The sequence below is a fragment of the Fringilla coelebs genome (genome assembly GCF_963513975.1).
Source record: "Fringilla coelebs genome assembly, chromosome: 21".
Lineage (NCBI taxonomy): Eukaryota > Metazoa > Chordata > Aves > Passeriformes > Fringillidae > Fringilla > Fringilla coelebs.
This window is the reverse complement of record NC_140047.1, coordinates 1,929,010-2,210,377: the sequence shown is the minus strand read 5'-3', so window position 1 is coordinate 2,210,377 and position 281,368 is coordinate 1,929,010. Positions and strand designations below refer to the sequence as shown.

Below are 281,368 nucleotides of genomic sequence, written 5' to 3'. Positions count from 1 at the left end.
GGCCAACTTCTCTAAAGGGTGGTTCAGTGAAGGATGGATTTGCTGAGTGACTTGGGGAATTCTCTGGAGCATTTGGAAGTCCCATGGCTGAGTAACAGAGCAAGCAGCCAGTGCTACCCTCAATGGCAGTGCCCTGGGGCACACACCCCTCTCTGATACTGGAGTCACTGTCCCCAGGCAGGTTCAGAGACATCAAAGCTGCAGTTCAGGAGCACTGGGTACATTTGGGAATGGAAATTCAAGGTATCACACCCTGGAATGGGAGCAGTGGCCAAGGTATAAACCTGAGAATGCTAAGTGCAGGCTTGTCTCACCAAAATGTGCCCCAGACCTTGCTGGAAGCTTGAATGAAGGTCCAAAATCCAGCCTGGTTTCATCTGCCCTGGTGAGGGAATGGACTTGCAGGTGGTGGTGGATTCTTATTTAGAATATCTGGAGATGGTTTTACACTCACTGCAGTCACCTGCTCCTGGGGAACTGGGTCTCTTTGTGGCTTAGTGCAGAACACAACATCCAAGGGTGGAATTGTCCTCACCTTGAACCAGCTGGGCCATCTCACTCAAAGCAACCTGACACAAATTATCCCAAGGTGCCACACAAACATGATGGTGAGGCTGAACAGGTCACACACAAGTCCAAGAGGCCCCAGAAGGAGTTGCTGAGGCTTGCTGGGCTCCTCATCATCCTTTAGGCAGTGTTTGTGTGGCTGCTGGAGGACCCAAGAGCACGTGCAGCGTCACAGCTTCCCCTCCCTGACACAAACAGGATGGTTTTGGTGTATTTTCATCACATCCCTTGAGTTCCTCTACATTGCAGCACTCGTGTTTGAAGGAAACCCTGGTCTGGGAAAAGCAGACTCCTTCAGGAGCCAGCTCAGCCTCCCCAGGTGTTTCATTGAGGTTTAAAGTGAGGAAGGCAAAATCCAAAGGTGTTTCAGTGCTGAGGGGGGAGCATCCTGTGGAGGTTTCACTGCACCATGGCACCCAGCTCTGTGAGCAGAGGAGCAGCAGGGATGTCAACCCCTGGGCACCAAGGAACAGCTCTGCTCACCTGTGACACCACTAAAGTGCCACTGCCCTGTGCAAGGTGGTGACAGCCCCTGGTGCCCACGTGCCTGACCCTGAACTGGATTGTCCCCAGTGAAACCCCATCCTTCAGCCTGGCTTATCCCCCTGTGCTGCCCCACAACACCTGCTCTGATGGATCCCAGCCCCCCCAGTGCTCCTGGACTCCCCTGCTCCCATCTCCAGTGCAGCCCCTGTCACTGCCATATTTTCTGAAAAATCCCTTCACCAGGATTTCTTCTCCTGGGAGGCTGAGAAGCCTCAGAGAAAAACGAAAACAATAATGATCTGATTGCTTCTCCTGTGTTTTGCTGCTTTGGAATGTGGTTGGGGATTGTTTCTCCAACATGTGAATTGTTTTTACTTAATGACCAGTCCCAGCCAGCCGTGTTGGGACTCTAGAGAATCACGGGTTTTTCATTAGCATCTTGTTAAGCCTTCTGTAAGCATCCTCTCTCTATTCTTTAGTATAATATAATATAATATAATATAATATAATATAATATAATATAATATAATATAATATAATATAATATAATATAATATAATATAATATAATATAATATAATATAATATAATATAATATAATATAATATAATATAATATAATATAATGAATAGAATATCATAAAATTAGCCTTCTAAGAACATGGAGTCAGATTCATCATTTCCTTCCTTTGTCCCCAAAAATACCACAGAGCCCCCTTGCCCCAGGCTCCAGGAGATGTCCCCTGCCTGTCCTCACCCCCAGAGCACTGGGACCAGGATCATCCTCACCACATCCCATCCCAGCTCTGGCCCCTGCTCTCTGGAGAGAGCTGGGCTGCACTGCAGGCACTGGGGACACGAGGTGGGGCTGGGGGCAGTGATGCTCCATCTGCAATGGGCAGGCTCTGGCATGCTCTCCATGGGAAGGATTCTGGAAAGGAACCAAGGGCAAATCCTGGGGTGTGTGCTGCCCTCAGCTGCAGCGGGGGTGTGTCTGCCACATGAAGGGGGAAGCACTTAAGATAAAGAAGCAAATGCACCATTATTAAACATTCCCTTCCCACCCTTTACCAAATCACATCATACTGATACTCCCCTGTTTGGCCTCGGGAAAGGCACGGTGGGTTAAAATTAACAGCAATTCTATATTCATTGCAAGCTCCTAATTAACCAGGCTGGGCCGTGCTGCTCCAGCCAGATAATTCCCCAATATTTAGCCATTAGTCCTCTCCAATTTGGCCTGCTGCTGCTGGCAAGTTGTGTCTCATAAACAATTATGCTGAGTGCCAGCTGTCCCCACAGAGCACAGCCTCGTCAGGCCACTCTGCCCGAGCTGGGGAGACAGTTTGACATTTGACATCCCGGTGTGGATGAAGGGCAGGGTCAGCCACGATCCCACGGAGGAGTTTTAATTGCAGCAGCCTGGTGGGCTCAGCCCCAGCGCAGCTTTTCCCTGACAAGCGGCTGTTTGCTGCTCCAAGGGACCCGTCCAGACCCTGCCAGCCTCTGCTGCCACTGGATTTGCACAAGAGGAGCCTTTGGGGGCTGTGGCCTGGACAGGGGACAGGGCAGAGGATCAGCATGAAGTTGATATTTTACTCTGTAGGTAAAAGAAGAAAATGCTGAAAGCAGGGCCTGGGCAGCCTTTCCAGCCATCCTGTGTGCCAGGGCACTGCAGGAGCCGCCGGGGTTTGTCCTGCAGACCCCAGCAGGGCCATCAGAGGGGCACTCCTGGGCAGGATTTGCACCCCAGGCTGGGATGTCCCCAGCCAGCCCCACGGGCACTGGGGCTGGAAGCAGAGTCTGGAGCCCCCTGTGTGGGGCTGCCCAGCGAGGCCAGGCAGGGATGGATGATCCATGGATGTCCCATTCCATGGCAGCACCAGACAGGTGCATTGTGCTGGGAGCCTGGGACGTGTCCCACGGCCAGCTCAGCCCAGGGGGGCACACAAAGGGCTGGGCTGGGTGGGATCCTCCCCTGTGCCCTCCCTCCTCTGGGCCTGGGGATCTCCATCAGCTCAGGATGCTGTGCTCAGGCACATTTCCCTGGCCCTGCCTGAGTGTGCAGCTGCAGCTTGTGGGTGAGGCGGGCCAAGGAACTGCTGTACTGTTTATTTTAAGGCAAACTTCACTCTAGGGTTGTGTATTACCAGAAGAAACTTTTATAGTTGAAAAGGTTTGATTCACATTAATGCAGAAGAAAGCAGTTGCCAGCTGAAATTCCCTGGAAGAGAGTCTCATGGGATTCAGAAAAGAAGCAAAGAAATGTGCATGTTAATATAATATTCTTTCAGATTCCCACATAAAGCCTTGCATGTTTTTATGCTCGGTGTGGCAGCTTACTTTTATTTTAAAATAAACAAGTGCAGGTTTAATGGAAGAGCACTTGTTGACAGACACATTAATTTCTCATCGGAGAAACAGAGGAAAAGCACAGGTAAATTCCTGAGACAGGTGGGTTTCCAGATAAAAAGCTAATGATGCTCTGTGCTCCTCAGCTGCTGCTGTAAGGAGCTGAGAGGCAGCAGTTGAGGGGGTTCAAGCTGGCTCTAGGGCAAGCAATGAGGTGGCACCAATGGGTTCCAGCTGTGGGCACACAGGAAAAACCAGCTCTGCCAGGTGGGGTTTGGCTGGGGCACTTTGAAGGAATTTTTAAGCAACTTGAGAAGCAGAAGAACTTTTCTGCTCTGTTGGCACTGCTGAAATACTCCCCCAGTGTCCACCCCTGTCCCAGCTCATCCTCCCAGCAAACACAAGTCAGGAACACTTGCCCCTAATCATCTCACAATTGTAGTCACTGTCACCAGGAAAAGTTGATCAAATTATTTATTGTGCCATCTCCATGTGAAAAATCCCATTGCTGCAGAAATTGGAGCTGAGGAGTCACCTGGGATGGAAAACAGAACCCCCCAAAAATTCTATTTCCAAATCTGTCAGGTTCAGCCTCAGGGTATCAGTGTTGCAAATATTTTAACATCTAAATATCTCTTTGGATAGCTGGGCTGGCTGCAGGGCAGCTCCACAACCTCGTCCCTTGATGAAATCTGGGGGTTTGGGGTTTCAAGCTGGGCAGAATCTCCCAAGAGTTCACTGACCATTGCTTGGTGCCATGGCCCTGACGTCCTTCTGGTGGAATTCCTGGGGAGCATCTCACCCAAAATGCTGCTCTGGACACTGAGCTGCAAAGGGTTCAGCTGATAGAACCCCTAGACAACCTCATGCCCAATACTTCAACATTTTCCCCAGCACCCCTGAGTGCTTACAAGATTTTGAAAAACAGTCAGAAAACAGCCCCCAAAATGTTATATTTTTTACCCTGGGATTGTTTTCTCCCAAGCTTTCTGTCAGTGCTGACCCTCTGACACCCCTTACCCAATTCAGGAGCCCTCTCAGCTCAGAAGCAGTTCCTTCAGGCAGCAGGAGGATCAAGGAGAAGGAACCTGGAGAAAAGCCTGATTCTGAGGGCTCAGGAGCCCAGGACAGCTCCTGGCAAAGAGGAGCAGCACTGGAGTGAACCAGCCACAGAATCTATCTGTGCCCCTGTTTGTCTCTATGAATATTATCTCCTTATTAAAAGACAGGAAAATAATTAATTAACCAATTAATTAAACTTTCCTTGCTTTTTATTCCAGTCCAGCTTGCAATTTAAAACGGGCCTAGCAGTTAAGATAACAGTAATTAGGAAGGCAGCCAGGTGTACACTGGGATTTCCAGATGAACTTGGTGACTTGGAGAGGGAAAACATTAAACCAGAGACCCTGGGCTGCTTTATCTAGGCCATTCCATTCTCCTCAGGGCTCAGGCAGCTTTAAAGGACCTGGGTCACTGCAGGAAAGGAATAGAGAGGGGCCCACATCTGCTGCCTGCAGGGACTCAGCAGAGCAGGAAACTCAGCAGGACAATGCCCAGGTTCCAGGTGTGTCCCTCATCCAGGTGAGGGAATCCCCAGATTTGTGCATCACCTGCACCCTCTTGGCCATGACTGAGGTTCCCCCTCCTCTCAGCTGCACAAGGGTGAATTTGACCCAGAAAACTTTTCTTCTACACCTTGACCTTGATCTGTAGCTGGAAAAGTGAAGGATCCCTCTCTCCTCTCCCTCCCTGCCCGACAGTTCCACAGTAGGTGAGAGCTCCAGCCGTGTCTGGTGATAATGATCCTGTGTCTGTCACAGCTCTGCTGTGCTCAGAGCCTCCTCACTGATTAATGTCAAAATAACAATTTCTGGGCTTTTTGCATGCTTGGGAACTTTTCAGTATCATGCTACCATCAGAAGTTATTTTTTTACCCTTATATTTATGCACCATATTACAGTGACTTTAAAAATTAAATGAAGATGGAGTTTAGGACATTGGACATTGCATGATATATTCACTCATCTGCATATTAGAGTTCAAAAAGCAACAAATGGTCATTTATTTTTATTACAGGAAGAGTTGACAGAACTGCTTTACGCTTCATGTTCCTGACAGCTCCGTTTTAAAACATTGCTCTGAATCACTTAAAACCTTGCCAAGCCTTGAGCATTTTGTCAGAAACTTTCTGAGCTGAGTTGCTGCTTCAGATGGATGCTTTTATATCCACTTTTTGGGAAAGCCACTCTCAAATAGGCCTATCATTCCTTTGGATGCAGTTAAGGGAGATATATTGCTAAGCTAATGTTGAAAAGCTCCTAAAGTTGTTTTTGTTGAGTTGCTCTGATCCCTTCTCAGCTGGGAGCAGCACTGGAAGGTTGGGAGGGCTGGCAGTGTGTGCTGGATATTGTTGCTGTGGACAACAGCAGGGTTCAAATGTCCTAAGGACCACAGGAAAGACCAATTCTGATTTATTTTGGAAGTTCATGAAGATGCAGCTGAAATGTTTGAAAGGCCAGCTGTGCTGCTGGTGCTGTCACAGGCCTGGGGTGGGGTCTTGTCCCTGTCCCCTAGGGCAGGGAATGGTGTGGGGCTGAGGATGGGCATCATTTCCCCACAGCCCATCAGAGGTGGGAGCAGCAGGGACACAGCTGGGCTGGGATTTTTCAGGGAGGATCATTGTGGGGCTCTGCCGTGCAGGCTCAGCGCTCCCAGCACACCCAGGGCAGGAAAGCCAGAAGTTTCCACTTGTTTGGCTTCCAAACACCCTTAACCAAGGATGTTGGAATAGGAACACGAATCTCCAGTATCAGAAATAGAGGCTGAAGGTGTCTCTGCTCACTGCAGGGGGGTAGGACCAGATGCCCCTTAAAGGTCCCTTCCAACCCAAACTCTCCCCTGATTCTGTGATTTCTGCCAGGACCTGCTGGTTCTGCTGCTGAAGCTCCATCCCATTCTTTTCCAGCTCTCATCAGGCAGCACCTGAGTCTTCCCTAGTGGGTTGGAGTTGGGCTGGGCCATCCACTGCTCTTCCTCCAGCTTTGGGAATGAAGAAGGAGAAGCAAACCCAAGCCAGAGGGTTCAGCTGGTGGCTTGTCACCCATTGTTGTCCTGCTGTCACCTTCCAAGAGGGGCTGGATGCCCCCAGACCCCTGGGCTCAGAAAGAAAACGTTCCCATGCAATGCCAAAGGGATGGAAGCAGCAAAGGGCTCCCTCAGAGCGAGGAGGCTCCAGAGGGGACAGCCTGGCTGGCTCATGGGGAGTGTGGGGATCCCTGCTACAAGGGGATTTCCTCCTGCCAGGATCTCAGGGAATCAGGGAGCTGCTGGCAGGGCAGGGATGGAGACAGTGCTGGGGTGGTGGCTGGACAGCCAGACTGTGGGGACAGCGATGGGGACAGTGCTGGGGTGGTGGCTGGACACCCAGACTGTGTCTGCACGGCCCTGCTGGGGATGCTCTGCCCGTGTTTCCTGCAGCCATGCACCTTTTTATTTAAAAATGACAAAACCATTAATTAGAATTTTCTCTCTGAATTTGGCTCTGGAAAAAAAAATTAAAAATGTATAAGGCCCTGTGTAGTGCGTATGTATATTTTATTGCTGCATAATTGGGATCTTCATTAGTTCCCTGGGTGGTGGAGTGACAGGCTTTTCATGTGCTGCAGACACTAATGCAGGGTGATACGGCTCTCTTTCCCTTTTTTTCCGAGATGCTCCTTCCCAAGCCCACTCCAGGCTGCCTCAGAAGGACTCGGGTACCTTTTTGGGGAGCACTCTGGGCTGCAGCGTCACCGAAAGCCGAGGCTCTGATTGCAGCAGCAGCGAGGGCGGGGGGCCGTTTGGAGATGGAGAAAGTATTAATTATGTTAATCCCAAACCCCAGGGTGTAATTGCTGCTGCTCTCAAACAAAATGTTACTTTTATCTAGATGACTAAAGTGGGAAAAGCACAATCCGGTTTGATTTAGCGCTGGAGCAGCCGAGCAGGGCCGGGCGGGGCACGGGCGCTTCTCCCTGGCCCCGGGACCGGGGATTTTCCCCTTCCCGGGGCGGCTGACCCAGCTCGGGCAGAGGCAGAGAGGAGGATGGAGGAACACCGACAACCCCACCCAGGCAGTCCCTGCCTTTTTCCCCCTTTTCTGCCGGAGCTCAAGACCCCCTTTCCCCGAGGAACCTGCAGCAGGGTTTGCCTGCACGCTGCTGGGAGCTCTCAGCCGGTTTCACATTGCTCCTGGCCCCTCTTGTCTTTCAGAGATTGGCCACTGATGATTTCCCTGTTCCTAGGCAAAGAAAAATTCTGTCTTTGTGGCCCAGAAGTGCAGAGGGTGGTGAAAAATTCACATCAGCCCCGCAGGGATGTTGAATCATAGACTCACAGGAGGGTTTGGGCGGGAAGGGACATTAAAGCTCATTTTATCCCAGGCCCTGCCGTGGGCAGGGACACCTTCCACTTATCCCAGGTGGCTCCAAGCCCTGTCCAGCCTGGCCCTGACAAAGACAACTTCCTAAGGCTGTCCAGCCTGGACACTGAGCATCAAATCCTTGCATACAGCAGCATCTCCCTGCTATCTAAGCGTTTCCAGCTCTTCCTTCTCCCTTCTCACCAGTCTGTCTTGCCTCTGGCCCAGGCTCTGATCAGCTCAAATCTCCACAGAGCTCAGTTCTCACCTCCAAGCAGAAAAATCATGATGGGTTTTGCAGCTGGGAAGGCCCAGGTGGGACATTCAGTGGGGCCAGGGGATTGTGAGAGGGTGCAGGCAGAGCCAGGGCAGGTGCAGGGCACAGCTCTGCTCATGTGCCACTGGGTCACCCCTACAGCTGAGCAGCTTCACCCAGCCCAGGCCAACAGGCAGCTGAGAACCTCACAGACAGTTCTCTGGGGCAGTTCAGCTGCCTCCAAGAGCCACACATCACTGAATTGCCACGCAAGAGACTGACCCTTTATTATTATTTCAAGCGGGTTCGGTGGGTTCCTAACAAATCCCATTTTTTTCAATTCTTTTTGACAAACTCTTAAAATTAAAGCTGCAATGGGCTTATGCAAGACAAAGTGTTCTCCTGAGCAGCCCTGACTGCTCTGGGGTCAAACAGCCTGGGAGGAGGAACTTCTGATGCAACAGAGAGGGAGGAATGAGGGGCAAAGCCAAGGGACTGCAGAGCTGTCAAGGGCTGCTCCTGCCCTCAGAGCATGTGGCAGTGGTGCTTGGTCAGTGACTCCTGATCAGCTCATCAGAACATGGAGTTACTGGGAAAAACCCCCTCCACTCCATGGAATACATTCCTGTCACTGCTGAATCAGAGGTGGCACCAGCATGCATTTTAAAAAGTGCATTTTTTAATGCTAAAAAATTGTTGACAAATACGTGTCCCAGTTTTTTTAAAAGGCTGATCATATTTTTAGTTCTTTGAACAGAGTAAAGATGAGCTTTTCCCTTTGCTGTCAGAAGTCCTAATCCACCACTGTCCACTGCTGCAAATGGTGCTTCTGTGAGACATCCAGCTGAGAATCCCTGCACTGGAGCAGTCACCAAAGTCTCCTCAGGATGTGATAAGAATGGCAGAAGGGATCTCCTGAGCCAGATCCCTCCTCCTCATCCCCTGTTCCTGCCAATGCTTACCGTGGGATGCCCGGAAGAAGCAGGATGACCCTGGAGTGACTTTTCCCTGAGGAGTCTCCCAGCTTCCAACAGGGTCTGGTTTCAGGATTTTTGCTGAACACTCCTCTGCATCACTGTGTTTCACACAAAATCGTTCTCTTTCATAAACTGCTTTCCCTGCTTTTGGAACCTGTTTGTCCCTTTGGGCTCCATGACCTGCTCAGCCCCTGTGTTATGAAGGGTAATGATGCAATCTCAGGGATCTTCCCTTTGCTGGCTTTAAACTTCTTGGCTTTTGATATGAGATGTTCATTGCAGTGGTTTGTGTTTGGGAAAATAGGGAATAACTGCTCTCAACTCACTCCTCCTCTGTCACTCGTGATTTTGTAGCTCTCTGTCCACCACAATCTTTCTGTTCCCTATGCAACCATCCAAGCTAAGGTTTGGATTTTTTTTTTTTTTGGTGGCAGTTTCAATAGAAAATATGTCAAGAATGTGCATAATACCCAAAATATGGTCATTCCATGAGTTATAGATGCAGAAAGTTGTCTCCTGTTTGCTCCTGTTGTTTCCTGTTTTTCCTACCCATCCTTTTGTGAGCACTTCCAGGAGCTGCACTGGTGTTCCCAAGAACTCTCCAGAAGGAGGAAATCATTCTAAATCTCCGTTTCATTGCTTTGTGCATCTTGAGCTCATACTTGGCATGGCAGGGCACAATTCCATGTATCATATGGACTCTTCCCAACCCTCCAGAAAGGGCTGGACCCACCCACAGTGACCAGCAGGAATCTCCCAGGGCTGCCCTGGGCGCTGGGGAATCCATCACTGTGATGGGACCTGGCTGGGAAAAGCCAAAGCAGATAAAGAGCAAGCCAGGATAATGTTGGAATGAGTGAATTCCTGAATTCCACCATCCAGAGAGGTTCCCTGGCACTGGTCAAACTTCCCTGGCTCCAGCATTACTCTCCTGAAACACGGAGGTTTTACTCCTGGAAGTGCCCATGCCATGGAAGTGACCATTACACCATACAAGGGCCTTTCTTGTTGTCTCATGACTGGGAAAACTTTATTTGAAAGCTGTTTTGGAAATCTAAATACTCAAGGCTACATCTGTTCTTTCCTCCAGGATGTAGAATTGCTCTGTTTGTCAATTTTTGATGAGATAACACCTTGTTCTGCTTAGCCCTGATGATTTTGTTCTTTATTATGGTGTCCCCCAGCTTTCCTTCTAAAAACCCAGGGTTCCCATTTCACAGCTTTCTGTGTTTCTCCTTCAAGTCCTTTTAATAAATTGGCAAGGAATTCTCAGCCTTCTAATTTCTCATGCATAGGTGAAGTGACAGATTTCCCAGTACAGTTAATAGACTGGAATTTCATTTTTTCATTCCTTTGCTGCTCTTTGGAAAATACCATCTGGTCTTGATGAATTTTTATTATTCAATTTTTAATTTCAAGCCTAAAATATAAAACAGTTCCTCATACTTATCCCTGGTAATGAAAATTCCCCATGTGGGAACATGACTAAATTCCTGTGTTTATTTAAATTTCCTGCTGTGCCCTTTCACAGTTCTCCCACTGAATCCTGATATTCCATGAGCTGTACCATGGCACAGAGTTACCTTCTAGTGCTTGAAAAAAAAAGGTTATCATTATTTTTAATGTCTTGAGCAAGTTCTTTCTCAAGCACAATTTTGGCCCTTGTTAATGTGGGGTTACATTAACTTGCCAGAGTTATCCTTTGAGTTCGAGTTGCTTTTATGCTACTTTATAGCCATGGCCAGAATGACTTTTGCCCATTTAAAGTTTTCTAATAATGTTCCAGAGCTTCTAATACAGTTTATTTCAAAAGTATCCCAACCACTTTCAATCATTTTACCCTTCTAGCCATTCCCTTTCAATTCCCTTTTAACTAGTCTTTTTTTTTTTTTTTTTTTCCCTTTAAACTTTTCTGCCTTTTTCCCCCCCTCTCCTGTCAAGAACTTCAGTCTATTACGGTCACTCTTCTGTGAGGATGGGTTTTGATGGCTCCCCTTGAACCAGGATTCCTGGACTGCTGCACACTAAATCAAAAGTCTCTTCTCCTCCTCCCTGCACTGGGAGCAGCAGCACTTTTTGTCTGAAAATGGAGTCTCAGCAATGTAGCAGTCGCCAATCACCACGGGGGGAATCAGAATCTGTTTTTATTTTTGTGTTGTCAGCCCAGGGACCGGCCAACCCTGCTGAGTCTTTGCTGGCCCTGTCCTGTGGCGGGGCTGTCCCTGCCCTGGGCACACAGGGCCCCCAGGCCTTTCCTTCCCCCCAGGAGATTGCCATGCACAGGAACTGATCTCACTGGCACTCTGAACTTCACCTCGCTGACCTTTAGGGTGTCCACAGTGCTCACCTCAGCTGCTGGCAGCTACTCTGCTCTTACTACTGAATTCCACCCTGGTGTAGGTGAGGGAGCCTGGAGAGCAGCTCCAGCTGAGAGGGGCCCTCTGCCCTCTGTGTCCCTGGCTGTCCCTGCATGTCCCTGAGTGTCTCTGTCTGTCCCAGTCTGTACCTGAGTGTCTGTGGGTGTCTGTGGGAGTCCCTGCCTGTCCCTGGCTGTCCCTGAATGTCCATGTGTGTCTGTGGATGTTCCTGTCTGTCCCTGAGTGTCTCTGTCTGTTCCAGTCTGTCCCTGAGTGTCTGTGGGTGTCCTTGTCTGTCCCTGGGTGTCCTGGGTGTCCCTGCCTATCCCTGGCTGTCCCTGGATGTCCGTGGGTGTCCCTGAGTGTCCCTGGCTGTCCCTGAATGTCTATGGGTGTCCTGGATGTCCCTCGGTGTCCCTGGGTGTCCCTGAATGTCCATGGGTGTCCCTGGCTGCCCCTGAATGTCCATGGGTGTCTGTGGATGTTCCTGTCTGTCCCTGGGTGTCCCTGCCTGTCCCTGAGTGTCTCTGTCTGTCCCAGTCTGTCCCTGAGTGTCTGTGGGTGTCCTTGTCTGTCCCTGGGTGTCCTAGGTGTCCCCGCCTATCCCTGGCTGTCCCTGAATGTCCCTGGGTGTCCCTGAATGTCCCTGGGTGTCCCTGAATGTCCATGGGTGTCCCTGGGTGTTCCTGTCTGTCCCTGGATGTCCCTGCCTGTCCGTGAGCATCCCTGTCTGTCCCAGTCTGTCCCTGGATGTCCGTGGGTGTCCCTGAGTGTCCCTGGCAGTCCCTTGTCTGTCCCTGGCAGTCCCTGGCTGTCCCTGGCTGTCTGTCTGTCCTTGTGTGTCCCTGTCTGTCCCAGTCTGTCCCTGGATGTCCGTGGGTGTCCCTGAGTGTCCCTGGCAGTCCCTTGTCTATCCCTGGCAGTCCCTGGCTGTCCCTGGCTGTCTGTCCCTGTGTGTCCCTGTCTGTCCCTGTGTCCCCCAGTCTGTCCCTGTGTGCAGAGCTCAGAGCAGCCCAGGCCCAGCTCCAGGTCCAGCCATGGCCCCAGAGCTCCAGGCAGGGCCTGAGCCCAGCAATTCCCTGCCCTGGAGGCAGAGCTGCTGCCCTGGGCAGAGCCAGCCCTGAGCAGAGCCCAGGCAGGCTCTGGGGTCTCCTCCCTGGGGATATTCCAGGGCTGGGAGCACACAATCCTGGGCCTGAGCTCTGGCATGGCCCTGCTGGAGCAGGGAGGTGACACCAGTGACCACTGTGGGCCCTTCCAACACAAAGCTCCTGTGGCTCTGTGATTCTGTGACTGATTCTGTGATTCTGTGACTGATTCTGTGATTGATTCTGTGACTGATTCTGTGATTGATTCTGTGACTGATTCTGTGATTGATTCTGTGACTGATTCTGTGATTGATTCTGTGATTCTGTGACTGATTCTGTGATTCTGTGACTGATTCTGTGTTTCTGTGACTGATTCTGTGATTGATTCTGTGACTGATTCTGTGATTGATTCTGTGATTCTGTGACTGATTCTGTGATTCTGTGACTGATTCTGTGATTCTGTGACTGATTCTGTGACTGATTCTGTGATTCTGTGACTGATTCTGTGTTTCTGTGACTGATTCTGTGATTGATTCTGTGACTGATTCTGTGATTGATTCTGTGATTCTGTGACTGATTCTGTGATTCTGTGACTGATTCTGTGATTCTGTGACTGAGTCTGCAACTCTGCAACTCTGTGGCTGTGATTTTCTGATTCTATAACTGCAAATCTGTGACTCTGCAGCTCTGTGATTCTGGGTCTGTGATTCTGTGACTGATTCTGTGATTCTGCAACTCTGTGATTCCGTGTCTGACCGCAATTCTCTGCTTCTGTGACTGTGATTCTGTAACACTGATTCTGTGACCCTGATTCTGCAGCTCTGCTAGTCTGTGACTGTGATTTTCTGATTCTGTGACTGTGATTTTCTGATTTTGTGACTGTGATTTTCTGATTTTGTGACTCTGCAACTCTGTGATTCTGGGTCTGTGATTCTCTGATTCTCTGACTGATTCTGTGTCTGTGATTTGTGACTCTGACTCTGTAATTCTCTGATTCTGTGACTGTGATTCTATGACTGATTCTGTGACTGATTCTGCAGCTCTGCTGGTCTGTGACTCTGTGATTGTGATTCCATGATTCTGTGACTGTGATTCTCTCTGCATGTCCCACTGATTCCTGTCTCACTGCCAGGTACCAACAAGACCTGTTCAGTCAATACTTTTTGTTACAGTTGAGTCTACAGTTCAACTCTCTTAATTTTAAAAATTACATTTTCCAACAGCTACATGACGTATTTGGTGTTGGTTCAGCTGTTTGGGTTTTTTAAGATATTCTTGAGCACCAGAGGTCTGTTTTGGCCCTGTGAGAACCTCTCATGGGCATGTTCCACCAATTCCAAACATTTACTCCATTCAGGTCTACATCCTTATCCCACACACAGTTTTCTCATATATGTGCCTGGAGACTTCTACTTCACCTGCACCACTTTGGAAGTTGTACTGTTGAGATCTTACTACATCCCACCCTCATTAGCAAATTAAGCTGTGTGTAAAACTCCTCTCGGTCCTCCTTGGTCCTTGGTGGTCACTCAGACCATCCCCACTGACTTCACTCAGCACCAGGAGCCACCTTCTGAGTGTGAGAACAGAGCAGAAATCCAAATCTTGCTGGAAAACAAAAAATTTTTCTGCTTGGGTTGGAGTTGTTAAAGACTCTTAGGGAAGAATGTGACAAATCAGAAATAATCCCCCCAAGTAAATGGTGCAGCTTTCTCAAAAGATTGCTTGAGAATTTGGGTGGCTTGCCAAAATTTTTTTCCCAGCAAAAGAAAATTTAAAAATTGAGCCAAACCACTGTAAAAAGTTCTGCAGTGAACTGTTTCTAACAGTTTTGTGAGGATCAGAACCGTAACCAGCTTCACCAGGGAGAACACTATTCTAGCACTTCTACTTTTATATTTGTTACATTCGGAAATGAAATTTTAGCTTACCTGTATCAAATTCCCAAGGAGTAGAAGGATTAACCCTGGAGACCAAGTACCAGGCATGAGTCTGTTCACAGGTGATCTACTCCTGATGCTGGAACCACAGGAGAATCAGATGCAGTGGAGAGGATGGAGGAACAGTATTCCCAGGGAAGTGGAGAATCAGGAAACGATGCTCTTGAAGGGATAAAGCAACAAGATTGTCCCAGATTGCAAGGCAAGATGTATTCTATTTGCCATCTGTGTGGCAGTTGTCTTCTGCTAAGTGGGCAGTTTTCCTTATCTCTTCAACAACCAATCCTCTCTCAGGGGAGACATCTGCTGATAAGAGGCCATTGAATGTCCCTGCATGGCTGATAAGAACTACAGCATCCCCCTGGGAGGTGTGAGCCCAGGGGGAGGAGCCAAGCATTCCTACCCAGATATAATCTGGAGATTCTGGAACACCAGCACAGCTTCTCCACTGCATTCCCAGAGGAGCAGCAGCTGCCTCTTCCCCTGGGTCTCCAGAGGCAGACTGCACCTTTCTCCAGGATCCCTGCTCCAGCAGAACCACCCCTGGCACTGCAGGAGGGCTGAGCCACAATTCCAATGGCCCTGCTGCAGCACCCTGACCCACAGGGTGCCAGGTTGTATTTTGACTCCGTCAGTGTTGGTTTGGTTTACTGCATTGTTTATTTTATCCTTTTATTTTCTTCCCTAATAAAGAACTGTTATTCCTGCTCCCATATCTTTGTCTGAGAGACCCTTAATTTAAAATTTAAACCAATTCAGAGGGAGGGGGTTTACATTTTACATTTACATTTTCCATTTCAGGGGAGGCTCCTGCCTTCCTTAGTAGACACCTGTCTTTCCAAACCAAGACAAAGATGTAAATGGAATATTTTTATCAGTGAAGATATGTAGAAAAAAATTGGTTTTAACCTTCTGAAGGACAGGGTTAGATGGGATATTGGGGAGAAATTCTTCCCTATGAGAGGGTGGGGGGGCCCAGAGAAGCTGTGGGAGGGGACGCATTTGTTCATCTTGTGGAGTTCAGATTGCAGGTGAGAGGATCACCAAACATTGCTGGGTGGGAGAGCAGGAACCTCCCTGTGAGCCCTGACAGAAATATCTGCCAATGCAGGGGGAAGGTCTGAGCTGGAGAAGGGATGGAAAATGTGGCAGAGCCCTTGTGCTCAGTGAGGGTGAACTGCATCACTCCAACTGAGGCCCTGGGCTGGCAGCTCCTTAGCTTCTCCAGAAGCCCAAATGTGGTAATAAAATATCTTTCATTGGAAGAGGTTCCTTGACCCTTGGAACACTCAGGTGGGAAGGCAATTCTCCAGGGCAGTTTTCATCCAGGAGGAGCCATCAGCTTGTTGAGACCTGTTCCTCACTCTGAGAAAGGGCTTTACCCCTGCAAAAAGGCAAATCCTGGATGTTTGGTGTCCTCCAAAAGAGAAGCCTGGCCTGAACAGATGCTCAGAAGCTCTCAGGAGACAGGGGACACTCAATTCCCTCAGGACTTGGTGCCAGGGTTTCATCACCTCCATTGTTAAAATCCTGGGGGTCATTTAGTCTGAATTTCTCCAGCTTCAGCTCCCAGCCATTAATTCTTTTTATGTCTTTCTCCATTACATCAAAGAGCCCTTTAGCACCTGGTATTTTCTCCCTGTGCAGGTACTTAGAGCCTACTCAAGCCACCTCTCACTCTTCCTTTCCACAATCTAAACAGATTGTGCTTTTCAAAATCATTCACTTTAGGGCAATTTCTCCTGACCTCAAATTATTTTTGTGGCTCTTTTCTGAACCTTCTCCTATTCCTGTTCCCTTTTACAAGCACAAGCATCAGGCTGGCATCTCCTAATCCAGGCTTGATGGGAGCATTTCCATGTGGAGGGAAGAAATCTTCCCCTGCGTGTCCCTGTGTTAACAGAGCATTAACTCTTGGTGCACTGGCATCTCTCATTTGTTCACTTGCCCACAGTGGGCTGTAATCCATTTTAGCCCACTCTTTTCCAGGAGGTCCTTTTTGCCTTTGGATGGATAAGCTTCACTTGGCTTCACATCCATACCTGTGATCCCAGGCACTCATTTTGCTGCCTGGTCAGGGGCATTGCAAACATCTGCTGCTTCCCAAAGCCACTGCCAGCTCCAGCACAAAGGGAAATCAGAATTGTTGGACAGCATCTAAGCGCTGTGAAACCACATGGATCAACATTTGCTGATTTTCTAGGTGCTCAGTCTGTGGTGGAACCATTACTTTGCACAGGACCATGCCAGGCTCAGTCAGAAATAACTGATGTTAGCCCAGTACCCCGGCTTGGACATCAGCAAGGATTTAAAGTTCACATCAGAGTAGAAGAAATCAGCCTTGTTTTAGGATGATGTTAAAATGTTTGGATCTCGTAGATGTTGCTTAATATTGTCCTGCCATAACAAAGGACAGGAAAAAATATATCAGCATGCCTTGAGAAGCATTGGCACAGGGGGGCTCCATGCCCTCTCGTGCTCTCCTGGTGCCATTTTGCCATTTGAATGCACATTTGGTTTGGGTGTCAGCAAAGGAGAGCAGCCTACTGGAGACTTTCTGTGTGTATTTTATTAATTCCTTATTTGTAAACCATGGCTGACACAGCTGAGTGTGTGACAGAGTAAGGTCAGACAGGCAGGTGGTGGGGCTGAAACTATGAAATGTTTTGCTGGTTTTATTCAATATTACAACAAACAGACCAGATGGATGGGGCTTGGAGCAGCCTGGGACAGTGGAAGGTGTCCCTGCCCATGGCAGGAGTGGGACAGGATGGATTTTAAGGTCCCTTCCCACCCAAACCAGTCTGGGATTCCTGATTCTCAGGCCCTGGAACAGAAGGTTTTCGTGCAGTGCTTCCAGCTCAGAGTCTGTTCAGGATTCTCTCTCTCTCTCTCTCTCTCTTAAAAAAAGAAGTGTCTGTATGAAAAGCATTTGTAATTATCATAGAGTGCAGAGCATTAGCACAGCTACAGCTACAGCTGTGTCACTTTGTAGTGCTAATGGTGCACGGCTGGGGTTGGGTTTGCCTACAGTGACAGCACTAAGGAGCTCTGATACCTGGCAGCCCAGGTGCCAAGATCCAGCAGTATTTTACCACAAATATGGGGAAAATGTAGCAGATTTATGGGATGTAAATGTACACTGGTAGACTGGAGCACAACACAGTCCTTCCTCCTCATGCCAGGAGTTTGGCTGTGGGAGGAAATGGTCATTCCACACAGAACAGATCCAAATCACTGCAGAATAACCCAGCAGAGGGAGGGGTGTATTGACCATGATTACAAAATAAGTGTGAGTTATGCAGCAACACTGACATGAAACACCTATGGAAGTGGCTGAAGAAGAGGAGAAGTATTGTCAGGAGGAGTTGGGTTGGAGGAGGAAAATAAACCCAGACTGACAAAATCTCAGCCCCAGGTGCCAAGGAATCCCAACAGCTCTGCACTTCCCCTTGGGTCAGGAGGGTGTGGGGACGCCCCAGTTCCCTTTTCCTTTTCCTCTGCCTTCCCTCCACCACTTCTCCCTCTTTGTCCTCCCACAGTGCTGTGTTGTGTCATCAGTCAGACCATGGAGGGCAGCCCACTGCTCACCTGGACACTTCCCTGAGCTGCACCCTGAAAGGCTCCTCAGGGATCTTCCATGGCAGCCTTGGGATGCTGAGCTCCCATCCCAGGGCTGGAAAGCTCTTAAACAGAGTGGGATCTGCACAGGACAGTGACAGCACCCTCTGCCTCACTCCTGCTCTCCTGACACAGCTCTGGGGAAGGAGCAGAGGCTCCAAGGAGCTCTGTGGAAGCTGCAGTAACTCAGCCTTTCCTGGTGACCTGCTGTGCCCAGGGATTTATCCAGCAGCCAGTGCTGGGATTCCTCTTTCCATGTGCACCAGGCACCCTCAGGACTGACAGTTATGGTCTGAAGTAGAAAATACAAACATTGCCCCAGGTGGGAGAGGGGCCACCAGCAAACAGGAGCTGCTGGACAGAGCTGGGGTGAACGAGCAGCTCCAGCTTGTCCCAGTCCCAGGCTGGGCAAACTCCCCCTGGAGCAGCTCAGGAGGCAGAAACCCCTCGAGAACAGCCTGCAAGGGAACCTTGCTTGCATTTTCTGAGAGTTCCTTTGCTTCTTTTAGCAACAAGGTAAAATCCTGGCAGTCCTGAGGGAGCTCCTCACACCCACCCCCATCCAGGCTGTGGCTGCTCTACCCCATCCACCCACTCTGCCAATAGCTGAGAAACATCAGCCATGTGTTTTACAACAGATTGGAGAGACTTACTGGGACTTCAGCTGGATCTGACACAAATTTTCCACAACTTGCAGACCTTCAGCCCAGCATTCAACTTTTGCCCATTTCTCCCCTCCCCAGCTGTGGGATGGGCAGGGAGTCACTATTTCCTCCTGACATCTGATGCCACCTGCCCTGTTTTTGTGATACTCTCTGAAAAAACCACCTGAAAGCAGAGACAGAGCCCAGGAAATATCAATCCTAAAGACCTCCAGCTATGTACAAGGCTTGGAAACAGGTGTTGGAAAGGTCAGGGAGTGGGAGCCTGATTGCACTCATGGGTGGTCCTGTTCTTTATGGACTCCAATATCAATGTTTTGCTGATTTAGGGCGATAAAAAGCCACAATGTGTCTAAAAACAACAGAGAAAGGTGAAGAAAGCACCTGCTCTGGGCTGCTTTGTACTCAGTCTTTGGTGTCTCTGAGAAAACTCTCCCAAAAGCACCACTGGACCTTCCCTCTGCACATTTCCCTCCATCTCCCTGACAATTCCCTGGGCCATTGGCTGTGGCAAAGGAAGGGAGCACGGGACATTTGCCAATTCTTTGGCTCTTTGATGAGGTGGTTCTGCCCTCTCATGCCCTCTGAGCCAGGGCCATCTCCCTGCACCTCAGCTGCAAGGGCACCCTGAGCTCCTCTGCATTCCTGCTTCCCCTGAGTTTTCCCTCCTCGAGCACAGGAAGGTGCTGATTGAAGATCCAGGTGAAAAGAGGTGCCCTGGCACCCTCTCCATCCAGCTGGAAAGGTTGCATTTCCAGTAGCAAATTAAGGAGACTGATTGATCTAATTCTTGTGGCATTTTCCAGCTGCTTTGTCACACAAGGTCACTTCTTTGGCACCCTCATGCTAGGCTTTTCTGAGACACTGCTGCCAGGAAATTCATTATTTAACGAGGGAGTTTCAAAGCAAGGGCCAGGGTTCTCTGTGCCACGGCCTCTGGAGGGTTTTCCAGCCAGCTGGTGACATTTTCCTCCTGCAGCTCCTGGGAAGAGCTGGAAAGGGAAGAACACCAGGCAGCTCTGCTGGGGTGGGCTGCCTGAACTGCCACAGCCTGCTCTGGCTTCCCAGATCTGGGGAGGACTGAAGGACTGGAGGTGCCCCATGGCAGCCTGGCAGACACCCATCCTCATGCTGGCACGGACCAGCAGCTCCTTGGAGCTCTCAGCTGCAGCCTGGTGGCCTCTGAAGGTGTTAAAGACAAACATCAAGCACAGAAGGCTCAAATGTATTTTCTGAGGGGTCTGGAGAGGCTTGACCCTGCTCCAAGTACCAGGGCAGGAGGAGGGGATGTGACACCACCACACAATTTCCATTGGGATGGGCACCTTGTCACGTCTGAGGAGTGTCCCAGGTCCCCCAGTGTCCCCCCTTGCTGATGGATTGTTTCAGGGGGCCCCCACTGACTCCTTTTTCCTGTCTGTGGTCACACAAGTGACACCAGCACATCCTGGGGGAGCTCCAAAGGTGGCCAAGCTGTCCTGGGACCCCCTGACCCACAGCCTGGTGGCGTCCCTGCGGGTTTTCCAAGCTTGCTGACCCCCATGTTCCATGACTGCCACATCTTTTCCAGGGCACAGTGCAGCTGGGGCCAGCACCCCCCTCTCCTTTCTCCCTGAGCAGCCACAGCAGCACAGCTCTGAGGGCCTTGTCCCCACTGAACATCTGGATCCCAACAGCAGCTGTTCAGTGCTGCCCTCCAGGTCTCCTTCTCCTTCTCCTGCAGAGAGGAGGCTCTTGGAGCTGAGCTGTTCCAGGCAGCTCTCCTTGGCCCTGCACTCTGTCTGGGGGTCCCTGGACCCACACAATGTCTGAGTGTTGTGCCACTGAGGGGGTGGTCAGGGGGGAACAGCCACCCGAGGTCAGGCCCTCACCCCCACGTCCTGAGTGGAATTTGGGGAGACAAAACACTGAAATCTGTGGAATGCATCTCCTCCCACCACAGACCTGGGCTGCAGCAGGAAGGAGCTGAAGCCCATTTGAAACAGGTGACTGTGAGCACACTAAAAATGCCTTTGCCTTGGCCCAATGGATTCAACTGCACCAGCTCAGCTCCCTGTGCTGGCACCCACCTGGATCCTCCAAAGTGGGAATTTCTGTTCCTACAAAGCCCAAAATCCCAGACTGGCTTGTGTTGGAAGAAACCTTACAGCCCATCCAGTGCCACCCCTGCCATGGCAGGGACACCTCCCACTGTCCCAGGCTGCTCCCAGCCCTGTCCAGCCTGGCCTTGGGCACTGCCAGGGGTGCCCAGTGCTCCAGAGCAGAGGGAAATAAGGAAGGGCACACCCTCAGCGACCTTGAGGCAGCTGAGCATCCTGTGAGTGCTCTGCAATCGAAGACACTTCACCCTGAGCTGCAGAGTGCTGGTGTCACACGTTGTGCTCTATAATTACAGTGTTTCCATTGCAGACTCAATTTTTAGGGGTTTATAACTTTTCTTATGGCAGTGAGCAGCAATGACCTGTTTCTGCATTCAAAGCAGGTTTTAAGGTCATTATGTGAGTGTTAACTTTCTGCTACATTGTGTTGTAATGGAATGAGCCTTTCAGAGGAAAAGCATTCCACAGGATTGGCAAAAATGAGCATATTCATCTTAATTTTTGCATCTACTTAATTTCAGGAACTTTTATAATTAAATGTTTGGTTGCACTGGCAAATACAAGAAGCAAATCCTTGCCATCATGCAAACAATTCCATTCCATCTGTGTGCTGTGCTGTGGAGGAATCAAAATAGCTTTACATGGAACTTGTCCTTAAAAAGCCAATTTTTCCATGCTGGAAGAGCAGATGGGTGTTATTTTCCCCACGTTCTTTCTCACAGGCATTGGATCCTGCTCTCCAGCTGGTATCCAGGGATCACCTGCTTGGGAACGTGCCCTTCCCCAGGGAATTGCACATTTTCCTGCACTGCTGGATGGAGCTCTGCTGCAGCATCAGGAGTGGGATCTGCCCCCCTGGGGCTCCAGCAGAGCTGTGGGAGGGGTGGCTGTGGGCAGTGGTGGCCACGGGGGCAAAGCAATGCCCTGCTCTGCACAGGGACACCAGGACACACGAAATCTTCTGCTTCCCACAGCTGAAGGACATGAGCCACCAAATGCATGACCCTTCCCTAGGCAACAAAACTGCCCAGGAAACCACAAACTGCACTGAGAAGAGTCTGGGGTTTGCCTTTTTCCTAGAAGGGACCATCACATTTTGTAGGATTCCCACTGGGATCATTGCTCAGGGGCTCGGCTGCACAGTAAATCAGGGCAGTTGACCTGAACTTGAGTTTCTCTCAGATGTGTGATTCCACCTTGACTCACAGCCAGAATTCCTGATTTTCCTTTAGGGAACCACCACTCTGGAGTGGGAAAAGTGGATTGTCCCCAGAGCTCTGGATCTTGCAACCTGCCAGCAAGTGGTGACCCCACAACTGGAAATCATTTCCTATTGGGAACATTTCCTATTCCTCTAGCAAGAATTTGCTAGCATGTTGGACAAGTGGGAGAGAATCATTCAAAGGCTGGGAAACAGCATTATAATCCAAAACAGGCACTCAGTCTTTTTTATCAGTCCAAAAGATGGAACTCAGGGGGACTGGAATGGCAGGTGAGTCTTGGGCAGGTGTTTGTGTGCACTGAGGTCACAGTGAGGATTTGTAGGATGAGGGTTAGAGAGTGGCTGGTGACAATTGACAATTAGGATTTTTTCCATGGCAAGTTACAGCAAAGCTGTTTCTGAGCCCTTCAACCCACTGCCTCCCAAGCTTCACCTCCTGAGCACCTCTGCTTGTAGCAGTGGGACCTTGGGGTGTTATTGAACCAGGTGAGAAGGGATCTCCCCCCTGGAGAAGAGATCTGGCTCCTTGGGTGAACAGGAAAGGAGCAAAGAACTGACTTCAGGGGACAGGGGCTGTCTCAGGCTGTCCTTTTGCAGAAGCTCCCTGGGAGCAGGGCAGAGCACAGCCCCTCTTCAGACCTTTATCAGAGTTCACAGAGTTAACTGAAATATTCCTGCTCCTATAGCTTTAATTCATTCAGAGTTGCTCACAAGCTTCTGATAATAAGACCTAATTTATAATTAGGCTTTATCAGTAATCAGTTAATTTATAGAACCCTAATTCTCATGAAGGTATTTCAGAGGCTTTGCTTATTACAATGTGGAGTTAATGCCCATACACAACCAAATCACAGTGATAGGAGGGAAACAAATTCCAAGGTAATCCTACTCTGTAACTGCTTGAGTTATTTACTTGGGATTTCATGCAGTGGGTGGAACAGGCAGTAACATTTCAGCCAGTGGCCAGGGACAAGGGCACTTGCATCCCTCAGAGGTGTCAGGGCTGGGGTATCAGTTACAGGTGACCTCCCCTGGGCACTGAGCCAGCTGTAATCTGCCAGGGATTCCCAGAGCTGGAGATGTGCTGGGAAATGAGTCCCACACGGGGGAAGGGGAATGCTGATGGGGAGGGAGCCAGGGCTGAATGGTGAGACTTCACCTCCAAGGCTGAATCAACAGCCACAGAAAACCCCAGAACACTCATCAGCCTCAGGTCTGATGGTTCCAACACTGCCGGTAAAACTCGCAGACAGTGGGATGTTTCTAGTGGAACTGGGTCCCTAAATGGATGGTCACTGTGCTCTTGTGCCTCTTTGGGATGCAAGCCCAAATTTTTCCTCCTTTCCTGCAACCATGTCACCCTGCAAACCCATCTCCACCTTCCCACTGCCTCTCTCCCTGCTTTCAGACCCTTCCACAGCTCTGGCTCCTGGTTTCTCACCCAGCAGAACTCTGCTCTCCCATCATTCCCTCCAAAGCACAGAGGGAAAATCCAGCCAACTCCTTTCTCTCTCCTTGTTTTCAAATCCTGTTACTGATAAGAAAGGCTTACTTATAAGGGAGGGCCTTGTAACAGAGCTCTGTTACTTAGGCTAAGGAGAAGGGAACTGTGGGAGAGTGACTGAGCTGGAACAGGGGTACAGAGACATGAGAGATGTGAGACACCTGAGACACCTGAGACACCTGAGACACCTGAGACACCTGAGACACGTGCTGTGGCTGCTGCATGGGCACATCCTGGTGTATGGCACTTGCTTGACTTGGGCTTGTTGTGCCTTTGAACCATGTGAACAGATAAGCAGCTAACTGCTGAAAAAAGCCAGGTTTTTGGCAATGAAGACCCCTCCTCTGCACTGCCTGGGGTCCCTGCATTGCTCATTATTGCACCAAAATCCCATCACTGTCCATTGCTTGTGCTCTTCCCAAAGAAGCACAATCCACAGACACCCTTGCCATGCCTGCTTTCAGACAATTGGGAACTATTTTAAGCCTGAGCCCAGGCCCTGGTGAGCCAGGGTTGCTGCCTTGCAGTGGAGAGCTCTCCTCAGTGGACTGTCATTCCTCCAGTCCTTAAGCCCTCTGAGAACTCCCAGTCAACCAGTTTCAATTAAATTTCAATTAACAGATCTGAGCAAAGTGTTCTCTGCCACAGCATCACCAGGAGGGCTGGATTAAAGCATGGAGACGAGCAGCTCACCCCGAGCTCCTCCACTTTGGGACTGTAAGGCCATGTGCAAGCCTCCAAAAAGGAGCTGTTCTGCTGTGGTGGTGGCTGGGTCTGTGTGTGGCTCAGGGCAGGGCTGTGGGAACAGGGAGGAGTCCCCAGAACTCCTGGCCTGCAGGAGCCCTGGGCCAGCAGCTGGGTGATGCTGCCATAGGGCACAGCTGCCCCAGCCTGGGGCATGCAGAGCCATGGCCACAGTTCCACTCCATCCCTTCAGCTCCTGACTTCCCTTTGCTGTTGGATTGGGAGTGTCTCACCCACCATTTGTATTTGTTTTACCAAAACCTTGTGAAGAGAGCTTTGTTAAGTCCTTCCAGGCCCCAGCTGCAGCAGCTCTGAGTCACCCCCCATTTCACCTCCCTTCCAAAGGCACCCCTTTCCCCAGTGTTCTCCCACCTCATCATCCCAAGGGATGTTTCTGTTCTCTACACGTGCAGCAGCAGCTCAGCTCTGTTCTCCAGCCCCTGCCTTTCCCCTGGAATTCCACCACTCCTCACTCAGATCCCTCCCACTCCCCAGTCCACTCCTAGGACAGGTTTTCTTTGATCCTCAAACGTCTGAGCCGCCTTCTCCTGATGCCACATCAGCCAATTCTCCTTGCCTGTGATTGCAGAGGAGCTGCAGCCTGTTGTGCTTTAATTAAGGTGTATTAGCAGTGGTGTGTTATTGATTTACTGTACATTTGCATTAGCTGAGCACTTCATGCTCTTATCTGATGGGCAGAGCAGGGATACAGGGCACGGGGCCTCCCTGGTGAAACTCGAGCAGGAGAAGGAGCAGGCCCACCTGGGTGGATCTGCAGAGCTCTGGCTGCTTGGCAGGGCCTCCTGGAATTGCCAGATGCAAATCCAGATGATAAAGCATGAAACCTGAAAAGCAGTTTTATTCAGACTGGCAGAAATTCCCAATCCAAGTCTTTCACATTTCGTGTTTCTGTCTGTATTTCCTGGCTCACACCACAGAAAGTGCTGTGGCCTGTGCCCCTTCTTGCAGAGCTGGGTTCCCACCCAGCTCAGTAAAACACCCAGAAAATTGTGAGTCCATCCTGTCAGAGCAGGCTCGTGGTGTGGGAGGTCAGACCTGGTGCTTCTGTGACCAGGGGAACACCCTCGAGGTGTGCAGGGAAACCTGGGGTTGTTCCCACCAAGCCAAAAAGGCAATTCCTGTGCTCCAGTGGGTCCCTGCAGCAGCTCAGTGAGGCCAATCTTGGTACCACGCCATGAAACAGAGCTCAGCACTCCCTCCTGCCACCCCACAGGCTTTGCAGCAGTGAAACCCTCAGGCAGTGTCTCCTCTTGACTGGTAAAGGTCTCCTTCTTCTCCATGGTGTGCTGCACTCAGCAGGCTGTGGTTATGGGGCAAGGAGAGGATGGAGACAGGCCAGGGAGAGGAGGGGGACAGGGCACATCTCAGAGAGCTCAGTGAAACACCCAGCAGAGCTGAGACAGGCTGGGCAAGAGAAAGGGGGGAAATGGCTCAGTCTGCTGCAGCTGCAGGTCACAGGCAGGCAAGGGTGTAGAATCACAGAATCAGAATCATGGAATCATAGGATGATGGAATTACAGAATCACAGCCATGGAATTATAGAATCACAGAGTCATAGAACCATATAATCATAGAGACATAGAATCACAGAATCACAGAATCACAGAATCATGGAATCACAGAGTCACAGAGTCACTGAGTTATGGAGTTATAGAATCATAGAATCATGGAATCACAGAATCATAGAGACATAGAATCACAGAATCACAAAATCATGGAACCACAGAACCATAGAGGCATAGAGTCATAGAATCACAGAATCATGGAATCACAGAGTCACAGAGTCACAGAGTTATGAAGTTACAGAATCACAGAATCATGGAATCACAGAATCATAGAATCATAGAATCACAGAATCACAGAACCATGGAATCACAGAGTCACAGAGTTATGGAGTTATAGAATCACAGAATCATGGAATCACAGAATCATAGAGACATAGAGTCATAGAATCACAGAATCCCAGTTAACATTAAGGTTGTAAAAGATCTCCCAGATCATTAAGTCTGAGCAAACACCCCACAAACCATGCCCACAAAGCCAATCAGGGCACCAGGATCCTGTGAAGGATCCCAGCTGACCAGATCCCAGGACCTGCACCAAGCTGCACTTCACAGCTTTTGCTTGCTGCTGTGACATCTGTCACACGAAGCCAGGCACAAAGCCCTGACCCACCCAGGATGTGTCTGCAGTGGCTGCACAGCTGTGGGGGTGTGTGGTGGGAGTGTGGCTGATTGCCCAGCCCTGGGTGTTCGCAGTTTTAACAGCTCCTGAGGCTCTCCTGGAAGAGGAGCCAAACTCAGCCCATGTGTGCAGAGCTGCATGGCCCAGTGGCAGGGCTGTACCCCATGGCAGCTGAATGATGTCCTGTGCTCTGGTCCCAGCTGACTTTGAAAGTGAGGACAGCCACCCTCCATTAGGCTCCTTACCCATGGCCGTGACCCACGTGTGCCTCAGCGCAGGGAGCTGCAGCTCAGCCTCAAAGAGAGCTCCCAAAACCAGCCTGAGAACAGCCTCAGCTTGTCCATATTGAAGACATGGAGGATTTATGGCAGACAGAGCCCAGGCAGATCCCTCAGTGCACAGGTAGAGACCAAAATTTGCGCCAGCTTGGGCTGAGCACATCATCCCCCCGTGGGAGAGCTTGAGCGTCTGACAGCCTGAAATCTCCAGGGTTTCACGCGCACCCTCTGCCTTGGGGGAACAATTTAGCAGCAGGAGCGAACCCCACCCTGCTGGAAAACCCCAGCACACATTGGGAAGTCCCATACACCGGGTTACCTGCAGCAAACCTGGGGGATCTGCCCCTGCAGTGGCGCCGTGGAGAGTCTGCCCTGCTCCCTCAGCCCCTGCCCGCACAGCCAGGGGCACGCAGGGCAGCACCCTGAGCTGCTGAGCGCTCCTGGAGACATGGCCGAGGTCCTGGCCAGCCCTGTGCTCCCAGCAGGAAGGAGATGGGATGTGGTGTTCAGCAAATCCCACTCCTCAGGCTGCCCAGAGCAGCTGTGGCTGCCCCTGGATCCCTGGCAGTGTCCCAGGCCAGGCTGGATGGGGCTGGGAGCACCTGGGATGGTGGAAGGTGTCCCTGCTGTGGCTGGGTGAGATTGAAGGTCCTGTAAGGTCCCTTCCAGCCTCCCACACAAACTCTGGGGCTAAACAAGCAGCAATCATCACCTTCCTGCCTCCTCCAAAGACACTCTGGTGCCCGTAGGCAGAACTTTGGAAACTGTTCTATTTCCTGTGCTCCCAGCCAGGGCTTCCTCACAGCTTGGGCATCCCATGCCTGTGGTCCCCTGATTGGTTTCTCCTCGAGCCAGGTCTTATGAGCTCTCAGAGAACTTATCACACTTGAGATACCCTGAATGGCATAAAATTATCAGGATGGCTTCTGAGGCAGTTGGAAACAGAAAAAGGTTTAATAAAAGACAAAAATAACAAAGCTCTTACAGAAAAAAAAAAAAAAGAGCCAGAGGCAAGAGGTTCCTGCTCCTGCTAAAGCACTCCACCAAAGCAATTATTTCCTTTGTTCTCTTCCCTTTCTAGTGAATCACCTAGGCTGGACCTCTTGGCCTCTGTCCAGTGGACAGCCCCAGGTTTGAGGTGAAGTCCCAAAGGTCTTGTGAGGTGTCTTTATACCAAATTGGGAGAGAAACTTCTGGGCTTTTTGCCTTTTTAAACAAAGAATAATTTAGTCACTCCATCAACAGGGGGCACATTCCTACAGCCCCCTCTCAGTTTTCCTGCTCTCAGTTTTTGGCCTGTCAATGCAGTGTCCAATCCTGAGGTGTTTGCAGAGACACCAAGGGACTGCATTCAAATACTCAGACAGCTGTAAACAAACAGATCTTCAGGATAATTCAAAAGAAAACTGAAACAAGACAGAGCTGGCCTATATTAATCTCAACGAGTTCTCAGCAAAACCGAATGTGAAGAGCACATTTCCATATGGGGGCAGTTTCATCAGCTGACAGAGATGAGCTGAGTAACTCAGTCTGTTCTTCACTATGGATGTGGCAGCTATTTTAAATATTTGGGACTTCAGAGTTATCTGCTCCTGAACCATTGTTTAAATGGATTTGCAATGGTTCTTCATTGGTCTTGCTGCAGAAAACTCAAAGCAAATAAAAATGTCAGACCCTCATTAGAAGATCTGGAACAACACCAGCCAACCGTGAGCATCATCCACCCCAGCACCTGGAGCAAAGCTGGGTCTGCATCTACCTGAGATTGTCACTTCTGTGTTCATTACTGGGGGTGTGGGGACATCCCCACTCCCACACTGGAGTGTGACTGCACCTCTTGGGCTTGCAGTGGACACAAAGCCAGGACAAACAGCCAACGTGGAGCCCTGCTGGGGCCCTGGCTCTTCCCCTTCAGCCCCACTCACGGTTCTGTGTGTCACTGGCTGTGAGAGCTCCACCCTGGCTGCTTCATCCAGGGCTGGTCTGCCCATGAATCCCTGCCTCAACTGCCACCCTCCTGCCTCTGGGATTCCATCCAGAGATATTCCCTACTCCAGTTTTAAACCCTGCCTTTGTGGCCATGTGACACAAATGTTCCAGCTGAAGTGACTATTTCAGCCTCCACGAGAACACTCTGTCTTCACAAACTTGTACCTTTTCCCAAAATTCTCCTCTTGGAATGAATCTGCTCTATGGAAAGTTGGAGGGAAATCAATCTGGCCACATTTGCATTAGGAGAGAAGAGGAAAATCGTACTATTTTCCTACCTTGGAAAAGCCCCCAAACCCCTACATTAGAGATCCTTTCCAACCTCAGTGCCTCTAGTTCTGTGACTCTTCATCCAATGCAAGGAGTTCCTCAGTCCTGACACTGCATCCCACCCAACCCACTGCAGAGGAGCAGCAAAGGGGCAGGGATGGAGAGGAGGCAGAGCAGACCTGGGCTGAGCCTTGTGACAGTGTTTGGTGGCCACCGAGCTGATCCATCACGAGAAGAAAAGAAACTGTTGAGCAGACAAACAAACCTTCATGGGCCCAGGTGGAGCAGGCTCCTTCCAGTTGCATATTCCCACAGCTGTGCCATCAGTGAGATCACCTGCTGATCCTGGGATTGTCCAGAGGGTTTACAGGACTGGAGGCTGTGCCTGGATGCACACTAAGCATTCTCCCAGCAAACCAGATACAAACACAGCAACCCCAAAGGGCAGAGGGGAGAAGCAGGGAGGGATTCAGAGCAGCTTGCAGTGATGGGCTGTGGTGTGTGGAGGTGGAGAGGGATTCAGAGGAACCCCCAAGGGAGCAAAGCTCCAGCTGTCCCCCTCACGGATGACTCGGGATATAAACTATCACTGGTGTGCCCACACAGCAGAGCTCATCTCTGAGCCTGTCACAACAAAGTGCAACTTTGCCTCAGCCATAACCATTTCTAGTTGGCTAAAACCAAAGGAAACTTGGTCCCCTGTTTAATGAAAGGATCTGTTCAGAGGCTTTCATCACTCACAGGGTTTTTGAGCCACGCAATGGTTTACGTGGCTGGGTTTCATCAGCTCAACACAGTTCAAAACCTTCTGGGTTGGAAAAAAATGGTTCACAAAATGTGATGCTCCAGCAGAAGTAAACACAGACCTGCCAAATTACTGCAGCTTAATGAGTTCCCTCTCGTCAGCTGAGCTGGTCTTGTGTATGCCCTCTTTGAAGTCAAATGCACTCATGTAAGCACCCTAAGAGGCTTTAGGAAGGGATTCCTCTTTGGGCAAAGGTTCACAATGGCTGGTGCTGCCATTGTCAAGAATTAGGTGGTTGCTTTGCTAATATTTTCCTCCTGTCCTTGCCTCCAGTTGAGTCTGCTTCACAGCCTGGCTCCAAACAACATCCCTGAGCTTTTATCTGCAGGTGACAAACAGAGGCATACAAACTGGATTGGCAGGAACACAAAGAAAGCTTTCATCTCATCACTGCACGAGGCACTTACAGGAACTTCTCAAGGAAAAAAGAGATTATGCATCAACATTGTGAGCATAAAGACAATTTAAAAGGGATGTTAAGAAACTTCATGTCAGGAAAATATAGAACATCTGCAAACAGATGAGTATTCAGTAATAAGCTACGTCAATGATCTGGGAGGAAAGAGGCTGTTTTCTTGCAGTGACAAGCCCAGAGAACATCCCAAAGGGGATTTGAACAAGCTAAAGTGCTCCTTGTGGTCAGAAAGCTCAGCTGGCTCTGTGCTGCACTCGGGGTTGTTGGGCTGGGCCTGTTTCACCTGCTCCAAGCTCTTTGCTCCCGTCTCTGCCACATCTCACACCTGAGGCCGGTGTGCAGGTCTGACCCAAGGCTGGGACAGGGCACTGTCCTGGAAGATTTCTGGACTTCCCACACATACCCCCTCCCCCAACATTCAGTTTCGTGGCAGTTTATGGTATTTTACCTCCAGCTTTGGCAGGGGGTGACAGCAGCAGCTGGACAGTTGCAGGCTGTCCTATGGTCCCTTCTGGGTGAGTGACTCTGCAGGAACACACAGAGTCACTGTGATTATTACAATAATCCAGAAGGACAGGAAAGACTCACCTACTAAAGAACAAGCTGGTTTAGCTGGCTATTAGTCCACTAATTAGTGGCTAACTAATGGTGATGCATGTTTGCTCCCAGCTGTCAGCAAACACAGCCTGCACTTGGGCACTGAAGCCTCGGAGGTGCTGCAGCCACCCGGGAAGCACCGAGCTGGATCCGTGTGCCAGCACAAACAGTGCCAGCACTGCCAGGGTGACAGGGGGTTTGGGTTTCCCTGGCTGGCATCACCTTTGCAGGGCTCTGTGCTCTTGCCTCTGCCAGCTGGATGCAGCCTGGGAGCCAGCTGGATGCAGCACGGTGCCAGCTGGTGGGGCTGCCGCCTTCTCTGGGATGTGGCTCCGACTGAGTTTGCTGCTTTTGGCACGAGCAGCTGGCAAAGGGCTGGCTCAGAGGGTCACTGTGGTCCAGGGTGTCATCCCCTGGGACATCCTGACGTGAGCCATCCCCAGTGCCTGAGGCATTTTGCTGATATCTTCACCGAGCAAGTCTAAAAAGGCCTCCCTGGGGGATTCAGCCAGCTGGCTGCTGCTCCTGCCATATAATTTGTGATACACTTGTTCAAACACCTCCCTGCTCCTGCCCTGTGCCTGGATGCCAGCCTGGACAGGCTGTCCTGACCTTCTCCAGCTGCTGTCTCAACTCAGGGCAGCATCAGTGTCCTGAGAAATGAGGGCCTGGTCAGGCTGGTGGGTCTGGACCTGTGCTGTGTGCAGTGTTCCACCTCTCGAGCTCAGTGCCAGAGGTTGGCACTGGCCCTGCTCCTCTGGGTTTAAGATGAAATCACTGAGGCCTCAGCACAGTCTGGAGCCTGTCCCACCAAATGTCCCTCTGCACTCCCAAGGAAGGCTCTGAAGTCCACAGAATGTACTGCTCTCTGAGAGTCCTGTTGGAAGTGGCAACCCAGGGCTCAGTCAGGCGCTCCTGCCAGGCACAGCCCCAGAGCTCTGCAGGGTGGGCATCCACCACAGCACCCCAAAATCCACTCTGAAATCCAGGTGCTGCATTTCAAGCACTGGTTGTCATCACGAGAGCTCTTGAGCAGTGCCTGCCCTGTTTCTGCAGTGACCCTGAGAAGGCCCTGTGCCACCTCCAGCCCTGTTTGTCCCTTCCACTGTGGCACAGAGGGAAGTGTGTGACCTGGCTTTCCCTGCAGTGCATTTGGGGCCATCCCAGTGTCCCTGCATCCAGCAGGCCTGGCTGATAAGCAGGAACAAATAGCTGGGGAAGTGGCCACATTTTTTGCCTCTTTGACCATTTGAAAGTGGGCTCCCACTGTGCCAGGAGGACGGGAAGAGCAGCAGGAGCAGCAGGAGGGGGCCCCACAAACCCCCTGAGCACAGGCTGCTGCCTGCACTCAGCTCAGCACAGTGCACTATTTCCACTGAAATGATTTAAACTTCAGTGGGCACGAGGGGTGTGAATTGGCTGACTTGCAGCAGATGCCTGGTGCTGTTTTGAGCACCTGGATGTTTGGCAGGGGTTCCCCCCAGCACCCCAGCAGCAGCAAGGCTCCTGTGGGCAGCTGCAGTGGGCACAGCCCATGCAGGGACACGGGCACAGCGTCTGCCATGGGCTCAGAGTCCCCTCCTCAGGCTGTCCCCAGGCCCTGCTGGTGCTCCCCCTGCCCACCACTGCTGAGTTTTATCTCAAGGGATGCCTTCCAACGAGCTCAGGTTGCACAAAGCCAATCTGCTCTGGGGCCAGGGTGCTTTGTGCCTTCCCAAGGCTCCCCAGGAAGGCAGGAGCTGTCCGTGTGTCCTGCCAGGGTGTGGGAGCAGACACCTGTCCCCATCCAGCTGAGAAGGAGCTGGGCTGCAGGGAGGGAGGGAAGGGTGGTCAGCACACAGTGAGGGCAAAGCTGCACCTCTCCCCTCCCATGGCACCTGTGCTGCTGGCCTGGGGCTGAGCCCTGGGACACATCAAGGCTCCTCTGGGGACCTAGGGCAGGTAAAGGAGGAGGAGGAGGATGATATACAGAGCAGCACCCAGGAACACATGTGTGCTGGGTCTGTGAAGGGCTTTACTGAATCCTGCTCGCCTGGGGAGCACCTTCTACCTGCAAATATCCTCCTGAAGCAAACAATTTGTCTGTGTGGGAACCCAGGCAGCTGGAAAGCCTTTTATGGACCTGCTGGTCACTACCTCTGGACCACAGGCATCTCTCTGCTTGGAGAAATTCCCCCCAAGATGGTCACACACACGTAGCCCTGAATGCACACAGCTCTTTCTCTGTGTTTATTCTTTGGGGCTCTTCCTGTCTAGCCTGAATAAGACAGGTAAATCACAGAATCATTTAGGTGGGAAGGAAGCTTTAAGGTCATTGAAACCAGCTGTCAACCCAGCACTGCCACAGTCACCCCTAACCCATGTCCCCAGGTGTCACATCCACCCATTTTCCAAACACATCCAGGGATGCTGACTCCAGCACTGCCCTGAGCAGCCTGTGCCAATACCTGAGCACCATTAATGAAGAAATTGTCCCTGATTTCCAACCTAAGCCTCCCCTGGTGCAACCTGAGGCTGTTTCCCCCTGTCCTGTCACTGGTTACTTGGGAGAAGAGCCTGACTTCCCCTGGCTGTCCCCTCCTGTCAGAGAGTTGTGGGAAGTGAGAAAGTTCCCCTTTTCTCCAGGCTGAGCCCCCAGCTCCCTCAGCTGTTCCTCATCAGTCTTAAGTACACGGTCCTTCCTGCCATCAACTGCCTTTGCCAAGTTTTGACTGAATTTCTCCTTAATGACTCCAGCTTTGTCATTTCGGGGATGTTCCGGCAATAAGATATGACAAGGTGTGAATTATAGGACAATAATTCATGCCTGGAGCAGTGTCGGGCACAAGGCTGGGAGCTGAGGGCTGTCCATGCAGTTCAGTGTGAATTATTGCACCATAATTCATGCCGTGAGGACACGCTAAGGGACTAACCAGAGAGTATCTACACAAAAAAATGGCTTAAAACTCTTCATTTGATTCAGCTTGCTGGATTAGAGGGGACATTATACTCTGTGCAACAGTCCTCTCGGTCCATCCCCGTGTTTTCTCTGCTGGAGTCAAATGAAAAAAAAAAGGCCCAGCTGGATGTGAAAGGGTGAGGAGCAGGGGGCTCCTTGCACTGGGAGCCACCAGCTGCAGGCAGAGCAGCTGGCACCAACCTGCTCCTCCTCCCCCTTCCCTGCTTTAAATACCCCACACCTGATCCTAAAGCATCCAGGAGCTCGGGACAAAGCAGGAATCCCTTCCCTGGAGGGTGTCACACAAGGTGGCACCTGAAGCTGTCCCATGGAGCTTTGTCTGCAGCTGCACCTGAGCACAACCTCCCCCTCCCAGGGCAGGAGCAGCCAAGGGACTGAGCAAAGGGGAAAAGGAGTTTCAGCAGCACAAGGGACAGCCCAAAACTGCCCCTGCCTGAGGTTGCTGGGCTGCTTGTGCCTCTTCACTGCCTTTGATGGCCAGTCAGGTCCGGGGGAGAGCTCTGGAAAAGGCTTTGCTGAGCATCTTAAAGGCTGGGGTTGCAGTTTTCATGCAGGCAGTCCACAGAAAGTCACACTTGTGAAATCTTTAATTTTTTTTTTTTAATCTGAGAAAACAGCCCCCAGTGATAGTCATCCCTTCCTAGAAAGCTGCTACAGTTCAAAAATAAACCAGATGACTCTCCAGGGCTCTGTGGGAAGTGATCTGCCTCCAGGAGCCCCCCAAACAACTCTGTTTTGCAGTAAACATGATCCTGTTTTGGGGCTTCAAAGACAGATGCCCTAAAATCTCTTTCCAGGGTTTTTTCCTGTTGAACAAGGAGGAAAATCCTCACCCTGCATAAAGTACTTCTCTCCATGCAGGGCTGTCTCCTATGCCTTCTGTGCAGTGACAGAACTGGGAGAGCCCCGAGGAAGAGGAAGCTCCCTCCATCCCAGAGCTGGCCACCTCAGGGACCAGGGCTGTGGGTGATTCTGGGCTGGCTGCTGACTGCAGTGGACCCAATTTAAGGTTATGCAGAGCAAATTCCAAGTCATTATTCGGGCTTCAGTTGCCCAGTCAGTATAGATCTCATTGTGAAATGTCTTCAGGTTAATTGATTGCTGTTTCAGACAGCTATTGATTTTCAAATAATTATTCTAATTATTTGCCATCCAGCTAGCTTTCTCTCACTCTCCTCAGGCAGTCTGAAAACATTTCCTTGCAGAGCCCCACACAAGAGGCTGATTTTTAGTGTTTCCATTGGAAGATGGGGAACTGAGGCAGCACAAGGCTGGAGGAGACCCTGCCTCATGCTCTGCCCCTGGGAGGGACAGGGAACCCTCCAAGATATCCAGCCCCTGCTGAGTTCAGGGCTGCCAGGGCACTCTGTGCCAAGTGACAGCCAAGGGTGACAGCTCATGGCAGCTCTGCAGGTTGGTCTCCACCAGCCTTGGGAGGAACCTTCTGGAATCTGGAGAGCCCAAAAGAGCTCAGCTGCTCCTCAGGGTTCCTGTGTCCTTGTGCACACTGGCCAGAGAGCTCTGGATGAATCCCAGCCCTCAGGACTGCAGGAGGCACCAGCTCTGCTCCAGCCCTGCTGCTGACACTGAAGGGCTCCCTGTGGAACTGGGTGTTACAGATTTATTCACCATTTCCCTTGCAATGCCATTTAAATGCGCCAAACAGGACCAGGAGCTCTTTCCCAGGATCTGCAGAGATAGAAGATGCCATCTGAAAAGACTGAATTCAGTCTATTTTCAGCCTAAAACCAACCAAGAGGAAATAAAATAGGACAGAAATATAATGACAATGTTGATTTAAGAGTCAGTCGTATTCAATAAACTTGACTTTTTAAATCACCAGCTTCCATTACACTCCTCAAAATTCTGAATTGCTCTAATTGACCAAAAATATTTCAAATATCTTTATAACTTTAAAAAATTGCACATGGTCTTGATGGGATTCCCTACATTATTCCAGTGGGGACGCAGTATCTGCAGGGGGCTGGATAAGCTGGACAGCCTCAGGAGGGGCTGGAGAATCTTTGGAAAAACAAATTCAGGAGCTCATGAGTGTGTGAAGCAAGACAGGGAGGGACATGAAGAGAAGGAATAGCTGGGATATCTCCTCTGGCCATAAAGGACAGGACAGACACTGAGATGGAGGGCAGCCTGAGCAGGCTGGCAGGTGACACCAAGCTGAGGGTGCAGGGACACTCCTGAAGGACGGGACATCACACAGAGGGACCTGGACAAGCTCAAGAGGTTGCCCATGGGAAAATCATGAAGTCTGATAAGAGCAAGGGCAGGTGCTGCGCCTGGGTCAGGGCAACCCCAGACATGAGCACAGCCAGAACTCCCTGGGAGCAGCTCTGGGAGCAGGACCTGGGGGCTCCTGGGGGGGAAAGCTGGCCCTGACCTGGCTGTGTGTGCTGGCACCCAGAAGGCCAAATGTGCTGAGCTGATCCCCCAGATTCTGCCCCTGTGCCCCTGTGCTCAGGTGAGATCCCACCTGCAGAGCTGAGTCCCAGCGCAGGAAGGACCTGGAGCTGCCTGAGAGATCCAGAGGAGGCACCAGAGATGCTCCAGGGCTGGAGCCCCTCTGCTCTGGAGCCAGGCTGGGAGAGCTGGGGGTGCTCACCTGGAGAGGAGAAGCTCCAGGCAGAGCTCAGAGCCCCTGCCAGGGCCTGAAGGGGCTCCAGGAGAGCTGGAGAGGGACTGGGGACAAGGCATGGAGGGACAGGACACAGGGAATGGCTCCACTGCCAGAGGGCAGGGATGGATGGGATATTGGGAATTGGGAATTGTTCCCTGGGAGGGTGGGCAGGCCCTGGCACAGGGTGCCCAGAGCAGCTGGGGCTGCCCCTGGATCCCTGGCAGTGCCCAAGGCCAGGCTGGACAGGGCTGGGAGCAGCCTGGGACAGTGGGAGGTGTCCCTGCCCATGGGGTGAGGGGAAGGGAAGGGAAGGGAAGGGAAGGGAAGGGAAGGGAAGGGAAGGGAAGGGAAGGGAAGGGAAGGGAAGGGAAGGGAAGGGAAGGGAAGGGAAGGGAAGGGAAGGGAAGGGAAGGGAAGGGAAGGGAAGGGAAGGGAAGGGAAGGGAAGGGAAGGGAAGGGAAGGGAAGGGAAGGGAAGGGAAGGGAAGGGAAGGGAAGGGAAGGGAAGGGAAGGGAAGGGAAGGGAGCTTTCAGGTCCCTTCCATCCCATGAACAGAGAAGAAGTTGCAATTCTCTCTATTTCCTGCATTTGTGCCACCCCACCCCGAGCTGGGGGCACTGCCCATGGGGTGCCCAAAGAATCTCCTTTTCTGCAGGACGTGCTGTGGGAGGTGAATGCTGGAGACCTCCTGCAGGCAGTAATAAAACATCAGTGGCATCTCTAAAAATTATCTATGATAATTTTCTAACACAAAAGAGATGGCACCTAACGTGAGGTAATTCTATTTTAGATCTTATTATGATGGATAAAGATGAATTGATCACTGAACTAGAAATCGGTGGTTGCCTGGAGACCGGTGATCATGACCTGATTGCATTAATTATGGGATAATAAAAGACAGTCCCAACCAGTAACATATACCTGGTGCTTCTCCCTGGATCTGTGAGGCTGGATAAAGAGGTGAGGGAAACTCACTGGGAAGAAAAATAAACATGTACGTAAATGAGTGAAAAAATAAAAGTTCCCCCTAAGAGTTCCCAACCTGGCTAAAAAGTTCTATTTGTGCCATAATTTTGGAAGAATGGTGTTTGATTTTGAGATCTCTCTAGGTGAAAATGAAAGCAGCAATTAGAAAAAGAAGCAGTGCATAAAGAATAGGTGGGGGGGGGGGAAGAGAAAAACTAGTAATCAGGATAATTTAACATTTCTGAGTGGTGGGAAATTGATAAGGGAAGCCAGATGCATTAAAGAAAAATCTGGCTGATGAGTTATAGGTACTAAGAGCTGTTATTATCAACAAGAAAAAGAACCCTAATTGTGGTCCCTGCTTCTACATGAAAAAGGCGATAAAAATGATAAAATTAGATGGTAAAATTAATAACAGTGTCACTGAGAGGATCCAAAAATGTCAGAGTGTCATTATCTTGGTCAAGCAGCTCATAAACTCCTCGGGGCATTGGAGGAAGCTTAAATTTAGAGAATCTACAAGAGACTTTTTCCTCTGAGGGCTCTGGGGCACTGCAGCAAATGCCCATTGCATCCTGCAAAGGCCTGCTGAAACCCAGCATGTCCCCCCTTGGGGCACGGGGCTGACCCAGGCCACACACTGCCCTTGTTCTGAGCCTCTCCTCTGCCACTGCACTGGCAGTGTTTAAAAATAATGTCTTTAAAAATGATGGCCAATTGCCCTCCCTTACTCTGTAGATCTTGTCTGGGGACAGCTGCTGGCTCACGGCCTGCTGCTGCAAACACTGGGGGAAAGCCATCAAAACCATGATTATTTTCAATGGAAACCTGAGATTATTTGTATAAGCACCATTATGAGAAGAGCTGGACCCCTGGCAGCCTCTGACACGTTCATCCTCGCAGGCAGGGATGAAGGAGAGAAGGGGATCAGCTCACGGGGGTGGAATGCAGGGTTTGTCTCCAAGCAGGATGCTCCTGCTCCCAGTGATGCCACAGCTGTGTCACCAGCACCTTTGTGGCCATGTCCAAGTGTCACCTGAACTTGGGAGGAGGTTTTCCACCCTGTGTTCTCCCCCAGGATGCTGCAGCCGTGGGCAGTGGCCTCGTCCCTGAGCTCCAAGCCCCAGGAGAGGACAGGTCAGCACCCAGGTGGGACAGGGACAGGGCTCAGAGCCTCTCCAGGTGATGGAATGCTGTTCCTACACAGACCTGGCACAAGAGCCCCTGGAACTTGCAAAGGCTTGGAATTGTAGAGTAAGCCCACAACTGTGTCACTGTCCCACCATGGTGCTGAAAAATGGGTGAAGGTGGATCCTGCACCCACAGCCAGCCACAAAATCCCCTTTGAGTCAAAACTTACTTGTCTTACTTATTCATTTGCATTTCCACAGTATGAGGAGGTCCCCTTGGGGACCTGGCCAGCCTTGGCACAAATTAGATGCTTTGGGTCTCAAAGAGCTTCTGGTGTCTCCAGCAAGTGGAAAAGGAGGAAAGGCCCCTCTGCCCCAGCCTGGAGCCCTGCCCGGGGTTGTTGTGATCCAGGTGCAGAACCCGGCACTTTGTCTTGTTGAACCTCCTTGTTCTCATCCCATCCATCCAGCCTGGCCCCATCCCTCCCAGCGCTGCAGGGGTGGGAAAGGCCCCATCCCTCAGGTGCCCCGGCCCAGAGCCAAGGGCTGCCAAACTCAGCATCCACAGGGTGACTGAAGGACAGAATCAGGGAATGGTTTGGGTGACAAGGGACCTGAAAGGCATCTTGTTCCACCCTCCTTCCAACACGCACAGAGAGTGGGAAGATGCCATGAAATGAAATCAGGGGGTGCTGGAGTAATGGAGGATCTGAGCAGGGCCAGGGTGTTCAGAGAATCCCAGACTGGTTTGGTTTGGGAGGGACCTTCAAGCCCATCCAGTGCCACCCCTGCCATGGCAGGGACACCTCCCACTGTCCCAGGCTGCTCCCAGCCCTGTCCAGCCTGGCCTTGGGCACTGCCAGGGATCCAGGGGCAGCCCCAGCTGCTCTGGGCACCCTGTGCCAGGGCCTGCCCACCCTGCCAGGGACAATTCCCAATTCCCAATATCCCATCCATCCCTGCCCTCTGGCAGTGGGAGCCATTCCCTGTGTCCTGTCCCTCCATCCCTTGTCCCCAGTCCCTCTCCATCTCTCCCGGAGCCCCGTCAGGCCCTGGCAGGGCTCTGAGCTCTGCCGGAGCCGTCTGGTCCCGGGATCAGCCGGGCAGGGTGCGCGGCGCAGCGCTCGCAGCCGCGCTCGCTTCGGGCTGCAGCCCCTAGAGGGGGCCGGAGCCGCTCCGCGCTCGGGGGCAGCGGGGCCGGGGCTCCGCCGGGGAGGACTCGCCTTGCTCTGGAATGCAAAATGCAGCTTTCCAGAATGCCAGAAAGGTAATTTAAATGTTAAAACATTTGTGATTGCATAAATTGCACGTATTATTCCAATTGAATTGTAGTGGGATTAATCTGACCTTAATAGAATACTACTAATAATTTATATTATTATCTTTAATAATATTAATTCTACTTAATTTTTTTTCCATTTACTTTGTTCATTTAAGGGCAGCTCCACTGAGCTCTGGAGCATTTAGCTCGTGGTGTGCAGCAGTCACTTATCATTTGCACAAGTGGGGATTCCACCAGGCAATTTCCAGAGAAATAAAGATCATCTTTCAGTGAAAAGAACTTAAAAAAAATTACAGTATTAAATGAGTAGATATTAATGTGTCATATTTAGAATATAAAACAACCCATAATCTGTTCTGAAGTCTCTTCCACCTAAACATATACTTTTTTTTTTTTTTTCCTTCTAGAGGGATCTTTTATTCTGCTGTTTAACTTATTAGGCACTACCATTCCAACTGTTAAAATAAAATTGTTAAGATCATAATGTCAAGGAAATAAAAACCTTGGCAGTATGATAGTGCCTTGTGAGCAGAGCATCACAGTTTGTTGGGGATGAATTGGAATTGCGCATTTCATTAGAATTTATATCACAAGCCAAGGGATGAAGCATTATTTCATTAACTATCTTGAAATTTCACCAACCTAATGAAGCTGTCAAAATTCTATTAATAAAGCACTGGAAATATTTATTTGTTTGTTTGTAAGGATGCATTTGCTATTATTTAATGTTGTATTTGCAATTTGTTAATTTACGAGCGGAGGCTCAGCGGCGCAGCGGGAGGAGAGCGCCGGGGGCTGCGAGAGGGGCTGGCAGCCAGGGGCTCCCGGGTGGCCAAGGGGCTGCTCTGTCCTGGGGCCACCAGATCTGCTCGTGGGGAGGGAACGGGGCATTCTTTACTGGAGCTCAGCACAGCTACATGCTGCCACCTCCGTTTTAAAGCGCGTTTTGGAATGTGCCCTTTCCCGCTTACTCAATTTTACCTCGTTTTAATTCTCAGTTCATGAGGGGGTGCAAAGCTCAGTGAGAGCTGTGCTCTGCTGATGTTGAGTGAGAGCTGTGTTAGGCACTGTTTGGAATTAGCACTGCCAGAGAAATCCCCAGTTTCAGTTTCACCGAGTGCCCTTCCGTGAGCATCCACGGTTTCCTGCCAGTTGCACAACTGGACTGGGCACAGCTCGGACTAACCCGAGGTGGGTCAGCAGCTGTGGCAGGATTACAAATGACAGCACGTTACATTTTGGCCAGGCTCTTTGTCCTGCCTGAGCCCAGGGAAGTTTGTGGGGTGGTTTTGGGGTGATGCTGCCTGCGGTGGGGCGGCTCAAAGGGCTCTCCTGGCGTGTGTCTGGCAGGGACACATTACTCACACGCAGGGAAGCTGGGAGTGCATGGTTTGTGAGTGCAAATAAAATTAATCACACCACTCAGTCATCTATTATTTAGGATATTCTGTTTGTGATGCTGACAAACAGCCAGGAAATCTTTCTCTTCTTCAACCTCCTGCCCCATGGCCCACATGGGATGAACTAAAGGGGTTATAATGAATTTAAAAGACAAATTTATGCTTGTTAGTCAACCCATGGCTTGTGGGCCATCTCTTACATGTGTGTGGCTGCTTCCAGTTGCTCCAGAGCAGCTACAACCCTCCCAAGCTCCCTGCTCCATGAGGCTTCACCCCAGCAGGGCAGTGTGAGAGCTCCAGAGACATGGGCCCACGAGGGCTGGAAGGGAGGCAAATCCTTATGGGAAACTGAAGGAAAACCCTGCAATGAGCCTTGCTTAATAAACTTCCAGTTATGAAGTGTAATCTTGTAAGAGACCATTGTCAAATAAATTCTGCCAGCGAAATTTATACGTAAGATTTCCGTGAGTATTAATTACACAGGAAGGTTGCAGGGTCTGCATTACACTGCTAATAGGATCTTCAGGAAAAAAAAAGACAGGTCTGCCACAATGTATTAGATTTGTTAAAGAACCAATTTTTAATTAGTTTGAACTGATAAGTTAATTAATGAATTTGCAAATACATACCCAGGACATGTGTTCCACACTCCACACTGGATGCTGGGATTTTGCAGGGAGTACTCTTTAACTAGTGGATTGTGTGCCTGCCTGAAGTGCAGAATTCAGCATGGATCCCTAAATAGTGATTTCCATAATTACACAATTAAAGCAGAAAGACTCAATTTAAGGCATGCAAATATTCTTAATTCTGCTCTGCCATGCCACTGTAAAGAAGAGACAGATGAATCTGATTATGGGTCCAGAAAGCTACAATTCCTCTCTAATACTGAGCTGACAGTTGCCTGTTAAGGCAGAGCCAAGTCAGGATTTCAACTCAGCAAACTGCCTGCACTTCTCCTAAGTACAACTTTAACTTCCCATTTCTTCCCTTTATACTGCTTAGCATGGGGATAACTGCAAATCACTTTAATCTAATTTACCCCAAAATAGTGATGATACATCTCTCAGTATAAACTACTTCTTAACATAACATCTCTCTAGGAGTATCAAAACCACATATGATTTTTCAATTAAAGCAGAAACTCAAACTTTTCTGTCTGAGGAATGCTTTGTTATCTTTTTCTAAGCTTACAGCACCTGATGTGTGGATAAAAAATCCGTCTTCTGGGGATTTTCAGCTAAATCTATTATTTAAATCCCATTTATTAAGGTTCTTTGCTTCCGTGTCGGAATTTTCTTGGACACCTTTTTCCTGGCAAACACAGTTGTGGGCATGATGCACAGCCTGAGCTGTACCCAAGCACACAGCCCTGACTCATGGGCCAGCCTGGAACATGCCTGAGGCTGGGAGAGCACTCAGGGAATTCTTCCTCCTCCCAAGGTTCTCTCCCTCTCCAGCGTGTATTTCTCAGACACATGAAAGCAGAGCTGTACAAGCTCTGCTAGCAGCTCCAGCATCCCAATATCACCTCCAGTGTGGCCCCTGGGAGGGCAGGGGAGCTCTGAGCATGCTCCTGCCATAAAGGCAGGTGGCCAAACAATTGCAGCTGCAACCCCCCCAGTGACCCCACAAGTGGGGACCTGCTGCCTTGCACTTCCAGGTAGAATCCCAGAATGGTTTGGGCTGGAAGAGACCTTCAAGCCCATCCAGTGCCACCCCTGCCATGGCAGGGACACCTCCCACTGTCCCAGGCTGCTCCCAGCCCTGTCCAGCCTGGCCTGGGGCACTGCCAGGGATCCAGGGGCAGCCCCAGCTGCTCTGGGCACCCTGTGCCAGGGCCTGCCCACCCTGCCAGGGAACAATTCCCAATTCCCAATATCCCATCCATCCCTGCCCTCTGGCAGTGGGAGCCATTCCCTGTGTCCTGTCCCTCCATGCCTTGTCCCCAGTCCCTCTCCAGCTCTCCTACAGTCCCTTTGGGCACTGGAAGATGCTCTAAGGTAAAGGCAGGATAGATTCCAACACTGAGAGGTAGCCATTTAATTATTTGTTGGAGGTAGAAGGAAGCTCTTTTTTGTAGCAATAAACCTCTCCCTGTCAGCAGAAATGTGTTGTGTGGTCATTAAAGAGTGGGGAACAGGTGTCCCACGGTTTGGGATTTTATTGCGTTGTTGTTTGCTCTGGAGAGTGTCATGTTTATACAACCCTAATGCTTTAAAACCAAAGGTTTATTGTTTTATATAGGTAAAATCCACGCTCACATGCTTGTAAATGCTCCCACACCCTGGCATTTGCTCCTGAAATTCAGCTGCATCCTGAGCCCTGCACAGCTCCAGCCTCTTCACCAAGCACCCGGAGCAGGACGAGCAAAGCCCCAGCTGCATCCCAACTCACACCATCAGCTCCACAGTCAGAGGCATGGGCTCTCCCTGGAATGTCCCCAGGACATGGCTTCATTGGCACCACCCAAACAGAGCCATCCCAACGACTCAGCCGCTGCGATTTCTGACAAGGCTTTGATGCAACTGAAGGGCTCGTTAATCGTTGTGCAGGGAAAAGCTTTGTACCTGAATCTGAATGTTTTTGGAGCTCCTGTTGTCCACAGTTGGTTTTCAGTGCATTCAGCCCATTGCAGAGATCCCCAGTCTGTGCTGCAGCTCACACTGGTGCAGATTCCTTTGAGTGGTCAGGGTGCACACGGTCCTGGCAAAGGAGGGGGCAAAAGTGACCACAGCTGGAAAAGGAAGGAGCAGCTCAGTGCTGACAAGAACAAATACAATCCAACATTTCCTTTCTGTATAACCATTGGCAAACACTTCTGATGAGCTTTAATGCCTCAGAGTGAAGCAAACAGACGGCGACGGGGTCAGGAAGAGTGAAGTGGGGATTTATTTTTTTCTGCCAGTCTCACAAATATCTTTGCAGATAGCAGTGATTATAAATAGTCCTCTGGCCATTTCCTGACCGTGGTTTGCTGACTCTTCCTTATTTATACAGTGATGAGGAGTGTTCAGCGTTTTGCCCCAGCACGGGGTTCAACCTCAATGTTTTGGGCACAGATTCCAAACTTCAGCGTGGGCACTGGATCAGAGGGAACCCCACATCCCTCAGGAATAACCTTTGGCCCAGATGACAATGCTGTGATGGATGAAGGGGATTGTGACCTCTAGATTTACTTAGGAAGACTGCTACCAATAATTTCCTCCTCCAGACTACTGAGCACATATCCCACAGAGAGGCTCCTCGCTGGAATCAGCACGAGCGCCTTATGCAGAATCTCATCACCTCGCTGGGCTTTGCCTCCGCTGTGTTGCATCTTTGTCCTCAGGTGAGCTTTCATAGAATCACAGAATCTCCTGAGCTGGAAGGGATCAAGGATCATCAGTTCAACCTCTGTCCCTGCCCAGACCCCCAGCAGCCCCACCCTGGGCATCCCTGGCAGCGCTGTCCAAAGGCTCCTGGAGCTCTGGCAGCCTCGGGGCCGTGCCCATTCCCTGGGCAGCCGGGGAAGTGCCAGCACCCTCTGGGGAAAGAACCTTTTCCTAGTATTCTACCTAAACCTCCCAACTTTTCCAAAATGGAGTTAGCTGTGGACTGTAATGCCCTTCCAGGGACTAAGTGACATCTCCCCCTGACTCATTTGCCCAACAGCCTGTCCCTGCTACCACCATCCCTGACCCCACAGCTCGAGCAGAAGTCCAGGCTGCAGCAAGCAAGCTCCAGGACACCCCATCACCTCGGGATGGATGCTGTGCAGGCTTTGACACTCACACAGAGGAGCAACTGTTAGTGCTGCCTGCCTTACAAACAACCTGTGGGGAATACAGGAGAATTCAGTACAGAAAAAGATTCTCAAGCCTGCAGAACCAGCCCTTGCATGCACGTGCATTGTCATGATCTTTAATCATATTATCACTTAGGATTACTGCAGCCAGGACACCCTTAACCAGCTCATGGGAGGTGGGTGTCCTACCAGGATGGCATTCCCAGTCTGAGATGACTACAGAGCTTCCCTGGGAAGGTGAAAGCATTGCTGCCGCTTCATCTTAAGGGTAGGAAAGGAGGGAGAAGTTACTGAGTTACCTCTGGCAAGCCCAGTGCCACACAGATGCTGATGTCCCAGGAGGAATTCAACCTTTTCAGGCTGGGAATCCCACAGAGGTGTGAGAACCAGTGTCCTCTCTGCCTGCAGACACCAGAAACTGGAGTAAGAAAAGTGACTGGCCTTTCTTGGAAAGTGTGTTCTGAAATGTGTCTGGAGAGCTCCTGGCTGCAATGGGCCTGTCAGCAGCTGTTACCCAGGGAAGGTCTGAGGGCGCTTCAAAATAAGGATGTGGGTTTTCAGGCTTTGGTCACTGATCATGAGGAAGTTTTGAGAGACAAAGCCAAAATTTGGTACCAGTCAGGACAGAAGAGCCCATTGGATGCTATCGGAGTGGCAAGACTAAAACATCTGTCCCAAACAGGTCACCTCATCAGAAGGGACTTCAGCCTGAGTGATCTCACTCTGCCAGGAATAAAACATGCTTGGAATTTCCCAGACCTAATCCATAGAAATTTCCTAATCAAGGATTTCTTGACTTGCAGGATTTCTCCACTGGACCTCACCCCGTCGGAGGAGAAGGGGCTGTCCCTCAGGCAGGAGGGGTCACAGTGATGGTGTCTGTTGTGTCTAAACAGCACGAGATTGGCAGCAGGCGGATTCTAAGGGCTGGTTTCACATAGCCAGGACCAACCTCCGGAGGTTGGCTTTGAACTCTGAGATCTGACCCAGAAGTGGGAACTCTCCCCCGGGGACCCCCAACCCCTCCACCCAGAGCGATGTCTGTGTCTGCTGAGCAGGCACAGCAGACTGCAAAGCCATTGCAGAAACACGCAGGGCAGAGATCTGGTTGGGCTCTCTCTGAGTTTCACAGTTGGCACTTCTTTTCTGCATCTATTCTGTCTCCATGACCAGAAGAAAAGGGAGGTTTGGGATGAGGAAGCTTGGACAGCTCAAACATTGTCCTTCCAGAAGGAAGAGGGTCCCCAAAAGAAGGTGAAGGTATGATTTATCCACATGGTTTGTGGACATGAAAGTCAGGAGGCTTTTCCATGTTACAAATGGATCAAATGGAAGCAAAACAGGGTCAGGCTCAAAGTGAGGAGGTGACGAACGGTTGGCCAAGTCACCATGAGCTGTGATGGATTCTCCAGTGCTGAAGACACTTCAAACCACTCAGGGATGGCTTGAAATGTGCCCTCAGCCACCAGGGACACAGCAGGGCAGGCATCTTTTACCTCCAGGCTTTGGCTTTTGGAGGTCAGTGAGAGGGTTTCCAAAGACAAAGGGATGTTGAGGGTATCTCCAAGCTTCTCCCCATCCTGCAGACTCTGTGTCAAAATGGCATTTTCCCCCAAACCCCCCTCAAACATTTGTTAAACACCAAATTTTGCTTTAGTCTGCTCCACGGGGGATTCCTTCTGGCTGCGATTCATGCCAGCGCTGGGGCTGAAACCTCGTGAGTGGTTTCTGCTTCTTGACTTCCCACATCCCTTCTAAGCTCATTCGGAAAACATCTTCCCTTGCCCAATGTCTCCACCAATTCCCCTGCCCCTTTGTTTTTATTTAGCTCTGTAATTACATTATCTGACCGTACAGCGATTTGAAATGAAATCTGCATAAAAGATATTAAGAAAAATAAATCTGTGTTTTGCAATATCTTTGAAGTTATCTTTAGGCTGGGCAACAAGAGCAAAATCAGCATTTGGCTTTCGACAAATCCTTGGTTTTGTGGAACTCTGGGGAAAGACAGTTTCATGGGCTGGGGCAGGAAAATTCACAAGTTCAGATTATTTTATTAATACTATTAATAACTATTTTTGGCACTGCTTCACAAGGAAGAAAACACCAGGTATGTATGAGATGTAATTATGTTTATAGTTAATGCTGTGTGCTTTCCAGGGCAAGAAAAGCACTACCTTTTTTCCTTTTCTTTTTGGAGGAAATTAACAAAGTTTGCTGACAAAATTAACAAAGTTTGCTGAGCGGCAATGAGGGTTGTGAGCACGTGGTGAGGAACAGCTCTTTGTGGAGGGACAGGGTGTCGGGATGAGTTTTGTGTGAGAGTAGAGAAAGGCTTTCCCCTGTTTTGTGTTGTGGCAAAACAACTCTCAAACATGGAGGGACCAAGAGATGGGAGCTTCAAGGCTAAAAGGGCAAGGCGTGCTTTCAGCCCGGGGTGTGTGTGGGGGGAAGAGTGTTGGGGGAGAGGAGGCAGGGGTGATGCTGCCCAAGCCATTTGGACAATCATGGAATCACAGACTTCCATCAGATGGAAGAAACCAACAAGGATCATCCAGCCCAGCCCCTGTCCCTGCCAAAACACCCCAGCAGCCCCACCCTGGGCATCCCTGGCAGCGCTGTCCAAAGGCTCCTGGAGCTCTGGCAGCCTCGGGGCCGTGCCCATTCCCTGGGCAGCCTGGGCAGTGCCAGCACCCTCTGGGGGAAGAACCTTTCCCTGAGCTCCAGCTTGACCCTCCCTGACACAGCTCCAGCGGTTCCCTCGTGTCCCTTCTGGCGGGCCGTCTGTCCCCTCTCACCCCGCGTCCCCACGGATGCCGCTTGGTCCCTGGACCCTTCCCCACGTGCTCAGTGAGGTGTATGAGGGGTACGAGGCCTGGGGAAGCCGTACGGGACCCCGGCTCTCCCCGCAGCTCCCACCCGCCGGGCTCTCGCCCCTGCCCGGCCCGGGGGCCACCGCGCCGCCCGGGGACTCTCCCCGCGAGGGGCCGGGGTCCGCAGCCCGCAGCCCGGCGCACACACACCCACCGCGGGACACCTCCCGGGGGGCGCCGCGGCGCGGAGCGGCCCCACGGCGCCGAGCGGCCCCGCGCCCGCCGGGCGGCGGCCGGGCCGGGCCGGGCCGGGCTGCGCGGTGCCCGGCGCGGGGGCGGAGGGCAGCGCGGGGCCGGCCGGGCGGGCGGCGGGGCTCCCGCGCCGGGCCAGACTCAGCCCCTTTCTCCCGGCGCCGCCGGCTGCGAGCGCGCTGCGGCTGGAGCTGCCCCCAGAGCGGCTCGTGATGGCGGCGGCGCGGGCTCGGCAGCGGGAGGCGCCCGCCCAGCCCTGCGCGCCGCGCCGCTAGCGGCAGCGCCCGTGCCCGCGGCGGCCGCCCCGGCCCATGCCCCGGGGGGAAGGGGGGCTGCAGCAGCCCGGCGAGCCGCCCACCCGCGCAGCGGGGGCATCGCCCCCACTCGCCGCTCCTGGGAGGGCGGAAAGCAGGCAGCGGCGGCGGCGGCGGCGGCTTTGTGCGCGGCGGGCGGATCGCAGGCCGCGGCGGCGCGGGGCTCGCCTGCTCCCGCCCCAGCCCCATGAACCAGCCGGACGGCTCCGCTCCGGCGGCGGCGGCAGCGCAGGTACGCGGCGGCCGGGCGGCGTGTCCCCGGGGGGAGGCGGAGGGAGCGGGGAGGAAGGGAACGGAAGGGAAGGGAAGGAGGGAGGGAGGCAGCCGCAGCCGCCCCGTCGCGGAGCCCCGGCGGCGCTTTGGCGCAGTGCGCGGGGGCAGCGCCGGCAGCGGCCCCTCGGACCCCGCGGTGCCGGAGCCCGCGGCCGCTCGGACCGGGCAGAAAACAAAGCGGAGCTCAGCAGCCATGTCGGGGACGAGCCGCCCCTCGGCCCGGCCCGGCCCCGCACCCCGGCCCGGCCCGGCCCGGCCCGGCCCCGCCGCGCCCCGCGCCCCTTCCCGGCCCTTTTTCTTTTTCTTTTCTTTCTTTCTTTCTTTTTTTTTTTAATTTTTTTTTTTCCTCCTTCTCTTAATTTTTCCTCCGGAACGTTTTGGTTTTTTTTTTTCCCCCCCATTTTTTTTTCCATTAAAACGACGCCACCTAGAGGAGACTATTTCGTAAATAATAAAAAAAAAAAAATTAAAATTGAAAAAAAAAAAAAAAAGGAAATATTCTGCTATTTCTAATTTTTTTCCCAGAAAGTTGGGGCCGGATCCCCCATGTTGGGGTTCCTCCGGCAGCTTCCGCAGCGCCCTGCAAATTTCGTGTGTGTCCCTTTGGAGCCAAAGCCCAGCTCATGGAAATGAAAATTAAACAGGAATTTGAATGAATTCAGGTTTTTCTCCCTCCACCCCCATTTTCTGGAGAAAAACGGAGCCTGGGAGCAGCAGAGTGCTGGGAAAGGAAAGTGAGTCAAGTTTTTGGTGGGCCCCCCCGGGTGAGCTGCAGGGAGGGATTAGTTTGGGAAAGTGGGAGAATTGCTGTTCCGGAGCAATTAGGAATTGGGCTTCATTGTAATTTTGAACTTGTGCAGCAAGCTCTGCCAAAACTCAGGGTTCATTTTTTTTTTTCCTTTTTGCTGCAGTGCTTAAAGTTATTTTGTTTGAAATGAGGAGTTTTGCAGGAAAATGAAGAACCCAGAAAATTTGCTGTGGACACACCCAAATTTTTTTTTTTTTTTTTTTTTTTGTGATTTTGGATTTCATGCAAAACTGCTGTTAAACAATGAGGTTCTAAACACAGTCCAAGAAAACACGAGGACAAGCAAAATTAAGAGTCGAATGTCAGTTTTATTTTAGAATTTCTTGGATTTTTGGATGGTTTCTCCTAGCATAATTAAAACAATTTCCAGCATTTAATTTCCTATTTCTTTTGTAGAGAAGAAAATTTCCATACTATGGTTTTTAGTTTTTTTTTCTCCTTCTTTTTTTAAACACACTGTAATAACTCCATGTCCTATGGCTCACATAAATCTAATATTTACACAGGTTTATTATAAGGTCCGCCATGATATTATGAATATGCATAATTAACAATATTGAAAAAAAATAATTGCAGATTTTGTGATTTTCATTTTTTTTCAAACTGAAGTGCCTTTAAAGGGCTCAGCCATGATATTTTTCACAATTTCAAAATCCTTTTTCTCCTTGACTGTTAAAGCCTTGCTGGAGTTTGAATTGAAATTTTTTTTTTCATTTTTATTTTTGGTGGGGTTTTTCTTAATTGTTTTGTTTGTTTGTTTGTTTTTAATGCTGTCCTATCCCTATTATTTTGCTGTTACAGAGTGCCTGTGAGTTCTGGACTGTGCACACACTGGTTTATTATTGTAGGGTTGCCCTTGAATACTGGGGTCTTGGTATTGATCTTTTTAAAAATAAATAACAAAAGAGCACTGAAACATGCATTGTTTCAAGAAAAAAGCAATCTAGGAGAGCTACATGGCCTTTCCACCCAAAAGTGGGGGAGGGAGAGGAAGGGAAAGATTAGGTCAACATTGAGTTTTACCAACCTTGACACAGTATCCTCTCTAAAATGGGGACAAAATAGCAAGATGGCTGGCTCCACAGCTGCAGCAGTTTGGATTTTTTTTTTTTTCTTTTTGAAAAAAAGCATTTTTAAATTTTAAACTCCAAAGTGAGTTTCTGGAGCTGCCGGGCACCCACCAGCAAAGGCTGAAATTTGGGTGCTGCACAAAATAAAATTAAATTTCGAACCAGAATGAATTTTTAATTTTGAATCTCAAAACCCTGAAAAGTTTTTTTTTTTTTAAATTTTTTTTTTTTTTTGGTTTTGATTTTCTGTTCCCTGTAGTTTGATATTTGATGGAAATCAGAAAGGAGTGGCTGGTGAATTCAGGGTTCGGGGGCTGTTTTCACTTTTCTCCCCTTTATTTGTTTCATGTTTTGAGTTTTTCAAAGGGGGGGGGGGGGGGAAATGGAAAAAATTTGCAAAGCAGGATAACTCTTGGGTGGAGGAAGAAATACTCCGAAATGTCAACTCCATATTTTTATTTTTGCATTTATTTGCCCCCAGCCCCCCCGAAGGAGACCCACCCTCTTCCTGAATCCCTTTTTTAGCAAATAATGGAGCGGGAGGCCGGTGCCAGCCCGGCAGTGGTGCACTCGGAGCCGGGTGGCACATCTGGGTAAAAATTACACACAATGCTCCAAATTGGATTTAACAATCCTGGAGAATATTTTATTCATGGTTTCGTCCAGGAAGCTGTAGCCTGGTGGCTTTTCCATATTCTTATCCTCCAAGAATTCCCTTCCTTGAGCTGCCCCCCAGAAGTTTTACTACAATATCATTGTACCCCAAGAAACTGTTTAGCTGTAATTTATTTTTTTTAAGGTTTCATACATTTTTTCTCGTGTGAATCAGACCTTTTGATGCTGCTTTTCCTTTGCTCTGCCACACTCCCAGAGATGTGGGGAGCATCCCCGTGGATTTGGGATTTGGGATCTGGGGGGGGAACGCACTGATGGGTGCTGCATTTTAATTAGAATTAATGACCAAGCCTCAGTTCTGGGGTCACAGTGCCAACTGTGCCAGTGATGCCTTTTGAGTTTCTCCTGAAGCAGAGGGGTTGAAGCTGGGGAGGCCTGGGCTGGAGGTGTTCTCAGCCGTGCTGGGGGTGCTGTGTGTGCTGTGCAGCGCTGGGGGCGAGGCTGTGTCCTCCTGCACGGGGATGCTGTGGGAGCTGCAACCCTTCCCATCTTTAACTCCCTGGGGAGCTGCAGCTTTCCAGCACCAGCTCCTGCTGCTGGCGTTGTAATGGGTCTGAATCTCACCTTTCTGCCTGTCCTTCCAGCACAAACCTGCTCCTGCCTGGAAAAGATTTCATAATTTTTCATTGCAGTCTGCCTTCAGGGGGATTTTTTTCCCCCCTTTTTTTTTTTTCTTCTGGAAAGTTGATCAATATTTTATCCTTTTCAAAATTGCTGTTGGCAGCCTGGAAGGGGAAGGGGAGGGAGGGAGCTCAGCTGAGTGATACCAACAGATTTCTTGTGACATAACTGAAATGTATTTTTTAAAAAAGAAAAATTTCCAGGACCTCATTTTCAGTGACATATTTTCATCCCAGAATGAAAACAGACATAATATTATTAAAGTAGTAGATAATATTTATACAAATGCCATATAAAACCTTGGGAGGTTATTGCATGACTCCAGGATAATTTAAATATATATCACTGCCATAATGCAACGCTGGGAATAGTTCAGTTCACGGGTGCAGTCACGTGGCCCCGGTGATGCACAGTCAAGTTTGCAATTATGCAAGTGCAGGAGTGAAATTAGAGTGGAATTAGTGTTCTAAAAATTAGATTAATTTAATTTTAATTTTATTTTGCAGGGGAGAGGGTTGAAACCTGCTCTAAGAGTCATGCTGATACAGAGTCAGGATTTGTGCCCGCTGTGGGGGGCAGCTCAGGCTGAGCTCAGGGAAAGGTTCTTCCCCCAGAGGGTGCTGGCACTGCCCAGGCTGCCCAGGGAATGGGCACGGCCCCGAGGCTGCCAGAGCTCCAGGAGCCTTTGGACAGCGCTGCCAGGGATGCCCAGGGTGGGGTTGCTGGGGGTCTGGGCAGGGACAGGAGCTGGGTTGGGTGATCCTTGTGGGTCCCTTCCAGCTCAGGACATTCTGTGGGTCAGTAATTCTTTGGATGCTGTGCCTGTTCAAGGATTTTGACCTTCCCACCATGGCATGGCTGGACTCGGTACGAGGTCCTGGATGTGGTGCCCGTGGCACAGCCCCCCTGGCACAGCCCCCCTGGCACAGCTCCCATGGACAGGTCCTGCAGGGCCACGCTGCCTCTGGGTCCGTGGCAGTGTTGGGTCCCTGGCACTGCCCACGGAGCCCCTGGTGGCCTCTACTTGAGCAAGCTTGAGCATGGCTCAGATTTCGGGAGTGGCACAGGGGAGTGTGCCAGCCAGCCCAGGGTGGGATCAGGGTGTGCAGAAGTGTGGCACTTCCCGAGGGTTTGTTGCATCTCCCGTTCCCTGTGGGTGCTACCCTGGGCTCTGTGCTTGCTCCAGTCCATGCTTGGATCCCTGCAGGTGGTTATCTGTGTGCTGGGAGCTGTAAAACAGACAAGAGTGGTCCTGCAGATGTGGGGAGCCACCCCAAAATCTGAGTTTTGTCAGAGGTTTGCCCGATCAGGCACTATTTGTACATTATGTACCAAGTGGGGTGAGGGGAAGAGGTGCCTGGGCAGGGGCTGCCAGTGCTGCTGGAGGCTGTGCATGTTCTTGGTAAGGGATGTGGGGAAATGGCCCCAGGAGAGATTTATTTCTTGCAATTTCCACATTTCTGTGCATCTAGCATTGTGCATATTTGGAATTTCACATTTACGGATTCCATTTGGCCATACTGTGTTTTCTGGGGAAGAAGTTTCTAATTTTTAAAGGTCTTTTATGGATTAATTGCTAGTCATCTGCCTCCTTTTTGCTTTTGTTTGGTTCCTTGAATGTCTCTTGATTATTTTGTACTATGTGATGCCAATTTAGTGGTTAACTAGTATGCAAACTACATCTGGACGTGTTGACTTTGCATTAACAATCATTGATTTGTCTGGAGCAAGGGAATAGAAATGAATGCTGCTGTTTACCATGGATAGTATATGAAAAATAACCATTTGCAATGTGCCTTTCATCAGGGCACAGGGCTCTGGTGCAGCTTGTCACAGTGGCTCTGCCTCATCACGTGAGAGCTGAATTTGGAAACCATGGCACCAGGAAAAGGGCCTGGGGAAGGCAGGGGCTCCTGCTGTGTGGGGAAGGTGCCCTGTGTAGGAGCAGCTCCTGGTGACTTTGGTTAGCTCTGGTGACAGTGGGAGTGGGGTAAAGTAGTAACAGAGAGGGAGTGGAAAAACATGAGTCTATGTAATACACAATATGTAACATTTAATGTACACCACATGTATAGAGCTTTTAGCATGGGAACATAACCAAGAGGATGCAGAATTTAATAATCAAAAATAATAAGCAGAAGGTTGGGTTGATGGTGGCTTTAGTAACAGCTGTTTCTCCCCAAAACCCGTGGCTGCAGATGTGTGGAGGGCTCTGGGTGGAGCAGGGTTTGGTGCTTGCTGGCCAAGGGGAAGCTGGGATGTGGCTGTGGCTGTTCAGGTGACCCTGGGGTGTGGGAGGCATTGCTGCACACTTGTGTCTCCTCTGGAGGAGGGGAAAGGCTGAGCAGATGCTCTCTCTGCAGAGGAGGTCTCTTCCCAGGATGTGCTGAAGACATCAAAGCTGCCTTGTGCTCACTCTTTGGTGTTCCAAGGTACAGTGGTCCCTTGGTTGAGCTGGGATGTTCAGACCTTGAGTCCATTGGATCCACTCATCCCTGGACCTTTTCTGCTGTCTGCTGCTGAGGGCTCTCACTGCTGCTGCTGGAGCAGGATGCTCAGTGTCAGTGTTGGTCATCTTTTGGGCTGGGCTCAGCAGTGAGTTTCTTTCCACACTGAAATTGCTTTGCGCGTGCTGGAATGGGTGTCAGAGCCCACATGATGGACACAGGTCATCTCCTGAAATGTGGGGTTTGTACTCCAGCACTACTGAGAGTGTAAATGCACAGGGAGGTGCTGGGCAAGCTGCATGGTGGCTGAGCTACTTGGGTTTCACTTGTTGGATTCTCTCAAAGCGAGCAGTGGCAGAAAAAAGATATTAAATCTAGAAAATTCTCCTGTGTGCTCATTGAAAGTGCAGAGAAGCTTTGTATTTTGAGTGGTGCATTTGGGCAAGGAGGCAGCACGGAGGGCACGAGCAGCGTGGCAGTGACAGGTAGATTAGAATCCATCCCCTCCATTAAACCCCCTCTGTACCCCTGGAGAAGAGTTCTTGTGCTGCGTGTTTCCCAGATTTTTGGCAGTTGAATGGCAGTTAGCTCTGGTTCACTGACCGGGCTGCCAGGGCTTGTGCCAGCACGCTGGGAGCTCTTGCTCCAGCTGGGACGCTGCCTGGGGCAGCCTGGGGAGCAGGGGCAGGGTGGGGGCACGGGGCATGTTCTGCCTGCCCTTGATGGGGTCACACCAGCTGCACCCCCTGCCTGTGCCTCCCTGGGTGTGGCCTTGGCTGAGACCAGGGCAAAGTCCCACACTGCCACTTGGGGCTGATGGAACTGTGCTGCCTCTGGAGAAGCTGGAGGCCATGTGGCCCTTCTGGGGCGAAACTGCAGAGCCCTGGGTCAGCCTGGCATGGGGCTGTCCCCATAGGAAGGGCCAAGGGTGGCCAAGCCTTGTGCTTTTTGGTGGTGGCACCGGTGTCACCACACCAATTCCTCTGCTAGAGCAGCTTTCCTTGGGAATCCCTCCCTTTATTTCCCTCACCTGTATTTCCAAGGCACTCCAGTGTGTGCTTAGAAAGGTTTCTCTGCTGTACTGTACCTGCAAAGATTTAATTATATAGGCAAGGCTTTCCTTGCTTGTGATTCCCAACACTCCTGCTTGTTTCATGTCTATATTTGGCTGGTGTAATGTGGAAAATAAGGCTGGAAGTGGAGAAGTAGAGACTGGAGAATTTGCCTGCACTGATAAGGGGCTGACAAAGGGAAACATGAATGTCAGAGCGTGGAGCAGAGAGGAGTTGCTGGAGCCTGGAGGAGCTGCCATAGGTATTTGAGGGATCAATAGCTGTGCTGTGTTTGTGCATGTGGATGTGCCTGGGACACTCCTGGATGCAGTGAGGTTCTTGGGTGGGTCTGGGATGATGTGAGGGATGTTGGGACCATACTCTGCCTGGGCCAGGAACACAGGAGCTCTGTGGTGCTTTGTGCCATGGTTTAGAAATCAGGGATGTTATCACACAAGGTTTGATATCTCAGCAACTGACAGGAGTGAGAGCAGCCAGGTATGTGAGACCTTCCCACTGACAGTGAGCTGAGCCAGGCTGGATGGGCCAAATGTGCTCACACGCCAGTGCTGGTGTCCCGATGGCACCACCGTGTCTCCAGGCTCTTCAGGATTTAATATTTGTTGTGATTTCATTTTACTAGATACACACAGGCAGCAGTAATCTTATGGAAGTTAATTTTTTGCTCTGCGTGGGTGTAGGTATCCTTTCCTGCCTGAAAATAGCAGCAGAAGTCAGTTTTCAGGAGTTGGGCGTGCTTGCGTTGAAGGGCCGTCATTTACTGCTTCCAGTATGTTGAGAACAATTTTAGTGCAAGTATTTAATTGCTTTAGACCTATTTTTAGAAATATTAAACCTCAGTTTTCAGAACTGCAACCAAAGCCAGCAGCTCTGCTGGTGTGGGAGAGCCAGGAGGGGAACCTGGAGGAAAACCTGGAGCGACGTGGGCTGAGGGCAGGGCAGGGTGTGGGTGCTGCAGAGCCTTTGGGGTGCACCCTTGAAATCGAGTTGTCTGTATTTTGGTGAGATTTTTTTTTTTACTACTATTCTATTTACTTGGTTACACTAGGAGAGAGGGAATGAATGAAACCTGTTTCCAGCAGATTTGTACAATTTCTTGAGTTAAGTCTGCAGGCTGGTGGATATAGCTTGGAGGCTGAGCTGGGAGCATCCAGAGAACAGCGTGCAGGCAGCACCAGTAGGGCTCTGGCTCAAAACCCAAGAATAGCTCCTGCTTTTCTGGGTGTAAATCTGTCACTTGAGGTCTGATGTGCCTTACTCTGTGGGCTGCAAATCCTGCGCTTTCACTGGCATTTGTGAGATATTTGTGATTTTGAGGGTGGGAAGAGAGTTGTAAGAAGGCAGGATAATTACTGGCTGGGAATAAAACACCTTTTTGAATTTGTGCATGCATTTTGGAAACCTCTGTAGGGAGGGATGGCTGGATTTGGATCAGGCTGGTGGCAGGGGGATCTGAAAATCCCCTTGGGAAGCACTGGGATTTCTCTTTGCAGTCAGGGTATGCTGTTGAAGATGCTGAGGGGCAATGGCAGTGGCAGTGACACCAGGGGACAGGCTGGGACCTGGCCTTTGGTGGCCCTGGGGTTGGACTGGCAGGGCTGGAGTTGGACTTCAGGAGGGAAGGAATTAATGGAAGACCACCAGGAAGGTTGCCCTGGGGTGTGTTTTGACTTGGCTTCAGGGCATCTCTCTGTTTATGGTTGGTGCTGCTGGGGTTACTGCTCATTAACTCCAAGGGAGGCATACTTTTACTGTCTTACGTGCCTTTATTTTAGAGGCCTTTAAATTTGGCTGGTTGGTGATAACAGCAGTTAGAATTGGCATTTCTGCTCCATGGGGTTTGTTAGGATGTGCCAGAGACACAGCCTGGCAGGGGACCCGCTGTGCCTGGAGCTGGGGAGGGCACTGGGTGAGAAATAAAAAATCTAAATGCACCCAGAGAGCCACTCTGCATCCCGAGGGGCCTGGGAGCCCTGCTGCTGTGCTGCTCCTGGGGCTGCTGGCAGATGCCAGGGGATGTGGGAGAATCCCCTGGAACATTTATTGGGGAACAGCACCCAGAGGGTGCTGGCACTGCCCAGGCTGCCCAGGGAATGGGCACGGCCCCGAGGCTGCCAGAGCTCCAGGAGCCTTTGGACAGCGCTGCCAGGGATGCCCAGGGTGGGGTTGGGGGGGGTCTGGGCAGGGACAGGGGCTGGGCTGGGGGATCCTGGTGGATTTCTTCCAGCTGTGGATATTCTCTGTGATCCACATGGAGGGAATAGCAGTGCCCTTCATAAGTGAGAAAAAAACCTCAAAATCTCAAAATCGAGGTCCCTTTTCCTGAAATCTTGGTGGGGTTTTTTTCTTTTCTTTTTTTCTTTTTTTGTTTTGTTTGTTTGTTTGTTGTTATTGTTGGGGGTTTATTTTCTTTTTTTTTTTTCTCCTATGTAATCTGATTTGGTTTAGTTGCCAGAAAGTAGATTTGCTGAGAGTGCTGCGTTTGCTTTTGGTTCCTGATAAGGTGGAGGAGATAAGTCCCACGTTGTGGCTGTTTGTTTGTGTGAGTGGGAAATGTTTGTGCTTCCCTCCTTTGACAGGGAGCTCCTGGCCGTCCTCCTGCAGCATAAACACTGCTTGTGATTGGAGTTCATTATGTGAGATTTGAAATGTATAAAATGAAATGTTCCTGTCTGCTTCAAGCAGACATATGTCTACAGTTTGCAAATTAACCTAATTAAATATATATGTAGAAATTTATGATATTCAGCTCCTAGCACAAGGTATGCAATTAGCATCCTTGCCAGCAAGGAATTTTCCATTTCTGTCTTGACTTTTCCTCATAGGAGATGTGGTTTGGGGTTTTTTAATTTTTTTTTTTATTTTTAATCTTCAATCTCTAATTTTTGTTCTGCTTTGGAATTCACTTAGGGACAAGTCCTGTGGGGATTTAGGCTTGTGGTTAAATTTCCCTACAAGCAGATTTGACTGAAGTCAGTGAAACATTCCCTAATTCTTGGGCTCCAGCCTGTCCCTTTGCCTCTGCAGGACAGGAGGAGTTTGTTTTGTTAGGAGAATATCATGAGCAAAATAGCATTCTGGAGGAAAAAATTGCATTTGAATATTTACATATTTCAAGGCTCTTCCTTCCTCCCACCCAAAAATAGAAAAAAAAAAAAAAAAGAAATTATCTGTCTCCTCTTGATTTATGGAATTTTCAAGTGTTTGGCCAATGTTGTTTCCAAAACACCCCATCCCTCTACCTGAGCTGTCTCTATTGCAGGAGACTTCTTCACATAAGAAGTACAAATCCATTATTACAACCTCTCACTAAGCAATATTCTGGCACCAGGAATACTACTTTTAGTTCCTTTTCTGCCAGAGTGTTGGGTTGGGGTTTTTTTTAATATTTAAAGTTTGATCACATTAGAATAATTTCCTATATAAATAATAATTTGGTCTATTTTGCATATCAATAGTTGACTCCATTTTCTTCACAAAAAGCCTTTTTTCCCCCATAAACATCCCCACTGTTCCAGCCCAGAAGGTACTCTTTATTAGCCAAACCAACCAAGTCATGACGTTCCCAGCTCAGCTATTTTAATGATCCCACAAACCCAAAAAAGCAGTAGGAAATTTTTCAGAAGCAAACTGCAGAAACTTTTTTTTTTTTTCTTTTTGGGACATCATAAGTTTTCAACTTTCTGTCCAATTATTTTTGTTACATTTTTCCAAGCTTCAGGCTGTAAACTCAAAGAATTTGGAACTGTTCTTTCTTCCTGGAGATTTAGGGGTGTCAAAGGTGGCCCAGTGCTGGATGGAAGAGCTGAGAGCTCAGCAAACATGCTGCCTTCATTCCTAATTTCTGTGCAAGACCTGTTGATAATTCTCTGCAGGATCTATTGATAATTCTGCACGGGCAAGGTGACATGCTGGATAATAATCATTTTCCCCCCTTGGACACCTTCACAAGCCTCTCCTCCTGTATTTTCCTTTGACTTTGCTGCACTGCTGTGTTTCCCATCTCTCTGTTTCAAGGCAGAGGGAATTTTGCTCTCAGCTCTGTCCCTTTGCAGGAGCTCTCTGCTCTCCCAGGTTGAGCTCCTTGGTGTCTCCTGCCCTCCCTGGGTGTTTCTGTGCCCTCTCCATTACAGGGATGCCTTTTCAAAGGCCATCAGCAGCTCTGATTCCCAGTTCTCCATCACCAGCTGTTGTGGGGTGACCAACTCCCTAAGTTAGAAGAAGAAAAGGCTGATGCAGGCTGGTTTTGGGGTTTCCTTGTGAGCCTGCAGCTATCCCATACTCAGATCCTTTGTAGCTCCAGCTGTGGGACACATGATTTACTGTCAGAGCTGTATTTTCCACTGCTTCAGGTGTTTCTTGCTCACCTCAGTGCTGTGCCCCACTTTGGAGGCTCCTCGGATCTTGTCCCAGGATGTGTTGCAGCCCCTTGGGATGTGGATTTTCCATAGCCTGGCATTACCCACCACCAAGGCAATCATTTGGATAATTGCAGCATCTGCAATTTATTTAGGCAAATAGGGGACTGAAAAATATTTGCTTTCGCTTGCTTGTGGGATTTATTTTTAGGGTTTAGCTTTGTGCTTTGGGAAGCAAAGCTGAGCCATCCTGGTGTCCCTTTTCCCCGAGGTGCTCTTTGGGGCTGTTCTGGCCACCCTGTCCATGGCACAGGAGTTTGCCTGGCTGCATCACCCTTCTTGCCCTTGTCTGCTCCCTGGTTTTGCTCAGCAGTCTCTGTGCAGGTGGCTCACCAGGGGCTCCAGGTGAAGTTTTATGCCCGGGCACATTTCTGTCCCCGCTCCCATAATGAGTCGCTGGTTCCATCAGAGGCCCTCAGCTGCTGCAGAGGTGCCCCTGAGCCTCCTGCCTCGCCTCGGTGAGTGCTGCTGCCTCATTTGGGCACCTGGGTGTGGTGCTGGGGCCGCTTTCCCTGCGCCGTTCCCTCCCCAGCCCCGCCTGGGCTCGGAGCAGATGGCTGCGGGACCCCACTGTGATAATGAACTGTTCCTGCCCTTTATTTTCCCTCTCTTAATCAGTGGTTAATCAATGAGGTGACTTCTTACTTCATCCTGTGCATGTGAAAGTGCTGTGAGTGCACTTGCCACAAGAGCCTTCCCAGAGCAAACTCTTTTGGAAGCCTTTGGAAGTCTGGGTGCTGCACACCCTGTTCAGCAGGGCTCAGAACCCAGTGACTTGTGGCTGCAGGAACCTGAATGACTCCTGGTGTTTCTCTCTAACTCATGGGAACACTTTTAATTATTCTGTTTTGCTTCAGGTTTTAAAGTTACTGTTTATAGTAATTTTTCTGCCATGAAAATGAAGTTCTGCAGTTCCTTGGAGCCGTTTGAAACAGTGGGGTCACAGTCAGTGCTAGCTGGGTTGTAGGTGGACAGCAGTGATTTTGGGGGTGCTGAGTGATTTTAACAGCTTAATGCCTTTCAGACTTTTGGCTAGATGCTCTTGGGCCCTGGAGATTTTTAGTTTTTTGCTGTTAATTTTGCTAGGCGGGTCTGCAGCTTTCCCTGGTGACCCCACAGTTTGAGGCAGATGCTCCCCTCATTCCTCACGAAAGAAGAGTCGAGGAAGGGAACTGCTGAGCCCTGGCACAAATGAGCACTGGTGCAAAGAAGTTGAATTTTTATCCTGTTGTTTTATCTTTCTTCATTACTTTATTTATCCCAGAATCTGGCAGATTTCTGGTGCTTGTGTGTTTGATTATTACTTTTTTTTTCCTTGACCTGTTTCTCAAAATCTTTTTCTGGATTGACTTTTTTATGGTTTTAAGTGTAGCTTCCTTGAGTTTATATTCTCCTAATTTGGATTTCTTTCTGAGGATGTCTTTTTATTTCTAATGGCCTTTTCCACTCTGCTGTTAAACTATGATTTTTGTTTAACAAACCCCCTTTGGTAGGTGATAATCATCTCCAAGTTTTCCACCTCACCTGCAAGGCCTTTTAGCTGCTCCATTAACACTCTTAACAAATTTTCTTGTTTATAGAATCAGAGAATGGTTCCTCTTGTGAGGAAAAGCTGAGAGAATTGGGATTGTTCAGCCTGGAAAAGAGAAGGCTTTGGGGTGACCTCACTGTGGCCTTCCAGGGAGCCTGCAAGAAACATGGAGAGATTCTTTACAAGGGATGGAAGGACAGGACACAGGGAATGGCTCCCACTGCCAGAGGGCAGGGATGGATGGGATATTGGGAATCGGGAATTGTTCCCTGGCAGGGTGGGCAGGCCCTGGCACAGGGTGCCCAGAGCAGCTGGGGCTGCCCCTGGATCCCTGGCAGTGCCCAAGGCCAGGCTGGACAGGGCTGGGAGCAGCCTGGGACAGTGGGAGGTGTCCCTGCCAGGGCAGGGGTGGCACTGGATGGGCTTGAAGGTCCCTCCCAACCCAATCCAGCCTGGGATTCCCTGATGTGCCATGTCTGGGGACACAGTGTGGGGACAGAAAGTGCTGTGTGTGGGACCTTGAGCACCATTCCTGCATCAAACTGCCTTTCACATTTGCAAGTCTCTGTGGGATTGTCTGAATTCTCCTCTGACTGAAATTGTGTTTCCTGCCTTGGCAGAGAGTTGCAGCCTCTCTGATGTTCCTTGGCATTTTGAGCATCCCTCTGTGCTCTGCTTTTCTGGGATGGGCTCCCAGTCCATCAGGGTTCTCTGCTACCTTCTGTCATAATAATCTTGTTTCATTTATTGGGCTGCACTTTGCTTCTCTGTCAACACAGCTCCATCGTTCCCATGTAATTTGGATATGGATTGCAATGCCTTGAGTCTTTTTCTCCTACCTGAAATTTTATGAAGCTCTTCGGGGATACAGTACATTTATGACCTCATCAATAGAAAATGCTTCACTTACACTGGTTGTTCCTGTAACTTTGATTTTCTCAGGCTTTAGTTTAAATAGGTTTTATATGCTGGCATCTGTTTTCACTTTGATTTTGATGGTGTCTGGCTTACTCAGAGGGGCTCCCTTTGGCTCAGGCCCTCCTCAGCTCCCACCCTGCAGCCTGGTTACAGGTGGGATTTCACAAAAAGGTCCTGAGTTTCACTTTTGGAGGCTCTGCTGTCCTCTGTGCCATTTGCAGGCGTTTCTAGCAAAGTGTGCCATGAAGTGAGAGCCATAGTCCGGGCTTAAAATTGGTCTCCATGTAGGGTGCAGCTGGTGTGGGGCAGGACCCTGAGTCCCCCTCTCCTGCCTCCCCTGCCTCCCTTGCAGCCTGAGCTCCTGTGAGCAGGGCAGCACCTTGCTGGTGAGAATTAAAACAGACTAAAAGGGAAAGAAAGGAATATTAAAAGGAAGAGATGACAGTTATCTTTGAGTTAGAAGTTATCAAGTGCAGAAAATGGATTAAGGAAGTTAAAAACACAAGGGGAAAAAAAATCTGTGACTGTCAGTGCAAGGAACAGTAAGAAAGTATTTGTATTAGGAACAAAAGAAATTCTAATAATGGTTTGTGTAGACTTATCACGGCTGAGGAGAGGTAAAATGCATAATAAAGCAGAAAAACTAGACATGTTTAATAAATATTGCTGTTCCATATTTGTAAGGAGGAGGAATGATCCACTCTCAGTCCGTGTGCACAGGGGCTGAGCAGGGCAGGGGTTTCCAGCTGCTCCTTGGGGTGATGTTCCCTGGGCACTCCTGCTGGGTCTGCCCTTGGGCTCCTGCAGGGTTTGGATACCGTGAGAATACTGCAGAGGATTTGGTGGTGCTGCTGTTGTGCTGCCTTGGCCTGGCCAGGGTGGGGAGGGAGCACAGGGGAGGAGTTGGTGGCAATGTCAGATGGAGAGAGTGTGTCCTGAGCTGGCCAAATGGCTGATTTTGTGTCATTCCCCAAAAAGCTGGTATGAAGCAGGCTGCAGACAGGGTCTGGCACGGCCACAGGCATTGACAGTGGTGGTGGTGGTGAGGAAGGAGGGACTGCAGCTGCCCACAGGGAGTTGGGTCATGGAGTCATCTCCATCGAGTGAATTTTGAGTTGGATCTTGGGATTGGGCACCTGGAGGGATGGGGCTGCATCTGCTTTTGGTGTGGGGAGACCAGAGAGGAGCAGAAGTGCCAAACCAGGCTTTGGGGTGGGAAAGGGGCAATTGCTGCAGGGTGAGCAGTGGCACTGAGTCTGGGAGTGGGGGGATGCCAACCACGGTTGTGCAGAGCGAGGGAGCCGTGTGTGAACAGCTCTTCTCTTGCCTGGGCTTTAATACATCATCCCCATTTTCAGTTCCCTCATTTCCTTCAGAGTTGTTGAAAAGTTGGAGAAGACACAGAACATGTGAGTGGAGTGAAGCAGTTTGAGGAGTCAAAGAAAATACTCATTAGTGTTTGTTGTTAAACATTTGGGGACATGCACTGTATTTTGGGAAACTCTCTGCCAAAAAAAAAACTCACTCGTTGATTTTTATCTTCATGGAGCCAGTTCTCCATGGCTTTAAAAAGCAGAAAATTAAAAAAGCAGGTAGCAGAGCCTTTGGTTTTAGCAAAGTACATAGCAAGAAACAATACCTGGAAGCAGGATCCAAACACTGAGATGACAAAATGAAGACGCAAAAAACATTTCTAAAAGTAGGAGGTGGAAATTTTGAGCAGCAGGGTAGATTGGCTGTCAGAACAAACTGCCATGGGGAGCTGTGGGTGCAGCATGCTGGGTGCTTGTTCTCTGTCTGTGGAATAAGTGCTTCAGGGTTCAAGCAGTGAGCCAGGGCAGAGCTGTGCTGTGGTGTAAAGAATGGCCATTCTGTGGCTTCACAAAAGATCCTACTTTCTGCCTCTGTTTTGGTGTCCTCTTTCCCAGTGTCTGATAGCAGATGGCTGGGGAAGGATTGTAAGGAACAGAGGAAATATTGAGTCAGCTTTCCTTTAATTTACTCTCTAGGTTCCACCAAATGGACCCTAAATTATTCTCACTTCCAAACCCTACAGGATGTTCCGAACCCTCCAGACCATCACCCACACCCTGGTGCAAGCCCTTGCATGAAGTCAAAGTATTTCCAGGTGGCTTTGTCCCCCTTAGAAGAGATATAACTGAAGAAATTCATATGTAATCTCCTGTAACATTGAGCACAAAAGGATATTTGTTTACTTTTTGAGGCAGGAAATGATAATGAATAAGGTAGTTAGGGAACACATGGGGCTCAGTCATTAAACAATCTGCTTTATATTCCTAATGCAAAAGCAATGGGCTGAGCAGTAGAGAGAAGAGTGCTTAGACCAATATAGAAGAATATGGATTTTTATGGAAGCACTTGTGGTCTAAAGGAGACTCCATTCCCTCTCCCAAGAGGAAACCTGTTGTTGAAAAGGGAACCTATTGTAGAAAACCTCTTGTAGACAAAATGGGAGATATTTACAAAGTGCTGCAGAGATCAGAGAGGAAATTTCCCCTGGTTGACTCTGAAATCAGGCAAAAAAAGCAGCAACTGAGCTGAGGTGGCTGAGTGAAGATGTAAACAGTATTAGGAGCAGTAAGCAGTAGGCTTTTAAAAAGTATAAACAGTCTGGTAAGGAGGAGGATAGGAAGATCTATTAAAATAAGCAGAAGGCAGTTAAAAGGATAATTAGGAAGGCAAAAAGAAGTAGAGAAGATCTAATTGCTAAGAATATTCTGACTTCAAAGAGTTCTTTAGATATATTCAGAGCAGACAGAAGCTAGCAGAGGAAACTTGTCCACTGAAGAAATGCCAGGGATTGGAGCAGGAGATCTGGGAAGAGCGTGTTTGTGAATGAGCTGTCGGGTGCCTCTGGCTGGGGCTGTGCCCACAGGGGGTGCCTGGCACACCCGTGTCCAGGACCCAGCTTGTGTGCTGTGCTGGGAGCCCTGATCCATCAGCACAGGGAGCTGCAGAGCCCTTGGGCACCTTCACATTGTGGGGATGCTGTTTTTAAACAAAGCTTCAGGTTTGTGCAGCTCTCCAGGAGCCTTCGGTTGCAGGGCAGAAAAGCCCTGTGCTGCCCTCACCTGTGAATGTGGGGGTGACCCTGCCACAGCCAGGCCTGAAGATTTTTCTGAGGACCTTTATGCCTGTCAGGTTGGAGAATACTTCTTAGATGAAGATACCTTTTCCAGAAGGAGACCTTTGAACAGTCACCACTTTTTCAACCAGAGCAGAGCACTGAGTGCCGTGTCCAGTTATTTCTTGAGCACCTCCAGATATGGGGACTCTACCACTTGCCTGGGCTGCCCATTCCTATTCTTGACCACCCTTTCCCTGAGGACATTCATCCTGATGTCCATCCTGAGCCTCCCCTGGCCCAGCCTGAGTCATTCCTTCTCCTCCTGTCCCTGTTCCCTGGGAGCAGAGTCCAACACCCCCGGCTGTCCCCTCCTGGCAGGAGCTGTGCAGAGCCACAAGGGCCCCCCTGAGCCTCCTTTGCTCCAGGCTGAGCCCTTTCCCAGCTCCCTCAGCCTCTCCTGGGGCTCCAGCTCATTCCCCAACTCACTTCCCTTCCCTGGACATACTCCAGCCCCTCAATATCCTTCTTGATGTGAGGAACCCAGAACTGGACATGGGACTCGTGGTGTGGCCTCATGCGGGCAGAACACAGAGGGACAAATCTCTCTCTATGTTCAGCAGGCGCTAAATCAGAAGGAAAGATAATGCCACAACTAAAACACATTCTGGCTGGAAGTTCATGAGTCTTGTGCATAAAAACCTGGGGACAATTTATGCAGTTTCTCGCTAAGCTCACCCGATTTAGATTTTCCTGCTTTGATCAGAGTTGCTTTTCTCAGCAAGCTGCCCTTGTGGAGAGCTGGAGTGTTAGGGACTCCTTTGTATATGTAATTAAAAGCAGTCTTGTATCTTGATATCCCACTGTGGTTAATGTTTCCTTTAGAAAAATGGGTTGACTTTAACAGGCTGGGAAAACTGGGAATTCTTCTGGTGGCTGACGCAGGGGCAGATGGGCTCCTCTCCACCTGCTTACCCTGCTTTAGAGAGGAGGATCAGCAATGCCAGGAGATCTTGTTTGGTTCCAGTTTTTGTGTTTGTTAGGTCAGATTCTGTGTGTTCCCACACTAGATCAGTTGTCACAGCCTGGAGCAGGGACGTTTTCCAGCAGTGGACACTTCCTCTTGGTTTCCACCAACGTGCCTCATCGCTGTCTGCTCTCAGACATTTCTGGAGCTTGAATCCCTCCCTACTCTTCACCCAGCTGCCACCGCAGTGTGGATTTCAACAAGTTTGGGAGGAAATGAGCAGTGACCCAGCAGCTGCAGCGTGTGGCTGTGCAGGGCTGCTCCTGGGAGCTGTGGTTGCACGGGCAGTGCCTCGCCAAGGGCCGGGTTCCGTGTCAGCGAGCGCCGCGTGCCTGGTGTCACATCCTCACTGGAGGCTGGAATTCGCCTGCCCGGGAATGCGACCAGAGCCATTGTTCCTGGATTAGGACTTGTCCCTTGAAGCATCACACCAGTTGCACAGAGCGTTTCAGACCCACAGCCCCGACTGTGTGCTCAGCTGGGGGCTGCCAACTCCATCGGCTTGAATGAGGTGTCCAGCTGTGCCCAGCATTGGTGCCACTCTCTGCACAGCCCCACAGTCCGTGTCTTTAGCTCAGAGAGGGCCTCCTGCTTGTTCTTGCACAGCCCTTCCTTTCTTTGAAGGCAGTGAGGTAGCAAGACCCTTCCTTGGCATAAACGAGATCGTAGGGTGGGAGAGCGGCAGCCCCCCTGGATTCACAGCTTGGGGCTCAGGTGGAACCAGCAGACCTGGCTAGCCAGTTCCATGATGGCAGCAGGATGGTCTTTCTGCTGTTACGTTTCTGATGGAGTGGAGAAATGTCTTAATTCTTGAATACTTAAGTTTTCTCTTTTTCAAAAGGGATTTGAGAGGTTTCATACTAAATGTTATTAGCCCAGATAAGGAGTTACAGTCGTAGGAGTGAAAAAGCTCCTTGTATAGAGAAAGAGCTTGGGAGTGATATTGGGCAAGTTCCAACAGGTCCAGGTGGATGTTTTCTATGTGCCCATGCTGTTTTAATATTAAACCTCTTTATTTTCACCTGCATTAAGTGCTAATGAGAGCAGGGTGTCTGTGGGGCTGAATGGGAAATAAAGCAAGACAAGCACACCCCGTCTGTTGTTGCGCTCTGCTTTCCTCTTCCCTCAAATCTGATATCCTCCAACTTTATATCTCATCCAACCAAATTATGATCAGAGGAAAATGGTAATTTAATTCAAGGGGAAAAAAGTTTAATTAAAGTCCAAAACCAATGTGTGGGAGATATTTGTGCAAAAGTTACGTAGATCTTGAGGAGAAGCTTTTGTCCATCAGCAGATTTAATTGGAAGCAAAAGAAGTTTCGTCTTGTACTGGAAAAGAAAAAGAGGTTTATGGAGTCCTGGAGCCACCAGCCCAGAGAAAGAGGAGATAAAAGCAGGAAGTCCTGGTGGAGGGAAGGGTTTGCTGGTGAGATATTACTGCACTGAGCTGTGCTGGTCCTGGAGCTGCTCTCAAATCCCAGCTTCTCTGTCCCCCCATGCTGTGGTTGGGTGGCATCAGCTCAAATGTAAGTGAAGGGGGAAGGAAAGGGGCGGCTGAATGGCATCTCTTAATGAGCCTTTGGGGCCAAGGCAGGTGGGAATGGGATGCAGGACACTGTTGGGACTCATTGCACTCAGGAGCCCTTGCTCTGGGACAGCATGTCCCTGGAGCTCAGGTCCTGGCAGAGAGGTAGTTGTGTAGACCTGCTGCCTGTAGAAGCAGTGGTGGATGAGACCAAGATGTTCCCTGAGGTGCCCTGCATGAATTGTTCTGTCACTCCTCTGTTTTGTTGGAGAGACATTTTCTAACAGTCCTGTCCTTCAGATTTAGTTTGTGGTGTTGCTGGTTTTGATTTGTCTCAGTTGCAGGATTTGTAGTGAAATGTTATTTCAAAAACTAAATTCTGTCCTTTGAACTTTGAGAAATTAATCCTTTTTCTTCACTTTTTTCTTCACTTCCTTGAAAGGATAATTTGGAGTCTTTAAAGGCCGAGTAATGCAATTTTCAGTAAAATTCTCACTCCGGTGAGCCTTCGCTGGTTGCGTCAGCTCTGACCAAAGCAAGCGCAAGAGCCACACCTGCCCTCAGGTGCGCTGCCGGACACGGTGTGCGCGGGGTGTAGCCTGGCAGGGAGTGCTGACCGCCGCCAGCAGCTGCTGCATCCCCCGAGATCCTCCTGCCATGCTCCTGGCCCGCTCTTGTGTCTCTTGGCAGCCGCGGGCAGCACCGTGGCTTTGGCCGGCGCTGCAGCCTCGTTCCCTGCTTGGCCGCGGCCGCCGGAGCGCTGCAGATGTGGTGTCAGACTACCAGACCCAGCCCAGAGACTCCTTGGCTTGGCGTACCTCTGTGGCTGCTGCTGCCTGCACGTTCAGAGGCATCCAGGATTTCCTTTAAAAATAGCTCTGTGCTTTTTATGAGGAGGATTTTCCGAGCGCAGTCTGGAGGCAGAGCAGCACGTTACAGTCTCGGGTTTGCCGGCAGCGTTACTGAATAACTGGAGGTGTGAACTCCCTCAGCCCTCGTTTGTTGGATGTTAACGACACTGCGAGTCATCCTGGGGAAGGGAGGAGTGGGTGGCAAGCAGAGCCTGAAAGATGGGAAAGGGAGCCTGGCCAAGAACACGCTGTTGCCAAAAGACCAAAGTGCTGGTCCTCTGCCTTCTGTCTGTGGTCATCTGCTGCCGATCTCACGGGCTGCTGTTTGCTGGGGCCTTCTAGGCATTGATTTATGTCCCTAACCTTGGAAAAGCACATTAAAAAAATACAAAAACTCAGAGCTTTGTGCCAGGTTGGTGAGTAACTTGGCTTGTGGAGGGGAGCAGTGAGTGGGGAGCAGGAAGCAGAAAGAGGAGCTGCCTGGATATGAGGAAGAAGGCAGCACATGGTACCATCAGACCAGACCACTGCAGCCACTCAGGGGCTCACCTCTCTTGTGGTTTAAGGGGATGGGGACTGTGGCATTACAACCAGAGCACTGGAGTTCAGCAATGGGGTGGATGCGAAGGGAGAAGTTTCCTTCAGCAGCTCTCCCTGCAGTGTGGTCCGCAGCTTGCGTGGATGTGGTTGAACTGCCCTGGGGTTGCTGTGACCTGGGTGGGGATGTTGCTGCAGCATCAGCTGCATTCAGGGCTCGGCTTTGTTCCCCTCATGCTTTAAGGCACGGTGTGTTTCAAGCTCAGCACCAAATCTGGAGCTGTCATCCCTCTGTGCCCACACTGGGGTCTGACCGGGCTTTCTCACACAACTTGATAGCAGTGGCTCTTTGGCTTGTGTGGCATCAGCTCTTCAGCACTGCTGGCTGAGGTCAGCTCTGATGGAGCTGGGCACTGTGAGTCACAGTGGCTAGCCTGGTTACAAGTAGTTGAAGAATAAACCATTCCCAGGGTTGCCAGAGCCGCAGACAGGAGCAGGAGCTGGGTTTTGAGCCCTGGAGCAGAGCCACGTCCCCCCTGCCGTGCCCTACCTCCACTGGGCTGGACCAGACCCCACACCAGCTCCCATCATGGCTCTGAGCCCTGGAACAAGAACACCCCCGAGCAGTGCACTCACCCTTCCAGCTGCTGCCAGGCCTCCCCTGAATTTTTATCTCAATCACTGTATTTAATGCCTGAAGACTTGGGGAGCTCCTGCCTTGCAGCTGGAGCCATGCAGCGGCCATTGGAGCTCTGCTTTCCAAGAAGCAGGTGGACCTTCCTCTTTGGATAAGCCAAATGAAGAATTCTGTTTTAGGATGTGCTATATAAAAATATTTGTGTCCCATCTTAGTGCTTCCCCTGCAGTGTGTGCAGGGCTCTTGTGCCAGGTCTGAGCTCCAGGGCAGTCCTAGAAGGCTCCTGTGAAGACACATGGAAGCCCTCAGGCTCTCTCCCTTAGCCCTTTCCAGCCTTCCGCCCTCTCCAGGAGCCTTGCAGCCCTGCTGCACCCTTTGGATGTTGGCTTTGAGTGATTGTTGGCTCACAGGTGTGGTTCTTGAGCAGCTCTCTCAGTCCCATCCAGTCTGGCTCACACAGAGCTGTGGGATCCAGCAGGGGCTCGTGTTGGGCAGCCTGACCCCACGGGCAGGAGGATCCCAGCACCCCGTCCTGGAGTGCCAGCAGTAACCAGAGCTGTGGCATGAGGGGGCACTGATGTCCTGAGGTCTGACCTGACCTGTCCCAAGGGGCTGGAACAAGGGATGTGCTGGCCAGCTCCCCCTCCTATGCTCCATTTCTTCCAAAATTTGCAGAGGTTTCCCAAGGTGCAGCTCACCAGGGGGTACAAAGTGTTGGTGACAGGAAATGGGGTTAAAGCAGCTCTCTGTTCCCAGTGGGGCAGGAAGGTGCCTTTGGTCAGCACACCGCCTCAGGAAAAAGGGTGAAATCCCAGAATTAGGCAAATGTGCAGCTTCCCTGTGATGCTGTTGTTCTTTATGCAAAACTTCTTGATCAGCAGAGTGACAATGGAGAGCAGCACCTAATTTCACCAGGGACCACAGTCATTTCTGAGCAAACTCTGCTCTGTTTGCTGTGGTACCGTGGGGATGGCTGTGAATGAACCAGCTGGGTTTTCTGTTACAGTGAGAATTTATGACAGTGTGTTCTTAGCCTGGCAGAGTCTGGTCTGCCTTTCCTTCTCCCTGGTCCATGGGAGAGGGACTGCTGGCCCTGAGCACTGGACATGGAGGTAAAGCACCTTTTGCCTCCTTGAATTCTGAAATAAAGTACACTTGACTTTGATATCTTAGGGTTTTTTCCTAATAAAATATTGTTGCCCAGAGCTACATGTGGCTGTTCCATTGCTATTGTGTCTGATGGATTATCGAGACAATTTGGGCCTTTTAAATTTACATGAGGAGTTTACCCTGTTACTGGAATTCTTTGGAGCTCAACTGAAAAATAAGTAAGTTGATATTAGTGACTTAACTTGCTACTATGTAAAAAATTGCCTTTTTGAAAGTTAAATAATTTTTTAAAAAGTTAAATAATAAAAAAGTTAAATAAACAATATGAATACTTAGGAAAACACATTTGGTACCTCTCTACCCCATTTCCCAAGTTACTTTAAGCTTCTGCCTGAAATGCCAGTGCCATGTGCTTCCCTGCCTCTGCCCCAGTGCTGGATCTTGGCACCATGTCTGGTGGTGCTGGAATGAAAGAGTAGTGAATTGAAAGTTGGTGGATTTCCATTCCTCCCTCACTGCTCCCAGAGTAGTTTTGGGACAGGATGGCCAAGCCTGCCGGCTTTGGTAGGGATGGGTTCATGGCACAATTGTGGTTTCGGTTTATTTTGCCTTTTTAAACAATTCCTTCCCTTCCCTTTCTTCTCCTGCTGGTAACTTGCACTGAGCTGATGTTTTCCCTGCATGTAAAGGGCAGCTGAGATCAGGTTCGACCCCTTCCTAACACAGAGCATGGATCTATTGGATCTTTTTTATAATTCTTGATTTTAGGGGTTTCTGCCCCTTCTCCCCCTCGCTGCTGCACATCTCCCCCTGCAGAGCTGTGAGAAGCTCCTTGGGAGGGGTTGCACCCCCAGCCCCTCCTCAGAGCGTGGGCAGCACAGGGGATCCTCACCCATTTCAGCTTTGCTTTCTCTGGGAGGTTTTGTTCAGTCCCAGCTGCTCTTGGCAGTTTTTTACTGCTCAGTTTATCCAAGTCCCTCTGAAACTCGGCTGTGTTGCAAAGATCTGTGATGATATTTTCATGGCTGATGTGTGTGGGTGTGAGGGGGCAGAGGAGGGACCAGCCAGGGGAGCACGAGCCCCAAAGAGCCCCAGACCATCACTTCCCAGGGAGGTTTGGAGCCTGCTTTAGTTCTGCCAAGGAGAGGTTTGGCTCCCAGCCCCTGAAGATGGCCAAGTGTGTGTGGGAAGGAAGCGTTTCACACCTTTCAATGCAGTAATTAACATGCCTTTGGGGGGCTGAGGTCTCCATCCTCAGTGTCAGGGCACGGAGCAGCTCGGTACCCACTGGGTGCCCCATGTCGCTGCCAGCTGGGAGAGCACCAGCTCTGTGCATGCCCAGGGTGGTGCTGGAGGTCCTGCTGCTCCTGCAGCCGTGTCTGGGCTCAGGGAAGGTCGGCTGAGGAGCTGGAGCCTGTCCCATCGCTGCGCTCTTGGTGCTTCTGGGCCGGCCATGGCCAGGCCAGGCAGCAGTGTGGCTGCATGCACATGCTGGCAGGTACTTCAGCAGCTGAATCGTTTTTAGGGGGACATTACAGGTCCTGCTGCAGTGACAGGAGTCTGAGAAACCCCCTGCCTGTGTTTGCTCCTGCTCAACCCTGCATACACAGCAAGCTCCAGCTGGCTTTCACAGCTGGCCACTGTGCTTTAGGATGAGGCTCCTGTATGATCACACCAGACCTGGGGGACCTGATGAGATTTCCTCTGGACAAAAGGACCGTCAGCTTGTTGAACATGGTGTGGGGCCTGGAGTTCTTGTTTGGATTTTTTAACAAGTGTTTCTCTCTGGGCAAGCAGAAAGTGGTGTTGGTGTCCTGAGCACCCTTCCATGGGCTGTTCCCTGCTTGGCTGTTTCCATCTTTGGCACCACTTGAGGGATTTGGGGGCCGTGTCTCCCATAGGGTGGGGATTGCAAGCTGCCTTTGGCTGCTGCTGGAGCCATGCAGAGTGTGCATGGACGTGTCTTTGGAAGCAGCACTGCTGGTGGAGGAACTTCCTTCATTTCATTTGTGCCAGGTCCCCCAGGTCAGTGTTGGATTGCTCTGTCAGCAGTTGCACTTGGTTTCCCTGGAGCAGTGTGTGTGCTGCTGTGCTCAGGGCGGTGTGACAGCCCCCCTGTGCTGGGTGTGCCTTGGGGACCTTTGGAAGGCCCTCCTGGAGGGGGACACTGTCTGTGTGTCCTGTAGGGGGGAGCAGGAGCTGCTGGAGTCCCTGTGTGAAAGGGGAGGGAGTATCCAGAGAGAGAGCTCCCCCAGGCCCTCAAAGTGCTTCCCCAGAAACCCGTGGGCCTCGTCCCTGCTGGGGGAGGCAGCTGCAGTGCATCCCTGTGGTGCACCAGGACGGACCCAGGGCAGCCAGGGCTGCTGGCAGCCTCCAGCCCCGCTGGCCCAGGCTGCCTGTGACCCTGCCTGCCCATTAAGCATTAACAGCCTTGCCCCCAGCTGCGTGGGAGATGGGTGAGGCTGTTCCCGGGATCCTGGAGGAGCCTGTGCCTGCTCCTGCACTGCTGTGCTCCTGCTGCTGCTTGTGGGCTCCTCTTTGCCAGGGCTGGGGCTCAGCTCGTGCCTTTTGTAGCTAATCCACCTCTGGTTGTGCTCTTCTGCTCTCCCACAGGGGAGAAAGGGGCTCTGCTGATCTCAGACAGCCCCAGCAAAGGGAATGATGCTCTCCTGTAGGCCAGCACTGGAGAGCATCATTGCTCCATCCAGGAGCACAGCTCGCTGTGTGGGCCCCACAGAACCCTCATTTGAGACCCTGGAGTCTCAGCTCTGGGCCTCCAGAGGCTGTGGGGATGGTGGTGGCACTTTCCTGGTGGGAGCCAGGCTCTCATCCTCACTTAGTGCATGCACTTTGTGTGCATCCTTTAGCCATGAACACGCAGAGGCATTTTCCCCATCTCCTCCTTGTGCTCAGGGCTGATGAGGAAGAAACTGGAAAAAGAAGTTGGTTTGGTTGATGAGGTGGGCATCAGTCAAAGGTTGGACTTGACCTTAGAGATCTTTTCCAGCCTAAACAATTCTGTGATCCTGTGCAGGGTGCAGGTGCAGGGTGTGGTGGCTGTCCATGGGAACTGGCCTGGACAGCAGCTGAACAGTGCCCAGTGGGGCAGGGGATGCAGGCAGGGGATGCAGGCAGGGGATGCAGGCAGGACAGGAGGCATCCAGCTCCAAGCAGCTGCTGTTTATTTGAGAAAGGAAATCCTCCAGCCCGGGTCGTGCTCTGTAGGAGTGTGTCCTGTATGGCTGGAGCAAACTGATGGAGAGGTTGGGCTTTTGTGGACTGTGCCGTGAGTGGTTTGAAGCTGCACTTGAAGTTTTATTTGACTGGAAAGCATTTAGGAAGTGATTTTGAATCCATTTGGTTGATTCACTGCTATTCCTGCAGTAGGATGCAGAGCAGTGATTCTGTAATTAATTTAATTACATGCTTATTTAATCTTTCCTAAACTAGTAAAATTTCAGAATGCTTTTGAATTCAATGAAATGTGATTTTTCAGGGCCAGGAGGAAGGGAAGGCGGGGAAATTTCAAGTTCTATTTTCTCCCTTGGTTGGTGTTCCAGCACTCTCTCCCCACCACTGTAGTGTTGGCGTTGAGCACCCCCAGCCTTATTTTGGTTATTTACCAAATTCCTGCCTCTGCTTGGTGCTTCCCTGCTGAAATGGAACCTTTGAAAGAAGCTTCAGGAATAAAATCATAAAAAGCCTTTTCTTGTTCTTTCCCCCACCTCCTCCATCTTTGCTGGTACCTAATGTTCATTTCTCTCTGCTTTTATTGCCTTTGAATTTGGCCAAAACAATCTATTATGTAATTGGGCTAATGAGTTCCAACCCACTCTCCATCTTTCCCTCACAGCACAGTGAGCAGCTAATCTCTTCCCAGTTTACCTTTCTCCCCTTTTCAGTTGTTAATTTAAAAGTGTCATTTCCAAATATGCCACTCCTCCTTGCTAAGGCTCATTTTTATTTATTTTTAAACTCTGTAGAAGGCTTTGAATGAGTAACCGAATATCTCCTGGGCTCTGGAATTTAACAGTCTTTGCCCTTTGTTCAGCTGGGTCAATGCATGAATTCACAAGTTACTAAATTAAAAAGGAGAAAAAAAAGGAAAATGTCTGATTGTGGATTGGATTTAGATTTTTTTTCCCTTGAAGAAATGAAATACAAAGAGGAACTAGTGTTTGCAAATAGTTTAGAAAGTAGCGATTTATTTTAAAATCTTGTACCAAGGCCAATTTTTAAAACAGAACCAAGCATGGAACTGTTGTTTTTTTTTTTTTTTCCAAAGGGAAAGTGGTCAGATCCAACTTTCTGTGTTTAAGAAGCTCGAAAAGGTAAATCTCCTTACAGCATAAACACGGATAGAGTGAACATAGGCTTGATGGGCAGAGCACAAAATCACCACAATGTCAAGATGGTTTCCTTAATTTTTCGTGTCTAAAGAAGAAGATCCTGTCAGGCTGCTGCATAAGCAGTCCGTGTGAAGTGGCAGAGCCTGAGTGCACACGGGTCCTGTTCCTGACAGCAGGAGCACCCTCCTGCCCCAACAGACCTCCTTGCAATTTTTTATCAGTGTGTCTTTATAAAAAATGGTTTAAAAGAGTGAAATTTCCATTAAAAAAAAAAAAAAAAGGAGGGCAGCAGTGCTGGCTGATAGGGATGGGGCTGGTTTAGAGCAGCTGAGGGTTCAGCCCTGCCTTGGGAGCCATTCCCTGGTGGTGAGGGAAGGGGCTGGGCTGGTGGTCAGGGCAGGAAAGCAGGCATTGGGATTGCTCTGTCTCCTTGCTGCTCCTCACAAATCCTGGAATGCTTTTCCATGCCCTGGGATGCAGAGGTGCTGAGCAGAACTTCCTTGGGAGGCAGGGAAGGAGCTTGAGCCCTGCCATCGCACAGGGTGGGCTCTGCAGGACTGGGGATGTCCCCAGTGGTTTATTTCCCGATAACAGCACTCCTGAAGCTCAGCAAGGGGCTCACAGCATTTGGGATTTTGAGCAGGGGTCCCTTGACTGTGGCTTTCCTCTGTTCTGCCGTGGCAGAGCTTTGTGCAGGGGCTGTCCTGAGGGCTGGGGAGCCCCAGCGGGGCCTTCCCGGGCTGGGCCCTGCTCTGCAGCTTGGCAATATTTTCCAGATTCGTGGGAGACCCCTCCCACCCTCCTCCCCATGACCTTTGAGTCATTTCTGAAGCACTCATACCTTCCTCTGCTCCGGCCACTCCAGGAGATGACTTCCATGCTGCTGCCTCCTCCTCCTCTTCCTCCTCCTCCTCCTCCTCTTCCTCCTCCTCCTCCTCCTGTTCTCAAGCTCTGAGAGGAGGATTTCCAGGATGCGAGCAGGCTGCTGGTGGCAAGAGAACCTGCTGGCCTCAGTGCCTGGTGATGGTGTGAGCCCAGATGAGTCCAGTGGGGCTTGAGGACAGATGGATTTGCAGTGAGAGATGGTTCCACCCCAAATTTTAGCTTCTTTCTGTCTTGTGAAGCAATGAGAGTTGGTGTCTGGCAGTATGTGGCAAGAAGAGTTTTAAAATCTAGGTTCTTTTTAATTCTTCTTTGAAATGCATTTTAGTGTTTTAAAATTAGCAGCTGTTCCAAATTTGGGTGACTTTGGCCATTGTCTCCCTCAGCTTTGCCTTTCATAACTTTTTTGCATTCTAAATGATAAATGCAACTGGAGACCTTAAATGACCTTAATTTCCCCAAATTGGATGCTTCGTGCCCAGTGTGACAGACTCAGAGTTAAAATTAATATAAATTTTGTAAATCAGTAGACTGACCTTTTGGTGAACTGGAAAGAAATGTCAAATTTCTGTTTCCTTCCCCCCCTCCTGTAATCAGCAGTCTGTAATGAATGAATTATTCCTAATTTCAAGATTGTAGCTCAAAAGGGCACTCAAATGGCTGAAATCCCATAAGAAAGACTGACCTTTTGGTTGTCTCTGATGAAAATTCAAGATTTTTCCTGAATTTAGCAGTCTGTAATGGACTGCATGAGATGTTACTGCAGCTCACAGGAGCAGCTCCTCATTTATTTTCTTAATATATTTATATTAACACTGCATGATCCCCTAGAGCACCTTCAGTGCCTCGTAGGAGCATTGAAGGTGTAGTTAAGATGCTGTGCCAAGACTTCTCTACAGGTACAAAGCAGTTGTGAAATAAATGATTCCCCTCCTGCTCCAGGGGGAATTGATTATTTGTCATCCCCTGCATTTCCTCCGCTGCTCCGAGGCCCTGCTGCAGTTTTGGTGATGTTGGGACGTGCAGGAAGGTCCACAGGATTTGGAGGTGTACAAGGAGCAATAAATCTGTGTTCCCCCCAAGATACTGCCAATGACTGTGGATCTGATTTTGCTCACGGGCTGCTGGACAGGGGTCTGGGATTGGAAAAGGTGTGTATGTGATATGGATTAGCACAGGGCCAGCACATGAGGGTTTAAATGCTTCTTGTTATGGGATATTTTCATAGAATCACAGAATGATTCTGTCCCCAGCTCTGGGGTGCTCAGCACAAGATCTGTTGCTTTTGGAGAGAGTCCAGAGGAGGCCCTGGAGATGCTCCAAGGACTGGAGCCCTCTGCTCTGGAGCCAGGCTGGGAGAGCTGGGGGTGCTCACCTGGAGAGGAGAAGCTCCAGGGAGAGCTCAGAGCCCCTGCCAGGGCCTGAGCTTTTCATATGGGTAGACAGTGACAGAACACAGGGGAATATTTTCAAGCTGTCAGCAGGGCTGGATGGGATATTGGGAATTGGGAATTGTTCCCTGGCAGGGTGGGCAGGCCCTGGCACAGGGTGCCCAGAGCAGCTGGGGCTGCCCCTGGATCCCTGGCAGTGCCCAAGGCCAGGCTGGACAGGGCTGGGAGCAGCCTGGGACAGTGGGAGGTGTCCCTGCCATGGCAGGGGTGGCACTGGGTGGGTTTGAAGGTCCCTTCCAACCCAACCCAGTCTGGGATTCTCTGAACACCCTGGCCCTGCTCAGATCCTCCATTACCCCAGCACCCCCTGATTTCATTTCATGGCATCTTCCCACTCTCTGTGCATGTTGTGCGTTGATTTCTCTTTGTGGGGGTTTCCATCATTCAGGTGATCTGTCACCTTGCCCTGTCCTCACCAGGGGCATCCAAACCCACCCTCCCCTGTGTGAGCCAGATCCTCCCTTTCTGTCCCTGAGCAAACAGCCCCAGGGGCCTGGGCAGCTCCTGGCAGCAGTTGGACAGGGTGGGAGCAGCCTGGGACAGTGGGAGGTGTCCCTGCCCATGGCAGGGGTGGCACTGGATGGGTTTGAGGTCCCTCCCAGCCCAGTCCAGTCTGGGGTTCCATGGTGAACAGACAAGGAATCACACATGCTTGGCCTCCATGGCTTGTTCCTCTGTCTGTGCCCCTAAAGGGGCTTCCCTTTAGATACAGGAACATATTTTGTAATAGATAATGAGTGGACAAATTCTGGAGAGAAGTTTCATGAAAGTCCCTGCTGTTGTGAAAGGCTCGGCCCCGCTGGCTCTGGGCCCTGCATTTCAGCACTGGTGGCCACTGAACCCCACAGGGCTGGGCTGGGCCGGGCAGCACCGGGGTCTGGACCTTTCCTGGGCACCCCGAGCCCTTCCCAGGCACCCCGAGCCTTTCCTGGGCACCCTGAGCCCTTCCCGGGCACCCCGAGCCTTTCCCGGGCACCCCGAGCCCTTCCCTGGCACCCCGAGCCCTTCCTGGGCACCCCGAGCCCTTCCCAGGCACCCCGAGCCTTTCCTGGGCACCACGAGCCCTCCCAGCTCCGTGGGGAGCAGCTGGAATGTGGGGCAGGGACAGTTGTGGTTGGCCATCACCGACCCTTTTAGAGATGCAGATTATATTTGGGGAAAAGCCAGCTCTCAAGTGCTCTGGGCTCCTTCCTTACCTTGTTGGCAGAGACAGAGGTTCCTAAAACCAAATGAGACAACACATCCGTCCTATAAACGTCTCACTTGTGGCTCTTTCACAAATGAAACCAGGGTGAGATCACTTCTCCTTTTCATTGTCTGGTTCTCCTCCACACTGCAGCAGAGTAAAATTTTGGAGGCTGCAATGTGAAAGCAATACTTAAACTTATACCCAGTTTTCCTTTTAATTTTATTAAATCATGAAAATATTTCTAGGAGAAATAGATTTTGAAATAGATTTTGCAAATTGCGCTGCCAGCTACTTTAAAATAAAGTGTCCCGTGTTAAATTATTTGGCACTGTTCTGAAGTGCCCAAATGCTGGATAGTGGATTAAATCCTGCTCTCCTGTTGGTCTGTTCAGCTCTTCTCTCAGGCAATCAGGCCATGAGATGTTCAGCAAACGTTTTGCTCAGTGCAATGCTATCACACTTAAAATATAATAGTAAATAAAAAATAATAGTAAATAAATTAAGGGCAGAAAGTTTCATGTCATTAAGTTTGTATTGTTCATTTAAAACTCAAAAAAAAATTAAAATTCCTAATTTTTGGCTTTTGGAGCCTACTATAAGTTGTGGTACTTAACAGCACACTCCAGGGCTGAGGCTGCTTCACTCCTTGGCTTGTGCTGGTGGCTCCCATCCAGCTGGGAATGGTCTCTGGAAGCTGAAACTCTGGTTTAGAAACATTGCTCAGCGCACTGCCCACACATCCCCAGGATCTAGGAACAGTCAAGGGTGCCACAAAATTTTGGGTTTGTTTTTCAAAATCCGCGCTACTCTCACAGTGGGGCTCACTGAGGAAACCCCCAGCTGTACGGGGAGGTGGCAGAGCTGTGTGGCTTGGGAGCAGTGCAGGAGGCAGGGGGAAGATGTTCCTTCAGCCTGGTTCTGGGCTGGGGGTGACTTTAGCAGGCAGGGAGGGGCTGCACATCATCCCTGCAGCAGCACTGCCCAGCGGCTGCTCACCCACAGCCACTCAAGGGGCCTCCTCATCGAGCTGCTGCTGGAGAATCAGTTCATGCTCCTGATGATGCCCCCAGCCAGAGGCCTGGGGGTTTGGTGGGGCTGGATTTATCATTTATGTGCTCAGAAATGTGTTATGCTGGCTCTCCTCTGAGATCCACTTTGTGGTAGGGTTTAGTGGGAATGGTGGTGTGTCTTGGTTTGCAAAGCCAGGTGACTGCTGAGGAAGGCAGGAGCCTCCCCTGAAATGGAAAATGCAAACCCCCTCCCTCTGAATTATTATAATTTTGAAATTAAGGGGCTCTCAGGCAAAGATATGGGAGTAGGAATAACAGTTCTTTACTGTCACTCTTGTGCTGAGGTTGGGGCAGGAACAGGCGAGAGGCAGGATCACAGAAAAGGCAAAGAAGGCTTTATTCAAAAGAACCACGCGGTTTTTATGGAGTGGTACGAGAGATTCTGTTCTATTCTACTGGCTAACTATCAGAAACATCTTTCTCACACACTGTCCTTAAGAGGAACAAAAAAAGAAAGTAGAAGAACACCACCTGCAAATTGTTTACAGTCAACAAGTTAGCATCTTTCCAGCTCCCTAAAACTTCTCACAAGCCACTGTGAGAAACGTTTGCCATTTCTCTCTCTCTGTCCCATGGCATCCACACTTTACTTGGGAAATTAAAAATACAAATGCAATAGTACAAAAAAAACCCACTACCAGAGTCAGAATAGGAGCTCACCCCCCGTGTGTCAGGGTGGGGGCACAGCCCCATCCCAGGGGGGCTCAGCCCTCCTGCAGTGCCAGCTGTGGTTCTGCTGCAGCAGGATCCTGCACAAGGGGGGAGTTTTCCTCTGCAGCTCCAGGGCTGCTGGAGATGGGCCTGCTCTCCCTCTGGGAATGCAGGGCAGGAGAAAGCTGCTCCTCTGGGAATGCAGGGGGCAAAGGCTGCTGTGCTGTTCCAGGGCAGATTGTATCCAGGTAGGAATGCTTGGCTCCTGCCCTGGGCACAGCATCTCCCCATGGGATGATGGAATTTGATCAGCCCTGCAGGGACACTCAGTGGCCATGGACAGCAGAGATCTGCTGGAGGGAGGATTGGCTGTGGGGGAGATAAAGAAAACTGCCCAGTGAACAGCAGAGAACTGCCCCAGCTCTGACAGAGGGTGACAGAACACACACCCAGCTGCACCTTGTAACCTGAGACATGGTGTTTGGTTGAAGGTTGGACTTGATGATCTTGGAGGTCTTTTCCAACCTTAATGATTCTGTGACTATGAATCCTGTTCTGGGCTCTCTCCAAGTTGCCTTCCAGTAGCTGCTCTGTTTGTTTTGTGTGTGATATGAGACACCAGCTTTGGCCTGGGTTTGATAGAAAGGCTTGGAGTGTCTTCCATCCTGGCTGGTGTGAGAGCCTGGTCTTATCTTTTATGTTTATAGAATAGTAAAAAAGCAGCAATTGGATAAATTAATGAAAGAAATTTCTGCCAACAGCAACCAAGTACAAAGACAACCCCTCTGTCCTGTGAAGCCCCTCGGTGGCTCAGTGAAGGATGGGAGATGATTCTGGAGGTGTTGCACTTAGGATGATGATGTTGCACTTTGACTTTTCCTGCTTTTATACACTTTTTGAACCCTTCTATGGACCCATGATCTGAGCCTGCTCAGCTTTCCTCATGTAGGCACTCTCAGACAGGAGTGGACCAGCTGCTTTCCATTTTTGCAGGGCCTTGATCCTGCGTGAAGCTGAGTGATAAACACAGGATGCAGGAGCCAGCGCGTTTCACACTCAGCGGGTGAGGACTGATGGGTCTGGAGCCAGGCCAGGACGGCTGCCAGACGGCCTGAACCAGGCTTCTACCTGTGCCATGGAACAGTGATGGTTCTCCCTGTTCTGAGAAGGGCTCTTTTCTTCCAAGAACTGCTGGAACAGCCAGGGAAGTGGTTTCCATTCCACTGTGCCGGGCTGTGCAGCTCCTCATGCCTTCCCTTGCTCTGCTCACAGTCCCTGGAGAGCATTGCTGGGGTCAGGTGAAGAGCCCAAGCCTCCCTCTGTGTCCAGGAGGAGTAACAGGGGCTGATGTTGTGTTCACAGCTGGACCCAGCAGCTTTCATTCTGCACAGGATGTCTCCAGTCACCTCAGTCAGGAGAGAAAGGTTGATTATGGATTCAGTCATAGAATCCTAGATGGGTTTGGGTTGGAAGAGACCTTAAAGCCCATCTCATTCCATTCCTCTGTCATGGCCAGGGACACCTTTCATTATCCCAGGTGATCTTATAGGTCTAACCTTGTTGATTGTATTCTCTGTTCTAATTTAAATACACAAAAATGCAGCATGGAGTAAGTGCTTGACTCTGAAAATCACCTTGTGGGTAAGATGTTGAAGAGTGAAGGTCTTAGGACATTTTTAGTTGCCCTTCAAATAAGTTTATTCTGTTTGGTGTTTTCTAGACTTCATTAAAAACGATGTTAATGCTTAACAAGTGACTCCCAGAGTTTTAGTCCCTTAAAATTGTATTTAGCCATAGAGAATGGGAACTGTTAGAGCCTTCAGCAGTGTCCATTTAGCTCAAAGCTGTGGAAGGTGGTTGGAGGAAAGTAAATCTTGTATCCATCCAGCACAGGGGGGCTGAGACTTCAGCTGAGCCCAGGTTTTATGGTTCCCCCACACTGCTGGAGGAGGGCAGTAGTTGTACTGGCATTGCAAGGACATAGATTAGAGCCTTCAGAGCAGAAGATCTGGCAGTTCAGAGGCCAGACTGTGTGTGGTGGCCAGCACTGGTGCCTGGCATGCGCTGGGCTACCCAGCCACCTCTGCAGGTGCCACTGCCTGCTGGTGCTGCCAGGGGACTGGCACTGCTGCCACAAGGGCTGGGAGCTGCTGTGTGTGGCTGGGCTGGAGCTGGGGAATCCCTCACTCACAGTGAGTGCCTGCCCAGCAAACCCCCCTGACTGACTGCTGGAGTGGGGTGGGAAGTGTCCCTGCTGTGCCAGGGCTGGCAGTGACCTGGAGCCTGTTCTGGGGCTGTTTGCAGACCAGACCTCGGTGGGGAGCACAGTGGTGGGCTGGGGGACAGAGTCAGCTCTGGGCCCTGCATCCTTGGCAGAGAGAGGCCACAAGATGCTGCTGGCTCTTGGGCGTTGGTGGATTCTCACCAAATCCCCTTTGGCAGGAGCAGGCAGCTGTGGCAGCTTTCTGATGGAGGGTTTGTTGTTGAATTTGTGTTTCTGCTCACAGCAGATCTGTGTCCCAGCGTGTCCCCTGCCCATGGGAACTGCAGCATTTTCTGGGACAACACTGAACAGACCCCAGAGAGCAGTCCCTGGTTATTTGTTGCAGTCCCTGGTTATTTGTGTGTCAGTCTGTATAAACACTCCCTGGATAGTGGGAGCTCACTGCCTGCATCCCTCCATCCTGGAATAACCTTCTCAGCGTTGAAAAGCAATCAAATGACCCTGCTTTCCTTTAATCCTAAGTGCACTAGCAATAAGTGGTTTGAAGAGCCCTTAACATTGTTCCTTTCACTGGCCAGGTTGTCTCTATCTGCTTTTTGATGTTTTGACTATCCAGAAGAGTCTGGGGATGACCCTTGGGCACTTGGATATCTTCTCCAAAACAAAGGAATGATTTTGTGTATAAAAAGCAAGACTGAAATTCAAGACATAAGTGCCTGGTTCTCACAAAATCTTCTGCTGTGGCTCTGGACAGGTTATATGATCTGTCTTAGATTTTCCAGCTCAAAAAATGAAGAGAAATTACTTATCAGCTCACATGAAAATTGTCAATACTAACTGGTGTTTGGGAGACAGCATGATGTCTTGGACATTTTGGTTGGTGTTTCTCATAGCTTTGAGTGCTTACAGGGGCTGAGGGAGGTTTACTTGAGCCTCTGGAGCCATCTTGCCATAGAAGCTCTCATCCTTTGCCTTGTCCTTCTCCTCTTTAGAGACAGAAATACATCACCGTGTCAGCTTCAGGATGGCTTTGTTCTGGTGGACCTGAGTGGGGTTGTGTGTGCTGGAGATAAGCAGTGGAGCATCAGGCAGTGCCCTTAGCAGAGTGCCAGGGGTTTTGGTGTGCCTGGAGATCAATTGCTGTGTCATTATAAAGGTGCCTATTTCCAGGTCAGAGCTCAGGTTCCCTACAATAAACTCTCAACACCTTGAGTATTTTATCCTCAGTCTGTGGGTGAACTCCTGTAGCGCTGCCAGGCTGCCATCTTTCACAGATGGTGAATTCTCTTCCAAACTAGCAATAAATAATACTAACAGTAATAATAAAAAGTTGCTTCTATTTTCTGTTTTGAGCACTGACAATAGCCTTTGGAAAAGTCCGGTGTTCCTTGCCGAGGGGGTCGCCATGGCTACTGTCCATGCTGGGTTTAACAGCCCTGCTGGCTAATGCAGCACAAACAGATTTGGCTTTTCCTTCTGCCTGTAATGAATAGCAAACTGCTGTGTATTCATTAAGGGAAGCAACTTGCAGAGGTTAAGTGTTTGATTTCTGGAGCTGCCGTCGAGGGCAGTCATCAAAAATAAATTGGGCAGCCAAGGAGAAAAGGGGGTTTATAAGACGTAAAGTGGGAAGAAAATAATTGCTGCTTCATTCCTTGTTTCTTTCTTTGGGTTTTGCAGCTGTAAGTCAGGATCTCTGAGTCCAAGCTATGCAGATTTTTGTTAGATGGGATCAGATTTGCTGGAGACTGAGCTTTGTTTTTGACAGGAACTCATCTGACTAATTCAGCAAAAATAAACAGAGGCTCTTGGTGCAGTCACCCAGGCCAGGCAGGGAGGAAATCAGGGCTGACTTCAGAGTCTGAGCAGCACCAGGGAGTCCTGACCATGCTCTGTCCACCTGTCCAGCCTGGAAGGGCTCCTCACCACCCAGGCCTGTGAAGAGGGATGGGCACATCTCACATTCCTGCTGTAGGATGTGGGGAGCCTCTTCCTTTGGCATCCTGGGTGCATTTGTTGCACATAAAATGGAAACAGCACAAAATAAAGATGTCACTGGTGGTGTCAGCACACTGAGCAGCCTCCTCTTCCTCAGGGAACACCCCTGGCCTCCTCTGTGGCCCCTCAGGGGCAGCAGGAGTGCCCCTTCTAAGTGGCATAAGTGTCTTCCAGCCCTTTTTCCAGGAAAATGTCCTTCTGCTGCTTGTTAGTTTGGGGCTTGGTTATTTCCTACTTGCACAGTTTGGCTGCTTAAAAATGCATCTTGTTTAAATGAATGCAGCACACCCATCGATCCAGATGGCATTGTATTAGTGACCTGTCCTCTTTAATTATGTGCAACTAATTTTTAATTTTATGTTCTCTACAAACATGACTGTGAATGATTTTCTGGCTGCTTGTAAATCAGTGATAGATATTGAATCCTTTCAGGGACTGCTTTCTCTGGGAAGAAATGAGGATTCTCTCATTACAGCTGGTTTTCAAAATTTATCAGATAGCTGTTTTTTAATCCACTTAGTATGTGTTTACATTGATTTTTTTTAGGGCTGTTTTTTTTTTTTAATTTATTTTTTTGACTCAACATCTTGTGCAATAGTAAGCCATACAAAAATCTTAAGTCTCTTATGCTAAAGCAGTTATCTTTCTCAACCAAACCCATAAATCTTATCAGGAAGTAACTCAAAGTCTGTTTGACAAGGCTGGTTTTCTTGCTTCTTTCCCATATAAAGACATCCAGACTGAATTTCTTGCCACACCATTTTCATCCAGGTTTGCTTAGGTGTTCACACCTGCAGAAAAATTCATTTGAAACCTCTCCCCGTGTTTGTCTGTGTGAGGTGGGTGGCTGTGTCTGCCATGAGCATGGGAGTTTCTCTCCTTTGTCGGGCAGTGTCACACAGTCAGTGCCATTTCCTCCCAGCTGTGTTTTGTGTTAGGGAGGCAATGTCCCGTGGTGCTGGCAGAGAGAGGCTGAGCTGGGAGCTGTGGGAAGCTCTGTTAAAATCCATCCTGCTGTTCCCTTGTGGCCTGACCTGCTGACACCTGGTGGGGCAGGACACGGCAGGGACGTTTGTCCAAAGGCCAGTCCTTGTCTGGGAGTGTCACAGGGACCTGGGGACAGGGACCTGGAGCTGGGAAAGTTCAGGGGCACGGGAGGGATGGGGCCCCCAGGTGCTCCGGGCTGTGCCACAGAGGGATCAGCCCCTGCTCCGTGCCCATGGAACGGGCTGGTCTGATGGTGTCACCGTGGTGTCACTGCAGGGTCACTGAGGTGTCACCGTGGTGTCACTGCAGTGGCACCGTGATGTCACTGTGGTGTCACTGTGATGTCACTGTTGTGTCACTGTGGTGTCACTGCGATGTCACTGCGATGTCACTGCGATGTCACTGTGGTGTCACTGTGGTATCACTGTGGTATCACTGTGGTGTCACTGTAGTGTCACTGTAGTGTCACTGTGATGTCACTGCGATGTCACTGTGGTGTCACTGTAGTGTCACTGCCATGTCACTGTGATGTCACTGAGATGTCACTGCGATGTCACTGCGATGTCACTGTGGTGTCACCGTGATGTCACTCTGGTGTCACTGCCATGTCGCTGTGATGTCGGTGTGATGTCACTGTGATGACACTGTGATGTCTCTGTGATGTCACTGTGATGTCACTGCGATGTCACTGTGATGTCACTGCAGTGTCACTGCGATGTCACTGTGGTGTCACTGTGATGTCACTGTGATGTCACTGCGATGTCACTGTGAGTCACTCTGGTGTCACTGCGATGTCACTCTGGTGTCACCGTGATGTCACTCTGGTGTCACTGCCATGTCGCTGTGATGTCACTGTGATGACACTGTGATGTCTCTGTGATGTCACTGTGATGTCACTGAGGTGTCACTGTGATGTCACTGCCATGTCACTGTGATGTCACTGAGATGTCACTGAGGTGTCACTGTGGTGTCACTGCCATGTCACTGTGATGTCACTGAGATGTCACTGCGATGTCACTGTGGTGTCACTGCAATGTCATGGCAATGTCACTGCGATGTCACTGCGGTGTCACTACGATGTCACTGCTATGTCACTGTGATGTCACTGTGATGTCACTGCGATGTCACTGTGATGTCACTGTGAGTCACTGAGATGTCACTGTGGTGTCACTGCGACATCACTGTGGTGTCACCGTGATGTCACTGTGGTGCCACTGCCATGTCACTGTGATGTCACTGCGATGTCACTGAGATGTCACTGAGGTGTCACTGTGGTGTCACTGCGATGTCACTGCAATGTCACTGTGGTGTCACCAAGGTGTCGCTGCGATGTCACTGTGATGTCACCTTGGTATCACTGTGTGTCACTACGGTGTCACCATGGTATCATTGTGATGTCACCATGGTATCATTGTGATGTCACTGTGGTGTCACTGGTGTCTCAGGGTGGGGTTTGGGTGTCCAGGAACGGCAGCACCCGTCAGTGGGATGCCTGGCAGTCGTGGATCGTCCCTCCATGATGGGTTTCCCCTCTGGCTCTGGCATTCAGCAGTCAGTTGTCTCTCTTGCAGCCCTTGTAGTGCTTTCCTGGGGAGAAGGACGTGTCAGAGCTGCTGGGGGATGTCTGACCCGGGCAGGGACAGTCCCACATCCCCTGGGTGTCGCTGGTCCCAGGGCATGCTGTGGCCACACCAGCAGATGCTACAAAAGGCTGTGTTAGCCCAGAGCTGCCTCTGCCTTGGAGCATCCTTAAGGGGCTCAGGAGCCTTTTCCAAAGACCACTGAAGTCAAATGGAAAACGTGATAAGCTGAAAAGCCTCAAGATGAGATTTGGAGGGAAATAGGAGACTCTGAGTGTGTCTGAATGGGTTTGGGGGTCAGGGAGTGCTGGAGGCAGAGACACCTGTGTGTGCCCTGAGCTCTGGGGCAGGAGGAGGAGAGGGTGGGCAGGCGAGACCCCACGGTTGAGGTTGGGAGGAAGATGAGAAGCTGGAGAGTGGAGGGGCCATATCTCATCAGGTTTCTCATTTAGCCTGTTTGGTGTTGCCCTGAGGGTTTTGGGGTGCGTCCTGTCCGTACTGAGCTGTGGAGGGCCAGAGGGCTGAGTCTGCCGGGGGCTGCAGAGTGAGATGTGGCAGTGCCCGTGCTGGGTCCAGGTCCTGCAGGGGGGTGTGTGTGTCCTTGTAGGTCCATAGTGGGCAGCTGCCCCTAAGCCAGGCTGTAAATATGCCAGGAGTAGGTCAGGGCCTGATTCTAGATTTAAGTTAGACCCGAAGGCACTAAAGAGCTTGGCAGTGGGGGGCCAGGCTGAAGCCACACAAGCCACTGTGTATGAGGGTCTGTGAATAAGCATTTGTTTTCCGTGCATTGGGCTGGAATCTTTTGTTGCCTTTATGGGTGAGATGAAACTTGGTGAATCAGCCCCTTTAAAATCACTACAGTGCTGTAGATCTGGAGCCTGCTGCTAGAGATCAGTGATGGTAAGAGCATCAGAAATTTAAAACATCTTTATTTGGATGCTGAAAGCCTCTGTGGTTAATAGAGGCCGGGTAGAAGGTTTTTGTTAGAGAGAAACCCCTGTAGTTTAGGGGAAAAGCCAGGCCCCAGCTGATCAAATTAAGCAGAAGCATCCTCACGCACGGGAGGGGCTGTAATCACTCACTTCAGAATTTCTCTGCCTCTCTCTGCCTTTCAGCTGAGGACAGCACTGCCACAGTCAGGGCGTCATCTTTGCTGTTGCCAGGTGTCCCCACTGTCCCTCTGTGCCCAAAGTGTCACGAGTGGATTCTGGTGATGCTCTAAAGGAGAAGATGGTTGGCTTGTGGGCAGGAGAGACAGAGCCAAAGGGGGACATTTGGGGCTGCAGAGGAGCAGCAGTGCTTGGTTTGAGAAGAGGCACTTCAGGCACCCAGAGTGAGCAAACAAAATCCTCCCTGGGCAGAACTTGGGTGTGGCTCTCCAGGAGCAGCAGGTCAGAGCTCAGATCCGTGTCCAGCAGCGCAGTCTATGTGGGAGTTACTGTCAGGCTCCTTGGGACATTGCCAGGAAGATGGGATAGGTGATGAGGAGCTTGGAGAAGGCTTTAATACCAGGCATTGAGCATTTTTTGGATGAATCAGAGGGAGAAATGCAGAAGAATTCAGGAAAAGGAGAGTTGCGACATCGGTGTGGTGTGGTGTGACGCAGGAGAGCGGCGGGGGCCTCTCGTGGGAGCTGCTCAGGAAGGTGCTGGTGCTCTGGGATTCCCAGGCTCTGGAAGGAGCTCAACACCAACGATGGAGGAACCCAGGAGGGATCTGAGCTGGCCCATCCCCTCCAGTGCTAAAGGAGATCAGCACAGATGCTGGGACTGGTGCTCTTACCTGAGTCATGAACAATACTTTGCCCTATTCAATTTTTACTTTACTAAAATGAATATCATGGACTTCTTAATAGTCATAGGAGCATAAAAATCTCAGTGTATCACAATTCATCATCCTTTAAAAATTGAATTTCTGTTGAATTATGCCTTGCTGCTGTAGTGCTGGGGAAAAGCTCTTATTATTCATAACTATAAATACAGCGATGTCGAGATTTAACTGGTGCCTGAAGGCTTTATGCTGCACTTTCATACTGACAAAGCAAACACTCTTATGGATGGCTTTGAGTTTATGGGGGCAGCTGAGCCCTTCCCCACTGCTGGGAGCAGAATCCAGCCATGCCCCTCTCCAGTCCCCATCTCTCAGTAGGCAGGAAGACCTGGGGTCCCTTTTGCTCTTTGGGATGGAGATAAAAGACCACCAAAAAAAGGAAATTAAAGAAAGACATGAGTACCCAGTTGGGTGGGTGAGGAAAACCCCCCTGGTTTGGTCAGGGTGCTGAAGGACGTGTTTCAAAAGCAGCACCAGTTTGGAGGGAGTGCTTGGGTTTGGAGAGCAGCTTCCATGGAGTGAAGAACAAGGCACGAGAGGTGGGGAATGAGATGAATCCTCCAGAAAGTGCCTGAATGGTCTGGGCCTGCAATTGGAACTAAATTAAAGAGACTATTTGCTTTTTGGAGTAAGGTTCTCACATCCTCCTCTTTGTGAGCATCAATGAACACTTGAATGTTCCTCCTTGTCCCAGCTGAACATTTAAATAGACTTTGGCTCCATCGTGTAATGGCTGATGGGGACAGCCCTGGCTGGGTAAGAGTTTGCTCAAGTTTATGCTTTGCTTTCTGAGCCTCTGAAAAATGGAAAAGTCCCATAATTTGGTGCTCAGCTGAGGCTGAACTTGAGGCCTTCATACAGATTTAACACAAAAGAGAAAGGAGTTAATCTTTTACAGGAAATAATTAACATATGGAAACAATTCTTAAAAACTGGATTGGGTAAATCTGGTCTCTAGGGACAAGGTGGGAAAGATTCTGACTGGATTTGGAAGGAATTTTTTTGTGTGTGGTTATAATTAGAAATTTACACATAGCAAAAGAAGTCTTGCTGTTGGATGTTGGTTATCATGGCCCGTAGGTTGTTTGGAGTTTTATTTGGTTTATAAACTCTTTTCTTTAAATAGCACTTGAGCCTTGCAGCAGTTTGGCAGTGGCATGTTTAACTTTTGACTTAGTTTGGATGTTCAATATTTTCATTACAAAATAACTCTGATACATTTATATTTTTAATAACAAAAATTAATAATCTCTTGGGAACTGAAATTCTGTATTTGAGAAATTGCAAAGCCTCCATTTTGGGCTTTGTTCCACTGAAAACAGGACAACAAAATTGGTGATTTCATGGTAGTTGTATTTTCCACTGCATTTCAAAACTGCTTTCTGTGCAGGCATGCAGAGCGATGATGAAAAGTTCTAAAAATGAGATACCTGAGTGCAGGGCTGGAGCCAGGCTGGGAGAGCTGGGGGTGTGCACCCAGAGGAAAGAAGGCTCCAGGGAGAAACCAGAGCCCTTTGCAGGGCCTGAAGGGGCTCCAGGAGAGCTGGAGAGGGACTGGGGACAAGGATGGAGGGACAGGACACAGGGAATGGCTCCCACTGCCAGAGGGCAGGGATGGATGGGATCTTGGGAATTGGGAATTGTTCCCTGGCAGGGTGGGCAGGCCCTGGCACAGGGTGCCCAGAGCAGCTGGGGCTGCCCCTGGATCCCTGGCAGTGCACAAGGCCAGGCTGGACAGGGCTGGGAGCAGCCTGGGATGGTGGGAGGTGTCCCTGCCATGGCAGGGGTGGCACTGGATGATGTTTAATGCCCCTTCCAAGCCAAAACAATGTGTCATTCCATGGGTTTTTATTTAGTAGAAGTCAAGGGGTTTCTGACCTTCCAGTCTTGGAGGACTCTGGAGCCGTGGGGTGCAAATACCAGTGCAGAGAAACGATGGGTTGATGAAAGGGGGGGTGCCCAGGAACCCATGGCTGGGGAATGCTCTGCTCCCTGTGGGTGAGCCACAGCACAGGGACAGTCACCCGGGCAGGGTGGCACAGGGACAGTCACCAGGGCAGCAGTCCTGGCTGTGGCAGCTCTCACCTCTTGCCTGCAGCACATCTTTGAGATTCAGGCACAAGCAATGTTTGTGCTCGGGTTTTTCCATGGGAATGGGCCCTTTATCAGTAAATCAGAGCCTCTCTGGGCTGGTGAGCGGTGCAGGTTCCTCAAGGGTGTTCTTTCACCTGATTTTGGCAAGGCAGGTGGGTGCTGGTTAATGATTGCCTGGGACTGCTCCTGACTGGGCTCAGTGAATGCCTGAGTGAGCACAGAGCTGAAGCTGGGCAAGGGACCCTGTCCTGGAGCTCATCCCACATCCCAGCAGAGGGAGCAGCCCTTGGGGCTGACACACCTTGCTCCCCAAACCAGCAGGGTGGGCCCTGCTCCTCTGTGCAGATTCACAGAGTCTGACTGGGACAGGAATTGGAGGAACTGGGGAGCTGATCCCAGGTGGTGGCACAGCAGCAGGTGGATGGAGGGCAAGGCCTGGATGCCTTCACTTGTAGGATTTCATTTCAAGCCAGGCTTTGCTCCTTTGTGAAGCATGTCTGCTTTTCACAAGGGAGAGAAACCCCAGCTCAGAGGCCCAGGCCTCCAAGCAGATATTTTCCATTTATTAAATCAATTGCTCGTTGCTAAAAGATGCTTGTAATTATTTATTTCTTATATATCTACCTCCTCTTGATGCTCTTGGAGGGTGCAGGAACCTGAGGTGGGGACCCAGGGCGGCTCAGCCACCTTCTCACGCAGGACCCAACCCCTGGGGCACCCACCCAGCAGCACCTCCAGCTGACACCCCAAAGGCCCTTTTATTTTTATGGATTTGCCAACAAGGCAGTTATTCCAGCAATGCCTGGCTGCTGCTGCCGGCCCTTCCTGCTGCCCAGCCGGCTCTGTGTCGTGGTTTAATGATTGCAGACTTTAGTGCTGGTTAAATAGTGCTCAACAAGGAAACGGGGAAAAACCACACTGGGATAATCTAAGAAAAACAAGGATTATAAAAATGGCTCGGAGGTGCTGGCTGCTGGAAGCAAAACCTATTTTGTGGGTTTGTTGCTGCACCTTTGCTTGGAAAAAAAAAAATTGGAGCAGTTGTTGCACTCGTTTTCTCAGCAGATGGGCTGCTCCATCGGCGGCAGTTCACCCGTCTGGAAAGCAATTATGTTGCTTGGCCCAGTCTTGATTTGCACTTCTATTAGCACGGGCTTAACTATTGCTGCCTTGGGAGGGAGGCTCCATGGATTAGTTCCTCTTGAAAACAAAAAAAACCAAACCAAAATCAAGCCCATGATGCACCACGAAAATGTTTTGTGGAAAAAAAAAAAAAAAAAAAGGAAAACAATTTTGATGCCATTTCAATTCAAAAACTGCTGGAAGGTCACCTTAATATTCAGGTTATTGGTGGCAATGCAAGAGGAAATTTAAAATAATATCATGATGAGTGATGCTGGCTCCACAGCCTTTTTAGCAGCATTGTCTGCCATGGGGAGTTCTCCTTGCCTAGGTCAAGAAATTCACTGTTAAATTTTTATGTTTAATTCTTTCATTACAAGGAAGGACATGATTCATGACATTGGCATTCCTGTGGTGCTGGCAAGAGTTGCTGGAAAATGATCCACTCTTGGCATGCTCAGGGGTCCCCAAAGCTGGCCTGGACCAGGATGGGGACACGCAGGGCCCTGGCAGGGACAGGCCCTCTTCTCTCCCTTCAGGCAGAGCAGGAGGTCTCCCTCGAGTAGCCCTGCACTTGTGCTCAGGTGTCAGTCAGGGAATGCACATGTGGCTGGATCCATACATGGATATTCCACAGAGCTGGAGCTCCCAGTCACTTCTTTTAGTGTATTTGCTAAAACATTAAGAGGAGCTACCCTAAAAAGCCCTAAAAGAGCTCCTGAGTGTTTTCTTTGACCTTTTTTTAGTGAAAATCTTTATGAGCATGAGGTATTGAAGGCTTTCCCAAAATTCAGATGTGCTGGCCTTGGGATGGGATTTGGGCAGCACCTGCATGGTGGCAGCCTGGGAGTGGAGCTTGCTGGGATATGGATTTGACTGGGGCTGGTTGTTAAAATTTTTCCCAACTTCCTCATTGTCACAAAGCCTTTGCTTTCTGTCCTGCTGACAGCAGTGTTGAGGAGGACATGCCTTAGTGCTGCTTTATATTTATTTCCTAGTTCTGTCTGAAAAGAAATGAGTGGGAGTTGCTGTGACTCCACCAGGCCAGCAGGCACATGATACAGGCAGGATTCATTGATGTTATTTCTCCTTCATTTCATCAAAAAAGGATGAAACTTTCTATGAACAGCAGAATAAAGGCACCTTTGGAGTTGGTTTGTGCCATGCTCAGCTGGGATTAACCCCTCACCTGTGCAGCCCTGGGCTGGCAGGGGCAGGAGATGGGGGCAGGGTCTGGCCCAGTGCTGGGGGGTGCTGCACTGCTGGGTGCCCCCTCTGTGCTGGCTTCCTGCTCCAGGGCTCAGGGATGTGCCAGCCCTGGGTGCCCTCTGCAGCCCTAGGTTCCTGTGCCAGCCCTGGGTGCCCTCTCCAGCCCTGGGTTCCTGTGCCAGCCCTGGGTGCCCTCTCCAGCCCTGGGTGCCCTCTGCAGCCCTGGGTGCCCTCTCCCACTCTCGGTGCCCTCTCCCACTCTGGGTGCCCTCTCCAGCCCTGGGTGCCCTCTCCCACTCTGGGTGCCCTCTCCAGCCCTGGGTACCCTCTGCAGCCCCTGGGATCCTGCTCAGTGAGGCTGCAGAGAGCCCTGGGCTGGCTGTGGTAGGAGGCCCTGCTCTATTTTTGTGGATAATAAAGCTCCTAGTGTGTTCCCACCCCAAGCAGGAGCTGACTGCCATTTTGCTTGTCATTAATAGCACAACTTAATCTCCCAACAAGACTTTTCCTGTGATACTGCTGTAAAACAAAGCAAAACAAAACAACCTTTCTTCCTTCAGTATCTCCATTGCACCACCCCCTCCCAAACAAACACAAAAAATCCCAATTCCTCCTCTCCTCTGACGAACAATGACTCATTCAGATGGGGTTTTTTCCTATTTTTTTTACTGTTTTTAAAATTTATTTTCATTTTGGCCTGTGCCTCAGTGGGGTGGTGCTGACAGCAGCACCACTGGTGAGGATTGCCCAGCTCCAACCAGCCCCTGCCTCTGACTCTTTCTAACTCTGCCAAAACTTTTTAAAGTGTTTGGACTGAAATTTTCCAAGCCAGGTGTCTGCCTAGGGAAGAAATTTATTTGGAGAAGCTGCAGCAAAATCTCTCACTGACCTGGCTGCTGGATGGGCTCAGAGGAAGGAGGGTTTGCCCAGGATGAGCCCAAAAATTGATGGGGATGGGGAGGAACCCAGATTTTCTGAGCCCTTAGAGGGGATTTCCTGCATTTTCCTGATCTTTAGGAATTGATGTGGGTTTGAGTCCTTCCCTCCTAAATGTGGTTAAATGTCCAAGGGATTTGGGGCTGGCACCATCACCGAGCTCTTTGCTTTAGGGAAGGAGGAGAACCATGGTTGGTGTCAAGTGGGAAACTGGGAGAACTTTTTCTATTTTATGTGGCACTGAGGAGAAACACCCTGATCCAGCTGAGTTACTCACCTGGGGAAGTACCTGAGGTGTGAATGCTCAGCTGAGCCTCAGGAGGTGCTGGCTGGGGTGTTGAGCAGAACATCCCTGCCCAAACCCAGGGACCAAGGAAAGTACAAATATGGAGGGGAAAAAAAGCCCAGTCAGAAAAAAAGGAGAAAATAATAATAAATTCTAGAAAATATTCTAAAAATTCTAACTCTAAGGAAAAAAAATTGGGGTCTTGACAGAGCCCAGCCAAATCAGTCTGCCTCTAGAAATTTTATTTTTTTCCCCCTTATTTTAATTTTTATCTAAATCAGATGGAATGCTGGACACATTGAGGGTCCCATGGAAGGAGTGATGTGTGTTCCCCACCTCAGGGTCAGAGCACGGGGCAGGCTGGTGGCACCTCAGGGCTGGTGGCACCTCAGGGCTGGTGGCATGGCACACAGGGTACATTCCAAATTTTTTGGCAGTTTCTGACTTTTTGGGCAGTTTCTGACTTTCTGATTTTGCAACAGTGTTATTTTTTCAGTGTTGGTTTTAATGTAAACTCTGCATAAGGTTCTGTTTCCAGGATGGGCTTGTAATGCTGGAATCACCTGATGGTGCTGACTGTCAGACTCCCTGGGATTTATGATGCCTTCCCTTGTTTACTTTTTCTCACTTTATCTGCTAATTTCCAGATTCTTTCACGTTTTTCCTTTCAACCTAATGCCTTAATTCTGGTGCTTTATTAATCTATCTAATTATGTTGAGTTCAAGTTGTTTGAAATCCACTTATGTTGGTATAGGAAGTACTTACTGTATTAATCAAACGATCCAAGGTGGCTTCTCCTCTGAAGTCCTTAATTTGTGCTATACATATTCCTGCTAATAACATCCAACTTTGGAACAATGCACGTTTCCTCTAGGTTTCCAAGGAGACCCTGAAATACATTAATTCTCTGATTTTTTTTCAAGTACACCAATAATTTATCTGGGATTGTGAGATGTTCCCTTGTGTGGACACATCAAACACCAGCAGCCTCCGAAATCCCAGCAATGCTCTTTGTGCAGGGCTGGCAAAAGGGCTGGAGGCAAACAGCTGCTTGTCACAGGAGCTAGTTCTCTTAAAGATTTCAAGTACATATATTTAATAGAAATGTTTTTATTATATGGGTTATATATTAGATAATACAATATATAATATTGTTGAAATAGCACACAGGATATTTAATATTTGGATAATATAATAAATGTAGAAAAAAATTCTTAGAAATTTAAAATTTTATTTAAATCGGGTTTTAGGAGGCAGGTAAGGGAGAGGACCCTGGGAGGGTTCTTGTTTTGGGTGGGAGGAATCTCTTTTGTGATCAGCATTTTGTTTCACCTCCTGGAGAAACGAGACCTTGGTGGTGCTGGGTTTTGCTGCATGGGTATATTGGAGAAAACGCTGTGGATGAAGCTTTGCTCCATCTCTGCAGGAGCAGAACGGTGTTTCCCACCTGTATTTATTGGATTTTTGTGGCTGTTTTCCCTTGCTGGGTCATGCAGGCAGTGAAACCTTGGAAAGGGCTGATAGTGGGGGTTTCCCCCCAATTTGTGTCCCCTGTACACCTCAGCTCTGTGGTGAACACTAGACAGGGAGAATGTCATCAAAAACCTGCAGCAAGCAAGTTTGTGAGTCACACTGGAGGTTCCAGGTGTGGGATGTAGCCCTGGTTGGATCTGTGCACGATTCAGAGCAGCAGAACCAGGGACAGGAAGTTGGCACTGAGTTAATTCACTCTGACAAGCCCTGTTGCTGCTGAGATCAAATCTCTGGGGTTTGGTTAGAGGAGACCAAAGGTGCTCAAGGAGCAACATCTCTGTTGCTGGGACATCAGAGACAGCACCAGCCACAATGACTCTGTGGGAATACAGGAGAAGCTGTGGAAATTGGAGGCATTTAGGGCACCAAACAGACTCTGGCTGATGCCTCCAGTCTCTCCACATCCAGAGCCGTGCAGTGCCATTGGGAACAGCAGGGAAGTTGTGTCACCACTGACAAGAGGGGTCTGGTGCTCTAGCCTCTGAGAGTGCCCTGCTCTGCCCTGCTCTGCTCTGCAGGCTTTGCCCTGTGCTTGTTTCTGGCATAAAAGCTGTGGTTTCTGCACAGATCCAAAAGCAGGGCTGTGCAGGAGCTGTGCACGGGGTTGGCTCATGGGGACAGTGAGCATCCCTATGGACACCCATGGCTTTTCCAGACAGCAGTTACCTCAGTAAGGCTTGGGCATTAATTGTTTCCTCCCATCTGTGCTCCTCTGCCTCTGGAAGTGGTTGTTTGTCTGCTGGGTGATTTGGGAACAGCAGTTCTCCCAGCTGGACTGGTCCTTCAGTGTCGGGCACATTCCAGATGCCAACCTCTGTCCCAGCCTTAAGTGTGCCACTCCAAGAATAGCATTAAGGTTTCAAACTGAAGGAGGGATACTTTTTTTGTATGTGGTGGTTAATGATTAATTAGGTCAAATTCTCCAAAATTAGACTGCTGGAGAAGGAATAGGCCAACGCTTTGCATTTTGACAAAACCTTATGGCAGAAACTGATGGGGCCTGATTCCACCTCCTCCCTCCTCACTCTCTGTCCCATGCCCCAAACTCACTTTTCCCCAGAAGAGGTTCCTTTCAAAAATTTATCCATTAATATCCCAATTTCCACCCCCCTCCCCCTTTTCAAATCTTGCATTAAACCCCTGTAGATTCTGCTTTAAGTAGGCAATTAAGCTAACAACATAATTATATCCCTTAATGCTCATTTTAACCAGTTTAGAGAAGAAACAAAAGGGGAAAGCAGCTTCAAATATAGGGAAATAAAAGCTCTGTTGTAAAGATATTTTTGATACTCGTGATAATTTGTGCAGAGTGCAGAGTTGGCCCATTAGAGGCTGTGGGGAAGCCTGGAGGTCGCATTTAAGAGCTTCACGGGCACTGTGGGCTTTTACCTTCTGAATGTCCTTTTTCTGAACCCTACAAATTTTGGGGCATCCCAGGAGATTCTAGAGTGTGTCCACTTCATATTTGGCTGCGGAGCTGTGGCCTGATAGGGTTTTCTCTTTTTTGTTACCTCTGCAATTACTCCCCAGAGGCCGAGCGTGAGGCTGTGCGGCGCCGCTCACCGCGAGCCAGTGGGAAGGGGCACTGATGGAATTACTGCAGTGGGGCTGGGCCAAGGCTGCCAGGCTCCTCCAGGAGGCTGTGCCCTTGTGGCAGCAAGCAGGAGAACTGCTGTGGGGCTGGATAACTGCTGTGGTTTTGTGCAGAGCACACAACATCCACAAAAATCTGTCAGCAAGGCACAAAGTTTGTGAAGCCCCTTGGAGCGTGGAGCCAAGGAGCTGCTTTGGCATCTTGCTGGGGCAGCTGCTGGAGCCTGACCTGAGGTGAGCTGGTGAAAGGCTGAGGATGCAGCACAGGCCCTAAGAGCTGTGGACTCTGCTGTCCTTTGTGGAATGGAATGGAATGGAATGGAATGGAATGGAATGGAATGGAATGGAATGGAATGGAATAGAATAGAATAGAATAGAATAGAATAGAATAGAATAGAATAGAATAGAATAGAATAGAATAGAATAGAATAGAATAGAATAGAATAGAATAGAATAGTTTGGGAAGGGGCCTTTAAAGCCCATCTCATTCCAACACCCCTGAGCAGGGACACCTTCCACTGCCCCAGGCTGCTCCCAGCCCTGTCCAGCCTGGCTTTGGACACTTCCAGGGATCCAGAGGCTGCCACAGCCTCTCCGGGCAGTGTCTGCCAGTGTTTTACCACACACATTGTAGAAAACATCTCCCTTATATCTAATCTAAATCTCCACTTTTTTAGTTTAAAACCATCTCATCCTATCACTACTCCTCTGCTAAACACTCTGTCCCCATTTTTCCTTATAAACCCACATTAAGTACTGAAAAGCCACAATAAGATCTCCCCAGAACCTCCTTCTCTCCAGGTGAGCACCCCCAGCTCCCCCAGTGTGGCTCCAGAGCAGAGGGGCTCCAGCTCTTCGAGCAGGTCCTCTGGATCTCTGCAGCAGCTCCAGCTCCTCCCTGTGCTAGGTCAGGGCTGGGGCAGCTCTGCAGGTGGGCTCTCACCTGGGCACAGGGCACAGGGGCATAATCCCCCCTCCCTGCTGCCCACAGTGCTGGGGGATCAGTCCAGGATGTGTTTGGCTTCTGGGCCGTGTGTTCACCTTCCCTGTCCTTCGTTCCCTCGCAGTGCAGGAGCCTCCAAGCAGCCTGGCCGGTGTCTGGGGCTCCTGGGGCAGGGGGCTCAGGGCTGGGGCTTCCTGTCTCCTGTGACAGAGCTCATCTGGCTCTGGTGAGGAGCACCAGCTTGATCATGGTCCCTCCCAGAAATGGGCTTGGAGGCTGCAGTTGGCAGAAGGATCCTCTGTGATTCATTGGCTACTGGCCTTTATCTGTAGAATAACTGCTAGATAAGGAAGTGAAGGAATTGGATGGATGGATGGATGGATGATGGATAGATGGATGGATGGATGGATGGATGGATGGATGGATGGATGGATGGATGGATGGTGGATGGATGGATGGATGGATGGATGGATGGATGGATGGATGGATGGATGGATGGAAGGATATTGCTCTTGTTTGAGCAGCACCTATTGCATGTCTGCTAATCACCACAGAATCATGGAATCATTTTGGATGGAAAAGCCCCCTAAGATCTTCACATCCAACTATGGAGCCAGCACTGCCCAGGCAACCCTGCCCCACAGTGGGAGAGCAGGGACTGTTTCCAGTGTCACACCCTGAATTATCCCTAGTCCCAGCTCAGTCACGGTCCTGGCAGGTGTTCAGTCCTGGCAGGGTAAAGCTTGTCCCTGGGACACTGCTGTGCTCTTGAGCCTGTGCCCAAACAGGCTGGAGCAATTTGACCTGGCAACCCTCTGAGCCTGCTTGTGGGTTTCCTGCTTCTTCCCTGTCCACCAAAGCCCCGTACTGTGGTGCTTTGCCAGGACCTCAGAGCAGCTCTAAATGCTGTCCTGGCTCCAGCCTGGCTCCAGCTCACCCCACAGAGATGTGGCACAGTGGCTGAGGTGATGTATGGCATTTGTGAGGAGCTGGAGATGCCCCAATTCAGTTTTCATTTCAACACAAGCAGATGCTTTGGAGGGTTTGCAATGGTGCAGCTCTCCCAGGCTCCCCATCCTCCCTGGGCCTGGGGCTTTGCTCCAGGCTCCCTCCAGAGCCTTTCCCCTAAACTCAAGAACATCCTGTGCCCTCCTTTGTGTTTAGGAGCATGTGGAGGCAAAGTGCATCAAAGCAGAGGTCCCTTACCCAGGATGGAATTTGGGGATTGGAGAACAGTCCCCAGTATTCCCCTGCTTTATACAGATGTTTGAACCGTCACAGCTTCCTATACAGTGAATCCACACTTGGAGTGTCATGTGCAGAAAACAATTCTTAGGTGAATTGCTCAGATGTTCGAGTAATTCAGTGAAGATGCTCTCAGCCAGTCCCAAAACAGTGACACAGCATGGTCCTTGGGTACAAACATGCATCTAGAAAATATCCATGGCTGCTGAGGTTATCCATGAGCTGGGTAGCAGATAAAGCACCAAGGTGTCTGTAATTAAGTGTAGGTGAGCATCAGTTTTTCTTCTCTGAGAAGAGCCTGTGGAATGTGGCACACATTTATCTTTTGCCAGCCCAGCATCTGCTGCAGTTGGTGCTCCCAGGGCACTGGAGCAGACTGGTGTCCAGAGGCTCTCTGGGGGCATCTGGAGGAGGAAACAGCCCTTGGCCTGATATTAGTTCATCCAAAGGGTCACAGATCCATGGGTTCATTGCTCCTTTCTCAGCTTAGAAACCCAACCAGCCCTGTCCAGCTCTGGCAGCACCAGCCTGTGCTACCTAACCCCAGATTCCATTTGAGAATTGGGCATTAATGATGGGCATTAATGACCTGACCCTGGGCTGCACCAGAATTCTGGGGAGCCAATTGCATTTTCTGCCTTTTCTTCCTCAGGGTTTGCAGCAGCTGCTGGCCCACAGATGGGCAGAGGGCTCACAGTGCTGCCTGCAAAATTCAACCCCAAAAGGGATCCTGTAGGAACATTTGTACCTTTTTTTGCATCTCATTGGAGGTTTTCCAAGACAAATCTGTCCACTCTGCAGGGCTGTGCAAATAATTGATATTCTTGGTTTTCCTGAAGCTCTGAAAAATTGAAAAATTCTTTTTCAGACTGAACCAGAAGAAAAATAGATTGATTTGAATTTTTTTTATTGCTCAAGAAATAAGGAATATCTATTTGGGTTTCATAGGCTCGAGTCAAACAGAATCTGGGGCTCGTAAGTGCTTCATTTAGACTTTGAGCACATCTTACAGTTCTTGCTTTAAAAATACATATAGGATGTATTTTGCCTGTATGAATCAGAAAATTTTAAATGTCAGGGACTGTGTCACTTCCAGTTTTTGAAAATCAGTGTCTTACTCTGCTGTGTGAATGGTGCAGCAGAAATTATACCAACCATGCCATGATCTCACTGCAGCTCCACTTTGGGCTGGAAATAATTTCCCAGCAGCTCTGTGCCCTCATTTTCAGCTCCAGGAACCTTGGAGATTGGAATGTCACCCTGGTTGGTCCCATTGATGTTTGTCCCCCACAAACTGCTTGAAAATCCCTTTCCTTAGCCCAAACAATTGCTCAGAGGTGGAGCTTTGGGAGTGAGAAAGTGCAGGTGGATGGTCCCTGGTGACCTCCTGCCCTTCCCAGGGCCATTCCTGGGTGGAGGTTCTGGGGGAGGGCTGAGGGTCCCACCCCTGTGCCCTGGGGCAGTGCTTGGGGTGTCTGGGCAGGAGGAGATGATGCTGCAGCTTTCACAGCTCAAATGGACCAGGAAACGTTGCTTTCCCTCTTTACTTTGCAAACCACCATCGTTCTTGGGAAGCCAGCAAAGCCACCCTCCCTTGGGCACACCAGCTTGGCCTTACTGGGGTTTTTGGTAGTTTTTATTTAGATTTTGTGGGTTTTTTTCAAAACTTTTTTTAAATCTTGGAGGTTTGTTTGTTTATTTGTTGATTTAGATCTGCTCAGGAAGTCAATCTGGTGATATTTATAGGATTTGTGGTTGGCTGATGGGAGTTATTTTGCAAGCAGAATTTCTAAGAATTCTACTTTCAGCCTGCTTTTTCTCCAACTTCATTTCCTCCCCTTCTTTCTCTTTTTTTCTCTTTTTACTATTTTTTACTTGTATTTTCTTATTTTTTTGGTTTTTGAGGGAGCCAGACAGACTAAACTCTTTCTGAATTTCCCCCCTATAATTACTGCTCTTTTTAAAGTTTGAAGAAATTACCCAGCTTTGTGTGCCTTCCCCCTTTCTTACTTTATGCCAATGTGGTTTGACTTTTTTTTTCTCTTTCCAAAGTAAAATTACCACCATTTCATGCTATTTAAACAAACCAATCACACAAAATTGGGAGAGAAGGTGAAGTCCCACAGTTACCCATCCCATGGAGAATGTTTTAGTTTCAACCTCACAGCCTGTCTATAAATGTTACATGGTATTTTTTTTAAATTATGATAAAATTTATATTTTACAAAGATAAAATTTATGTTTTGCAAATGAAAAGCTTTTCCCACAAGCATTGGAAGGAGGTCTTGTGTGCCAGCCTTGGAGGGGATCCTTGGCTGAGGCTGGACCTCCTCATGGTGCTGTTCCTGACACCTTCTCACTGCAATATTTATCAAATTATGCGTTTCTTTTTCTATTCTAGATCAAATTTTCTGCCTTGAATTGTAATTTTCAAGTGTTTACATTTTCATTGTTTATCTCAGATTGAAGCTGAACAAGTTGCATGTCTGCAGTGCTGCTTGCTACAGAGGGACCTAAAGCATTCTTCAAAATTGACCAAAAAAAGATAAAACCAACCTCAAAAGGTACAATTCTGCCCATGGCTCCCACTGCACCCAAAGGGCTGAGCTGGGAGCTGCAGCAGCTCCCTGGGGAGCACTGCACAGCCTCTGCAGGTTTGAAGGGCAGAGTCTCAGCCTTGCCAAAGCTTCCTCCAGGAGGTGCTTCCCCAGCAGCCCCCGGTGGCTCTGAGATCCCCCAGGGACATGTCCCCAGTACCTGCCCTCTGGCCAACCCCCTGGGGCTGGGTTCCAGTTTCCTTGTTCCAGAGATCCATCCCTGTGTGTGCTGCTGGGAGCACCAGGGGCACTCTGAGCTTCCCTGGGCAGAGGGAGGCGCCTCTGGATTTTCCTCTGCACACAGGCTTAGCTGGCTTTTCCTCAGGATCCTCTGTAAGGCTCAGGGAGAGGGATTGGAGCCTCTACAGGAGCTCAAGGTCCAGCTGGGCCCTGCTCTGCTGGGCCTGGCTCTGCTGGACCCGGCTCTGCTGGGCCTGTCTCTGCTGGGCCTGTCTCTGCTGGGCCCGGCTCTGCTGGGCCCGGCTCTGCTGGGCCTGCCTCTGCTGGGCCTGCCTCTGCTGGGCCTGGCTCTGCTGGGCCCGGCTCTGCTGGGCCCGGCTCTGCTGGGCCCGGCTCTGCTGGGCCCGGCTCTGCTGGGCCTGCCTCTGCTGGGCCCGGCTCTGCTGGGCCCGGCTCTGCTGGGCCCGGCTCTGCTGGGCCCGGCTCTGCTGGGCCCGGCTCTGCTGGGCCCGGCTCTGCTGGGCCTGCCTCTGCTGGGCCTGGCTCTGCTGGGCCCGGCTCTGCTGGGCCCGGCTCTGCTGGGCCTGCCTCTGCTGGGCCCGGCTCTGCTGGGCCCGGCTCTGCTGGGCCCGGCTCTGCTGGGCCCGGCTCTGCTGGGCCATGCTGCTGTCAGAGCTTGTGCAGCTCCCAGGTGTGTCAGCTGTGAGGGCATGGCTGCTCTGGTTGTGTCCTCCCTGCCTGTGTGCTGGGCTTTGGCCAGCCCTCGGTGAGAGCTCCAGGCTCTGCCCTGCTCGGGGCTCTGCCCAGCCCTGCCCTGCACAGACTCACTCAGGGAGGATGGACCTGGTCCTGCAAGAGAAGGGGGCTTCTTGGCCTGCCTCCCCTCAGCTGAGCTCTGGTAGGGGAATAAATTAATCCCAGAGGGCTTTGGATTGGGAGGTACCTTGGGGATGCTCCTGCAGGGACACCCTCACTGTCCAGCACAGCTGCTCTGGGCACCCTGTGCCAGGGCTGCCCACCCTGCCAGGGAACAATTCCCAATTCCCAATATCCCATCCATCCCTGCCCTCTGGCAGTGGGAGCCATTCCCTGTGTCCTGTCCCTCCATCCTTGTCCCCAGTCCCTCTCCAGCTCTCCTGGAGCCCCTCCAGGCCCTGGCAGGGGCTCTGAGCTCTGCCTGGAGCTTCTCCTCTCCAGGTGAGCACCCCCAGCTCTCCCAGCCTGGCTCAGCCCTGGAGCAGCTCCATGGCCTCCTCTGGACTGGATTCAGGACTTGCCTGTGGCAGGGACCCCAGAGGTGGGCACAGGGCTCCAGGTGGGCTCTCAGGAGGGTGGGAGGAAAGAGGAGAATCCCTGCCTTGGCCACCTTGCTGGGCTGAGCCCCAGACAGCAGAGTCTGTGCCTGTGCTCCCAGCCCGCTCTGCTGGGGATGTGACTCCCCCAAAACCCAACTTCAGCCCTTTCCCACCCATCCCTTCAGCCTGGGGAAGGGCTGGAGCTGCCAGGGGAAGGTTCCTGGCAGTCCCTGTGTGCAGTGGAGCCCTCACAGCCCTGTCAGATGTTCCACGGCAGAGGCCGGAGGTGCAGAACTCCCAAACCAAATGTGTTGAACAAGACTGGGATTCCCTGGATAAATAAGTCCTATTTTAATTTTTTTTTTTCCCCGTGTGCATTCATAGCTTGTTAGATATGTTTGTTTTATCAACTTGGAAGAGTGCCTGGGATTTTTTAAAAAATTGATTTCCTGAGAGTTTCCTGTGAAATTGGAAGCCTGGAAAAAGGGGTGGATTTCTGAAATGCTATCTCATGGCTCCTTTGCCCCTTTTTTTTCCCCCAAGTAAAAAACAACAATACCTTCCTCCCCCCCAAGGTTTCATTCCATATACATTTATTCTTTAAAAATATTTCCAGCTGTTTCTTTTGCTGGGAAAGTCATACCATCTGTAAACAACTGCTCAATGCACATAATTCTGTTGTTTTGCCCGGTCACTCTTATTTTCCAGCTTTTGAGACTTCAGAGTAATCAGTAATGCCTTTTCTCCTCTTCACCCTCAATTTGATTATTTTTCTCATAAAGAACAGAGTAAGGAGAGCACTGAGCAACAGGAGATGGAAAAAATATTTTGATTACTTTTCAGTTGCTTATAATCAAGGAGTAACTCTTTAAATCCAGACCAATTTGCTGCATTGATTTATTCATAATTTTAATTTCATGACTGTTTCAGGGAAAAACAAAAGTACATGAGGTTGAAGCTTTTTAATACGGGTTTAAACATTTGTAGTTTTAGGTTAAAATTTATTTAATGTTCCCTTTCTTCGGTTACTTCTGCTGGCATGTGCTGCTTGAATCTCCCCAGGCTGCCAGGGGAGAAAAACTGAAATTCAAAGCACAAATTCTGCCAGTACTTTCAACAAGTTCATGAAATTACTCATATGAATATTTCCTTGACTCAGAGGCAACTGCTCCCAGTTCTCAAACCTTTCTGGGGCTGGCTGGAGTGTGGCAGTGGGTGACAGGGACACCTGGGTCCTTTGGGGTGGGATTGTGCCATTTCCTGGGGCTCAGCATCTGCCCAGGCCGGGCCTTCATGCTGGGATTCTTCCCTGCCTTGCTGATTTTGGTGTTTCCCCCTAAGTTTCAGCCCCATGGGTGCCTTTTCCAGCAGAAATTCGACCTTTTCTGTTAAAAACTCTCCAGAAGAACTTTTAATTCTGGGTTACAGAGGTGACTTAGAAATGAGGTGGATGCAGGCAGCACACCCAGGGAGATAAGAAACAGTAGACAACAAGTAAATCCAGTGAAGCTGAATGAGAAGAATTTCTAGACTTGGTGATTTTTTATTAGTATTGTTTGCCTACCTATAGTCTTGACATCCACAGTGCAACTTGTTCTGTCCCAGACCAGAATGTGGGGAGAAGCCTGAGGGAACCCAGTTTGCAAGACCAAACAAACAAGCAAAAAAAACAACAACCAAAACAAAACAAAAAGAAAAATTTAAAAGAAAAATAATTCTCCTGCCAATACAAAGAGAATTGAAATCAACAGAGCGAGGGCCCCCGGGCTGAGTCTGAAGTGTCACAGCCAGAGCAGAGGGGATCATTCCCATCTTGGCTTCCCCAGCGGGATCCTCTGCTCACAGCTGACCTTTGTGTTGGGCTGATCCACCCCCTCACTGGGTTTGTCATTAGTGTTTCTTATTAATTAGTAATTGGGGGCACCTTGTGGCTTCAGGGACATTGGCAGCTGTTAATGATCCCCAGGGTGAATTACCCCAGGGATGGCCCTGCAGCAGGGGCACTCCACAGCCCAGGTGGGACTGGGCCAGCCCTGCCTTCCCCTGGGGGGGCTGCAGAGGGGCAGGAGCCCAGGGCTGCAGGGGAAGGTGCTGGCTGGCCCTGCCCCAGTGCTGATCCTGCAGTGCCAGAGCTCTGTGCTGTTCCCTGCCTTTGGGTCCCCTGGACATTTGTCCCCTGGGGGGTGGTGGCCACCTGCAGGAGGAGGATGTGGCCAGGCTGGGCTGATGCTGTGCTCCCAGCCAGAAACTGCTCTGATTTGTTTGAGGCTCAACCACCATCTCCAGCAGCTGTTTATTTGCTTGTGGTGGAGGTGCTCACAGGGGTGTGGTGGATGCTCAGGAACCTCAATCCAAGCCCGGATTTTGGTCTGCTCAGACACTCCCCAGACACCAAAGGACAGAGGCACCACGTGAGAAGTGCTGTGCTCCCTGTGTGCCCAGGCTGCAGCACTGGGATGCTCTGTGTGGCACCCCGGGGTGCTGGGGACACATTGTGTCCCTGCAGGTCACAGTCACCTTGGTGCCTTCCCCTGGGTGGGCTTGCCTGGAGCTCTCAGCATTAAAGCACCTCTTCCTGAAGCTTGGCCTAAGTGATGGGCATGGCCTGGAGTAAGGAGCACCTTCCCCTGGCACTGGAGACCCTCCTGGAGCTGGGCTGGAGCCCAGGTGTGGGCACTGCTTACACAGGGATGGTCCCTGGGTGTTGGGGACCATCCTGTCCCAGATGTCCCCTGGCTCTGGCAGCAGAGCCTCTGTGCCTGCCATGGGAGTCTCTGCCTTTGCCTTCTGCTGCCCTCGAGCAGCAAACCCTCCATGGGCTCGTCCCAGAGGGGTCACAACTCTCAAATGGGGCTGTTTGCTGCTGGGCTCTCGTGCTGGAACAGGGAACAAGCGCTGGCTTTGCCCAGGACAGGGCTGCAGCCGAGTCCAAGGGTGAGATTCCCCTGGCTGCTCCCAAGGAATTCTGTCACTGAAGCTGCCACCAGCATCTCCACCCCAGGTGTTGCCCCATGGCCAGCGTGGGGGGGTTGCAGACCCCACAGTGGATTTTGGGGGTTGGGGAACCCTCACTCCGGGGCTTGGCTCAGCTGTGGGACCGGGCAGATGCCTCAGGGAGAGCTCCCATTTCCTCCTTGCAGATGTTTTTTTTTTAAATTTTATTATTATTTTGGTTTTTTCTTGAGGGGAAGCTGCAGCTGAGGAAATAGGCAGCGCATTCCTCCAGCCCCAGGAACTGTCTTGCTCCTGAGTGGAAAATTGATCCCTTTTGGAGGCTGCTCTGGTGGATTGGCAAAGGCAGAGGATGAGGAGGGGATGTGCCACAGCAGCCTAAGGCAGTGGAGATCTTAGTCCTTCATGCAGGGGATGCCCTGGCTCTGGGAACCAGAAGAAACAGCCTTAAATTGCACCAGGGAAGGTGTAGGTTTGATATTAGGAAGAATTTCCTCATGAAAAGGGTGGTCAGGCATGGGAACAGCTGTGTGGGGCAGCGGTGGAGTCACCATCCCTGGAAAGGTTCCAGTGTGGATGTGGCACTTGGGAACAGGGGTTAGTGCTGCCCTTGGCAGTGCTGGGGAATAGCTGGGCTGTGATCTCAGAGGGCTTTTCCAGCCTCAAGGATTCCATGGTTCTGTGGAGCACAGCTCTGCCTGGATCAGCCCTGGGCTCAGCCTTGTTTTGGCAATCCCGGCCTTGGGGTTCCCCAGCATCCGCTGTGCTGGCAGGAGGAAGCAGAAATCCAGATTAAAAAGGGGCACGGGTACATTTATGGGTCCTCGTGCTCTGCAGATGTTTTGGTGTGATGTGGAGCTGCTCTGCTGGTTTTCCCCTCCTATTTAATAAAAATTAAATAGGAAACTGCCGGTGTCTTGCCCTTTGTTTTAAAGAAAACGAAAAGGAAAAAAAAGCACTTCCTGCATTTTCTGTGGCTCTGAAGTTAATAACCCCAGACAGCACAGGTAGCAGGCCTGCAGTTATTTTTATGGCACATTCCTGTGTCAGACCTGTTTTCAGTTGCTTCTCCCTTTGCCAAATTTTAATTATTTGGGGTGAAATTTTCCATGCTGGGTGCTGCTGGCTGCTTCTGAAATTGAATGTGTGATTTGTGTTTGGACAAAAATTACTCAGCTGTCTTTGGGAAGGCATTTGGGGGAAGCAGGGTGGGGGGTTGGGGTTTTTTTCCTTTTTTTCCTCTCAAGTAAACAAACAACTCTGCCCTTTTCCCTCTGCAGAGAGGGGCAAGTGGGGTCTGCTTCTCCTGCAACCCCCAGGCAGAATTAGGGACCTCTCCCTTTGGGATGGGATTCAGAGGCCAATCATAGTGGGTGGCTGTGTCTGCATAAATAATAAATACATGGAACCTGTTTTCCCCCGGGAAGGGCTGGGGCAGTTCTTTGGGGGTGTCCCAGTGCCCCCATCCCATCCATGGGAGCTGATCCGAGCATGGATGAAAATCCAAGTGATTTGAATAATTGTTTTTAATCATAATTTAAGTGATCAGGCAGAAGTCTGTGCTTAAATCTTCTGAAATCTCATTTCACATTTTTATTGCTTGAAGTTATTTTTTAGTTTTGCTGTAACTGTTAAAATGTTGGGGTTTTTTCCCAATATAGTGTAGCCCTCTCTATAAACATGGATTTCTCGGGTCAGTTTTACATCTGCTTGGACTCCTATTTTTTGACATGTTATCCTGTTAGGAGATGTTGACTGATACATTTCTTAATTATCACATGATTTACTTTTTGCTTACAACTCGAGTTGAGGAGCATATGGCCTGAAACCACATTCTGCTTGTGTGCATTTTCATTTAGAAGATATTTATTAGCATTAGTTAAACAAAACTCCCCTAAACGCACCCAATATGTAGAAAAGCAACTTCAGGGAGTAACATTTTGAATTGTAAATGATTTTATGGGGCAGATTGTGTGACATTCTCCAGCCTGTTCCAGCACCCCACATCCGGCCTCCCTGCTCATCAGCAGATGCAAATTCTGCTCCTCTCCTTTTTCAATCAGAAATTAGGAAATCACCAAAATAAATTCTTTGGGTAAATGGGAGGCAGGAGATTCTAAAGGAGCACAGGAGATTTCTGTTCCCCTCCACAAAGGTGTTGCTTTGTTGGGGGCTGCTCTGACCTGTTTTGGCACATTCTGGTTAAACAGTGATTTCCAGCCTTTCACCCTTCCACCCACTCCTAGCATTTTAGTCTTCAAATGCCACTTTTTCAAATTTAGGTGGAATGTTTTAGTTTAAATGGATTTTATTTTTGAAGGAACAGGCTGGGAGAGCTGGGGGTGCTCACCTGGAGAGGAGAAGCTCCAGGCAGAGCTCAGAGCCCCTGCCAGGGCCTGGAGGGGCTCCAGGAGAGCTGGAGAGGGACTGGGGACAAGGGATGGAGGGACAGGACACAGGGAATGGCTCCCACTGCCAGGGGGCAGGGATGGATGGGATATTGGGGATTAGGAATTGTTCCCTGGCAGGGTGGGCAGGCCCTGGCACAGGGTGCCCAGAGCAGCTGGGGCTGCCCCTGGATCCCTGGCAGTGCCCAAGGCCAGGCTGGACACTGGGGCTGGGAACAGCCTGGGACAGTGGGAGGTGTCCCTGCCAGGGCAGGGGTGGCACTGGATGGGCTTGAAGGTCCCTTTTAACCCAAGCCAGTCTGGGATTCTGTGGATTTGTTTATCTCAGCATCGAAAAACATTTAAGGCACCTTGATCTGATCTCATTCAGGCTGAGCTTGGTGTTTTTGTCTAATGGATCACCTCCAGCAGCACCCTGGCTGGGTGAAACCATCGAGATGAGAGCCCTTACCTGCTGTGGTTCCTTTTTTTCCTCATTTTTTTCTTTCAAAATAAGGAAACTCCCCAGCACTGGGGATTGTTGGGGTGTCTGTGCAGGGCCAGGGCTGGGTTCCATCGTCCTCATGGTCAGAATATCCTTCCAGCTCTGGATATTCCATGGTTCCATGATTCAGCAGGTGCTTTTCCCATGGAATTCTCATGGCAGGATCCTCACAAGGTCCCTGTGATCCAAGATGTGGTTCTTGGGTTGTGTGAGCTTGGGTTGTGCACAAAACCCTTTGTACAGGCAGGAATTGTGAATTTCCCGTCTCTGGGACCCCCAGCACCCCAACAAGGTTTCTGCCCTGGCTCTATATTAAATCTCCTTTTTCCCCTTTTCCCCCCTTTCTTTGTACACAGATCTAATCTTCTAGAAAATGCCCCAAAGGTTTGAGCAATCTACCAGTTGCAGGAACCCATACAGCTTTTTTTTTCTTTTTTTTCCCATTGTGTAAGCATGACAAATCATTAATTTTTGATTGATTGCTTTGAATTATGGGTGCTCTGACATCCTTTCTGTAGCTGAACAGCTGTATAACAAATGAACATATCAGTGCTCACAAAAGATTGGAGATCTAACAGAAGCAATTACATTGTCAGCTCCTCCCTTCTGGCTTTTCCCAGGCAATGGAGAGAAGAAATTTTTTAACAGAAATTCCTCAAGTGGCTCACAATAATAATAATAATAATCATCATCATAATCATCATAGCAAAATACCTTTTTGTAATTGAATTAGATTTTTATCTCTTCATTTCCAGTGGATTTCATATCCTTTCAGAAGCCAGGTTGTGTTTCTGCTTTGTGTAACTTGGACAATCCCTTTGAAGAAAATTTTACGTGAAGAATTAAAAAAAATAAAATCAAATTGCAATTTTTTTTGGTTGCTATTCCTTTAAGATTTCAGAATTGCACCAGTGCACTAAATGTGACCTCCATAACTTTTAAATTAAGAATTTATGCTGGCTTGAAATTTATGAAATATTTCAGCATGAAAGAAAGCCTTTTTCCCTCAGGAAAATTGAGCAATAAATCACAGCACTCTCGATTTACTGCCCTACAGCCAGCCAAAGATAGGATTTTTTTTCCTTCCCCCCTTCGTTCTGAAAAAAAAAAAAAAAAAAAAAAATGTAATCATATAAGACAGCTTAGCTGCTATCCTCCCACTCTCTAGAATTTTTAATTTCAGCTGTTTCTGCTTGGATTTATTTCCAATATTCCTGCTCGGCTTTTCAATTTCCTCAGTTATTAAATTTTAATTCAGTGCATTAGCATTTAAATTAAAAAAGGGTTTATTTTATCGAAATCGTTGGCTGGCCCCCATCCTGCTGCACATGAATTGCCTGTTTCTGCCATTTGCACAAAATGTGAAATGCAGCTAATATCTTTTAACTTGTATTTGCACAAATTCAGAAATAAAATTTCTGGGATTGGAATAATATTGTCTTTCCAAGGAAGGCTCTCATCAGTGAGCCGGGGAAGAGGCAAGAGGAGAGCCTGGGCCCTCCCTGCTCAGCCCTGCCAGGGCCTGCAGGGGCTAATTAGGGCACGGGGCTAACGAGGGGAGCCCTTGGGCCTGGAGGGGGCCATTCCTGCGTGGCCATTGGGACAATTTGGCCGTTCCTGCGTGGCCATTGGGACAATTTGGCCGTTCCTGATGTCCCCCCTGGCCATAGTGGGGCTCTGCGTGCCAGGGATCGCTGCTTGAGGCTTGGGTGGGGATGGGCTGGGGAGGCTCAGAGCCTGCCCAGCCCCGAGAGCCCGGGCTCAGAGCTGGGCATGGGGTGTGTGTGCAGCTCTGGGGAACCCTGACTTTGGGCTGGAGAGCAGCCTCATCCTTCTGAACCTAACCTGCTCTTCTGTTTTGATCTCCTAGGCCGAGGAGAGCAACAGCAGCGGGCGGAGGAGCTCTTCCAGCAGGTAGGGCTGGGATGTGCTGGGTGAGCTGTGCTCAGGTGTGCTCTCCATCCTGGAGATGGGGTCAAAGGTGGGATGGCTGTCAGAGCTGAGGGTCCGTGCAGCCCTCTTTGGATGTGGCTGGGAGGATGGATGTGGGAGGCTGGCCCCATGCTGGCATTGGGGACTGAAAGCAGAGGTGGTGTGTGTGTGGTGTGGGGAGTTCCAGCTGAGTGCCCCCAGGATGAGGCTCTTGGGCGGTGCAGACCAGACCCTTGTGCCCTTCAGAAGGAGGGGACAGAGGTGTCCCACCACCCCACTCCCCCATGATGCCACTGAGAGGTGTCTCTGCTGCTCCCAGTCTGGGGAGGGACATGCTGAGGTGGCTCTGCCCTGGGCTGTGGCCTCACAGAATCGCTGGGTTGAAGGAGACCTTCAAGATCATCGAGTCCAACTCATTCCCTGACACCTTAACTAAACCCTGGCACCCAGTGCCACATCCAGACTTTTTTAAAACACATCCAGGGATGGTGACTCCTTCTGTCCCCTCCAGGGCCTTGACAGCACTGTGAAAGTTTTATTCCTTCGATAAAACTCATCCTGCTGGTGGAAAGCACATCCAGTGAGCTCTGGGAGCTGCTGTGGTGCTGATGCCCTCCCTGCCTCCCACTGCTGACCATGCAGCCCCTGCTGGCTCCGATGCTCTCTGCCCAGTGCCCCAGCTCTGCCCACGGCATTTCAGGACAAAATCCCCTCATTCCTGGCAGCTTTTTGTCCAGTTGGCACTGCTTGGCATTGAACACATCTGGGGTGCCCCTGAGCTGGGCAGAGGGGGACACTGGGTGTCTGTCACAGGAGAAGACTTCTCTCATTTTGGGTGTGGCTCACCTGTGGCCCAGCAGTGCTGGCTCACTGGGAATCAGCCTGAAGGAAGTCTTGGAAAGAAAGCACAGGCTGAGGAGCAAGGGGAGAGGAGCCCAGCATCACTTCCTTCCCCTGGATTCGTTATTCCAACCTTTAATTCAGTTTTGCAGCTCTCACTGGAGAGTTTCCCACAGCAGGTGGGCAAGTGCATCCTCCATGTGGGAGCTGGCCTTTGGAGTGCCCATGTCACCTTTGGGGTGTCCATCTCATCTTTGGGGTGTCCATGTCACCTTTGGGGTGTCCATGTCACCTTTGGGGTGTCCGTGTCACCTTTGGGGTGTCCATCTCACCTGCCTGGGCTGCCCTTGGGGCTGAACTTCCTCCCAGGAGTGAGCAGTGGCCCTTTCCAGAGCAGGGATGGAGCTCCAGGGGAGGTGGAAGAACTTCCCTCCCAGTTCCTTTGTATGTCCAGAGGAGTGTGAGGCTGGTTGTTGCTTTTTTCCTTGTAGAAAAGGGGAAACAAAACCCACTTGATCATCTACCTGACTGAACAAAATGTGGTCAAAGAAAGGAGAATGACCAAGGCCATTTAAAAATAATAAAACAGAATCAAAATGTAATATTTCAAGAAAGCCCTGTCAGTGACTGAAGATGGAAATGTAGCTCTGACTGAATGTGTGAGGTCATCAGTGGATGGAGACAAAAGATGGATGTTTCCCAAAGTCATTGCTGCTTGAAACCCTCAATAATTGCAAACTACTGAGGAAGCTTTTAACAATTAATTTGTATCAGTAAAAGTAGAAGCAAAAATAATATTGTATAATAGAATATAGTCTAATATAATATAGTATAATGTAATTAATATAAGTTTCCTGGATTTTATCTTCCTGCAATATTTTTTTTTTCACAGTAGCAGGCTTGGTCTAAGGTAATGACTGTGGTATTGGGTCAATCCTAGTTTTCTTTTTTTACTGCAGTGAATTGATTTTATTCTGTTTCAAGCAAACCCTGGAAGCTCTGAAGGCCCAGGGGTTTGTGCTCCCACCAGCCCCAGCTCCAGGCCTGTTGCTGCCTTTGGAAGAACAGGGGTCAGGGTGTGCAGCTGGCAGCTCCTGGTGGCAGCGATCACTCACTGTTCTCCCCCATTGACTCCTGTGTGGTTGCTGCACCTCAGTGAGTGCTCAGCAATGGGAGATTTTAAAAGGTGAAGAGAATTCTTAGGAGCACAAAAAGCCCTCTTCCTTGAAGGCAGCCAGAAGAGAGAAGGCTGCTTGCCTTGGGGAAGATGACAACTAAGAGACAACCTGACAAAGCTGTGCGTGTTTTTGAACACTCCAGAAAAGGTAGATCAGAGGCTTCTTTCTTCCTTTTGCAAGGAAAAAAGAGACAGTCAACAAAATTAAAAAGCAGCAAATTAAAAGCCAGTAAAAGGCAGGATGTTTTCCTGCATGATGGGCAGCAATGTGATGGGAGTGTGATGCCAGGAGCTGCGCAGAGGGGCTGGGAGGGGACTCAGCAGGAACGCAGTGACAGGGGTGCCATGGGCTGGAGTCACAGGATCCCACTCTGCCTTGGCCTAGGAGGGACAGTCCCACCCCTGCCATGGCAGGGACATCTTCCACTGGGGCTGCTCCCAGTGTCCAGCCTGGCCTGGGGCACTGCCAGGGATCCAGGGGCAGCCACAGCTGCTCTGGGCACCCTGTGCCAGGGCCTGCCCACCCTGCCAGGGAACAATTCCCAATTCCCAATATCCCATCCATCCCTGCCCTCTGGCAGTGGGAGCCATTCCCTGTGTCCTGTCCCTCCATGCCTTGTCCCCAGTCCCTCTCCAGCTCTCCTGGAGCCCCTCCAGGCCCTGGCAGGGCTCTGAGCTCTGCCTGGAGCTTCTCCTCTCCAGGTGAGCACCCCCAGCTCTCCCAGCCTGGCTCCAGAGCAGAGGGCTCCAGCCCTGGAGCAGCTCCATGGCCTCCTCTGGACTCATCCATCAGCTCCAGGTCTTGTGTTGGAGCTGCCATTGGTGGACATGGTCTGGTCCCATCCCGTGGGTGAGCACATGGCAGGGGATCAGTTCCTTGCTGATGTCCACTGGAGACTTGCTTTAAGCTTCTTCTGAAGCCCCTTGTGCACGTGGTGTCCCGGGCTGGGTATCCTGTGTGGTGTGTGACATTCCCAGGGCTTGGTGGCACGGGAGGGCAGTGTGGGAGCAGCACTGGCAGCTCTGGGCCTCGGGGCGAGCACTGGGAGTCTCCATGAGACTATTGGAGCACTAACGACTTCCCAATAATTAATGTCAGCGTTCAAATGGTGGGCTCTGGATCCTGACAAGAAATAATTGAAAAACCAAATGTGCAATTATGTCTGACAAGCAGCGTGTGCTTTTCTTGGTCACCAGAGCCTTGTGTAGTCATGTGTTAGACACGGTTTTATATAATTATTATTGTTTATATGGTGGGTGTCAGAGGAAGGAGGAATTTCAGTTTGGAGTCCTCTGTTGGCTATTTATTTTAAAGTCATTAGATTTGTTTTCAGACTTAACTACACTTAATGTGCGAGACTCCTGCTGAATAAATCAGGCCCTGCTCTAGGAGCTGCATCTGTTTGGAGGGAACGGAGCCAGCTGGAAGCTCAGCCCGGGGCTCGCACCAGCGGGAGCTGCCCGCAGCACAGATGTAGCTGTGGAGGAGCTCGGAGCTCTGCTCCTGGAGCTGGGGGAATCCAGTCCTCCAGGGCTGCAGCTGCACCCAGGGCAGGGCTGGCTCTCCTTTAGGGCAGTGGTGACAGCACTGGGCTGCAACTCCCAGAAGGGGCTCAGGGAGCTGCAGGTCCAAGGAAGGGCTCTGGGTGCTGGCCCAGCTGGAGCAGAGCAGGAGTTCCCAGGGGTGCTTTGGGCTGGGCCTGGGGGTTTCCCAGCTCTGACATGGTGCGGTTTTCCCAGGTACTCCAGACCAAGCCATGGTGCCTCAGGAGTCTGAGTGCTTCAGTCTGTGCCATAGAAGATGTGACTTCCATGGAATCACACAATCCCAGAGCTGGAAGGATCCACCAGGATCACTGAGCCCAGCTCCTGTCCCTGCACAGACCCCCCAGTGTCCCACCCTGGGCATTGGTGGGAGCAGTGTCCAAATGCTGCTGGAGCTCTTGGGCTGGGACGGTTCCCTGGGGAGCCCTGGGAGGAGAAGCTGTTGAGAAAGGTTCACACCCACTTTGCTCCTTCTCAGTTCCCCTTTCTCCATCCTCCCTGGTGGCACCTTCCCTTTCTTCCCTGCATTTCTTGCTCTGTCCTTTGTGAACACGTCCTCCCCAGCAGCTCCTGTCACCAAGGGAGTGCCCTGGGATGGCACCAGTTCTTCTTCAGGCTCCTTTGCCAGCTCACCAGGCCTCCAGCACTGGGGAAGGACAATTTCTGAGGCTGTGGTCCTCTGAAGCTCAGGAAAGGGCTCTACACCCTGTGGAGGGACAGGCCTGGGGCTGGGTATTTCCAGGAATTTTTTCCAGGATTTTTTTCCAAAGAAAATTATTTGAATTGTCTCCCTTTCTTGAAGAGGCAACCTGTGGGATTTTCAGTCCCAGAGCACCAAGAAGCTTCCAACTCATCCTGCATCAGAAAAAGAGAAAACTCTCACTAATTAGGCAAGGAATTTAATAAGCCTTGGTAACCACCAAAGGGCTCTCACCAGCTATCTTCAAAAAGAAACAAACCAACCAACAGCACAAAACCCCTCAAAAGTGCCCTCTGGCCAGTTCCAGAGCCGTGGATAGTTCAATTCTATACAACAACCAGGACAGAAGCCGTGGGGAACCCGGTCAGGTTCCCTTGAAACCCAAAAGAAGGTGAAATGTCCATGTACAAGGAGATGTCAGTGCTCAGACACATCCCAGCTCTGAGAGCCAGGAGTATTTTCTGTGTAAACCACACCAGTTTGCCCAGTGCCAATGTCCTGGAGAGCTTTGGGTGGTGTGAGGTGGAGAAATGTCCCTTTCTGGAGCCATAAAGTAATGAGATGTGGCAGTTGTAAAGCCTTCAGGAGAGCTGAGCCACCAGGAGATCCCTGGGTCACCCCCTCACTCCTCATAGCATGTTGGAGACCTGTGGCCATTTCAGTTCTCACCCCCTCACTCATTTCTTAGTCAAGGAACACAGAGCTCTTTCACTGATATAAATAAATCCTTAATCTATTCTCTTTGTTTTCTCCTGAATTTCTTTGTCTCTGTTGACATTTCCACGCTTGAAAATTTAAAGACGCTGGCAGCTATTCCATTATCATCTTAAATTCAGTTTTTAACCTGCATCGTTTGTGTGTCGCGGTTTTTATCTGACTGAATTCTTTTGCTTTTGGCAAAGAGCGCGTGGTTGTTTTTTGTTGGATAAGCCAAATTTTTTTTATATTTGGTTAGACTTTCCTCTTCAAACCATCCTCAAGATATTCCTAATAAGGACTGAAGGGAATTTGTTTTGCTAATACCTTAGGAATTCTTTGTGGCTCTTGACTATTGTTCTGGTTTGTATTTTAATGTTTAATTTCCAGAGGAGAGGCAGGCTGATTGGTCCTGGAGTTTACCTTCTCTGAAGGATTCAGAGCTGCCGAGTGTCCCTTGAGGAATGAACGCACGATTAAATTCCTCTTGGACTTCCTGAAGCAGAGTTTGCTGTCAGGAGAGGTTGTGTGTTTTACTAGACCCAGATAGCTGGAAAAATTAAGTATTCTGCTTTGTTTGTTTGTTTTCCCTAGATTTTAGCACTGACACCACACACACCACAGAGTGCTGCATTATGTATTTTGGGGTTTTTGAAAGCTGTTACCTCTGTTTTCAAGAGCTGGCTCCCCTCAGAGGCAGGGGGTGAACTTCCCTGAGGCATCTCTCTTCTACAAAACCTTCATATCCTTAAAATTTATGAACTCCTTAATAATATTGGTATTTATTGGGCAAATTTCTCCCAGGAAAACCTGAATGGCAGCTACTGTCACACTTCTGCCTGCAGAAGGATGTGGCCTCGTGTTCTGATTTCAGTTTATTTTGGAGGGAGAAAACAGAGGATGTAAATATGTCCCAGATAGGGGCAGGGTTTGGGCTGCTCCTCCTGCCTCAGGGATTTCCTTTGTGTGCCCAGTTAGTTTGATGTCCCCAGGTCCAACTGAGTTGGAGCCTCCAGGAGCTGCAGCTTCATCCTTGGTCAGAGCAGGAGGGAGCAGCATGTTCAGGGTCGTGGATGCCGAGAGCAGCCTCGTGAAGAAACCCAGCCAAGCACAAGGATGCAGCTCCTGGGCCATGGACAGAGCCAGCACAGAGGCCACAGGAGCACGTGTGACCTCACAGGGACCTTGGAGTCTGTGAATCCTGAGGTTCACAAGAGCAGGTTGCATGTGGAAAGTGCCCAGAAGCTCTGACTAGCTTTTGCTTTTTTTCTGTTTTTCAGCAAGTCTTCTCTCCTGTTCTGCTGAGGGGGGAGGGACTTCCCATCCCCTAAAATAACATCAGGACAGGAGAGAGCAGGTTTTCCTTTAACCTTTCAGAAATTAAGTGCACACTTTGGGAATTCACAGTGGCATTGGGGCAGATTGTGAAGAGAAGTGAAACCTTCTGGTGGAACATGGATGACCATGAGCCCCTCTGTGACCAAGTGAAAATTTGGGTTTCAGGAGTATGAACCAGCACATGGCTGTGTGTGTCACCCAGAGTGCTGGTGGCACCCTTGGGTGTCCTGCTTGGGTATCCATGCTCTGGAAGATGGACAGGCTACCAAATGGAAAGAGTCAAGGGTCAGGAGGGATATTTTGGTGTGCACACAGTGTACATTAAGGAAGTGTTTGCTTCGCTTCATTCAAGAGACAGCAGAGGAGGTTTTCTCCTGTGGAGGGGAGATCCCCCGGAAGAGAATCTGCTTTCCAGCAAATGCCCAATGACCAGAGGCAGAAATCCACACTGTAAGTGCAGTGCCTGTTCCAGAAAATAATCCCTCAAAGGAGGAATCCAGTATGGGGTGGTTGTTCCAGCACTTCACACATCAGCAGCAGGACATCTCTCTGAAGTATGCAGGCTCAGGCTGCAGAGGGGCTTTGGCAAAGGCTCTGGGAGCTGTGGCAGGGAGGGGGGTTGAATCCCTTGGAGAGGAGCAGTTCTGGACACTGTGACACAGGAACTTAGGGTGCTGTCTTTGCCTTTCAGGGTGTGAGGGGGCATCTGAAGCTGGGGCTGGAGCCAGGAGCTCAATTGTAACACTGGGAAAACAGCTCCTGCTTTTCTCTCTTTTACCCTGCAATTGAAAATCTTGTTGTCTGGTGATGTCTGCAGGAGATGTCCCCAGTGAAGGACACCAGGCAGTTCCTCTGCTTCCTGATCTTCTCCACCTCCTCCTGGTGTTAGCATGGGGCCCAGCCCCTGGGCTGCCCTAGGAAGCAGATGAGAGCCGTGGAGAGGGGTGGGAAGGCCACCACAGCTAATTTATCAGACAAGCAGATTTTCAACTTACATCCTTCTTTTCCTTGTCTCTGCTTTCATCATCTCCATGTAAAATGAGAGTTCATTTACATCTGTTCTGTCTATTCCACTTCCCATAGCTCCAGTCATGACAGGAACCTTCTGGTTCTTGTAAAACCATGGCAGACATCTGTAAATTGAGCCCAGTTTCAGCCTCTGCCATTTTTTGCTTCCTTTACTTTCTGACAGCTGAGGCCTTTTGATTTAGCCTTGGATGAGCCAACTGCACATTGGTTTCCAGAAGACCAGCAGTGCTGGTGTCCTGTTGGCCTCTGCAAAGGTGCCCATTGCTTGGTCTCCATGAGTGGTTTTGGGTCCTTACTGAACCTCTTTGGTGCTGCAGACCAGAAGATCCTTCCAAGGAGTGCCCAAACTGTGTTTCAGTTTAACTGGGCACACCCTGTCCTCTGCCACGGGGTGCCACCATGGGATCACAGAATGGGTTGGGCTGGGGGGACCTTGAAGACCCATCCTGTTCCACCCCTTGCCATGAGCAGGGACAGCTTCGACCGGAGCAAGTGTGCAGAGCCCTGTGCAGCTCGGCCATCACTGATATCATCAAGGCACTAATGATCTCTGGGTTTTCCAGCTTGAGTGTTGTTTAGAAAAAACAAAAGATGCTTCACATTCGCTGCTGGGGCAGGAGAGCTGTTTGTAGGTGTTGGTTCAGAGCGGTACATCCTCCTCCACATGTGTTTCCTTTTCCTCTCCTTTTGAGGAGCTGATGTTGAAGACTGATACTTCACTGATCTCACTCTGCCCCTCCCCAAAAACTCAGCAGGATGTGTGCTGTAAAAATAGCCTCATTAGAAGCCATCTGAGTACGTATGCAATCACAGATGACTCAAAGGGAGCATGGAGCACGCATGTTTCTGTTGCTGTCTTCAGAGAATTACATGACAAATTATTCCTAGCTGGAAGAAATGTCCTTTTATAATTGGGGTTTTTTTCTCTTTCTTTCAGAAGGGAGGAGTGTGTGTTTTTTAAGTAGCTTTTAGTCACTTTCATTATTTATGAGGATGCTACTCCAGATCAGAAACAGCAAACTGCAAGCACGAGTTCCTTGTGGCTGCAGCAGCTGACAGGCCCCGTTTGCTTTCACTCACTGCTGTGCTGCTCATCACAGCCAGGGACACCCTGCAGGCACCAGAACAGCCCCACGCTGCAGCCTTCAGCCCTTCTCCCCCCTCCTGCCACGGGAGACCAGCTGCAAGGGGCTGCTAGATCCTCAGGTGGTGTCACCGTGCAGAGGGGACTGGGGTCAGCACCCAGCCTTTCCTGTCTGTCCTTCCCTTGGGAGCAGCTCCTGGCATTGCCCTCGTGGCATTGCTCTCGTGTTGCTCCCTGCATTGATGCTGGTGAGGCTCCACACCCAGAGCTGTCCTGGCCCACGCTGTTGTGCTGCATCATCGAGCTCTGCCAAAGCCTGAGGCCTTCACGAGCTGCCACAGGTGTAGGGCCAAGGAAGCTGGACCCAAATGGGTCCAGGAACCCACTTTTACCCCTGCCTTTCCAGTTCCTCTTGCTGAGGCTTCATTAAGGCCTTCTGAAATCTCTTCTGCCTTCACACACTTATGTCTGACATGAAAGTGGCCGTAACGTCATCGGAAGATGAAAGTCTGATGATCAAAGCAGGCAGCAATGTTGAAATGAGCATTGTGAGATGGCAGAGCTGGTATTACAGTAATTGGCTGTGTGGCCTACTTAGTGAGAGCAGTGATACATGCAAGTGCAATGGCTGTTTGCCTCTTTCATGTTGGAAATCACAGAGTCTGTTCTGGGAAGTGGAACAGGACCTCACCTGTAGGAGCAACCAGGCACAGAGTGAGCACTGTGGGATCCCCAGGCTTCTGCCTCCCCTCCTCAGCATGGAAGAGCCTCTTGGATTGCCAGGGCCCATAGCTCAGTGAAAACAAGGCATGGAACACTGAGGGAGGTTGGTATTTCCAGGGAAGGGGCAAAGCCATGGAGAAGTTAGATCCCCCTGTGGAAGGAGGTGGGGGTTAAGCCAGCTGTGCCTGGGCACTCTGCTCCTCCTGATGGCTCTGAGCAGTTTTTGTGCTGTGTTTGGGAACAGGAATATCCTCTTCCCAGGGAACATCAGCCCATGGATGTGTGAATGCAGGTTGGACCTGCAGAGGGAGGTGCAGCTGACCCCTGGAAAGCCACACTGAGCACTAAACCTGCATTGTTTCCTGCAGAAGGGTGGTGGCATGAGGCTGGGACCAAGCTCAGAGCCACCAGGAGAGGGTGGCCTGGGGACCTGGCGGTGGGAGGTGACTCTGGCAGGTTCTCCCTTGGCTCCTGTGCACTGCTGTCTCCACCAAGTGGAGGCTCTGGCCATCACTGGTCCCAGTGTGGCCCCGGCAGTGCCCTGCAGGGATCTGGCAGCTGGGACAGGTCTCTGTGTGGGCACAGGGACATGGGCACTGCCTGGATCACACTGGGGAGTCCTTCTGCCCCCAGCCCCCAGCACTGATACTGAACTTACCTGGCACCCCAAAAGCTTTGAGTCCTTTTCTCTCTGTGCCCTCACCCAAACCCGTGACACCTGCTTGGAGCTTTGGGAGCTGCAGAACTGACAATTCACTCCTGTTCTTGCTCATCTTCTTTCTGAGCCTTTCCAGCAGTTGTGTCTCAGCTCTGGAAGAGCTGCCATGGGACAGGAGTGGCAGAAGCAGGCCTGGCCACAGTGGTGCTGAGGCCTGATGTCTTCCCTCCCCCAGGCAGGGTGTTCCTTGTCCCCCCCTGGGTCTCTTGAGGAACTTCTGGAGAGCAGGCATGTTCCAGATCGCCTGCTGCTTTATCCTCATCTCCAGGTGGAGGTTCTTTGTGCTGCTCAGTAGCAGGGGACGTGAAATTCAGCACAACACTGAGCAAGTGCAGCATCATGGGTTTGCAAGGACCAAAGGAATGGGAATGAAATGAAGCTTCCCTGGGTCACCTCCCCTGGCTCAGTGCATGTGTGGGTTGATGCTGTGTGTGGTGGAGGCTCTGATGACTCCTGTCTTCCAAGGAAAACTGGTTCTGCTGGAGCTGTGCATGTCTCCCTTTCCATCCTGCCTGAAGCTTTCCAGTGTCAGTAGCTTCCTTTTCCTTCCCTGCTGTGGGATGTTGGTACTCTTTCTCCAGCCTAACCAGGAGGCTTCAGACTCGACCTGCTGTGTCATGAAGATCATTCCCTGAGCCCTGCTCTCTCCTGGACCCTTGGGAACATTTATATCCCATTCAGCAACTGAGCTGACTGGTCCTGGTTCTGCTGTAGCCACAGAAGCACGACCTGGATTTCACAGGGGACCACAAGAAAGTGATGCTCTCTCCTGCTGGGAGAGCTGGATTCCACCACTGCTGCCTCCTCCTCTGCAAAGCTGTGCAGCCCCAGCTAAGGCATGAAGTGGCTTTTGGAGAGCTCAGCCCTGCTCCCAGGAGTCAGTGCTGCTGGTTTTATGGTTTCACTTGTGTTTGAGCAGGCTCCTTTCGTGGCTTGTGAGCCATGGAATCATGTAGAAGAAAGTTGCTGAAGTATTTGGGGCTGTGTCCTTCTGCACATCAGGTACCTCCTCAGAGTTAGAACATATGGGGCAATGAATTGCTGTCAGGTAATATTTGCAGGGTTAGGTCCCATCCAGGAGCAGACATTCCAGCTCTTGGCAGAGCTGGATCCACAAAGTCAGCATGCATGAGGGGAAAAGGTTCTGAGGGTCCATTGGTCTGGTCTAATCATTTATATATTCCTCAGCTCCAGGCCACCAAGTGTGGCCAGTGCACGTGTGTACTGAGCCAGGGATCTGGGGCCAGCCAGACACACAGCTCTGGGTTTGAAAACTCAAAGGGATCTGTTCTCCCTGAGCACATCCTTTGGAAATGGCTGTTCCAGCGGACCACCATGTGTGCTAATGTTCTGTGCCTCATTTCAGCTGGTTCCAGCTTCCAGCAATGAGCTTGCACTCGACACTTCCCTGCCAAATTAAGACAAGACAGTATTTTCTCCCCATGAAGATGATGCTGCTGCAATCAAATCCTCTTCTAGTCTTCCTTTTGGCATGAGAAACAGACTGGAGCAGTTTGGTCTCACAGACTCATAAAGTGTCTTTTCCCAGTCTTGAACCATTTCAGTGCTGCATTTTGGAACCTCTTCAGCTTTCCTGATCACCTCTGAAACCTGAAGCTGCTCACAGTGTCTGCAGCACATGGGGAGTGGCTTCAGCACAGCTTCAGACAGGGAGAAAATTATCTCCTCCTTCCATCTCAGGCACCTGAACCGAAAATTTGGTCAGTCCTTCAGCTCAGAGCGTGGCTCTCTGTGGTTGCAGTACCACGTGGGTGCATCCTCAGTCCTGGACTTGTCTGGCTGTGCTGCAGCCACTGGTCTTGGGCAGAGCCAGCTATGTAGAGAGGGATCCACTGGCGGAGTGTCCCATTCACAGCTTTGCTCTCCACCCCTCCATGGCTCCACCCATAATTTTTAGCAACAGTAGTGTTTAATTTAATTCCAGAGCATGAATAAATGTGTCCCACATCAACCATTCCAGGAATCCTGTGGAAATGCCTCTCTATTCAGGAGCAATGCACATGGAGAACAGCTTTGCCTCGTAGCACGGGGCCTGTTGCTGATTCAGTTTGTGTTTGAATGTGACCCATGCAAAGCTGGCATCCTCAGAAAGTCATTGTATTCTTGCCCCTTTTATAATCTCCTCAGAAGGCTCTAGCCTCAGTCTCACTGCCACTGGTATCAGCTTCTAATCCCAGATCACTTGGCTCATGCCAGGATTTTCCTGTTGCTTTGCCCAGGACTGGCAGGTGCATGGCTGTGCCATGGATAACCGAGCTCTCACTGCCTCTCCCACCTCCAGCCTCCCATGGGAACTGCCCTGGCTGCCTTTGATCTTCCTCCACAGCCCTCACTGAGGAAGGAAAGATTTTCCTATCTACCCTACTGTTGCCTTTATCAGTGATTTGCATTTCACACCCTCTTTTGATTGATTGATCTGCAGTCAGTCCCACTCTTTTCTGCTCCCTGAGTATTCTGTACTCACTGCCTTCCCTTGGAAGGGTGCTGAGCCAAGCCGTGGTGGCTGAGATGGATGGGTCTGTGGCACACCCAATAATATTACCATAAAGACTGTCCAGTTCTCAACCACATCTTCTCTGTCTCAATCCATCTTTCTCACTTCTAAGAGCCTTGTATGATTTTGGGAGCACGGCAGGGGGGGAGTATGTGTGAGAAGGCAGGAAATGAGTGGGAAGGCAGGTCAAGGCTAATTCTCTCTGTTTGGGGCTATTAATTGTACATTTCATTCCATAATGAGAATGAAGGGATGAATAATAAAATCTCTGGCAATAGGATGTGCCTGACCCAGTTTGAAATAGTGACTCCATGTCCGTGTGGGAGGTTGGGCAGTAATAACTGGAATATTGTTCTCTCTGTTCCTCTGCTCCCCTCATCCCTGTCCTCAGGAGCTCCACACTTTCATCTCCAGTTGCACCATCCTGGTTCCTCTGCGAGCTCCATAACCTGTGTCAGAACCCACTGCAGGTGTTGGTTCTCTAACATTGCAATTCATACTTTGTCCTGACTAACTTTATGATGTTCTAAGCAATGGGATTTTTTTCTCTGTCACTGTTGCACAATCTAATGATCATCCATAAGATCAGCCTATTTTTCATTTTATTTTGTTACTTCTGCTGCCTAAAACATTTTGAAGTACCTTTGGCTGTTCCCAGTGTTTACATGACTCTAAATATGTCACAGCGGTTTCTGTTTCTGGGTAGTCTGAGCCATTATATATTTAGTTCTGATTTCTGCACAAGCTGAACCAGCAATTATTTTATCTTTGTATTGCATGGAGGAGTGTATTAATAACCAGTATAAAAAATTGGGGGTCCATAATGAGTGCTGCTAAAGGAGCACCACTGGCTTATTCCCACATCCTTGTCTGGTGGGCTCACACCCCCTTTGCCTTTAACCACCACAGCACCTGTTGATCTTATTTTACGGCTTTGAGGTGTCCAGTTTCTTTTTCTTAAAGGGTTTTGAATATTTGTTTAGATTGTTTTCTCCCAGAAATTCCCAGCTCTTCTTTCCCAGATGAAAACACATGCTATTTAACCTGTTTCTGAGCACAGTGGAGCCCTCTGCCTTTCCCCCTCTGTGAGGCTTTCCCTGTCATCCCAAACAGTTGTATCTGTCCGTAACCTGGTAGTCTCTCTAAATATCCTCATCCTCCAGATGATCCCCTTTGATCAGCACTGTGGATGTTCAGTAAAGCCTCTGAATACCAGGGGATGTCAGGTTGCTTGAAGGGATAAAAGACAGGGTGCGATGGAGGGTGGAAATAGCTCCAAATTAAAAATATCAGGGAATCATAGAATTGTTTAGGTTGAAAAAGATCTTGAAGATCATCAAGTCAAACTGAATTCAGCAGTGTCAGGTCCACCAGTGACCCATGTCCCCAAGTGCCACAGGAGAATATGGCTTCGTGTGTATGGACTTTGTGTGTTGGCAAAATACCTGCAGGCAGAACTTCTGGAGCTGTGCCCGTGGCCTGGTGGCAACCAGGGCAAGTTCTGTGCTCTTTAGGGGTCCAGTGTGTTTATGAGCACTACTGTTGTTTGTGATGTTAAGGTTTTTTCATTAGTAGCAAAAAATTTTATTGCTTTTGTTCAGTTAAATTTTAATTACTTATTATGTATGGTAGACGTACATTAATATACTTCTTTTAAATAACCTGCATAAACCAGAGTACCTTGAATTAGGTCCTGGTGATGACAAAAGAGCACTTGGCATTGAGGATTCACATTCTCTCCTCTCTTTTACCCCTCAGGGAGTGTTTGAAGAGGAGCCCGCAGAGCCCAAAAGCCGAGGGCTCCGACTCGGTGACATCTCAGTCCTCCCCCAGTGAAGAGGCTGGAATGATGACTGAGGTGAAAGTGAAGACAGAGGTACCAGATGACTACATCGAGGAGGTGATCTGGCAGGATGACACCAAAGATTCCAAGAAGAACATCAAGGACGGGCCGGGGGATGTGCCTGCGGAGATCTGCGTGGTCATCGGCGGCGTGCGCAACCAGCAGACGCTCGGTGAGGCACGGGCCACCGTTCCCTCAGGGGCTCTGGGGACAGGGGGGGGCTCTGGAGAGCTCTGCCTGGACACTCAGAGCCAGGGTGAACATCAGTCCTGGGGTCCTGGCTCAGGATTATTGACCTTCTGTGTCTGTTTGCATCTGGTTGCCCCTAAAGGCTCGGCCAAGATCTGAAAGAAAAAGCTCCTTATCTTCTTTTGGCATGTTCAGGGACTTGCCCATCAGTCACCTGCAGCACCTGGTGAGCCCAGGGCCGGGGGTGTGTTTGACACAGATGAGGAATTTGGAAAGCCTGAGAAACTGATGACAAGTTTTGAGAAAAGTTGCTCTGAGGAATGTGGATGCTTTCCATAAATGACTCTGAGCTCAGGAGCAGGTTTTACAGGTTGCTGTTTGTTTGTTTTCCTGATCACTTCTCATTTGTGGGAATACTTTTGACTCTGGGCTGGCTGTGGTGTGCCCTGTTCAAAACAGTGCTTCCTGTCCCCACCCCACCTCCTGCTGGGATGAGAAGAAGCTTTTTCTTTTTTCTGTGAACATCAAACTGTCCTCTCCTCCTGCTCCAGGGAAGGGGCTTCCTGTGGGAACCTGGCAAGGCACTGCTCTTGCACTGTCTCTGTTGTCCCCGGCCTGGAGCAGGTCCCTGCAGTGTCTCTGAGATCCAAAGGCCCTTGCTAATAAAAAGAAGAAAGAGCTGTTGGACCAGGTTTCTTTTAAGGGACTCAGGAGAAGGCTGATTTGAGCTGCCCAGCATTGCACTTGGAGTTGATTTGTCCTCCAGGGGGGAGAAAAGAGGAATTGATGTTGGATTTTCTCCTGGGTTTTGTTGATCATTATCCATACTGCTGGAAAGAAACCCAGGAGATGTCCTTAGCTGGTGATTGTCTCAGAAGCATTGTTGTTCTTCCTGTCCTCCTTTCCACCACAGGACAGCCACTAAGAACAGCAGGGCAGGAGGTCAGTGCTATCTGTGCAGGTCTAGGGAAAGCCTAAGAAGTCCAAAACTATTTCTGACATAAAGATTTTACAATTTGGAAGAAATACCCTGTGTATTTTCAGAGTTTTTGTGCCTCTGCAACTCTTGATCCTTACATGGGCAAAGCTGAAAAGCATCCTTGCTGCCCTGGGAGGGAGAGGTGGAGCTATGACTGATGGGCAGCAATGGGAGCTTCTTCTCCAGCCACAGCCACCAGCCCTTGGTGAAAGAATCTGCAGCTTGGGTGTTTGTCCCACAGGACCCTCTTCTCCCCACAGCTCCTGGCTGGGCAGCAGCAGCTGCTCTGCAGTTGGTGTCCCCTGGCAATGCTGGTTTCCAGCTGAGCTTGGCTACATTACTGTGCAGTGGGGAGGGGCTTTTGCTCTTGGCTGACTTGGGTGGACTGGAGAGGAAGCCAGTGAGGAGCTGCTGAGGGCACTGGGGTTGTTCAGCTGGAGCAGAGCAGACTGAGGGGAGAGCTCACCAGGGATTGCAGCTCCCTGCAAGGGACAGCTCTGATCTCTGCCCTGGGACAGGGACAGGAGCCAGGGCACGGCTGGGGCTGGGCCAGGGCAGCTCAGGCTGGAGCTCAGGGAAAGGTTCTTCCCCCAGAGGGTGCTGGCACTGCCCAGGCTGCCCAGGGAATGGGCACGGCCCCGAGGCTGCCAGAGCTCCAGGAGCCTTTGGACAGCGCTGCCAGGGATGCCCAGGGTGGGGCTGCTGGGGGTCTGGGCAGGGACAGGGGCTGGGGGATCCCTGTGGGTCCCTTCAGTTCAGGCTGTTCCACAGTTCTGTGATTCTGTTCTGTGTTGCTCCTGTGGAGAGTGTTGAGGACAGACTGGTGTGAAGGGGACACTCACAATGTATAGACACTGGGGAGAGGGACAGATTCACTGACCAGTCACAAGTGGTGGTTGAAAGCCATATAAACTGGAGAGCTTCTGTCTGGCTGGGCCTTTTCTAGTGGAACACACATTGAATTTGTCATTGTAAAGCTTGGGCTTCTTTAAAGGCAGTTTGGTCTGGAGGTGATGGGGTTGGTGCCAATTCCTTTGTGAACAGAGCCCTGCAAGTGCCCCTGTCTGCCATTCACATGACCCTCGTTTTTGGAGAGGTGGCTCTGAATCTGTCTGGCCCTCAGGTGCTGTGCTGTGTGTGCACAGCCTGTGGTGCCCAGCTCCTTGTGTTTGCTGAGCTCTGGCAGCTGGTCCCCTCTGTCCCCCCATGGAAATCACACACAGGCACTGACTGTGCCCATCTCTGCACGCACCAGGGTACCCCCTATCAGGAATGTGCCCCATGGGCCACTGCTCCCCTGGCCATTCCAGCTGCTCCCCTGGCCTTTCCAGCTGCTCCCCTGGCCATTCCAGCTGCTCCCCTGGCCTTTCCAGCTGCTCCCCTGGCCATTCCAGCTGCTCCCCTGGCCATTCCAGCTCTTCACTGGCCATTTCAGCTCCTGCACTGGAGCAGCCCAGAAGTGTGACCTGCTGATGCTGCTGGTGTCTCCTGCCTCCGGAGCAAAGGCTTTGTGACTCTGCTGCTGCTCCCCAGCACTTCCAGGAGCTTTCCTTGTCCTGGGATCTGGGAGCCCTGTATCTGAATCCCCTCCTCCATGCAGGCAGGCAAGGCTTTGGTAGGATTTTATTCACCTTCATCGGGGCAGCTGAGACTAGAGGTGTTGAAAGTGGTTATTTTAATAGCAAATCCTGATGAAGTGGTGACTCAGGAGTGCATGAACCCCTCTCCTGTGTGGAACTGCCAACCCCCAGCCTGTCTCCTTTCAGGGGGTGCTGGGGACAGTGGGTTAAACGGGGGATGTGTCTGAGCTGGGACCATGGTGCTGAAGGGCACACGTGGCTCCAAGTGACAGTTTTCCTGCAGGGCTTAGCCTTGGGACGTGGCTGGAATGCACATTACAAGATTTACGTCTCTTTTCTGAGTCACACATCTGCTCTATTTATATTTTAGTTGTTACTTGGAGCAATTTATAAAAGGGATTCCCAGCTCAGTTGCTGCTATTCCCTTGCAGTGTTTACATCAAACCAGGCCTTGTGTTTTTTGCCTCCTGTTTGGACCAGCTCCTGTCTCTCCCAGGACTCCAGACTCTGCCTCCATCCATGTCGAGCATCTCAAACCCTGTGGGGGCTGGAAGGGGCTGTACTAGGTGGGATGGTTGGGGACAGTGGCCACAGTTTTGTGCGTTTGGACCATTTTCCTTTCAGCTGCTTTTCCACAGAAGTCTTTCAATCCTGTGGGATCCCTCTCTGGCATCCCAAGCAGAGAAAGCCAGTGGAGAGGTTGGCTCTCAGCTGGCTCCTGTCAGCTACAGCTGCTGTGGGTCCCCTGCTCCCCCCTGCACCCCCCTGCACCCCCACGGTACCCTGGGTGTCCCAGCCCTGGGGTGGGGGTTCCTGCCCTGCACAGCTCAGGGGTGCCACATTTCCTGTTCTTCACTTCTTTCTTCTGGCAAGATTCACATGCTGACCTCAGGCCAGGGGCACTTGAAGAGCCATAGCACATGGATACTTCTCAGGGCAGGGAAGCCAGGGCAGACAGGCACAGAGGTCCCGTGGAGCTGTCTGGAGAGGAGAGGAAAAGCAAAGGGCACTTGTGTTGTAATTAGGGAGAAAGAGAGGGAGACTTGTTATCAGATGTGGATCATTTCCTCCTGTTGGGAATAGCATCAGATCAGTATTTGTGTCCTGGAAGACTGAGTTATCTGTGAGCTGATCAGGAGAAGTTTGATACAAGACTCCTTAAGCTCTCAATCTGCTCTCCCAATCTGGTGCTTTACAAGGAACATTTTGGAGAGGACTTTTCCAGTGCTGCATTAAATCAGAAATGTTTCTGAGACAGAGTGAAGAGAGAATCCTTCTGCTCTGAGCCTCTCTGTCCACCTCCCATGCCCACATTGGGTTCATGCCATGGTGCTGATATTTCACTTGCTGAGCTGCTCAGCATATGAAATTCAAGAGCACTTTGGATTCTCCCTGGTGAGGTAAAATAGTACTGCAGAAGCCTTAAGAAATTCTGTGAGACCTCTGACATCTTGTCAGGAAGCCACAGGGACAGATGGGTCTTGGAAATTTTTAATAGGCTTCAGCCATCATTATTCCTTGGAAATGCATCCACTTTAAGGGCTTTTTTCTGATTTCTTTTTGCACAATTTAGATGGAAAAGCAGTGGAACGTGACTCTTCCGTTGGATATACACGAAATCGATATTCAGGGACCTGGATTTTTGACCATGCATTGAGATACACGTCCGGTATGTGATGGAAGGGTGTGAAAGTCTAACCAGGGCTCAGGGAGCAAAGGAAGCGCTGGAAGCAATGGGTGCATTGCCCAGATTCCAGCTGCAAGGCTCAGGAAAAGCCCAGCCCAACTGAGTGCACCAACTAACCCCAAACCTTCCCCTCCTCCCCTCCTGCTACCACTGGCTGGGACCTGCATGACGCACCCTGAGTGACAAGGACCTCGCTGCTGGTGTCCAAGGCCACGTAGGTGTGTTCTCTGCAAGGTCTTAACACACAGTGATGTCCTTCTTCCTCCTCTTCACCTTTCCTCCCCTCTAACAACATATTTTTTGTGGCAAGTCCCCCCTCCTTTCTCTAACGTGAGGGCCTGTGGCGAGCTGAGCACACAGCTGTGGCTGCTGAGCTGTGGCTGCTGAGCTGTGTCTCTGCCTCAGGTCTGTAACACACCTCCCTCACACCCTCCCCAACCCCCTGTGCTCCTGGGCCACCGCTCTACCACCTGTGGGCAGAGAGTGAGTGCAGGTGTCCCCCTCAAAGTTGACTCCAACCTTCCCTGGGTTCCATTTGAGACCTAGCAGCTCCAGGACACGGGCACAAAAGCCCTGGCCTGGGACACGTGGTCCCCAGCTCCTCAGGTCCTGCCTCAGCTTCTGCCATGGTGTCCAGCACAGCCCCTGCTCGGGTTCACAGTGCAGAAGGAAGGCACTGCACAGTTACCTGCACAGCTGACCTCCTTGGAGAACTGCACAGTGCATTTATGTGCCATACACTGTCTCCAGAGGAAGAAGGAAATACAATAAAAATGGGGGAGAAAATTCAGCCTAGAGCCCCTCACTATGTTTGACCTGTTTGACTAACTCACAGAATCACAGAATGCTTTGGGCTGGAAGGGACCTGCCATGGCAGGGACACCTCCCGCTGTCCCAGGCTGCTCCCAGCCCTGTCCATCCTGGCCTTGGGCACTGCCAGGGATCCAGGGGCAGCCCCAGCTGCTCTGGGCACCCTGTGCCAGGGCCTGCCCACCCTGCCAGGGAACAATTCCTCATTCCCAATATCCCATCCATCCCTGCCCTCTGGCAGTGGAGCCATTCCCTGTGTCCTGTCCCTCCATCCCTTGTCCCCAGTCCCTCTCCAGCTCTCCTGGAGCCCCTTCAGGCCCTGGCAGGGGCTCTGAGGGCTCCAGCCCTGTGATTAACTCAGTGGCCTCCTCTGGAGCCATTCCAACTCTTCCCAGTGCTCCATGTGCAGCCAGCACTGTTGGGATGTGGGTGGGCATCAGTCACATCCTGCTGTTGGTTCAGCTGAACCTCAGCTGTGCTCAGCGCTCCTGTTTGAAGGGCCCAGGACATGGTGAGCTCTCATCTGCTGCTTTGGGGCTCCAACTCCAAGAGTTTTCAGAAAGGAATTGTGGAGGTTGAAAATAATCAGTCCTTGAGCATGGGAATGAGGGCTGTCAAACGCTGCTGACCTGCTGATAGCCCGGGTTTCACTAGGCAGCCTGTGTGGAGTGACCACAGGTGGTGACTGCCCCACAGCTGAGTATCTACATAAAATACAGTGAGCTATGATAATAAAAATGCTCTGGAGCAGATCAGATACAGCCAAGTGCCTGTGCTATCAGAATATGGGAGTATTTTTTCAGCTGGGTACTCTGGTGTATTGGACTGTGGTGAATGGCCTCTTTCAGCATCAGTGACAAAGGAGCCTCCCCAGCTCAGGACACAGCCCCAGGTGGTGCTGTCAGTGATGGGCAGGGAGTTCAGGGCTCTGACACTCTAAGGAGGGGTGTTTTCTTCCCAAGCTGTAAGAATGGGACATGGGAAGGAAAAAAAGGACTGTGGGCATAGTGAGTTCAGACAGCACCCTGGGTTTGTTCCTGGCTAGAGCTCACTTTGAGTAGCTCCAGGTGAGTATTGCTGTGAAATGCTGTTTGGGAATTTTTATCTGGATATGTTTCAATGGTTTTGTTCTTGTTTGTGGCTTCTCCCTGAGTTTTGCTGTTTGGCATGGTAAGGAAAAGATTGTTTCAAGGTTGTGTGAGGAAATGTGCATGGAAATGAAATTCTGCATTCATACCAAATTAATTCAGCCCTTTTTTCTCCCACCTCCTCTTCAGTCAAGTGATGCTCTCACCCTCTCCAAAGAGCACCAAGGGGATCCCAGTTCCATAGCTCTGGTGGACAGTTAAGAAAAGCAGTGCATTCTGCAAATAAGAGCCTGGAAAGTGAATTTATAGCCTGTGCAACAAAGTCAAATAGGGAAAAAAGAGATTGAGTCAACTCAAGTAACAAATCTAAGGAAATTTCTGTCTGCCTGTTCAATAACAAAAGAGTCTAAATTCATGGCATAACTTCATCATTACAAATGGTTCTCCCAGCTCTTTTCCTCTGGTTTCATTTCAAATGACTGTTTGCAGATGTGTGTTTTCTGGAATTAGAGACACAAATTGAGAAGAGGGACTACTGTGGTCATGTGCTTTTCCTTAAAAAGGGCAAAAGTTCTATTTGTATCTATTTGGTTTCTTCTGGGTGGATATTTACCAAATCTCTGTGGGTTTCTTGGGAAATTTGTACATTGTGCATTTCTTGAGAAATTTTGAAAACTCCAGGCCTCAAGATAACATAGTGCCTTTTTTTTTTCAGTTGAAAAGGATTTTTTCCCAGCTACTAGGAACTTACTGAAAAGTAATTCAAGGTTATTTCTGTCCATAGGAAACATTAGTCATTATTATAAAATTATAAGTCAGGCTATTTTGAGAGTGGCCCTTTCACGTTAGCAAATTTAAAAAGATACACTGAAAATGTAAGTTCAGGGTAATATGCCAAGGAATCTTAAATAAGGCTGATAGACAGAATAGTGTCTGGCATAGTGATTTCCTGCATTTATCTCCATGAACTGTCCAAAAATTACTTTGCTGTCAAGTGCACCCTTTTGCTCACAGTTTATGGACCAGTGTGCAGGGAGGCTGTTTTCCCTGATCTCTCATGGTGATGTGTGCTTCTCTCTCTTGTTTTTCAGGGTCTTATGAGTGTGGAATATGTGGGAAGAAGTACAAGTATTACAACTGTTTCCAGACCCATGTGCGGGCACACAGAGGTATCTCAGTCCTGCTGCAATCTTGGGAATCCTGGGATAACGCAGATTCAGGGCAGCTCAGGCTGGAGCTCAGGGAAAGGTTCTTCCCCCAGAGGGTGCTGGCACTGCCCAGGCTGCCCAGGGAATGGGCACGGCCCCGAGGCTGCCAGAGCTCCAGGAGCCTTTGGACAGCGCTGCCAGGGATGCCCAGGGTGGGGTTGCTGGGGGTCTGGGCAGGGACAGGAGTTGGACACCTGGATGATCCTGGAGGGTCCCCTCCAGGATATTCTGTGATTTTAGGTCTATTTTCAGGAAGGTTTTGAAGGTTGCTCTGCTGCTTCCCTGGTCACCAGTAATTCTTCTCTGGGCTGTCCCACTGAGAGGGGCCCAGTGACAAACGCTGGGGCTGTCTCAGCTTTGTGGCTCTTAACTCCAGCAATATTTCTCCCCAGGTCAGGAACAGCTCCTATGTTCAGGGCAGTATTTACTGCCTAGGGCTGTCAAGGGCATCCCTGTGTGCAGGGGGAGCTCAGATCACAGAGTTCCGATTGGCAGGTCCCAGTGCCAGCAGAGTGGTGGCATCTCCCTGAGGTGCTCTGCACTCCTGCCCAGCTGGGAGTTCCATCCACTGCTGAGAAGTCAGCCTGGGAGGATATAAATCAGATATGGGCATTGTGACTGCTGCATTTTTATGTTCAAATCAAAATGCTCCTTGAGCTGCCCCTGTGCCCCTGCTGTCAGCTGAGGTCACTTCCCAAATGCACTGTGTGCGTGAAAGGTCTTGTGCTTGGTCAGGAGTGGCTTGATCTGGGTTTTCTGTAAGACTGAGCAATCCAGTGTTGCTTAATTGCAGAAATGTGAAAGTTTGAGGTGGTTTATTCAATCAAAGTGTAGTTTGCGGGATTTGGAGCTCTGAAATACCAGAACAGCAGGGACTGCAAACCAGCTCCTCCTGAGCCTTTCTCTGGGTGTGTCTCCTGTCCCTGAGGTGAGCACTGGAGTCGCTGTGCCAGGCTGGCAGGAGCATCTGCTTTAGCTCCTCAGGTGTAACCAGTGGTTGAAAATCCAGGAATAATGAAGGCTAACATTAAGTTTTAAATGCTCAAACTCTCAGAAGTCAGCACATGCACAGCTGAGAAGTGTTCATCCTTAACTGCTCAGAGTTTGTCACAGTCTCATAACACATCCTTAATTGCATGGTTGCATATTCCTTGTGTGCTGTTTAATATCACAGAGCTGCTTCGGTACTTTTGGATACATAGAATTGTTTTGCCATGCTGATATTTCTTTTCTAAATACCAACAAAATTCCTTAAAGTCCTTTAAATGTAGCTTCAAGTAGCTTCACTCTGCGGCTTAAGGAAAAAATCCTAAAATAACAGGGATATGCTTCACCATTACATCACAGCATTGCAACAATTTTGCAATAATAATTGTAGTATTTAAATGTGGGACAAGGATTGCTTTTATTTTACTTCTCCTCCCCAAGCACCATGGGATCTTTAATTCAGCTGGAATTTTAGGAGCTCTGTTAGTATGATGTCACCTCCTAGTGTGTGATCTAATTAATTTATATTAATTTATTTTTCGATAATAAAATTAAGCAATATATTAAATTATATGAGTGAATGAACATAGACCTGTACATTTGATATCCATAGTTTTGACATAAACTCAATGGAGACATGACTTTACCTTTTGCTTCCAAGGTCTTTGTCATGTGTAGTTGCAGAAGATGAAAATTTTCAGAATTCTGAATGTGGAAATTTATCACTAATTCTCACATCAGTGATGGAGAAGTAGAATTTATATCTGTGATACTTAGAAAGTGTTGGTTTATGTTACTGTAAGTGGATTCATGTAGTAGTTACATTTAAAGTGCATTCAAATTGCTTTAAGACAATAAAAATACAAATGAGTTATTTATTCATCTACACTCTTCAGCAAGAAATGAAACTGCAAACATGATGCAGCTCTGGCAGTGGGACTCTCCCAGGGAGCTGAGGCACTGGGCAGAGTGTGCCTGGCTGCAGAGGAATAACCTGCAGTGAAAGGTTAAGGATAGGTAGGAAAAAAGAAGGAAGGATTTTTTGGAGGAAAGCCCTGTGTGGTATTATCCAGTGTGAGTTGTGCATGAACTGGACCAGGAATGGTGCTGGGATGGCAGAAGACTGCAGGAGTGAAGGGGATTTTTGTGAAAGATGCTTTTGTTGCCCAAGGCTTCACAGAGGAGAAGGGGCTGGTGCTGCCCCAGGGAACAAACGGGATAATGTGGTGGGATGGCTGCACTGAGGGTGTGACCCTGCACGTTCCTGTTCTCCAGTGATCTCCAGTCTGTGTCTCAGATCCAGTGCCAGGGCACTGGCAGCCAGCTCTCCCAGGGCTGCTTTCCTCGAAGCACTGCAATGTGAGCTCCCTTGGCCCAGTCCGTGCAGTTCTCAGCTGCCAGAAACTCCAATCATGAATCTTTCAGTCGTTTCTTTCTGGCTGGGCAAGGGAGGAGCCGGATCGCAATGGCAGAACCTGGATTCCCTCTTGGCAGGATGGTGCCAGCCATGGTTTTCTCAAGGTCCGGCCACCCGTCAGTCACGTAACATCTGCCTTTCCCAAAGCTGGCCTGATCCTGGGAGACTCCCCAGCTCAGCATCAGAGGAGCTTGAACAAACGGAGGCCCCTTTCTTCTCTTTAGGTTTTTTGGCCATTCCAGCAACCATAGCTGCTGTTTGTGATTTGCTGAAGGATACACCCCATCCAGGTCTCTGCTCTCCACTTGTCTGTGTGGTTCCTGTGTCACTAACAGGTCCTGGGATGGTGCTGCAGGTGACAGAGCAGGAGACAGAAAAGGCTCAGGCCAGGAGAGAGCCAAGAAACTGCTGTTGGTCTGCTTTGGACCTCTGTGGCAGAACAAAACATTTGTGTCATCAGCATGTCTGTCACCACTCAGTGACACAAAATGCAAGGTTTGGGGGCCTCTCGTTGTCCTTGCTCTGGCCTGGGTTATTTCTGAGCTGGATTTTGTGTCCAGGGCCCACCTGAGCCTTATAGCAGGGGGAAGATCTGTCACCCTCTCTGCTCATGCAGTCAATCCGTCCTTATTCACTGCTTGTTTTGCCCTGTGCAGAACTTGCTGTCTTCTCATTCTTTGAGCTGTTCAGTTCCACATGAAGAATTTTGCCCTGGCAACATCACATTTTTATTTGCAATGAGCATTTTTTTGAGAAATTTTCTGGATTTTTTTATAGCTGCACCTGCCTCCACTCCAGCTCTCCATGGCAGACAAGCTGCGTTGGAGGTGACCCGTGTTCTTGAGGCTGATTTCTTTTCTTGTCTGCCTTCAGGAGTAGGGGAGTTTATGTTATAAAACAGGCCATTTTCTTTGTTTATTGAGCCTTCCCTGTGGTGCTGAGCATTGGCTGGAGAATTTCAGGCAGCGACTGCTCTGGCAGCTTGCAGAGGGCTGAGGCAGCTCTGCTTCAGGACGTGCTGCCTCGCAGGAACAAGTTCCCATTCTGCTTTCCCCCGAAAGCTGAGATCCAGGCACGGAAATCCCCTTGTAAGGGTTCTGCAAAGAACCAGAAATGTAGGTAAGAAATTTCCCCACTATGTTTCAGCGAGGAACAAAGGAAAAGGTTGTGTTCCTTCCCCTTCGCCTCCCCAAAACTCACAAATAAAATAAAGAAGAAACCCAACAAAAAAGTTATGTTGTGGAGCTGAAAGGCTCCTTTGTGAGCTGCTCTGCAGCCCTGCAGGATCTCGGCTCCTTCTCCTGCTGGAGTTCAGCTGGAGCGGAGGGGCTGCGCATTCCCGGTGCCGATGGAAGGCTCTGTCCCAAATGTTACTGCTTCGCCTACACGCAACCCCAGGGCTTAAAAATGTTTTGCTTACGGTGCTTTTATTTTAGCTGTGTGGGGTTTTTCAGGTCATTAAAAGGTTTGGATTGCCTTCAGGAGTTAGTCAGCTAGAAAGTTCTGCTTTGTACCGTTGGGTCGTGTTTAAGCAACATGAGCAGCAAAGCATCTGCATGTTTTGAGTCAGGAAAATTATTTCACTTTTAGATAAGTCAAAAAAAAAAAAAGCTGAAATTGCTTTATTAGACTTTCAAACAGCAAATTTATAAACCTCTGGGCTGAGGCCAAGCAAGGGAGATTTGTACCCAAAGGAGAATTCTTCCAAAAGCAAAGCAAGAAAATAGCAAGGCTCCAGTTTAACTCTCGCAGGATATATCGCCTCTAGCCCAAGAATTGGTGGAAGTTCTCTGTTTCCAGATAAGCTTTTCTGGGCTAACTGATGATTTTGCTCAAGTTGTTTTTCATTATTATTTATTTACAATTTAAGTTGTTGCATTGCCTCCTTCCAAGCCCCTCAGCTCTCCATGTCCTCCCCACAGGGCTGTGCCAGCCAAGGGCTGAGCTGTCCTCACCAGAACAGATCCTGGATGCTCTGAGCGGGGCTGGATCCTTCAGGCCAAGTTTTGAGTTTCACCAGTTAAAAACTTCTCAAAGCTTTTCAAGTTTCAGATTAATGTTTTCCAAGAATGGGTTCTGCTCAATTCAAAAAATATGAAAAGGAAGATGACTCATTCAAATGGTGAATATGGAAAAATGCTTTTTTCCAAAGTGCACATTTTTTGGAGTCTGAGTTAAAGTGGTTTTGTCACTGAAAGGATTTTGAGGTGAGGAGTAAAAAACTAGTAGAGGAATAACCGTCCCTGAGGAAAGATGGTGTTCCTGAGCCATAGAAACTTGGGGTTCATTTGTTTATTTATTACTGAAAATACCAGATGATTTTGGGGAGGTCTTTGCCCTCTGCCCTGCATCCCAAGACCCATTTTCCCATGCACATTTCCCAGTCTGCAGCAGAAACTCATATGAGATGCAGAAAGCTTCTTGGGACAGAGGAGTTAACTGACCCATTTTCCAGCTTCCCTGCCCACCTCCCTATTCTTACTGACTTTTGCAACTTTCTCAGAAACTTGCCTTTTGTTTCACAACTGGAATTACTTGGTCTGACCTCAAAGGTGATATAGAGTGGGCTGTATGGGGATTTTCAGTTGGTCATTTTTTAATTTATGAATACTTCAGTCTATCTATGACTAAGAGTAACAACATTTCTTGACGCAGTTCAGAAATTGCTGTTCCTCACATTTTGTGTGTTGCCTGATTCTTGTTAAATTTGACTAAAGTACTTTTTAAAGCTATTTAAATAGTGCATATCTTTTATGATTTGTTCATGCTGTTGCTTGTGAACACCAGGACAGCATTTTGCATAAATCTATTGTGCCATAGCTGCTTTTCCTTGAATGATGGGTGGAAATTCAAAAAAGTAGCAGCTGTGGAAAAATCCTGGGCTTTGCTGTCGAGGTTCTGCAGTATTGCTGAGGGTTTCCGATCTGGCCCCTGAGTTTATGAAGTTGTGCCAAATTAATACCGTTGCCTAGAAGAATGATCTAATCAGGCAGGTTAATCAAGTAGAAATGTACAAATTCACAAACCCATAATCATTGTTTTTATTATTTTTAAGAAATAAGAAAAGTAAATGCAAACAATGCTCATTACTTAAGGTTGAAAATTTTAAATTCAAAAACGCTGTGCCATTCTGCAGCTGTGGTTTCCAGCACAGTGCAAGCATCATTCCAACAGACATATGGAATATTTTGCAATGCTGTTATTAGATAATGTGACATATAGGATATGTAATTTAGGATGAATATGAAACACTTCAAACTGGCTTGGAAATCCTAATTGTTTATGATACTTGACTTGTAACTTTGGGGTTTGTTTTCCAGCTCGCAGCTTTGCCTGTTGCATTCATTTAGGGCTTGAACATGATCTCTGCTGTCGTGTGTGCTGCTTCTTGCAGTCCCACACACGACAGTGGAGGGAGCTTTCTCTCCCTTCTTTTCCCATCTGCCTTCAGTAAGACCAGGATAGAATCACCCTGGGGGAATTCGTGTGGCCCATCTCTAGTGGAGGCTTTGCCATCACTGCCTTTGGAGGGCAGGCACCCTGGTGGAGCCGGCTGTGCCAAGTCCCACGGCAGCTGAGCCGGGTGCGCTGTTCACTGCTGGCTTTCCTGGGTTCACAGCACTTGCCTGTTAAAAAATTGTGTCCAGAGGAGGCCACGGAGCTGCTCCAGGGCTGGAGCCCTCTGCTCCAGAGCCAGGCTGGGGGAGCTAGGGGTGCTCACCTGGAGAGGAGAAGCTCCAGGGAGAGCTCAGAGCCCCTGCCAGGGCCTGAAGGGGCTCCAGGAGAGCTGGAGAGGGACTGGGGACAAGGGATGGAGGGACAGGACACAGGGAATGGCTCCCACTGCCAGAGGGCAGAGATGGATGGGATATTGGGAATTAGGAATTGTTTCCTGGCAGGGTGGGCAGGCCCTGGCACAGGGTGCCCAGAGCAGCTGGGGCTGCCCCTGGATCCCTGGCAGTGCCCAAGGCCAGGCTGGACAGGGCTGGGAGCCTGGGACAGTCCGTGGCAGAGGGTGGAACGAGATGGGCTTCAATGGTCCTTCCAGCCCAGCCCATTATATGACCGTGGGCAGCTGCGCTTTAACCACGAGCTCTTGTTGGCCATGTCTGCCCTCGCAGTCCCGGTGAGCCCCTCAGGGCCCGCTCCGTCCCGTGAGGGGCCGGGCAGAGCGGCGGGGAGGAGAGCGAGGGAGCGAGCGGGGCGGCGGTGGGGGCCGGGCAGCGCGGCCGGCGGATCTAAGCGCTGCTTTTTCTCTTTGCAGACACCGAAGCTGCCTCAGGGGAAGGAGCCTCACAAGGCAGTAAGTACAGCGGGGCGCGAGGGGCCGGGTGTGCCGGGCCGGGTGTGCCGGGCCGGGCCGGACCGGGCGGGGGTCCCGCTCCGCGAGGGCCGGGGCTGCGGCGGGGCCGTACCGCGGGCGGCCGGCAGGGGGCGGCCCCGCCGCGGAGATGGCGGCGGCGGGAGGCGGCGGGGCAGAGCGGGCGGGCACGGCTCGGGTACGCACGGCACGGCGGGACCGTTCCTCACGGCCTGGGGGTCTCACGGCCCAGCCGCTCAGACGGTTGTCGCTGTCCCGCCCGCGAGGGGGGCGCGGTGCCCCGGGAGCTGTCCGGTGTGAGGGGACCACGAGCGGGGCTCCCCCTGCCTCCTTTGCCGGGGAGGGGCAGGGCATTGCCAGCCTCTAGCGGCGCCCAGCCCTGTATGATTTTTAAACACTAAATCTGCAGTTTGGGGGGTGTGCCCCAGCCCCGGGGGGGAGAGCCACAGCCGGCCCAGGGCTGAGAGAGGGCCGGGGCAGAGGTGGCACCAGAGGGAGCTGGGGACACGCTGATGGCCGCTGTGAGGGGTGTGGGAAGGTGGAGCCGGGCAGTTCCCGGTGACAGGAGAACTGAGAGATAATGGGCATGAAGTGGAGAGAAGAGGGGTTGAGGCTGTTTAGGAGAACAGCCTGGGTTAAGTCCCAAGTAACCGGGACTGAGCTTGGAGCAGACTGAGCTTTGAGCAGGAGGTCAGACCAGAGATCTCCCGAGGCCTCTGCCCCCCTGGGTTTTACTATGTGTTAGGTGAGAGCCATGATTCCCACTGGAAAGGTAAGTTCCCAAAATTGGTGGTTGCAGACAACAGCTTGGAAGCACCAAACTTACCTTGGGTCGGTATAGAAATGTTAGATAAATAGTAAAGAAAAATAAAAAGTACAACCAGACTACCTTTTCTGAACTCTTTCTCTCTCTGCTGTGTTCTGTGATAGGTAACAATTGGCATTAGCATAGGGGGGTCTTGGCTTTCTGTCTGCAAAAGGAAGCAGGACTGACTTCACTGCAGGTGGGGAATGGAGATCCTTAGCCCTGAGCTGAAACATCTCAGTAGCAAGCAGCCATCCCACAGTACACACTGTGTTCTGCTCACTGGGGAAGCTGGGCTCTGCAGCTGAGCCTTTCCCTTGGCAGAGTCCAGCTCTGTACAGGGCATAGTAACTCCTTCCCAGGCTCCTATCACCTCCTTTGGTGTCTCTCTTTCAGTCATTGCTCAGCTTCCTGTTGGTGCTTTACTTACTTTGAGGCTTTCCAGACTCATCTCCTGGCTCCCTTGCTCTGAATTTTGCTGGCAGGCATGGCTATGTTCTGGCCTTGGTTGTGTGCATCCTGAGCTTGCTGTGTGAGTATTGGGTACTTTTGACAGAGCTTGGGAACCACCTTGTGCAAATAGAGATTTGTTTTATTCCATAAGTCAGCTTCTCCCCTTCCCACCTGTTGTGGGAACTTTTTTGGCTGGAAAAGATAGGGCAGAGTGAGGCATGAAGAGAGAAAAAGACATGAGGGCTCACACCTTTGCTGTGTGGGCAGACTCGATGTTGCTGGAGCTATGGAAGGATTTCTGTGGATGTAAATGCCTCTTCTGTGGTGTCTGGGTCATGGAGAGAGGGGGAGAAGGGAACATCATGGGCAGAAGTCTGGGAGAGAAAAGCGAGAAGCAGCTGCTCCCTACACCAAGGAGATGCTGTGGTGGCACTGGAGATGGATCAGTAGGAGGGGCAGGAAATGCTTCCATCTTCATGCGGGGTCCAGCCCCATCCCCTGTGCAGGAATTACTTTTTACCTGCCACATACATATCCCAAATTCGTCTCATCTAGCTGAAACAGATGGAGGCAAAACCAAGCCAGCAGAATTGGGAGATGGTGAATGGTAGGGTAGGGAAAGGGGAAGAGGGATCCTCCATGGCCATGCCCTGCTAGAGGGACAGCCTGGACATGTCACCTGTCCTGCAGAGTGGATGTGAGACTGCTGGGCTGCTGCTGCTGTGCCTGAGTGCACATGGTTGTAATTTCCTGACAGAGCCATCTTCCTCATGCTGCAGCAAAACAACTCAGCTCTCTTCTTTCCTCCCTGTGCCTTCCCCTCTGAGGCTGGATTAAATCCCTGGCCTACCCTCGTTGCTTCTGCATGTCTCTTCTCATTTTTCCACCCAGTGGCTCTCTTGTTTCCTCATCAGTCTGTTTGCTCCTAATTATATTTTAGGAATTTTTTATTTATCTTTCCTTTCCTGCTATTTTTGCTTTGCCTGCTGCTGCACTGCTGTTTTTCTGTGACCCAGTCTGGCTGTTTACACCCTCTCTCTTACAGATGTCTGCATTGTTCCAATCTTCCTCTGCTATTTCTATCTCTATATTCATGGTCTCTGCAGGCATGGTTTGCTGCCCTCTCCCAAAATTTCTCAGTATTTAAGGGATACAGGAAGGTGTTGTTTTCTCTCCTGTGTTTCTCTGTGGGGCATGGATTACATCCATCCTGAACCTGTGAGTGAGGAGCGCCTTGACCAGCAGTGGGGCCCTGGATTAGTTCACATAATAACTACATTATATGACATTACAACACATTACACACATTTGTGATGTGTGTTCGCATCACAAACTGCAGGGTTGGAAAAGCTGATCAGATTTTCTCCATGGTCACTTGATGGAGCCAGCTGTTACTCACAGCCACCAGTGGTCTCCCAAGAAGTGTTGGTGAAGGCAGCCTTGTGTGCCAGGTGACATCTCAGCTGCTGCCTGTGCAGAGCACCTGGGCTGTGGTTCAGTGCCTGTGCTGTGCGAGTGAGCCTGGGCTGCAGGAGGACGAGGGACTGACTGGGGGGTGAGGCTGCACTGGAATGTGCCCTTTCCTTCAGCTCTGAGGATCAGAGGGGCTGGTGGGGAAGGCCCATCGTGACCTTTTTTCTTCCTGGGAGGAAGGGAGCTGTGGGGCCAGCTGGGACTCAGCTGAGAGCTGTTGTTTGTTCTCTGCCTGCCTAAAGAGGAGACAGTGGTGTTTAGACTTTCCAGCTGAGAAAGCACTTTGAAGACTCACTTGAGGAAAAACTATTTCATTTAGTTGGTTATTTTCAGTCTTTGGGGTTTATAGTCAATAGATGGTGTCTCTGGGACTCCCTTTATTTTTTGGATGCATTCTTGAAGAGCCACAGCTCTGTGGTGGTGAGGAGGAGATGTGCTCACAGGGACATGGCTGTGTGGCTTTGGGAACTCCTTTTTGAGCCTTGGCTCATGGTCCAAGACCACAATTCCCACAGGAGAGAGAAGAAAACAATGCAACCCACAGTGCTAATGTGTTAAAGAGACTTGTCTGACTGCTACCAACTTCAAGTGGCAGGGATGAGGAAGAGAAGAGGGTGATTTTGAAAAAACTGTCTATTTAATATCTTTTCCTAGACAGGTGTGGCTAGTTTGACACCTGGTCACTGACTGTTCCCGTAGAGGATTCTGGAGGTCTTTTCTGAGATGCTCATATGCCTGTGTGGTTTGTTCTGGACTCTGGGAAGTCCTCAGGGAAGGTGTTTGGGCTGGGTCTGTGCTCTAATTCTCCATGGGAATTCCAGTCATGTTTAGGGCAGTTACAAACTGGAACAAACAGTCTCCCTCCTGCTGCTCACATTCCATAGGACATTCTTGGCACCCGGACAGGTCCTGAATAAACCCAGGGGCAAGAGGGGGGCCAGGGCCCTGTGGGGGCAGGGGCACAGCTGAGGCAGCAGCTCCTCTCACCTGATCAGGTGTTTGCGCTGTGCCAGGCTATGGGGTGGGGTGTGTTCAGTGGGTGGTGTTCAGTGGGTTGTGTTCAGTGACATGTCCCAGGTTGGGGACACAGCTACAGAATCACAGAGGGTAGGGTTGGATGGGATATTGAGAAGGAATTATTCCATGGCAGGGTGGGGAGGCCCTAGCACAGGGTGCCCAGAGCAGCTGTGGCTGCCCCTGGATCCCTGGCAGTGCCCAAGGCCAGGCTGCACAAGGCTTGGAGCAGCCTGGGACAGTGGAAGGTGTCCCTGCTCATGGCAGGGGGTGGAACAAGGTGATCTTTAGAGGTCCCTTCCAACCCTAACCCATCTGGGATTCTGATTCTGTGGCTAGAACATTCAGCCTGTTGGAGTGTGGTACCATCCTTTTCTGTGTAGGAAAGAGGAGCTTATGTACAGGAGCATCTTCAGAGTAATCATAACTGCCTTGCAGAGCTTGAAGGAGAGCTGCGTTTTAGGGTTGCCCATGAAGTTCACCTGAGAATGTGTAGGCAGTGGAGCTTTGCTCTGCCTGCTCACTGCTGCTCTTTCTTACAGTGCTCTGCCTCTCCAGACCAGGCCAGGGCAGAACTCCGGTTGCTCTGGCAAATGTTAATATGACACTTGCCTCATTTCACCTCAGCGATGGCCTTTCAATACCAAAATACCAAATGTTAACAGATACAGCAGGTAGTGCTCCCAGTCCATAGCAGTTCTAAGCTCTTTGTCTGGCTGAGTCTGGGATCATTTCCCAGAGGAGTTTGGAATTCTGTAGGCAGGCAGGAAGCAGCAGGACAGAAAGAAAGTGACTTGCCAGAGGCAACAAATGGGTGAGTGTGAATAGAATAAAGTGCAGGTCCTGGGCTTGCAGCCCAGTTAGTGCTGGGCACAACGCTTGGATTGCAGTTCTGTGCCCTGGGAAAGAAATGAGAAAATGCACAGGGAAGTGGGCAGGGAAGGATTTCTAAAAGAAGGTATCTCAAAATACAGCTGATGCATTAACTTCAGGTATGTTGGTTAGTGGTCTGCAACTTCATGAGTGTTCTTTCAGGGGAGAATTCCTAAATCTTGGGGAGCAGTGCTGATTGATATTCTAGGGAAGAATCCTGCCATTCCTGGTTCTTTAAATAAAGCACTGTTAAAACAGGATGTGGTGCTTTCGGGAGCCTTGATCTCCTGCGTGTCAGTCAGGCTGGCTGAATCAGGACAGCTTGCTGACAGTGGGGATTGAGTGTGATTTTTTCCCTGGTGACACCTTTTTTGAGGACCATCACAAGCAAGCTGAAGTTTAAAACAGGCTGTGCTCCAGGCTGTACTGTGACACCATCCAGGGGATGGGCAGGAAAACAACGTGGAAAAAGAGCTCTGCTACAAGCCAGTTCTACTGCTCTGCTTGCTCCCATGCTTGGCCTGTTGCAGTTGTCCCTATGGCAATTCAGGGACATTTGCTGGAGGCTGGAAGACCACTCATGGTTGTTTGCTGGTAGATGCCAGCCCTTCCAGCCCTTCCGTCTCTATTTCCTGCTCCTGTGTACCTGCAGCTCTGTTCAAGAGGCACAGCTGGATTTTGTGCTGTTCCTCAAAAGCGGATCCCAGTGCTGAGCCTGGCAGCTGGTTAATCCTGCACAGCTGTCCAGTGACCTCCCCATTTTGGGAGATGCTTCAGAGCCCAGCCTACAGATCCTGTCTGTAAGCCCAGAGCATCCCTGACAGCCTCCTTCCCTCGTGCCTGAAATCCTGGCAAAAACAGGAGCAGCTGTCAGAGAACAGTAATGCTCACTGTGACCAGCCCCACAGACTGGAAACTCCTGGGCCACATCCCACAAAATCCCAACTGATTCCAAACAACAGAACCTGATCTTTCTTTGTGTCTCTTGGCTTTTCTGTTGTGTTGAGCTCCTTTTCCTTGCTTGGAAGTAATTTTTGAAAATCACAAATACCATCTCACAGGTGAGGATATATCTGGGTGTTTCGGACCTCCCTCAGGCTGCAGGAGAACAAAATGTGGTCATTGGAATTTGTCACACAGTGGCACCACACAGCCTGATGAGCAGTTCAGGAGCAAATCCTGAGAAAGGCAGGGATGCACAGCACCTACTGCAGCATCACAGGGTTAAAAAGAACTGCTTTTAAGGATGAATAGGATGGCAAGAGGTGCCAAAATGATCTTCAGAACAAGTACTTTTGAAAATTTAATAAAATATATATATTTAATATAAAGACATCCTGAATTTACTTTCTTCTTCCCCATTTGTAGCTGCTCATACTTACTTATTGTGTGTACCTGGGTGCTGGCCTAAGACAGGACAGTTTGTGGCAGGGGGTCACTAATATTCACTGGGTCTAAGGATGTTGTAGGCAGCAAACAGAACATTTTCCTTTCCAGTTTCTCAGCCAGATGCCCTCAAACTCACCACCTGGGCACAGATGTAGATCCATGTACATCTGTGTTTCCAGTGCAGTTACAGTGAGGAAAAAAAGGAAATGGCATTATTTATTTTATTCCAAGATGGAATATGCAGTAAATATTTCAGAACCCCATAAATAAAAGAGATTGATCTGATCTTTTAAAAACATTTTCCCCTTTGGGCTCTGACTAAGTGTGAGAAAGTTCAGCCTGAGAAGGAATTTATTTGGAAAAGCAGTGAAAGGTTAGAAGCAGGGATGTGGGCTGGAATATGCCTTGCAAATGTTAACTGTGGAGGCACAGTGCGAACGCCTTGCATGTGCAAAAACATTTGGAGGATTGTGAATTTAAACCATGAAATTAATATAGTCAAAATTAAGGTTTTCTTGCCCACACCTTACTCATACAGGATATGGTGTTTGTAAAGTTCTGACAGGGATGGGAAGATGCGGAGGTGGTTTGCTGGTGTTAATTTATGGTTGAGGAAGAACCTTTAGCATCTCTGCTTCTTGATTAATTTGCAACATAAATGTTTTCTTAAAGTAAATGTAACTTTTGATTTCTTTTACTTTTCTGGGGAGTAGCAGAGCAAAGCCCAGGAAGTTGCTTTGTTGTGCTCACTGACACTTCCCCAGTGAAAAGTGTGATACTGTATGTGTGCACACCCACGTGCACCCACCATGGTGACCTCTGAATCATTTACAACTGCCTGATTCATTTTCCCAGTGCTCTCATTTAATAATTCTCCTGCTTCTTGGGGAGAACTGTAAAAATTGATTTTATTTTCCTAATGTGTTTGCATTTTAAGTAGGCAAAGTCTCTTTAGATTCCCATTTGCCAAACAAGATCTGCACATGTAAGTGACCAGTGGGCTGAGACCGAGGGTGATAAATTTTAGTGGAGGAGGAAGAATTAAGAAAATAATAAGAAACTTAGTTCAGGCATTTGCAGTATGAAGAAATTTTGAGGTTAAATAGTACGTCCAAGGTATTGGATGTAGTTATCCCAAGATATGGGGAGAGTCAGGCTGGAGCTCAGGGAAAGGTTCTTCCTCCAGAGGGTGCTGGCACTGCCCAGGCTGCCCAGGGAATGGGCACGGCCCTGAGGCTGCCAGAGCTCCAGGAGCCTTTGGACAGCGCTGCCAGGGATGCCCAGGGTGGGCTGGGTGGGGGTCTGGGCAGGGACAGGGGCTGGAGCTCATGATCCCTGTGGGTCCCTTGTAACCCAGAATATTTTGTAATTCTGTGACCTGTCCTCTGTCTGAGGTGGGTGAAATTGGGAACAGTTCCTGGATATCCAGTGTGTTTCCATCCAAGTCCTAAAGATATACTCAGGAACAGGACCACACTGGAGGGTTTGATGTGCTGCAAGTCCTGCAGTTCCGTAGCTCTGGAGAGGAGCAGTGTCTCTCTGGGTAGTTTTAATCAGAGATTTTAGAAGAGGAGGCTTTCAAGTTGTCTAAAATTCTATGATCTTCAGATGATCTTATGTAGAAAATTGCTAATATTTCTTTCTCAATTCTTTCTCAGACGCTGCCCAAATAGACCATGTTTACAGAAATCTGGATGTTAATATTTGGAAACAAATCTCTTGCAGAGTTCCTAGGCAGGAAAATTATAGAGAAATATATTTATTTCAATAAAAAGAGGATAAGAATTTTAGTAATCCCAGACTGTTCTGGTCATCCCTCAGTTTGTCCTCAAGATGCCAGGAGAGTTTTAGTGAAGGCAGAAATACATCCCTGGTATATCCAGTGAATGATGCACTTTTCATCTTCCAATGTGGGTCGTAGAAGGGTGTACAACAGCCATACCAGGGATTATTCCAAATTCTTCTTGCAGCCTGACCTTTTTCTGTTCAACTGCTTGTTGGCATCTCAGCTATGTTGAACCTGAATAGCAAACAAACCCATACACCTTCAGTATTTTAAGTATTTTAATTCTCAGTAGTGTCCCTCTTAAGGATCTTCCTAACCAGAAAGGCAGAGGAATACAGGGGTCAGCTTCCTGACACATTCTCCTTTCAGCCTAAGCAGGGTTGGTGTTCTTGATTGCCTTGGGTGATTGTGGGGAGCAGTGTCCTGCACTCCCCTGGCTTAATTTAATTTCATTTTGTTCATTAAGAGGTTTTATGGAGTCAGGATCTCTTCTTCAATGCTGCTCGGTCATTTAACTAGCACTTCTTCTTTCCACTTTGGAAACCAGGCAGTGATAATCCATTTGAATTCCCATCTGGAAATCACGGTAAGAACAGAATTTCTAGTCCTGGACAAATGAGTAGGAAAAACCTCAGGAGAGGTTTGCTTTTCTTTTATGAAACTCTCAGTGCTACATCCTTTAATCTAAGCAGTTGTGAGGCAGATGAATGGTGTGTTCCCAGCCAAACCATTTTTACTCCAGAAGGGGCTTTAAAATAAAATTGTCTTTATTGTATGTTATGCAGAACTCCACCATGTGGCCTGAGTGGACTTCTTCATTTGAGATGGAACTTCAGATCCTTATTGATAGAAAGATAAATCTTTCCTCATTTACAGGTTATGTAGGTTCAAGTATACCTATTTTTTTAATTGTGCAAATTGAGGGAGTTCATTGCCAGATTGCTGGGAGCAACACCTTAAGAGACACTGATTAGACCCTTCCTTATTTTACCCTTATTTACACTTGGAATTTACAAAAAAAGAACCCTGCCCTGCCCTGAAGTGACACCAGAATGAGGCAGGACGAGACAGGATCTGCTCATGTTGGTACATTGTCTCATGTGTCTGAATTCTACCATGGAGCCTCAATATCCTACTCCATGATACTGATTTGGGGGACAATTGTAAAATATTAATATTTTTTCTTTAAATGGCTGATATTTGCTGTCTGTTTGGATTCAACCTGAGCATACTTTTAATTGACGAAGAAGGAAATTCTTTGATGTGTAACATCCTGAGAATGTCTCTCAGCATCCAGTAAGTGTCCAAAACACCTTTTCCCCAAAACATTTTTAAAAAAATATTAGAGTTTGTGACCATCATTCTATTCTGAGCAAGGGTTCATTCTCTCAGAAATTAAACTAGGATATTCCCCTCTTCAGGGAAATTCGTGATAGTCTGGCATCAAGTTTCCAAACCTGGTAGGATTACATCCAGGCCTGGATGGTGTACATTGAAATCTCCACTGGGATACATTGAGCTGACACATGGTTTCAAAAAAGTATCACAGAATTTATAAATTCCTCTGGCCGAAAGCTTAAAAGCTTAAAAATTGCTGTGAGGTAATTCAGCCCTGTAGCTCCTGACTGCACCTGTAGCAGCTTTTCTGAGGAGCTGGAATGGCCCTGGAATCCTTCATGGAGAAGGCAAGCATGAGCCTGTGGCTCCATGCCCTCTCACCTGTCATTTGGCCCCTTGCCAGCTGGAAGGTGAGCCAGCACCTTGCACCAATTTTTGGGTCATTTCAGGGGATTTGACCCCTCCCTTTGAGGGTTTGGGATTATTCTTGGTTTGGCAGTTTGCATCCCAAGGATGCCCTTGTGTGAAGCATGGGAAGCACAGTGTTAATCCAGTGTGTTCCTCGATGTCTCCTGTGTTCCTGACAGAGGCCAAATATTTGTGGGAAGGAAGTAAATTATTGTGAACTAAGTGATCTTGAAATAGTTTGCCCACAGGGATTTTTTTTTTCCTTACCCCCATTTAGGATCTGGCTTGTGCCTTTGTGTGAGAGGGTTTCTGTCCTTTCCAGAATTCTGGATTTTATTATTATTTAATCCTTACTAATGTAACTCTGGGTACTTTAATCCTCTTAAGGGTTTGCTGCTGACTTTGGGCTCAGTCCTGCTCCCTTTTCAAGAAATTTTGCCATTAGACACCTTTAAGTAGAGTTCTGATGTAAATTGAAGCTGATTTTACTGGCAGCTCTGTCCTTGGCTGTAAAACGCCTCTGTAAAGCTGTAACCTGTGTGCAAGGCACAGTTCCAGTGGGGAGGAGAGGGGGGTCTGTGCTCCTGCCTGCAGCCCTGACTCTGCCTCTCCTCACTGCCAGTCTGGAAGGAATCCTCAAAAGATGCCAAAGGCTCAGGTCAAAGGAATTGTCTGTGAGCCTGCGCGGGGAATGTTCTGCCAGCTTAGGAAGCCATAAATGTGTTCCTTTCCATCTAGGTGCCCCTCTGGCTGCGGAAAGGGAGAAGAAGCCTCTCTCCAGAGCTGTCTTTGTGCTGCCCTGGGTGGAATCCACAGAAACAAGTGAGGGTCCCAGATGTTTTGTTTTTTCCCTGATGTGTTGTAAGGAAGCATTAGCTGCACTCTGGGTCTTCCAGGGAGGCTGCTCAGGTAGAGCGTGCCCTGGACGCAGCTTGGAGAGGTGTTTCCCAGTGGGAAGAATGCAGCATGGTCCTCAGAAAATGCCATCCTTTCCCGCTTCTTTGCATCAGGTGGATTAGTCATGGGGACTGGCTCTTCCTGAAGAGTGCTGGTGTTGCTCATGGTTCCTTCCAGTGAGGCAGATATCCCAGGAAAGGTGATGCTTTTTCCAGGTACTGCCACAGACCCATTCCCCACTTCCAGCCCTCTGGGTTTGTCACCAGCAGGACTTGAGCAGATTTCCAGGAAGCAAGGAATGTGAAACCAAGGATCAGAGCAAGTCATCAACTGTCCTGTGATCCACTGGCCAAAGCTGGAGGGATGATGATGATCCTTTGTGGTCACTTAAACCCCACTCAGAAAGCCTTTTTGGGGCCAGAAACATCACAGCCTCAAATAGAGAGGTGACATAAATGTAATGCATAAATGTAAGAAATCCAGCCTCTCCCCTTTAAGAGCTGCTCCTGGACTTTATGTTTGGGAAACCTTGTTTGTCAAGGTGAATGAGTTATGTGGAATTGTTATAGAATGTAGGATTTAGAATAGAATTCCTTATGTTGGGTGCTTCCTTTGCCATTCCCAAACCTGCTGGTGCAAAGGAGCTGTCCTGATCATGGAGCAGGACATGCAGTGTTGTCCAGACTGCCCTCTTCTAATCTTCCTGGTTTTATCCTGACTGGGACATGCAGCACTTCTGGATGTTAGGAAGAATTCAGCATTCATCTGTTTACATTCTGCAGTTTTGCCCTTCCACATGTGGAGACTATCCCTGCTAGACTGCTCTTCCTGTAGTGCTCTGCCAGAGTAGGATCAATAGGATTCCAGGGTGCCTGCAGGTGTCTGCAGGGTGCCAGTTGCTGAGAGCTCCTCTATCAAGTACCTTTTGTGGCTTCTGCCATTTGAAAGCTCATTGGGAATTCTGGGCCAGGTGGAAATTGTTCTTCACCTTGGACAGGTCCCTGAGGAGCTCCTGCAGCTGCTGTGGGGAGAGCCCATCATTTGGGACCCTTCATGGGCTGTGCTGGCAGCACTGCAGGGATGTCAGCTGGATGGATGTTTCCAGTCTGGGTTTCTGGGATGCTGTGCAGAGCTCTTGGAACCCAGTGGGCTCAGTGTGCACCCAGCTTTTGTGGTATTCCTGCACTTAGGAGGGCGGGTCAGGTGATCTGTATTTCTAGCTGTGTTTTTAGTGATACAGAGCTCCTGACCTTTCAACACATTTCTGATTGCTCTTATTCCCTTCCTGGGTTTCTAAAGCAAAATCCAGTGAGGCCAAGTGTCCTAAGGAAAGAAGTGTCTTGTTTTGGCTGATGCTGCTGGGCATGTGTTCTCTGCCTTCTCTTTCCTGCCAAAATGAATTATGTGCTTCTTTCTCTGGGGAATGTGTGGATCAAACCAACAAAAATTCTTCAAATCTTGAATGCAGGATCTGGGAAGAGAGTTGAGCTCAGCCCTGGGGCAGGGGGTTCAACCAGTCCAAGTGAGTGCTGGACACACCACCAGAGCCAGCTGGCAGCAGCTCCTGGAGATGGGAGAGAAGAACAGCTCATTCTCCTTTTTTATTGGGATCCACTTGCAAGCAGAGTGGTCAAAACTTCTTTCAGTCCCCGTGGAGTTATTTCTTGGGGTACTTGAAAAACCTGCTCATTTGCCATCTGAGTGTGCCAGTCCTTCATAGCTGAGGAGCTGCTTTGTAACGAGGCTGTGCCTTGCCTAGCTTGCCTTTTCTACTACTAGCAAGATAAGGTGCTCTATTAAAGTTTATTAAGGTGCCTGTGTATTAAAGATGAATTGTAAGCTGACTAAATAAGTACAGCTGGTACTCACTAGACCTCTCTCTGGAATCCCTGCTCCTGTTGGAAAGGCTTCTGAGCATGAAGAAGAAAGAGGAGTCTGGGGTTTGAGCAGATGTCCTTGGAGCATTTTGAAGGTCTGTGTTTGCAGCAGGGTTGTTGCTCAGCTGGCAGCAAGGATTTGAATACCAGTAAGGGCCAGCATGTGCTGGGAGCCTGAGGAGTGTCCTTCCCTGCCCTAATAGTGCCTGCTGGGGCAGTTGTGCTTTGGGTGGAGCCTTAAGGTGCAGCCCCTGATGACAGCAGCGACTTTGAATCTGAGCAAACTTGCCTAGGTAGCATTAGCTGTCTGGATCCACCTCTGCAGAGGTTTAGGGATGGTTTCAGTGCGGGTTTGCAGCCACACCTGAGCACCTGGGGTCCCTTGCAGCTCTTCCCATGGCAAGCTGTGTTACACGTACTGGATATTGTACCCCAGCTGGACACCTTAGGGTAGCAGTTATAACCCACAGCAGGAAAACTGCCCTGGAACAGTTTCCATTTGGGCACAGCCTGACAGAGCTCAAGAAGCATTTGGACAATGTTCTGAGATTGTTGGGGTGTCTGATCCTTGTGGGTCCCTTCCAGCCCAGGAGATTCTGTGATTCTAAGTGGTACTGCAGGGCTAGTTCTGCCCAGGGATGCTCTTGCTAAGAAAGCAGTGTCTGCTGGGTCACTGCTGAGTGTGTTGGAAGGCTGTCAGCAGAGATGGCTGTAGTGGGTGAGGGGGGTGCCTGGCTCTTGGGAGCAGCCTCAGCAGGGACTGCTGTTCAGAGAGGTAAGCTTGGCTGCACACGGGCAGCTCTTTGTGAATTCTCTTAAAGCTCCTGTCTCTGAGGCTGGGCACTGCTTGCTGGGTGTTTTCTCCTACAGAGCCCAGGAGATCAGTGCCAAGCTGGGCCAGCTGGAACAAATTCTTACTTCTCTGTAATCCATGGAGATCCGTCTGCCTGTGGGGACAGTCCCCTAACAACAAACCCCTCTTCTCTGGGGCTGTGCTGTGGGCACTTGTTACACGTTCCATGCTCCCAGCACTGCCTTGGGAAGAAGTGGCCACACCCAGCATGGGCTCTGCTGGGGACAATAAGATCCCCGTGGGACCACAGGTAGCCATGCCTGGCCCTGTGAAATGGTTAGTTAGTTTTCTTCTGTTCTAACAAGTCTTATTATTTACTCAGCTCTTTTCTTCCAAACTAAGACCATAATAGTTTGTGTTCTCTGAATGTTAAAGTGCCTGATCATTGGGACTGCTTTGAAGAGTTAATCTTCAGTTGGTCCTGTAGAGCTCATTGTACTTCAAAAAGGAGGTTGGTTCCTTGGTTTGGGGATACCCATCGAGGTGGGACTGATGCCAAGTTAGGAGTTTCTCTGGTACTTGACTTGCTAATTGACTGTGTGTCGTGGTTTGACTCTGGTGCAATGCTAGTGCTCTCATGAAAATACTTTTTTTTTGGTGTCTGCTGTGAGATGTGATCAGAAATAGAGCAAAGCAGGCTCTAGCTTAGGAATAAAAGGAAGAAAACTTTATTAATCTACAACTATATATAAAGAGAAACACACACAGAACTCAGAATGAAAACATTCCGAAAACATTCCTCTTCCTCCCCACCAAATTTCCAGTACATCCACCCCTCAGATCATCAACTCTCAGTCAATCACTATCTTTTAGATAATCAATTCTCAGTTCATCAAGGAGAGAGGAGTCCCTCTCATACCATAGGCTTCCCCTGGAAACACAGTTGAAACTTCTTGTGTTTCCCTGTCACACTGCCCAGAGATCATCTGCCATGGTGACATCTTCCTTCCATGCCCAGCGCTCTCACCACTGTACATGCAGCAGAGCTGCTTCTAGGGTTCCTTTTTGAAGATGTTTTGCTCAGTTTAAAAAAAAAACAAGCACAGTCTTTCACTCTTGGGACACCTGTCTCCCTCAAATTCACCCCCTGGGGCCGAGGGGTCTCGAGAAGAGAGATCTTCCTCTTCTTCTCTGAAGACAGAGGGTACCACCACTACTTTTCTCACCCATCGTCTCTGTTCACGCCACTCCTTCACATCACATCACTGCACTCTCTTGGCTCTAAGCCATCGCCTCCCTCCTAAATGCAGTCTCGGTGTCACAGGAAAGATGGTTCTGTCCATGGCTATACAAGAAAAGTCCAGCTAAAGGCCACTCCACTACTTCTTCTCACTTAAGATTCTTCTCAACTTCTCTCGTGGCCTATTCTTCCTATTTCATGTCTATCTTTCTTCTTATTCAACTCCAGGAGGATCAGCATTTGTAAAGTTTTCATCATCTAAGAAAAGGGTTAAAGTCTCAGGCTCTGCCTGTGCGGAACTCCCACGGCTGCCCTGCCGGGCACCTTCTCCCCGCCTCCCCCTTCTCCTTCTCGGCTGGCCGTGCTATCAAATCTCAAGGTGGCACAGGCACAGACACCAGCTCTCTTTCTCTCTCTCTCCTCTGGGGGGGGCTGCCCGATGTCTCTTCGGGTTCCTCCCCCCTTCCATCCTGCAGGGGCCTTCACCTCCCTTCTCTGTCCAAGGCCCGACCTCACCGCATGGCCTCCCCTCCCCCGCCCAGCCCGGAGCCGGGCAGGGCAGCTCTGACCTCTTTCCTGGACCTGAACCAAGAGAGCTTCCCCCTGGGATTTCTCTGCTTTTAACCCCCCTGTGTTCTCAGAGGTGGGTCCATGTCCTCAGTGGCCACACCAGGTGCCAAAATTCAAATCTGAGCACCTATTGGTTTGACCACAGCATCCCAAAAAACTCACTTCCTACAAACCAGGACACTGTGCTAATTGTCTGGGGGGTTTTGCAATAGCTACACAGACACTGAGCAGCAGTCATTGATCCTCTTCATTGTGGGAGAGGGCCCAGGATAGAAGGAGGCCCTCAGCACCATTTTTTGACCACACAAGGAGCCTGCACAATATCACATAATGGAACAAACAGTTAAATGTGCCTTGCCAGTGCCTTTGCCACTGGAATGTTCTTACAGGTGTGTTCTGCTCCTCCTCTCCCTCGAGCCATGCATTGTCTGTGCAGAGTCCCTTTCTCCTTGCTTGTCCAGCCTAGACTTCTAAAAACCCCTTACTTCTACTTTAGCTCTGCTGTGCTCTGATTAAGATACAAATATTTTTTAGTCACAGAGGTAAAGTTCCAGTGCCCAGGTGTTTAACACCATTTAGATTTGGAAATTTTCTCTGCTAGATGATCAGAGCTTCTACAGTCACTCTGAATAAAGGGTGACAGTGATCCTTTATTTAGTGCTGAACCCTGTGTGCTGCTGTGAACCCGAGTGATTACACTGCACCAATATATCATAGCTTAAAATAGGGAGTGGTTTTAAAAGTAAAGTGATGGAGAGGTAAAATGAGAGCTTACTTAATGTGCACAGTCTGGTGTGTTGTAACACAGCATGGAAGAGGTAAAAACAAGGCTTTAACTTTGCTGATAGTGGGAATACATGGATACAACTGCACTGCTGTAGGGGAGCTCCCTGAATGGCAGGCCCTCTGCGGAGCCCTGGGAGCTGCTGCCTGCACTCCTTGCTCCTGCTGGGAAGGAAACACACTGGTTTCAGGATCCTTTGTGGCTGTACAAATGATGTGTTTCACTGTGTTTGCCACGGACTTTATTATGTTTGCCACTTTGCTGTAGGCTCATAGCACCAAGCCATCAGCCTGGGGTTGTCTGACAGGTGGGGGTGACTGCTCAGGAAGGGCACCCCAGGGTGTGTCAGGCACCAAGCTGACCAGGAAATCCTCCTCATGCACTGATGTGATAGCTGAGCTAAAGACACTGATCCCCATTCAGAGCAAACCAGATCCATAAACACTTGGAACTGCTTTGCATGTGTCTGCCCTACACAGCTGTGGTGAAGGGTTGGTTGATGGTGGGATGACGTGATGGGGTGTAGGGAGCAAATGGATATGAAACCAAGCTTCATCAGCCCTCCCTTCACTGAGCACCCTACTGTCCTGTGTGCCTTGGGTTGTTCGGTCTCCTGGGTTTGTTGGTTCTGCCAGATCCTGGGTGCAGTTGGGAATCAGTGAACAGCAGCAGTGAGAAGCAGGTGTGTGCTCAAACATTGGCTCTGTGCTTAATTCTGCCCCTTTGCCTCCATCCTGACCCACAGCTGCTTGTCCCTGAACTTGCTGAGCCCTGAACTTCCAAAGGAGATGCCAGCAGGGCCTGCTGCCTGCATCCTCATTGCTCTGAGGTCTCTGGGGTCTGCCCTGGAGAGCAGAGCTGTCTGAAGAGGAAATAAATCAGAATATGCCCCAAGCCATATAGTGTGAGCCAGGGGGAACAGTGTGAGGCAGTGGTTGTCTATGTGCCTTAAAGACCTGACAGAGCATGTGGGATGTGTCAGTGCATGGGGGTGTGTGATTGACCAGTGTGGTTGCAGTGCTTGCCTTTCACCTCAGAGTTTCTAAACTGTTCTCTTTTCTTCTTCCTACAGACAATTTTAGGTACACGTGTGACATTTGTGGGAAAAAATATAAATACTATAGCTGCTTCCAAGAGCACAGAGACCTACATGCCGTGGATGGTGAGTAATGTTTCGACACTCAGACCCCTGAACTAGGCTGAGAAGTCTTTGGGGAAGCAAAATGTGGCTCTGCTGTGCAGGACGTGGCACTGCATGGGTCACCTGTCTTTGCCATGGAGGCACAGTCCACAGGCACTGCAGGGAGGAGTTTGCTGTGCCTGATCCTCTCTGTGTGCTGGGACCAGGGACCTTGCAGTGTGTCTGCAGTGAGGTTCGTGCTTAGGATGGAGATCCTGGGACTGAGTACCTCAAGGTAAATGGTCAGCCTGATTATTTGCTGGGAAGAAATTGGTTGCTTTTTGGTTTCTGAATTTACAGGTTTGTTCCCAACATACTTCTCTGTGAAGTATTTCTGATTTCAGAGTTGGGAACTTTGATTTTTGTTAATGACTGTGGTAGTGAACTGATGAAGTTGTCAGTGGCCCTTAAAGGGTGACTGTAGATGTGGCCTAGGCTGGTGACATCTGGGCAGGAGCAGACACCCTCTGCCAGAAACAGTGTTTCTTTATTCTGCATTGGGGAAAATGAAGTGCCAACATACTGGCTTGTCCCCTGCTTACTGAATACCTAAAGCTTCTCACCTGGGAGCCCACAGATATTCCAGACCTTCCCTGTATGTGCTGTAAGCCTGGCAGTACTGCTCCTCACTTGGCCAAGGAGAGTTCTAGAAAGAAGCTGCTTGGAGAGCAGCAGGTTTTTAATGGCTGGGCTGTCTCAGAAAAGCAAGTGTTTTTTTCACAATACATGATTGTCCAAAAAAATGGACAACCTGGAAAGTGTGGACATTGGAACATGCACTAAGGACAGCCAGTGTTCCCCTGCAGGGCACCACTGCCAGCTCCCTTCCTCCTGTGGGGAGCCAGAAGAAAATTAGTGGCACAGACAGTCAGTGTGAGGGGTATGTGGCTGCCTCAGTCAGAAATGTCTCAGGGAGCTCTGCCAGGGGCCACAAGAAAGCTTGAAAAGGGCTCCATGAGTGTGCAGGGACTGTCCCAGCTCCTCCCTGTGTTCCAGCACATGCAGGGTGAGGCAGCTGTGCACCTGAACTCCATCTGGGGCCATGGCAGGGTCAGAACAAAGGCCTTGAGCATCTGTGTGTATTAGGGCTGGGCATGCTCAACCAGGTCCTGTGAGGATGCTGCTGGGAAGAGGAGGGACTGGGGCACAAAGCCTGGTTTGTTCAGTGGGGCTGAAATGTGCTGCAGCAGTATGTGAAATGCAGGAGGAAAACAAGACCATTTAAGAGGATTTAATTTCTGTTTTGTTTCTTCCCCTCCTTCTTCTATTCTGTGTTAGTTTTTAGTGTGGAAGGGGCCCCAGAAAACCGGGCAGGTAAGCCGAGCTCCTTTGTGTGCTTTATTTCACAAACCTTTTCAAGCATTCAGTAGTTCAGACACAGCAGGTCGATTCTGAACTGGTAAGAGTCAAAGGAGTTTTGTCAGGGGTTGCAGTGGGACAGGGAGCATCCTCTCTCCCTCCCCAGTGTCTACAGCCAGTAGGTTGATGCCCAGCCCTAGCAGATACCAGGCTTTTGTTGCACATACACTTGGTCAGGCTTCAGACAATCAAAGAAGCAGGTGTTCCATGTCTGTGGTGATCTTGTAAATTGTTCAAGGCATACACCAAATTCTTCTCTAAAGTGGGTTGGGTTGTGATTTGTTGCTAGCTGTGCTGTTAGCTGGTAGAAGTCCCAGGTTGGTATTTGGTAGGTGATGTGTCTGCAGACTGCATTGCTGTGCCCGCTGTCAGCCAGTTCAGCAGCATTAGAGGGGAGATTCCCTGGAAGAAAATCAGGAAATACGGACCAGACTTTGCAATGTGTTCATTCAGTTTTTCTCTGCATTTTTAAAACATTAATTCCCACAAGGCCTGTTAGTGGGCTGGGAGCAGGGGTAATCCTGGGGTGCCTGAGGAAGAGGAGGAGGGACAAGTCAGACAGAGGGGTCACTGGTTTATCATTCCTGTTTTCCAATCCTGTTACAGATGGAAATGTGATTACAGGTGCAGGAGCATTCAGTGCCCATGCAGCTGTAGAAGGCAAAGCTGAGGTGGTGTCAGCTGTCCTCTGGTTCTGTTCTCTTGCAGACCCCTACGACCAGGCCGTCATCGCTGCCGACGAGGTGAAGGAGGAGGAGCCCGAACCCTTCCAGAAGATTGGGCCAAGTAAGAGTTATTATTGTTTCAAATAAAAAGGAAAGCTCAGGGGTTCACTGCCTTTGGCTGCAGTACCTCTAGAGAAAGCTGGAAGCACTGTTACACAGCGGGGTTGGGGTTTGGGTGCTCACAGGTATATTCAGGCTCAAAGGAGCATCAAACACCAACAGCCCTGGCCCTAAGAACTGCAGCTTTGTGATGTGTTCTGCTCAAGAGCTCTGCAAAGAGAAGGGGAGGGGAGTTCAGAGAAAAGCAGTCTGGCAGGGATGAGAGAGGGCTTTAAGGTGCACCGAGAGCTGGCAGGTGATTCATTCACACTGCCTTTGTGGTGGGTACTCAAACAGAGCTGAGGGAAACAGAGAGAACCCCAGGTTTTCCCAAAGCATTTCCCTGAATTTTCCATTTTGGAAACATTTGATTATCCGTGGATTTTCCTTCATCTTGCAGCTTGCTGCCAGTTCTGTACTCCCAGCACTGGCGAGAGGAGGAGATGTCAGTGTGTGGTTACAACTCCATTATTTCCAGTATCCCCAAAGCAGGGATGAGCACAGTTACTCCAGAAAAGCCCCTTCTCCTGCAAGAGAACTCCACAATCCCAAATAAAAGTTCTCTAATACTTGAACCTGACTGTTTGTTTCCTGGTTTGACTGTTTCTGTTGTCCACACATCCCAGAGCTGTAACCAGAGGACAGAACTGTGTCACCTGTAATACAGACTTTAGAACTGGATTCTCTCCCTTGTTTTGCACAGTTGTAATTTTGGGGTAATCTTCTAAAGCTTGTTCAGTTCTACTGGACTTTTTATGCATGGTCCATCCCTCTGTTTTGAACTCTTTCCTTTCTTGAGAAAAGGATGTGGGGATTACAGGGCAGGCAAGTTCCACATGCAGGAGGAATGTTTGTGTGACCTGATCAGTTTCTCTGTAAAAAGAAACTGGGAGTTGTGTAAGAGGCCTGACCTCCTTCGTGACCTTTGTCCTTGTTCATTTCACAGAAACTGGCAATTACACCTGTGAGTTCTGTGGCAAGCAGTACAAGTACTACACTCCCTACCAAGAGCACGTGGCTCTGCACGCCCCCATCAGTGAGTATTGCTGCAGGCTGGCACCTCCAGGGCTCTGGGGAGCACCAGGCTGCCAGGACAGACTTCACTCCTGGGGATCCTTCCCCTGGAGCTGTGGGATTGCAGTGGGCAGGACCATGTGCTGAGCACTGTAAAGCTGAGCTGGGATCTCCTTTCACAGGGACGTTGTTAGGTCTGGAATGTCTCTCAGCTCCTACCCCAGCCCATGGAATTCTACACATATTCCTTGTGGGGTTGATGGTTTAGGCTCTTTTTTAACTGAGGAGATGCACAACATTTTTATACTCCCCTAAATAATAACTGACCATACATGTTAGAAAAGAAGAATCTTTCTATGAGCTTCTGGGGAATCATTTCAAGCAGTAAGTTAAAACTGGTTTCAGAATCGCTTAAATGACCTCAGCACTTTGCTACTGAATCACAATAAATGATTTCTTTCAGGGAGCTCAGGACAAAGCAGTTGTCAGCAAACTGCACAGCACTGTGGTCTGCACTCCCCACACAGAGGGGAGGAGGCTTTAACAAGCAGTTCAGTGGAATGCAGTGCAAAATTTGACTAAACATGTTGAGAGAAATTTTTGCTACCTGCTGGATTTGAATACTTTTAAAGTCTGCAGAGGAGTTCTTTACAGCTGAACTTCCTGCTCCCTTCCCAGCTGTGCCCTTAGCTTTGCTGGGTGCCTGGGGTGTGCTGCTCCAGGGTTTGGGATGGTGCACAGGAGGATGAGGGATGGGATGAGGGACGGGCCGAGCTCGTCAGCTGCAGCTGCAGCCGGCAGGGGGCGCGTCCACCCCAAAATCCCCGGGAATCGGGTTTTGAAGGGATTCTAGGGAGGCACCCTTGGGTTTATGGGAGCATGCTCCGCCAGATTGTCACTTTTAAGGTTTGGTGGCTCTTGACAGGTGCCAAGCAGGTTCTCTGAAGCTTGGCTATGGACCATGGCAGAAGGTTCAGGGCATAAAATACGTGTCCAACATCAGCATCACAAAGCTAATCTTGTTATCTGCCCACTGCTGAAGGACCTGCCCCAGTGCTTACGATTGTACACATTGCAGTTATTCCTGTGCTTGCCTGCCCATGGAAAGTCCACCTCTTCACTGAGGTGTTTTCAGCCCTCAGCAAAGCCACTGGTGACCAGCAGTGGGTCCATCTCCTGCCACAGAGGGGCCCTTGGGCAGTAGGGCTCTGGGGTCTCTGCTGCCCCTGCAGAGAGCTCAGGAGCAGTGTGCAGTGAGCACTGGGCTTTGCTCAGCTCTAGCTAATTCTTACTTTCCCAGTGCTTCACATTTCAATGTGATTTATTAGCACTGATGTCTGCCTCTTCCCAACCAGCTGTAGTAATTCTGAGCTGCTGGTTCCAGTCCAGGCTCTCCAGCAGAAAAGAAACCCAGCTGTGTTTCTCTGGGAGGAGTGTGCCTGCAGTGGGTCCTACAGTTCCAGTGGCCCCCTCAGGCCCTGCCCCAGTTCTGGAGGAGGAGGCATGTTCTGAGTGCTGGGCTTGAGGCTATTCTTGCATCATCATTTCTGCAGCAAAAGAAAAGAAGCTGCCCCTGCTGCAGGCTAGATCAGCAGGCCCTGAGCTGTGCAGATGGGTTTCCAGTCCTTTCAAGTATCTTTAACTGTGAGGACACTCAAGGTCAGATCAAGATAGTATTTTCATAAGGTTTAACCCCCTCCCCATAAACTTTTCTTTTTCCTTTTTTTTTTAACCTCTTTTTTCCTCTCCTAGTTCCCATGACAAGTAAGATTTATGATTTACATGACAAGCCACTAACCCTGATGAGGATATGGGAGAGGCATGGTGAGCTCCCAAGGCAGGCTGGCCAGTAAATCCTCACACCTTTCTGCTGCTCTGACTCTGTTCCTCCCAAAATCCAAGGTCCTGTGAGGCAGCTGTTAACACCTGACTTTTGAAAAGCACAGCTGGCTTTTCTTGGATCCTTGCAGTCAGAAGTAAAGCTGAGACTGTGTCTTTACCCTGGTCTCATTCTTCTGGTTATAAGGCAAATGCTGAAAATTCAGTCCTAGTGGAAGTGGGTGAGGAAAGCCCTTCAGCATCACCAGGTCAGCTGTCTGGGTCTCTGCTGGAGCACAAGCTTCCCTTCCAGAGCCTGTGTTTCTGGTTTTCTGTCATAATGAGTGAAAAGTCATTGAAAATGGGTAAAACAAAGAATTATATCCTGCAGCTCCAATAGCATCTTGCAGGATAATTTCTGGTCAGTGCTGCTGGATAGCTGCTGTCTGGAAAAGAGCTCTGCTGTGGGCTTCCCTGGAATTGTTAATGCCAAATGTCTCCTTCAAAAGTTCCTTTTCTGAGTGAGGAGTAGAGGCTTTTTCATAAGATTAGAACTGGGCTATGACTCTTTAAAAATCATATTCTTATGCTGTTTCTGTCAACATACTCACTCTTTTGAAGAAGGCTGTCAGGGGCTGTTTCCAAAAAATAAAAGTGGATTGTAGGCACATTCATTGTCCCAGTTTTAGAAACATTTCTGAATGGAGATTCATGGGGGAAGGTTCAGAGATGTTCCTGTCCTCCTTCAAGCTCTGGCTGCTGTGTTAGGTGGAGCTGATTGAACCACGTTTGCTGGGGCCAGGCTGTTGGGATTGTCTAGAAGGATGGCAAGAGACTGTTCAGGGCATGAAGTGACAGAACAAGGGGAATGGCTTCACACTCTTAGAGGATGGGGTTAGACGGGATTTTGGGAAGAAATTCTGAGTATTAAGAATTGGGTGGTGAGGCCCTGGCACAAGGTGCTCAAAGAAGCTGCAGCTGCCCCTGGATCCCTGGCAGTGCCCAGGGCCAGGTTGGACACTGGGGCTTGGAGCAGCCTGGGACATGGAAGGTGTCCCTGCCATGGCAGGGGGGTTGACAAGGTGATCTTTTAGGTCCATTCCAACCCAAAGCAATCTGGCATTCTGTGACTCTGTGATGAGTTTGCAGTGCAGAGAGAACCTGGGGCACCTGGGATGTGAACTGGCTATGAATGCACCAGGAGTGGCATTGAGCTTGGTGAGTCAGGCTCAGGAATGTGCATTCACCTCTGCCTGGTACCTGCAGAGAGAGCCTCAGACTCCTGGGTCATGGAAGTGTGGGGAGAGAGCCCTAAAACCAGCACAGCCCTCCATTGCTCTGCTTCCAGGATGCAAATCTGAAGTGATGTCGAGGCCCTGAGAGTACTGAGAGCTGTGCAAGGCCCCTGAGCAGCGCCACAAGGGGCTGTGCCCACAGCCACACTCCTGCTCCAGCCCAGCTCTGAGCCACACACCCTGCCTGAGCTGCTCTATAGATGTTGGTCTCAGTTCAGTTGTGGACGTGCCCTTGCCTGGTTGTGGCTCCCGTGGGTGTGTACCCCAACCCACAACTGCATTCCCACCTTGATGTCAACCCTGTCTGGGCACCCTGGACCTCGCTGGGATCACTGGTCCTGGTTAACCTCAGCAGAGCTGATCCTGCTGCTGACCTGTGGATTGACTTGCCAGCCTGGCCACACACGCCTGTCTCATTGCCATGAACTTCCCTCTGACCTTCGTGATGGAAGCTGGCTGTCACCTCTGGGCCTTGCTCCCTTCTCTCAGGGTCTGTGGGATGGGCCTTTCCATCCCTGGGATCATTCTTGGCTCTCCAGGGGACAGACAGACCTACACCCACCCTGACACCTGAGATGCTCAAGGAAGTTCATCAAGGCTTGCTGCTCAATTCCTTTCTCTATTGGATGCACCCTGGATACAGTTTATTCCTCCAAAGTGCTTAAATGCAGTGTTTCATTGAGGCAGCTGCCATTTTGGTAGTACAGCTGGTTTCCACACAGACCCTGCCTAGCCAGGAAAAGAACAGCTCCAGATTCCAGTTGGATGATGTATCTTTGCTTCCACCAGTTCAGTGAGGGAAATCTGTGAGTTCAGGTGCTTTTCCCAGTCTGATCCCACAGTGTTTTAGCAACAGGCTCCACCTGTTTATGTGTATAATGACACACATTAAAAATTTGATAGGTTTGAGCAGAGGGGTTTTCCTGTGGGAAGACCTGTTTGCCATAGCCAAGGTGTTTGCTCCGAGTATGGAATTTCAGGCCATTGTTAAGGAATCATTTTCCAACACATTCAGTGAAGACAGTTTTTTCTCCCTAGGTGATGGTATAATTCCATCTGAACCTTCAAAATGGTTCCCTACCCATCCTGACTAGATCTTTCTAAACAAATACCATACACAAATTATTAACCAGATTTTTTACCTGGAAAAAGTTATGTTGCTGAGACAATCTGGTCCCTGTTGTGGTGGTGCATCGTGGTAGTGTGTGGATTTGTGTGCCAGATTTTCTCCTTGCTGCCACAACTTGTCAATCACAGTACTTTAAGGTTTTCCCAAAACCAGGAAAGCCAGGAAGGACCACTATGATCTCTGGACTGCCTGGAGAAACACGTTCTGTAGGATTGCCATGATTGAATTGTACACAGATATGCTTTAGAGAGACATCTGATCTTGCTTTTGAGTGACAGAAAATGCAGCAATCACATAAGGCAATTATTTTGATGAATTATTGCCTCCACTAAATTAAGACTAAAATTAGCCAGCTGTAGCTTTGAGCACTGGGTCCTATTTATAACCTTGTGTGCTCAGTGAAGGAGGACTAAGTTACTGAGTTTCTGTTTCCCAGACCTGGCCTAGCCTGCTCTCCAGGCCCTGGTTAAATCACAGCAGTGACTTGTGTTTCCATTGTAAGCTTTGCTGCTCTTGGCCCTTGGTCGTCCTCTTGTCTCCTCCTCTTAGTGTTCTCCAGTCTGTTCTCCACCCTTGGGCAGGGCAGGCACCAGCACTGGGTCAGGAAGGATCTGAGAGCTGGAACTGCCTTCCTGATCCCTGTGGAAATTCCTGATTGCTCCCCAAAGAGCACCTCAGCCTCTTCAGCATCCCCCTGGGAGCTCCTCTGCAGCCAAGCACAGCAGTGACCAAGCTTTTCCTGCTGCCAGGCTGGAGCCATCACTGTTCTCAGCATCTCCTGCATCAGGTGTGTCTTTCAGCACACCCTGGGCAAAGCCCTGAGCTGACTGACTGCAGACCCTGCAGTGAGAATCACCCTCCACATCACTGCAGCTTCCACTGGGACAGGTCTCCCCTGCCTTCTGAGAGGGTTTGAAAAGCTCCACAGCAGCAGTTAGGAGGTCAGCTGCCCCTAGTGCTGTCTCCAGTCTTGCTGCAGATTTTGAGGCAGGAGGTTTTTGTGGCCATTCAGCAACTCAGGATTTTAATTTTTAGAAACATCTTGGCCTTTTCATCAGCCTGAGGCTGTGAGTTCCACAGTGAAGGTGACTTTTCCAGAGTAGAGCAGAGGAGCCATGTGATGCTCTCTACCTGTGTTGCTCAGCCTTCAGAAGGAATTTGGCATCTGATGAGCTACAGACTGAACATTTTATTCCCAATGAACTGTTAGCTTCCTCCAGATTGCTAGAACTGATGTTCCTTTGTCTGTCTTGCATTGCTGCTGAAAACTCTCTCTGCCTGGTGTCAGCTGGAGCAGCCTTCTCCAGTTTCAAGACATACTGTTTGTTTCATTTGGGAGGAAGAAGACATTTTGGAGGTCATCATAGCATTGAGACTTTTGTTGTCACACCCCAGATCAGTATCTGGGCTGCAGAGGATGTGCAGTGATGCTGTCTGTGTCTGGCACTGAAGAGTTGCTGATGGCTGTTTCTCATGGCATTGATGGGGAATAAAGCAGACATTGGTGGGAATGATCCTCATGGGAAGCAGACTATCCACAAGCTGGAAATTTTCATATCTGATGCCATTTTTGCTGGCGGTCTGGCAGCAGCTGGAGGAGGATTATCCATGGAGATTGAATAGAAGCATAGAGAGCAAAACAAGTCTTTTGCCTATTTATCTGTCTGCAGACCAAGCAGAGATGTATCCTGACTAAACTGTGAGAAAACCAGTGCATAATTTCCTGCAGAGCTACCCTGACATGTGAGGAAATGTCAGCTTGGGGCTGTGTGTCAGAGCAAGTGAATCAAAACCCCTGGAATTGCAACGCCCTGAGAATGTGCACACTCCCAGTCCACAGTGCTGCTGCTGAAGGTGAGAGCCAGTCACAGCCAAGGTCTCTAAAGTCTCCTGGGATTTTGGAAATGAGGATTGTCCCAGCCTAGGGAGACTTCTCCCCTGGTTCAGAGTTAGGCTGTAGTGCTGCCATGGCATTCCCCTGAGAGCTGCTCAGCGTGGATGAGTATTTCTCACTCACACTGTGGAGGATGTGCAGGTGCTGCTGTTGTCCCTCCACCTTAGGCATCCCACAGTATCACTGTAGAAATCAGTGGGAGGAAGCAGGGACTGTGGGTTGGTTGAACCTTCTTTGTTAGTGATTTTTCATGACAGGTGGTTGGAGTAGGATTGGCGCTTCAGGACCCATATCCAAATTTCCATAGAAGAGGCCCCTTACGAGTGAAGTGTGTTCTTAGACAGTTTCTCCATTTTTGTGATGGTTTATTTAATCCATGTGGCCCAGACGAAGGGCTCTCCTCCTGAGGGTGTTTCGGATGACTTTTGGCATTGACAATTCCTGGTGATCCTCACTGTGTGCTGCAGAGATCAAAATATAGATGCATTCAAAGAGCGTATCCCAGTAATATTCAGAATTTCTCTGCTTGTCACCAGTCTGGAGATGGGACCAAAAGCCTTTACTCACTCTGCCTCCTAATTCCATTCCATTCCCTTCTCAGCAGTGCCCTTTCCTTTGTATTTGGTCAAAGAGACAAGGAATGTAGCTGGAGATCACTAGGATTTATTCAAGGCTCAATAAACAAAGATGTAAGCTTGTCCCTACTCAGAGATATGAGTAGTTTAGAAACCTGTTCCCAAAATTCAGTCCATAGAAATGGAGGCCAGAGCTGCAGGTGCCCCCAGCCAGGCCGTGGCAATCACACAGTGCTCCTGGATGGGGGGATTCCTGCAGGAGCAGGAATGGGTTGGTCGTGTGGCAGTTAGAGGTGTGCAAGGGAACTAAGGAGCTTCACCAGTGTCCCCTGGGGCGAGGGGGGAGCCCAGCTCTGTCCGGGGGCTCGGTGGATCAGCAGCTCCAGCAGGCCCCGCTCTGGGAGCTCCCTGGACGTGCAGGCACTAGTTCTGAGTGTTCATATCCAGAGTTCTCTCGATCTCCACTCTTCGTGGCAGTGAAGACACAGACGAGCCAGTCCAGCAAAAAGTCCCCGGCGTCCATAAACCGCTGCTCCAGCCTCCTGCACCGCGCGCCCTCCGGCGTCCCGCCCGCCTCCCAGGCCCAGATGTTCCGCGCTCCCAATTCCGCGTCCCCAGGAAGCAAGGCCATCACAGGTACCAGCTGCCCTTCAGCTTGCTGAGCTGCTCAGGGTCCAGTCCTGCCCTGGATGGGCTTTCACCCTTCCTGGCCTCAGTCTGCTCCGTCCAGGACTGTCCCAGAGAAGCTGCTCCCAGAAGCAGTTGAGGGCGTTTGATCCTTTATAATCCCTTCCCAGTGACAAGTTGTTTTTGTTAAATGTCATAGTAACCACAAGGTGCAAAAGACCCTGTTTCAAATCCTGGTGTCACAAACTGAGGAGAGCTTCCTGACAAGGATTGGTGTAATGGCTTGTCAGGAATGGGGATTTTTGCTTGGTTTTCAGCACTGTTTGGCATTTAGTGTTTGTTTCCCTCAAGGTGATGTTCTCAGGGCTAGGCTTGTGCCTTTGGAAGTGAAATGGAGTACAGGTGTTTTCACAGTGCTCCATCCTTCACAGGAACCTCTGAGAGATAAACAGAAAAACCAGTATTACAGAACCATTACTGAGGAGTTAGAAAATGCAAGTTAGGATTCCTCCTTCCATTGTCTCAGTTTCCTCCTTCTGAACAAGACTAAGCCTAAAAAAAAAAAAATAATTAAAAGAAAGAAGGCAAAGACTGCTGAAAAATAGCAGTTAATGAATAGGGTGTGAAACACAGTGTGCCATGTGCAGTCCAATGGGAAGCACCTCTTAAGTCTGTGGGATTGATTGATAGAGAAGAGCTGGTCAATCAGTTGGTGTTTAAGCACCCTAGAATGTCTGGCATGGACAGATGCTGAGTATGAGAGGTGGCTGTGGTGGGAGAGGCCATGGATGCTGAACAAGGACAGGTTTTGTTGGATAACACATACCCACAGCTGCCAAGGACTTGGTCCTTACAGAGAATTTTAGTTCACATTCAAAAGGTTCCAATACAAGGAGAGAGAAGAGAGTGAGCTGAGAAGAGAGTGAGCTGCCCTCTCAGTGTGGGCAGGGCACAGTGAGACCAAGCAGATGCATTAAAACAGATTTTCTTCTGCCAGACTCAAGGGAGGTTTTTGGGGGAAAGTTAAGGGATGAAGGCAAAACCATCATTCAAATTCTTTACAAAGGTCTTTGGAGACCTCCATCTCACTTCCACTTGTGACATAAGCCAGGATTTGAACCTGGGTCTCTTGGGAGGAGTGGGTTGACCCAAACCATTTTGCCACTGTCTGATTTTCCTCTTATTTAAGGCCTCTTGTTTCTATTATTTATCTGTCAAGTGGCCTAGGTAGATAATGTTTCCAGTTCCTTTTCAGCCCTGTTTGATGTGTTTCTGTTTCAGTTGATTTGGTTCCCAAGTTTGCTTGTTCTCCTGAATTTTAGGAGTGTAGTTGATTGAGTGTAGTTGATTGAGTTTGAGAAGCCTGCTCAGGACTTGGAAGGGCCCACTAAGGACTGGCTGGGCCAAAATCCACAGGCTGGGCTCTCCCTTCAGTTCAGGTCTCTGGTAGCCCCAAAGCCCTCGTGTGTGAGCCATGCTGCAGCCCTGGGAGCCTGCAGGGACCCGGGGCCTCTGCCAAGTCCTGACAGTAGTTGTGACCACTCCAGTGGTCTGCAGGAATAAAATCATGGTCTGGCACCACTTTTCAGGTGTCCCCATCACTCCTGAATGAAAGACTTGTGTCCCCAGCCCTGTCCAGTCTGCAGGCTGGGCCCAGCAGAGCCGGGCCAGGCCATGTCCCCATGAAGCCCTCAGGTGACAGTGGGCTCCAGAATGAGAGTGCAGGGCAAGGACCTGTCCAGCACAGGCCACACACGTTGCTTTGGCCAGTTCATTTTTGTTTAATCTCTAGTTTATCCTTTGAGCCAGCACAGTAAATCCATTTGCCTGGATATTGCAGAGCCAGTGAAGTGAGACAGGACCTCCTTGCACTGTTGGGCTGGTGCTGAGGGACACTAGCCTGAGCAGGGTGGTAGCCCTGAGCTGTGCTGTGCAGGGATGCTCCAGGGCTTGTGCTCACTGCCAGGGGCAGGAAGCACGTGGGTGCTCTGGAGGAGCCTCCCAGTGCAGTCACTGGGAGCTGCCCAGTGCTGTGGCTGGAGTGAGCAGAGCCTGGGGGGCTCAGGCAGCAAGGACACTGTTGGGAAGTGTTGGGAAGCACAGAGCCAGAGATCTTCCACAGCTTTTCCTGGCACAGAGGGCAGACCCTGAGACACCCCTTCAGGCCTCTGCTTCAACATTTCCAGGAGAGTGTTTAGGCAGGGAGTGCAGGTGACTGGGAAGCCCAAGGAAAGCTGGCACAGTGCTTCTGTAGGTGACACTTTGGTGTGGTGCTGAGGCCCCGGGCTCAGTCTCAGACTGGTCACCTGTGCTCACAGGAGTTAAGGGCTGCTTGTTGCCTTAAGGAAGAGTAAGATAAGGGTTGGGTTTTTTTGCAGGGGAGGAAGACATGACTTTTCTGGTTCAGTCAGGACTGGTGTTCATGGGCTCCCTAAGAGCCAATCCAGGCCACCTCAGCCAGAAGGCATTCAAGAAAAATACCCACCTGTTATCCCTTCACTGAATCTGGCCCATTTGCCTCCAAAATGAGGTATTTGACCTTTCTGCTGTATTCAGGGTCCGTGATTATGTGGCACAGGGGCACGTCTTGCCTCCTGTCTGCCTGGTTCTGCATCCAGTGTTGACCAGTCACCATTCCTGCTTTGTTCTCCACCCAGCAGAAAGTGCTTTCAGCAGAAGAGTGGAAGGCAAAGTGCAAAACAACTTTGAAGAAACGAACAGCAATTCCCAGAACTCCAGTGGTAAGTGTGGTCACCCCTTCCTGCTGCGTCCATGTTCCTCTCCAGGCAGGATCCAGCTGTGCTCAGTGAATGTTGATGTGTTATGGGGTACCTTGTTGAAGCTCACAGGCAGCCAGCCCTCCTGGGGTAGTGCCTTATTCCCCCTCCTCCCCAGGCTCCTGGCACCCCAGCCCTGTCAAACAGGCCCGGTGGGATTCCTGCTGCCAAGGACCAGCTACTTGGGCATAGATTTTTCAGAGGGGAGCCAAGATGTGGAGAAAGGATGGATGGAGATCAAGCAGTACTTGTGCTGTATCTGTGTATCAGTGCAGTCCTAGTGGAGCAAAGACATTTGCAAGCAGCAGAAGTTTGAGTACTGTGGGTAGAAGAGCAGTTTGCAGGTTACAGTGATGCTGAGCAGGACAGTTTATTTAAATGTCACTGTAACTGGTGTCCAGCTGTTTCTGCAGTCACTCTGTGGAGGTCACAGTGAATCACATGTGTGTATGTGAGACCAAAATACACATGCTAGAAGGAATGAAATTCCCCTCCACTTGTGCAGTTTCCTTGCAATGTTAAGTCCATGTGGCAGTAACTGAACATAACCAGTGGCCTAGACAATTTTGTTCAGATCCATCACCTATAGAGTGTTCTGTGCAAGGTTTTTGTCCTGCCTGTGTATTGCCCAGCCTTCCAGTGGGCCACTACCATTCTCCATGCTCCCTAACTGGAGCAAAAATGGCAGACCAGATGAAACATAATTTTGGCATCTTGCTGCAAAGATAAATAACATGTCAGCAGAAAAGCCTGGCCTCCCTCCATTCCCCATCCTAGAGAAGCAGAATACGTGGTGTTGGGAATGCCTCTGGCTGGATGGGCAGTTAAGGGGTGGGATATCTCCCTGGAGCAGGTTACAGTGTCTGTTGGGGGTTAGACCTGCCTCAGAAGCAAGTAAGGGGCTTTCTGGAACCATGTTGAAAAGTAGGGATGTGGTGTTGGAAAACCCATCTGTGGTAGCAGAGTGGGTGATGGGAAATGGGGAAAAAAAGTTGTTTGTTGCTAAAATACTGTGTGTTGTGTTTTGGGGAAAAATCCTGTACTAATCCATCATTCACCACAATTGCAGCTGGTCATTCGGGGACAGAAAAACCTAAAGAAAAGAGGTGTAAGCAGAACCCATCAGGTGAGCTTGTCTCTGTTTCAGGCCCTTAGTCCTGTTCCTGCTGGACACTCAGGAGTCCTTGGGGCTGCCCAGGCCCTGGTCAGTGAGCCCAGCCTGGCTGTCAGACATGACTCAAGGCAGTGTAGTCCCTGAGTAGCAGAGTTCCCCTCTGGCTGCAGTTCTGGACGTGGCCCTGGCCTCTCAGCAGCTCGTGTCTTGTCTTCTGGGGGTCCTGTCAGTGTTTGAGGGGCTTCAAAGCCTTTAAGTGCACATCTGTAAATGCCAATACACCACCTGGGGCCCTGACTCCTCTGGAGCCATTGGAAAGTAGCAGCCTGAGATTGTACCTATTTTATTCCTGTCAAACTTTGTACAGGCAACGAAGGAAGGACAGAAATATCTTCCTTCCTATCAGACAGCTCATTCCTGAAGCCAAGAAAGCTGCATTGGAAACCTGCTGGCTGCTCTTGTCAAGTTTTGCAGGAGGGGAGATGAACCTGTCCAGGGAGCACTGACAAGAAACACAAACAGTGGCTGTACTGAGCAGTCCAAGGCTTCAGTTCTCTCTGAACTATTAAAGACTGACCCACTGTTGCCGTGACACATCTCCCAAACTCTCCCTGCCATCTCCTTGTACCAGCTTACATCACACTCATCCTCCTCAGTCTGTTCCTTTCTGGACTGCAACATTTAAAGCACATGAGTGAAAGTTCACAGCAAAAACCAAAACAAAACCAGAAATTCTTACAAGTTGAGTAGCAATTTTCATGTGATTTGCTCATCTTGTTTCCCTGTAAGGAGTGTTTCTGTCTGCACCACGTGTAGTGTCAGTTTATTTTAGTGGCTCAGTCGAGGGCCTGGCAGACTGCAGAGGACTTGCAAGGTACTCACCTAGACCTTTGATTGAGCAGGAAACCTGAGGAGCTCTAGTGAGCTGCCCAGGACTGGTCTGAGGGCAGTTGGGCTCTGGTGGAAGTAGTTGCTTTCTGCATTAAGCAGCTGACATGCTGAAAGCCAGGCTGGTGCATGGGGATGTATAAACTTCTTCCCTTTTTCCTTCCTTTATCTGTCTTGCATCCTCCTTTCTTCCCCAGCCGTGTTTTCCTCCTCTGGCTCTGTTTTTGTGCTGCTTCCCACATGTCCCATTCAGTGCTCTTTTCCAGCCCTTGCACCAAGATATTTCTTCTCTTATTCCTTCCAGTTCTCAGGAGTCCCAATGGCCTCACTGAGAGCAGCCTGGGTGAGCATCACCAGTCACTGTGCTTGTCACTGCTGGTCAGAGAGGCCTGGAGAGCTCTCTGTGCTCAGCTGTCCAGGCAGAGCTCTCTGCAGCTGCCTTTTGGAAGGTCCTTGCCTCCTCCTTTTCCTTCTTTCCATGGCTGTGTCTCAGTGGGTGTGACAAACTCCATGTGGCTCAGTGTCACATGTGGGATGGGAACTCTGGGGTGATTCTGGCATCATTGGCTTGTCCTCTCTTGTGCTCCAGCCAGCAGATTTCTCCCAGGCAGGGAAGCAGGTGGTGGTAATGTGGTGAGCAATGACAGAAGGATGGACACTTCTGTCCTCCCACTCCCATCTGCTGTTTGCTTGTCACCAAACTGCTGCTGTAAGGAACAGTCACCAGGTTTGGGAGGTAAATGTAGGTCCCAGCTGAGCAGCCAAGAGCTGGGTGGCTTGGCCTTGTTAAATGCCTGATGGCTCTTGTTCTCGTGGGTGTGAGCTTTGTGTCACAGGCTGGGATACAGAGATACCAGAAAGCAGCAGGAGATTTTTAGGCCACCCAGCTGGGGACATTCTGCTTTTTCCCTGTGTCACCATCCTGACTGCAGTGGCACAGACCCCTTGGTGTCTGGAGTGAGGGGCAGGAGAAGCAGAACAGGGAAATCAGTAACTGAGATACACGGGGTGCAATGCTGTAGGGAGTCCTGAGTGGGAATAGAATGGAAAATGTTGGATTTCAGATGTCTGTTCCCTATGCACACAAGCCCAGTCCTTGTCACAGTGAGTGCAGGTACCTGGCATCCTTCTCTGTGTGACCTGGCATCTGGCTGCTGCCCACAAACCAGAGCTCAGTGCTGTGTGCCAGACTCTGCTTTGGGCCTGAGGTGAGTCCCAGCTTTGCCTCCCAGCAGGGTGGGCTGGAGACGGGGAGTGGGTGAAGGTCTCGAGCTGTCATCCACGTTGTGATTGGAGAGGGCTCTTTGTACTCATGGGAAAGGGCCTCCACAGCCACTTGGACTTGCTTTTTGCTGAAACCTGGAAGTTCCACAGTGCTTTAAAAACAGCATCCTGCTAAAGTGTTCCAATTGCTCCCTTCCACTGCCTCGGGAGCACAGGCAGCAGAGGTCCCAAGTCACACAGAGCTTCTGTTCATCCACTGCTGAGCTAAGGGAGGTGCAGAAAGCAGTGCCATGACCTGATCCTGAAGCATGGAATTGGCTCACTGGGATGAACAGCAGAAGCTGTTATTCCTTAGGGTGCCATAAAGCTGCTTTCAAGGGAACCCTCCCTGGTGGGGGCCATTCTGCCAACTCTTGACACATACTGTGCTTTTAAATTCTCAAGAGGCCAAACAATATTTCAAGGCCAGCTTGTGCAATGTAAAAGGCAGTGATGATCAGCCTGGGCATGGCAGGGAAATCCCGAGAAATGGGCTGAGCTGGGTGTTGTGTGCCATGGTGAAAGTCACTGCCTTCCTTTCCATCCATGTGTGCCTGGAGAGGAGCCTTTGGCTAGGGCTGGGCCCTCTGTCACCACAGGGCTGCCAGGCTTTGGGATCTCCCTGGGGTCTCCCTTCTCTGACTCCAGACAGGGACAGTGACCTTCCTCAGGGACAAGAACCATCTCTAACTCAAATGTTCACAGCCTAATGCAACTTGAGCCCTTGTTTTGGGCACTGTGGATGACTCCTTTGTGAAATGAAGGCCAAGAGGGATTAAGGGAATTGTGAGAATCCAAGAAGGAAAAGAAAAGCAAGAAAGGAGAAAAAAGCTCTTTAGTTTCAATACCTTCAAATACAGCTATCAAAGGGGAAATCTAATTGAAATTGTCAGTGTTTGTTGAAATCTGAATTTGCTCAATGTTGCGAGTGTGAAAGAGAGCAGTTAAAATTATGTAGGGAATTGGGAAATATTTTGAACTTTCAAGGTTGATTTAAGCTGTATAAATATGTCTCAATTTCATCTGCTGCTTTAGGGAACTACTACTGTAAGAACTTCCAGTGCAACAAATTTTAGAATTTATAGAGTTTTTAAAATGTCAACACTTTTCATTCCTGTTTACATAGAGAAGCTTTGCTTTCCAGCACTGTTTATTCCAGACTGGGGAGAGGGTCAATGGAAATGTGTTCTTTTTTTGAATCAGTTTGTGCCAAGCTGAGATGAGATTGAGACCAAAAAGATGTAATTTTCTGCATTTGATATTGAGTAAAAATTCTTGGAAAGGCCTGAGAATCTCCCGTTGTCAGGATTTAAAGGACACAGGACTAGATTTTAAACATGGATTTTTAGGAATCACAGGCTTTCTTCTGTGGTGTGGCCATACATCCCCTTCTGCTCACCCCCTGTAGTCCAGCCATTGCACAGCCCATCTGTGGGGGGGTTCTGCTGGAAATTCAGCACTTTTAGGACAGCATTTTTGGTGGGTGTGCAGCTTTAGTGTTTGAGGCATAATAATTCTTGATTACTGATTGCAGTGTGACATTAGCACAGCCAGCCCCCGTGCCTCTGGCTCCTGAGGTGCACCCAGCTGCCTCTCAGGCTCTGTCAGCACAAATACAACTTCCATTAACATTCATCTGGCAATTCTCTTTCTCATCTGCGCTTGGTTTGTGACTGCTACACATCTCCATGGAGCTGGGAGAGCCAATGGCCAAATGTGAGGAGTGAGGAAAAGGGGAAGGGGAGTTGTTCTGTGAGCTCCCACTCTGTGCACAGCACAGGGAGTGCTGGTGATGGGGGGACACAATTGCACAAATAGCCAGAACTGCATTTTCAAAGGAGCCTGAAGTGCTGTGCCCAGAAGGAGGGTCAGCAGCTGAGTGCAGTTCCCACCAGGAGAATGAGAGTCACACAGGGAGAGTTCAGTTGAGAAAGTGTCACTTTGCTTGGTTGAATAAATAAGTCACTGTGTCCACTGGGCATTTGGGTGGAATTGAGGTTTCTAGGAATGAACTGTTATTTCTGGTGCCACATTCATTTAAGCTGTTCCAGACTTCTCATGTTCAACAGGCAGCTTGCAGACAGGAAGAAATATATCTGGGTTAAAATAACCACTCAGCAGCCAGTCTCTGTGGTTATATCCTGCCAGTTGCTCCAGAGCCTTGGGACACTGGGGAAGAACTGAGGCAATCTATGTGGAAGCATTGAGGCAAGGAGCACTCAGCAGAACAGGGACACACAGGCAGGGACAGGGCTGAGGATTGCAGTCTGCAAGCACAGGTACTGGGCTGGGGCTGGGCAGGACGTGGCCAGGACAGCCCCTGGGAGAGCAAAGTGTGGGCAGAAAAACCTGAACTCTCATTTTCGCTGGAGAATCTGTGGAGGGAGAGATTACAAAGCCCCAGTGCAGGTGATTTGTCATTAATCAGTCACACTCTGGCATTTCTATGATTCTTGCCTGGATAGGTAGCTTTAGTGGAAGTGACTGTGCTGTAACAGGGACCTGGCAATGCATGGATAAAAAAATTGTCCAATTATAAATATGAATACCAGAAAAATCCTAAGGGTCTTCCTTCACATGAACCAGTGTTGTACTGAGTAGCTGAAGTGCTGTTTCATACTGACAGTGCTTTCCATGTGAGTAGGAAGCCAAGCAGAGCAAGGACACTGTGTCAGCACTTTTGGCTGGAGAGCAGCCAGAGGTGGTGCTGAGAATTCTTTGGGCTGCTTTAAGTGCTCTGTGCCACTGCTGGGCTCTGTGCCTGCTCCAGGTCAGATTCTCTTCTGGGGGGACAGTGAAGTTGGGGTTTGTCCCTCAAAAGCTGAGGTGCAGCTGGGCTGCTGCAGGAGCCCTGCAGTGCTTGGAGCCCTGGGCAGTGCCCTGGGCACACGTGTGTTCCCTGAGGGAGCAGGGACCCAGCACACACAGGGGAGGCTGCCTGGAGGAGCCTGCCCTGCTCAGCTGCTCAGCAGCACCACATTAGGGACCTGTTTCAGTGAAGATCTTGCCCCAGGTCTGGAGCTCAGCAGCTGCAGGAGCAGCTGGAGCCCTGCTGGCTGATCACAGTGTGTGAAGGGATCAGCAGCATTCCCTCTGAGCTGGTGTCTCCCATGCATCCCCTTTCTGCAGCACAGTCCAGTCATGTTTTTGCCCAGCATCATCCATGCCCTCATCTCCATTCCTGAGGGGCTGGCCCTGCCATCTGGAGCCCTTTCCAGCAGCTCAGGTCCTCAGCACGGGGATGTTTAGCAGGAAGGCTCACTGTGCTTGACCCATGCAGTTCCTGGGGGTGGTTTTCCTTCCAAGGAAACCAGGCCAGGTCTGTCAGAGAGCCCTGAGAGCCTCAGTCAGGGATGTGCCAGCTCACAGCCTTGGACTGGGACCCTTCTGGAAATGCTCTGCGTCCGTGACTGAATATTTAACATTAATAATTAATGATTTCTGCCCCTCTGCAGGGTCTGACCCTAAAAGACCTTACCTGGGGACTGTAGGAAACCACACATGGTCTGAGGTGCTGGGATCACTGCTTCTGCCCCATGTCACTGGGGCTGGATGCAGACAAGTCCTGGTTGCCCAAGGGGCAGCCAGCACTCAGCTTTCAGTCACACCTTACAGAAAGCAACCTCCAAGCTGTGCTGCATAGGAAATGTGCATTCTCAGCCTGAAGTAACTGCTCTGCTTGGGAAGTCTCTCCTTTGGCATCCAGGCAGAGTGAAACACCCTGATTTTCCCTCCCAGCTTTAGCTTAAAGAAGCTGTATGGTGAAACTGGGAATTTGCATCTGGAGCACCAAAGCAAGCCTTTGTAAAGGGTTTCTTGCCCCATGGTTTTTCTTTGCTGGCCTCCCCCCTTGTTTCCATTGCTGTAGTATTGGGTGTGTGTTAAAATCTCTGGACATTTTAAATTGAACAGGAAAAATGCAGAACCCTGGCCATGAGAAATTGGGCAAGGGAGAGAAAAGGGACACGTTGTACACATTGGATTTTGTGTTAAATGGAGCTCCCATCCTGCCCTGCCCTGGATGGCTCTGGAAGTGTGGAGTAGGGATAAGAAGCAGGGAGCAGATGGGCAGAGCTGTATAGAATGCAGCGAGGTCTCTGCCAGTCTCAATATTTAAATCTCTTTCTTTTTTGCAGAAACCGCAAGTCCCCTGATTTCAAATCCTTTCCCGCTTTTACAAAGTAAGTGTGATGGATGTCTGTGGTGCAAAAGGCAGGCACTGCCCTCCTGCAGCCCTGCTGCCCTGCCCTCTGAGCAATTTTCATCAATAAATGCTTTTTTATTATGAGTCCAGGTGTCAAAGAATAAAATGCCTCACTTCTGTGGCTCTGGTGTCGGATTTAAGTGCAACAGAAATCCTCCAGGGTGTTTCTGTTCAGTCTGGGGCTGCCAAATCACTTCATGTTCAGTCTTCAGGGAGTTTTTTGTGAGCGTGTTTTGAGACCAAGATTTGAAAATGAACCCATATTTAACTTACATTGGCACACAGAAAAACTTGTGATCAGGGCTCAGCTCAGTAAACACCTGCACAGAGTCAGTTCCTGTGGCCTGGCATTGGAAACTGGGAGTGAGCAGGGCTGGGATGGGTGGACAGGGGGTCTCTGCTGCAGATTCTGCCCTGTGGCTTTGATGGTTCAGCAGGTGGAGCTTCTTCCTTTGCCTTGCAGTGTTTGGTTCCTGGCACTGGGGCTTGGGGTGACTCGTGCCAGCCTGGCAGTGTGAGCCAGCCCTGAGTGCCACACCCTGAGCATGGCCATGGCAGGCAGCAGGACAGCTGTTCTTCTGCTCTTACAAACCTGAGAGAGAAGCAAGGGCTTTATTCAGAAAAGTTCATGCAGGAAGAGAAATCCAATTAAGGCTGAGATATTTGACAAGGGGTGGTGAATTTGGGACTCCCCTTTTCCAAACATACTGCAGAGCACCTTGTTACCTCTTACTGTTTGGGCTGGCTGGCAATGACAGAAGGTCTGTTTTCAAGAAACTTCCACTGATTTTGGGGTGTGCTGGTGTTTTTGTAGGAGCCTGCTGCTGGTTCTCCTGCCTTGTCTCGTGGGTTTGTGTCAAAGAGAAGGTGCAATTCACTGTTAGTCAAGCTAAAGCCAATGGAAACATTGGGTGGAAATGCTGAGAAGTTCTCCTCACAATTATTCTGCAATTGTTTTTCACCAACATGTGGACAGAAGTGTTGAAATGTGGGTTTCTTCTGCTGAGGAAAGAGCAGCAGGGGGGGCTGTCCCTGCTGAGCCATGGTGGCCCCTGCTGGGTGTCTGTCACTGCACAAGCACCTCCGGGCACTTGCTGAAACTTTCTGTTAAAGCTCTCAACTCCTGTTCACTCCTGGCTTCAGACCAGGCTCTGCTATTTTCCCTGGCTTAGATGTGGCAATGAGAGTTAACATGGGAATTAGAGTGATTTATTTAAGCACAGGCACTGGTTTTCCCCTGCCCTGCCTCACACAGCTGCTGCCTTGCTCTGGGCCTTGCTCACTGGGTAAAGCTCTACTAAAAGGGTCTAATTATAGCCTGGGGGAAAGATGTTTTACATTGTGCAACCAGATGTGAGCGTTAGTTCTGTGTGGCTCTGGACACTGAAGAGGATTCAACAGCTGCTGGTTGAAAGCTGCTCTCAGAAAACACCTCCCCAAGCACAGGGGGCTCATGTGGGCAGCACAAGCTTCCCTTGTACCACCAGCAGCTGGGAGCAGAAGGACAGAGAGCAAAAGGGGTGACCTGGGGACCCTTTGCTGAGCTCAGCCCACCTGAAGAAGAACAGATCCCTAAGGCTGAGCAAGGAAGAGCTGAAATTCCTGGGAGGAAGGACAAGCAGAGGTCTAGCAGTGGTGGGAGAGGAGGAGAACGGGGCACAGGTATGGCTCAGATGCACGTGCAGAGCAGTTTGAACAGCTTTTCCAGTTCATGGTCAAGAGAAATCAAAGGGAGAAGGATTTACTGGATTACCAGCCCAGGTGAACAGACATTTCCCTGGTTTGGGATACAGATTGCCTCTTTCTTCTCTCCACCTTCCAGATCCCTCTTCCTCTTCTAGCCCTGGCACATCCCACCCTCCCTCCAGCCTGACTGTTCCCAGCTCTGCACTCTGGAGCATGAGGGGCTCAGGAGCTGAAAGCTCAGAAGGATGAGGGTTGAGAGAGCTCTGGGAAGTGAAGTGAGTTCCATTCCCGTGGGGATTCTGCACATCCTCCCAAGCATCCCTTCCCCTGATCCCGGGAAATACTTTGGAATTGTTGGGTGAATTTAAATTTTATGCTTATTTTTAACATGGCTTGGGTTTTTTTGTGGTAAACTTAGACTTCTGTATGTCTTTGTCTCAGAATTATTTAAAAGAAGCTTTGACATTTTCAGAACATAAAATTAGCTTTTGAAATAGGTGGTGATTTTGTTTCCAAAGCTGGACATTTCTGGAGTAGAACAGAAGGGGTCTCTTTTGGAATTGAGATGAAAATCAACACAATTTTTCTAAGAATCACAAATGAAAGATTTTACCAATTCACTGAGTGCACTGATCATCCAGAGATTTGTGGTGCCAGAGGGAGGAGCTTGAGATGAAGAGCTGTGGAGACGTTGGTGGTCACAGCCTGCTGGATGGGAGAACCCAAAAGAGACTGGGCAGGGGTGAGGGGGAGCCAGGCAAGGAGAGAGCTAGAAAAATAGCACAGGTTTGTGCTAATAAAATAGCTGAGAATACAGCAGGAGGGAGGTGAAGCAGCTCAGGGGGACAAAGAGAGCTGAGGAAGAAGTGTGAGTGAAACAGGAGAGCAAAATGAGGGAGATGTGCAGCTTGGAGAGTGCTGGCTGATGGAGGGGTTTGCCTGCTGCTGAAACCGAGCTGGGGAAGAGCTGTGCTGTGCTGGAATCCTGCTCCCAGGGTAGGTGGGGGATGTGTGGGGGCAGAGAAGGGCCCTGGCACTGCAGTGGTGAGCAGGGCTTCCCCCACTGCTCCTCCCCTGCACTGCAGGCAGGGGTGGCAGAAGGGAGTGCAGGTGTCTGCCAAGGTGTGGATGGCACAGGAGAGCTGCCAGTGTCCAGGGGACTGCAGGGTGACACCCGAGCTGGCAGCCTTGCTGAGCACTGAGAGCTACAGCAGGGTCTGCTCTCCCCTCTGGTGGAGGGGCAGGGGCTCCAGCAGAGCAGAGGGGCAGAGAGAGGGTCACACAGCTCTTGTGAGCTGCCAGGGCCTGTCAGCAGCAGGCAGCAGGCTCTCACAAGTGCAGCTGCTTTCATTAGAATATTCACAGGTTAATTTTGACCCTTGAAGGGGCAGTCAGGCCCCCTCGGTTTGAGGCGTTTCCATCTGAGCAGTCTGGGCTCCGTGAGCAGCAGAGGCACAGGTGTGTCTGTAACACAGGTCTTTGGCATTGAAATACAAGCCCAAGAGGGATGGTTTGCACCCCCTGGGAGCCTTCTCCTCTCTGACAATTAAAACAAGTCGAAACAATTAGATTGCACTGTACCTCTTGTGGCATTGTACCACAACTACCTCACTACTGATGATTTCAGCAGACACAGCCAGTCCCTGCTAATTCCAAGGACTAAAATCCCCATGTGCCACTCAGCTGTAAAAGTCTTCTCTTTTTTCCACAAGCACAGTTACTTAAATACTGAATTTCCAAACTTTCATGCTGCAGCAAGCCCAGGAGCAGCATCACAAGCAGGCACAGCGAGTTAAAGCACTGAGCACAACTCCTGGCAGAGCTGGCTCCATCATTCCAGAGGCTCTAGGTTCTGTGGGAAAGATTTGACCTCACAGCATAAAAGTACAGCTTATAGAGATTTGCTCATGCAAATCATGTTTTTCCTCATGGATTCCTGTAGCCTTGAGGTGGATTCTGGGGTTTTCTCCCTGAGATAGACTTCTCACAAGGTATGGGCAGCCTTGTGCTTCCCTGGGTTCTGGCTCTTCTCTTCTGGGTGCTGGTGCTTCTGCTTATTCATTGATAGAGAATATGTTTTTCCCTTTGAATTCAGATCTAGACTTCTGAAATATTGTAGCAATAGACCCTGCTCTGTGTGTGTGCCAGGCATTTGTATCCACAATTGTTCATATGCCACATGTTTGTCCATTCTGCTGCTCCAGGACAAAATGTCCCAGTGAGAGGTGGCAGTGCTGCTGTGGCTGCAGGGACAGAGGCAAACTGCAGTGTTCCCAAATTTCAGCACTTTAATTAAAGATCACATCTGTCAACCAATGCACTTTACTGATACTGTTTAGACATGCAGCTGCAAACATTTGCTTTTAGGTTAATTCAGTGGAAGAAATGCACTTTCAACATAGAACAGGGCTAAATGTATCTTTCAGCTCACCAGGGAGCTCTGCACCCAGCTCTTTCCTCACTCCAGCTGGTCCATATTGCTCTGGCACATGGCTCTCCTGCTCTGCTCTTGGCCTTCAGGCACAGGCCTGGTTCCTGTGCCTCCTGCCCTCACCTCTGCTTCCCTGGCATCCTGCTGCCACCCAGCCCCATGACACCCACCGGTCCCTGGTGTCACTGCACTTGGTGGCAGCCACAAAGCCCCAGCTGAGTTCCCCCGTGGCACTGCTCCACCCCAGCCTCTGACTGCAGCATTTGTCACAACGCAGTGCTCCTTGTCTCACTCAGGAAAGGCAGCAGACACTGGAATTGGACAGAACTGGATGGAAGATGAGTGCGGCAGGCTTTACTCCCAGGCACAAAACCAGCAGGGACACGCTCAAGGCAGGCTGCAGCAGCCTGGGCCAGCAGACCCTGGCCTGTGGGCAGCCTCCAGGAGAAGCCCTGGTGCAGGTCCCTGAGATGCCCAGCCACGGCAGCAGGGGCTTCCTGCAGTGCTCTGCCTGTGCCCTGGCAGTGAAGTGCAGCAGGAGGAGGTGCCCAGCCCAGCCCAGAGCCGTGCCCCGGCCCTGCCCTGCTCGCTGTGCCCACAGCTTACACACTGAGGTATGCACCTGTGCTGCTTCCCTGCAGACTCTGTGTAATTCTTCTGAACTGATTTCTCCCAAACAGAGCCTTACACCTGTGGAGCTTGTGGAATCCAGTTCCAGTTTTATAACAATCTCCTGGAGCACATGCAGTCCCATGCAGGTAAGCTGGGCACTTGGACTCGCTGCAAGCAGAGAATTAAATTCTGTGCTGCTGCCTGGTGCTGACCCCAATGTGTGTCTGTAGGGTTCTCAGTGCTCCCCATTCCCACAGCCCCAGTCATTTCACTTCAACAAACACAGTCATCCCTCAAAGGCTGGAGCACAGAGGCTCAGGGTATATTGTGCATATTGCTCCTTTCCATAGGAGAGAGGGAATGTGCCGTGCTAGCTCAGAGTCCATCACACTGCTCATTGCCTTTATCCAGAGCTAGCAGAGGATCCTCACTGCATAAGCTCCCCCAGCAGGTTAAACCCCCCCTGGTGCCAAAGGGGTGGCTCTCATGGAGCAGGGCAGCAGAGCCTTTGCCCACACAAGTCCTGTCCTGTGCCTGTGTCTCCCGGAGTTCTGCAAAGGACTGAAATGTGTTCTCAGAAGAAGAATTTGCCATTTCAGCAGCTGTGTTCAGTTCCCTCTCAGCTACCTACAAATGAGAATTCTTAAGAGTCATTCCAATGCTTTGTTTCTCAGTCACTGTTTTTTGTTTCCTGTCTTGATACATAAGAGATGATTTTAAAATTTCAAAGCCAAACCTGTTTCAAAGATAGCACTCAGCATATTTAAGAATGTAGAAGCAGAATTCATTTTATATTGGCAGATTTTTTCTTTTTTTTTCCCCTCTTGAATTCAAGTGAACTAACACAGTTTTAAGAACAATTAAATCCTCTTTGACAGACCTGTGCTCTCCAACAGACAGCTGCTCTATTGAGATGCAGATGCAGGCCCTGAGGAAAGTGGCATGGGAGGACAAGAGGCTTGAGGAAAAGCATATTTTCCTTTCTGTAATAATGTTAATCAAAGTTCTTATGTTGCTCTTTATTTTAGTCTTAGTCCTAATTTTAATAGTGTCACTTGAGTTCTTCATCCACGAGGTTCCTCTATTCCATTTCAGTTCCTGCTGGCAAGTCTTAGTGCAGGCTTTGTGCGTTGTTCAGTAGCTGCTTTATTTATCATCTGTGATTTACTCTGACACTTTGAGAGCTCTTTGTTAGCGGAAGGTGTGAGTTTGTGTTTCTGGTACAGCACTGGGATTCTGTGCAGTAATGGGACTCTGTGTTACCCCGAGGAGCAGTGGACTCTGCTCAGGGCAGGGCTGCCCTCACTCCCTGACCTTGGGTCTGTCCTTGCTGGTTGTCCATGGCAGTTCTGCTTTCTCCACACTGTTCCTGACCATCCTGTTCCTGCTCTGGGCTCTGGGACTGAAATGCAGCATTTGGAGTTACAGCTCTGGGTGACACTGAGCACAGGAGCTGAGGGGACAAGGGCAGCTCACTGAGGGTTGAGCTGTTGCAAGTTTTAAGCTGGTGCTACCTGCAGCTTCCTGCTTGTTTCTTCTTTGCAAATGATCCATGGGGGTGGTGCTGAGGGCTCCCTGGGAGGGTGCCCAGAGCAGCTGGGGCTGCCCCTGGATCCCTGGCAGTGCCCCAGGCCAGGCTGGACAGGGCTGGGAGCAGCCTGGGACAGTGGGAGGTGTCCCTGCCATGGCAGGGCTGGCACTGGATGGGCTTGAAGGTCCCTTCCCAGCCAAACCAGTCTGTGGTCCTGTGGTTGTTCACCTGGTTACTTTGGCCACAGAACAGGGTGGAGGGAGCAGTATCTGTGATTTGGCTCCTGTCACATCAGAGCTCTGAATGGGTAAATCCCCTCTGCCTAGCTCAGGATTCTCTTGGTAAACTCTGTTTTCTCCTTGCTCCCTGCTCTGTTTGCAAGTCCCATCCTGTGCCTGGCTGCCTCCTGCTGAAGTCTCACTGGTGCAGTGACAGCGAGGTGTCCGTGTCTTCTTCAGCTGCTTTCTGCAGCGCCCCAGGGCTGTGCCTGTGTAAGGCACTGTCCCCTCTGTGCCTTACAGTGCCCTGCACTGTCCCCTCCCGTGTAAGGCACTGTCCCCTCTGTGCCTTTCAGTGCCCTGCACTGTCCCCTCCCGTGTAAGGCACTGTCCCCTCTGTGCCTTTCAGTGCCCTGCACTGTCCCCTCCCATGTAAGGCACTGTCCCCTCTGGGCCTTTCAGTGCCCTGCACTGTCCCCTCCCATGTAAGGCACTGTCCCCTCTGTGCCTTTCAGTGCCCTGCTCTGTCCCCTCCCATGTAAGGCACTGTCCCCTCTGGGCCTTTCAGTGCCCTGCACTGTCCCCTCCCATGTAAGGCACTGTCCCCTCTGTGCCTTTCAGTGCCCTGCTCTGTCCCCTCCCATGTAAGGCACTGTCGCCTCCCGTGTAAGGCACTGTCCCCCCTGTGCCTTGCAGTGCCCTGCACTGTCCCCTCCCGTGGCCTCTCGGGTGTGGTGCCTGGCAGCCCCGTGCTCACAGCTCTCCCCTCCCTCCCCGTGTGCAGCTGTGGGACGAGGGCAAAGCCAGAACAGAGGCAGGAGCCCTGTGGGCAGCGTTGGTGGTCCCAGCTCTGGGTGTGCTGTGTCTGCAGACAGCACTGAAGGCACACAGGGCCTGCAGGTGCCCTGACAGCGCTTTGCTGCCTTCAGGCTGACAGGAGGTTGTAGTGAGGTGAGGGTCGGTCTCGTTTCCCAGGGAACAACTGACGAGGGCAAGAGGAAATGGCCTCAAGTTGTCCCAGGGGAGGTTTAGATGAGAAGGGCTCTCGAGCACCCTGAGCCCAGGGCAGGCATGGAATCACCATCCCTGGGAGTGCTCAGAGAACACGTGGATGTGGCATTTGGGGACATGGCTCAGATGGTTGCACTGGATGATCTTAGAGGTCTTTTCCAGCCTAAACAAGTCTGGGATTCTGGATCCAAGAAACAGCATTGCTCCAACATCTCTGAAGTCTGAGAGTGCAGGAACCTTGCAGTGGTCAGCAGGACTGGTGGCACAGGATGCAGGGACTGGGGACTCAGGCATGGCAGTGGTTTGTCCCTGGTCAGGGAATGTTTCATTTCAGGGATGCAGAGAGCCAAGAGGCCAGTATGGGTCAAATGCTCCCTCAGTTCATGTGTTCAGCAGCCCAGTTTGGTTTGTCCTGTCTAATGCAAAGGGCTGATATCTTTCAATGTCTGTGCTGCCTCCCCTGGACCCTTCTCACGAGGGACAGATGCCAGGGAACATGCTGCTGGCCTCCAGAAGCAAAATCAGGGACATACTGGCTCTTGAGTCATTCAGAGGGCTGAGCCCGGAGGCTGGAAGGTAATAAGGAGAGATTATAGCTTCATAAAGTAGCTACACAGTGAGGAGAAGCAATTAGAATGTAAATTGGGTGCTGAAAGGCAGAAATAGAACAGCAGAACACCAGGCAGAGGAATTTGTTCTGTAATTACACTGAACAATATACAGCTTTGACTCCCTTTAGAGTACTTTGTTCAGGTCGAGTGCTGCCATATAATGCCCTGCCTACAATCTAGGCCTAAAAAAACAAAAGGAGGACTAGGCTGAACCTGGATTAAAGGATTGGAGGCATGAAGAAAAATTAAGAACCATGATCTGTGTAGTTCACGGACTGCCTGATAAGGAAGATGAGGCTGAAATGTACAAATCTCATTAATGCCCATGAATGCCAGCAGATATTTGTATATAATAAATCCCCTATTATTAGGAAATAGATAAAAGAGTTATGGTGAGGAAATACAGAGGGTTTTTCCCCCTACCTATCCCTCACCAAGACAGGGAGGGCCTGAACCATGAGCAAAGTTAGTAAGCAACATCCAGCATTTTCCTTTGCCCACCCACAGATGTTTGGAGTTGAGGACACTGGTGACGTTGGCTCAAGAGCAATGAGTGTGGCAGATGCTGGGAGAAAGGTGATGTGTCCCACGTGGTCACTGGTGACCTGTGAGGCACCTCGTGCTCTTCACATCTCTGCACACCTGCAAAGGCCAGCCTGTGGCTGCAGCTGAGCATGGCAGCACTCCCTGGGTACCCAGCATGGCCAGGGAGCTCCCCAGGCAGTGCCAGAGGCTGTCCTGGGTCTGCCCTGTCATGTCCTGGATTGCTCTGGGGGACTGCCCCAGCCTGTGCCAGGGCAGTGCCCACAGTGCCCACTGAGCAGCCTGTGCCTGCTGCTGGGCAGGTCTGAGTGCCGGGCAGTGAAGGGCAGAGCTGCTCACACTGGAGAGGACTTGACAGGAGCACAGCACTGGGGCTCCAGCACAGCCCTGCTGCTCTCCCTGCTCTCCCAAGCTGCTGGCACACATGGAGGAGAGCAAGAGCAGCTCTGCCCTGTCCTGTGTGTCCTGCTGCCCCCCAGAGCAGCCTGGCAGAGCTGTGGGTGCCTCAAGGCACTGCTCCAACTCGTGTTTCTCTGCCTAGGGCAGGGTCACTGCACTCTGTGCTGGTGTCCCCAGGCTGCAGGGGCTGCCAGCTGAGCTGGGCAGTCTGCACTTCCTGTAAAATCACTGGAGAGTCAGGAACTCCAGGTGAATTTAGGTGGTTCTCACCATGATGGTTCTCACTCTAGGAGAGGATCCAGTTCTGCCTGGGTGAATGAGTGGCACCCCTGAGTGTAAAAGGAGCCCTAAAGGGCCACTTCAAAGAGAGGTGTGTCTGACAGGTGTCCAGAATTAGGTGTGATGAGTCCAGCTCTGATGAGCAAATGGCCTGTTCTGTTTTCCTTGTTTTTATTTCCATCCTTCTGCTCAGCCTGGTCATCAGTCTCTCCATCTTTCTGCTTCTTCTTCTATCCCATTTCACTGTGCACTGTTCCTTCACAGCCTGTTTCACAGCACCATTTCGTACTGAAGCATACTAAGAACTAGAGAATTTCCTCTGGAGGGTAGGGAGAAATTCTTGGGGCACATGAGAGGAAAACATGGATACAATACAGACTTTACTGATCTTGCTTGCATTTTGTTGTAAGATCCCCTCAGACTGGCAGCCAGAATGTTTAGCTCAGTTACATACACAGAAATGGGAGCACAAACACGAAGACTCTGCTGCACTTGGTGTCTGCAGCCTCAGGGTGGGATGGTCTTTGACCCACACTCCAGAGACTTTGGCTTTGTGTTTGCAGACTGAGGCAGCAGTGAGAGCCCCAGAGGAGATGGGCCCTTGCTCTTCATGGGGAAGAAACCAGACCTGAAGTTTGGAGTGAGACGCTTGGATCCAGAGGAGCTGAGCACAGCTTGAAAACCAAAGTGCTTCCCAGAGAGAACAGGGCAGCCACCTGCAGTGCAGGAAGAGGCAGGGAGGGGACAGAAGGACAGTGTCTGTTCCACCTCGGAAGCAAATGAATGCCCAAGTCAGGCTGAGCTTCCATTGCTCCTGGTGTGCAGCTTCAGCTCCTGAGGAGACATTCCTCAGGGTGTGCTGATGGCATCAACATCCCTGGTGCACAGGAAGACATGTGGCACATTTCAGCCACGTTTTGGGAAGTGATAGGTTGTGAGTCCAAAGACAGTTTCAAGGTCCCTGAGGGGGCTGTGCGAGCTCACTGAAAGCCACAGAGAGTTTGGTGGGTTGTTGTCCCCTTAGTTAAAGGAGCCCTACGTAAATGCTGAGCAGTTGAGTAGTTTCCTCTTCTTTGTGCTTTAAGCATTATTTTGTGCTTTTAACCCCTCCCTGTCTCTTGCCTTGCAGCTGACAATGAGAACAACATTGGCTCCAGCCAGCAGCCCAGGTCACCTCTCCCCGTGGTTGAAGAAAAGTGGAAGCCACAGCTCCAAAGAAATAATGCCAACAACAGTACGTAGCAGCTTCTCACTTTGTCCCTGGCCAACAGGTGCCTCAAGGGGGCAGCAGTGATGGACACTGCACAAGGCCCTTGTCCTTACCAAACTGTATTTGATTTCACCTTAAATCATGTCCTACTTGGCAGAGCAGAGCACCCCTTCCCACTACAGGAGTGCAACAATGAACCCTGGGGTGGTTAGAAAGGATTGTGAGGAAGATGCATTTGGTAGCTCCTGGAAGAAGGTAACTTCTTATCCAAGGTCAGACTTTCTGGCCTGGAGTTAAAAAACTAATCCAGTCGTCATGGTGTGACATAGGCATAGGTGCCCAGAGCAGCTGTGGCTGCCCCTGCATCCCTGGCAGTGCCCAAGGCCAGGCTGGACAGGGCTTGGAGCAGCCTGGGACAGTGGAAGGTGTCCCTGCCTATGGGAGGGGTGGCACTGGGTGGGTTTTAATGTCTCTTCCAACCCAAACCAGCCCGGGAATCTGTGATTTGATGTCCATCTTTCCATCTGGGCTGAGTTGTGAGTATCCCCACACCAGGGACAGGATGCAGATCTGCTCCCTGCTGCTCTGACAAGAGCAGGGCCTGTCTCTGAAAGTTCCTCAGTCCAGAAACCTTGGGGGAACAAATCCAAGGTTGGAGTTGTCTCTTCCATCATCTGGAAGAGACATCTGTTCCTCCTCTCTGGGGGTCTCTGAGGATTGTTCTGTGCCTTGTCCCCTGCTCTCTCCTGCTGCGGTGGTGCTGACCTGGCCCTTTCTGTGCCTGCTGTGTTTCCCTGCAGCGCCGGCGAGCGGCTCGGTGGGGAACAGCGCCATCCCGGAGAAGGAGCGGCAGAACATCGCCGAGCGGCTGCTGCGGGTCATGTGCACCGACCTGGGCGCGCTCAGCGTGCTCAGCGGCAAGGAGTTCATCAAGCTGGCGCAGACGCTGGTGGACAGCGGGGCTCGCTACGGTGCCTTCTCCGTCACCGAGATCCTGGGCAACTTCAACACCCTGGCGCTGAAGCACCTGCCTCGGATGTACAACCAGGTGAAGGTGAAAGTCACCTGCGCCCTGGGCAGCAACGCCTGCCTCGGCATCGGGGTCACCTGCCACTCGCAGAGCGTCGGCCCCGACTCCTGCTACATCCTCACCGCCTACCAGGTGGAAGGCAACCACATCAAGAGCTATGTCCTGGGCATTAAGGGCGTAGACCTTCGAGACAATGGTGATTTTATCCACCACTGGGTGCAGAACGTGCTGTCGGAGTTTGTGATGTCGGAGATCAGGACGGTGTACGTGACAGACTGCAAGGTCAACTCCTCGGCGTTCTCCAAGGCGGGCATGTGCCTGCGCTGCTCGGCCTGTGCCTTGAACTCGGTGGTGCAGAGCGTGCTCAACAAGAGAACACTACAGGCTCGCAACATGCACGAGGTCATCGAGCTCCTGAATGTCTGTGAAGACCTGGCAGGGTCCACGGGCCTCTCAAAGGAGACCTTTGGCTCCCTGGAAGAGACCTCCCCGCCACCCTGCTGGAACTCGGTCACCGACTCCCTGCTGCTCGTCCACGAGCGCTACGAGCAGATCTGCGAGTTCTACAGCAGGGCCAAGAAGATGAACCTCATCCAAAACCTGAACAAACACCTGCTCAGCAACCTGGCAGCCATCCTGGCGCCGGTGAAACAGGCTGTCATCGAGCTGAGCAACGAGAGCCGGCCCACGCTGCAGCTGGTGCTGCCCACCTACGTCAAACTGGAGAAACTGTTCACTTCCAAAGCCAACGATGCTGGCGTGGTCAGCAAACTCTGTCACCTCTTCTTGGAGGCGCTGAAGGAGAACTTCAAAGTTCACTCGGCACACAAGGTAGCCATGATCTTGGACCCTCAGCAGAAGCTGCGGCCCGTCCCGCCCTACCAGCACGAAGAGATCATTGGCAAGGTCTGTGAGCTGATCAATGAGGTGAAAGAGTCCTGGGCAGAAGAAGCAGAATTCGAACCTTCAACCAAGAAGCCTCGTGCAGCAGGGGAGGCCGCAGCAGCTCAGGAAGAAGATTGGTTTGGGAAAAGTGAAGTCTATGATTATTTGCAAGAACCTCTCTTCCAGGCCACCCCTGACCTGTTTCAGTACTGGTCGTGTGTTACCCAAAAGCATACGAAACTAGCCAAGCTGGCCTTTTGGCTCTTAGCAGTGCCTGCTGTGGGTGCCAGGAGCGAATGTGTAAATATGTGTGAGCAGGCACTCTTGATCAAAAGGAGGCGGCTACTCAGTCCAGAAGACATGAACAAACTCATGTTTTTGAAGTCCAACATGCTTTAAGACTTTCTTTTAATTAAAACAAAACTTTAAAACACTGTTCCAAACAAAGAAAAAGAAATTTAAGTTCTAAACACTGTGGACCTCATTATGAATGCCCCTGGAAACCAAGTGCTTTTTTATATATATATAAAAATATAAATATATATAAAATTAAGTTTGAAAGGAAAGCTGAGCACGGGAGAGAGACAGCCCTCTGCCAGGAATGTGCTCCTTTCCATAGATAGTGTGTGGACTTGACAGACTTTTTAATGTTTTCAAGTGGGCAGACGAATGGGAGGCTGATGTTCTAAAGTCTTCAGGCAGCTGAGATCTAAAGTGACTTGAAGTTTCTTTTGTTTCTCCTCCACCCCACCTTTCCTCTTGTCCCCTGGGCCATCTTGCCATGGATAATCAGACTCCATTGACCAGACCAGTTCTGCACTGGACTTTGCTCCTTTGAATAACTGTACACCTTGAGGGCACTTGGCTGCAGCCTTCTTGGCATGGTGCGTGAATCAGGGCAGCTGTGTTCCATCAACACCGGCATCTTTAGAAATCAGGAAGGGAGGCTTTAATGTTTTTGATTTTTAATTTTATTTTTAACCTTTCCATATCCTTTTTTTTCCAAAAGACAAAAGTTACTCCTCTGTCTCTACTCCCAGTTTTGAGTTTAACATTGCAGCAAGTGATTATAAGTTTGATTTCAAACTAAGAGAAATGCTTCATGGCAGAAACTGTCAGTAGTTGTTACGTTTCTTGGCTTTATATTTTTTTACAGCAGATCTTCTTTTCTGAACTCCCGGTGTTAATTATCTTTTCTGTGAATTTTGTACATCAAGTGTTCTCAGACTTGTTCTAGAGTAGTCCATTTGCAATTAAATAATGTTCTTATGGGAACCACAGCAGTTGTTTATGTGGCAAAGCCTAGAAACCAGGAAAAGCAAATGGTGACAGCACAGGTGGCAGTGGGCCACCAGTGAGCTTGCCAGGTCTGCCAGAGAACCCTTGTACCTAAAGATTTTTGTTGAAAAGTGTCTCAGAGACACACAAACCACCCTTCCCAAGGCCAAGGACAAACCAAGGTGTATGATTTTTCAGGGGAACAAAGTTCACCAGTTTTGTCAAACTGGGGTTTGAAGGAAGCTTAGAGAAGTGCATGGGCTCAAAGATCCTTCTGAATGTAAGTGCTCCTGATTGAGTGCAAAGAATATCTTCCCCTTTTTGTTTGGAATGGTTTCCTCTAGTGGCACGAATGTCTTTTTGATACCTACAGTGCATTACACTACTTGTTCTGTTGCTGACCTGTTCTGGCCAGGAAGGCCACGGGCCCCGAAACGTTCACACGTAACTGGCTCACCCCAAATGCAATTAGAGATCCCCATAACCCCAAACCATCTCGGTCACTCTGCTGTCCCCAAGGCCAGAGCTCCTGCAGGCACAGCTCCTGGGCTGCTGGACAGGCTCTGGCAGGTTTGGTGCCTCTTGGACAATTCCAGCCTCTGGTGCCAAACTGTGCATTTTTCACTACTGGGACTTGTCTCCTGGAGGAAAACTGAAGCAAATTCTTCTTTTTCCAGCAGTCTCTGGTGCTTCCAGGAGCTCTGGAGCTGCGGTCCCAGTGGCGTGGGAGGGTCGGGAGGAGGGACTGGCCCTGCTGATAGCAGGCTGGAGCCCTTCAGCAGCATGGGGAGTTTGCTGCTGGCTGGCAATGCAGGGGGAAACTGGAGAGCCTCTCTGCAGTGCTGCTGTTCAGCAGATGTTAAATCAGGATCCCACCGGCCCAGCTCTGGCTGTAAGAGAAGTTGCAAGTTGCAAGACATGAGAAATAGCAAAACCAATCTCTCAGGCTTTGTGTGCAGATGCCTTGAACCTCACAGGCACTCCCTGACACTGCACTGCCACAGGACTCAGGGGCACAGTTTGCACACTGGACCCTTCCCCACTCCAGGCTCACGAGGACAGACCTTGGCACCAGCTGTCTTGCCCTTTCCAGCCCTTTCAGCCTTCCATTGCCTTGAGGCTGGTGTTTGGGTTGACCTCTCAGCACTGTTACTGCCATCAGACCAAAACCATTGTCTCCTAAAATGTTAAGTTTTTGCCTAAAGCACACAGCCTGCCCCATGAACAGGAGCTGCCAGGGCAGAGGCTCCTGGACTCCTGATTTCCCTGTCAGTGGCTGATGGAGAGGTTGCTTGTAGGGCCAGCTTTCCTCCATGCTGGTTTTGTTTTCTTCTGTACAAATCCTGCATGCCCAGCCACCAGTGGTAGCACAGCAGTTTGCAGGGCAGGAGAAACCTGTGGCAGACAAAAATGAACCCTGAGTGAGTGAGATGTGTGCCAAGCCCACTGGTACCTGACAGCAGGAAAACTTGGCTGGTGCATGTCCCCAAAGAGGATTGCTGTTAGCAACATTTGGCTGGTGCATGTCCCCAAACAGGATCAGCTGTGGGCACAGAGGCTACCACACAGCTCAGCTGACGGCACAGGGATCAGGATTGGCAGCTTCTTCTAATGGCACATTACACCTTTCTGTGTGGCTCATCTGAGACCCTGAGAGCTGTTTGATGCTCAGGGGAAGATGCAAAGCCCTTGGATTCCTTTGGAAAGAGCTCCAGTCCCCAGCCCTCTTTGCTAAGGGACACGTAGATGATTTCTGTGGAATTTGTGAACTCGGGCTCATGTTGTCTGTGTGAGGCATTGAGGTTGAGAAGTGGGCAAGACAGTTAGCACAGCTGTAAATCCCTGGAGCTGAGAGTTGGGCAAACTGCAGGGTTTTGTGCTCAGCAGTGGTGCAAACTGGGGTTTTCATGCAGGAAGGCCACAGCCACCCCTACCTCCCATCCCACCTCCCCTTTCCCTTCTCACACTGTGGGTTTGGCACCAGAGCTGGGGTTTTCTGGTGGTGCTGACCAAAGAGAGGGATGGACTGGCCCTCTCCCCCATCCCAAAAACTGCCCCTCTGAGGCAACTTCGGTTGTAGCTGCACTAATGGGTGTTAAGCAGTGATGTCAGGCAGATGAGATTCTCCCAAAGACTTGAAAACTCAACAGCTGCAAAAGCAAGAGAAAACCTAAAGGCCTAAAATGGAGCATTCTCAGAGGTGGTGAGGAGAGAGGCTGCTTGGGCAGCCTTTTCTCCAGAGACTCAGTGGAGGAAGGTGCAGCTTTTCCTGACTTGCATATGGCTGCAGGGTGCCCAGCTCAGAGGAGCTGTTTGTGCTGGGTCTGCTCCAGGCTCTCTCTGGGTCACTTGGGCCTCAGTAAAAGCAGAGAAGCACATCTGGAGCACATGCAATTACCTTAAATGCCAAGCTTTTGCTTCTCTTCCTTCTCCCTTCTTCCAGGCTTGAATTCACATTCTGAGGGGCAAAAGTACTTTACCAAGGTCTGAAATTCGGAAGCTCTCAGTTCCTGCTCTGTGGTACCCCAGAGGTGAGGAGCAGCCAGGGTGTTGAAGGGAGCAGTGCTGGTCCTGGGCTGGGAGACTGCTCAGGAGAGGCTCTGAGTTTGGCCAGGGCTGTTGTGGTGTTCTGCTCCCTTCGAGCTGGGAGGAGAAGTCCTCAGAACTGGGATCATCCTCTGGTGGGTCATGTTGGGAATTTGCCTTCTGCTTATTTGTTTTCTTTAATCTCCCTTGTGAAATGTGTCAGGGTGCAGAAATGGTGTGTGGCCTCCTGTTCCTGCTGCTGACTGTGCCTGGCCTTGCAGACTCTTCCTGGCTCCACAGTTTGCTTTGGGAGCGTTCTGACCTTCAGGTGGGGAACAAGCACCACCGGGTGAACTCCAAGAGGGAAGGGCCTGTCTGAACATCCTTGTTACTGAAGAGGGTGGGATAGAGGCAGAGCTCTTGAGGAGGTTGTTTCTGTGTGGATGCAGCAGCCAGGAGGTCAGGAAGGAGCTGTCTCCTGGCTCTCAGTAGGCAGTGGTTCTGTTTGGCTTGCAGGATGGACTTGGTGTCTTGCACCTGGGTCGAGTTGGGATGGAGGGGAATTTCCCTTTCTGTCCAAGCTCTCTGTCTGTGCTGAGGAAACTGCTATGGGTGGGTTTGAACTGGTGCAGTCTGCAAAACTTTCTGTGAAAGCTGGCTGTGGGCTCAGGTTTTGTCTAACTCAGTTGTTCCTTCATTGCCAGTTTAACTTTGAGCTGAACTGGTTTAAACCTCCACACAAACCACCTGCACTGGTTTATCTGTGCTTGCTGGGCAGAGATGATGTCCAGCAGCAGCTCAGGGAGTCGTAACCCTTATGTGACTTTTGCAAATGAATTTGCAGCAGATGCTCTCAGAACTTGGGAATGACTGAAAATAGAGGGGAGACACTTCTGGAAATTATTTGAGCTCTAAATGGTGGCATTGGAGTGTCCAGTGAGATGGCTCAGGTGGGTTGGGTGGTTTTTCTCCAACTGTCTGCAATAACCCAGAAGGTTTAGAATGGGAAGGAATTATCAAAAATGTTTGTGTTGGTGGCTGAGTCTGCTCAGAGAGACCAGTTCCACTCTGGCTGTGGTGAGCACAGGACAGGGGACTGGAACCTCCTGCTGCTCCCACAGTGCCCTGGGCATTTTTAGGGAGCACCATGTTACTGGGGAACCAAAAGACATTAAAAGAGCAGCCAGGAAGGTGCTCCAAGGCTGGGAGCGCTGCTCTGTGCTGAGGAGAGGCTTGGATCTCTGATTGCACCTCTTGGCTGAGGGAGAGGCAGGAGCTCCTGTGAGCATTCACACAGGAAGGGACAAGCTGTTCCCTATGGAGTAATTAGGAGTAAAGGGAGAAAAATAAAAAGATACTAAAGGCAGATTCTGGGAAATCTCTTCAGGGAGGAGAACTCTGTTCCTCTGGGAGGGGTCTGTGAGAGGAATGTGTTTTGAGCCCTGTTGTTGAAGACAAGGCTGCAGAGTGGAGCTCGCTCCATGAAACACTTGGCTGGACCTTGCCAAGAGACAAGGAACTGGCTGTAGGGGTGGGAAGTGCCAGGTTCCTGCCCAGAGCCCTCCAGGAGGGTTCACAGAGCCTTTTCCTCCCCATCCTCCCACTCATCACCAGCACCAAGCCCTGGCCAGCTCTCAGTGCATCCATCAACCGGGTTCTAGCAGGGAGGGAGGTGGCAGAGGGGAAGCCACCAGTGGAGGAGCAAATGTCCTGTGAGATCAGCGTGGAGAGGGTGTCTGCCTGCTCCTGCTGAGCTTTCCTGTGCCACTCCATGGTCTGGGATCCCCTGGGAATGCCCAGACACACTGGCTGAGCCCCATGCCCTGTGTCAGACCTGATGCTGTCGCTCTGTAGCAATAAGAGCTCCCTGTGTGTGGGACCTGTCCCCTCACAGCTCTGTCACCTCCTGGGGCTTCTGGAAATGTCCCTGAGCAAACCCTGAGGCCCAGCTGAGCTCTGTGGGACAGGCCTGGAAGAGTCTGCTTATGCTAGGCCAGAAATGCTGAACCAATGACAGTGGGTTGCCCTGAAATTTAATTGTATCTATTGAATGTTTGTGGGATTTCTGTTTAATTTCAGGTTTAGTTTGGCTGCTTAGTTGAGGTTTATTCCTGTTCCGAGTGCTTTGTAACTCGACAGGAATTTTGCTCACATAGACAACAGTGTATCCATAGACCCTGAGGGGTTCCTTATCCATAGGCAGCTGAGTTGGAATTTTTGGCTCCTGAAACAAGGAATGATGATTGGCAGGGTTTTCTGTAGCATCCCCGACAGTGGGACCCAGATGAGCAGCTCAGGCTTAATGATGGGAATATTGTAGGAATATTGTTGATGAGCATGGACACGTCCAACCCTTGCTTTTTACAACCAAAGCTCCTTAAAAAGGCACTTCCAGCCTCACTGGCCTCAAGTCCTTCTTCTCACCTCCCAGGAGATCTCATGGCAGTCTCTGCAGTGTCTGTGGATAGGCTGGGATTGTTTTTTCGAGTGGGCTGGGGCTGTGGGAGAAGGGATAATTTTCCCCTTGCTGTGTAGAAGGACCTTCCCCCTCAAAGAAGGAGATGTGTTCTGGAAGGAGCAGCAGATTTAGGAGCTGTTTTCCATGGTCCCTTGAAGCTTACTGGTACTTTAATACTCCTTTTTTTGAATTCTTTGAAGGAAAGCTGGTAGTGGATGACCTGCACAGTGGAGGCAGGTGGCAGCCCAGGCTGTCAGTGGGGAGAACACTGTGCCCAGGCCGTGAGGATTGTGCTCCACGCCGTAGTCAGACAGTGTCATGGTGTCAGCCAAACATCAGGAGATCCTTGTTTGCAGCCAGTCTGAAAAGAGAAGCTGTTCCTCGCTCGTAAGTTCCATTTCCCAAACCTCCTCCTGGGAGCTGAACTCTTGTTTCATCAAGCAAAGGATTTAATGTTCTCCTGCCCCTCCTGGCCCTCCCTGCCCTCAGTAACTCTTGTGCATTTCCTTCCTTTCTGTAGATGCAGATGTTCTAGGCAATACCACAGAGCACCCGCGCTGCGAGTGCGACCATGTCATCTTAAAAAATACAAAAAAAATATACAAAAAATATACAAAAAATATCTTTTTTAGGCCAGAGTTTTCTACAGGTATTAATGAATATTTTTCTTAATCCTTATAAGTTTTATGTGTTTAATATTTCTTAATACCGGTAGCATTAATTTATACTTTTGTAGCAACACAATATTTTTATAAACCGCCACCGCTGGCTTTGTCTTCATAACGGGAAACGTGCGGGCAGCTGGCCCCGCGCCGTACCATGTACTGTATTTAAAAGGTTATCTAATGTCACACTTGCTGTGTTAATAAACAAAACAAAACCTGTTTGAAGTCTCATGTATTGTTGGTGTGGATCAAATGACTCACTAGAGAGCAATATTGCACGGGGTTGAGTTGCTGATTTTCATTGTGATATGCGAACGCTTGAGGCCAACTCAAGTTCTGAGGTTTTTTTTTTCTTTTTAGGATTTTGTTTTGGTTTTGTTTTGTTTTGGGTTTTTTTTTTCAGCTAAATAAATTCAGTGCTGTTTGAAACTTAGACTGACGTCAAATGAAAAGGATTATTAAAGAAAAAAAATATCAAGGTGTTTAAATGTTGCTGTTTTTACAAGTCTGTTGCTGTCTGAATGGAAATATTCCACGAGAGGAGGAATAGTTCCACTTAGCTTCCAAAGGGGCCGAGCGCTCCAGGCCAGAGCTCGGTTATTTGGAAGTACCTTAGAGACATGTTTCTGCAACATTCTTTTCAGAATTGATGCCAAGGCAGAAGACAAACTGTAACTGTAAGAAAGCATCCGTTGCTTGAGGATTTTCATGTCAGTGTTGTATTTATGGTTTTACAATAAAACAACCTTTAGGGAAGAAAAAGTGTCTGGGGTTTTCTATATTTTCTGTATTTCAAGTTTGTGACTGGGACATCCCCAGTGATGTTGTGAGGAGGGGAAAAATCCATGGGAGTGACCTGGATCCCAGCAGGGGTAGCTGATGGATCCCACAGAATCATGGAATGGTTTGGGTTGGAAGGGACATCCAGTTCCACCTCCCACACCTCCCACAGTCCCAGCCTGCTCCAAGTCCCAGTGTCCAGCCTGTTCTGGAACACTGCCAGGGATCCAGGGGCAGCCACAGCTGCTCTGGGCACCCTGTGCCTGGGCCTGCCCACCCTGCCAGGGAACAATTCCTAATTCCCAATATCCCATCCATCCCTGCCCTCTGGCAGCTCACAGCCATATGGACTCTGCAGCAGGACAGCTCCACGTCCCATATCCCAGCGCATTTCCCAGAGCATCCTGTGTCCCACGCTCAGTTGCCTGGCTATGAACTGCTCCTGTCTCTGGTTTTGTGCAGCACAGAGGTCCCCAGCCCCTCGGTGTGGGGCTGTCCCTTGGGCTTGGGGTTCCCCCCACCAGGAGGTTCAGCCCAGCTCAGGGTGTTTGTGCCAGCAGCCTCAATGCCAGCTCCGGGTTCTGCTCAGGGATCCCACGGGTGCCAGCAGATCCAGCTGGGGTTGGTTTCTCCTGGGGGAACAGGGGCTTTGGGGGCTGGCTGGGCGCTGGGCTCCTCCCAGGACAAGCCCTTGGCAGTGCCCGTGGTGAGAGCCCAAAGGGGCACCAGGGACTGGGGTCACAGGGATGTGCTGGTGAGGGCGCACTGGCAGCTGGGACTGAGACTTGCTGATGCTCTCTGGAGCTCCAGGACCCACGTCCAAACCAACCAGAGACCACCAGGAATTGTCCCAAGGGAAACAAGTACAGAGACCAGGGTGCTAAGGATAAGGCCAGGCCTCACACTGGAAAATCCCATTGTCCATCACCCTCCATGTGTCCTTTTCTTTGACCTGCTTTGATGTCCTTTGGGGTTTCTAACCTTGCACCCACCCCTCACTCACCAAAAAAAACCAAGCAAAAAAAGCTTTGCTGGAGAATTAGTGAATTTGTAGTGAATTTGTGCCTTGGGAAAAAGCAAAAGCCAAAGACATGGAATGACGATGGGTCTGCCATTGGATAAACTCTTGGCGAGTGGTAAAGTGTGAGGATAAACCAAAATAAGAAACACAGCTATCAGTATCAGGTGGTGAGAATGGCTGAGACTTTGCTGGGGATTTGCTGTAGAAGAGGTTTCAGTGAACAGATCAGATGCCCTCAGGTGCTACTAGATAAGAGTTGGGATTTGTTTGAAGATCTAAAGGTGTAAAGTGGATAAGTTAAAGCCAGCAGGCCCAGAAAATGGGATCCCTGGCATGCCAGCAGCTCCCAGCACTCAACTGTCCCTTTTGCTGGAACCATTTAAAAGGATAAATAAGATTGCTAATGGGAGTGGAAGAGGCTTAAGCTAATCCTGCCATGTTTCCTGATTCCCTGATTTCTGCTCTAACAGGACGAAACTCCTATAGCCTTAGCAATGAAGGAACTCTGAGTTCAGGCTCAGGTAGCTCTGAGTTCAGGCTCTGCTCGAGGTACCCCGAGTTTTCTCTCCTCTCAGAGGGACAGGTGTTTGTCCATCCCGAGGTGCTGTCTGGGAACGGGGTGGGAAGCAGCAGGGAGCAGCAGCCCGGGTGTGGGGCAGCCCTGGGTGTGTTTGTGGCTCTGGGCTTGGGGTGGCCCTGTGCCCCTGGAACTTGGGCAAGCAGTGCCCTGTGACCCACCCACACCAGGGAACAGCTCTGCCCTGGAGCTGCCTCTTGCTGTTTCTCCATCACCATCTCTGCCAAGGAATGTGCTGGGGGCTGAGGGGGCCCCACTGATCCCGGGATGGGTAGGGCAGGCCAAGGGGCCAGGCTCAGCCAGGAATCAGATCCCTGGGCAAGCTCATGGAGATGGGGCAGGGCTGAGGTCCTGAGGGAATCAATCTGCAGCTCAGAGCCCGAATTTGGAGAGGGGATGCAGGGTCAGACACAGCCCAGCAGCTCCATGGGGCTGGGGCAGGGGAGCTCCAGCTGGGCAGGCAGGCAGAGCCCAGGGCAGGGCAACAGCATCACTCAGGACAGGGGCTGAGGGCCAGAGCTGAGCTGAACTGCGGCTGCAGGAGTGGGAGAGTGGCCCAGGTGAGGCTGTCAGGGCCATTAACACCCAACAGAGCTCTTGGATCCCTGAGAGGCTCAGCTGTGAGCTGGGCAATGCTCCCGCTGCAAGCTCCTGCTGCAAGCTCCTGCTACCCTGTCAAGTTCCTCTCTGAAGGTTCCCTGTGGCTCCTGAGGAAGGAGAGCATGGACCAGTTCCAGGATCCCTTCTCCTGGCAAGAACACCCTACAAAACAGCAAAGAAGATCAAACAGGGAATGAGATCAATTTAAAAAGACATTTAATAGTGAAATATTTACAGAACAGACCAGTGTGAAGTGGTTTGCACTAGAAAACAGACAGGAAATAAAAATTACTAAACCATCAATCCCCTAGATTCTCACAGCTCCTCTGCATGCTCCCAGAGCTGCATCTCCTGTCTTCTAATAATTCTATTCCTCCCTCTCCCTTGCTGGGATGCAGTCAGGCAGGTGGTGCCTCTGGATTTGGATTAAGGGTCCTTTTTGTACAGGAATTTTGCAGCCAAGAGTGTCTGCTCAGACCAAGCACAGACAACTCTCCCAAGGACCTCCAGGATCACCCACTTCCAAACCTGTTGGTGCCTCCCATTGCTCTCCTGGATGAGCCCCTGCCCATGGCTGCCCCTGCTCCCCCAGGGCCCTGACAAAGCTCCCTCCTGTCTGGTGCCACAAAACAGGTCCCAGATTCATTTCCAGAGAGGTGATGGAGGCAGCAGTTGTTCACTCTCCGTGCCACATTTGTCAGCCTGTGATGTGGATATGAAGACGAACAGCAGAATAACTGCACATTTCCCCTGGGTGATCGATGAGCTGAAAGCTCCTGAGGCTGAGTGCTGCAGCTCTGGGGAAGCTGGTTTTAAATGGCACCAGTTGTAAATCACAGCAAATTAACAGGTTCTTTTTAAGTACCCAGAACATCTGTTCTCGAGAAGAGAGCTCTGTGTTGGGGGAACAGGTGCTGTGTGCTCAGTGTGAGGCACAGGGGTGCTCGTGGGTCAGAGCTGTGCCAGCAGCACTGGAGACACTGCTGGGACTGGGTGAACTGGGGGATAACAGCCCTGAATGAGTTAACTGGGGGCAAAATGTCCCTGAGCTGGGCTGCAGGACAGCACCCAGGTGTGGATGTGCCCCAGCGGGAAGGAAGATCCCAGCTTGCTCACGGAGAGCTCTGTTTGCCCACAGGACACCCAGTCCTGGTGATCTGGCACTGCTCGGCACTGCCCAGGTAGGGAGGGACCCCCCAGCAGTGGTACCAGAGCAGAGCAGCTCATTCACCCCCGGATGGCCAAGGGCAGGGGGGAACCTGTTGAAAGAGGCGGCTCCGAGGGTGACACTGGCACCAAGGGTCACCTCGTCCTCAAGGCTCACCCCATCCTGAAGGGTCACCTCGTCCTGAACCGTCCTTGTGGGAGAGATTCCTGTGGCACAAACACATGCTGGCACTTTTCCAGCTTTCAGAGTGCTGAAGAAGGACAGCAGCTACAAAGGGCACAGCAGAGAGTTTGTTCCAATCAGATTTATTTTAATCAGGTATTTTGCATGAGTTTTGTGTGGCTTGGTTGCCCTGCTGCCTCTTTAACCTTCAAACAGCTGAATGCTGCTGCATCAATGGATCCTCCTCCATGTTCAATGAGCTAAAAGGAGCTGCTTTTAGTTCTAGATGGGAGAGCAAGATCCATCACTGCCTCTCAAATTCAAGTCATTCTCTGTTGTAACATTGTAGGATCCTGTGTTGCTCATTCTTTCCAGAGAAATTAATTTTGGCATTTATATTTACCCAGTGTCAGAAAATGCAGCTCCTACAGGATTGGAAGGCTGTTGCCTTCGTCACTTTTTCTTTCCTAATGTGGAAACAGCACCAAGGAGAGCACCAAGATTCGCTCCTGCCCAGCCTCAGCTGCTGTGTGGGAGATGGGAGGTGGGGGAAGTGAAATTTCCCCTTCAGTCAATGAAACACCCGAGGGGGCAGGAGGAGCCCATCCCTGAGTGACAGAGCCTGAGCCTTCGGGTGGGATGACTCTCACTGAATCTCAGAGGGCTCCCTGTGCCCCCACACCCACAGGGAATGTCAGAGTCCCTCAGGTGGGAGCAGACCTTTAAAGCCATCGAGTCAGAGCAGCACCGCCAGGGCACCACTGCCCCCTGTCCCCAGGTGCTGCATCCCCCTGGCTTTTCAATTCCTCCGGGGATAGGGACCCCCCTGCCCTGGGCAGCTGTGCCAGGCCACGGTCACGGTCCCAGTAAAGAAATTTTGTCCAATGTCCACACCGAGCCTCTCCCTGAGCCGTTCCCTCTCCTCCTGTCCCTGTTCCCTGGAGCACAGCCTGACCCCCTGGCTGTCCCCTCCTGTCAGGGGCTGTGCAGAGCCACAAGGTCCCCCCTGAGCCTCCTTTTCTCCAGGCTGAGCCCTGCCCAGCTCCCTCAGCCTCTCCTGGGGCTCCAGCCCCTCCCCAGTTCCCTCCAGCCCCTCTCTGGGCTCTGGGTCCCTGCAAAGGTTGCTGGAGGTGCTGCCCATCCCAGCTGCCTCTCCAGCAAACAGTACAGAGGGCTTTGAAATCACCCTGAGCCCTTTGGGTGGATGGGACTAGGGCAGGTGGCTGCAGTTTGTTCTTTTAATACCCCTGGATAGCAAGGACTCCAAATTCAGCCATTTCAGATGAAATCCCAAATCTTGGCAAGTGCTTGCATATGTCCAGAATATTCTCTCTCATTTTCTGGTGAAAGACACCATTGCTCAGTACTTGAACCAAATTTTCATTAGAATGCAGCTCCTGACTACAGGGGGAAAATACAGTAATAATATTTTTTCTGAAAATAACACAGAGAGAGAAAAGAAATTACAGTTTGGTGAGATCTATAAATTGTTTTTCTTACCCATAAAGATGGAATGTTTCTTTCACTTTGGGAGAAACAGATTGTTCAGTGCAAAGACTGACCCGTGCTACCAATCAATTAATGTTTCATTGCTGTCCCATCGATCCAAATTCACTGGAGTTGAACTTCCCAGGACAATAACTAAGAAACACAAGCCAAAGCAAAACTCAAGGTAAATGGTTGGTGATTTAAGCTCATTAGTGCAGCCAGATCAAGTAATTAATTGCTCCATATGAACTTTAGGGTGCTCTCCTACAGAGTGAATGCAAACATTCTCTAACCAGCGGGGAGCTGTGAGGAGCTTTCCTGAATTCCAACCAAAAGTTCCCTTCCAGCCTTAAAAAGACAGTAAAATTCCCATTGAGAACCTGCTCTGTTCATGAGACACATTTCAGCACTGATGTGCTGTCAGCTGTCTCTGCAGGGCACAGAATCATTTCTGCAGCTCCTAGGGATCCACCCCGAGGGATGCAGGGGATGGCTCCGAGTGAAAAATCTGCTTTTTGCCCCTGCCTGCAGAGTGCAGGGCTGTGGGACTGACAGAGCTGAGAGGCGTTAACACAACTGGGGCTCACTGGGAATGTTTTCTCCTTTGAAGGCTTGAAGGGAACTTTTGGCTGGGACTCGGGAAAGCTCCTCACATACACCCACAGTTTAGTCTGCAGTCCCAATTAACATCTGACACAGAAAAGGGCACTGGAACCCTGGATTCCAGCTCCTGTGGAACACTGGAGCTGGAATTCTGGTGAAAATCCGGGTTCTGCATGAAACAGGGGAGGGGATGGAGGGAAATTATTATAGGACAACTTTACCTTAATGAAGTCATTTTTAATGGGGACACGCAGGGCCTCCCCCTTCCTGCAGATGCCCTCCGTGGATCCGGGGGATGTTCACCTTTCCCAGTTCATGAAACGCGGCTGCATTTCCCGTCCCCTCCTCGGAGCTGCCCGGAAAGTGGGGCTGGCCCGGCTCAGGGCAGGAGGGTCCAGCTGGGAGCGGAGCACAGCGAGAGGTTCTCCTGAGGGAACGGGAGATTTCCCCTGAGGGAACGGGAGATTTCTCCTGTGGAACGGGAGATTTTCCCTGAAGGAACGGGAGGTGCTCCCCTGAGGGAACGGGAGATTTCTCCTGAGGGAACGGGAGGTATTCCCCTGAGGGAACGGGAGATTTCCCCTGAGGGAACGGGAGGTGTTCCCCTGAGGGAACGGGAGATTTCTCCTCAGGGAATGGGAGATTTCCCCGGAGGGAACGGGAGATTTCCCCTGAGGGAACGGGAGATTTTCCTGAGGGAACGGGAGATTTTCCGTGAGGGAACGGGAGGTGTTCCCCTGAGGGAACGGGAGATTTCCCCTGAGGGAACGGGAGATTTCTCCTGTGGAACGGGAGATTTCCCCTGAGGGAACGGGAGGTGTTCCCCTGAGGGAACGGGAGATTTCTCCTCAGGGAATGGGAGATTTCCCCTGAGGGAATGGGAGATGTTTCCCTGAGGGAACGGGAGATTTCCCCTGCAGGAAGGGGGGTTTCTCCTGTGGAACGGGAGCTTTCCCCTGAGGGAACGGGAGCTGGTGGGGGTGCGGGAGCAGCAGCCCGGGGCAGGAGGCCCGGGAAGGGCGCTCGGTGCTCGGCTCGGCCGCACGGGCAGCACCGAGCTGGCCTCGCCACAGCCTGGGAAGGACCCGGGAATTCCGCAGGAAGTCGGTCCGGAGCGGTTCCTTCCTCTCGAGGGGCCAAGAGGCAGGGCTGGAACGGGGATTGAGCCACGAGATGGCACCAGGCGGCTGCCAGAGCCGGCGGGACGGCGAGCAGCAGTTCGCTGCGGGCTGTGGGCAGGAGGTGTTCACTGGCTGCAGAAAGTGTGTTTTGTGTGTTTTGACCACACAAATCTGGGCTGGCACTGCTGAAGGCGCTCGGGCTGTGCTGGCCACCGGATCAGCTTCAGAAGCTCCATCCCGGAGCAGACCCGGCCCGTCACAGCCCGTGTGTCACCCCGGGGCGCTCGAAGTGTCCCACAGAGGCTGCTGGAGCACAGAAACATCCGAGATGAGAGGCATCACCTCGGTGCAGGCAGGGAGGAATAATTAATCACCGTCATCTCCAAACCATTGTGGTTTTCAGCCCCAGGTTTTGAGCTCCTGGATCCTGTTTTGGCTGCAGGATAAAAGGCACCTTCACAAAAATTCTGAAAGGTTATGATGCTTCCCCTGCTTAGGGAGAGAGAGTCCCTAAGTCTCTCTTAGAAAGAAGAGCATTTAGAGAAATCTCCATCCCTTCCCTCAAGCCCAGAGGGGCAGAGGAGAGCCCACAGCCCAAGAATCTCTGGGAAGGGGAGCCAAAAGCCCCTTTATCCCTTTGCTCTTGAGCCCCAAGAGTCTCTCAGGCTGTAACTCAGCAGCAAATCCCTGCCTCGGGCAGGGCCAGCCAGGGCTGGGAGCCAGAGCAGCGATGCTCCTGGGCAAAAAGCAGTTTTTTCGGGAGGTGAAGGGCAGCCCCCAGCTCCAGACTTTTCCCCATTGCTGGGCCTGATTCCTGGTGCTCCCTGGAGGAATGTGAGGTTTGCCCACTGGGATCTGTCCCTGCTTGGTTCTGGGATCCTCCTGTTCTGCCTCAGGGCAGCTCCACCTCAGCTGAGCACTGACCTGATCAAACAGGGACAGGCAGCACCTGGGCTACAGCCATGGCAGTGCACAGCTCTGCTGCAGCCAGCTGTGCTCCTGCCACATCTGGATGTATGCCACAGCCTTCCCTCAGCTCCTCCTGAGGGGCTGCACTGTGCCAGGTGCACAGGAGCTCCTGGGGGCTGCTCACAGCTGTGGCCACTGAGGCAAAGGCCAGATTGTCCCTGCCACACTTCAGGTGATGCACATTGGCATTCTGAGCTCAGTCCCTGTGATCTCTGATTGTTGCAGTGGCTGCTGTCACTTGGAGCTCAGGCAGTGAGAAATGGGGGACACCAAACTGGAGCTGAGCTCAGCACACATTTCCAGGCAGTCACCCTGGTGACAAGTGACACCGTGTGAGCTCTCCCTCCAAAAACCACTTCCCTTGATTGGAGTGGTCTGGGCCAAGAAAAGGAGCCCCTGGAAACCTTCCCAGCCTTCAAGCCTAGGAAGGATTATTTCAGAAAGGAGCTGTAGTACCCCAGTGCCTGGAGATACCTCAGCCCTTCTGGAAGGCTCTCCCACATCTGCAGGCAGCAGTGGGGGCAGCAGGGATCACCTGCCTCTGCCCAGAGCTCACTCTGAAGCATCAGCATTTTCCTGTGCCTCTGACCCACCCCTGCAGCTGAGCTGAGGTTCAGGACAAAAGGAGGAAGGCAGGGAAAGTGTTTCTGCATGTGGGAGGTGCTGTGGGCTCAGCAGGAGCAGTGGGAACACAGAGGAGAAGCCCTGGGGGTCCCAGCCATGTGTCCCAGGAGCAGCCCTGCCAGTTTAAGGTGCTTTTACTCCAAGAAGGTCCCATCTCTAGAGCTTCCCTTCATAAATGAGCCTGGAGCTCTTCTGCCTTGAAGATTGGAAGCTGTGCCTGTGGCCAAACCCTTGCTGGGCTGCCCAAAAACTTCACCCAGGACTCCTGAGTGCTGCTTTTGCCTACAGCCTTTGCACACTGGAGCCACCAGAGCCAGAGGTTGGTCTTTGCTCTGGTTGTGCACCATATCTGATGTCTCTTCACTTGGGAGGACAGTATTCTGCCCTAGGAAATGCTGAGAAATGTTGCAGGTGAATGTCAGAGCCTAACAGCCACAGATTTTTTTTCATTTTATTTTTTATTAAAATTTAACTTTTATTAATTTTCTCATTGAATTATTTATTTTTATTTCCTTTACAGAAAAAAAAAAAAGTAGCACTGGTAGTGAGTAAAGCACAGGGGACTTAAAGAGCCCCAGGGCCCCCAGGCAGTTCTGGGCACTGGTGGGAACACAGAGTCTGTGAAGCCCTGCAGAAGGAGCCCTGCAAAGCTCTGAGTGCCTGTCAGGCCCACAGGAGAGCCCTGGCTGGTAACTGGTGCTTGGAAGGAGATCTGAGCCTTCCTCCACTTGTTCTGGGGCTGCATCTGCTCACTGTTCCACCAGACAAATGCATGCTAGGGATAATTAGCATTAATGTTAGATCATTTTGTAGGCTTGATCTGAGGGGATAAAAAAGCAAGGGCCGTGGAGAACAATAATAATTTCTATTAGATGAGCTGATACAGCTGGAAAAAAGTGGATGAGCTTTCAGGTATAATAGCCCTCCTTCAAGAATAATTAGGAATGTAATTGGGAACAGCAGAAAAACACAGAATCCTGAAATAGCTGGGGTTGGGAAGGAGTTTTAAAGAAGATCTAGTCCAGCCCTCCTGCCATGAGCAGGAGCATCTCCAGCTGAACCAGGCTGCTCAGAGCCACATCCCATCGGACCTGCACAGCTGCTCCCTGCAAGGGGGGGCTGATGGTGACCCCCTCACCCTGCAGGGAGCAGAGAGGGGACACAAAGGGCAGGGGGGGATCAGAATCCAGGAGTGGCACAAGCAGACCAGACCTGAAGTGCTGACAGGAGGTGACTTTACCCATCCATTGCTGGTCCCCAAACCTGGCCAGGCCGTGTGTCAGTCTAACACTTTCCTTTTAAGCTCGTATCTGACCCTTTTGCCAAGTTTGATGGAGTTTATGTGTAGACAGAGCTCAGTCAGGCAGGAGGGAAGACACAAGCACTAATGGGAGACAAGGGGAGCCCTGAGGTTTTGCTGCATAAACCCAGCAGCAGCAGCAGCTTCCATGGCATGGAGTCCAAGAATTGGTTGCTAGAATCTTTATGAGCACTCATCCTTTTTGTTCTGCCCTTTTTCTTGAAATATCTTCAACATCCCTCTCCTAGGATGTTCAAAATGTCTTGCACACCTCTTGTACATTTACAGGGGCAAGAAGGAGGGCCGGGGCACCCTGGGTTCACCCCTCTGGTGAAGCACCCCCCAGCAGCAGGGAAGGATCAAAGGTTGTTCGGGGCATGACAGGGGGTTCTGTGAGCATCTCTGCTCCCCAGGACTGGGCTGGGGCAGGGACCAGGACTTAGGGAGCCCTGGGTGTGTGAAGGCTGCCCAGCAGCCCTGGGGCTGAGACAGGCAGACACAGGTGGGGGCAATGGGCTAGGACAGGGGGCTGAGGGTACCCGAGGGTGACAGCAGCACCAGGACCCTGCTGAACAAGGCAGGAGCTCCCCAGACACGCAGGGATGTGGCTCTGCCCTGGGTGCTCCTGCTCTCTGGGGTGGCCCGAGGACGAGGAATGCTGGGATGAAGCTCATCCCAGGCAAGTGGGAAAAATTAGGTGCAATGCAGAGACTTCCTTCTCATTCCAAACTCCCCAGGAGTGCTGGGCAATGACCTGCAGGGGACTGTCCCAAGGCAGCTGGGACACAGGAAAGGAGGAGGCTGGGACATAAGTGTTTCTGTAAATTCTGTGAACTGAGCACAACGAGGTGTTGGTCAGGTAACTGTGGCTCCTGCAGCTTCTCTGTCTGCTTTTGTGAGACACTGAGAGTCTTTAGAGCAGCACACAGCAACCTCAGCAGCACAAAAGCATTTGTCTGGAGTTGGGAATGGTGCCTTTGGAGACACATGGCCATCACCTTGCAGCAGGTACAAACCCCCAGCTGCAGAAAGCTTCTGAGTTAGCAGAACCGAGCCCCTGAGGCTGGAATGCTCCCCACTCAGGTCTGACACACACAGGAGCAGTGGTTGTGAGAGAGGATTCACCTTCATTTCAAAATGTTGAAAACATTTTGAATCTCTAGAAAAACAAGTAAGGAAGAAATGTGTTTCACTGATGCTAGAGATCCTTAAAATGGCTGGGATTTCCCAGCACATCTCTGCATTAGATTGGGGCTGGCACTTGACCTGGGGACTGAAATGGGAAGTGAAGAGCAATTCCCAGGATGTCATGAGGAGGATGAAGCCTTGAAGGGCTGGGTTGTTAACACAAAGACCACAATATGAAAAAGACATTAACCTAGAGAGAGCATCCAAAGGGGGGCCTTAAGGGTGGGGAAGGGGCAGGAAGAGAAGCCTGATGAGGGAGGAGTGGCTGAGATCGCTTGGTTTGTTCAGCCAAGGAGAAGGGGAGACTGAGATCAGACCTCACTGGGGTCTTCATGATCCTCACAAGGGGCAGAGCAGGGGCAGCTCCTGTCTCTGCTCTGGGACAGGGACAGGAGCCAGGGCACGGCTGGGGCTGGACAGGGCGGCTCAGGCTGGAGCTCAGGGAAAGGTTCTTCCCCCAGAGGGTGCTGGCACTGCCCAGGCTGCCCAGGGAATGGGCACGGCCCCGAGGCTGCCAGAGCTCCAGGAGCCTTTGGACAGCGCTGCCAGGGATGCCCAGGGTGGGGTTGTGGGGGGTACTGGGCAGGGACAGGAGCTGGGTGATCCTTGTGGGTCCCTTCCAGCTCAGGGGGTTCTGTGATTCCCTGATCCATGCCACTTTACACCAGGCAGCCCCAGCTCTGTGTTTGCCTCTTTAGGAGGCCCCCTGTGAGACTGTGCTTTCCACAAAGGCTCACTTGTAAGTGCATTGCAGAAACCTTCAGGGAAGAAGATGAGATTAAAGCAGTGTCTTCTCCAAAAGTGGTGCTGCCTCATCATGTTTTACTTGGTTTTTTTTTTAGGCTGGTTTCATAATAGAACTTGTGTAATCAATCTTTCTTTCTGTCATCAGCAACGAGATTTTGATCTCCTATCAAGCATCAGTCACACAGGACAGGAGAGCACAGCTCTCTGGGGGCAGGTTTGTCACCATATTCCTGTGTTCTGGGTAGTTTTGAGCTGTCACCTACCACTGGTCTGTTCTGGTGTGCTGGAGCCCATCCAGGCTTCCCCCTCCTGGGGTGAAGGACCCAGTGCAGCACCGAGTGTGCTGCTCGTGCCCCTGAATGCCACATTGTGACCACTGGGCCAGCCTGGGCTTGGACTCTTGCTCAGCTCCTCCCAAGGCTGTGCACATCTCACTGATCACCTTTGGTGTCTTTGAAAGCCACATCTGGCAGACTGGAAAGTCACTCTCAGTTTCCTGTCCCCCTAGGGTCAGGAGGATTCACAGAGGGGCTGCACAGACTGGAGAGCCCCTGGAGCTCCTGCAGCTTTGCAAAGACAGGAACATCTCTCAGCAGCATGGTGAGGGGCTGAGCACTGAGATGCCCCAAGCATCACCCCCTGCAGGGGGACAGAGCCTCGTGTGGCTGGGCCAGGGCAGGGCTGGGACACCAGGGATGCTCTGTGGTGGCTCCTGTGAGAGCACAGGAGGCTGGGGCATGCAGCCAAAGGAGATGTCTGCTGCCTCCCCCCAAGGGTGGGTCTCAGATGGGAACTCCTGCATGCTTCTGCACCCATCACTGTGAAAACAATGTCCTGGTTTTGTCTCTGGAAGGGCTGCAAGTTCCAGAGCACCTCATTTGTCATTGACCCCTTTTTCCTTCCCCTGTTTCAGCCTCACTGCAGCTCCAAGAGGTTGGAAATGCCCAGAGATCTCCCTCTCCCCTTGACAGGGCACAGCCATGGCACCTCTGCCCAACAGTGGTGCCTGTCACCACCGGGGCTCTGCTGGGGACAGACAAACACCTGGAGAGGTTCCTGTGGCCCCTTTCCCGGGGAGTTTGGCCCCTCCAGCCCCCCCAAACAATGGGATGGTTTCTGCTTGAGCAGGTGCTGCACAGGCACCAACCACCACTCCTTGCAGTGGGCAGGATGGAGATTGCTGCTGTGCTCCAGCGTCCCCAGAGAGTCTCTGAAGAGGGAGGTGACATTGCTGGTGTCAGCTCTGCTGTGGAGGGCAGACAGCCCCATCCCACTGGGGAGCTTCCCCAGGGACACCCTGAGCGTGATGGGGGCACCAAGGGCTGCAGGGGGCTGATGTTCCCTACGTCCTCCATCTCCATCACCCCATCCCCTGGCCCAGGCTCCATCCTTCTCTGAGGAGAAGGGCAGGAGACCCCCAGGCAGTGAGCAGGCTCTCTGAGGTGCTTTTGAGCCCCTGCTGTGTGGCAGTTCCAGGGGACTGGAAGTCCCTGACGACAAACTGTCCAATCTCCTGGGACACGATGTGCAGGAAGCTGAAGCCCAGCTTCTGGCTGGTTTTCCAGCAGAAAATTGGAATGTTATCAGAATGAAATTTTCCTTACAGTGCATTTCAAACATGAAAATCCTAGTTTTCCCTCAGAAAATGTTCGCAGTTGAACTTCCCACCCCTCCTACTGCACATCTGACTGTGTTTCTGCACCTTCAGCTCCCTCTGGTTGTACAGGAGCTGCTCTGGGGTTTGTCACCATCTCTGCCTCCAGCCACCGATGTTCCATGTCCCATGCTCTTACCTCTGACCCCAGATCCCCCTGCCTGCCCAGGAACCCTTCAGTGTTCCAGACTGACTGCTTGCCCCTCGTTTATCTCCCCATCCCTGGATGTGCCCAGCTCCTGGGGGAAGGCAGAGCTCTGCTGAGTGCTGGGAATGTCTCTGCACAGGGTGATGCAGGGGGAGACACCTCCGATCTCATCACCTGCTGGAAGGTGGTGCTGCAGCTCCTGTCTGTGACAGCAGGGGCTTCAGATGTGCCAAACACTGCTCAGGAGGGTGGCAAAGGCCTTGGGGGCCTGGAGCTCCTTTCTGTGGGCACAGCTGGGCAAAAGAATCACAGATGCCCATAGACACCTAGAGCATGGAGCTGTGCTGCCTGGGGACTCCAGCAGCCATTTCTGAACTGCAGACTGGGCCAGCTCAGTCCCTCTCAGCTGGGAAAGCATTCAGGAAGAGCACAGGAACTAAGGGACTGCAATCCATCCTGGATGTTTCTGGAAAAGAACTGGAGACAGGGCTTGAACACACAAAAGCAACCAAGAGGCTGCTCAGACGCTCCTCCCTTGGTTTCCACCCCGTTCTCCCTGCAGCTCCCCCACCACAGGAGCAGAGCCCTCGGGCACCTTCCCCTGCAGACTCCAGTCACTGCCTGTCTGGGTGGCTGATCCTGTGACAAGGACATCCTGCTGTGTCCCAGCTGCTCATACAGACCACAGCCCCCAGAGCACTGGCAGTGAGGACACACTGTGCTAGCCTCCAGGAGGGTTGTGAGGAGCTGCTTGGGCTGTGCACTCCCTGCCTTGTCCCCTGTCCCTGCCAAGACCTCAGGCTGTCGTTTGCCGTTGTTCTCTGTCCCTATCCTGGATGGCAGCACGCTCCAGCTGCATCCACTCTCCCCTCTGCTGGAGCAGATCGTGGGGAGTTTTTCCTCCAAATATTCTGAAGGATGGTTTCTCCATTTTTTGGCCTCTTTGTAAAGAATGTGACCCCCAGATCTGCAGGCAGCCTTCCTGTGCAGGGTTCCCCAGTGCTTCCTACAGAGGCTCAAGTCATTGCCAGCTGCTGCTCTGACTCCTCAGGGTGAATCCAAGGATGACAATGTCACTTTTTGTTTGGAAATTCATGATTTCTGACTCCCAGGTCAGTATTAGAGACCACATTTACAGTCCATGTCTCCACTGGATGTGCAGTCCTGTCCGAAAAGCAGGACAAAAAATTCTTGCTTCTGCTTTCATGGCTCTGCACTGGCTGTCCTAAAATACATTCCAGTTCTGTGCTTATCAAAGAACCCAAGTGATTTGGCATCATTATTTGCTGTCTCATAGATTTTATCACCAGTGATTGCTTCCAGAGCAAAGGCAGGAATACTGAAGTGGCAACTGCATTGCAAATCCTTTCATCCCTGTCGGAACACCCACGTCCCATGGCAGCTCTTCAGTACCAGGCCTTGGAGCCTTGCCATGGGCACTCTGCATGTGCTTTGCTCCATTTTACACCTCAGATTAACCTTGCAGCTGCACACAGGAACCATTTCCACAGCCTGGATGGCAGCTATGCTCTCAATTCCATTTCTTCTTTCTCAAAAGAAGAATTGTTTGGTAGCTCCACAAGGAATGGCACAAATTGCATATTCCTAATACTTAATTTGTCTTCTGTGAAATTCCCCATTGCCTTTTCTACCACTGGGACTGTTGCCTTACCTCGAGGCAGGTGAATTTTCCAGCTGGGTTCTGTGATGCTCCTCTGAGCTCTCCAGGTTTTACACTGTGTCACTCTGGCCTTGGGATGAATTACAGCACCCATTGGCGAGGGGACACCTCACCCACACCCCTCCCACACTCGTGTCCAACCCCTGCATCCAGGAGATGCCACATGAAGAGCAGGATCACACTGCACTAATTGCTAACAGCCAGCCCAGTTCCTGCCCTCAGCCATGGCCAAGGAGGTGGCCACGATGTGCCAGGAGGCAGTGACAGGGAAAGCAGAGCAGCCCTGGCTGCCAGGAGCAGCTGGTGATGTGGCTGTGCTCCCCATGCCCAGCTCCTACCTGGGGAAGCCCTGTACACCCCTCTGCCTTCAGAGCATCAAAGAGCCTGAGGATGCAGCGAGAGGGAGACTCGTGTGGTGACAACATCTGTGCTGGCTGTGCCTGGCTGGGGGCATTGTCACCCGGGCTGCTCCTGCTGCCAGCACAGCCATGGTAGGCAGGACCTGAGAGGGAAGCAGACTTTTCTCAGATCTCCACAAACAAGAGTCTCTGGAGACAAAAGATGAAAGGAGGAACAGAGGGAAGAGCCTGCCAGCATGGTAGGCTCCGTCCTAAGCATGGCCATCCCACACTCCTGGGCAACCCAAGAGGGACTCAATAGCTTCAGTCCTTCTCCCTGCAGGGAGATCCAGGCAATGAGAGGGAAAGAGCCCTTGCACTCCTAATAACGTTTCAGAGCCTGCCTTTTGACATTTCCTTTGTCTTCTCTGCCAAGACACCTGCTGTGGCCAGGTCCTGCCTTTGTCATTCTACTGCCATCACACCCGCCAGGATCCAGGTCTGTACAGCCCACTCCAGAACAGTTTCTTCCCACACAACCCACTGCAGGTGCACCTGGTAGCAGAGGAAGGAATGGAGTCAGCTTTGTGCAGACTGAGGGGAGGGATGCAACTCTCTTTGGCTTTCACCCTCTGTCCCTTCAAGACAAACCCACACCATGTGAATCCAGCCAGGTCCTCCGCTCCATTCATGGAGCAGTGGCAATGACATGGTGACACTGAAAAGGGTTAAGCTTTCCTGGAAGTCTGTTCCAGGAGCACAGCAGGGTTGGTGAGGAGCTCCATGCCAAGCACTGCAAGAGTTAAGGCGAGGTGGGGACGTTTTCCTTCTCTCAGGGAGCGCATCAGGACCTACATGGCTTTCATTGCTTCCCCAAGCCATGGTCTGCAGCTTCCTAAGAGGGTCTCATGGCTGGAAGAGGCTGCAGAGCCCCCAAGCCCAGCACGCTGAGCCCTGCAGCGTTACACAACGGCCATTTTGCTCCTGCAGCTCTTTCCGAGTGCATGTGGGCAATGTGGGACACAGGCAAAATGGTTTCCATGGCAACTCGCACTTCAGAGATGCCAGTGAGAAAATTTGCGTTGGGGGAAAATATTCTGCTTTAATTCACGTTGCAAAGGAAGGACAGAGGTGGGCTGCAGCAGCACCCCAGAAATGGTGGTGTAAAAATATCCCTGGTGGTTTTGGTTGTGCAGTGCTCGGTCTATTCCCTTCCCGGGCTGGCTGTGCCCTTTGTCCCATGCAGCGACAAAGCAACACCCTCTCACTACCTGAAACCCGTTGTTTTTCTCCAAAAAGGCCGAAGTGGCAGGTCTGGGGAGCAATGTGCTGTTCTGGCCACCTCACCCCTCTGGCCCTGGAACACAGTCCAGGAGTGAAAGTCAGTCTCTTTCTGCCATGGAGCTGGGCTGCCCTCCAGATGTTGGCCACTGGCTGCTGTAACTCCATTTCCTTAAGGGAGGCTAATGGTAGCCCAATAACAGGTAGATGATAGGAACCCCAAGAAATCTCCTCAGCAGAGAAATCTTAAGGTTATTTCCCATAGTAATTTGGTGAATTTAATGGAGGGAAATGGCTGGTTTCCGTGTGAGTTAATGTCTGGATGAGTGGTGGCTCTGTCTGGAGGGACAGAGTAAAGCCAAGGAACCAGGCTGAGCATCAGCTGAACATCTCTTCCCAGGAGCTCTGCTGGTCAAGGGAGGGTTCCCCAGCACTGGAGTGCACACAGACCATGACAGAATCCATGTCACACACAGCTGTGTCCAGGCAGAGCTGCGGAAGTGTGCTATTCAGAGGTGCTGCATAACTGGGAATATTGCTGTGGAGAACAAACCCACGGACCGTGTCTTACCACCAGTCCCTGGTTTGCTGAATGCCCGGTGTGTCCGTGCCTTCCGCGGCACCGGGGATGCCCTGATCCCGAAAGGGCACTGCAGGTGAAAAGGGCGGAGCGGGACCCCCAGAGCTCAGCCCCGCACCCCCCGCACAAGCGACTCTCGCAGGAGGTGCGGGACGCACCCGCACGGGGACAGCGGGACCCGCGCCCTGCCAGAGGTGCCACCGACCCCGCAGCGACCCCGCACACCCCGCGGGAGGGGAGGGGGGCTCTGCCGCAGCGCCCGGGGCGGGCGGGGGTCCCGGGGGCGGGCCGGGGCGGGCGCTGCGGCAGCGCGGGGCGGGGCGGAGCGGCGGCGGCGGCGCGGGCGCTTCAGCACCGGGGAGAGCGCCCGGCAGCGCCCGCAGCGCCCGCAGCGCCCGAGCCGAGCGCCGGGCACGGCCCGGTGGCCGAGGGCGATGGGGCCGCGCTGAGCCGGGCGGGCGGCCCGCGGGGCGGGCGGGCGGGCGGGGGGCGCGGGGGGCCCGGCGGGCTCCGGGCCGCCCGTGGATGAGCACCATGCGGCTGCTGCTGCTCGCCCTCCTCTTCTCCTCGTCCTTCGCCCGCGCCGGCTGCGACCCTAAGATCGTCAATATCGGCGCGGTGCTGAGCACCAAGAAGCACGAGCAGATCTTTCGCGAGGCGGTGAATCAGGCCAACAAGCGGCACGGCACCTGGAAGCTCCAGCTCAACGCCACCTCCGTCACCCACAAGCCCAACGCCATCCAGATGGCCCTGTCCGTTTGCGAGGACCTCATCTCCAGCCAGGTACCCCGGGACGGCGACCCCCTCCCCGCCCCGGCCCCGGCGGGACCCGAGCCGCCGCCCCCTCAGCCACCCCGCCCCGACCCCGCCGTGCCCCCGGGCCGAGCCGAGCCGTGCGGGGTCTGCCGGGCCCGGGGCGCGCTGCCCGCATTGCAGCCTTTATGTAAGAGCGGCCGGCTGCGTGCTCCGCGCACCCCCGGGCACCCGCACACAGCCCCGGCACCACGGGCACCCACAGACACCCTGGGGCACGCACGGGCACTCACAGACACCCAGGGGGAACAACCGGGCACCCACAGACACCCTGGGGCACGCACGGGCACTCACAGACACCCTGGGGCACACACTGGCGCCTGCACAGCCCCCAGGCACATACAGGCTCGTACACACCACCTGGGGCACCTGCAACGTCCACCCGGGTCACACGTGAGCTCACACACACGCCTCAGAGCATGCACAAGCTCACACACACCAGGGTGCACATGGGCATCACAGGCCCCCGGGCACACACGGGCTCATACCAGCACTCCAGGGCACACAGGGGCACCCCCACAGCCCTAGGGCACACGCAGGCACACACACCCACCCCTCATGGCACACAGGGATCACACACGCACTCTGGGGTGCACACCAGCACCCACACGCATACCAGGGCACACATGGGCTCACACACGAAGCCCAGGCAGGCACAGACTCACACACGAAGCCTGAGCACATATAAACGAACACAGACACAGCCCTTGAGCACACACAGACTCACAGATGAAGCTCAGGCACACACAGACTCACACACTCTGGGCACTCACAGACTCACACACACCCTGGGCACACACAGACTCACACACCCTGGGCACACACAGACTCACACACCCTGGGCACACACAGGCCCCCATGCCCTGGGTTGTGCACATACATGCCCACCCCACGCTGTGCACGCACAGCAATGTGCACACACACCTACACCACTCACAGGCATCATGGGCACACACAGAGCCAGGTGTGAGCACACACGGGCACCCCCAAACTGGGGGGATATGTGGGCACGGGGAACACCGTGTGTTCACAGACTGTGCCCTCACACACATGTGGAAATGCCCACGGGCTGCGCTCCATGTGCACACACACATTCCAAACACACATTCCATGTGCACACTTTCCATGCACACACACACACTCCCTGTGCGCGCACACACACACACACACACACACACACACTCCATGTGCACACTGTACTGCTGTGCAAACATGGGCTCACACACAACATGTCTGCACTTGTGCCAGCGAGCGCAGCTGCTGTGACACATGGACACAGCTGTGTGAGGGACCTGGCACACCCACTGCCACACGCACACCCAGGACACGGGCACACACGGCTGGGGGTGCAGACACACAGGCATGGCACGCACAGACACATGGACACGCAGACCCAGAGTGCACACCTGCACAGACACAGACACACGGACATACAGGCGCACAGACCCAGGGTGCGCATGCACACAGACTCGGTGTGTGCTGTGTGTGACTGTGCACACAAGCACAGCATGCTCCTCCCTCCTGTGCCCACGGGTCACTCTCAGCGCACCTTTGCAGCCCGAGCCCTCGGTCTGGCGGGTGCAGCCTGGGGTGCCCCGGGCAGCCCTGGCCCGGCCTCTCCACCTCCCTGCGTGTGCCCTGGGTGCAGAGCCCGGCTAACCACCCCAGGCCGTCAGTCGGGGCCACCAGGGCACGGGCGGGCAGGTACAGACCCCCACCTCCAGCACACCCCGCACCCGCGGAAGGTCCGCGTGGGCCCGCGCAGATGGGAACGCGTCCCCGAACTGCGCGAACGGAGCCTCAGCCGCCGCAGGGCGCAGGGAAACGCGTGTGCGCAGCCGGGCACACACGGCCAGCAGGGCAGGGGGCTGGAGGGGCCGTTGTGGCGCAGAGCTGACCCTTTACAGCTCAGCCTCCCGCTGTGGAGGCGCAGGATAGCTGGGACAGCCCTGGGGAGGTGGCCGGGCCGGGCAGCGCGGGCTCTCGCCGCCGTCTCCTGGCAGCAGGGGAGGCTCAGCGGGTCCCGCACTGAGCCAAGGCTCCATTCAGCGCTGCCGGCCGATGGATGCCCGTGGCCGTGCCCCCTCCCCGCCTTGTCCCCGCGCAGCGTGGGGACGGGCACAGCCGTGCGGGGGGCAGCGCGGCCGGGGCGCGCAGGGGCCGCGGCTGCGCTGGGGGCGCTGGGCTCGGGTGCCCGCTCTGTCCGACATGCCGGGGGCTGTCCCGGCCGCTGTGCCCCGCTCGATCCCCGCTCGGTCCCCGCTCGCTGGCGCCGTGCCTGAGCGGGGGCTGCGAGGCGCAGCAGGGGCTGGCAGCCCGCGCACCCAAAATGGCTCCTGCCGGCGGCTGCCACGGCACGAACCGAGCCCCGCACGGCCCCGCCGCTGCCCCCGAGCCTGCTCCTGCCCCAGCGCCCTGCCCCGCCCTGCTGGGTGCGGGTCCTCACCCCCTGTGTCACACCGGGCACCTCTGCCCAGGGCATCCCCTGCTCCTGCATCCCCAGCACCTTCCCAACCTTTTCTCTAGCAATTTCTCCCAACTCCCACGTAGGGTCTCCAGCCCCTGACCCAGCTCCCTCTGCACCCTCAATTTACTCCCTCCCAATGCCAAGCAGGATACTCCGTCTTCCCCCAGAACCCAGGGGCCCTTCCTCAGGCAGGCTCCATCCTCTCCTCCTGTCCTGGCAATCTGTCCGTCCAGCCTGGGGGCTGGGCACGTCCTGGGGCTTGGGCAGATGCTTGGAGAAGGAAGAGTTATTTCCTCCAGACATCTAAGTCCTTGCACTGATTCGCCCTAGCTGGAGACCTGTCACCAGCTGGGGACATTCCTTGTGCTGTGAAAGGGCATTGGTGTAATAAAGGATCCCCAGGGAGTACCCAGCTCCTTCCTCTCCCTTTGACACAAAGTAGGATCCTGCTGGAGACCAAAATCCCACCCCTGCTGTAACAGCAGAATTTTGCCGAGATCCTCCTCTCGCATTTTGGTATAGCCCAGATCCTCGGCCGAGGGCAGCTCCCGGCTCCTGCCCCCGCCCTCCGGGCTCTGCCATTCCCGTGTGCCCAGGGCCAGATGGCTGATGCGCTCCCTGGCTCCGCGCTCCCGCTCCCGCCACAGTCCCAGCTGACCACTTTGTTCCTAATGGTCCTCAGAGGGGAATTACAACCGAGTATTAAATGTGTGGTTAAAGAAATCGCATTACACAGTGCGACTGGAAGGGAGATGCTTCCCTTTAATCTGTAATCCATGGAAGTTATTAGTTTAGCGAGCGGAGCACGCTAAATGCCTGGGCATGGCATTCCATTAGGACGGAACCCTGAGCAGAGCCATCCCCTCCAGCCATGGCACAGCACGCCTGGCTCCCGGCACAGCCCTTGCTTCCCCATTCCGAGCCATTGCAGTGCCATTGTCATGTTAACGTGGGGCTGTTTAGCATTGCAGAAAAGGAAAGGGGGAAAAAAATCACTCTTGATGGCCGTTGCGCTCCCGTGAAATAATGTTTGTGTCGTGTATCCTGTCCTACAGGTCTATGCAATATTAGTTAGTCACCCTCCTGCTCCCAACGATCACCTAACACCAACACCTGTATCATACACAGCTGGCTTCTACAGGATCCCTGTCATTGGTCTGACAACACGCATGTCTATATACTCTGATAAGGTAACTGATGCATGCTTCTGCTCTGGTACCTCATACGTGTGCTGTAAATCAGGAGTGCCCGGCACGAGGGCTCATGATGTCTGCACTCTCTGTGTCTGTCCGTCCACCCTCTCCAGCCCAGCCTGAAGCTCCCTCTCTCTCTCTCTCTCTCTCTCTCCCCTGCATTCCAGGGTACATCATTTTTTTGCAGCTGCCAGTGCTGACCTACATAGCCCGGGATGATTTCTGCAGCTCTGCTGTGCCAGGCTGCCGGGCTCGCTGCTCTCCAGCCAGGGCAGAGGCACAGGCTGGCTCCTGCCCCGCTCTCTGCTCCTGGGCTCCTGGGAGCTTGGGGGGCCTGGGAGGGACAGAGAATCCTGTTAGAACCTGCACACTGGGCAGGATCTCTCCGGGGCCAGGAGGTTGTTTGGTTGCATTCACTTCTCTGGGTTTGTGGGATATTGGTAGAATATCCTGAGGCTTCACATGGCATTCAGTCTGGTCAGGATTCAAGACAGAGGCTCAGATTCCAGTGTCTCAGCTGTCCCTATGGGAACTCAGAGACTTCCAGGCTGGATGAAGTCCTGGGCAATGAGGTGCTGGCCTGGCCCTCAGCTCACAGCCTGTTTGGCAAACACCTGAAGCCTTAGGAAAGGCAAAAGGAGGAGCTGAACAGAGCCAGGCCTTCCAAATGCCATTGCAGGATTTCATCCAGCACTCGAGCTCAGTGGGTGAGATGGAGCCTGCTTTGAAGCACGAATCAGCCTTTGCTTGGAAAATGTGAATATTCACAAATGTAAATGTTCAGTGCAAAAATAGTCACTCCACCTACATGGTAAATAAAGTCAAATTTCAGGAGGAGGAGCAGAAGCTCCCAGAAAGGCACCAGCAGCACTACTTGGCTGGAGCAGCAGCAGATTTTGGCATCTCCCAGCAGGGAAGCCATGGCAGGGTGGTCAGCAAGCCAGGATGGTGATGGTGGCTGGCAGGGCTGGGGACCTGCACATCCTGCCAGGGTCCCACCAGACATGGTTAGATGGAAAGGGATGGCAGCAGAGCTGGCAGAGCAGGCAGGAAATGTTCAGGGGGGATTTGCTTCTTGCTGCTCTGGGGAGGAGATAGATCTGACAGGAATGTCACTGGGAGGAGATAAAACTGACAGGAATGTCACTGGGAGGGTCCTTGTCACAGGGCCCACAATGGCAGCAAGAGGGGACCCTGCACCTCCTCTCTGCTCCATCTCTGCAGGGCTGTGCCCAGTAAAGCAGCCCTGCCCACCTGTGCTGGCCTGGAGTGCTCATCCCCAGGGCTGACTCTGCCCTTTCCTTCTGCCATTCTGGCCCTTTTTAAAACCTGTTTTCTGCAGAGCAGCCCCATAACCCCCACCTGGCTCCCTCCAGGGCTGTGGGAGACACCCACAGTGGTGACCCAGTGTGCTGGCAGGGAGATGCTCTCCAGGGAATATCTGGGGTGCTGAGCAGATTCAGGGGTGTCCCTGCCTGGCAGAGGCTGGGCAGGGAGCCCAGGCTGCCCACCACACACCCCTCAGAGTGCTCCTGCCTGGCTGGCATCGTGCTCAGCCTCCTGCCCACCAAGGCTTGGAGCTCTGAAGAACAGGAGCTGCAGGCAGGGACTGGGTAGAGGAACAAAGGATGTTTGGACCGTGGAGGGGACAGCAAAGGTGGGAATGGAATGGAGCGGAGGACAGAGGGGTGTGGAGCTGTGGGACAGGACAGTGGAAGGTTCTGCATACCCCATGCAGGACAGGCTGGCTCATGACACAGGGATATTCAGCTGTTCCCTTTTTGGTTTCCAGTGTTCAGCTTGCTTTTTTGTTTTAATTCAGGAAATTATATCTTTCAGCTTAGTTTCTATGGAAACAAGCTTGTAGGATCACTTTTTATGTACGCTCCTAATTGGTTTTGGAGGCATCAGACAATTTTAGCTGGATTTCACAGGGGGCTGAAGTTGGGTTAATTTTGGTCTTCTCAAGGCTACCAGGGGAGGAAAGGTGTGGGCCTCAGCATGGACAGGTTTGCCCAGAACCTTTTGATGCTTTCACAGTATCTCCAGTCAAACACAGTGGTCCATGAGCTGTACCAGTCTTTCAGCAAAGATACCCAAGGGAAGTGAGTTTTACTGTTCCAGTATCCAACCATTTGTTCTAGAAATAATATTGCAGTTATCAGGCAGAGCACTCTGGCTTGGCCTCCTTGTACATCTTATGAATTCATGAGCTGCTCCTCCACTGAGGCCCTCTCACCACCCAGCACAGCCCTGCCTGCTGGGGAGGGGTCTCTGGGGTCCATGACCTCTGAGAGAGGTCAGCAGGGAGCTGGGGGAGAGAGGGACTCTCAAAGTAAAGGCAGCAGAGTGGTTCCCATCATTGTGGTGTCCATGGCTATGGAGAGCCCTCCAGGGAGATCTCATGGGCTGAGCCTTGCACAAATCCCCCTCTGACTTTCCCTCAGTGCTCCTGTCCCCCACAGGCCATTGGGGGTGTTTCTCTCTGCTCTGCATCTCAGCTGGAACAAACGAGCTAACACTGACATCCTGGCACCATGAAAAGTGTGAGCTGACACTGAGCATGAGAGCAGAGGTGGGGATGCACAGCTCAGGAAGGTCTGTGCTCTTCAACACCACCACGAGGCACCTGTGGGGCTGGGGGGGACCCCCTGGCTGCTGAGCCCCTCACCACCCCGCAGCAGAGGAACAGGGAGATTAATAAATTAATAAATTATGAGACCTGCTCTGCTGCTGGAGGAGTTGGAAAATGGAGTTTAGACATGCTGCAATTGGAGAGCTTCTTCAGCTCCAGCACCTTGCCCTGGTGGTTCAGTGAGGTGTGTCTCTCTCTCCAGTCAGGGGATGGATTTCCCTCTGGTTCCTGCTCTCAGTGGAACCATTCCATGCCCTCACAGGGCTTGTTCACTGCAAAGGGTTTTCTGCTTTATTTCTGTCTCACTGGCAGCCCATGCTCAGCAGGAGCCCTGCTAGGGCTGGGAAGGTGCAGGTGGGGACAAAAGTGGCTTTTGTTGATAAAGATCAGGGTCAGTACTCCTTCACTGGCACCCACAGGTGCTGACTGGAGAGGCTGCTAGGTGCAGCACAGAGATGTTTGTCCTGGGAGTGGGGAGCACAGGCTTCAACAGGGCAGGAAACCCTCAGCAGGGCAGGAAACCCTCAGCAGGGCAGGAGAACCCTCAGCAGGCCAGCCTGGAATGTGCAGGCCAGGGCAGTGGAGAGATGGCCTAATGGAGCCCCCACAGGGCAGTGGATCCCCACAGGCTCTCAGATTCCAGCTGGGAGCAGGACAGAGCAGCCCCACAGCCCCACAGTGGCCCTGCCCATCCCTTGTTCCGTGCACTGCAGGGAAAGGCAGAGAGTGCACTTTAGTCTGAGCTCTGCCCCAAAATCCCTCCCTGCACTCGTCTGAGCTATCTCAGAGCTGTCTCAGCTCCCTCCCACCTCCACAGCTGTCATGTGGGGCAGTGGGCAGGCTCACTCCATGGAAACACTGGCCAGCACTTCTTTCTCATGCCCAGCTGGTGAATTTTACCAAATTTTCAGGAGCTCTGCAGATTGGGATCTCTGAAAGCTCTTTGAAATTCCCCAGGCAGCTCAGCTGGGGGGTGCACTGCTAGAAGGGGGGCTGACCCCACTGCCAGGTGATGAAGCAAAGGCACACTGCTCCCTTCAGCCTGCAGGAAAAATCCCTCCCCCAGCCCTGGGCTGAGCCCCTGGGCAGGCAGGAGTGCAGAAGGTCACAAACCCTTCACTCATGGCAATCTGCAAGGCCCTGATGGGACACACAGGCACTGCCAGCTGGCCCCAGCCATGCCCATTCCCCTGTGGGTAAAATCCCCAGGCCAAGGCCCCCCCAGTGCTCTCCCCCAGCTCACAGCATGCTGCAGGCTGTGCACAGGAGTGCAGCACCCAGGCACCTTCCCTGCAGGGGGATGCACTCCTGTGCTTCCTGTAGGTGCGGGGTCACAGCTGTGCATGCACAGTCTGTGCTTTCACATACACATGATCATCTGCTCAAACAGCTCCTCTTTGTATGGGCTTGCATCAGATATTTGCAGTTCTCAAGTCCTGACCCCACACAGAATCATCACAGAATCCCAGACTGGTTTGGGTGGGAAGGGACCTCAAAGCCCATCCAGTGCCACCCCTGCCCTGGCAGGGACACCTCCCACTGTCCCAGGTGCTCCCAGCCCTGTCCAGCCTGGCCTTGGGCACTACCAGGGATCCAGGGGCAGCCCCAGCTGCTCTGGGCACCCTGTGCCAGGGCCTGCCCACCCTGCCAGGAAATATCCCCAGCCTCCCAACCCTGCTCCCTCTGGTGCTTTTTGGCTCCAGCCCCGGGGTTCCAGCTGAGCTTGGGCCCTGGATTTCAGCCCAGGCTGTTTGCTGCCCTTTTGCAGAGCTAGAATGAAGTGGGGGAGCGCAGGGCTGAGCTCTGAGGTGTGGGTGGGCTGCAGGGAGGTTTGGGGCTGCTGTGACCCATTGCCACGGTCCAGCCCTGGCTGGCAGCAGGCACACTCAGATCAGAGCAAGGGGTGAGGATCCTACAAAGCACCCCACAAGGCCAGTGTGGGTCTGTAGCGAGGAGCAGTTTTTGCTGTGTGCCTGATCTGAGGGCAGGGAGTGATGAGAGCCCCAAGTTCAAGGGCTGGAGCAGCACCAGGGGCACAGCTGGTGCAGCTGAGTGAGCCCACAAGCTGGGCTGGCTGTCTCACAGGGGCTCTGCTTAAAACCACAGGTCTTTTTTAACAGTTATTTGCCAAAAACTGGGGTAATTAGGTGCACAAATCACTGCCCCCATCATCTGCAGTGCAGCCGTGTGTCCGTGCCCAGCAGAGCTCTGTGCTGAGTTTCAGGGGGTGTGACAGGGACCTGGGGGATGTCACTGTGTGTGCTGGGGTGGGGGTATCAAATCACACCAAGCCGGATCCTCACCTGCCTCTGCACAGCACAAGCTGCCCATGTGAACCTCTGGGGGACTCTGGTCATTTTTCTGCCAATCTTTGGCCCTTGTAAAGATGCTCAGGAGTCCCAGGTGTTTCAAAAGCTGTGCCAGACCATGAGTGCTCGTCCTGAGATCTCAGCTCAGCACTTGACATGAATTTTTCTTCATTATCCTATTTGAAAACCACAGTTCAGGGATCCAGGAGCTGAGATCCCACCAGAGTCTGTCCATGAGCCTTTTGACACCACCTCAGAAAGCAAATTTGTCTGGACTGTTAAACCAAGTTGTCCCCCAACAACCTTGCAGTATTTTTTTCCTCTTAAATATTTACAATATTTAAGAAAGCCATGATTGGTTAAACACCATTTTTGCAAGCTGGTTGGGAAGCTAGAAAGTAATTTGATGCAACATACGGAAAATTCTAAGATTTTTTCATTTGAAAAAGGGATTGAAAGAATTTTTATAGATGTTTTAACCTGTGTTTCTCTGATTTCTTTTTTTAATATTGTCTTTTCTGTTATTTTTTCAGCTCTTTTCTCTCTTCTGATTTTTTTCCCATTTTCAGTTTCACTTTCCCTGGATTTCCTTAAAGCAATTAAAAATGCTCAGGGGTTGAAAATTAAAAATGCTTAGTCCCAGGTGGTGTGTCTCTCGCCCAGGCTGTGCAGCTGGACCTGGAAATTCCTGGGCATCTCTGCTGACTGCAAAGAGCTCTTGCACACTGAGTTAGTGTGGGCACCATGGTTGTCTTTCCATTGTTTATCCCTATGGGGCTTTGTCCCAATCCCATGGGTTTGTGGGGTGAGCTGCTCTTCCTGTAACTCTAATGTTTGTATCAGCCATACTCTGAGAGTCTTGTTGGGGCTCTCCTGGTTTGTTTCCTCCTCTGGTTAAACATCCATCCTTCTCCTCAGTGTCTCAGGTTCAGGAAATGTTCCCAGTGCTGTGGTGGCTCTGCTGCTCCCCTGTTCCCCTGTGCTGGGCTGGGGCAGGAGCAGGGACCTGCTGAGCCTGTGCAGGGAGCCCTGAGCACAGCAGAGAGTTTGCATCCTTTTCTACACATTTCATGGTCTGGTCTGACATTATCACTGCATGGAGTGTGAGTAAGAGGATTTATCTGGTGTGTTTGTTCCTCCTGTGTGTGTCCATGGGGGACATGATGCCTTTTCCTTCCCAGTGTGTATTTGGCCCATTCAGGACATTTCTGACCCATTCTGGGTCTGGTCTCTGGATGAGCAGGTCTGGACAAGCCCTGTTTGGTTCAGACAACCATCTTAGCCTTAGAGAAAGAAATATTATGGTGCTTTATTTTTGTCCTCTCCAGTTCTGGCTCCTGCCTCCCTCCAGCACATAGCTGGGCTGTCAAGCAGGGTCCATGCTGAGCATGAGCACTTTCACTTCCTAATATTTGACTCCAGGGCTTTTTGGACAAGCTACATTTGTTTGAAAGCTCTCTGTCAGCTCCAGCTTTTGGTCTGATTGCTCCCCTAAGAGCAGTGTACTTAATTAGGCTGGAATTGCTATTGCACAATCACCCAACCATAACGATGTCTTTAACCCAAGCAGAGAGGTTTGCTGGGGCACGGGTCCAGAGCTGCCTCCTCTGCCTGCTGCTGCAGAACAGGCTGACCTAGAAACAGCCAGGGCCCATGTTATAAAACTGCCTTTCTGAACTTCTGCCATGGCACATGACGAGCCTGCAGCTGCCTGTACCTGCCTCTTGCATTCTGAAGGGAATTCTTCTGCTTTTTGAGGTCCATTGTCTGGTAATCATTTAAAAGGCCAAGAGGCAAGGCTATATTTGCACTGAACACTGCTGGTCATTCATGGCTCGATAGGCTTTTCTTCTCTGTGCATTTATGGAGCACAAAGCAGAAACCCCTCTTTGCCATGCCCTGGTTTAACCACCGAGAGCCGCAAAGTCACATCCAGGGTTTGCTTCCCGGCCAGAAGGAAGGATGCAGGTCCCAGAGGTTAGCTCAAGGTGTGCATCCCAGAATGGATCCCTGTCCCTGTCCCTGTCCCTGTCCCTGTCCCTGTCCCTGTCCCTGCAGACGTGGCTGACAGCCCCACAGTCTGTGTTGAGCTCTTGTTCTCCCTTGCAGAGCATCCACCTGTCCTTTTTGCGCACGGTCCCACCCTACTCTCACCAGGCCAACGTCTGGTTTGAGATGATGAGAGTCTTCAACTGGAACCACGTCATCCTGATAGTCAGCGACGACCACGAGGGTCGTGCTGCACAGAAGAAGCTGGAGACGCTCCTGGAGGAGAAAGAGTCCAAGGTCAGTTCCTGAACATTGTCTTGTAGCTTTGTTTAAGCAACAACAACGAAACTAGAAGTCTTGGGCTGTTGTATGTATGTAGATTTCTGTATGTAAAACACCTTTTCTTTCCATTGTAACATGGCTAACATGCTTAAAGCATCAACAGTGTCTGACTAGTACCTGACAGAACTTTGTACTTTATTCATTTCACTTGCTTTGCCATGGTCAAAATCTCCTACATGTAAATCGACTACAAAATGAAGGGAAGGATAACCTGGAGCTCTGCAAATGCCTTGCCCGAGTTTCCCACCCAAGGAGAGGACCAGTCGCTCAGTGTAGGGAAGCACCTGCCCCACTGCAGCCGCCCCGGGGCCAGGCAGAGCCAGCAGTGCCAAAGCCACCCCGCAAAGCAGCTTCTGAATTGGCCATGGGGGCTGAGCTCGGTGCCTGGGAGGGGCAGCGGGGCTCTGATCCTCTGGGCAGCGCTGTGGGCCCGTTCCCATCTCATCGCAGCACACCCAAACGCTGCTTTCCTGACACCCCATGCATGGCAGGGCCGGGTGTGGGACCTCGTCCTGCCCTCAGGGCCAGGGGAGCAGGGAGGGAGGCAGGGCAGGGGGTCAGAGCAGAGACCTGCAGCCTGGAGGGAAAGGACTGAAGAAGCGCTCGAGGCCAGCAGAGAAGGAGAGCACAGGAAGTTGTGCCTGCAGTCTGGAAGGCAAGGAAACACCTCCTGTCCTATGGGATGGAGTCCCAGCACGTCCTCTCTCCTGGGGGAGGGTGAGGTCCCCTTCGGATGGGCAGAACCTGAGTTCATCCAGTCTCCAGCAGCATCAGGGCAGGCACCCATTTGGGGATGTTCCCTCCCAGGGAGGCCCCACCTGCAGCTCCTAGACCTTTGGCAGTCTCTCAGCAGAGAGATGTGGCCATGGATGCTTCTTCTGGTTGGAGTTGATGGCTGAGCTGAGAGATGGGACCCTGAGACTGCTCTTCATCACCTCCCTGGAGGTACAACTGCTGCAGGGGTGCAGGCTGGCACAAGCCACACTGACCAACAGACTCCTGATTATGGCAGTGATTTTCAAGAAGTTTCATCCTTGCTGCATCCCAGGCTGTCTCAAGGCACTGATGTTCCACCAGCCACAGAGGATCCTCCTGCCTCCAAGGGCAGCTTCCCACTGGGTAACAGCAGGACAGTATTTTTCTCCAAAGCCTCTTCCCAGCACAAAGCACTTCATACAGGGAGAGCCATTGTCACTTTCTCTCCCTCCTCTTGCATCTTTTGAATTCCACTTTCTGTTTTTCTGTAGTTCCTGTGCATCCCATTCTGCTGTTCCCTCTCCTGCCTCCACTCCCATTTGCCCCATGTGGTGCTCCCAGGCACGGGGTGCATTTCTTCTTCAGCCTGCACACCCTGCAGGGAAGCCTTTGAGAGCTTGAAAGATGGGGAGGGAGGGTCTGTCCTCGGACCTTCCCCATTTTGCACTGCAGCTACCACGTCTTGGTGTCCCCTGGCAGCCCCTGGGCTGCTCGAGCCACTCTCCAGCCTGGGGCACCTGCTCTGTCCCAGCAGGTCACCTTGTCTTCTCTGTGGGGTGTGCCACTGCATCTTGCTTCTTCTTCCTGTGACAAAAGGTGGGGCAGACTGGTCTGACTGGTCTTGCAGGTGGCAGATACCCCGTTGGGGCTTTCCTGTCTTCCTCCACCTCTTCTCTCCAATCTCTATTCTGACCACTGGTGTGCTGGCTCTTTTCGTGCCATGAGATTGTACCATGGGCCCCTCCCCAGCCTCTCCAAGGGCAGCCTGGGCCCTGGGGAGACCTGATCACAACCTCTTCAAGGCTTGGATCACAGCCCCTGAGGACATGGAGGACCTGCTCAGGGTCAGAGACTCCCCTGCCATCTGGGCTCTTGGTTTGGGGCATGGCTTTGCCCCCAGGGTCTGTGCCAGCCCCGTGTGCCATCCAGGCACCACTGTGTGGGTCTGCAGCTCCAGCAGCACCCTGAGCCCAGCACCCAGGCCATGCTGGCAGCCCTGGAGTGCCCCATGGGCTGGCCTTGTCCTGGGGCTGTCTGCAGCAACCCTCAGCCTGGAGCTGCTCCACCCAGCACAGCTCTGCTCGTTCATGGGGCTTGGAAAGGAGTGCTGGACACTGAAACCAGAGCTTGGGGTCAGAGTTGGCAGGTCCCTGCTGTGCTGCCTGCCTTTCTCTGGGACAGTGGCCTTCATGAAAGTAGCAAATTTTTGAGAGATTGCAGGAGCATGTGGTGGAAAGGGAACTTCTGATTTGTCTGTCCCTGTGTGAAACATGAAGACCAGAGAAGGGCTGCAGGACCACATGGAAAAATGGGAAAAAGAGGATTACTAGTGTAGTTCTGGAAACAGGGCTAGTGACAGGGAGAGGTGACCAGGGACCAGCCTTGTTGTACTGAAGACTCTGCTGGCCAGCCTGGGCCAGCACATCCCAGGAATTTCTGGTTGGTGGCTGCAGCATGGATGACCAAGTGTTTGACTACATTGACAGTGCCTGGGGAGAAGTGACCAGCCTTGCCTGACTGGAGAACACTCCTGCTGTCCTGCTGCATCTCTGGCCTCCTTGTAGCAGTCATTACTCCAGGGCTCCCTGCAGGCCCAGCAGAAGCCACTGCAGAAATCCTCATTGTTGGAGTCATCAGAAATGAAGGCAGACCTGGGCTCCAAGAAGATTTTGCCTCTTCACATACTTTTCCTTGCCAGGACCCAATTTTTTTAAGCAATGAAAACCTGTCAAGCTGCATCCAAGGGGAAGAAAGGAAAGGTCACACAGCTGCATGGAAAGGAGACCTGGCAAGATATCCTGCCAAGGACTGGCCTGAATGCTCAGGAAAAGACAAGCTAATTAGTTTGGAAAGCAAGATGAAGAGCAATCTGTCTGTCTGAGGAGCAGCCTGGGAGCATGGACCCCTGCTCCTCTGGCAGGGATCCATTGCCATCAGGCTCTGGAGAAATGGAGATGAGAGTAGAGCTGTGTCCCACACCCCATGTGCACAGATCAGGGATGCTCAGCTGGGGCGGGGTCAAGGAGAGGATGTCCCACTATGTCCCACCAAAAGCTGCCCAGCCCTCTCCTGAAGGCACCGTCAGGTTGCTGTGACTGGCCTGGCCCCAGGGGCTGCTCCCAGGAGGTGCCAGGGCTCTATGCAGGCTGCTGCAGGGTCAGGGCTCTGAGCAGAGGCCCTGGGCCCTCAGCACAGTGCCTGCCCGAGAGGAAACCTCCAGCAGTGGCTGCCCTGCCCTGGGCTCCTCTGGGGCCAGGCAGCACCAGCAGCTGGGGCAGCAGAGCAGGGGAGGAGCAGGGTCTCTGCTCCAGCCCCATCTCTCCGGGGTCAGTGCAGGCCCTGAGCCCCCTGGCATGCTCCAGCCAGCAGCATGGAGACCACCAAGCAGTGAGCCCCACCAGCCACACTTAGGGCCAGCCCTGGTCTCAGGCAGCTGCCCCTCCCAGGGCCACCCGTGTTCTGCAGAGCCATGAGGTGCCCTGGGCCCTCCCCAGGGACCAGGTAAAAGCTGCAATGCCATCCCATGTTCACCATTGCTTCATATCGCCACGCTTTGAGCCAACACGGCACCTAGAGAACTTTATCTTTCTCTTTTGGATGTCAACAGAGCTCAGGAAGTGCTCCCTCCTTTCAGGGGGTGAGAGGTTCAGCTGAGACGCCTCACTTTGTGTGGACTCTCTGAGGGTGGACAGGACTGTAATGCTGCTAGTGATGCTAGTAATGCTAATACTCTTAACTGTAACAGTTTGCCTTTATCCAGCACTTTCCGTACACAACATTTTGTCCTTTACTTCCACAGTAATTCCATGGAAACCCCACCACTTAGGCCCTTAGATTCTTTCTGAGCTTAAGATAAAACTTCCTTGCTGAAGAATCCCCCAGTCCCTCAAGGGAAAATGCAACTGCATCGCACCAGCTGTGCCACTCAGGCTCTGCTCTCAGATTGCTCCGTGACGCTCCTGTGAGAGCTGAGGCATAATCTCTCCTGATAGTGGTTTTTGCGAGCTCCAGCGTTATAGAGACCCTTTAGCAAACAGTGGAGGAGGAGGTGGATGTTGGATTGCTTTACTACACGTCATTTTCAACTGTTTATAATATTCTTCTGTGTCTACATATTTTCTCTGTGCACATTATTCATCAGAGTAAAAAAAGGAACTATGAAAACCTCGACCAACTTTCCTATGACAACAAGCGAGGACCCAAGGTATATATGCATGGAAATGCACGCCGCCCACCAACCTAACTAGCAAATGAAAAATAGCCACAGCCAACAGAAAAATAAAAATAATAAAAAAAAAAGAAATAAAAGAGAAAGAGAAAAAAAAGAAAAGAAAAGAAAGAAAAAAAAATCCATGACTATGTTTCTTGGTAGCACGTTTTTATGTTGAGATAGTTTGGTTTGGACTTGAGAATGGAAACTTAGCCAGCTGACCCTGGAAGGATTTCTTTTTGAAACATGCATGTGAACCAGTAATTAACTTGCAAGTTCTTTTTTTTTTTTTTTTGAAAAGTTGAACCAACCCCCTTTCCTCCCCAAAGGAAACAGTTCCTTGGTGTAAGTTGCTCACTTTGATTCCCAAAGGTTAACCCTGTGCAATATGTTTTTTTCATTTCCCATGTTTTTGAAAAACAACACTCGTTTGAGTTTTCAATTGCATTTCAAAGCCTTTTTCTCTTTCCTGTACAATGCACGCCTCTTTTTGGGTCTTGATTGACTTCAGTTTGCATGCACAGTGCAAAAAAAAGAAAAAAAAAACCAACCAAAAAGCCAAAACCTTAAAAGAGAAAGGAAGGAAGGAAGGAAAGAAAGAAAAGAAAGAAAGGAAAGAAAAAGAAAAAAATAACTATAACCAATCTTATTTAGCGGACTTTTGTGCAGTTTAATGAATTCTCTTGACCCTTTTCTAGATAGCATGGCTCTCATCACCAGTCCTAGGACTCACTCACTAACCAGCTTTGCTCACACTCATCACAGGCTGAGAAAGTGCTTCAGTTTGACCCTGGGACCAAAAATGTGACAGCGCTGCTGCTGGAGGCGAAGGAGCTGGAGGCCAGGGTCATCATCCTCTCTGCCAGGTAAGGCCACGCTGCCCCTTCCCCTCCCTGCTCTGATTTCCTCTCTGCCAGCGCTGCCCAGCGCTGGAGTCGGTGGATTTGGGGCTTGACAGCCTTCCGAGGAGCCTGAGAGAAGCCCCACGGACAGCCCGGGTCCCGGGCAGCTGAGGGGGCTGGGGGTGCTGCTGGCCGGGCAGGGACAGTGCCGGGGGGGCGGCCGTGCCCGGCTGTGCTGCAGGAGCAGCCCCGGTCACTGACGGTGCGTCCTGCTCCAGCTGCAAGGAGGGCAGCCCGATGGCCCCGGCCTGCGGCACGATGGGCCGGTGTGCAGGCGCTCAGCAGCGCCGGCAGCTGTGGGATCGGGCGAAGCGGAGAGCAAGGGTCCCACCGCACCGAGGATTTGGCCATCGCCCAGCAGTCAGAGTCACCTGGGGCGGCACCGCCGGCAGCCGGAGCCCCATGGCCGTTCCCTTCTGTCGTTGCAGCGAGGATGACGCGGCCACGGTGTACAGATCGGCAGCCATGCTCAACATGACGGGCTCGGGCTACGTGTGGCTGGTGGGGGAGCGGGAGATCTCGGGCAATGCCCTGCGCTACGCCCCGGACGGTAGGCACCTCCCGGGCCCGGCCGCTCCGCCAGGCTCGGCGGAGCCCGAGGCAGCGGGGATCGCGGCGCTGCCCTCCCCGGTACCCCTCGGGCTGCGGATCGCCGTGCCGGGCTGGTTCCGAGCGGAGGGTTCCGCATTCTGCTCCCTCCGCCTGCGTGGGGACCCGGCCTTGGCCACCCCGGGGCTGCCGCGCCCCAACTCCGTGTCACTGCGGCTTTGCAAGCCGCCTGTCACCCGGGAAGGCTTGGGCAGGGCCCTGGGGATGGAGCTCGGGGTGCCGGGGTGCCAGCCCGTAGCCATGCGCTCGCTGTCCCAAGAGCTGGGCACGGGAGTGACGCTGGGGCAGCCGGTGATCCCAGGAATGCTGACCGCCTCCCCTCTGCCGCGGCAGGAGTGATCGGCTTGCAGCTCATCAACGGCAAGAACGAGTCAGCCCACATCAGTGACGCTGTCGCCGTGGTGGCCCAGGCCGTGCACGACTTGTTCGAGAAGGAGAATATCACAGACCCACCGCGGGGCTGCGTGGGCAACACCAACATCTGGAAGACAGGACCCCTTTTTAAGAGGTATTGGGGAAAGGGTCCTGCTGGAGGGAGCAGAGGACCTGGTGGGGGAGAGCTGGAAAAGGTGGGACTGTGTGGAAAAAGTGCAGGAAGGCATGGTGGCTTTGTTCAGGGCCACTAAAGCTTTGGGGCATGCGGCACAGGGCTGCCTGGATTGTCCTGCATGATTTGGATGAGAGGGCTACACCACACCTAGAAAACTCTCCCAGACACAGGCTCAGGCAATGGCACCCAGTTTTTCCAGGCTGTTTAGGCATCATCCTGCCGCCTGGCACCAATTCAATCCATGTCAACCCATGCTACCCTGGGCAATGCCTAGACAGCTGGGATGTGTGGGCAGGGGAGGAAAAGATTGGGGACCATGGCTTCCTCCAGTCTGGAGCTTAATTCCATGGGTGGAAGTGGGAGAGAGGGGGGTTCTGCCCGGTCAGGGTAGGGGGATATTTCTGTCCCATTTTATCTCAGTGCTGCTGACACGTTTCCTGCTGAGCATTCCAAGGGCTGTGGCATGGGTCCAGTGCTGCACGCAGGGCTTGGTGGCAGGAGCTGTCCATGCATGGGACAGGCTGCCCTTGGCTGTAGCAAACCCTGGTGCTGTGGATGTGGAGGCTGGAGTGTCACAGATGGGAGCATGTTCCTGTGGGGTGCTGCTGCCAGGGCAGGGGGATCAGCAGGTCCTGCATGCGCTTCCAGACCCCAATCCCTGCCTCACTGCAGCTGCTGGGGCCACAGGGGCTGGGCTTGCTGCAGCAGCCATTCCCTGCAGACCTGGGTTCTGTTGAGCATGAGTGGACCTGCAAGGCCTGGAGATAGTTTGGGAGGCATTTCTGGCATCCCCTGCAGTGATAGTCTTTGGCATGAGTGAGTCAAAGATGTTCTTCACAAGTGGCTCGGGCAATCCTGTGTGTCTCTGCTATCACCTTTCCAGGGTTTGGGGGCTGGTTCTCGCCTTGGTGGTGTTTGTGTGTGCCTGGGCCACTGGCCAGGCTGGGATGGGCAGATGCCAGGCACAGCACCAAAGCTGTAGCAATGGGCACACTTCCCAAGGAGCCCCAGTGGAAAGTGTCCTTGGTGCTGTGGGATGGGATGGATAATTCCAAAGGGGAGTGGGACTGATCTGGTGGAGAACAAGGGACAATGACAGCAGATATGGCAGAGAACATTGGGGAAACAGATTCCATCCACCAGGAGGGGATGACCACAAGTCTATGAACAGAGCATAGGTAGCCTTGGCTGGACTTGTACAGGGTAGTGAGCTTATGGCAGGTAACTGAGAGGAAGCATTTGCCTTTCTGATGCTTTGTGAGGCATCTCAGGAGCACGGCAGGTGTTCTAGGTTGTCCCAGCTGTGTTTCTCTCCCTAGGGTGTTGATGTCCTCCAAGTACTCAGAGGGTGTCACCGGCCGGGTGGAGTTCAACGAGGACGGGGACAGGAAATTTGCCAACTACAGCATCATGAACCTGCAGAACCGGAAACTGGTCCAGGTTGGGATTTACAACGGCAGCAATGTACGTGCAGGCCTGGCCTGGGTGGGGAGGGCTTGGCACTGGGGTATCCACCTTGGCCTCATGTCCATCTGCTTCCTCTGGGATCCATCTCAGGTCCTGACCAACGACAGGAAGATCATCTGGCCAGGCGGGGAAACTGAGAAACCTCAAGGCTATCAGATGTCAACCAAGTTGAAGGTAAGAGCAAATGGCATTAGGGGCAGAGCTTCTCTGCTCTCTGTGTGCTGGGCAGTGACTTCATCTGCCTCCCACCTCCATGGCTGCTCTGCAGCTGGCAGCAGCATTTGCAAGGCCAGGAGAGGGTATGGGAGAGAAATCTGGAGCATGTTCAAAGCATAACTTTCAGCTGGAGTAAATCTAGATAGAGCAGCAGGCATCCTTGGGTTTGGAAAGAGATGGGTGGGAAGTGGATATGAGAGAAAACAGCGCGGAAAGGTGGAGGAACAAGGTGGTCACCATTTCTCATGGGAGCCAGAGGACGCTTGTCACAGATTTGTGAGAAATACAAAGATGGGCTCCTTTGGCTCCTTTGGCCAAGGCATGGTTCAGCTCTGTTAGACAGTGCAGAGACCAGGTGGAAACAGATCCAAAAGGAGATTAAACCCTGTTGTGAAGGGTGGGGGGATTGGTGGCTGCAAGGCTGAACTCTGGAAATCCTGAGGAGCTGATGGCCAGAAGCTGGACGTAACACTGGCAGAAGGTCCTACCAGTCTTTCTTTGCTTCTCATGCTCTTCCTCTAAGTGTTCCTCTAAGTGTCGCTCAGCAGCCCCTTCAGTGACTGGATCCCACTTTAGTGACTGGACTCTGGCCAGGCTGATCTTACCAGTTTGACCATTCATTTGTTGTACTGTTCATTTGTTCAGCAAGGGAAATCCCATTCCCACTGCACGGAGGTGCTATTGGGTACGTTGTGATTGCTGCTTTTGTGAAAGGTCCAGGGCAGGACTGAAACACCTGCATTAACTTGGGGCAGTGTCTGGACCCCCTTTCCAGGCACTAGTCCTGGCTGTGTCTCCCATCAGTCTCCTGTTAGGGAAAGAGATTTTGAGGCTCAGCTGAAAGGGTCACGTGAAGGAGGACACTCCTCACCTTGGGTGCAGGGAAAGTAAATATTCTTGGTGTTCTTTTCAGCAATGCTGTGTTAACAGTTGGATTTCATGATCTTAAAGGTCTTTTCCAGCCTAGAGGATTCTCTGATTCCACATGCCAAAGCTGCTGGGATGAGATGGCAGCTGGGGAGGGCACCACGGCTCGTGTGGGGAGGGCAGCCCCGCTCCCACCACGGGAATGTAGCTCTGGAGGGAAACACAGACCAGAGGGTGTTTGTGCTTCACCTCACAGATTGTGACCATCCACCAAGAGCCTTTTGTCTATGTGAAGCCCACTCAGGCAGATGGGACGTGCAGGGAGGAATTCACCATCAATGGAGATCCTGTTAAAAAGGTCTTCTGCACTGGACCCAATGAGACCATCCCAGGTAACTCAGTCTGCTGGGGACTGCAGACTGAAGGGGTCCCAGAGAGGGTGCTCAGTCACACTGGAGGCCCAGAGAATGAGGCACAGAGAGGTGAAGGCACAGCTGGCCCCCAGACATTCCCCCCCCCCCCGCCCCCATCAGCTCAGCCTCACAGCAGTGCTGTGCAGGAGTTGGGCCCTGGGATCCAGGGGTTTGAGCCCAACAGACTCTTTCCCACTGTGTCTCTTCTCAATGGGCTCCAGGGCAGCTTTGAGGGAGTGCATCCTGAATTTCTGTCTCCTGACATGTTCCAGTTCTCTCTGCCTTGATCTCCAGCAGCAGCAAGGACCCTGAGGCACATTAGCATGGACTGCACTGACACAGCAACAGTTTCAAACTTTCACAGAAACTGTGTCAGGATCAGGAGTGAGGACATGGTGTGGGGTGGGAGCTGCTCAGGAATGCCAGGCTGGCCCAAATCCACCTGAAGGGCATCCCCTTGGCTCATCCCACCTTCCTGTGCACAACATCCCCCCAGAGTTGTGTCCTGGGCTGTGTTCAGCGTGCTGGGCTCATGTCAGGACTCCTCCAGCACATGCCCTGCAGTGGGGGACAGCACTGCCTCTCAGCCCACCTCCCTGGGACATGGCACAGGAACGGCCCCCCTTGTCCCCAACCTGCCCACAGCCACAGGGCTGGAGGCAGCGTCAGAGGGTGGCCAGGCAGATGGCCCTGGAGGATCACGTGGTTCCATCCCACATGGAGCCAGAGCCGTGGGGTGGCTGCTCTCCCTGGGGACAGGGGCATGCTGTGGGGGTCCCTGGCTGGGGCTGTCCCCAGTCATGGCCCCTCTGTCCCTCCCCCAGGCCGTCCCACCGTGGCACTGTGCTGCTACGGCTTCTGCATCGACCTGCTCATCCGCCTGGCAGGCGTGATGAACTTCACCTACGAGGTTCACCTGGTGGCTGATGGTAAATTTGGTACCCAAGAGAGGGTGAGTTTGGGCAGCCTGTGATCTTTCTTTGCCTGTACTGTGTGTTGAAACACCCCCACGCCCTTCTCCTGAGCAGGGTGGGGTGGAAGGGCAATGCAGGATTCCTAAAAAGTGCAGGGTCCTGGCTGGTGGGGGATGTGTGTCAGGGCAGGGGTCTGAGCCGGGCTTGGCTTCCTGGCAGGTGAACAACAGCAACAAGAAGGAGTGGAACGGGATGATGGGGGAGCTGCTGAGCGGCCAGGCTGACATGATTGTGGCTCCCCTCACCATCAACAACGAGCGGGCTCAGTACATCGAGTTCTCCAAGCCCTTCAAGTACCAGGGCCTCACCATCCTCGTGAAGAAGGTATGCCCTGGGTGGGAGGGTTTGTACAGCACGGGAGGTGCCCGTCCCTCAGACTGCAGCACCCAGAGCAGCCCCTGCGCATTCCAGGCTCCAGTTTGGTTTTAATGTAGGCTCCTGCTGGTTTTAATGCAGGCTCTTGTCTGCACCAACTCACCCTTCCTGAGCAGCAGGAGCTTGGGGCAGGGCAGGGCCCCTGTGGGTCCCTCCAGGCAGGCAGGGTGCAGCTGGGGGGGTGCCAGCGCTGTTCCCTCTCTCCTGTGTGCAGGAAATCCCCCGCAGCACCCTGGACTCGTTCATGCAGCCCTTCCAGAGCACGCTCTGGCTGCTGGTGGGGCTGTCTGTGCACGTGGTGGCAGTGATGTTGTACCTCTTAGACCGATTCAGGTGAGTGCACTTTGGGCCACTCAGGATCTGGAGGGGGCAGGGAGGTGCTCCTGGGAACTGTTCCCTGGGTCACTTGCTCGGGCATATCTTGCAGCCCTTTGGGGGCTCTCAAAGGGACTTCACCCACCTGCTCTGCAGCACCAGCCCTGGCCCCCCTGGCTGCCTAAGCTAAGGGATGTGGATACTGGGGTACCCAGCATGTGGGGATGTGGGAACACACCTGTCAGACCAGGTATCTGCTGTGCAGATACCTGACCAAGGGGACTGTCAGCTTCTGGGCTCTGAGAGAATTTCCTCTTGGCCTTCCTTGGCCCTGTGGCAGCTCCTCTGAGAGCACCTGTCCATGCCTCAGCCCTGTGCCCAGAGGCTTTGATGGCTAATCTGCAGGGAGCCCTCCGTGCTGCAGTGGGAGAGGCTGGAGCTGGCCAGGGTCAGATGATCTTTCTGGTCTGGAGAGAGTGTGATGGGACCAGTAGCAGTGTGAGCCAGTCAGGGCTGCAGGTCAGCATGGGGATGTGCCAGGTGCTGGGACAGGACAGGGAAGAGCTGCCTGGGACCAGGCACAGTCTGTAGGAATGAGTGACACAGGGCTGCGCCAGGACACGTAGGGCACAGTGGGGAGCCCTGGGAAGCAGGGTGAGGGGAATGACAAGGGTTCTTCATCTTGTTTTCCAGCCCATTTGGCCGGTTCAAAGTAAACAGTGAGGAGGAGGAAGAAGATGCCCTGACTCTCTCCTCAGCCATGTGGTTCTCCTGGGGAGTCCTGCTGAACTCTGGCATTGGAGAAGGTGAGCCACAGCTCACAGCAGGACTGCTCTGCCCTGCAGCCCAGGCTCTGAGCTGGGCAGGCTGGGGGAAGCTCCTGCCCCCTTCCACAGCCTCTCCCTCTCACATGGTCCCTGTGGGACCTCATTCCCTGAGTCCTCCCTGGAGCAGGCTGGTAGGAGATTTGGTGGTGCTGAGTCTCCACATTTGTGGCAGTTGTCAGGGCTTCCTGCCAGCTGCAGCACCGGATGGGAAACAGGGCAGGGAAACTTGGGCTGGATGCCCTGCCCAGGGTTACCCACCCTCTCAGGGTGGCACACAGCGTGCCCTGGAAAGAGCTGGAGGCTTTTTTTTGTTTGGGCAATGCAGAGGCTCCTTGCACAGCTGCTGGCAGAGCAGATAGATGGTGCACATCTGCAGCTGCCATTGGGCTCATGAGGATTGACACAGCTTTGGCAACCAAGCCAAGCCCTTGTGGTGCCACTGATCTCTCATCTCTCCCTGCAGGTGCTCCCCGGAGTTTCTCTGCCCGTATCCTTGGCATGGTCTGGGCCGGCTTTGCTATGATCATTGTGGCTTCATACACTGCCAACCTGGCAGCCTTCCTGGTGTTAGACCGACCTGAGGAGAGGATCACAGGCATTAATGACCCCCGGGTAACGACCCCTTTCTTGCTTTCCCCTTCCCTGAGGCATATCACACGGCTTGTGGTTCCCAGAGCCCTGATTCACCACGGTTGTGATCTGTGCTGGGGGTGGGGGCAGACCCAGGGGGCTCTGCCTGGGCCAGTGCTGATGAGTCTGAGCCCCTGCCCTGGGTGGGGATGGACAGACATGGGCAGGGATCAGCAGGAAAACAACCTGTCCAGAAATAGCCTGTCTGCAGTCAAACTGCCTGCCAGTTCCTGGAGAGCCTCCTCTGCCCAACGAGGAAACGATTCATTATGGATGAGTTATAACTAATGAAATCGTCCCTGCGGTGCAGTCAATACTCTCCACATGCCTCAAATCCATTTCCTGCTCTGGCAAGGACACAGCCACAGCTCATCAGCCCAGGCACGCAGGGATGTGCCCTGCAGCAGCACGGACCCACAGCATCCCACACTGTGCTGTGTGCCCTGCTCACAGCACTGCCAGACCCATGGCATCCAGGGGCCTCCTACATCCTCAGTGCCACCGTGTCCCCCCCCCAGAGCATCCCCTGCCCCAGCACCATGGTCCCAGAGCATCCCCTGCCCCAGCACCATGGTCCCAGAGCATTCACTGCCCGTGGCATCCTCTGAGGAGATCAAGGGCTTCTCTAGGGAGCAGGTCCCTGAAGGAGATGGGAGATTAGGAAACAGCTTTAGGGTGAGAAAATTCTGCTGGTGAAGGACATAAAACTTTGGAGCCCCGCCCTTGCCTTTCAGCTGCGCAACCCCTCGGATAAGTTCATCTACGCCACGGTGAAGCAGAGCTCTGTGGACATCTACTTCCGACGGCAGGTGGAGCTGAGCACCATGTACCGGCACATGGAGAAGCACAACTACGAGAGCGCTGCCGAGGCCATCCAGGCAGTGAGGGACAAGTGAGTAGGGAGAGACCTTGCCTGGCCACGCTGGAAGGGCCTCAGGGAGCTGCAGCTGGGTGGAGCAAGCAGAGCAAATCTGGAGGGAGCTGTGCCAAAGCATGGCTTGATGGCACCTCCGAGCTGGGGCTGGGTGGGATCTGCCCAGTCCTGCTACATCCCAGGGCTCGGTGGGGAGCACAAGCTCTGCGTGGGGGTGGCACAGTGGGAGCCCTGGCCACGGCCTCCCCTTCTGGCCTCTTCTCTTCCTTCAGTGCAAGGCCGGGTGGCTTCAGTGTTTAAGTGAGGGCTGGGAGCACCCTCGCTGCTCCCACACAGGCTGCAGACGAGCCGGGCTGCCCAGCCTGACCCGTCCATCCTCCTGTGTGTCCAGCAAGCTCCACGCCTTCATCTGGGACTCGGCGGTGCTGGAGTTCGAGGCCTCCCAGAAGTGTGACCTGGTGACCACGGGGGAGCTCTTCTTCCGCTCCGGCTTCGGGATCGGCATGCGCAAGGACAGCCCCTGGAAGCAGAACGTCTCCCTGGCCATCCTCAAGTCTGTACACGGCTCTTGGCGGGGGGCTTGCCTCAAATGCTGCTCGTGCCAGGCACTGCCAGCCTCCCTCCAGACCTCTGCGGGGACAGGGGCGCTGGGGGCTGCCCTTCCATCCCGACAAGGGGACATTGAGTGACTGGGCTGGGGACCCACAGCTCAGCTGCAGCTCGAAGGGCTGGGGACGGCGCAGGGAGCTGGAGGGAGGGCAGAGCAGGGCAGGGAGCAGAGTGAGGGCCAGCCAGCTGTAGGCAGAGCGGGCAGAGAGCAGCAGGGCTGTCCAGCAGGTCTGTGTGAGCAGGTGTGGGTGCTGCCATCTCCTGCTCCTCCCTCAGGCTCAGCCTGTCCCACAGCATTGCAGTGCCCTGGCTTGGTCATGCAGGGCTCTTTTCTTTCAGCTCTGGCTGTTACACAGGGGTATGTCTGAGTCCAAGGCTTTTACAGCAGCACTAACCTGCAGTGTGGGGTGTCACAGTCACCCTGACATTATGGGTAAAAAGGGATTTCCTTGTATTACTTTGGCAATGCCATACTCATTGCAGACAGAGAAATGTAATGGTGGAAAAACAGGCAGCAGTGAAGGAGCAAGTGAAGGGAGGGAGTCCTGGGAGTTTCATTTTAGGAGAGACAGGGTCAGGAGCCACAAGGGTCCTGCCCAAGATGCAAAGGTGAAAGGCCTGTGGAGAATGGTCAGGATGTGGAAGATGGGCAAGACCCCGGGAGCCGTGGACCCTGTATGGATGATCTTAACACGGTGAGGGGTGGCAGCAGGACAGATGGGACTTGGGACCACCATGTGAGAAGCCTGAAGAGGCCACAGGAGTCCTCAGTATCCTCCTGGGAGAGGGTGGGGAAGCCCAGGGCTATAGATGGCCCAGGAAGGTAGTGAGGCTGTACCAGGAACAAGAGAGAGGAAAGTGCAGGGAGCCTGTGGTGGGATGTGTGCTCTGTGCCCACTCCATCCCCACGAGCTGTTCAGGCAAGTACTGAGAGGACATGGCTTGTGTCCTCCCAGGCTGTGACACCGAGCTCTGACACCAAGCTGTGACACCGAGCTGTGACACCGAGCTGTGATACTGAGCTGTGACACCGAGCTGCTGGGGTGTCCCAGCCCTCACTGTGCACTGCAGGGAGCTGCCAGGCAGCAGTGCCCTGGCCTAGAGGGTGCTGGGGGTCACCAGAAAGGACTGGGGTCCATCATTGCCTGGGCTCCAAGTGGCCCTGGCAGGCAGAAGAACAGTGCAGGAGGGAACTGGTAGATGTGGTTCATGTCCACTCCTTGCAGCCTTCTCCAAGAGCTCTTAGAGCACTGACAGCTCCATCCTTCCTTGGGAGCACACCTGCCCCATGGCTACACGTGGCTCTTTTGGCAGCAGGCACTACCCCAGAGCTGCTGCAGGGGCAGTGGGGAGCTGTGGGTGCTGCTCACAGCACTCTGCTGTGTGTGCCCATGCAGTGCTGGCACCCCTGCAGACAGCCCACACACACCTGTGCAAAGGTGCACACACACAGCCAGCACATCCCTGGTTCCTGTGCTAGGAGGTGCAGGCAAGCCCAGAGCCCTAGGATGGAGGGTGTGCCACAGCTGCCTGTGGCTGGTCCTCAGTGACTACAGTGACTACCCTGTCCTGTCTCCTTGTTCTTGCAGGTCTCACGAGAACGGCTTCATGGAGGATTTGGACAAGACTTGGGTGAGGTATCAAGAGTGTGATTCCCGTAGCAATGCCCCAGCAACACTCACCTTTGAAAATATGGCAGGTTTGTTCTGCAAACCTCTTTCTTCCCCTTCACTGGGTAGCCTGCTTTTGCTCAAGACATCCTCCCTGGGGCTCTCCTCTCAGGCCAAATCTCTGCTCCTTCTGGGTTTGTTCTTTCCTGGTGCTGGGAGGCTGCTGAGGTGGGCTCCATTCCCACCTTGCTTAGAACAATTCCACAAAGCTTCCCCCACCTTCCCTGGGTACTCCTCTTGCCAGTGGTGCTGTGGTGTGAGCGTGGCTCCCCTCCCTCTGCCCTGGCCCAACTGTGGCTGTCACAGTGCCATCAGAGCTGCCACCAGAGCTGGCAAAGAGGAGAACAGCACCTCGGGGGAGGCGAGTGAGAGCCCTGCTGCAGGAGGGAGCTGGAGGCCAGGGGCAGCCCCCCAGTCCTGAGGTGCCCTGGGCAGGGCCAGAACAAGGATAATTGATAGAGAGGAGTTTTCATCTTGCAAAGACTGTGAGAGCCCTGAGACAGGCTCTCCCTTTGCACTGAGGTGGTGCTGCTGGTCCTACAGCCAGACAATGCAGTTATGAGGGATGAGGGGTGTGGGATGGGACCCCATCTGCACCAGCACTGCTGGCCAGTTACAGGCAATGGAGAAAAGGGGTATTTTGCTCCATCTCCTCAGACACCACTCCAGAAATGTCAGCCCCAAGGGTTGCAGGCATCCAAAGACAGCACAGAGCTCTTGCATGGCTGTGCTTCCTGATCAGCACCAGGGCTGGGTTCTGGTGCAAATAGCCCCAAGGTCCTGGGGATGGGGTGTGCCCTGGGGCTTGCCATGCCTGTCCCCATTAGTGCTGCAGTTCAGTGCCCTGTGCCCCCCCAGAGCTGGCACTGACACCCCTTTAGGTGGCCAGGCTCTGTTCCCCTCCCGGCCCTCCAGGACTGTGAGGGGATGGCAGGGGGACCCCGGGTTGGCAGATGCTCCCATCGCTGAGCATGATGCAGAAGAAGTGAGGGGTCATGTTGCAATTCCACTGCCCCCTGTAACTTTCCTGCTTATTTCAGGTGTGTTTATGCTGGTGGCTGGAGGTATTGTTGCCGGGATATTTTTAATATTCATAGAGATAGCTTACAAAAGGCATAAGGACGCGCGGAGGAAGCAGATGCAGCTGGCGTTTGCGGCCGTTAATGTGTGGAGGAAAAACCTGCAGGTAGGACAAACCGTTTTTAGAGCAAATCTCCACCAGGTGCGTTTTCCATTCCTTCACCAAATCAGTGAATGCAGAGCTGTGGATTAGCATGGGGCCCTCTGTCCCCCACCCCCTCTAGCTCCAGCTGGGTTAACTCGGTGCCTGTTAAGCTGTAGGATAGTGTCCCTGCCTTTTCCCCGGGAGCTGCCCCTGCCCGATGCTGTCTTTCCCAGCAAAGCTCCAACAGGGCAGAGGCCTGGCCCAAACACCCCCAGTGGAGCTCGGTATGGGGACTTTGCTCTGCTGGGGACCACGTGCCAGAGCCACACCTTGCCCTGGCTGAGCAGGCAGTGCCAGCACGGCTCCTTGCAGGTTCTGCCCTGCAGCCCGGCTCCAGCAGATGGGAAGGTCAGCCTGCTGCCACTGACCATCCCTGCCCGGCACTCAGGTGGAGGAATGCTCCAGGGATAGTTTCCATCACCTCCCCTTCCCTGCCTGCTCTGCAGCAGCGTGGTAGCCCTTGCCATACCCAGGACCAACTCCAAAAAGAGGCGGTGCGTGCTCTTGTCCTTTGGAGACAAGGACATCTCCCCACACAGGAGCCAGCAGTGCCGGTCCCTGTCAGTGCCAAGCCTCCCTTGGTCTCCTTTTATGGGGCTGTTGCTCTCCCTGGCTTCTCCTGCTGCTGGAACATCTCTGTGCCGCTCAGGCAGGGAAGCCCAGGAGGGTCAGAGGCGCCTGGCAGTGACACTGAGCCATGGGCACGTCTGTGGGCCACCAGCCTCACAATTCCCTTCCCCTGCTGCTTTTGGGGCTGAGCCCCACAGTGCCCCTGACCCCAGTGTAGGGCAGCTGGAGGCTCTGTCTGAGTTGCCCGGGCTGGTTTTTCCCTTGGGGAAGCGCAGCGGCGTTCACAGAGCGAGAGCTCCTTTAGGTGGCTAAAGGACACAGCCGCTCGGAGCAGAGCCAGCGAGGCACAGAGAGAGAAGGAGGCTCGGGGACCCCCGAGGAGCCCGGCGGGGCCCTGGGGAGCAGCGCTGGCTGGGGCTGTGGGGGGGCTGCCCGAGAGCAGCGAGGGGAGCACGAGGCCAGGCTGCTGCATCCTGAGAGCTCGCTGGGTTCAGTTCACCGGAAAGAGTCTCGGAAAAGCCATTTCTCAATTTTTTTTCTCCTTTTTTTCCTTTTTTTTTCCTTTGCTTCCAAAAAGCAGCAGCACCGAGGGGGTTAAGGCTGCTGGGACAGAGCACACTAGTCGCACTGCCATTTTTCACTTGCCAACCTTCTAGAAAATACTGCACTGGGTCCTTGGGCAGAGTCTGTGGGACTGTGAGCAAAGCATGCTGCCCTGTGGGGGTAAACAGCCTCATGGTAAAGAGCCGTTTGACATTGTAAGACTTTTCCACAGGAGGAAACGTCAGAGCACTAGTATCTGGTACATTGCTAGAAGGTAGGCAAGTGGAAAGATTTATTTGTTAAAACAAACAAACAAAAATAATGGTTTTTGGGATCACAGTTTTGCCATGGCTATTTCCTGAGATGCCATGGAAGAAAAAGACATTTCATTCCATTCATCTTGCTTTCCTTTCCGTTTGTGCATGTCCGCAAAAGAGAGAACTGAGAAGGAGGAGCAAATGTATCCCCGAGCATGCTCTACGCACCAGCGGGATACATTTTGGTTACCCCCGTGCGGTAGCAGAGCCAGACCTGGTCACTCCGTCCCCCGTCGGAAAGGTCACACTCATTGGCACCAAAGCAATTGGGGAGGACTCGTTGCCAGCGCCCGGCGCCGAGCGCGGCCGGGCCCCCCGGCCCGCGGCCCCCGCACCATGGCGGCTGGTGCTCCCAGCCTGCGCCAACCAGGTCCGACTCGCTAACTCCAACGCCTACATTTTTCAGTTCCGTTTCTCTTTGAGTTCATCCCGACCCGACGACATCATGGCACTAACGCTTTGCTTCCTCCCTTTCTTTTCCTTTGTATTTTTTTTTTTTTTACTTTTCTTTTTCTTCCAGTTTCCTTTTTGTTTTTTAGCCTGTTTTACTTTGGAAAACAAACCAAACCACCACCAACAACCACGTTCGGCTTTGCACAACTGCATCATTTGAATTTTTGAACACATTTTTTTTACAGAATATTCATACAATGACTTCTCTTTCAATGCAGTCCTCTCTCTCTCTTGTGGCACTAGGATTCAGCCTCAGAAAAGGCCCTGAGCACTTTTTTTTTTAGTGGTAGGTGCAGCATCTCACGTCTCGGTCCAGCCAGGCTAGCGGTGGAAGCGAGGGGCAGGGCGCCAGGCAGAGCATCCCCAGGAAGCGAGGTCAGCTGTGCCGGCCTGGCTGCAGACACCAGGAGAGCAGGGCTGCCTCCCAGAGGGGTTCCCAGCGCTCCAGACGCGAGGCCGGCCCCCCGTAGCCGTAGCAGTGTGGTGGCTGTGCCGTAGCCCTGGGTCACGGAGGCCCTTGGAGGACTGGGAGTGACAGAACACCTCCAGTAGCTTTCTCACCTAAATGAAGGCCATGACACGGGGCAGTATTCAAATAGATTTAGAGTTTCCAACAACACAGTAGAGATCTAATTACTTATACATATTCATTTTAGGATAGAAAAAGTGGTAGAGCAGAACCTGACCCTAAAAAGAAAGCCACTTTTAGGTCCATCACCTCCACCCTGGCCTCCAGCTTCAAGAGACGTAGGTCCTCCAAGGATACGGTAAGAGGAAGAAGAACAATTCTGCCCTCTCTCTTTCTCTCTCTTTCTCTCTTCTGCCATCCCATCGACTGCCACACACCCATCCCGAAGCTGCCAGTGTACATGCATAGCTCATGTTCGTCACCAGTCAGTCAGTCAGTCAGTGAGTCAGTCATCCCGTGTACCTGAAAGGATGCTGAGATCCTGGAGGGCAGGCAGGAGGTGGCTTGGAGTCCTGTGATGAGTTGGGAGATGCAACCGAGTTTTTGTTTTGTTTTTTTTGTTTTCTTTTTGCCTGGATGATTTCTGATGTTCCTCTCTGTGCTTCGCTCACCTTACCGGTGCTGACCTCTTGAAACTGATGACATTTTTTCTTTTTTTTCTTTTTTTTTTCTGTTCCTAAGTGTTCCTGTACCTGTTTGTCATTGTATGCCTAAAAACAATCACCCCGATTTAATTTGGGCACCGTGTCACCTCACCAAGAGCCATGCGTGTCACACTCTCTACATGTGATTTTTGTTTGTGACAATTAGCATTCGGAATAGTCCTCGCACAGGAGTGACAGCTGTCTCTGGTTATCATCAGCAGTAATGCAGCTCTAGAAAAGAGATGAAAAGGCTCCAAAGAGGAGGTTGTTAAAGACCCAGCCTTGGTTCAAACTTGTGTTTTCCGCTGCTCTCACATAACCAGAGAAAATTTCCAAATTGCTGCCTCTAAAGCCAGCTGTTTCCAAATGTGCAAATGTGTCTGCTCGTGCTGGAGCTTCAGACACTTCAGCGTCAGGTTGGGCTGTTGGTCTGTCGGACTGAGCCGTGTCCCTCTGCATGTCGCCGTCTGTTGTATGACACTCTGCACTGTGGCTACTCTGTTGTCTCGTGTGGCAGCGCCCGCTGCGTTTTGCTGCCCGACCTCCTGGCGCGCCGGGCTTGCCAAGATCCCCTCCCCGGGGCGACCGGCGGCTTTGTGCCGGGGTTGCTCAGAGCAGGTCCCCGCCAGGCTGCCCGAGGCGCAGCGGGGACGGGGGGACGGTGGCAGCGCGGGGAGATGTGGCCCCCGTGGTGGGGTGGCCCGTCCCCAGCCGCAGCTTGGGCGCCTCGGGGACAGCATGTGGTATCGCAGGGGGTCTCGGGGCCACGGCTGTGTATGAGAAATGGAGGAGGCTGCCCTTGACACCCGCGCAGGCTCCATACCGAGAAGCTCCTGGAGCACCCCTGGAACGCGGCCCTGGGGACAGCTGAGCCCTCGGCCGGGCTCGACTGCCACCACCTCACACAAAGTGCTCCTCTCACTGTCACCTCGAAGCCTGGAAGTCACGGGGGGGAACACCCACACTCTTCCCACTCATCATCTGTACCCCCAGGGAAGATGGGCATCCCTGTCATCTTCCTGAGCTGCTTCTGTGCTCCCTGGGTGGCACCTTGTCCCCGTAATGCCCCCATGTCTGGAGTCCCCTCTCCCCACTGCTGCACCCCCTGAGCAGCTCTGCAGGGAGGTCACAGGGTGTGTCTTTGTGGCCTGAGCCATGACCGGGGCAGAGGAGACAGAGATGGGGGGGGTGGTGCAGGGGGTGGTGCAAGAGTGAGGAGGAGGAGGAAGAGCAGGAGGGACAAGTAGGATGCAGAGAAAATAGAGGGGAGAAAAATAGGCAGAAAGATCTGCAAGTGCTGAGTAGACCCCCATGTTCTGTTGTGTTTGAACTACTCCACAATTAGGAAATCAAGGAGTCCTGCCCTGGGAGAACAGCAACATGATGGTGCCCTGGGCACCTGGGGGAACCAGTGCCACCGGTGAGCAGAGGAGAGGGGGGAATCCAGGAAAAATGGGGTAGCTGGTGTGTGGCACCCCTGGTAACCCCCACATTGCTCCTTCTTCAGGGAATCATCCCGGTCCTGATCCTGCTCCATGGTGTAGCAACCATCCTACACCAACCAGCCCACAACCCTCTCTGCCCCAATGCCCTGAGCGGACCAGGCCCAGTGCCCACCTGCACCATAGGCCTCATGGGTGGGCAATGGAGCTGTTCTCTCCCCTTCCTTGGGGTCCAGCACAACACAGGGCACCCCATGTTTGGGTCCCAGTCATGCTCTTCTTGGTACATTGTTCATGGACAAATTGTGGAGGGAGACGACCCCAGCCATCCCAGAAGATGGTCCCCACCTGGGGGTAGCTGCACGGTCAATTATTCCCCACTGCTCTGAAGCCTGTCACAATGCTCTGCCTGCCACGGGGTGCCATGGACAGGCTCCCAGGACACGTTTCCCAGGGAACTGGGCTAGCTGGGTCAAGAACAGGCCGATGGGGTGAACATCCAAGCCAGCATGGCCAACTTGGAGGCTAGCAGCAATGGCAGGAGGTCCGTGGTGGAGCGAGCTTTGTGGTGATGTTGGGCAGACCTGCTGGTTGCTCTGCAGGGTGAGCAGCCAGCGGGAGCGGGGTGCTGCCACCAGCTCATGTCACAGCCTGTGCTTGGTGACCTCCACTTCCATGCAGCAGCCCTGGCTCAGAGACCCCAACGCCCTCCTGCTGGAAGGCCCCATGAGTCCGTAGCATGCTGGGGCACGTTGCCTGGGGTCCTTGTAAAGATGAGAAAGCAGCGAGGCGCTCTCTTTCATGATGCTCAGCAGAGCTGCGGGCCCACACCAGGTCTTAGATGGGCAAGGCTGGAGAGCCCTTGGGGCTGGAAGGCCAGGCTGACCCCAGCCCCGCGGGCTCTCCTGGCTAGCGAGCGAAAGACGCAGACCTGGCGGCCTTGCTTCTTTCCTTTCCGTTGTCGGGAGTTTTAAAAATGGATTCTGCTCTGCAGCCCTGCAGAATGGTCCCTCAGGAGTGCCAGAGAGACAGGCTGGCACCATGGAGCCAAGACAGCCCTGGGAAGCTTCCACCCCACTCTGAACGTCCTAGCGCCCACCATCACCCGAGCTGCACAGCCTCTCCGCGGCACATCATCCCCACCGCCCCAGGAGGAGATGCATGTGTTCCCCATAGGCAGCTCCTGCAACTCGAGTAGCACTGGCAGAGCTGACGTGTCCATCCATCGCAGCCACCCACGATACTGCAACCCCACAGACGCCATGTGAGACGCATAAACCACACTGACACCTCCGAGCCGGCACATTGCGTACAGACACGATCGAGGTGCACAGGTCCCTTAGCCCCCCGCATCGCCAGCCCCCGCAGAGCCACACTGCCAGCCCCAGCCCCCGTGACACACCAGTGACACACGGCCCGCGGCACCGCCCCGCCGTGGGCATGGTGCCAGAGCTGGGCGACAACCGAGGGGCTTCCTGGAAAAGGTCACCTTTTCAGTGAAGGATCAGCTGTCCCAAAGCCAAACGCTTCTTGGCTGAGAAAGAGCCTAGTTTTTGGCCCAAAAGAACCAAAAGTAGGTCAAAGACAACTTTTTTTTTTTTTTTTTTTCCTAAAGGGAAGTTGATATTTTCTACAGCAAGATCGCATATAGCTGGAATCCTAATTTTTAATGGAAAAAAAAAACCACAACAACAAACTAAAATTCTTCCAGAAAATCTTCCACCAGCCAGGGACTACCATATGAGCCCAGTTAGGTTGAAGTCATTTTTAAAGACATTAAGTTCTTGTCTATATTTTCTTCCTGGTTGTCATTTAAAGTTTTTGGTGCCTTCACTTCACTTCCATACCTTAACATGTTTGAGTCTCTTCTACGGTTAATATTGATTAATTTCTTGGCTTTATAATGTTTGGTTTGGGGATTATTGCGCCATCCCTGTAACATAATTTACCTTAAATTACTGATATGTGCTTCTAGCATTAGTCCTACTTTAACATAGTTTTGATATGACCGTTTTCTTGCTTTTTTTTTCCTTTTCCTTTTTTATTTTAATTTTAATTTTTATTATTAAAAATTGCATGCATGAACTTTACACACAAAAAAAAAAAGTAAATGAGAATGTTACCCTGTGATAACTCTGTGATTGGAGGAGATATGCTTTCAAATCAAAAGCCATGCTCTTGTATTTTAATTTTTCTGGCCAGATTGCCCATTTCGCTTGGTTGTTTTAGCGTTTCCCACCCCCAGAGCTGTGCAGAGAGGCCAGAAGGCCCCAGCCTGCCCTGCTATACCACCACAGCAGTCACATGCACACGTGCACCGAGGCACACGCACTCACACAGGCACACTCTGCTTCTTCCACCCCCCTCACATCAGGCAGGATGTTTAACAAAGGACCTTTCTTCTACCCATTCATTTTTGTATCTCCAGTTCCTCCTTCTCCTCCACCAGTGAGTCACAGCCTCTCCCCTTTCCCAGTCACCTGTCCTCCTTGCCGGAGTCAAGCCCCATCCCACAAGCACACACCTCCCGGCAGCTCTGCCATGGAAACACTGCATTTAGCTGGAATCCAAATTTTTCATGAGGAGGGAGTGGCTGCACCCGATTTCGGGAGAGAGGGGTGTTTTTTGGTGGGCTGCTGAAGAGCCACAAAAAGCTCCCCGCAGGGCAGCAGAGTAACATCAGGATGGCCCCGGCCATCCTGTGCCAGCGGGCGATGGCCGAGCTGTTGTCCCTTAGCAAGGCAAAGCTATGGCCAGGAATTCCCAGAGGCTCCATTGGAATCTTAGCCAGTGCCATAAGTGGCAGGGTGATCCCCTGAGAGGTGGCAGGATGGTCCCCTGAGAGGTGCCAGGGTGATCCCCTGAGAGGCTCCCTGGGTGTCAGCGTGTCCCAGCTCGGCACCGGAGACGGGAGCGCGCTGGCTCCCAGCCCTGCCCCAGCTGCTCCCACCGAGGGGTCCCAGGAAGCACGGATCCGGGCTGGGCAGGGCAGCCCCAGGGAGCCCATGCAAGGCTGGGGGGTGGCAGGAGGCAGGGTGTGCAGCACACAGGGTAGCCACAGTGCCAGAGCTGCCGGCAGCGCCGCGAAGGCCACGGCCACCATCGACCAAGGCGGGGCAGGTGAAATCCATCACCGAGGAGCCCCCCCGGAGCCCCTCAAAACATCAGCCCTCCTGGGCAGGGTGGTGCAAGGGCTGGGAAAGTGTGACTGGAGAGGATCTGTGCTGCCGTACACGAGACCCACAGAGACCCTTTCCTGCCCCGGCACCGGATTAGGACCCCAGAGGGCAGCGCAGGAGGCTCCAGCTCACAGCAGGGCAGGACAGAGCTTCCAGGTCAGGGTGTGGAGTTTGGAGAGCAGAGCTGGGAGAGCGAGGGAGTTTGGAAGGAGGAAGGGAGGAAATAACTGCCCCGCTGTAAATTCCTGCCTGGGGAGGAAGGACGTTTTTCTTGCCCATTGATGGGTATTTCTGCTGTGCCCCCTACTTGCTGATGAGACTGCAGCAGAGGAGGGCTCTCCCATGGCCTCTCCCATGCCAAGCCCCCCCAGCTGCAAGGAGCTCAGAACCCCAAATCCAGACCACATCCCCAACACAGGCCGTAATTTCACACTAGCAATCAATGCCACACTTTATCACAAACCAACCACACCACACATCTCACCTGCATGAAAGGATAGTCACGGCAGGGTCATTCAAGCAAGGAGGTGAAACGCCCTGGCCTCAAAGCACAGCTTGATCTGGCACCAGAGGGGTGCCAAAACCCAGCCAGACCCTCCAAACACAGGTTCAGGCGTGGGCTGGGCTGATGAGTCACAGGCTTTGTTCTGTAGCCCTCCCAGAGCAGAGAGGGCCTGGCTCAGAGGGTGACGTGGCAGCCACACTCTGCAGAAGCTGCACTACGCTCCTGGGTGTCCCCTCTGCCCAGCTCCAGGGTGCTTGGAGAGCGTCTGCAACGACCTCTGCACAAGCGTGGATGGCACTGGGAAGGGGACCTCAGCCAGCAGCAGCTTTCAGGGCGTTGCTTCACCCCCAAGAGATGTCCTGTAGGGACACGTGGGATAGAAGTGGCAGCGGGGACAAGTGCCAGAACTGCCTAACACTCCTTTCTCTTTGTCTGTCTATTTGTGTGTTGCAGCAGTATCACCCCACCGACATCACCGGCCAGCTCAACCTCTCCGACCCCTCAGTCAGCACTGTGGTGTGACCTTCTCCCCGAGGGCCATCAGTCCTTGCCCAACACAGTAGGAAGGCACAGCCAGGACTGCCTTTCAAGGGACACTGATGGGTTCTTCTGGGTGAGATGGGAGGAAAGCATCCTTCATCCATACACAGTGACTCCATTGTATATCTCCCTCCCTTCCTAGGCCTGCTGCCATGCTCGTGCCCCAGGAAGCACGGCAGAACCAGGACAAGGTTTGGACTTCACTGTACAGAGATAATTGCTTCCAAACAGTGCCACAATGATCAGAATTGCCAGTGACTGGCTCCGTGCAAGGGGAAAGGACTGCAGAAGGCACACGGTGCCTGCTCTCCCACGGTAGCAGGGAAGGGCTGGTGCCAGACCACAAGCACGTGCTTAACCTCACAGGCTGCAGCCTTCTGAGCACACACAGCCCCTCAGACGTGTGCTCCACGTCTCCCACCACCTGGAGGGCTCCACGGTCCTGTGCAGCAGGAGCAGCCAGCTCCTGGTGTGGTAGGCTGGGCACATGTTCCTGCTGTGCCGAGTGACCCTCCCGTCTGCCGCAGGGGCTGGAGGATGTGTGCTCTGCTCCTTGCAGGGGATGGACCCTCTTCCCTTCCCCCCCATCGTCCCGTCCGTGGTCTGGCAGCAGCAGGAGAGCTCCCTCCCCACAGCCCTCGCCCCTGAGCTACTCGCGGTACTCCGGAGCCGTGGAGTGCCGCCAGCCGAGACCCCGGCTCCCACGTCTCCTGCACAGAAACATCCCCAGGACCTGGCCACGGCCAGCATGTAGCACTCACACAGCAGCTCTCCTGGCCAGGAATTCTCCACGGGAAATGGCTCTGGATGGTTGCACTGACCTCTACCCCAGCTCCACACTGCCTCAGCACCAGCAATGCAAGGAGAGTTGCTGCTGGCTGGTCCCCCAGCCTGTCTGCACCGTCGGGGCACCACGGCCAGCGCTGGCGGCTCCCCTGCCACCCTCACCTGCGGTTCAAGCTTGCCAGCAGCTCCCGCGGCAGCCCTGCAGCCCCAGCTCACGGCGCTCCGTCTGCCTGAGCCCGGAGACGTGGAAAGCAGATCCCAGCTCGGGAGAAGGAACCGAACGGGCCAGGCTGACCCCGTCCCTCCCCGCACCGTCCTCCCCTCGGGCCCACACGGGCACCCCGAGCAGCGAACCGTGGGCAGCGGGGGTGAGCAGCATCTCCTGCCAGTCGGAACACCCGCCTGCAGCGTGGTACCCAGCCCCGGCGGCACGGACTGCCTTCCCCCGGCCCCAGGCTGCCCCCGCGGGCAGCAGCCCCGCAGGCAGGATTTCACATGGCAGCTGAGGTCTGTGAGCATCGTCCCACCGACTGCTGTGGCTCCATCATGTTCATCTAGCTCCAGCTGAGAAATCGGACCCATTCTACTTTATACGTCAGTGTTACATTAATACCAAGTTTTTGCAAGAGCTCAGTAAAGTCTAGACTGGATCATGAAGTGGTTTCTTCCAGAGCTGTGTGCCTCTTTCTGTCTCTGACTTCTGGCAAAGCTGGCGGGGAGCCCTGTGGTGAATCAGAGCCTCACCCAACCCTGTGGCAGGGTCTGCAAACAGTGGAGGGACAGGAAGGGATGGAGAACCCAGGAGGGAGAAAGTCCAGGGACTATAGAGGAGACTGAGAGGGAAAGGGCATCCACATCCTGGGCTACTCAGGTGGCAGACACCCTGCACAGCCAGGGTGGTGCACAGGCCCTGCAGCGAGGGGATGGGGACAGCATGGAGCTGTCCAAACACCAGCACCGTGACAGCTGGCCCTGTCCCACCTCCATCCTGGGGAAAAATGTCCCCTGCCACTGTGGGCTCCATTTCCTGGAGCCAGCCTTTGGGAACAGGGGATGGACTGCAGGGATGAGGGCACTGGGGAAGTCCCCGCACATCAGCCCATGCACAGAGAGGTCCATCAAGGGATCTCCAAAATAGGAAGGTCCCCCAAGGCTGAACTGAAGGAACATCACCCATCCACAGCATCTTCCCCTTGTGCTGAGACCTCCAGCCCAGCCTCCATGGGGGCTGAGCCTCAGGACGGTCTGAGGGAAGGAGCAGGGGGCAGGTGGCCGTGCAGGATGGCAAACAAGGTCCTAATGGGCCTTCCTGGGGATAACTGAACCCTCTCTAGAGAGGGTCTGGGAGAGTGGGATTGCTCCTGGGACAGGCAAGATGACAATCCTGACAGAGGTCCTGCAGCCCTCCCAGGTGCAGGGCTGGCAGCACTGGAGCTGCTGTGCCTCCAGCAGCTCCCTGCCAACCCCACAGCAGGGAGGAAGCAGGGATCTGGCCGTGTGGCAGCACACAAGGTTGGCTTCACTCCTGAAAATAAAAACAGCAGCAAGCCCCCACTGAGGTGACACCTGGTTTATTCATGTCTGATTCACTGAACCCTTGCCAAGAGCCTGCTGAAGGATGCACTGACTCCTGGCACAGCCCTGGCAGGTCCCAGCACTTGCATGGGCAGGAGATGGAGTGGACAAGGCTGGTGGTCACAGCACCTTGTTGTGGCTCTGATCATCGTGCAGTGGGTCAGATGCCAGGCCAAAAAGGGCTCTTGTTTCTCCTTGAAAGGTGTTTCTGTCACCCCAGCTTGTGGCTGTCTCGTGGAGCTCAGCTCCAGATCCTTCCAGGCCATCTCCCAGCACACTCACTGAGCATTTCCAGCAGCATTTCCACAGGAAAGAGGAGGGAGCGGGGCAGGGAGGTGCAGGGGCAGCCCCAGCCCCATCTGTGGGTGATGGGGGCTGAGGCAGCAGCCAGGGCTGCTGTAAAGGACCCCTTAAAGGGCTTGTTTGTCCCCAATCCCAGCACAGAGCTAACCCCAAACCTTGGCTGGGGATGGGCTGTAGCCTGGGGAAGAGTTGTTGAGGGAGAAACCACTGCAGCTTCCCCCATCCTTTGGCAGCTGCTCTGCCCAACCACAGCAGTGGCAGCTCAAGGCTTTTCCTAGCCCTTACCCTAAACTTCAGCCTCACCCTAGACCTTGGTTGTTGGCTGAGCCGTCTCAACACCAGCATTCCTGACTCAATGGAAAAAAAACATCAAAAGGAGTTTTTTGCAACCAGCCCTGTCCTTGGGCAGCACACGGACAGGCCTGGCATGGCCTGACAGCCCCACGGAGGCTTTGGAATGCTCCAAACCACCCAGAGATCTTCAGGTGCACCAAAAGGCACACAGACAGCTCTGGGGTACCCTGAAAGGAAAACAATGCCTGCCAGGACACAGAAGCCAAACATGGCATTTAGGTGCAGGAAAAGGCAACTCAAGGAGTTCTGAGGGCACGGAATAAAAGCACTGAGGCTGCTGGGGTCACTGAAGGCAGTCAGAGCGTGCAGGGGGCACCAAAAGGCCCAAGGAGCAAACTGAAAGGCACACAGAGGCTCCTGGGCTGCACCAAAAGGCACATGGTGACTCCTGGGGTGGCCTGAGAGGCGCCAAGAGGAATGTGGTGTGTCCTGGGATGCACACAGGGATTCCCAGGCTGCACCCAAAGGCACAGGGAGGCACACGGGCATCCTAAATGCACACTGAGGGACTGGGCAGCACTGGGGGCAGGACAAGGCAGGAAGGATCACCTGGGTGCCCCCAGGAAGGGGATATGCAGATCTGAGGGTGGCCTTGGGGAGCCTCCCAAAACACTGAGGGCACTTTTGGTCAGCTCGTGCCCTGCAGGGAGCTGAGCTGGAGGCTGCTCCCCCCGGCAGAGGCAGCTCAGCACCATCTCGGGGGACTCTGAGAGAACCCAGAGCGACTCCAGGAACAGAACTTCCTCTGGCTGCTCCACAGGGATGGGTTTGCAGCAGGTGGGTGCAGGGAGCCGGAGAGGGGCAGGGATGGAGCCCAGGCTGGCCGGGGCAGGGCCTGGCTGGGCCCCTCAGTGCACCCTGCAGACGAGGGGTCTCCTCCAGCAGTGGGAGTCCCGGCGCAGGCTGTGGTAGAACACGACCAGGGAGCCCAGGAAGGTGCAGAAGAAGATGCTGGCCATGAAGGAGAAGGGCCCGATGATGAAGAAGGAGATGTATTGCTGGGGGGACAGGGAGGTGTCCTGGCACTGCCTGAAGGACTCGTCCCCAAAGGCCATGATGGGATACTTGTTCAGCTGCTCTGGAGCTCTGCAGAGGAGCAAACTCTTCTCTGGAAGAGAGAAACAGTGCTGGAGGGCACACTGGGCAGCTGGGAAAGGCAGGGGCCAAGGACAGGGGGATGGCAGGTCTGCATGGGACAGAGGGCATCAGGGCAAGGGGCCAGCATCACCAACCTCACCCGTGTCAGGGTACAAAAAGGGGAACAGTGAGGTTCAGGAGTCACCTGTGTGGGATGGGGTGGGATGGGATGGGATGGGGTGGGATGGGGTGGGATGGGATGGGATGGGATGGGATGGGATGGGGTGGGATGGGATGGGATGGGATGGGATGGGATGGGATGGGATGGGATGGGATGGGATGGGATGGGATGGGATGGGATGGGGTGGGATGGGAGGTGGGCACAGTGCTGGAGGGGGCATAGGAAGATGGATTTGGGCAGGAGGGCAGGTGGGGCAGTCAAAGGGGAGGGACTGGCTCCCAAAAGTCAGATGTGGGGAGCAGTGAGCAGCCAGCCTGGAGATGGCACAGAAGATCCCAGCCAGAACAAGTGCAGTAACACATCCAAGCTGGAAGCAAGCAGGAGGGGACAGCAATGGCAGGAGAGACTTTACTGGCAGAGCTGTATTTCACTGGGGCTCGTGGGGGAAGAAATGCAGGATCAGCAGCAGGTTGATGAAGGTTTTGGGTAAGGGGCTGAAAGCACTGCATCCTGGATGGACCATCGGTGATGTGCACCCTGACACACGGGCTCCACTTGCACCCCCAGGTGCCATGTGGCAGCACTGGTGCCACTGCTGGGGCCAGCACTGGTGCCTGTCCCTGGGACATTGCACAGCCCTCCTTTCCAGGCAATCCCTGCTGCTGACCAGAACCAAAATGTGGGCACCAACTGAGACCCAGCAGTGTATCCACCCAAGCAGACACAGGAGCTGGCATGACCTCAGGCCAGCTTCTGGGGGACCTCACCCCAAGGGCACTGACCACCCAAGCCCCCAGGCAGCCGGCAGCCAGGGTGCTGGGTCTGCCTCAGCCCTGGCAGGGTGACCAGCCAGCATGGGGCGGGCGGGGGGCTTGGGGACACAGCGCTCTGGGCACTCACCTCGCACTTTCTCCCTGTTGTGGCTGAGCCAGCGCCAGAGGGGCAGGATGCTGCAGCTGCACACCCAGGGGTTGTCCTGCAGGAGAAGCACCCGGAGCTGGGGCAAGGCGCCCGGCACGCCGGGCTCCAGCTGCCCCAGCCTGTTGCTACCCAGGTTGAGCGTGGCCAGGCCGGTGAGGGGCAGGAAGGTGTCGGGGGTGAGCACGCTGAGGTGGTTGTGGCTGAGGTCCAGCTCCTGCAGCGCCCCGAGCCCCAGCAGCGCCTGGGGGTGGATCAGCTCCAGGCGGTTGTGGGCCAGGCTGAGCAGCCGCAGCCCCGGCAGCGGAGGGAAGGAGCGGGGTCCCAGCACGGTGATGAAGTTGTAGGCGAGCCACAGGGCGCTGGTGTTGCTCGAGAGGCTCCAGGGCACCCCGAGGAGGCCCCGCTCGCTGCAGTCCGCCTCTCCCGGGGAGCAGCGGCAGGCGGCGGGGCAGGCGGCCGAGGGCGGCGGGCACAGGAGCAGCAGCAGGGCCAGCACGGGGCCGGGGAGCCCCCGGCAGCCCATGGCTGTCCCCCGGGGCACACAGGGCTCCCCGCCCGCACGGACAGGCTCCCTAGAGCCCCACGCCCTGCCCGGCCCCCCGGCCGTGCCCGCAGCCCTCGGGCGAGCCCGGCGGCGCTGGCCGGAGGTGCCGGGCGGTGCTCGGCTCCCGGCAGCCGCTCGCATTCATTCCCCGCTCACCCGGCTGCAAACCTGGATGGGGCTCTGCTCCCGGACCCGGTTTTCCTCGGGGTGGAGCTGCACTTTTTTCAGCAAATATTTTTGCAATGATGCTTGCCCTGCAAGGTGTGGAACCGTGCCCACGTCCCTCCCTCTGCCAGGCACCGCTCCAGCCAGGTAAGCAGCCAGCTCTGCGTGGCCTAGGATTAACTGCTTGTGTGTGGTGCTGGCTGGAGAGCTGGAAATCAGCAAATCCAGGTCCATCTCTAAGCCTCCATCCTCCCCAGGGTCATCCCCCACAGCCATGCTGCCTCAACAGCCAGGTACAGAGGTGTGTACGGGCCCAGGACCCCCCCAAGTGGCTGAGTTACCAGGAGAAAACATATCTGGGACAAAATCATATCATTTGCAGGTCTTAGCCCGTCTTTTGTGCTGTCCCACCATGTCCAGGGGTCCTCAGCGGGGAGCTGTGCTGGGAACCACAGCCCACCCTGCTGAGCCCAGCCCTTGCCCAAGCCCTGTCTGCCCTGCAGGAGACCACCAGCCATGCCAGCATGAAGAGGGCTGGGATTACATCCCATGGGCACCTTCCTCCTTCCCAGAAGGGGAACATGTCCATGTGCACATGCAGGGTGATGCAGGAGACCCCAGTGAGAAGCACAGCAAAGGTGACCTTGCTGGGCTGCAGCCACCCAAAACTGGTTTGCCCTCACCCCAGCATGGCAGTGCCAGTTCCATAGGGCTCAAAGTCTGCCTCCACCCTGTTTACACCCACTCTGCTCCAAAGCCACCCAAAGCCTGGCTGCTGGAGGCTGGGCTGCTGTCACCTCTCAGTGCCACTGCCCCTGGCAGAGCTCAGTGGGGACTGGGCCACCAAGGCACGTGGCTGGCAGCACCTCATCCCACTCACAGCCAGAGGGGGGGCCCAGAGCAGGGACACTGTCCCCACCCACACCCATCAGGACCCCAGTGGCCGTGGTCCCAGAGGAATCCCTGTCCCTCTGCCCCATGGCCAAGGGGCCGGGTGGGCAGCAAGGTGGGGCACAGCTGCACCCCAGGCCAAGGCCAGGATGTTCCCAAATCTGGGACAGAAGCAGCAGGCAGAGGGTTTATTAATAGCATCCCGAGGAGCTTTGGTTTGTTTATCTATCCTGCAGCAAACTCGCTTTGCTGCATTAATCCCCATCTGGAAATAATTCAGAGGAATCCTCCAGCCCAGCCCAGCCCCAGGGCAAGGGCACAAACCCACTGCCATGTGAAGCTGCAGCCCCAGCTCATCCCATCCACAGCCACAGGCTATATGGAGACATGAATTTTGAGGGATTCCTGTCCCAAAATGCTCTTCCTCCCCAGGACCTTCATTGCCCACCCCCTGCATCCATCTGGAATCAGGTGAGAGGTGCAACATTCATGCCAAAAATAACTCAAGCCACTATTAAAAGCAAGGTCATTTCCAGCTTTTGTGCACAAAGAGTCCAGGAGGCTGAAAAGCCTGAAAACTCAGCTCCTCTGGAAGCCCCTTGCTGTCACCCTGATGGCATGTGGCAGGAGAGCTGTCCCTGCCAGGGACATGGCCGGACATCATCCCATGCTCGTGCCTGGCCCCACTCCTGTTCTCCATCCACTGGCTGCGCCCTGTTGCCATGGCAGGCTGGGGACATGGGGGTCCTGAACCCCAACAGTGCCACCACTGCCCTTTTCCACCTGCTGCCAGCGCTGGGGTCCCTGGCACTGCCCCTTCCTGGAGCGTGGGGACCCAGAACCACGCAGGAGGAGCCCAGGCCCCTGTCTCCAGCCCAAGCAGTGCCCTGCTCCCCCTCCACCATGGCCCTTCCTGAGGTTCTGGGCTCCACATGGAATGTGGCAGGACAGGCTGCTCCGAGCAGCTGCTCTGCCAGGCCAGCTCGGGTGCCTGTGCCAGGGGAGGAGCCCCCAGGGCACAGCACTGGGCACCGGCCCCTGCTCTGCCCAGTGCCAAATCAGGGTGTGCAGCCAGCAGCGCTCCCAGAGTGATGGAAGGGATGATCCCCTCCTTCAGGGACTGGCTGGGAGCAGGGGGACATCCATGGAGGAAGGAAGCAAGGGCCAAGCCCCCAGAGTTGCTCTGGTGCTGGGGGGAGGGAAGGAAGCAGGGCCATGGGGTGTGGGACGGACAGACAGCCATGGGTGTGGTCACCCAGCACTGCGGGACCCAAAGGTGCTGGGCTGAGCAAAGAGCTGCTGGCACCTCTGCAGGGAGGGATGGGCCCTTCCTACGCTCTTCCCAGTGTCCACTGCTGAGTCTTTGGGGAGAAACGGAGATAGAGGGGGAGGTGCATTAGCACTCAGTGATAGCTCTTATCCATTCCTCGAAGGCTTTAATTTCTCGCACATTCCCAGGTAATTAAAGGTCCAAGGCAGGACTCGCATGGAATTTCTGAACCATCTGCCCTGGGGCACCGCAGCTTTGTTCTTCTGGGAACTTCTCAGCTTGGAGTGTTTTATGGCAGGTGACACCAAGTGGCAGAATTGTGCATGAGCTCTCTGCAGGGGTGGGTGCTGTCCACGGCTGATGGAATCCTCTGGCTGCAGCTCTGGCCCCAGCACAGGGAATATCCAAGCACCAGGACTGCCCAGGAGACACAAGGTCCCTGCCAGCTCCAGGGAGGCACAGGCTGGCATCCCCCGCTGAGCTCTGAGGGGGTTCCTGGTGTTGGGGTTTTGCAAGAGCTCATAAACCACATGGAAAACAGATGCAGAAAATGAGCCCTGAGGAAGAACTGCAAGAGCTGCCCAGGCAACACCAAGCCCCGGCCAAGAGCTGTTTCAGTGTCAGCCTGTGCAGCCCAGTGCTTCCAGTTTGGCCCCTGTTAACCCCGACCAGCTGCCTGAGCTCTCGTCCTTACACCCTGGTGTGGGGTCAGGCAGGGAAAGCCATGCAGGCAGCAAGGCACAACTGGAAAAACAGCAGAGGGTTTGCGTGTGTGTGTGAGGAAAGGGTCAGGCAGGAAAAGCCAAACCTGGCATGAGCCACAGAGCACGAGGCCAAGCAGGAGCTTCTTGAGCTCAGCTCTCCTCCCACCGCGGAGCAACATCCGAGGTTTCCTAACAACTCTGTCAACCTCAATTTCAACCGTCCTACTATTCCAATGCCAGAATTTTTCATGCAGATGGCCAGCAGAGCAAACACTCCCAGCACAGCAACCCAGCAGGGCAGGTCACTTCTCCCCCACCCGCCACAGGCAGGGCTTGCCCTGGGCCAGGATTGCCAGCAAACAGGACCAGGATGTGCAGCCCAGCGGGACCAAAGTGTCTTTAATGGACCTGGAGCTCTCAGGGTGCTGGACACACCCCATGGCATCGCTGTGCCAGGCCCCTGTCCCCTGCCAGGCGGTGCTCGGTGCCACTGTCCTTGCTGCTGAGCCACGTGCTCGGGGGACGGAGCATGAGCCAGGCTGTGCTCAGGGGCCAGGGAACGTCTGTGATGGCTGGACCAGGTTTCTGAGTCATCAGCAGGGCAGACGGGCAGGATGAGGGGGTGGTAGCATCCTGATCCCCTGCTGCTGCACCTCAAATCGGACAGGATGGACGGGAAAGCCCTGCCCAGGCTGAAGCCTTTCCTAGGCTGCCAGCACAGCCCGAGCCCCGCGGTCCACAGCGGGTCTGAGGCACGGGAAGGTCCCAGAAGCAGTCCCAGGTCCCCGGCTCAGCTCTCGAAGGCCGCGGTGACGCCGCAGCACGGGCAGAGCCGGCAGCAGCCGCGCCGGGGGAGCAGCGCCGGGGGCACCGGCTCTTGGCACAGCCCCGCCGGCTGCCGGGTCACCGGCGGCTCCTTGCCCGGGCCCTTGGCGGGCAGCGCGGCCGGGCTCCTGCCGGGCCCCCGCGGCTGCTCCTTGTCAGCCTTGACGGCCAGGAAGGTGGCCAGGTCCAGGTCGAGCATGGTGACCCCTCCGCGCGGCGTGGGCGTGTTCTGGCGGCACTGCGGGCACGGGATCCAGCGCTGCTCGTTGCTGACCCCGTCCAGGCGCTTCAGGCACGCCTGGCAGAAGGTGTGGCCGCAGTAGAGGCGCCGCGGCAGCCGCACGCCCAGGTCGAAGGAGGAGTAGCAGATGATGCACTCGGTGCGCTGGCTGCCCCGGCTGGGGGTGCGCGAGTGCGCCCCGACACGCGGCCCCGAGTCCTCCGCCCGGGGGCTGCCGCCGGCCTGGGACATGCTGGGGAGGGGGCGACAGGAGCTGTCAGGGCACGGCTGCGGAGGGGGCACCGCGGTAGGATGTCACCTCCGAGTGCCCCCGGCACGTGGGGGAGGTGGGGACCCGTCCCTGTGGTGGGAGCAGCGCGATCCCCATCCATCACCCCTGCCGCTGCCTGCCATCCCTGCCCGGCCCTGCCTGGGGGAGCAGGATGCTGCCGCTGCAGCGGCACTGCCACTGCATCCGTGGGATGTCCCAGTGCCACACCGGGAGCTCTACAGGGAACGCGGGCTGGCCGGATCTCAGCAGCCTGCTCAGGGTGCAGCCTGGGAGTGGGGGAGCAGGGGGTGAGCAGGAGTAAGGTGGCTGGGTGGGCTGGGGAGCAGAACTGGGAGACCAGGCAGTGGCACAGCCCCACCCTCCCCAGCCCCGGGCTGCGCTGGCACTGGGGGTGGCACAAAGGCTCGTGGGGAGGGGTCTGAGGGGATCCAGCCTCATCTCAGGTGGGGTCTGGTACACACCACTGTATTTGCAAACTTCTCCTGGAGGCCACCAAGACTCTGTTCCTTCTGCTCAGGTGACCTCAAGTGTTTTGGTGCACACGGGTATCCCTCTCTCCCCTCCTCCCAATTCCCCCATCCCTACCTGTCCTGAGATGCTTCCCAGGGCCTCGGGGTTGGTGGCAGAAGGGCTGTGCTGTCCCGGGGGCTGTGGCAGTCCTGTGGGGAGCATCGGGGGGCTGAGCTGCCAGCCAGGTCCCTGCAGCTGCCAGTGGCCGTGGTAGTGGGCAGGGGCTCACCTTTCAGGGACAGCTGCTATTGGATCTGCTGCAGGGAAGCCAAGCCCGGGAGATTGGGTTACAAGCACCTGGGTAACAAAGACCTCTGAAATGTAAGCCCAGGAATGGTCATTAGCCAGCAGCCTGAGCTTCACTGACAGAAGGAACCGTCCCTGGGAGGCCAAGGAGCTCTGGGCTCCACCCTGGGCAGAGAACTTGGATGTTGTCTGGACCTGAGCAGCAGCAACGGAGTCTTCCACATCCTGGGCCACCCTTCAGAGCCAAGAACATCCAGGCAGGCACCAGCCGGCAGAGAGTCCCTGGCACTGCAGCATCCCCAGGTGCTCTGGGCTGTGGGGACAGCTGTGACAGGAGCGGGGGGCACAGTGGGTGGCAGGGCTGGCACTGCTGCAGGGACACCGGGGCTCTGGCCCTGTCTGGGTTGGCAGTGCCCACACGTGGGGTGTGTTCCCACCTGGAGCCAGGGGTGGCTGTGCCCTGCCCTGCCTTCCCTGTGGGGCTGCAGGCTCCGGGGGCTGAGTTACCAACGCTCAGCGTCAGGCTGGGGACACCCCAGCACCCCACAGGGACACCTGCAAGGTGCATGACCCAGGGGAGGTGACAATGCCAGCCAGGTGCCAGGCTCTGTCCCCACAGCTGCCCGGGCTCCAGCAGCAAAGCCCCAGCCTGGCATGGAGGGGGCTGCAGACTGAAGAGGGGAGCGCGGTAGGGGGACAGGTCCTGAGCCCAGGATCCTGGAGGACGAGAGCCCATCCTGGAGGCCGGGCAGGAGGGCCGGGACAGCCAGGACAGGCAGCGTTCCCGCGGGCAGCAGCTCCCACTGCCGGCAGGAGCGGGCACGGAGACCGGCAGCGCAGCCGCCCCACCAGCAGCCCTCGGGCCGTGTTCCCAGCGCTCCTCAGAGAAAGAATTGGGCATTTTGGAAAGGAAGATCCCCACGGGGTCACTGGGCTCTGCAGAAGGGCTCAGCTCCTGACGGTGGTGCCTGCGAGCAAGGAAGCAGCTCCAGCAGCACAGCACCTCTGGAGTGCATATCCCGACCCAGGAGCCTGACCCAGCCCTGGCACAGGCTGTGTGTGCCATGGGTGCCCAGGCAGGGGCTGGCACCCATGGCAGGGTTTTGCCTTCCCATTGCCAGGATTGTGGCAGGCCAGTTTGGGACAGGGCTGTGCCAGGGAAGTTGGTTTTGGTCAAACCCATTGGAACAAGGGCCGTGTGCCCTGGGCGGATCAGGATCCAGCTGTGTGGGATTCCAGCTGTGCCCTGGCATGCTGGGGTACCACCGTGCCTGCCTGTGCCTGGGTGCAGCCCCTGGTGCTGGCAGCCAGGGCAGAGCCGGCTCCTGGCGGGCTCAGCGGGCTCCTCCAGGGCCATGCCAGGGCTGGGGCTGTCCCAAGCCGTCCTTCTGCCACCCAACACACAGCGCTGGCCTGGCTCACCTGCCACAGCAACAGGAATGCTGCAGCCCCACAGGGACTCTGCCAAGAAACTGCAATGGCTGAGGGGGTGGGCTTGGCTCTGTGCACAGCCGGGGGTGCCTCTGGCACTGCTCAGAGGCAGTGACCCCTCGGGCTGCCTCTCCTGCTCCAAATACACACACACACACCCACACACACCCACACACACATCCTGCCTGCCCTCCTGCCCCACTCTAGCCCCTCCCAGCCCCTGTCCATCAGCCCTCATGTCCCTCCCTGTGTGGGAACTCAGCGCACCTCTCCTGACGCCCAGAGCTACCGAGAGAGCCCTTGGGGGGCTCGAGAGCCTTGGAAAGTTGCCAAAAGTACCTGGTGGCTCAACTTTGACCCTTCAAGAGATGTACCACCTGTATATGGAGACATAAGAATCACTAGTGTTTAAAAGATATAGAAATAGCACAATTACAAGTCAAAGCACAGATTTTAAGATTTTAGTACAGAAAGGTTAGAAAAACAAGATAGAGTTAGAGCCTGCCACATAGTTCTTCCTCCTTCTTCATGTCTTCCATTTTCTGTGTGACGTAGATATTTTTGATAGGTTCTTAGTAAAGCTACACTTGGTAATAAAAATGATAAGTATTGGGGACAAAAGATAAATATGGTTTATGTAGTCTTTGTTATAAAAGGATGCGACCGCCCTGTGGGCAGTCAGAGTGCCTTTGGCTGCCTTGCTGGTCAGACCCCGGCTGGGCAACAGAAACACTTTGTAGATAAGAAATAATAAACAACCTTGAAGACCGAACCTGAGAGTCCAGCCTCGTCCTTTGAAGCCCGGGGAGCGAACCCATCTCACCCTTGTCTGGGCAGACACCCTGATGCCAGCAGAGCTCTGTCCCATTCAGGGGCTGTGCCCAGCTGCCCTTGCTGGGCACCCCAGCTCAGCACAGGCAGGGTTTGGGGCAGGGGAGCCCTCGGTGACAGGGGCTGTGCATCTACCATGCTGACACCAAGGGCACCACCAGCCCTGCCAAAAGCCCATCTGGACCCAGGAACAGGGAATCATAGAACAATTAAGGTTGGAAAATATCTTTAAAATCATCGGGTCAAATGTCAACCCAGCAGCACCACGTTCACCACTAACCTATGTCCCCAAGTGCCACATCCACACATTCTTTGAACACTTCCAGGGATGGTGACTCCACCATGGCCCTGGGCAGCCCGTGCCAGGGCTTTACAGCCCTTTCAGTGAAACGTTTTTTCCAAATATCCAATGTATTCCCTGGCACAACCTGAGGCCGTTTCCTCTTGTCCTGTCACTTGTTACTTGGAAAAAGAGACCAACCTCCACCTCCCACAGCTCCTTCCAGTGAGCTGTGTGGAGCAATAATGTCTCCCTCCAGGGAAGGCAGATCTGCAATCAGCAGCGACACACGTGGATGGGAAACGTGTTTCCCTGTTCCCAGGATCATCCGCGGGCTTGCAGGGACCTTCGGCCCCGCGATAGGGAGCGGCGCCTCAGGGAGAGCAAAGGTCTGATGGGGATGAGCCAGAGCCCAGCGCCGCCACCCACGCTCCAGAGGCAGGAGGTGGCACTCACCCAGCACAACCCTGGGCACCCCCGGGCACCCTGGGAGGGTGGACACAGCCGGGGAGCGCCCATGGGACTCTGCACGCAGCTGCCCGGCTCATCAGAGCGCTGCCAGGTCAGGGACCGCAGCCTCACCCTCCCCTGCTCACCCCGCCCGCTGCTCCGGCTGAATCATCGCCCGCCGGTCTGCAGGCACTGCCGGCCGCTGCCGCCGCGTGTGCCATCGCCCCGGGGCTGGGCAGAGCCGAGGGCAGCGGTGACACACGGCAGATGTGGCACTGCCCCGCCCTGCCCCGCCGAGCCCTCGGCCCGCTCCTACCGGCCGCTGTGGCCCTGGGCTGTGCCAGGCACCGCAACCCTGGGGACACCTTTCCGTGCCCAGATTGTGCCAGCACCGCACATCCTGGGGACACCTTTCCATGCCCAGACTCTGCCAGGCACCGCACATCCTGGGGACACCTTTCCGTGCCCAGACTGTGCCAGGCACTGCACACCCTGGGGACACCTTTCTGTGTCCTTGCCGAGCCAGCACCGCACATCCTGGGGACACCTTTCTGTGCCCAGACTGTGCCAGGCACCGCACATCCTGGGGACACCTTTCCGTGCCCGGGCCGTGCCAGGCACCGCACACCCTGGGGACAACTTTCCGTGCCCGGGCTGTGCCGGCACCGCACACCCTGGGGACACCTTTCCGTGCCCGGGCTGTGCCAGGCACCGCACATCCTGGGGACACCTTTCCGTGCCCGGGCCGTGCGTGTCCCGCAGAGCCCGGGCAGCCCCGGCCGTGCCGTGCCCCTGCCCGCCACCCGCACGGGGCAGGGCTGGCGACACGAAAGCAAACAAGGGGTGGATCTGCCCGTCCCCGCTGCGCTCTGGGCAGGGAGAACAAGGGAGCTCCTTGTGCAGGGCGGGCACCGCGCGGCTGTGCCCCTGACAGCCGCACACCCCCGGTGCCACCGCCCTGGGTGGGGGGGGTGTGCCAGGCAGGGGGGACAAACCTCTGCCAGGCCACGGCCACCCCAGCCCAGAATATCCCGGAGTGGGGGTGGGATTGCAAGGGTGATGGGCTCCCCGGCCGTGGCAGGCTCCCGGGGGGGCTCCCAGGCACTGTGGGTGTCCCGTGGGATCTGTGTGGTGGCGCCCCGGCATTGCTGGCACCCGGTGCTCGTGGGGCCTCCGTGCAGCTGGGCTCCAGCAGTGGGGATTCCAAGCCATGGTGGGCTCCATTGCTGAGGGATTCCCAGGGGTTCACAGCCAGCCCAGGCAGTGTCCTGGAGCCCACCCAGCTGCCCAGCCAGGACCTTCCCTTTGCCAGGCCCTTCCTCAGCCTCTCCCAAAGACTCACAAAGTCTTTCCAGACAGGACAGTCATCCAGCTTGGCAGGGCTGGGCTGAGCACCAGCCAATGTCCCAGACAGGCAGGAGCAGCCTGTACTGGGAACGCCTGGGCACTACTGGACCCAGGCTGGCACTGCTGGACCCAGGCTGGCACTGCTGACCTGGGCTGGCAGTGGGCCACCAGGCAGCAGCCAAAGAGCTCAGTGTGAGCTGCTGCTACAAGTCAGCAGGGCAACAGTTAAGCCTGGTTTGGAGGCTTTAGAGCTGCCCTTACACACCCACCAGAGAAAGCAAGAAGTGACACGGGAATCCCAGAAAAGCCTGGGTGGAGGGAAGAGGCACACCTTGGCAGGGCAGGAGAGGGCTGTAATTTTATTTGCAGCAGCCTGAAGTCATCTGCAAACACAGTCCCTCCTCCCAAGCCCGGTCCCGCAGAGCAGGCAGTCCTGCTGCGGCCAGGGATCAGCGGCTGTGCTGGGACACCAGCACCAGGGAGGGCTGCCAGCACCAGGGAGGGACGTCAGCACCACGGCGGGACATCAGCACAAGAGCGGGCTTGTTCCAGGTCGATGGCAGCAGCCCCAGCCGAAAGCCCAGCCTGGAGGAGCTCCAGTACACGGGGAAGAGCCAGCGGCTCCTCCCACCTTCCTCCAAGCCCTGGGAGCTGCAAAAGGCCAATGCTGGCCTCTGCCTCCCCAGCAAGGTGCCCAAGTGCTGCCCCACTGCTGGAGCTGGGCCAGCCCTCTGCGCTGGACCCGTCTCTGGGATGCAGATGGGACAAGAGGTTGTGCCCAGCACCCCACAGGTGTAGCAGGAGGAACAGAATGGGGCTGGGGGTTTCCTGGTACGTGGATGTTAGTACCCACATCCATGCTGTGCCATCAGGTGCTGCCCTGGAGCAGGGCCCAGCACTCTGCCATGCTTTGGCTGTCTGTCTTTCCTGTTTCCATCGCTGTGCCCCATGGAGAGTGTGGTGAGGAGGAGCAGGATCCAGATGGAGTTTGGTGCAGGGGGCCAGCAGCACCCCTGTGATGCTGTGGGAGGGGGATCACTCACTCCTGGGCATGTGGGTCCCTGTGCCAGCTGGAGGCTTGTCCCTGGCTCCTCTCCACTGCTCCAAGCCAGTGATGATGATGTGCTCCTCTGCCACGCACACAGGGCTGCCAGCATCCAAACCCAGCCACGAGCAGGTGGGCACTGCCTGCCCCTTCCCAGGGGGGAGTTCCCAGCACAGGGACACTGGCAGGGGCTTGGTGCAGGATCACAGGCTCAGTGCTGCCCTGTCTCCAGTGCAGTCACTTCTCGGTGACACCTGTCCTGGCACACATCGTCCTCAGGGCCCACCTGGCAGGTGCCCATCACCAGCACATCTGGCTGCAGAGTTCCCAAGTAAAAAGCAATGTCAGCTCTGCCAGGGGTGCCCAGGCCAGCAGCCACGTCCCTGTGGGGTCACCTGGCCCCATCCCATGGTCACACATCCCGTGTGTGCAGGGAGGGCCCTTAGCAAATGACACAGCAGCACTTGGGGCAGCAGGAGCAGCACCTGCAGCAGCCACATCGTTTGCCAGTCCCCTGCTCCTGGCCCTTGGGTGTCTTGTCCAGGGTCACAGTGTAGAAGGAGGCAGATGAGTCCCCATTGGGCATCCTCAGGCTGGCATAGGGGTTGTAGGGACGGGACCAGGACTTGTCCGTGGGGATGGTGGGGCTGTTGCAGCCGTTGGCAAGCTCCGTGTGCCCCCCGGTGCCGTAGGCGGGCACGGCCGCGGGGTTGGCGATGACGGTGGGCTCGTCCCGCAGGTAGCGAGTGATGAAGCTTTGCTGGAACTGCTCCCGGGGGATGTTGACGCTGGCGTAGGGGTTCTGCACGGTGACTCCCCGATCCATCTCCCTGCCCCTCGTCAGACACGGGGCCTGCCTGGCACTGCCCACCTTGCGGGACAGAGCCCCTGTCAGCCCGGGGGGGGGGGGGGTGCTCTCGCAGCAGGGGAGGGACCCCGGCAGACCCCCCTGGTTTGGGTGAGAGCAGAGCTGTGCTCCCCACTCCCTGCCAGCCCCAAGGGACCCCCACAAGGTACACGTGGACCTGCCAGAGCCGGGAGGGGAGGCAGGAGAGGGCGTGCAGGGGGTGAGCAGGGCACGGATGGGGCAGGAGGGGAGGCTGAGTGGGGCAAAGAGTGCAGGTGGGGCAGTGGGGTGGGGTAGGGATCTCTAGGGGGACACAGAGCAGGACGGAAAGAAGTGGGGAGAGGAGTGGGAGGAAAGGGGGTGCAGGGGAGTGGAAAGGCAGAGGGAAGATGGGACAGGACAAGGACAGTTGGGATAGGGGCTGGGGACGGGGCAGCGGTGGGAGATGGGGAATCGGGGCGGGGGGCGCAGAGGAAGGAGGGCAGGCAGGGGAAGGGGCGCAGGGGGAAGCAGGCAGGGAGCAGGCAGGACTCGGGCACGGTGGGGGCAGCGATCCCCGGTACTCACCGAGCGCGCCGCTCCGGCCGCTGCGGGGCCGCTCTGCCCCGGCTGCGCTTCCTCCTGCACGCACCGCCCCGAGCGGCGCCGCCCCGAGCGACCGACAGACAGACGGACCGGCCCCGCAGACAGACAGACCGGCCCCGAGAGAGCGGGGCAGGAACACCCCGCAGCCAGCACCCGCCCACCGGCCAGCCCCAGCACCAACCCCCAGCCCAGCCCACGGACTCCGGCACAAGGCAGGGGCACGGGGAACCGGGCACTGCACAGCGGGCACTTGGCCCTGGGCGCTTGGCAGTGGACATGGACACTGCTCAGGAGGCACCGGGACCACAACTGGACCGGGACACTTGGCACTGGACAGGGGCACTGGGCACCAGGCGAGGCCACCAGTACCGAGGCACCAAACCAGCACCACCCACTGGTACCAGGAACTGGGCACCTGCAGTGGGCACCAGCACCAGCATGGGCACTGGCACCAGCACCACACAGTGCACAGAGAGCAGCATGCAGCAGGCAGTGCCACCATGCCCTGTCACCACCGGCAGGACTGGCACTGCAACAGTGCAGCCACCAGTGCCACCCCCGGGCACCAGCACTGGCACCACTCTGGTTCTGGGCAGGGACTGGGAGGGGGACACTGCACTCCACAGGTCTGTGGGCACCAGCACACCCCAGCACCAGGCACTGGGCAGAGGGCACCGTGCCCATGTCCTGAGCACCAGGCAGGGCACAGCAGCTCTGCCCTCTCTGGCAGCTCCCAGGCCCCCCTGCCAGCTCTGCCTGCCCCCATGGGCACCCAGGGTCCCCCAGCCCCTGCCAGGCTCTGCCCTGTCCAGCCCTGAGACCGCAGTGCCAGGGCTCTGCTGGGCTCCCCATCCCTGCAGCACAGCTTGGCTGTGGGGTGGCCTTGTGCCCCCCAACAGGGCCTGTTCCAGGGTGGCTTTGGGGGGATTCCAGGGCCCTGCTGGATGGTGACACGCACAGGCTGGATGGAGTGAGGACGTGGCTGTGCCAGGGCAAGGAGAGGGCTGCTGGCACCTGTGCCAGTTGGGTTGCTGGCAGCTGTGCCAGAGAGTTGCTGGCACCAGAAGTGCTGCAGTAGAAAAGATGCAAACATTCAGCACTCTCCACCCTGTCCCATCCATGTCCCTGCCGTGTGACCCTGCTGTGATGTGCTCAGCCACTGTCACTCTTCCCATCCTCAAGGACCCATCCACAGTGGCTTGTGCAGAGCCTCAGCACCTTCCCACAAGCAGTTCTGTGCAGAACCTGCCCCTCCCCTGAGCCTCAGGGATGATGGCACAGCATCCTCCTGGACAGGCCGGGGACAAACACCTCAAATTGCAGCTGAACCCTGCTGGCAGTGAGTTACATTTCCCACACACTTTGCAAAGGGAAAAGCCGCTTCCTTCCAGCCATCCTTCTGAAAACAGAAAATCTTTCTCCCCTGTCCTGAGGAGCAGGGGCTGCCCAGACCAGCCCCTTGGCACTCCTGGAACAAGCAGGAGAGCTCCAGAGGGCGAGGGCAGCCTGCCTGCCCTGGCAGCACTGCCCCTGGATGAGGCTGCCAGCACCTGCTGCAATGCCCAGCTCCTGCCCTCCCTCTGGGGCTGATCCTCTGTCCCCCAGCCCGCTGGGCTGGCAGCTCCCAGAGGGGGGGTTCCCTGCAGGGACGCTCAGCAGCCTTCCAGGTGGTGGAGGGAAAGGAAGATGGAGGCCTGGGACTTTTGGGGGGAGAAGCTGACCCTCCTCTATGTGGTCCTAGCATCCAGAGGGGAGCCTCTTGCACTTCTGTGCCTCAGTTTCCCCTCCGAGGACTGCCAGTGGGGGTGCAGCAGAGCGCTCTCTGTGCTGTGACAGATCAGCTCCTCAGCACACAGCTCTTGGGTTTGAAAGCTGCAGAACTCCTGCACAGACCCCGCGGGGCTTTTCTGCCACCGCAGGGTCACCTGGAGGGGAGCCACCAGCAGCCCCTGTCCCTTCACCGGGCCTCGCTGCTGCCCAGTTTCCCCATCTTGAGCTGTTTCCCCGCAGACAAACTCATCTGTCTGACTAAGCAAGAAGAGAAAAAGGCATCCTCCACCCAGGCGTCCTGCGGTCACCCAGCCCCGCCTGGCGTGTCCCTGCCTGCACAGGGGATGTCGCTGTGGCTCTCTCCAGCAGAACCTTCCGCTTCCTCGCAGAGCCACAGGACGGGCTGGGTTTTTCTCTTAGCCCCAGATTTCCATGCCCAGCCCTGTTCCTGAACAGCTCTGCTTGCAGGGAGCTGCGAGGCTGCACGTCAGGCACAGCCCGGCTCTGGGGGACCCTGAGAGCCTGCAGCCCCGTGTCCTGAACGCCTTCTCTCTCCCAGGGGCTGCCACATGAGGGTCACCGCACAGAGCTTCGGCCGGGGACATCCCTCACGCTGCTGCCCGGGGATGCAGACACCACCCAGCCGCTCGGAGCAGCGCCAGCCGGGACCTGCGGTGCCTCCGTGCCGGGGGTGTCTCTCGGCTCTCTCAGCACCCCGCCGCGGCAGCTCCGATCTCGCAGGCGCCACCTGGATACCCTCATTCCCCGCAGGGCAGATCTGTGGCAGCCCCAGATGAGAAGAGGTTTCACCAGCCAGGAGCAGCAACCCCAAATCTGGAGCCTGGAGTTCAAACATTTCATTTCTTGCCAAGAAATTCTCCATATCGAGCTCCAAGGGCTACCTACATCCAGAAATCATGTGTTGATCCTAGGAGGATTTATAGACGATGGAGGATCCTCAGGTGGAAAGGTTGCTGCACCAAAGCTCAAGCTGCTGGTTTGGAGTTGTCCCATGTGGGATTCCCCAAGCTGGGAGCTGGCAGGTGCTGCAGGGCTGTGCCCTCCTTGAGTAAATGGAAGAGCTGAGCTAATGTGAGGCTCTCTGCAGCTTAAAACCAGCCTAATTTCCTGCAATTGTTTGCAGGGGGAAAAGAAATAACCAACCAAAAGCTCAGTGCCCACCCTGGCGGTGTCCTGTGCGGGGGTGATGGACAGGGAGGTTCTCAGAGATGCCACACTGCTTCCAGAGGAATGGTGGCTTGAGGAGGAGCCTGGGAAAACCAGGAGAGGGAGGGGGAAAAGCAACCATGGCACTGGCCTGTGAACTTGCTGGGAGCCTGAAAATGAGGGGGAAGCCCCGTGCAGGGAGCTGGGTTCCCAGCAGGGGCTGCAGGTGCTGCAGGGCCAGGAGCATCCCCAGCTGTGGGACATGAGCCAGGAGGAAAGTGCTGGCTTAGGAATTCTCAATCCCACTGCATGGCTTCCATGGCAAACCACGGCAGGGCTCCCCCAGCCCCTGACCTGTGTGACCCAGCACAAGCTGCTGGGAGATTTTGCAGGATTCCAGTAACTGCAGGGATCCCTTGGTTACTGGAATCCGGCAAATCCTCCCCTAACTGGGGGGCTTCACACACAGCAAAGGGCACATTTATTTTGTAAAAAGTCATCCAAACAAACAAACCGACCAGAAAGCCACAGGCACGTCCTGTTCCTGGGCCTCTTTTTGCTGGGGACAGGTATTTGTGTGGCATCCCAGCGCTGGAGGTTTCCCAGCTCCAGCTCTTCCCGGGGCTCTCCCAGGCACCAGAATAAAGAACTCCCGACCCGGCCCCGAACTGTTTGTGAGCAGCTCCTGGGGCTCCCGGGCGGTGCAGTGCCTGGCGCAGGCACAGGAGGGTGGTGATGCTCTGCGCAGCCCGTCAGTGTCGGAGGATGATGAAGGGCGACGCTTCCTGAGCGAAAAGGTTCTGCCACCCGCGGAGGGGACAGCTCGGTGAGCCCCCAGAGCAGATGGTGGCCGCTCACCAAACCTTGGGGGCGCTGAAGGCTTAGCTGAAGCTCAGGAGAGCCCGTGGGGGGCCGGTGTGAAAAAAGGACATGGGGAGGGGTTGGGCCAGTGCAGAGATGGGAGGGCAACCCCCAGATTCAGGCTGTGTGAAACACGTGGGGGATGATTCCCTCCGGGACAACCCAACGTGGAACGCAGCCGTGCGAGGTCTTCTTCAAGGCTTTGACCTTAAGTCTCAGCTGCCTCCTCATTAAAATCAGAGTGAGGCCCGGGGAGACGGAAGGAGAGATCACAGGGAGTGGGAGGCACCCGTGGGGTGAGCATCCCAAAGGGGAACCCCACGGAGCAGTGTCACCAGCACCGGGGCTCAGCGGTCACCCAGTGAGGGAGGGCTGTGGGTATGAGGGTGCCATGGAGGGGATCCCACTGGTGCAGGTCTGAGAGGCACTGCAGGGAGCACAGAGCAGGACCGAGGGGTAAAGCTGGAGGGACACGGGGCTTGGGGGCTCATGGAAGCTGCAGGATTTGGTGCTCGGTGCCCTTGAGCAGCACAGCCCCTCACTAACACCCCGGGCAGGGAAACTCCAGCACAAAATCCAGCCTGTGTCCCCAGGCCTGTGCTCAGCATGCCGCGGGCAAAGACCCTGCCTGCTTGTCTGCCTGGGCATGCAAGGAGCTCCCACAGCTCCTGGCTCCCTCTCAGGGGAAGCTGTGTGTCCCAAAGGACAGCAGCAGCTTCTAAAGCCCAAACGGAGCCTGGAAGCGACCGGCCAAAGCTGCTGGGTGGGAGAGATTTCCTGTGGGACCAGAACGTGCCCCGTGCCCCGGCTCAGCGGCTGGGCGCGCACCCCGGGCTGTGCTGGCCCCGCTCCCCGTGCCAGCCGCGGGCAGCAGCTCCGTGCGGGAGCCGCTCGGGCTCCTCCGCAGACGGAGGCTCTGCCGAGGCTGCTGCCGCTCCCCGTGAGCACAGCGCGGCCCGGGCGGGCTGGCAGCTCCGCAGAGCCCCCGCGTCCCCTGCCAGCGCCATCCTGCCGGCGCCGCTCTCCCGATGCGACATCCCAGCCGCCCTGCGGGTTCACGGCCGGCGACAGGGACGCACGGCTGGGCCACGCGTGCTCGTGCCGCGCGGGCGGGCGCTGCGCACCGGCCCCTGCCCGGCCCTGCCGGTGCCCGCGGGGACAGGGACGCTGCAGAGGCACGTCCGCCGTGCCCGGCGAGCCGGGGCTGCTCGGAGCTGCTGTCAGACACCTGCGCGGGGATGCTGCAGAGCCCAAAGCCTCTCCAGCTTAGTGCCAGGCCCTCCCCTTGGCGGGGGGATGCCGCGTTCCTCAGGGATGACGAGCTGGATGCATAACCCGCTGTCCAGGCTGGCACGGCCGCACCGACATCACAGGAGTGGGCCGGCGCCTGGCCCGCTGCCGGCCTCTCCCCGGGCTGCAGGAACCAGAGCGGAGCCGGTTTCCTTATCGCCCTCCCGCAGCCCCCCTCCGTCCCTCTCCCCTGCGGCTCCCGGCCCGGCCGCCCCCGGGTCACGCCGGGGCTTGGCAGCGGCGCGGGGGAAGCGAGCATTGTGGCTGCCCACTGCGGCCCGGCTGGAGGAGAAAGCAAGGATTTCCTGGCCTGGAGCAAGTCCTTCCCGTCTCCTCCCTGCTGCCGAGAGCCTCGGGGCTCAGGGTGCGCTGTTCCCAACCGGCTTCGGGGCAGGAGCCAGGGGCTGCCCCTGCACGGAGTTGCTGCTGAGTGTGCAAGGAAGCAGGAGGCAGCCCGGATCTGGGCACTTCTGTTGGCACTGCCAAAATCTCCCTCTCTGCTCCACCCTTCCATTAAACAAAATCCCTGCTCAGACAGAGCCTTTGGCCAGCACACAGGTGTTTCCCTTGGCGCTCGTGCACTCTCCCCCATAACGTGACACGGGGACAGTGGCAGCTGGGTGGCCTTGTGCCTTCCCACAGGGACTTCAGGAGGGGCAATTCGCCCGTTGCCAAGCTCAGCCCAGCCCCATGACAGGTGGATGCTCTGGGGATCTGTGTCCATGGGCAGATCCTGCAGCTAGCTCCCTGTGCAGAACCAGGCAGCAGCAAACAGCTCGACATGTCTTCCAAGGCTACACCTCACACAGACGCCTGGAAAAGGCGCTGTAAGAGCCCAGCTGGGACACGGGGTTGGGCAGCTCACATGCACAGCCACGTTTCTTCCTGCTCAAATGTCACTTCTCCTTCCTGCGGAGGGAGCAGCCGAGGCGGGGGCAGCTGCTGCTCCCACCCTGAGCAGCCACGTGGGCGATGCCGCAGCTTCCGCTGTGCCACGACCTTGTGCAGTGACTGCACCTGCCGATGGTGTTTTTAGGACAAGGGCTGGTTTCCTGCTATATTTCCGTGATTTAAAGTTTCCAGTCCTGGGGGTGGCTGTGGCAGAAGGGCTGTCACTCATCTCCTGGCCTGGAGCATTCCCAGCACTTTGCCATCCTCTCCTTGGGCCCCTGGCCCGGGGATGGATTAGGGATGGCACCGTCCTGCCCCGGTGAAGGCTTGGCCGTGGATCTGGGGCTGCTCTCCGCACGGGGAGCCGGCAGACCCTGCGCAGCACCCAGCTCCCAGCTAAGCCCTTGGCTCCGGCTCTCTCCCAGCGGAGGTCTGGTTTCTGTCCTGCTGTCTGCTTGTCCTCCCTCTCTCCAAACAGTCCCCGTTTGTTTGGCTCTCGCTGCCGGCTGGAGCCGGGGCCGCGTGCCTGGGCCGCCTGTGCACAACGGCTCCTTGTTCACCGCCTCCCTCCCCGCTCGCTCCTCGCCTGTTTTAGCAATTATCCCAATTAGCTGTGCCCTCTCCTTGCTCCCCAGCTGCACCTCGGACCCTCATCCCTCCTGCTCCGCAGCGGTGGCAGCAGCGCTGCTGTCCGGAAGGGGCCAGCCCCGGGCCAGGGCTGTGGGCACCGGGGCGATGGCTGCCACCTTCCCCGGTGGGAAACAGGCAAGCTGTGCAAAACCCATGCGGAATCCCAGGGCTCTCTTCAATCCTCTTTGGCACTTGAGGAGGGTGAGGAAGCTGTGCCGAGCCTGCAGCTCCCGGGGTGCCGCTGGCATCTGCCTCTGCTCCTTCGCATGGCCCGGGTGGTGCTGCCCTTCCTGCCCCAGCCGCACGGGGTGCCCTCCCGGGCGCGGGGTGCGTCCAGACTGTTTCCTGCAAGCCACGACCCTCGTGCCCCCGCGGCACCATCCTCATGCTCCCACAGCCGCCAGCTCAGCCGCAGCCGGGGGCGGGCGGGCGAAGGTTGAGGTTTCCATCCGCTGACGAGGCTGGGGCAGCGGAGGGGCCTCTCCACAGCAGTTTCCGGCAGTGCCGTGCTCCAGGGCCACCCTGTCCTCTGCACCTGAGCCCACGGAGAAGCCGAAGTGCAATCCCTGGGGACGTGCTGGTCACAGGAGCATCCCTGCCGGCAGAGCCCAGCGAGAGGAGCCGGACCAGTTATTCCTGCGTGCTGACAGCGCCTCGCACATCTCCCAGACTGGAAACCCAGGGCAGGCAAAGTCCCGGATCCTCTGCCCGTGGCCACGCCAGCCCCTGCAATGGTCACAGCAGCGTGGGCAGCCCCCTGCCAGCATCCCCGTGCCGCAGCCATGCGGGGACACGGCGCCCTGGCAGGGGCAGCGCCAGGCAGGGCCGGCACCGGGGCTGCCGCTCCCGGCGTGGCTCAGAGCGCCCTGCCCGCGCTGACAGCAGCCCCGGGCTCCTGGGGTTTGATCTTTACCGCTCGAGCCGGGCTGTCTGCTCCCATTTGCGTCTGCCGAGGGAGGGATGGGAGCGCCGGGCTGGCGCAGGCTGGCAGCCGTGCTGGCACGCAGGCAGCCGCCGGGCAGGCAGCCCCTGCGCTGCTGCAGAGCCTCCTCCGCAGCCCTGCCGGCCCCAAACCCCGTGTGCAGATCAGGGTCCTGCAGAAGCCAGGGCTGGGTGAGCCTGGGCAGGTGGGGGGCTCCCAGGGACCCCGTGTGCCTTGCTGGGGGACAGCCCTCAGCCCTTGAGCCTGCAGCCAAAACTGCCCCTTCTTCCCCATCTATGGTAGCAGGATGGCTCCAGAGCACCTGGAGGGCACTGGTGCTCTGAGCTGAGCACACTGAGCTGCGTGCTCAATGTCCTGCAGAGTTTCCTGTTCCCCCCCAAACACACACGCGCCCCCAGCAGACAGGGACATGGCTCCTGGTGGTCCAGGTCTCTCTGGTTACCTCTGTCCTGTTCTGGGGACACAGCAGAGTCCCAGTGGCACCTGACAGCTCCCGCAGCAGTCTGCACATGCTGGGTCCCCCTCCCCAGGTGGAGCCCTGCTTTCTGTTACATGGAATGGCCTCACCTCCCCATGTCGCCCTGGCTGCAGCGCTCCACTTGCCTCCCCATGGCCTGCACAGGAGCACCGGGCTGCTGCAACCCCCTTGTGCCCAAAGGTCTCCCTACAGCCAAGGCACTGGGCAAGGAGTCCTGTCTGGAGAGAGCAGAGGGGAAAGACAGGCCTCGAGGTCCTCAGCAGCCTCCCAGCATCCTGGCACCAGGCATATTGGAGAAATCAGGGCGATGAAACCCAAGGCCAGATGATGCTGTCAGCCCCAGGGAACAGCCCCAAGAGCTGGTGCAGCCCCCACGCCTGCCCCGTGGGATGCAGCCCTTCCCAGGGATCCTCTGCCACAGGTCCCACACTCCCAGCTCCCTCGGCAGTGCTGGGGAGTTCCCCAGCTCGAGCAGGTTGGTGACCCACTCCCTGTTCCAACCTCCCACCCCCCAGCCCATGAGGCCCCTCTCTTGCCCCGGATGCAGCTCCACCACACACTCAGACCAAGCCTGGGCTCAGCTTCCCGGGCTCCAAGAGCAGCAGCAGCTCCTGCTGGGCAGCCCCAGGGCCCCGCAGCCTCTGCCAGAGCAGGAGCCGTGCCCAGGGCCAGCTCCCAGCTGTGCACCCACACAACCCCCACGAGGGTTACAGGCACGCAGGGAAAACAAAACCCTCGGCTCAACGCTCAGGTTCACCCAGCTGACCCAGAAATGCAGCCGTGCTGCTGCACACGAGAGCTTGGGTTGCCCAAGCTGAGCAGAAGGGCCAGCAGGAGAGCCAGGGGTGCTGCCAGCTGCTGAGAGCAGGGATGGGGCAGTGCAGGGTGCCCTCGGGTCCTGCTGGGAGCCCCAGGACAGTCACACGGGGACAGCAGCATCGCACCCCCTGTGAGCACAGCCACAGCCTCGGGCTGTGCCCAGAGAAAGGGGGCAGGGCTCGGTGGGTCCCCTCCACTGCCCTCAGGGAAGTTTTCCTGCAAAAGCTGAAACTGTAGTGCAAAAACCAACCACTGCCTGGGTCTGGGCTGCCCTCGGAGCTGTGTCCCAGCTGAGGCAGCACACGGGAAGGAGGAGCAGGACTTCGGGCACCGCAGCACCCGTGCCAGGACCGCCGTGTCCCAGCGGGCATCCCGAGGGCACGGGCGGCCGCCGCTGCTCCTCCTCCCTGACCCAGTTTGTGCCCGGCCGCGGCATCCAGGCGAGCAGCGCCGGCAGGTTACGAGCGCCGGGCTCTCCCGGGCAGCCAGCGCAGCAAACGCTAAATGTCACCGCAGCTACGAGGCGCCTGCCGCAGCCCCAGCCTCGGCACCGGAGCTGCCCCACCGGCCCCGCACCCGCCCGGCCCGGCAGGGAGGGCTGGGACAGCGGCGGGGTCCCAGCTCTGGCCCGTGCTCTGGCTCCTTCTGAGCCCCGAATGCCTCGGGCTCTGTTAAGCCCGGCATCAGCCAGGCTGCACAGGCGAGGGAAAGGCTTCTGCAGAGCTGCCGTTTCTATTTCTGGGCCAGTCCTGTCCTGTTTTCCTTGGACACAAGGTGTTTTCTGAAGGAAGTGGGTCTTCCTTGCACCCTCTCACCCCTGAAATGCAGCTCTAGGTCCCTGGGGAGCTGCAGACCCCCCCACACACACTCATTCCCCGGTAGCAGTGCAGGACTGGGAAGGAGTTTCTGGCATAGCTGTGCTGCTGTGGGGTCACCAACCAGATGTGAACTTCTGCGGGGAGTCCATGGGACTGTGCCTACCGGGGCTGGGGCAGATGCAGCCTCAGGTGAAAAAGGGGACTCTGATTGGAGCAAGGGCTCCACTTGCCCACAGGGCCTGTGGCTCAGTTTGTGACTCTGGACCTCGTGCAGGGCAGCTTTGAAGGACAGCCCACCACCTCCCTGTGCCCTGCTCTACTGTTTGACCCTCAAAGACAAAAAGATTTTCTCTATGTAGCTATAGGGAAATACATCTGGAATTTCCCACGTCTTCGCTTGTGGCTACAGAGCCCCATCCTCTCTCCCTCCTCTCAGGAGATAACTGTGGAGAGCAGTACATTTTCCATGAGTGCTCTTTTCTGGCAGCTGAGCAACTCCAGATCTGCAGGCAAGGAGTTGGTGGGGAGGGGAATGAAGGTCACTACATCTGAGGAGGGAGCATGTGGTCCCTCTGGCCCTGGCCCCTTGACCTCCCCCCAGCCCATGTGCATCCCCCCTCCTCCTCCTCCTTCCTCCTGCTCAGTGCAGCACCAGCAAGGTGGGCCCCCTCCTCACACCCAGGGTTCACAGAAGTGGCCACAGTATTGATCACTAATAGTAAAAATACTGATTAAACCTCTTGGAATCTGTCGGGGCTTTACAAACATCCGTAGGCTTCAGGCTGCTCAGGGTACCATGTGTGCATCTCAAGGTTTGTGTGTGGCTTCAGACACTTTGGAGATCTTCTGAGCGTGACTTCTCTCGTGGTGGGGTCTCTGTGGACAGCTGCAAACCTAGAAACCAGCCCATGAAAGCCCCACCATGGCATTAGGATTGATGCAAGAGCATCAGTGGTCAGGTCCTGACCACCAGCAACCAACCCACGCACTGCTTTATTTAAACAGCAGCCACGGAGCAGCTCTGCAGCAGCTGGGGCATCCTTCAGCTACCAGCTGGCAACAAGAGACTGCTGCTTTCTTGGCAGATTTTTCAGTAGCATCCCTCCTTCAAAATGGTGTTTTCTCTGCTGGCAAGCTGCACAGACAGCTCCTCTGGTGGTTTTGGTGGAGCACTGTGTCCTGCTTCCCTCTTCCGTGAGGGTCTGTGCTGGGCTCTTATGGCCACCTCAGATAAGCCTGGAGGGTCTCAGCCTGCGACAGTGTTAATTGGGGGTCTCTTCTCCTGGTGCTCTACCCCAGGAAGGAGAGGCAGTCCCAAGGGGATGGCTCCCAGAGGATGAAAACTCGGCTGTGGGTCCCACATCCC

General features: G+C 52.6%; 5 protein-coding genes across 21 annotated transcripts; 2 read left to right on the top strand and 3 right to left on the bottom strand.

The window, feature by feature from the left end:
* The first annotated feature begins 48,245 nt into the window (after nt 1–48,245).
* Nucleotides 48,246–197,726, top strand: ZNF618 (zinc finger protein 618). 14 transcript variants are annotated; one of them, XR_014616672.1, is made up of 18 exons: nt 48,246–48,601; nt 111,937–111,980; nt 126,122–126,378; nt 130,528–130,623; nt 133,631–133,708; nt 140,416–140,454; nt 150,750–150,833; nt 157,245–157,334; nt 158,631–158,666; nt 159,420–159,497; nt 160,482–160,571; nt 167,708–167,896; nt 170,545–170,628; nt 171,734–171,790; nt 182,931–183,008; nt 188,584–188,688; nt 189,465–191,463; nt 194,301–197,726. XR_014616672.1 is itself a non-coding variant. In XM_084219916.1 (17 exons), exons 1-17 carry the CDS (start codon nt 48,557–48,559, stop codon nt 190,976–190,978), a joined length of 2,925 nt encoding a protein of 974 aa, XP_084076042.1. In that variant the 5' UTR covers nt 48,246–48,556; the 3' UTR covers nt 190,979–197,726. The 14 variants fall into 14 exon arrangements, 13 of the variants coding, with proteins under 13 accessions (XP_084076042.1, XP_084076046.1, XP_084076045.1 ...); XM_084219916.1 differs by lacking the exon at nt 150,750–150,833 and adding an exon at nt 178,066–178,110 and having other exon boundaries at nt 189,465–197,726; XM_084219920.1 differs by having other exon boundaries at nt 167,738–167,896; nt 189,465–197,726.
* Nucleotides 197,727–216,061: 18,335 nt separating this feature from the next.
* Nucleotides 216,062–252,637, top strand: GRIN1 (glutamate ionotropic receptor NMDA type subunit 1; the record flags this gene model as incomplete). 4 transcript variants are annotated; one of them, XM_084219492.1, is made up of 21 exons in its annotated part: nt 216,062–216,319; nt 219,872–220,006; nt 227,063–227,239; nt 231,402–231,464; nt 232,236–232,336; nt 232,801–232,922; nt 233,315–233,489; nt 234,851–234,995; nt 235,089–235,172; nt 236,338–236,473; nt 237,319–237,446; nt 237,628–237,792; nt 238,058–238,176; nt 238,852–238,964; nt 239,449–239,597; nt 240,350–240,507; nt 240,881–241,042; nt 242,688–242,797; nt 243,809–243,954; nt 246,533–246,643; nt 252,569–252,637. In XM_084219492.1, 21 exons carry the CDS (start codon nt 216,062–216,064, stop codon nt 252,635–252,637), a joined length of 2,826 nt encoding a protein of 941 aa, XP_084075618.1. The 4 variants fall into 4 exon arrangements, with proteins under 4 accessions (XP_084075618.1, XP_084075619.1, XP_084075617.1 ...); XM_084219493.1 differs by lacking the exon at nt 246,533–246,643; XM_084219491.1 differs by lacking the exons at nt 231,402–231,464; nt 252,569–252,637 and adding an exon at nt 249,426–249,629.
* Nucleotides 252,638–256,521: 3,884 nt separating this feature from the next.
* On the bottom strand, nt 256,522–258,375 carry LRRC26 (leucine rich repeat containing 26; the record flags this gene model as incomplete). Its single annotated transcript, XM_084219849.1, has 2 exons — nt 256,522–256,781; nt 257,832–258,375. 2 exons carry the CDS (start codon nt 258,373–258,375, stop codon nt 256,522–256,524), a joined length of 804 nt encoding a protein of 267 aa, XP_084075975.1.
* Nucleotides 258,376–262,216: 3,841 nt separating this feature from the next.
* Nucleotides 262,217–262,723, bottom strand: RNF224 (ring finger protein 224; the record flags this gene model as incomplete). The annotated part of the gene is made up of 1 exon (XM_084219514.1): nt 262,217–262,723. One exon carries the CDS (start codon nt 262,721–262,723, stop codon nt 262,217–262,219), a length of 507 nt encoding a protein of 168 aa, XP_084075640.1.
* Nucleotides 262,724–268,401: 5,678 nt separating this feature from the next.
* On the bottom strand, nt 268,402–270,363 carry LOC311161690 (uncharacterized protein). Its single transcript, XM_084219474.1, has 2 exons — nt 270,318–270,363; nt 268,402–269,774 (listed from the first exon to the last, which is right to left on the bottom strand). The coding sequence occupies exon 2, from the start codon at nt 269,727–269,729 to the stop codon at nt 269,346–269,348; it is 384 nt and encodes a 127-aa protein (XP_084075600.1). The 5' UTR covers nt 269,730–269,774; nt 270,318–270,363; the 3' UTR covers nt 268,402–269,345.
* Between the last annotated feature and the right edge of the window lie 11,005 nt (nt 270,364–281,368).

Bases quoted from the DNA above. Each gene is read 5' to 3' on its own strand.
- LOC311161690 (XM_084219474.1), bottom strand. From the start codon at position 269,729: ATGGATCGGGGAGTCACCGTGCAGAACCCCTACGCCAGCGTCAACATC.
- ZNF618 (XM_084219913.1), top strand. From the start codon at position 48,557: ATGAACCAGCCGGACGGCTCCGCTCCGGCGGCGGCGGCAGCGCAG. The intron at 48,602-111,936 runs GTACGCGGCGGC...TTGATCTCCTAG, and splicing joins CGGCGGCGGCGGCAGCGCAG to GCCGAGGAGAGCAACAGCAG. The intron at 140,455-150,749 runs GTAAGTACAGCG...CTTTCCATCTAG, and splicing joins GGAAGGAGCCTCACAAGGCA to GTGCCCCTCTGGCTGCGGAA.